Here is a 277,163-nt window from a genome sequence, read left to right as displayed (position 1 = left end):
TTAAAATGACGTACAGTTCTTATGGAAGACATGGTGTTTGGAAGCCAAATTCACTCTGGGGAAAGCCACCCACACCAGCAGTAAACCCACTGAAGATGAAATAAAATCCCGTCTGAAGCACTTCGTTGAGTTCAGGGTTGTCATACTGTGAGCCAGATAATGTCTCCTCCTTTGGGAATGGCTTATCTGTCCTGAGTGTGCACTCAGCCTCCATCACTGGTGCTGGTCATTCTCACCCAGCACGACAAAGGGGCTGTTTATTATTTAAAGTTATTAGAGTGTCCCCTGTGAGTCAGATTGACCCCTCTCAGGAACAAGGCCCTCTGATCGGAATGCCTTTCATAGGGATCGAACAAGAGGCCAAAGAATGCTGCTGTTGGTACACCAACCTGCTTCCAAATCTTAAAACACATCCTATGTATTTAGATGAGAACTTTTCCCTCAAACATCATTCAGGGGTGTCTACATAATTTTTAAATTGCCAAGGTGTATATTTTGTCAAGGCCAAAATATGTTGGAAAAGACTGAGATATTGAGAAACTTCCTTTGAAAGATCTCAAGTCTCTCTCAAAAGTGGTAGAAATGAACTAAGTCCAGTGGGACATTCAAGCGTCTTGGTCAACATGTAGTGATGTAGTAGCATGTAGTGATACTGATCCCCGGTGGTACACCTGGACTTTTAAACTCAGCCATGTGGTGACCAGCAAAGGGCTCCACTGTTACCCTGTGTGTGAGTGGTGGGTTTGAGAGGTGAAAGCTGGCTTTGTTGGAGAGAGAGCCTCTAAAACCCCATACCACCTCACAACTCCAATTTGTTTAGACAGATACAGCTTCCCAGTTTTGCTTAAGCCAATCAGCATACCCAGCTGCAGACAGAAGAGCATAACTCAGGAAGGGACAAGATATATAGCAAGGAGATGCCATCTTGGAATTAAGAATTGTCTGCATCTGGTCCCTGGAGTGAATAGTTGGGCAGGGAATCAGATCATCCTAGTAAATCCAGCATTTTCTGGGGTCCCACATGAACACATGAATTGTGGGCTTATCCATGTTATCCGTTCTTGAGATTTTGAACTCAATGTGTAGTAGTTTGTGCTGCAGTGGTTTTTTGTGTGTAAAAAAAAACCCTATTTCTCTGACTTTATGTCGTTTATAATTAGAATTTTGCCCTTTAACCTTGGTTGGGGATATAAATATAGTGATTTTCCTTCATTAGCATTTGATATGCCAATAGATGGCTCTTAGACTAATATGAATGCTGAGTTATTGTCAGAAGTATATTATAGGAAGATTTAAAAAAAATATATGTTTTTGTCAATTATTACAAGATTGGGAAATTTTCTTACAGGGGAGAGTGTAATGAGGTTTATCTGGTCGGTATATTGTTGGCCCAATACCCAAGAAAGTACATGAGCCATCGGGGTTCCATTCAGAATTTAAAATGGCGGTCATTTCATTGCCCTATTTGAATAACTGTAGTTCAGCTGCTCGAGTGGCTCAGAGCAGCATTGTGCTTTTGTTTCTCAGTGTATGGATCTAATGTATGGAATTTGGTCGTGATCTAATGTATGGAACTTGGTAATCAGCAAGTGCACCATTTTATGTCTTTTCCTTAGTGGAAATTTCCTAGGCTCTCATAGGCTGCTTGTACTTGACCAGGCCAACTGCTTAGAAAACAGATTGAGGTCAAAGTCAGTTGCTTTGAACTAACTGAATAAACCAGTGAGTTTGGTTATTGTAGCAGCAGCTGTCTGCTAACTTGCATGAATCAGTGATCACTGGTTGTGCCAGTGTGGCTACATCCATCAGGGGACACAGAAGACCCGAGGCTTTTCTAACACTTCTCTCGCTCAACAAAGAAAACGACCTAGTTGACTGTACCAGTGAGGGTCAGTGGACTTACAACACATGAGACAAAATCTGAGTGGTTTAAAAATAGTTCCTGCCTGGCAAGGCCACACATTAGCAGCCAACTCCACATGCGATGTTGTGCTTTTCCTTTAAATCCAGTCAAGCAGATCATCAAGGACTTTTTTTTGTAAGTGTTGTTCATCTTCTGGTCTGACCATTCCCATCTATCTTTTGGAGAAAAATTTATTTGCTCAAAAAATGAAATTCACTTCATAGCCTGGCTTCACCTTGTGATAATGTTTGTTCTTTTAAGGAATGGACAAATGAACCAGTGAACAAATGCTTGGTCCCCTTTTCTGATCTTTCCTTACTGCTTTCCCTCCACAAGAAAGGACATGTTGTTTTAGTTAGCAAGTGTGGGTTCCTTTAATGGGATTTAAATTGTAAGTTTCTTTTTTAGTAGTACTTGCATTTCGTTTCTCACATTTGGTCGTGTCTCCCACTATACACTGATCATAATCAGGGATCATTTGCTAAGTACAGATTTGCTCACCATTTTGTCAAGTGCTCTTTCCTCGGAAACGACTGGAAGTAAGCTTTTAAATCACCGTATTTGCATTAAAGGAAATGACCCAGTCCTGGCTGCTGTCTATGAGTGAAGTATTTTGTTTTGACTCGGATTTCACACTGATATCATCTTAAGATATTTTTATTTTTTATAAACTCCATTCTGTAATAGACTCCTACTTGAGTGTTTGCTCTTAGTCTTATGTATCATTTATTGGGAAAGTACGGTTTGTTTTCTATCAAGTGAAATGCTAAGGTAGCTTCATTTATTCTACCTGGTCAAACCTATAAAAGGTGTGTGTGTGTGTGTGCATCTGAAGAGCTCCTGGGTAGACTTTTTGTGTATTTGGGAACCGGATAAACCTCAACCTTAAGTTTCCGTTTTGTCTTTTTTTAAAATAGGCATGTTTTGGTGTTTATTTAACAGCTAAACCCATCTGGATTGTAGGTTTTATGTTGTCGGTCATCTGCATGGTCTTCAAAGTGTTGGTGGCCCTAGGATCAAGGGGTTGTTGGGTCTGGTGAACCTGACCTTGGGCTTCCCACCTGTCCTTCAAAGAAAGCAAAGCTCTTCACACGCTTTCTGAGTATCTTGCGATTCTCTGTGTGATTTAAGAAAAAAAAAAATCATGGCTATGTTTTTAAAAAATGATTGGAAATGTCTTGTGTAAGATGTGGGTTTACTTCCTGATCTGAGAAGTGACTCTTCATTCTCATTCATTCCATTTCATCAGGGGGGCCCAGCTCTGGACTCTTGGCGCTGTTGATAAGTGTGTCTGTCTTTGCACAGGCAACCACTTATTTATTGCTGCTCCAAGAGCTTCTGAGGCCTACAGGGCTAGATTTGCTTTCCTGCCTCTTTGATCATATGCAGCTTAAAGTGATGCACTTTTGTGCCTGTCAGCTTTCCAGTGAATGCCCACCCTTCACACCTGAGATTAGTGAGTGGGCCCTTCTAGGGTATGATGCAGTGACATGAAATTTATCCTGTTTTTGTAAAGGTATTAATTAACTTTGCAATGAGTAAACATTGACTTTCTAGGAAGACATCCCTGTTTCTATGGCTTCAAGTGTTCCCTGCCACTGAGGGGCCCTACCTCCCAGTGAGAGAAGCAAAGATTCCCACGGAGCTCTCCGCCCAGGGCTCGTAACCTGGAGCATGTCCATGGGTGTTGGCACCAGCGACTCACAGCAGCATCCTCTGTGGCCAGCCTTGGGGTCCTCCTGCTTGTCGCCTCCCTCAGCATCTCCTATGGCTTTTCTGTCTCCCCTCTCCTCTTTGGGACATCGCTTCTCCTTTGGTTTAGGGCTTGGCATGTATTCTTTTTAAGATGTTCACAGTGGCTAAGACATAGGGCTTCCTACAGCCCTGGCTGGTGTGGCTCAGTTGATTGGAGCGTTGTCCCATGGACCAAAAGGTTGTGGGTTTGATTCCCAGTCAGGGCACATACCCAATGTTAGACAGACATGAGCAGAGCAAGGACAATGGGCCAGGTACAGAAACTCACCAGGGCAGAAAGCCCCAGATGCCTAGCAAGGGGCAAAACTGGGAAAACAAGAACCTTGTCCCCAGGGTAACCTATGCTCTCCCCTAGCGTATCGCGCTGGTCATGCAGTTTAGACTTCCTGAGTGTTTCCTCCCGAAAGATAACATCTAGGCCTCAGTTGTATTTCAGCTCCAGGCCCAGATAAGCAGCAAAACCATACAAATGACACAGTGGCGGACTTAGGACCAGCTGCATTGACTCAGGACCCCTGCCCTGGCACCGACCAATCAGTGGAGCCCATGACCCTGAAAGAGCACACCTGGAAAGCTGATGAATAGTCTATTGAGATACTCCCCTGAGACCTCCTGTAAGATTTCCAGGACAAAGGACCCAGTGCACACTCTCCCACAGGGGAGCATGCTAGGGCCATTCCCTTCCCCCTTTCTTCTAAGGGACCCCACAAGACTTGCAACCAGGGGAACAGTGGGCAGCAGCAGCTTGTCCTGGGGTTACCCCCTGAACCTGTCTCCAAGGCCCTTCTCTCTCTGACTTCTCAGTGAGCCAAAGCAGCCCAGCCTGGGCTCTCCTGTTGCTTCTATGCCCTTCCGTGTTTCACTGCCCTAATTGTATTTTTGCTGCCATCATGGACCCAATATCCTTTGACTCAGTGCCATGTAGCCCTTCCCTTTGGGTATCCTCATCTCCCATCCCCTTTTCCTTAAATAAATTCAATTTTTCTTCATTCACTTTCTGAGATGGCTATTTAGCCTGCTTGTGCACCACCAACCTTAACCTTTAACCCAAGTTGTGGCACCTGCTGGAGGCAACTGATCAATGTTTCTCTTACATTGATGTTTCTCTCCCCCCCCAAAAAAATCAATTTTAAAAAATGTTTAAGCCCTAGCCAGTTTGGCTCAGTGGTTAGAGCATCGGCCCAAGGACTAAAGGGTCCCGGGTTTGATCCCAGCCAAGGGCACATGCCTCAGCTGCAGGCTCGATCCCCTGCCCGGTCAGGGTGCACGTAGGAGGCAACCAGTCTATGTGTCTCTCTCACATCGATGTCTCTCTCTCTCTCTTTCCCCCTTCCACTCTGAAAACCAATGGAAAAAATATCCTTGGGTGAGGATTAAAAATAAATAAAAATTTTAAAAAGAAAGTTTAAAATTACAAAACGGCTTCCTACAGACCAGCCCTCTTCTGAGCTCTTTACAGGCATTTGGCCCTCCCAGCGCCACGAGCACTTTGCACAGAGTGCAGCTGGGGAACGGGCGCCGGCTTCAGTCGGCTGGAGGGCCTCACGCCACTGTGTGCAGTTGCTCACCTTGCGTCCCTGCGCCTGCCTGCTCGCCACATTCAGCTCCTGGTGCTTGGGGTAAACTGGAATGGCAGACGGGCTGGTGGGTATTCAGAGAAACGAAGGGAAAATCTGGATGAACCCTCAGTGCTCGTAGCGTTAAACCAAAAACAACAAAGTAATGAAATGATTAAAAACTGGGCGCAGAGGCCACACAGCCTGTGTTCCAAACTCACTCTGCACCAGTCAGCCGTGTGGCCTGGGGGAGGTAGCCCAGTGTCTGGGAAATGGCTGGAGGTGGCTCTGCCACTCCAGTTGGGACAGGTTTAGGCAAGATAATGGGTGTGGTCTGTTAGTACAGTGTTGGGGCCCAGTGAGCCCTGGAAATTGGTGGATCCTTTGGTGTCATCACAGGGCCTGGGGTCGGGGCCTCGTTTGTGGTAACTCCCTTTTTGAATTTCCACCTTTTACTTGCCTTGACCTTTGACCTTGCTTGCCTGTTCCCTCATTTGAATTCTTGGCATCTTGTTAGTTCTGGATGTTTCTGTGCAATTTGGACAGCTGGGCTTTGTCTCCTGCCTAGTCGGGGGCCAACAGAGTAGAGAGATGTTTGCTGCTGGCTGACTTTCCACTAAAAATAGGTGTGTCTGGGTAGTGGACAGCCCTGTCAAGGACCGCCGCCGGGAGCCATCCTGAATAGCTCAGTGGAAAAGTTCATTGCTCCCACTGTCTTCCTTTGATTCAGACGCACAACCGAGGGCTGGCCTCACACACATACCTTGTATTTTTCTGTCACTACCCTTCTTCACAGCTATAATGGGAATTTTATTAAAAACTAAAAGCCACCAGTGCACAGGACAAACAAACCAGTCGGAGACTGGTCCAACCTAAGATTTGTATCCAATGGAAGATTTGGAGCAGCCTAAGATTTGTTTTGAAAGAAATAGAAATACAAAACTTCAACTCACCCACATTACAACTAAGAGCGAAGCTTATACTTCACTTAATAAATACAGCAAAGAACTTAACGCTGTGCTTTAATTCTGTTTCATGACCAGTTACGGGCACAGAAAGGGTGAGGCTGCGGGAAGGTAAAGGAGATGGAGGAGAAAGGGAGGGATGGGGCCCAGAGGAGAGCTTCGGTCCAGCCTGGTCCTCCCAGGAAGGCAGCACAAACCGTGACAAGGCATCGGTGCATCAGGCTGGTCGTGGGCGCCACCAGCCACTGAGCACCTTCCTTAGCACTAACCCTCTAATCTCTACAGAGTAGTTACATCTCTTCTGGAAACAGTATACTCTGCAGTTCTGAAGGTCTCAGTGACTTCGATACGGTTTGCGTGTTAGAAATTCATTTTGGAAATTTGGAGCTGTCCGTCTCCTTGGCCTGCTCAATGCTCACAGGCTGGCGGGTTGCCTTACCTCTTGGGTTAAGTCCCCAGTGCTTGAAGGTTGCACTGTAAACCCACGTTGATGCCGAGTTCTGAGTCTTGTCCTTCTGAAACCAAATCTACTTCAGTGTTTTGTTCCTGCTAGTCCTAAAAGCTACAGTATATAATATGGATCAAAGGGCAAATAAAATTCACTGGAAAAAATAGGGTAAATAGACAGTTCTCCATGGCTTGGCTCAGAGCCTCAGAGCTCACTCTTCCTGGCGCCACTGCAAGATATCGTGGCAGGGTCTGGCCAGGGCGTCACTTCCATGCAGTCCTGGATGGAGTTAAGTCGTGGCTCAGAACTTGAGCACAAGCCAGCTGACCTCCTGGCCCACTGAGCGGGTGACCCACTGGGTCTTTGAACACCCCGCAATGCTGACCCCCTCCCCACCCCCCAGCAGGTTTGCGGTCGATTGAGCAAGAAGAGGTGGACCTGGACCTGCCCCGTTTTCATGGAAATGATGAGCTCTCAGAGCTGGAGGTGCCAGAGCACTAAAACCCGGGGTGGGCGGGGGCCGTAAACTCTAGATGCTGTGTGCTCTCGCTCTCGCTGTGACGGCAGTGGTTTGGAAAATATTGTGAAAAAGCGAAGCGGCTACCATGAGTCTGCATGTTCATATGGTTCATATTTGACTTGGAAGACCTGAAAACCAAACCCTTTAATTTCCCTTGAGTCAAAGTGATACATTGACTAAAATGTCTCGTCCCACTAAAGTGGGAGCCACGGCGAGCAGATGATGTAAAACAACCGGGAGCCATGACTGTGCTGGAGCTCCGGGCTGGGCTTGGGCTCAGGGGCGGAGGTTCGACTTACATACGGCAAAGTGCGCAAATCCTAACTGTTCAGCTCAGTAGGTTTTGCATATTTACACATGTATGTAAATGTATAGAACATTTCCAGCACCCTCGGGACCCCTGAGCTCCCTCCCTATCACTACCCCCATCCCTGAGGGTGACCAGTACCTGGCATCTATTATACATCAGTTTCTCACCCGCAGCACCGTGGACGTCTGGGGCCAATAGTTCCATGTGCTGAGGGCTGTTCTGTGCATTGTAGGATGTTAGCAGCATCCTTGGCCTCGACCCGCTGGATGCTGGTTGCACCCCCCCATCCAGTTGTGACAACCCAAAATGACTCCATACATTGACAAATGTCTCCTGGGAGACCAAACCACCCCTGGTTCAGAACCACTGCCATAGATCATTTTGACTGTGTGGGACTTCGGATGAATGACACCATGCAGGATGCACTCTGCATATCTTTCACGCAGCGTTATTTCTCTGGAATTCACCCACGTGGTGATTTGTCCCGGTAGTTTTTTCTTTTTCATTGCCGAGTGGTATTCCATTATATGAATAGACTACAGTGTATTGATGTGTTGTTTTGTTGATGGACACTGTCATTTCCAGTTGGAGGTGTTATGATTGTAAAGCTATGAAAGTTCTTCCGCTTGTCTTCAGTGCACGTGTGCCCTTGAAAACTCTGTCACACAGTTTTCCAAAGTAGCTGTACCTGTTTCCACTCCCACGAGCCAGGGGAGGGGATACCAGTCATGGGGCTCTGCTCAGGAGTGTAAACGCACTGCAGGATGAATGCAGTCCTGTTGATGTTGTCCAAGTCACAAGAAGGGGATGCAAGCTCACAGAAATATATCCAGAGTTTGCCAGTTTTAATAGTGTATCCACTAATAAATTATTCTCAAAATGATAAAACTCAACAGCTGATTAATCTCACAGCTCCACCTTTCATAGTTCAGAACTATGTAAATCCCTTTTCTTCCCCATTAGCATTTATTAAATTCCAGGCAGGTAACATTGCATCTTTGCACAGTATCTTTCTAATCCTCACCAGAATCTTAGGGGGGAGGGGCGTGATTGGTCCCCCATTTATAAACAAGGAAACCGAAGCTTAGCTAGTAGTTTGCAAAGTCACCATGTTTTATCCACCATGGCATACATCCCCTCTCCCCTAATTTGCTCCCATTTTTACAACATCTGTGAGATGTGCAGAAACTGGTGCCCACATTTTCTGGAGGAAGTTTGTGTGAGTGACGGGTGCATGGGGCAGGAACCCTGATCCTGGTCTCCCGGTCGTGCCCTCTGGCCTGCCACTCCTCACCTGCTGCCCAGCAAGGGCTACCCAGCCCCAATCAGGGCCTGAAGCTTTACCTGCTGATCCATCTCGCAGCTCCCCCTTTCATTTCAGTCACGTATTTGCCACCTTGAAACCAATTCCCAGAGCCCAGGACAGAAAAACAAAGTAAATACTCTTGTCCAAAACATTACCATGGTTGTCTCTGTAGGTTGGTGGTTTTTCCAATTTTCTTATTTGTGTATTCCAAGTTTTCTACAATGGGCATTTTTTATTTTCTATATTTTAGAAGTATTTTCTCCTCTGTGTCTTCCCCGCTTGGTAGTGCCAGCCTAAGGTAGCTGCTGTAGCCCCCACCAAGGGGGCTCCCTAAGGCCCACCGTTTGGTCATGTAGCAGCTGAAGGAATGGGCTTATCTTGATTCCAATAACTGGGGGACACGTCTGCCGAGCCTGTTCCCTCCTGGAATTCAAGTGCCGGTTTGAGAATGTGAGATTCAGTTGCATGCAACCGAAACGCAAGCATCTAATTCCAATTTTAAAATACAGAGAGCGCAACCCACCGTGGCATCATGCGTCATTCCATCGGGGTGAGCTCATCACAGACAGATCCTAAACCTAAGGTTTAAATTATCTTTTAAATATGTACGGGTTTCCAACTTCTGGGAAAATATGCCTGGGAAAAATGACTTTGGGGTTTCATCAAACACTTGGGAAATAACCTGAAAATATTTTTCCAAACCCTGAATAGTTCCAGCCTGAATCCTAATTGATACTTAATAACTATGTCTATAGGGACTTGCTCAGTCTGCTTTTATTTCTGTACATAGTAAAGGAGACCTCTCTCTGTGCTGAGTTTATACTGGTGCAAGTGGGGATCACCAGTAACCACGCTCCGTCCAACCTGTCTCCACCATCACAAAACAGCCTTTTATTTCCCCCTCGCGGAAATACTTGCCCCAAGTCCGCTATTAATCTTTATCAGAATCAGATCTCGGGGCAATTTCAAGTGTATTTATTCATTCATTAGACCGTTATTGAGCATCGACTCAGTGCCAGGTTTTTCTTATAGTTGCAGGCAGATCAAAAATGAAAGGAGGCGAGAATTTTGACAACTCCAACCGAGTTCACAGTCCATTGGAGGGAGCAGGACCCGGGTACAGGAATAATGTGAGTGCTTGAGTTACAGAACAAACAAAACATAGACGTCATGCGCAAGTTTTGTTAGATTTATACCTAAGTATTTCATCCTGGGGGAGCTGTTGTAACCAGTATTATTCTTCAATTTTCAGTTATCAATTGCTTATTGCCCGTAGATAGAAATATGATTGACTTCTGTATGTTGACCTTGTATCCTGAGACCTGGCTAAATTCATTATTGCTATAAGCTGCTTTTACAGGCTCCTTAAGATTTTCTACACAGACAATGATTTATGCAAATAAGGACAGTACTCTTTCTTCCTTTTCAGTCCTAATGCCTATAAATTCTTTGTCTTGCAACATTTCACTGGCTGGGTATTTCAATAAAACGTGGTATTGGAATGGTAAGAATGTGTACACTTGCCTTGTTTCTGATCCTAAGGGAAGGCATTTGGTTTCGCACCATTAAGTAGAATGCTAGCTGTGGAATTTTTATAGCTATCCTCTATCACATGAAGAAATTTCCCTTCTTGGTTTTTTGTTTTTGTTTCCTCTTTATCCAAGGACATATTTTTATTGATTTTAGAGAGAGAGGGAGGGAGAGAAGCATCGATGTGAGAGGGAAACGTCCATCAGTTGCCTCCCGCACACACCGCTTCTGGGGATCGAACCCACAACCTAGGTATGTGCCCTGGCCGGGGAATTGAACCTGAAACCTTTGGTGTACGGGAAGATGCTCCAGCCAACTGAGCCACCGAGCCAGGGCGCTTCTAATCTCAGTTTTTTTGAGAGTTTTTATCATGAATGGTGTGGACTTTGGTCACATGTTTTTCCGTACCAATTAATTTGATCACGTTTTTTTCTTCTTTCATTCTGTTAATATGGTGGATGCTGGTGATTGATTTCTTGAATACTCCACCAGCCTTGCATTCCTGGGGTAAACTCCATTTAGACCTGGTGTATTTTTTTATAGAGAGCTGGATTCAATTTGCTAGCACTTGTTGAGGATTTTCGGGCCTATGTTCATGTTGTACTCTGGTCCGTACACATTTCTTGTACCGCCTTCATATGGTTTGGGTCTCAGAATAATACTGGCCTCAGAAAATGAATTGGTAAGTATTCCACCCCCCTTTTATTTTCTGAGAGACACTGTGTAGGGTTGATGTTATCTCTTCTTTAGATATTCGGAAGAATTCACCAGCAAAACCATCTAGGCCTGAGGATTTTGGGGGTGTGTGTGTGGGGGGGGGGCTGGTTTTAAAATATAAGTTCAGTTTCTTTCATAGATAAAGGACTGTGGGACCATCTCTTTCATCTTGGGTGAGTTTTGGTCATCTGGCTTTTCAGGAATAGTTCTAATTCATTAAGTTGTCGAGTTTATGTGTGTAGAGATGCTCAGAGCATTCCCTCATTGCCCTTCTAGTGTCTGCGTGGGCTGTCTCTGGTGACAGCTCCCTCTCAGTTTTGCTTGTCAAATTTTATTGCTCTTTTTAAAGTACCAGATTCTTGTTTCATTGACTTTTCTCTGTTTTTCTGTTTTCAGTGTCATTGATTTTTGCCTTCCATCTTTATTATTTCCTTTCTTCTGCTTGTTTTGGGTTTATTTTAATCTTACGTGAGATTAAGGTTGGTGGTGCACAGGCAGGCTAAACAGCCATCTCAGACAGTGAATGAAGAAAAATTGAATTTATTTAAGGAAAAGGGGATGGGAGATGGGGATCCCCAAAGGGAAGGGCTACATGGCACTGAGTCAAAGGGTATTGGGTCCATGATGGCAGGAAAAATACATTCAGGACAGTGAAACAAGGAAGGGCGTAGAAGCAACAGGAGAGCCCAGGCGGGGCTGCTTTGGCTCACTGGGAAGTCAGAGAAAAGGGGGCCTTGGAGACAGGTTCAGATGCTTAGCCAGGCCAAGCTGCCACTGCCCATTGCTCCCCCGGTTGCAAGTCTCATGGGGACCCCTCGGAGGGAAAAGGGGGAAGGGTCAGGGAAGTGTCTCAATAGACTATCCATCAGCTTTCCAGGTGTGCTCTTTCAGGGTCATGGGCTCCACTGATTGGTCGGTGCCAGGGCAGGGGTCCTGAGTCAATGCAGCTGGTCCTGAGGCCACCACTGTGTCACTTGCCTGGCTTTGCTGCTCATCTGGGCCTGGAGCTGAAATACAACTGAGGCCTAGATGTTATCTTTCGGGAGGAAACGCTCAGGGGATCTAAACTGCATGACCAGCGATACGCTAGGAGAGCATAGGTTACCCTGGGGACAAGGTTCTTGTTTTCCCAGTTTTGCCCCTTGCTAGGCATCTGGGGTTTCCTGCCCTGGTGAGTCTCCGTGCCCGGGTTTCTGTACCTGGCCCACCTAACGTTATGATTCTGGGTTCACAAAGTGGGATTGTGGGTTAAGGTGTAATCGAGGGATACCTTTTCTTCTTTTAATGTTTTTCAGGTGCTGTCAATTTCCCTCAAACCATGGCTTCAGCTGCATCTCACCGATTTTGATAGTTGGTATTTTCATGGTCAGTTCAAAACCATTTTTGAAAATTGTTTGAGACTCTCATGCACGTGCAGCTCAGAGATGAGCCTGGGAGTGTGGATGCCACTCCCCGGGGTCACTTTCTTGAGCGCCTCCCCCTCCTCATCTTCCCTAATGGGTCCTCCTTCCCCTTTCAGTGGCCAGAGGGTAGGGCCCTGGTGCCCTGCCCTGCTCTCCCCGCCACCATCCGCCTTGAGGACCAAGTGGTGGAGGACAGTGGGGAAAAGCGACAGGGACCCACTCGTTCTTGGGGCCCCAGATTTTCTGATCAGAAAAGAGTGTGTTCATCTTTGGAGTTTCAGGCGCCTGCCCAACTTATCTCCCTGCTGCATCTGCATGGGGCTGGCACGGGAGCAAGTGGAAAACACAGCGAAGGGAAAATAACCCAGGGCATCCCCCACTCTGACTCTTCAGAATCTCCCCTTAGTGTTACCTGGTCCAGAAGCGGGTCTTGTTGGAGCTCGCTCTGCCTCGCTTGGTGCACAGTTCCTACCCGGCTGCCTGTGACTCCAGGCCAGGAGACAGTGGCGGGCAGGAGCATGAAAGTGCCGGGCGGCAGCTCAGCAGCACTGCCCGGGTGCCCTGTTCCTGCCTGCCTGTCTGCCCCCATGTACTCCTCAGAGTTCAGGAGCTGCTCCCTGCAAGCCTTCGGGGTCGTAGCTGCACTCAGTGGGCGAGCCAGGAAGGGCTGTGCTCTTCCATCTGGAGAACCCACACCTGTGCAGGTTTATTTTTTTTATATATCTTCATTGATTTCAGAGAGAGGAAGGGAGAGGGGGAGAGAGAGATAGAAACACCAATGATGAGAGTCATTGATCGGCTGCCTCCTGCACGCCTCCCTGCTGAGGATTGAGCCTGCAACCGGGGCATGTGTCCTGACCTCTGTCTCCTGGATCACATAGGTCAGTGCTCAGCTGCGCCACACCAGGGGCCGCAGGTTTATTTTTAATAACAGTAACCTGTGGGAGCCTGTGGATCTCTCAGTGCATCCTGGCGTCAATCACATTTAAACTGCCAAAGCCATTTTTCTTTACAAAAGTGCAGGTTTCCACCCTGACTTCAGCTTTTCTGGGCTCACATGTGTTCCTCAGCTTGACTCCACATTTTGCGTGTTGAGCTGAGTTTTGTTCTGCTCCTCACTGGAAAAGTGGAGACGGTCAGAGTGGGAGAGTTCTCAGGGAGCTCGTCAAGTCCTGTCCTTTTACAAATGGAGAAACCAAGGTGCAAGGAGGAAAAGGGTGGCAGAGCTGAGCGTCTCACCTGGATCTCCTTCCTCCCAGGGCCGAGCTGGTATGAGAGTGGGCAGTGGGGTGCGTGAACCCCAGCTGACCCGAAGGACGCTTTGAAGGGTGCTTGGGGTCTTGGCTCATGGCAAAGAATGTGACTCATCTAGGGAGGGAGTGTGCTTGGGTCAAGTGCACACAGCCAAGAGTCTATATTTTAAAAACGAATAATTAGAGCTACCATTTATTTAACACTGACCGTTAAACACCAGTTACTAAGCACTTCGTGATCCTTTCATTTCTCTCTCCACGGCCCTATGAGCTAGATCATGCTTACCACCTGCATTTATAGATGAGATGAGTGAGGCCCAGAGAAGGGAAGTGACTTTCCCGAGAGCACACAACAAGGAAGTGGTATGGCCAAGATTTGAACCCAGGCCCATTTTACAGTGTGTTTTAGCCAGAATAAACTGAAAAATACAATTCTGAAGACACGCCTTCCAGGTAATGATGTGCTTTCGGAATTCCAGTCTCCTGCAGATCACAACTTCTCCAACAAATAACCAGCCGGCCAGTCACTGTGTCAGCCAGTGCTCCTCACAGGGACCTCATCAAGTGGCGAAGTAGTCAGTGCTCACTCAGATGACTTGAACTTATCGGCGGGACGTGTTAGCAAAGAACAGTTACCCTTGAAACATTTGTACGTTTATGGTGTTCTGTTTTGATTAAGAATTCTGGGAAGCCGGAGCCGTCTTTCTGCGAAGAGAGCTGCCATTTCCCTGCCAAAGCTGGCTCCTTGTACAGATGGAGCAAGATCACGTCACCCGTGGGGACTTTATGACCTTCTCTTCCGCTGCCCTGTTCCAGTCTGGGTCAGTGCAACTGACTCAGAGGTCCGAACCCTTGCCTCTTCCTTAGGGCTTGTGAGGAGGTGGAATCTCCCCAACTTCCTCATCATTTCGATTAATCTCAGAAACAGGCCACAGTGGGGCTGCCCTGGGACCCCATTCAGACCGTGGGTTACACCGAAACCGTGTCATCCCTGTCGTGGCCGGCACACTCGCATAGCTGCAAGCGGCAGATTTGGTAGTGGTCTTCAGTTAATAAACAGGTAGCAACAGGCTCGTCTGCCTTCAGTTCACAATGAGGACAGACCATTCGGCTACAGGTGTGCACTTTTGTTGTTGTTAATCTTCGCCCAATGATATTTTTCCCCCTTGATTTTTAGGGAGCGTCGGAGAGAGGGAGGGAAGGAGGAAGAGAGAGAGAGAGAATCATCGATGTGACAGAGACACATCGATTGGTTGTGATCAGTTGGCTCCCACCCATGCCCCAACCGGGGCCTGGAATTGACCCCCAACCCAGGTGTGTGCCCTTGACCAGTAATCAAACCTCAGACCCTTTGGTTCGAGGGCCGATGCTCTACCACTGAGCCACACCGGCCAGGCATGTTCCTTCTGCTCCAAGTTCCCAGGATGCCTGGCTCTTTCAAGTCACTTGGCAGCCACTGTCCTACTTTGACGGTGCCTTAAGCTGGGGAAAGGGCTGGGCAGTGCCTCCTCTTTGCTCTACAGGATTCTCCGTCAGATGCTTCTCCCTCATGCCTTTGTACCTTTTCAAAAACAATTGACCCTCTATGTGCGGGTCTATTTCTAGACTCTATTCTGTTTTATTGATCTGTTTGTCTCTCTTGATAACAGTACCACAGGATCTTGTTATTTTATAAAAGCAGCCTTAAACAGGAATGTAAATCTAACTTTTTTTTTTCTTCCAAATTTTGTTTTGTCTATTTTATATTCTTTGTATTTCCATTTGTATTTTAGGACCTGCTTGTTAATTTCTACCAAAAAAAAAAAAAAAAAAGATTGCTGGGGATTTTGATTAAGGTTGCATTTGACATAGAGATCAATTTGGAGAGATCCTCAAATTATGGTTCATGAATACAGTGTATTTTCTCCATTTATTTAGGTCTGTAATTTCTTTCAGCAACATTTGTAGTTTTTAATGTATAGGCCTTTCTCATCTTCTGTCAGAGTAAACCTATGTATTTCAAATTTTGTATACTGTTGTAAATAATATTTTTTAAATTTCACTTTTTACTTTTTAGTGTATAGAAACACAATTGATTTTTGTATTTGACCTTGTATCTTGCAGTCTTGCTACACTTGTTAGTTCAAGTGTAGCATTTCATAGATTTTGTAGATTCCATAGGATTTTCTACATAGGTGATCATGTTGTCCGTAAATAAGGAGTTTTACTTCTCTCTTTCCAATTTGGATGCCTTTTACTTCTTTTTCTTGCCTTATTACACTAGCTAGCACCTCCATTACAGTGTTGAATAGTAGTGGTGAACTGGACATGCTGACCTGGTTCCAGATGTTAGGTGGAAACATTGAGTCTTTTACTGTTTATTATGATATTAGATGTAGACTTCTATAAGTGTCCTTTATTATGCTGAGATGGTTTCCTTCTATTTGTAGTTTACTGAGAGTTTCTATCATGCTGAATGTCAAATTTTGTCAAATGCTCAATCTATTGAAATGATCACCTGATTTTTCTTCTTTAGTTTGTTGATATGAATTACATTGATAGATTTTAATAAGTCTTTAACTTGGGATGATTTTAGATTTTACAGAAAAGTTGAAAGAGTGCAGCGAGTCCCACTGTACTTTTTGGATTATAATCCAATGCTATATAATTTGGCTTTTCATATCATTTCAGCTTTGGTCATAATGTCTTTGAGATTGTTCCTGGGTCCCTTTTGGACATGCCCTTACCCTCCCCCCCCCCTTTCTGCCACTGCAGTATGCTCTAAGCTCAGCTTGTTTTTTCTCTATCCCAGCCATAGAATTAACCATTTCTCCAAGGAGCCCTGGTTCCTTTTATTGGAGAATGGTATATGGAAACCTAGGTCTGGGTGCTGGGAGGGCTCTTGTTCTATATTGCTGGATGTGGTTTGCTAATATTTTGCCGAGGTTTTTCAAACCTATTCTTATGCGAGACATTGGTCTGCAGTATTCTTTTTTTCTTGTAATACCCTTCTCTAGTTTTGGTATCAAGGTAATGCTGCCTTCATAAATGAGTTGGGAAGTGATTCTTCCTCTTGTGTCTTCTGACAGAGTTGGTATTAGAATTGGTATGATTTCTTCCTCAAAGGTTTTGTTGAATTTAGCAGTGAGCCATGAGAGCCATGAGTTTTCTTTATAGAAAGGGTTTTAACTACGAACTCAGTTGCTTTAAGCACTAGGGGACTATTAAGGTTATCTATTTCTTAAATGATCTTTGGTAGTTTGGTCTTTCAAGGAATTCATTCATCTCATCTAAGCTATCAAGTTGATTGGCATAAAATTGTCCACATGATTCTCTTACTATCCTTTTAATGTTTTTAGGATCTCTAGTAATGTTCTGTCTTTCCTTACATTGGTCTGTCTTTTCACTTAAAAAAAAAATCTTTTCACATTTTATCTTAATTAGTCTGAATAGAAATGTATCCATTTTATTGAGATTTTCAAAGAACCAGCTTTTGGCTTTATTGGTTTTCTCTATTATTATTTTGCTTTCAATTTCATAAATGTTATTTCATTTTTTTCTTACTCTAAATTTAACTTTGTTTTCATTTTCTAGTTTTATAAGGTAGAAACTACGATAATTAATTTGAGACCTTTTTTTTACATATAAATATTTAACATCAATTTCAAAGTGCTATTTTACTTGCTTGCCACAAATTTTCACGTGTTATGTTTTAATTTTCATTCAGTTAATATACTTTATATTTTCTCTTATGATTTCTTCATTGACCCATTAGTTAATTTCCAAGTGTTTGGAGATTTAAAAGATTTTTTTATTGATTTTTTTTTTTAATTTCATTGCGGTCACGCACATATTTGGTAAGATTTTGGTCTTTTAAAATTTGTTGAGATACAGATTTTGAGGTAGATTATGATCTATCTTAGTGAATACTTTATGTTCTCAAAAAATGTGCATCTGCTATGATATGTGGAATGTTCTTAAAATGTTAATTAGGGTTGATTAGTTGGTAACTGTTTAAGCTTTCTATAATCTTTCTGTTTTCTGTCTACTTGTTCCATCAATTAGTGCAAGAGGAGTATTGAAATTTCTAACTATGGCTTGGATTGATCTATTTTTCCTTTCCGTTGTGTATGTTTTTGCTTTATGTATTTTAAAGGTCTATTATGTGGCACATGCACATTTAGGAATTTTATATATTCTTGATGAATTGGCCTTTTTATCATTATGATAAGTTCCTCTTTATCCCTGGAAATGTTCCTTGTTCTGAAGTCTACTTTGGTACTAATATCAACACTATAGCTTTCTTTTGATTTGTGTGTGTTGGATGATATACATTTTTCCATCCCTTTACCTTTAACCTATCTATATTTTTATATCTAAGACAGTTGAGCCTTGCATTTTTATACCATCTGACAACCTCTGCTTTTGAGTGTTTAGGCCAATTCCATTTAATATAAATATCAATATAGCTGAGTTAAAACCTAGCATTTTGCTATTTGTTTTCAATTTTTCTTATCTCTTCTTTGTTGTCGTCCCCCCCCCCCCCCATTTTTCTTGTCTTCTTTTAGATTAATTGCACAGCTTGTCTTGTCACAGGAAAGGAACTGGGACTGAGGCAGTTCTGCCCCAGCACAGTCTGGAATGTGTGGGTTTTTGACTTTGTGCAGGAAAGATTTCATGATACAAGTCCAGGTGATTTTGAGTGTACATTTATTAAAGCTGGGGACAGGGAAACTAAGGGAGGGCTTAAGATAGAAGAGGCAAGATCATAGCAACAGGAGTGAGCCTAGGGGAGGCTGCCTTGGCCCTTTAGAAAGAAAGTCCCAGATGCAGAAGAAGTGAGCCAGCTGGGCTGCATGGACTCAGAAAACAAGTTACAAAGGCAAAAAGAGGGCCCTTGGAGACAGGTTCAGGGGGTTAACCTGGGGTGAGCTTCTGCTGCGTGCTGCTCCCCTGGTTGCAAGTCTCCTGGGAACCTTTAGAACTTAGGAGAAAGAAAACAAAGATACATGCCTGAGGAAAGAAGGGGGACGGAGGTGTGGTGTGCTCAAGAGAGTGCACACTGGGTCCTTTGTCTTAAAGGTTTTTAACCTGTTTTCTAAAGGCAGGAATTTTAGAGGAGATCTCAGGGGAGGATCTCAATAGAATATCTGTCAGCTTTCCAGGTTTGTCCTTTCATATGCTCATTCATCAAAATGACCATATAGGGTCAGGGTCATTCTCAGTTTCACCTCCAAAGAATGTAACTGAAGAGGGACTGGGACTGAGGCGGGCCTGCCCCAGCATGGTCTGGAATGTGTAAACTATTTGCTCCTAATTGTCCTTGGTTAGGGAAGATAAGACCTTGTGATTTATTATCTGGCTGTAAATTGCTCAGCTCTTGAACTATCTGTCTCAGTTTTCCTCATTCCACTTGTCAAGGAATTTTCCTAGCTTCTTAGTATCCTGCCTTAATCTGATTCCAGTTTATCTTTATTATTTGCTTGCAGGTATTTAAAAAGTGAAAATTTCCTTAGGGATGTATAGAAAGTAGAGGTTTTTCCTAAAATAATGAGAGCAATCACAGGATGACTCGTTAAGGAAAAGGTCTATCTCTGTTTACCATTAGGAAGGAGAATAAACCTACACCAGAAGCTGAGTGCAATTTATTCCCAAAGTTCACAATTGTGTTGTTTATTATTTGAATCATCAAAGGAGTAACGTGGAGAGTCCTAGAAATTTGGGAGAAATGAGGTAATGGGCTAAAAGCCCAGCCATCTGGAATGACGTGCTCACCTCTGCTCCCCTTTCCTGTGGTTCCCCTTTCTTCCTTCATGCTAAGCTTCTCTCTCTGGAGATGCATATTTCCTGCCAAAGGACACCTCCCTTTAACTAGGATTTCCAGTTATCTTTGTTAAGTACAGTTCTTGGGTTAGCTTGCATGCCTCTCCAGTATACCAATTTTAGGTAGTATTTTGTTGGGGGGCTAACAGTGTGCAAGGCACTATCCTCAGAGCCTTACCTCCATTCGTTCATTCATTCCTCCCCATGACACTGTGAAGTTCACATTATTATTAGCTCTACTTTATTTTTTAAAAATTTATCTTTATTGTTGAAAGTATTACAGATGTCCCTCTTTTCTCTCCCAATTAGCCCCACTTTATAGTCGATGAAACTGAAGCTTGGGCCTTTAAGGAAGCTGCTGGAATTCAAGCTGGGCTGCCCAGCGATCAGAACCCATGCTCTCAACCCCTAAGCTGTCCCAGAGAAGTCTGACATGCTTGAATCTCCTATTTCTGTCTTTTCTTCCCCGTGGCTGAAGTGAACGTACATTTTTGCACAAGACCTTCTGAAACATCTTCCCCTTCAGATGAGACAGAAGGAATGAGACATTGTCTGTGTCTAATAGATGCTCCTCATAAAATGAGGTGGTGAAAACATTGTAACAGTTAGCTATTGCCACAGTGATGCTGAGTAACAAACCACCTATAACTGACTCCCATGTTTGCAGGTCAGCTGGAGGTGAGGGGGGTAGGTGTGAGGGTTACCTGATCTATGCCAGGTTCAGCTGGGCTGGCCTCCAAGCTGCAGGTTGGGTCCAATTCTATTCTTCACATCTCCGTTCTGTGCCCAGTCCTCTGAGTGTGACCTGGCCATGGCAAAAGCCCATTGGCCAAAGCCAATCACATGGCCAAAGTCAAGAGGTAGGAAGTACTCTCTGCCCACCAGGAGGCCGTGGGAAGCCCCAAGGCCATTGGACGTAGAACAGTCTTCTAGCAGAGTGAAGAATTGGGACCAATAATTCAATTTAGCACATCCATTTTGACAAGTGAATAAATTAATTTGCATGATAAATGCAAGAATCAAGGAAACGAGATGCTGCTAATGAAGACAGCATCTTCATTAGCAGCATGAAGATCGTAGGTTGGCAACTACGACCTGCCAACCAAACATCATCTCAGAGGAGGCAGCATTTGTTCTGGGTCTTGAAAGGTGGGGTGGAGTTCCCCAGGTTTGGGGGCAGGGGTAGAGGATGTGCAAAGGCCCAGGGGCACAAAAGGCTCCTGTGAGCTCAGAGGGCAGTGAGGCTGACACATAAAGTGGGTGGGGGCAGGGAGTTGGGGGCAGGAGAGGGAGCTGACCCCAGAAAGCAGCCAGTAATGAAGCTAATGAGGTGTCTTGGCCAAGCTTGCATTTTCAGATGATTTTTCTGGCTGCAAAGTGGAGAGCAGAGAGTAGGCACAATAGTAACTATCATTTGTAGGTTTTAAAGTAAGTAAGCACTTAAGATGCCTAATTGCATTTGAATCTCACAACCACCTATTGAAATAAGTGTTATTTTTAGCATACAGATCAATGCATTTTTTTAAATTTTGAAGTATTTCCTCATTGGTCAAGCTTGATGAGCTGGAGGTTTCAATGTGCTCTCCTGTGGGGGAAGGGAAGGGTCCAGAGCAACCTTAGCATGTTTCATGATTCCATTAATGGGACATTCTAGAACGGGCAAGGCAAAGCAGGGGGAGGGGGAGTGGGAGGTGTGTGGAAAGTGAGGGAGGAGTGAGGGTCCACCGGGGAGGGTGTGAGGTGGTGGAAACATTCTATAGAGTGATTGTGGCTGAGCCGGTGCAGATGTCTGTCAGAGCTCATGAGGCCATGTGCACTTTATCGTATAAAAAGTCCACCAGCCACCGGAAGGCTGATTTAAAAACGCCTCTGAAGCCTCCTGCTGATGAGGTCGGGTCAGTGTGGGTGTCATTAGTCAATGGAAGAGGGTTGTGTTTTTACAACACATGTATGTGCTTTGCTCTTGGATTTCAGGGTATGTGACCTTTTCCCGTATCTGTCCTAGGGGCACTAGGGATGCTTGGCAAGAGCTAAGCAAAAAGGGAGTTCGAGTTTAGCTTTGAGAGTTCTTATTGAGGTGATAGCCCAAAGTACAAAAGGGTTTTCTAAATTCCTTTAGCTCTTACTTATGCATCAAGAGTTAGGCCTATTGTACTTGACCTTCAAGCTGATTATCAGCCAGAGGGGAAGTAAAATTCAGTGCTTCATGAAAGGGGCATCCTTGCAACACAAGAAGGCAGGAAATCCTTCCATCCCAGCTCCAGCCTGGTGAGGGGGTTGATGGAGATTAAAGAGGTGTGTGTAGGGGAACATTTCCTGCGCTGCCCCCTTGCATCTGAATCCTGGAGTTGAGGGAGGGAGCAGAAGGGCTGAGAGCCACCCCCCAATGCCATGTGGAGGGGAGACCCCCATGCATGGTCCAGCTCCAATGTGGGTGGCACAGAAGCCCATGCTGCTGGTGTGGGCTCGTTAGGAGAGAAAGACCAGAGTGAGCCTGAGCTTGATATGGGGGTGGGATGGGGGCCACTGAAATGATATTTCCAAGCACTGACCCCCAGAACCTGTGACTGTGACCTTATCTGGAAAAACATTCTGCAGATGTGACCAAGTAGCAGACCTCAAGACAAATCATCTTGGTTTACCTGGGTGATTTCTAAATGCAATGACAAGTGTCCTTATAAGAAGAGGAGAAGGCCATGTGAGGACTGAGGCCTCGAGGAATGCCTAACGCCACCAGGAGCTGAAAGAGGCAGGAAGGATTTCCCCCCAAACCCTTTGGAGGGAGTGTGGCCCTGCCAACACCTTGATTTTGGACTTCAGGTCTCTACAACTCAGAGAAAATAAATTCCTGTTGTCTTAAGACCCCAGTTTGTGGTCATTTGGAAACTAATTTTGGTTCCTGTGTCTTGTAAAGGGATCTGGGGTACAGTGGGTTCCCCTCACCTAGCAAAAATCATGCAGACCTTAAACTTTCCTCCCCATTACGAGGCATCTTAGGAAGGGGAGAGTGGACGGAGACACAGCCGTGGGAGGCTCCAGACGGCATATGCGTGGGCTAGTGACCTGAGACTTTTCAAATGAGCAGAGATGATGTCAACTGAGAAACTGAGACACTGCTTATTGTCAAGTTTAAGTGAAGCACCGCTCCCCCCACCACCTCCCAACCGCCCTGTTACAGAAAAGAAACAGACACCCCCGAGTGGATGTGGGTGTAAAAGGTAGCTGCTGTCCATGGAAATGAGAAATGCCTGCAGGAGGAGGACAGCTCAGGGGGACACCAGGATGCGTTGGGCTCCCCTGATGGTGGCAAGACAGCTGCTGCCCCCAAGGACACTGCAGGGTCAGAGCACTGGAGGTGCCCTGACGGCCGCTCAAGTTGAAATACCCTCCCGAGGGGACACGTGTGGACCCCAGACCATGCATTCTGAGACTGGCTACTGTCCAATTTGTGCATCTGGAAAGTGTTACTTGATTGCTTGAAAAATAATCAGGATGAACCCAGGGCATTTCTGGTAAAGAGGCTGTAAGGAGGGGCCTCTTGGAGCCAGATGACTCAGGGCTGTGCCGAGCGCTGTGTGGTCTGTGAGCCCCGGCTGCCTGGAAGCGTCCAAGCGCTTTGTCTGATTCACAGCGGTTTCCCCTTTGAGGGGCAGTGCGGGAGCCTGTGGCCCAGCTCTGTAGCCACCCCCATGCCCTTTTGCAGAGACAACTAATCGTGGATCTGTGGTAGTGCCCTGGGACTGATGTAACAAGTGACAACCACCTTAGAGGTTCAAGGAGAGAATACATTTCTTTGCCTTTTTTCTAATTTTTTAAAATAGACTTTTAGAGAGAGAGGAAGGGAGAGGGAGAGAGGAAAAGAAACATCGATGTGAGAGAGAGACGTCTATTGGCTGCCTCCTGCACAGCCCCTGCTGGGGATCGAGCCTGCGACCTGGGCATGTGCCCTGACCAGGAATGGAAACGTCAGCCTTTCGGTGCACGGAACAATGCCCAACCAACTGAGCCACACCAGCCAAGGCTCTGCCTTTTTCAGCTTCTAGGGGCCACCTGCATTTGTTGGCTCGTCACCTGTTCCTACATCGTCAAAGTGCATCACTCCAACCTCTGCTTCTGTCGTCATATCACCTTCTCTGACTCTGGTCCCCCCCCCCCGCCTTCCTCTTATAAGGACCCTTGTGATCACATGGGACCCAGAAGATAATTCAGGGTAATATCTTCATTTCAAGATCCTTAACTTAATCACATTAGCAGAGTCCCTTTTACAATGCATAGAAGGTTGAATAGTGTCTTCCCCCAAGTTCATGTCCACTTGGACCCTCAGAAAGATGACCTTATTTGGAAATAGGGTCTTTATAGTTGTAATCAAGTTCATGTCATACTGGATTAGGGGGGGTCCTAATTAGCCACTGGTATCTTTGTAGAAAGAGGGAAATTTGCACACACACACCCAGGGAAGATAGTCAAGTAAAGACGGGGGCAGAGATTGAAGTGATGTGGCCGCAAGCCAAGGAATGCCAACAATGCTGGCAACCACCGGAGGCCGAGAGAAGCATGGAGCCAATTCTTTTCTAGAGCCTTCGGAGGGAGCAAGGCCCTGTTGACTCCTAGATTTTGGAATTCCGGCCTCTAGAGCTGTGAGAGCATAAGTTTCTGTTGTGTTAAGCCACCCCATTTGTGCCCTAGGAAACTAATGTATTATGTGAAGTTCCAGGGATTAGGATGTGGACATCTATGGGGGCTGTTATTCAGCTTACCCCCATGAGGGAAAACCATCCTGGGAGGACTGGAAGTACTGGAGACTGTGATGTGGGAGGAGGCCTGGTTGGGGCTTTGAACCCCAGCCCAACACCTAGCTGTGTACACAGCACAGGGGGAGGTTGGACAGCCCCTCTGGGCTTCAGTTTCTTCACCAGTGAGGGGAACAAAAATAGCACATACCCCTGCAGAAAGCCTGAGGGTTGGCTGGGAAAGCTACATGGGCTTGGCATATTGTAAGTTTTTATTGAACAGATATTGAATGAGTGCCAGGAGGCCCATTTTGGCCCTTGAGGAAAGGAAATGGTTGCCTCTCCGGAGGTGACAAAGCAGGGGTGGAACTGAGGTCAGCGCGAATTTCCAACCAAAGGCGTGGAGAAGGCGGAGGCAGCCCTGGGGCTGAGCTGCTAGGAAGTTGTATCAGCTTGCTAGGGCTGCCATAACTAAGCATGGGGGGCTCGAATTAGAGATTTGTCTTCCTGTTCTAGAGATAAGAAGTCCAAGATACAAATGTCTGCAGGGTTGGTTCTTCTGAGGCCTCTCTCCTTGGCCTGTAGCCCACCGTTTTGTGGCTGTGTCCTTACATGGTCTTCCCTGGGTGCATATCTGTGTCCTAATCTCTTCTTATACGGACACCAGTTGTATTGGATTAGTACTCAACCTGATAACCTCATTTGACCTTAATCACCTTTTTTAAAGACCTTTTTACAAATATGGTCACATTCTGAGGTGTTGGGGGTTAGGACTTCAAAACAGGAATTTGGGGGACACCATTCAGCCCATGACAGACGTTCAGAAGTACAGAATATTCTCAGGATTTTTCACTAGACAGTTAGCTGTTTGGAGGGCAATGCATGGCCTTCTCTCCCTGACAAGGTTTATCGTTACATGCCCAGATCTGTTAGTTAGCCTTCTCTGTGGAACAAAGTATCCCAAACTGTAGGGGCTTCAAACAGCGGCTGTTATTCTCATGGTCTCTGGGGTGGCAGCCTGGTGGTCCCTCTGTGGTCTCGCCAGGGCTCACTCATGCAGCTTTCCTAGGGCTGAGGGTCCAGGCTGCCCCAGGCAGTTGGTGTGGCTGTCAGCTCACGCATCACGGTTTGCCACCATGTGTCCTCTTGTCCTCCACTAGGCTAGACTAAGCTTCTCTACAGCATCTTGTCTCTGGGTTTGAGAGAGCGAGAGCAGAAACTGCAGACCTCTTGAGTCCCAAGCTTGGAACAGGTGCCCCATCACTTCTACCATAATCTATTGGCCAAAGCAAATCAGATGACCAACCCAGGTACAAGAAGGCAGAGAAATAGATTCCACCTCTTGACAAGACAAGGGGCAAAGTCACATTGCAAAAGGGTGGGGACACAGAGGATTCCCTGGGAGCCATTATCAGAATGATTTACCACATTGTTATTACTCCTCTGAAAAGACATTTTCGGCTTTGGCTTGGGTTGAAAGCAGGACCCAGTGAGAAACAGACCCCAGTCACTCAGTGGAACACAATGATCTGGAGTATGTGCATGCAAAATGAGGTCATTCTTGCAATTGTCCCGGGTCAAAGCACCCGCTAAGACTTGCACATCTACAGGTTTCATGAATTCACTTATTCACAGCCAGAGCCTGCCAATGACTCCGGGAGGTCTGTCTTCTATTAGGGACCAGTATTGCCTATTTAACAGGAACACTGAAGCCACCCCATGGTTTGAAAACAAACATCTCCATTTATCTTGGTTTACTCAAGAAGGAAGACACGGTCCTGGTGTGCTCTATTTAATAGGTCACTGGGTATTTATGACTTTTGTTGTTGCTGTTGTTGAGCAGTTTCTTGGGAGCTGGAGAGGATTCTGTTCCAGTCAGCAAACACTTGGTGAGCGCTGCTGTGTGCCCAGCACTGACGTAAAAACAAGGAACTGATTGATCGTTCCTGTTCCTATTACCTGTTGCTGCACAAGAAATCACCCCAAAATTTATTGGCTTAGCACAACACAATGATTTCTTTTGCTCGCATATCAGCTGGGTCTGGAGGACCCATTCCGGATGGCGCACTCTCATAACTGCAAGTTGGTGCTGGCTGTTGGCTCCTCTCCACGCGGCAGCTTGGGCTTCCTCACAGCATGGTGGTGGGCTTCCAAGAGCAAGTGTCCCAAGAGGAAGAAGTGGGATCTGCCAGTTTCTTAAGGCCTCGCCCAGTGTCACTTCCACCATATTCTTGGCCATGCAGTTCAGAGTCAAAGGAATAGTGTCTTCCCAAAGCTCATTTCCACCTGGAACCTCCGAATGTGTCCTTATTTGGAAATAGGGACTTGTAGATGGAATAAGTTAAGATGAGGTCATACTGAATCAGGGTGGCCCCTAATCCAGTGTGACTGGTGCCCCTATAATAAGAGGATGCAGGAACGGATCAGAAGATGGAAGAAGCAGCAAGGATCCTCTCTATAGGCTCCAGAGGGTATTGTGAGAACAAATTTGTGTTGTGTTTGCCCCCCCAGTTTGTGGTCATTGGTTCCAACAGCTCCAGGCCACTAATGCTCTCATTTACCCTGATTTTCAAACTTGGAATACAAATGATACCTATTTGGTTGCTTTCTGGGTGGGGGTGATTAGGGAGAGTGTCCCTAGGTGGTAATGCTTGTCAGGGACAGTATTTATAGAGACAGGAGAGGGGAGAACTTGGAGAACAAAGACGGAAGTGACGATACAGAATTCTCAACAGCTAACTCCTCTACTACAACAGCACTGTGAGATGGGCCTGGCATTATTCCCATCTTACAGAGGAAGAGACTGAGGGGCAGAGAAGTCAAGGCGCTTGTCCACGGTCTCAGCCAGGTAGTGATGGAGCTTGGATTCAAGGCCCAACGGGATCTGGAAGCTCAGTGCCACGAGGAGATGTGTGAGGGTCCCTCTCCAGCAGAACAGGTGGGCGCTGTGATACCCTTGCTGGGGGCTGGAGGGGCGACCAGTTTGCATTCTGCCAGGCCTCCCCTCTCCCAGGCTGGCATGGAGGGGTACAGTTCATGCCCTAGAACATCTTCCCAGGCTGACAGAAAGGTTTAGAATCTCCTGGAAACACCATGCCCTGGGTGTGAAACCCAGGGCCCAGCCTTCTCTGGAAAAGCCCGGTTGTCATCCAGGGAGAAAGGAATCACTGGCAGCATTTGCCAAAAGAGCTGGATTTTCTGAGGAATTCCCAGCCATGGTCATCAGTGCCCTGTGACTCCTATGCTCGGTTATTGGAGAAAGGAGAGGGGGCAGAAACCCTGGTGATGGTGGGAACCCAGGCATGTTTGGGTGTGGGCTTGGGCTGTTCTGGGTTAATGATTTCAAAGAGTGTGACTAAGGAGTCTCTTATGAAATTGTGAAATGGAGAATCCCCATTTTGTTTTTATTATTATTGATTTTTTAGAGAGAGAAGAAGCGCGAGAGAGAAACACCAACATGAGAGAGAAACATCTATCAGCTGCCTCCTGAGTACCCCCTACTGGGGATCGAGCGCAAAACCCAAGCATGTGCCCTGACTGGGAATTGAACTGGTCACCTTTTAATGCATGGGATGACCTCAAACAGCTGAACCACACCGGCCAGGGTGGAGCCTCCCATTTTTTAAAGATATAATCATGCTTCCATTTTGCCATTTTCCCCCCCAAAATGAAGAGGTGCCAGATTCAAAGGAGAGAAAACTAAGAAACAATAACAAAGCATTTTTTATCGGACATCAGATCTTTTTTCACTTTTAAACTAAAGATATTATCAGGATTAGCTACTATGAGGAACAAAAACCACACCCCTCCTTCCCACCTAAATAGGGGTAGAAATTTATTCCTCGTTTACATAAAATAAGTCTGATCTAGGTAGTGGGACTGATATAAAGACCTCCAGTGTCACGAACTTAGGTGCCAACATTTATGGCTTCTGTTCCCAAGGTGCCTCGTGGTTCAAGGTGGCTGCTGCATTCCAGCCATCATACCCTTATTCCATGCAGGAAGGAAGAAGGAGAACAACGGAGGCGAATCCCTCGCATCCTTTAGGAAGACTTCCTTGAAGCCATGCACAACTCTTTGGCTGAAATGTAGCTCAGTGGACAGAAGCTACAAGACAGTCTGTCCGGGAAGTATAGTCTTGTAGCTGATGACGAAGAGGTACTCAATTAGAATTCAAGAATCTGTCTGTTCTTAAAGAAAAGAGATAAGGTATCAGGAGGCAACTTGAGCAATCAGTGCCACTGCCGGGGAGTTTTGTGCCAGAAGGGATCTAGCACTGCGATGGAGGATCGGGAAGCTGGCATTACTGTCCCGGGCGGGCACAACCGTGTAGCCCCAGGTGTTGATGATTTGGCATCACTTTTTATAAACGTTCCCTTGGCTGAGTAGGAAGGATTTGCAAGCATCCCAGGATAATTGTTTATACTTCAAAGCCATAGAAGCATTTCCATCCCAAGTCCTGTGACAAGCTCCCTGAGTGTCCCAGTACTTTCTAACCAGAGAATTCAACAGGATACCCTTCTGACCACCCCATGGCCTCAACAGGTATCCCTCACTAGGTGACAGCTCACAGCTGGAATTCAGGCCTCGAATGGATTCAGAGAGAGAGAGAGGTACAGACCTGTATCAGACCTATTAACATCTAATAAACAAATCACAAAATTGTTCCAATCTCAGGTTTTGGAGTCTACTGGGTTCACACCCTCTGTAACCTTTGCTGTGTGATCCTGGGTAACTTATGCGTGTGAACCTCATTTTTCTTCTTGGTGTGATGGGGGTGCAATAGATTCCACCTCGCAGCACTGGCATGAGGAAGGGATGCAGGATTCCTGTTGAGTGCTCAGTAGACGATAGGCTTGGAGTCCCTAGGTCCCTCCTGCATGCTCGGGGTTCACCAGGGTGCCGAGAGGAAGGGAGCTGTTCTGGGAGCTACGGATGACCATCCTTTTTAGTGCCAGGAGCTGTCTCAAAAACATTCATTCCAGCGCTCCACCACAGGCCACCCTCCCCACGGATGCCCACGATGTGGAAGGCTTGCCTTTGGCGGGGTCCCAGCTCTCTCCCTGCAGGTTAAAGTCCGCATTGCTAAGTGGGCTTCACTCAGGGCTCTCACCTCCCGCTCTGATCTCTGCTTGCACACGGGGGTTCAGGCTTCCAGTCTTTGCATTTGCTGCCCTTTGCCTAGAGAGCCCTGGCCTGCCTCCTGAGCTTTCGTCTAGATCCGTCTCTTTCGGCTGGCTCCCTGCCTAGCCCCCTTTCCTTGGGGCGGCTGCTCCAGCCACTCACAGGCTCCTGCTGCCCTGGCCCCTGGGTGAGCCGGGTGAGCCCATCCTGAGGCCCCGTTCCCCTCCCACAGGTTTGTGGCAATGGCTGGGTATCTTGCGTTGGGTTCCCCACAACAGACTCTTAGACAGGATGTTGAGTGCAAGTAGTTTTTTTGGGGAGATGATCCCAGAAAATACCAGGAGACGGATAAGGAGTCAATAAAGAATGGCTGTGACCAGCTACCACTGTGGTCCCTGCAGTGTAGTCTCGGGGAGCCAGTGTTTTCTCGCCTGAGAGGTGAGGGAGCTGGGGTATCTGTACTGCAGTTCTTATTAAATTACTGGGGGACGCCCTAGCTGGTTTGGCTCAGTGGTTAGGGCACTGGCCTGCAGACTGAAGGGTCCCTGGTTCGATTCCAGCCAAGGGCACACACCTCAGTTGCAGGCTCGGCCCCTTTCGTGGTGCATGTGGGATGCAACCACTCGGTGTCTCTCTCTCACATCGATGTTTCTCTCTCTCTTTCTCCCTTCCACTCTCTCTGAAAAGCAATGGGAAAAATATCATTGGGCAAGGATTAAAAAATAATAATATAAAAATTTTGGGGAGGGAATGCTGCTCCAAGGGGTGTAATTCCATGTTGATTTGACCTGCCAGGAACTCCCGTGCCCAGAAGCAGCTCTGAGGCAAAGGAACACTTGTGCTGGCAGCTGGAAGTGAGGCTGGCATGCACCGAGGTCGTCATGGTTGGAGGACCAGGACGGGGCATGATGGCATCTGCCAGGGTGGGCATGTGGCCTGAGCCAGGCCAGTCATGTCTTTCCCTGGGATTTTATTCCTCAATTTGTAGCCAGCTGGGAGGTGCCAGCCTGTTGAGCCACAGAGCTGGCAGGGTTGAATCGGAGCCGCCAGCGGCCACCTCCTCTACTTTTCGGAGAAACAGGAGGGAACCCGGCAGAGTCGGAGAGGAGCCGGGAGGTCAGGGGAGGGGAAGGAGGGCGGGTGACCATCTCACTTGAGGTCCCGGACCCAGGCGTGCCTGCAGCTCCTCTCCTGGCTTCCCACTTACAGAAGCCAAGGCATTGCCTCTTTTTCCCCTTCAGCCCGTCCTAGTTAAGTTTCTGTAACAAACAACAAAAGAACCCTGGTTCATGCACTGGCCCTGCATCAGCCTGGGCCTCAGCCCGCCCCTCGGTCCAGACACCGCCTCTCCTGGGCTCCTCGGAGGCCTCTAGGTGTCTCTGTTATTGCACTTAGCGCAGAGGACGGCGTTCGTCGTTCACCCAGGGGCCCTCCATTAAAGGCTTTGTCTCATGTCTGCCTTAGTCGTCTCTTTTTTCCAGAATGCCCTTTCCAAAGAAAGTCCTCAGTAAATGCCACCAAATAGAATAAAAAATGAACTCCAGCATTCATTTATTTTAAAAAATCTATTTACATTTTCTGTTTGCATTACTTCTTGTTGGGTAACTTGAGTTGGACAAATTTGCTCTTCACTGTTGGATGAAGAATTCCTTTAATTTGCCCTAAACTACCTCTCTCAAACTTTAAGGGGGCGCCCATCATATTCTGGGACTTGGTGTCCATTTTTCCTACATGAGTCATATTTTTTATATAGTTAAATAATCCCACAGCTAAGCCTTAGCTTACCAAACCCTCCTTGTAAAAAGCCTTCCTCTCTTTATATGGCTGTTTAGACCTTATCAGTTCTCTCCTATTTTTCTCCTATACTTGTCCGCATATTCTGTGGCATGTAGTAGATGCTCGTTAAATATCCAGTGGATAGATGAATGAATGCACATGTATCCCAGGAGAATAGAGTGACTCCTGGGAGCTTCTCCCCAGTCCTCAGGGTCCTTGTCTCAGTTTTGGTTCCCAGAAGCAGACCCTGACCTGAGGATGTCAGGGCAGGTGGTGTATTTGAGACGTGCAAGGATATAGAGAACAGGGGTGGGTTACTGAGATAGGACGAGAAGGAACCTGATAAACTTTGCTTCATTAAGCCAGCTACCACGTGGCTGACTAGAGCATTTTTCTGGGAAACACCCACCTCTGAGGCTTTTCAGCTGAGAGATGGGACCTGGGTTTTTATACCCCCAACCCTGTTAGCTGTTGTTAGCTGATGCCCCAGAGGGTGTTAAATCCTAGGCACTTTGGGGCCACCATGCTTGTGGGCTAAGTGGGTTCAGACAGCTCAGGGGCAAGTCAGGTGGGCGGGCACAGAAATGGTTGGGGATTCTAGGGACATGAATGGGACACTGATAAAGTTTGCTTCAACCTTACAGGTTGACTTTTTACCTCAAGCTACTGTCCCCCTGAATCCTGGGCCTTTTGCTGACTGTACCCACAGACTTTTTGCTGTGGATCACCCCCATCCACCTGGCCTCTGGGCATGTCCGCCCAGCGTACAGTGCCTCACCATCACGTTCATGTCGCTTTGGTCTCATTTGATTGACCAGGGGCAGACCTCTCTTCTCACAGGGCCCATTAGATTCTCTTGTTAGGAAGTTAGAACTGGGATACAGCTGGGCACAGCCTGAGCCGATGCCCGCAACAAGGGAGATGTGAGCCCTCCTGCTGGTGGGACGGTCATGTCCACAGGGAATAGGCGAGGCCTGGTTGCAGGGTGAGAAGGAAGGGGCCTCTATATTGAGAGGGAAAATATACATGGTACTGCCAGGATGCCAGGCACCCTTCCAGGACTAATTCTAGTTCTTCTTTGATTTTATTTTATATTTTATTATTTTATTTTAATTTTTCTCTTCCTCTTGGTTCCTCTTTCTAAGCCATGCCCATCGCAAAATGATGCCTCCGTATCTCCTTGGCTCAAATTCTTAATGGTCTTTGGCGCCAAATTGAGGCTTAGTGACACTCCGCAGCTGCTGAGTGGGCGTGTCAGGAACAAACAAGGATGTGGAACTCCCTGGCCAAGGCTCTTGATGTCCAGTTTAAGAGACTCCAGTGAAAACAAGTGGTGAAGATGTTGGTGTGAGTTCAAGATCCTTCGGCCCTGTGACAACCGCACTGATAGGAAAGGAAGACCTTGGTCTTTGTGTCAAATGATTCAACCTTCAGACCACCTGACGCAGCCCCACCATTCTGTGCTCACGACATGTGTGGTCCTACCATTGGCCCACCTTGGTTCTGAGAGAGCAATTGACAGAGGGGTGGAACTTCTCCAGAATGTCATGACCAGGCCCACATGTTTCTTTTTTCAGGTTGGGCTTCATTACGGTTCTTCAGAAGGACCTTTTCCCTTGTCTCAAACTCTCCATTACTTAACTCCTGCCTGGATAGCACACAGGATCCTTTGCCGGGATTTCCAAGGATATCAGTGGCTGGTCCTTTGCCACAAAGCCTCTTGGGTGCATCTTGGTCCTTTCCCATTCAGGACCTCCCAGGAGCTGATGTTGCCCATGACACACCATCTTATTCAAAGGGAAATGTTAATTTTTGGAAATTTTTTTGAAATCTAAGATTACATAATGATGGAAAAGTTGATCAAAGTTAAACTTTTCTGTCTCTTTACTCTGTTGGCTCTATTAACAATAAAATTAACTAATATGTGCTATGTGCAAGTGTTATTCTAATTTTTCTAATTATTTTCTATATATAAACTATTTAATATTTTAATAACAGCCCTAGGGGAGAAAGAGGCCATTGTCATCACCTCCATTTTATAGATGGGGAGTTAAGCACAAGGCCAACAGCTTGGAAGTGGAGGAGCCAGGAATGGAACCCAGCCTGGCTGGTTCCAGACAATGGCACCAACCAGCAAGCTACTGACTCATTCTGCCCCTAGGGTCATCAGCCTGGGAGGCAATTGTCGTTCAGAGAGGTCAGGTCACTTGAACAGCTGGTGTCTGGTGGAGTTAGGATTCAAACTCACTGGTTCAGACCAGGAGTGAGGAAAGTCTGGCCCTTGGGCCATATACTGCTGGCGAAATCCTTTGGTCTGGCCCTGCCAAGGCAACTGCAGGTGGGGCTCAAAATTCAATAAATCTTGGAGCTTTTTTCATAGCTAATTTTAAGCTGATAATTTTGTATGGCCCTTAGAATGATGTTATAAATATCCAATGGCCCTTGGCAGAAAAAAGGTTCCCTCCCCTAGTCTAGATGCAAACATGGTGCTTCTTCCACTGGACTAACTTAGCCCCCTATGAAGGATGAATTGTCTTTCATTGAGTGCTCGGGCACTGAGATATGCATTTTTATGTATCTTTTTTGTAAAAAAATATGTATTTTTTTGATTTCAGAGAGAGGAAGGGAGAGGGGGAGAGAGAGAGATAGAAACATCAATGATGAGAGAGTCATTGATCGGCTGCCTCCTGCATGCCCCCCAGTGGGGATCGAGCCTGCAACCTCAGCATGTGCCCTGACTGGGAATTGAACCGGGATCTCCAGGATCATAGGTGGATGCTCAGTCACTGAGCCATGCCTGCTGGACTGTTTTTACATATCTTGTCTGCAAATTCTTTCATCTCTACCTATTGAGAATGTGTTCTATGTCCTTTCTTCTTGACCCTAGGAAGATTCTGTGATTTGACCAAGGGTATTGCAGAGTGAGACTATGACTTCCAATGACAGGTCATAAAAGGTCATGCACCTTCTGCCTGGTTTTCTTGGGAGGCTTGCTCTGGGTGAAGTAAAAAGTCTGGCTGCCCTGAGACTGTCTTCCTGGAAGGGCCACATGGAGGCACTTCAGTTGACAGCCCCAGCTGAGCTCCCACCACATGGGTGAACCAGCTTGGATGTCCAGCTCAGTCCAGCCTTCAGGTGCCTGCAGCCCCAGCCAACATCTGACTGCAACCACATGAGAGACCTCCAAGGAAGGTCCTCCAACCGGGCCTGTCTCAGATACCTAATCTACGAAATCATGAGCAAAATAGAGTGGTTGTTTGAAGCCACTGTTTTGGGATAATTTGTTACACAGCAGTAGTAACCATAACATCCCATTTGGGAAATGTTAGCCCAATGGGTTCACACTACAGCAAACCTGAACTCCCTAATCCCTTCTGGTCACCTGGTTTTAGAGGCCAAGGTCATGGGCTCTGGGCTTGGACTGCCTGAGTTGGAGTCCTAAGCCCATCACTCAGTAGCCAAGTGACCCTGGGCAAGTATCTTCATCTGCCTGAGACTCAGTTTTCCCATCTATAAAACAAGGCCAACAATAGCTCATTGGGTTGTGAGAGGTTCATAGGCCGATGCTGGTGAACCCCCAAGTACAGCGCCTGGCATACGTAAGTGCTCGCTGGAAGTCAGCAGGCAGGTGGGCACAGTCAGATGCTAGGCCAGGGAGGCTCAGTGGGGTAGACAGAAGCAGTGGGGCAGGTAAGGAGAAGACCACAGAAGGAGAGGAAAGCAGAGACTGAGGGAGAGGAGGGGAAGAGGATCTGGAAGGTTCTGTTGTGTGCAGGGTGCTGGAGCAGTGGCTGCCGGTCAGTGGGAATTGGGAGCCTGTCTGGGCACCGACATTGTTTAGGTGCCCTCAGGTAGCAGCTCTGCCAACAGTGCCCTGGAATGCTTGGGCCAAGAAGAGTGTCTGATGACCTATCCTGGATCAGCAAGGGGCCTGCAGAGTTGCCATAAAAAGCATCATTAAGGAGGTGGAGGTCAGAGCAAGAGCTGTGAACATTTCAGTATTAACAACCCTCACCCCCCACACAGATGCTGGGCCCATTAGAAATTAGACTCTGTGTAGCTTTCCTTCCCTTCTGCTGGACTGGGGACCCAGTTTATTCCACTTTCCTGTACCCAAGGTTTAATGGTACACAAAGTGGTGGTAGCTTAGTGGGCAAGGGCATGAGTTCAAATCCTGGTTCCTCCACTCAGGAGCTGTGTGTACTGGGGAAAGCTACTTACACTCTCTGTGCCGTTTCCTGATCATTACAGGACCAGCCTCAGAGGATTGTTGTGGGTGGACAGGATGCTGTGTATGGGGCTGGGTATCTGAGAGGCATCTGTAATACAAGGATTGCCCTTTGTCAAAGTGGGGACTGCTGTTCTGGAACAAGGTGGATCACCCCTAAATACATCAATGCTTGGAACAAAGCCCAGTACATAGGTGCTTCATAAGTATTTAAATCTTGATCAAGAGTTTCTGGCTTTCTGAATCCATGTCACATATGCCCCACCAGTCACCCAGGGATCTTCTTCCCTCATCCCTGCCCCAGGTGCTCTCCACCTTGATTGCCCTAGATGCTCTGACCCGCCTGGGTGCCCCAGGCCCTGAGGTCCCAGAGGGGCCTTGCCTGATCCCGCTCACCACTGCCCAGCACAGGGCCTGGTGCAGAGTGATTCAGCGGGAGTGGGTGAAGGAATGAGCGATGAATGAGCTGATTCCGATGCCTTCATGCAGCGGGAGGACAGGCTCCTCCTTGGCGCACAGTAGGGCCACACTATATGCCTAAGTAGGAAACACAGGAAGCCCTTTAGCTCCTCCAGTCTTGTTTCTTCACCTACCAGCAAGGGCCTTGGGCTTACATGTTTCAAAGGCTGTTTCTTCTGGCTCTAAATGGTTTTGTTACCGATACTCAGTGCCTGTGGGCAAAATGTAGTAAGAGCAAGGTTTGAACTTGTGCTGCTGTGCACCAAGCTAGGGATTCTCTTCTCCAGGCCTCAGTTGCCGGGTCCGTGAAATGGGATCGTTTCCATCTCATTGGACTCTGGTGAACGTATATTTGGATTGTGAAAGTAAAGGCGCTTAGCCTGGCATGGACACATGTTTTCACTGCCCTCATCCAGTGTCATCTTCTAGTCGTCGTTTCTTCATCCATACATTGGGAAGAGAGAGCGAGAGGGAGGGAGGGAAAGAGATGGAGGCACAGAGAGAGGGACAGAGACATTGATATGAAGTCAGGATGGCATGAGCGAAGCTTTCTGCCCATGTGCAGAGGATGGAGATAAATTTAGCAAGCGTGTATTCTGCGCCACAGTTTACGGAGCCCACGCCCTTCCCGATTTTATGTCGTACAATCCCGGGAGGTCACCTCCCTATTGCCATTTTCCAGCTGAGCCGCACAGGGACTGGACTTGGTAAATCTGCAAACCCCTGGTGGAAAGTGCCTGGCACCGCGCCGGGTGCCTAGTAAGCGCTCAAGGGAACCGATACTTTTATGGTCACGATGAGGAAACAGCGCGTCGTCTTCTCAACCCGAGTTCATAGGATGCGGGTGGTCCTGGGCGCTCGGGGGCTCGCGGGGCGGGGCGGGGCCTGAGGGGCGGGGCGGGGCGGGGCCGGGGCCGCTACCCTGCCGCCCTATCAGCTCCCGCGCCCCCCGGGGGCGTGGCCTCCGGGCTACTGACAACGTATAAGAAGCGGAGCGCGGGGCCGAGGATCCACTGCGCGCTCGGCCGCCGGGTTCTCAGGTTCTCGCTCGCGCCGCGGCCGGTCCGTCCCGAGTCCCGCTGTGCTCGCGCCGCCGCCGCCGCCGCCGCCTCTGCACGACGCAGGAGACCCCTACGGGCCGGTGATTGGAGCCTCTGCGGCGGTAAGTGTGACTTAGACTCCTTTCCTCTCTGCCAGCCTTGGTCCATGCCCGTCATCTCCCAGGAGTGGAAGTAGCCAGGGCAGATGCCCGCTCCTAGGGCTCGCTGTGCGCAAGCACCAAACGGACCGCCTCCCCGCGTCCCAGAACCGGGCTCAGCCGCTTGCCGCTGGAGAAACTGAGGCACGTCCAGGGCAAGTCAGTTGCCCAAGACCACAGGCAGGAAGGGAGGGAGCCGGGACGCAGAGGCGGGCTGAGCGCAGACCCGGGCTCCTGGAGGCTGCGTGCTCCTTGCCGGCCCGCGCGGTCCCCTAGCATCTGCCGCCTTCCTGTGCAGGCACCGGGCGTCCGTCAGTGGAAGCCCATAGTGTGGATGTGGCAGGAGTTTGAATGTGCCTGCCCACATGAGGATGGCTGGGGGTGATGCCAACGGTGTGCGCATCCTGCTCCAACAGTTTACAGGACCACGTCCTATCTTTATGTTGTTTCATTTGCAACAAACCTCACAGTAGCCTTCCTCTTCTCATATTTCAGATGAAGACGTGGGGGGATTAGGGAGGCGAAGTGAGTTGTCCAGGCAGGGCCAGGGCTGAAATCCAGCTCTATCTGCGTCCAAAGCTCCAGAGGGCCGTGGGATGTGTCCGGGCCTGGGGCATGTCAGAGTCCTTGCAGGTTCAGGAGCGGGTTCCTGGGTATCTTCAGCCAGAGTGGGCACCTGCATAAACTCCTTGCGTGGAGAGAATTCTGCTGGGAGCTGAGGGCTTGGTTCTGCCGTCCTGGGGCGATGGGCTGCCCTAGATGGATAGAACCAGAGCCAGCGCCTCATGTGGGGCAGACCCAGAGACTCCCTTGCCAAGTGCTAGGCTAGTAGACAGGCCAGAAAGGGCTTAGCTGATGCCTACTCATTGAAGTCTGACTTGAATTGGGCGTCTTTTAGCCAACAGGTAGATTGCTGCTCTGGTCGAGAGAAGCAACTGGAGGGCCTGTGCAAATACTCAGCTTGCCTTGCAACCTAGAGTGGGTTTGTGAGTTTTTACCTTGAGCATCTGGGCCCCTCATTATGGAAGAATAGGGTGAGCTACCTTTCCCAGCTGGGTCAGGGCATCTAGGGTCTAGACTTTGACAGGTGAGAGACCAGGGTCCTGCAGAAAAAGATGAGGGGCAGGTGGCCTTCCCCAAATAGTCTGAGAGGGGACCTTCCAGGGCTTTGCGTTTTGTGCACCTGCTTTTCTGCTTCTGCCTCTGATCTGGCTGTTTCCACATGGGGGAGGAGCAGAAGGTGTGGGAGCTGTACAACTGGTGTGGCAGGTATGAGACCCTGGGCCATGCACTTAACCTGAATTATCATCTCTGCGGCACACCTGGGCAGCAGGCCTTTTGATCCCCATTTCACAGATGGGAAAACCGAGGCTCAAAGAGGTGCATGCCAAGGTCCCCTAGCTGGTGTGCCATGCTGTCACCTGCTGTCACCTCCAGGTCTGTCTGGCTGCAGACCCTACACTTAATTGCTGGGTCCTGCCTAGCCCCTAACTCCATCCCCTGGGCCTGACCTTCGCACAAGGCGTTGTTATGTCTGAGGTGTTGTTTTGCCTGGGAGGGGCTCCAGGTAAAACCGCTGTCAACAGAGCTGATCACAGGCCCCAGGACCCCAACAGTGCACCCTAGCAAGAGGATGGAGAGGGTCAGTTTGATTTTTACAGAGCCTCTTAGGATGTAGGAGTTGGGATAATAAGAATAACACGTATAATCACACCAGCCCGACATTTACCCAGCACTCCGGGCCAGCCATGCCCAGGGTTTTTTTTACATGGATGATCTCACTGACTATTTTATGAGGTGGGCACTGGCCCATCCCCCTTTTTACAAGTAGGAAATTGGAAGCTTGGAGCGGTTAAGGCATGTACCCAGCATGACAGAGCCAAGGCAGAGGAGAGCTGCCATCCCGGCTGGGGCCTGCCGCAGATCCTGGAAGAAAGTGCTCATCCAGTGCTGAGCCCCTCGGCTGTCACGGCAGAGTTCGCTGCTAGTCAAGGCCTCTCCTACCACATGGGATCGAGGTCCCTGGCCTGGGTTAGGGGTGGGTCTGGAAAGGGGATGCACTGACACAAGGGGGCTTGGACTCCACTCTGCCGGCAGGTACTGGTATCAATGCACGGAGCCCGACCCCAGGACTCAGATCAATACTGGCTCCCAAGGTCCTGCTTCCAGACTGGAGAGAAGAGCTGGCTGGCTAGGGGCAGGAATGGAGCCCCTGCACAAAAGCATGAGGCCTCTGAGAGCCCCCACATGCCGTTCCTCCCTCAAAGACCCCACGTTGGTTCTCTAGCCTTAAGTCAGTTGCCTTTAGTCAGTCGCATTTGAAAACTGGCTTTTAGAGGCAGGACCCCCAACACTGACCCCTTTGGCCTGTGGGAGTTGGAACATTTCTTTTCTCTGTCACCAGTGTAATTTACTATGTATGGGAGGTGCCTCTGTGTCTGCTTGCTCCCAACCTAGGAGGCTTTTTTTTTCTTTTTTCTTTTGCAAACTCACTAGTTTTTGATCAGTCCCAGATGTGCAAAACCCAGCATCGCTCAAAGGGGCTGATGGCTTGTCAAGAAAGGAAACTACAACACAGGCGTCATTTCATTTCATCTTCAGCTCATTGAGCTGAATAGATTCTCAGACCTTCCTGGGACAGGGATCTGGAGCCCCTCATAAAGTCCTAAATGAAACATGCTTTGTTCTGGAGCAGGGAGGCTCGATCAGGTCTGGGAGGTGGTTGGAAGCGCCAGCCATGCCCTTTTTTCTTTTCTTTCTTTCCTTCCTTCTTTCTTTTTTTCTCTTTCTTTCTTTCCTTGAATAAAAAATTGTTTTATTGTGGTAAAATATACATAAACACAAAATTTACCATTTTAACTATTTTAAAGTGGACAGTGCAGTGATAGTACATTCGAAATGTTGTGTAACCATCACCACAGCCTAATTCCAGAACAAAGGAGGCCCCATGGCCATTATTAGCAGTCACTCCGCTTTCTTTCCTCCCTAGCCCCTGGCAACTACTAGTCTACCTTCTGTTTCTACGGATTTACTATTCTTGACATTTCACATAAATGGAATCGTACATATGTGGCTTTCTGTGACTGGCTTCTTTCACTTGGTATGACGTTGTCATGGTTCCCCATGTTGTAGCGTGTCAGTGCTTCAGTCCTTTTTTACGGGTGAGTAATATTCCTCCGTGTGCATAGACCACATTTGGCTTATCCATTCTTCCACCAGTGGAAGTTTGGGATGTTTCCACATTTTGGTTATTGTGAATGATGCTGCTATTAACATTTGTGTACATGTTTTTCTTTAAAAGCCTATTTTCGATTGTTTGGGTCTACACCCAGGAGTGGAATTACCGGGGTCACATTAACCTATTGAGGAACCATGTTCTCTTTTCTTGACTCCCTTCTTGAAGAAGCATCAGCTCAGGTCATCTCATGTCAGAATTGGTCAAGGTCCTGTGCATAGGTGCAGGGAAATCTGACATCTGAGTGTTTTGGGGGAGGTGCTGGCATTCCACCCAGGATCACAGTAGCAACTGGCTTTGTACCCCAGGCTGTGCAACTGTGGGCACTCACAGACAGACACCCCCCTTTCAAGGCTGAGGACAGATTGTCTCTCGCGGTTCAGCCTGAAGGAGATTTATCTTCTCCGTTGTCTCAAGTGCTGTGTCAGCTTAGACAGAAACCACAGATTCAGGGGGAAAAGGAGAGGATTATGCAACTTCTGGGTCATCATTTTAAAAATATTATAAATTATGAAATGCCACATTTTCAATAGGAATTTCTGGAATGCGTCCCATTGTGAGTGCAGAATGGCAATATCCCAGCAGGAAAAATAATTGAGCTTCCATTTCTTTAATATGTTTTTTAAAAAATTGATTTTAGAGAGAGGGAGAGGGAGAGAGGAAGAGAGAGAAACATCGATGTGAGAGAGAAACATCGATCTGTTCCCTCTCACACGCACCCCAACCGGGGACGAAACCCACAACCTGGGCATGTGCCCTGACCAGGAATCGAGCCAGTGACCTTTCCATGCACGAGACGATGCTCAACCCACTGAGCCACACTGGCCAGGGCTTGAGCTTCCATTTCACTTGCAGTCAAATAGTTTTCTGGAATTGACCTGCCCTAGCGTTCTTTCCGACTGGAAAAAACCTACCCAGAGCCCTCTAGGAGTGGCTGCTGGCATCCAGCTGGCATCTGCTGAGACTGACTTGATAAGAGGCGGAGAAATCCTAGATCAAAGAGGTAGCATCCTCTGGCAGGGAGAGGTGATAGTGGGTGGGAGTGTTGTCGAGGGTGCACCAAGTGTGTGTGCGCAAAGGCCCTGAGGCAGGAAGGGGCCTGGCACCCATGGAGAAAGGCAAGAAGTTCCCTGTGGCTGGAGTTCAGGGTCAGATTCAGGAGCAATAAGGTCTGCCTTGCAGGTGGGGCGAGCTCTGCTGAGTTAGGATCCCCTGCTATGGGCTGCGGGGCATAGGAGTGTAACAGGGTGATGTTTTTCACTTGAGAACAGATCATCGTGAAATGAGTAGTGTCTCCCAAATTGTGGGGAGCCCATCCGTGCTGATCCTCTAGGTAACTGAGCGTTGGCACAGACCCAGTAGCAAAGCTCACCAATCCAGGAGCTGCGCCTTCCTCCTGCTTATAGCGAGGCCCGTGTTTCAGGTGGTCCCTCAGTCCCTAATGCCCGCCCCCCATCTCCCTTTACAACAAAGAGAGCATTCTCTACAACAGAGTCTCTGGCCAGTAGCGGGGCCCAGCTGGGAGGTCCTCACTTTGCTCTGTTTTCATTGTGCTTAGTTTTATTTCTGCTTCCATTCAAGGCAGAAGCCATCAAGTTCCCTGCAAATGGTGGTGATGGGAAGTTACCTTTGATAAGTAAAAATTTCTGAACCCTCAAAGTGGGCCAACTTGAATAAAAATAAAAATATGTACTCGTACAAGCAGATGGTGAAGCCAGACAAGATTGGGAAGGGGGTGTGCCAAGGATTGAAGTTTGGCAAATCCTGGATTAAGTTGGGACGTGAGGAGATTGGAGAGGCTGTTATAATCTGGAGCAGTGGTTCTCAAAGTGGGGTCCCACTCAAGCTGGGGGGAGGGTACAGCAGCACCTGGAAACTCATTAAAATGCAGATTCTCAGGCCCCTCCCCAGATCTCCTAAATCAGAAGCTATGGGAGTGGGACTGGCAATCTGTGTTTTAATGAGGCTGCCAACACTTTCTGGTACAGACTCAAATGTGAGACCTACTGCCCTAGAAAGCCCATGAAGACTTTGCCCTGGGGCCGGGCATAGATAGGATGGGGGGGGGGGGAATGGTTAGTGGGTAGATAGGAAGCTGTGTGTGTGGAAGGTTCTGCTTACAGGACTTGGTGTGGCCAGAGAGAAGTCACATGGCGAGAATGCAGTGAGTGGCTTGGGAGCTACAGTGACCGCCAGACTCAAAGCCCCCTGAAAACAAGTTGTTGGAGTATCTCTGAGTCTTTTTCCTGGAAGAATGCTCCACTTGTTGGCGCTCCTGCTCTGGGGCCTGAGCACGTGCCCTGAGGATTCCAGCATCTTCCCTCTGAGCATATTTAGTGTCCCTGTGTGTCCAGGAGCTCGCGAAGGACATTTGTTTGTAACCCCGAAACGTCCCCTCTGGAAAAATGAGTTGTTTCCAGGATGACATTTAAAATATGTCTGCCCATACATGTATTATCCCCTCTCTCCCTCCTGCCCCAAACCGGCTTCCAACACAGCCAGTCTGTTCTCCCGGGCAGAAGCACCAGGCTGCTGAAAACTCTGTTTATTCCCAGAAACCTTCAAGACCTGGGCTTCGCTGGGACTGGAGATATTTTCAGCTTTGGCATTGCTGGACAAAGTGCCCTCTCAGACGTGGGATGAACTGGGCCCTGTCTGGGAGAGGTGGTGTCTGGTCCAAGTGGGAGGCCCGGGCCAGCCGCAGGGCTTTATCTGGGCTCCGACAAGTAAGTTCACTTTGAAGCGCTGTCCTGCTGGAGACCAGACTCCAGACTTGTCTCAGCTCTGACTCCTGGGGAGAGTCCTTCAGGATTCTCTCTTGCATAACGGTGTTCCCTTCGCAGCCACTCTGGCATGGTCCATCCTTCACACAGAAGCCAGAGAGAGGGCTGCACCCTCAGACCAGTGGATGAACTTTTTCCGAGTGCATATGTGCGCAGTAGGACCCCAGACCAAGCTGCAGGCCTGACCAGTCCCCCTGCCCCCTCCATGGGAACCATTTATGGACTCCTAATGGCATGGGTTGGCTTGCCTGCTTTTGAACTCTACATAAACGGCACCATGCGTGTTTAATCACTGGAGTCTGGCTTCTTTTGTTCAGCGTTACATCTGCGAGCTTTGTCTACCTCGTTGCATGCTCACTGGCTTTCAAAGCATAAACCAGACCCTAGCGCTGTCAGCTTCATCCCCCCACTCCCACGTTTGTCTTTGCTTTTAGAGAAAGATCGAGACTCCTTGTCGTGGCCTTCAAGGCCCCTGGCCACCTGTCCCTACCTGCCTCTGTGACCCCATTTGTCCCTCTTTCCAGTGGCTTTGCACCTGTCCTGGGTCATGCTGAGACAATGACCGCCCCTAAGCCTTTGTCCTCACTGTTCCTGCTGCCTGGAGCTCCCTCTCCTTGAGATCTCGGCAGGACCCCACTGTGCGTCCTGGCCAGGGTGGTCCCTCCCCAACCTCTGCTCAATTCCCCATCCGATTCCCAGGGCAGCTTTCCTCATGCCTTTTGTCTTTATGTAGTTGCAGCTGTGTCCCCTCCCCTTCCCAAGAGTGGAATGTCTTGTTCCCTTGCATATCTCAAGGACTCCGTGGCCACCCGAGGGTTGGCCCTGGGGATTTTCGTCCACAGAGCCGTGTGGAAACTCCGTAGCCTGATGCTATAGAATGCCTGAGCTTGTGTCTTTGAACTTGTTTCATACCCAGTGGCCATGACACACCCTGGCAGATGCCACCCAGTGCCAGTGAATCATGCATTTCAGGGTTGGGCCAGGTGCTGCCAGCCCTGAAGCCTGGGGCAGAGGTGATCTGGGTGCCTGAATTCACCCAGGAGGACAAGGGGAAGAAACAGTCATTAACCATCGCTAGGTCCTAGGACTTTGCTGCTGGGTTTTTAAGAACCACTATTTTAGTAATCTTCGCATCCTTCCTCATCCAGCCGTGGGGGAAATTCGGGGTCTCATTGTGCTATGAGGAATTGGAGGTAAAGGGTCCTTCCGGGCAGCTCTATGTGGTGGAGTCAGGATTGGAACCCGGGTCCGACCCAATGTCCATGCTTTTCCACGCGCCTCTGCCAGTCCTCGATGTCTTGTCCCTTGGAGATGGCGGCTTCCTGCTGTTTATCTGAAGCTTTGCTGAGAGCGTTGCTCCCAAGGAAACAACTGCACACCTGCAAGAAAAGAGAAAGGGGCCCCAGGAGTGTGGCTGGGTAATTTAAGACCATATTAATTTATTATCCAGTCACTTTAGAGTGCCTTCTCTGATATATTCTCTTGGCTTTTGTTGAATGCACCTGGTTTTTAGTTGTTGTTTTTTTGCACGAAGTAGATTAAGTGTCTGTTGAATGAGGTTTTCTTCTGTTTTTGTCCAGAGTTTTGTATATTCTCTGTGTAGTACTTAAAAAAACTGAATGGGTTTATATATTGTACTTGTTCTATATATAAAACTATATATATCTCCCATAAGGACTTATCTTTTGCCAAGAGGACAGGGGAAAGAAAGTGCCTGTGGGTGGGGGTTTCTTAGCCGAGTGGACTGCTGGCCCTCCTTCCTTGGTTGTGGGGAACCCAGGGGGCCCTGCTTCCTCCCTGCCCAGCCCTAATCCTGTGGAGCAGGGTTTAAGGAAAACCAACCAGATCGCCTGCTCCTCCCCCCAGTGTCTGGTACTGACCCAGACGCTCTTCCTGAGAGGTTCTGCCCAGGGCTGGGATCTGCCCAAGACGTGCCTGCTGGGGAGTCCTTCCCTCCTCCCAGCCACCGCTTCATTCCTGGGATTTCTGGGTGGTTTGTGGTACGGCTCTGGCCTCGCTCATACGTCGAGTTCTTTGTGCCTTTGGGGTTAGCTGCTGTCCTATGGGTGGGGTGTCTCACTGAATGTGTCTGGCTGACATGGGGCTGGAGGTCAGCACTGCCCTGACATTTTGGGGAGCCACTGCCTGGATGAGCCAGGCTCGGTAAGCAGATGGAGTGTGAGAGATGCATGGGCACTGGGCACCGCCCACAGGCATTCTGTGTGCTGGCGGGCAAGTTGCTTATCTGTTTTGAGTCTCAGTCTCCCCATCTGTGTGAGAGGGCTCATAATCACAGTGACCCCGTTAGTCTGTGGAGAGCATGAATATGAGATGCTGGGACTAGAAGCCAGCTGCTTCATCCACCCTCATCAGGCCTTGGCCGGGTTATTGGTGATGACTGTTCATGGAGCATTGACTCCCCGCTGGGGTTTGAAGTTGAACAAGGCTCAGTGCCAGCCAGTGGTGTGCTGGGGCCGGCTCCCTAGATAAAGTTTCAGAAAGATCATGAGCCAGTTAAACAACCATCATTAAACGTTGAATTATATAAACTTACAGTTAAGTAAGTCATTTAAAACAAAGGTAATAAATACTCAAAACTCATCATGTCCTAATTTTTTACTTCACTTCACTATTATCTCTGCTCTCGATGTTATTGGCATGCTAGTACAAGCCTTTCCAGAAACCCCATGTTCAGTACCTCATGTTGCTTGCTTGAAATCGGCCATGGTGGGAGTATTTATACCAGGGCAATTGGCAAACACTACAAGTCCAGCACACCATTGATTTCAGCCTTCAAAAAAGCACATAGTCTAGGTGGAGAGACAAATAGTATGAACAGATGCAGTGCAGGCTGGTGAGTTCTGGGACATCCAGGGGCCACTTCATTCAGCTAAGACTGAGCCCTGCAAGGAGACAAAACTCCATGGCAGCTGTGGCATCTGAACTGGGTTGTTGTCATCAGCATGATGGGTCCTGACCAGTTGGTCAGCATTAATGCCATAGACCTTATTGGCGACATCTTGACACCTGCTTCCCCAGAAGGTGGGGAAAATTGGCTGCGGCTCAAGGCATATGCAGAGTCAAGTGTGTTTTAAATTTAGGGGAGGTTCTCCCCTCTGCCCCACAACCATCAGACATTTAACAGGATGTTTTAAAGTTAGACTTTGCCTCAAGGCAGAGGTGGGGCTCTGAAATACTTCACTGCACTCCTCATTATTAATGCCAGCCTTCCAAGAATCCCTCCAAACAGTGCGTCTATGGGGCACTGAGCAGCAGAATCGTATTATAAGAGCTAACACTGTTGGCTGTGTACTTCATAGCTGACATGGCCATGTTCATTCTCTCCTTCATTCCTCACTCCATAGCTCATCCCTGGACCCTAACCTGCCCTGCCTCCGGCCCAGGCCGGGCAGATTAATCCCTGCTCATTGGCAAAGAACTCAGCTGAAGAGTTGCTGCCTCCCTGAAGCCTCCTGAAGTTTAATCACACCTGTAGGCCTGCTGGTCTTGTTCACCGATGTCTGACAAGTCTTATAATTCCCCTCTACCTTATAGATGCAGACACTGGAGCCCAGAGAAGCTTCATGCCATGTCCAAGGTCACACAGCTAATGAGGGGCAGTGCCAGACATTGAACCCAGGTCTCTGGTCCCCGAGATCCCAAGCTTCAGGCCACATGAAGAAGCCAACCTCATGTGTATTGTTTATATGGCTCTTCTGATCTTGGGAGGAGGAGAGCCACAAATCCATTCCATAAATATTTATTGACCATCAACTTGGCAGACATTGGTGGTTCATCTGTAAATAAGCCGACAGGTCTGTAGGCTCGAGATTAAGCAGTGACCCTGGAGTTGAGTCTTAAGCAAGGAGCAGGAATTAATCTGCCTAGCCTGGGCCGGCGGAGGGGGCCAGTTGGGGGTCATAGAATGAGCTGTGGGAACAGCATGTGCAAAAGCAGAGAGCTTGGCACAGCCTCGGAGCTGACGGCTGACAGGCTCAGTCCTAAGATTCATCTTCCTGGCAGACTTTCCTAAACACAGACAAAGGCAGTGGGCTAGATGACGCATCAGACCTAAACAAATCATGTTCCTTTTCTCTCGCTCTCTCCTAAGGACTGAATTGGTGGTGGCATCGCCCAGGAGGTCACCACCAAGGAGACCTCTTACTAGATTGGGAACACTAGGATCTGTGGACTTCTGTGTACCCACAGAGCCTTGGCCAGGCTGGAGGGGGTGTTGCAATGTGTTGAAAGTTCTCCAGGCTTTCAGAAAGCTTGATTTGAAGTCTTGGTTCCACTAGCTACACAACCTCCCAAATACCAGGCAGTGTCTCCTGGACTGAGTTGTATTTTCTGTAAAATGGGTGGAAAACAGCCATCTCCCTGGCAGAGAGCAGATGCTCTTGCAAGCTTCAGGCCACACTGCAGGAATTTGACTCCCATGGCTTTCACTCGCCACACTTGGGTCTCCTTGTTGACCCTGGGGTTTGAAAGCCTTGTGGGTCTCTCCCCACCTCTCCAGTGGCCTGATTTCTGGTATGTTCCCTTGAGACTTCGGTGTCTTTATCGTATCTGTGGTCTGCTTAATCATGCCCGCAGATCTCTGGGCTTGCTTTTGCAACTTTGGCGGAGTTAGAACAACTTCTTCCGGAGAGCATTCCTGCTGTATTGCAGAGCAGGTCTCAAGTTGTTGGTATGAGGCCAGGGTGAGTGAGAGCTGAAGAGGGCTTCTCTAGAAAATGCCTTTGGAGGTGCCTGCCGCTCACACCACTTTGGCAACCCTAGGAGAAAAAAGGGGCTTGGGGTGGGACAGGGGTACAGAGCCAAAGAGTGTGGGCCTCACTGTCCAGGTACCAAAGTGTGAGCTCCTTCAGGATGGTAGGGAAACAGCTGGGACCTCAGCAGCTAGAGTGCTCTACAGAGAGTACCCATCAATGCCTGGGGTCAGAGGTCAGCTGGTGACATTTGAATCAAAAGAGCATTGGCAGGTGGAGGTTGGCAGTGTGTCAAGTCCAATGATAGGGGCATGTTTTGGTGAAATGTCACCATGATGTAAAGGTTTCAGTCCCCAGGGGGGTGACGCATTGGTGCCTTCTCATCAACAGCGCCACTATCTGACTTGGGGGGGGCAGGCCTCAACTCCACTGAGCCCAGCAGTCTGCCCGGGAGGCAGAGGGGGGTAAGGAGGGTTGAAGAGGGAGATGGGATTGTTGGTGGAGGCTCCTCTGCTGCCTGGGTGGTGACAGGAAATCCATGAGGTGGCAGTAAGAAAGGGCTCTGGGGTCAGATGGAGCTGTGTTCCAATGCCGGTTTTCTGCTGGTTAGTTGTATCATCTTGCGTGGATTCTTTAAACACCAGAGGCCTCAGTCTCCTCATCTGTAAAATGGGATAGTGGAACCCAAACTCTGAGTCATTGGGAGGTGAATTTAGAAATTCAACATCTGGCACACAATAGGTCTCCCTCAGTGTAAGCCCCCTGCCAGCCTCCCTGGAGGGAGCATGTCCTCATCATTGGAAAGCTCCAATCAGCCTTGGACAGTGTATATGTCTCATTTGTAAAAAGTTTTTTGTTGGTTTTTTTTTTAAATTGTAAATGGAAAAGGGACTGAAGTGCTTTGGCCCTAAGTTCTGATTGAGCTGTTTGGGCAGCAGAGGCCAAATGGTAAGAACAAGCCAAGGGTGCTGGCATTGCCTGTGAAGTGAGCTGTCACTGCCAGGTTCCAGCTGAATCCTTGCCTCGGCCTCCTGATTTGCCTCTCTGTTCCCACCTTGCTTCCTTCCATATAGCGGCCAGCAGGATATTTGGAGCATGATCCTTCCATCCACTTATCTGATGCACATACCAGTTTGGTGGCACTGCCATAACCAAGGACCTCAGACTGGGTGGTTTAAAGAATAGACCTTTACTGCCTCCCAGTTCTGGAGGCTGGAAGTCTGAGATCAAGGTGTCAGCAGGGCTGGTTCCTTCTGAGGCCTCTCTCCTTGGCTTGTAGATAGCCATCTTCTCCCTGTGTCCTCTGTGTGTGTCTGTGTCCTAATCTCCTCTTCTTATAAGGACACCCGTTGTATTGGATTAGGGCCCACCTTGACGACCTCATTTAACTTAATCACATCTTTAAAGGCCCAATCTCCAAATACAGTCACATTCTGAGATGCTGGGGGTTGGGGCTTCTACATTTGAATTTAGGAGAGACACAACCCAGCCTAGAACCCTGTGCTTGTTGCCCTGTGCCAGCACCATGCTGGACTCTGGGAATACAGGCACGAGTGAGACACCAGCCCTGTTATGGCTACAATTCTGCTTAAATCTTCAGTGTTCTCCTGCTGCCCAAACTTAGCAGGAGCACCAAGATCTGGGTCTTGTCCCTCTCCAGCATGGTCCCAGTCAGGCCAGACCACTTGAGCCCCAGTCAGGCCAGACCACTTGAGCCCCAGTCAGGCCAGACCACTTTCAGACCCAACAGTACGCCGCCCAGCATGGTGCCACAAATGGCAGGACCCAGGGCAAGTCTGATTTCCCCGGCCAGCGATTGACGCAAAGCAGAGACGGCTTGAAGAAACTCTTCCTCTTACCTCCTTTCACTTGTGTTTTCTTCCTGAAGGAAGGTTTCAGGAAACCCATGGTTCTCCCAACTCTAAAGCTCCACCTGAGGCTCTGTCAGTTCTCTTTGGAACCTTCGTGGGAAGCAGCAGCCTGTAGGCCCTGGGCTGGGGCCCTTTCATATTCATAGTGAAGCGGGCTTGTGGAGTCTTATGGGATAAGGTTGCACTTGTTCAGGGGAACATGCCAGAAGGATGCACATGGGACTTGTAGTTGTTTCATTGCCCTTTCATGTGTTGGCATTTTGCTTTGTTTTAAAGTCCAAGGGATAGGATGTGTTCACCACCTAGATCTGGCCTTGGAGGACTCTTGCCCTCTTTGGTTACAACCTTGCAGTTTCTGCCAACTCAGCCTGTCCACCTAAAGTGAACAGAGATTGACACTTCCATATTTGCTTGAGATTTTAAAGTAGAAATAACATATTAAAGATAAAGATGAAGCCTGGTTTTACTGTACAAACACACGCACACATGCATACACACACATTATAGAACACATGTTATATAACATGCATGCACACATAACACATGTACACAAACACAAATGTACAGCTATGTGTATGTATGTGTATATAATATATGTATATATAACATATACATATAGATGTTTGTATGTACATACACATGTATATCCAAAAATATACAAAATATTATTTATGTTTTAAAATTTACATAAGTAGTACAATTAGCATAATATTCTACAACTTGCTTTTTTAACCCAACACGGTATTTGAGTTTCACTTATGCTGACACTCACATAGCTCTGGTTCATTCCTTTGACCTGCTGCATAATATCCTACCCCGTGGCTACCCCACAGTTTATTACTGATTACCCCTACTGATAGCTGTTTGAGTTGTGCCCATTGGCAGTTTAAACCAAACCCAGGCATTAGTCTGGTTGAGTCACAGTTGAGTTGTATAAGCAGTTCCTGCTTCTGCGGGTGCCCTGCCCCTCCAGCAGCTTTAGCGTAGAGTAAAGCAAATGAGTACTGTCACGATGCCAGCGTGGACGCCTTGTGATGTCAATCCTCACTGTCACTTCGTCTCAAATTTTAGTCCAGCGTCAGTGTGTTTTGGCATCTCTCTCAGCCTGGCCTTCTGCAGCTGGGAAATGTTCTTATATGGTGGCGTGACTAACCTGAGACATCAGGGACCCCGACTGCGTTACTGGGTTTGAGTCCCAGTGAGGTGAGCGAGCACGCAGAAGTCCTCCCTGCAGTCCCTGGGGCTCTGCCCCAAAGGGAATTCCGACGAGGGAGGCCACATGTGACTCACGCCAAAGAGAGCCAGGCCTCCCCTCCGGATGGTGGTTATTTTTATCTGAAGTTCGGGCTTGGTCAGGACCCTGGAGAGTTTCCAGGGTCGGAGTGGGAACTGCCTCTTTCCCACAGCTCCTGGCTTCTGCTCTGCCTCCTGGGATTCCCGGTTCTGCCCTTCAGCCTCGGCTCGTCCCCTCCCTGCACCACCCTATGTCTTGTCCCTGAGGATGTCCTCCTCTGGCTGCGGTCTTTCGGTCCCAGCCAGCTTGACTGCGGGTGAAGAGCAGAGGAGTCTTGCTGAGAGAATGGAGCCCCCCAGGAGCCCGAGCGGGTCAGCACTGAGGCACGGCCGTTGCCCTTCCTACCCAGGGAGCCCCTCCTCTAGCTCCCTATGATGTCTTAAGTCAGCCCTGTCCCACTGAGTAGGGGCTGTGGCTTTCCTCGCCTATCTCCCCGGCCCAGCTGGGAGCCCCTTGAGGCCAGGGCCATCTTCATGTCCCGAGGTCTAGCACAAAATAGGTGCCCAATAAAAACCACTGGGTGACTGACTGAGTACCCATGTGAACCACTAACCAAGCAGCCGAAAGGATAATGCCTGGCAGTGCCTGGAGCAGGCAGGAGCTGGGGAGGGGAGGCCACGTGCTCGGTTGTTGAGCGGGTTTACCAGGCAGGCTCGGGGATAAGAGTGGGGTACACAGCACCCCTTGGAGGTCCTCTGTCATTTCCTCTGAGGATCACGTTGACAGGTGACTTGTGGGCAGAGCGCTCAGCTGGGTCCCTGGCTGGGGCTGGGTGACATGGTGGAGTGTGTGACAACTGTGTGGGTGGGGCCAGTGGAAGGGCCATGACAAGAGGAGCCTTGTGCAATGCAGGGTTTGGGGCTGCCTGTTAACCACATTGGTAAACTGAGTCTGACTTCACAGGGACCAGGAAGCTTGCTACTGACTTTGGTTCAGGGCAAATCCTTTGGTGATGCGAAATGACCTTATCAATCTCCTTTGGAAGCAGGAGACAGAGCTTAACTCAGGCTGTAGACCCACCTGAATGAGTAGAAATGCTGACTCGACATTAGAAAAGATGGTGACAAGAGAACCTGGGTCCAGGAGAGACTGTGCCAGGATGTCCCATGTGGAGGCCGGGCAGCCTGCCCTGCTGGAAACCCTTTGCTTGAATCCCAGCTCCACCACTTCCTGTCTGAGGGACTCTGGTTGTTTAGCTCCTGTGAGCCTCAGTTTCCACATCTGCAAAGTGGGGAGAATACTACCTGCGCCGTTCCCCGCTCGAGCCAACACTGTAGCTGGTTTGATACTGACTGGCTGTTTCTCCGGCCGCCCTCTGCTTCCTTTCAGGTCTCTCGAGCCCCCAGCTCTGCCTCCGGAGCCCGGCTGCCCCATCTTGCCGCAGGAGAGGAGCCATGAGCGGCGTCCTGAACGGCCTCTTCCCCTTGGGGCTGGTGCTGCTGGTCTGTGGCTCCCAAGGCTTTTTCCTGCCCAACGTCACACACTTAGAGAAGCTGCTCAGCAAATACCAGCAGCATGAGCCCCACCCCCGGGCCCGCCGGGCCATCCCCAGGTCGGACCAGGAGGAGATCCTCATGCTGCACAATAAACTGCGGGGCCAGGTGTACCCCCCGGCCTCCAACATGGAGTACATGGTGAGTGCTGGCGCCCCACCCGGGCGGGCGGCCGGGCTCTGTCTGTTTTGTCCCCAGTCACTGGGTGTGTGGCAGGCTTGGGGTCTCAGGCCACAGAGGGTCCCCTGCCTCTGTTCTTGATGCCTTGCCAAAACAGCACCCATGGGTGCCCCAGCAGAGGCTGTCTCATTGCCAGCTCCTCGTGTCACCTCTCAAGCTCAGCCCATGTCCCCGCCCCGAGTCTTTCCTCAGGCCTCTGGAAGGCAGAGCAGGGAGGGCCTCAGGGCTGGGCTGTGGCAGGGTCAGTCCCAGCTCTGCCACCTCCTGCATGTGTGACCTGGACATCAGCCAGCCTGAGCCTCAGTTTCCACTTTGAGCACCCCTTCCTGCCATGGTTCCCGTGACAGCTGAGTGCAGACCCTGCGCCTGGGGCTGTGGTGTTGCTGTGGCTACGGTGCCAGCTGGCCTTCCTCCAGCCCTCCAACTGCACCTTCTCCGTCTGAGGAGAGTGTGGCCCAGTCTGTGAGTTACGGTGCCTGTTGGAAAGGAGAAGGGGGAGGAGGGACAGTGTGTGTGGGGGTTCCCTCTGAATCTGGAGAAACCCACACTTAGGAGCAGAAGGGACGACAGCTCTCCCCGTCCAGGTCCCCCGCCCCGCCTTCACGCTCGCGTTTCCATTCCTGTCAGTACCATCCCCCATTCCCCCAGCCCTAGGAACTAGGTGCCATGATTTTGCCCATTTAATAGATTAGGAACTGAAGCCCAAGGTCACACAGTTGGCAGTGACAGAGCCAGATGCCGTCTGAGTCCAGCCGACTCCAGGGCCTGTGCTCTCAGCCACCACTCTGTGTCCAGATAAGCACCTCGCGCCACCCCCACCAGCTACCGTGTGTTTTCCACCCGGTCTCCCCATCCTGTTCCCGTCTCGCCTTGATTAGTGGGACAGCCTCAGCCCCGGGGGTTCCACCAGCCATCTTGCCCTCTGGCTCATTCTGAATCCTGCCATCTGTCATGTTAAGCTCCTAAATCTTCACTTTCTTCCAACCTTCCTCCTGCTCAGGAGCCTCTAGGGCCCTCTGTGCCCAGGATGAAGCCCACATGCTTCTTGCCTGGCATCCGAGGCTTCTATCAGGAGCCCTGTCTGTCTTGATGACTTGTCTCCCTCCTTCCTCTTTGGCCAGAGGGGTCTGCTGGGTGTCCTCCGAAGATGCCGTGTGTGTGACAGCCACAGCCCCTCCCTCCCGAGAACACTTCCCCTTGTCACTTTCTTTATTCAACTGCTCCGCAGCCCTCACCCTATGCCACGCTCCTGTCCTTCCCCTGGACTCAGCTGTCATTTTGCATGATGCCTTGTGCCCTGAAGTTGGTAGCACTCGTGGTTGGGGACCGTCCGTGTGCCTGTGAGCCCCTCACTGTCCCTGTCTGTGCGCACACGAGGTGACCCATCACCAGCCATAGGGCAGATGAATGGGACACCGGCCTGGGCAGAGCCCTGAGAGCAAGACTTTGGGAATTCGTTACATTCTTTTTTCCCTTAAGGAAATCATCCAGGCATTTATTCCAGGGGCTGTGCTAATTTTAGGGGGAAGAGCGGGCACCCTTTCAAAATGCATGGGACAGCTGGTGCAGACCTCAGGGTCAGAGATGTAGGAAATTGGGGGGGTTTCTTTGGGGCTTTGGAAACAGACTCCTCCCCCATCCTTCCCTGGACCTGTTGGTTTGGTCCCTACGGGGAAAGGACTCTGCGCCTCTCTCTGGGTGGGTCACCCTGCATCCTGAGCCATTCCCACTCCAAGGTCCCGAGTGGTGCCCACCAAGGAGTAGGTATTTTCCTCAGTTCTTCAGAGGGACACGGGCTAGTTGGAGGGCAGGTATTCAACTGGGAAAGCACAGGCTGAGTGGGAGGTGAGGGGGCAGGTGGGGACTGAGGGGCTCAGTGAGGGCTGCCATGAGCTGGGGAACTGGGCTTCATTGTGTGTGCATTCATTCATTCATTCATTCACTCACGCCTGCATTCATTCATTCACGTCTGCATTCTTCTGGGTGGTAGTCGAGACGTGTAACAGTGCCGTGGAAAGGACACTGATCAATAGTGTCGGTTGTAAACAGCTCACCACACAGCCAGATCCGTGACTACCAGCCCTGCACCCCTTTGTTCGGGGAACGTTGTTTTGAGGTCCTACTATGTGGTGGGCGTGGCTGGAGCTGCGAAGGGCATGGCTGGAGAGGCGAAGGTAGACCAGGGTGACGATTCTCAGCCTCAAATGGAGGGAGGGGAGATCTGGTTTCTTGTTTGACTGTGTCCCATTGCAGACTAGACATCAGGCCTGCGTGTCTCCAGTCAGAATGTCAAAAGCCTTAAACCCCCAGAGATCCTGCCTGGCCTGGCCTTCTTTGCCTAACTCAATCTTTGCCCTCCCTGCTCTCCTCCCCTACTTTGAACTGTCGGAAATGTTTTGGACTCAGACCAATGGCAAACAAGGTTCACATTGCTCTTGAACCATGGCACAGAATGAATAGTGAGCTTCTGAAAAGCCAGTGACCCTTGGAGTGGGATCGGCGCCTGCCCAGGCTCCCATTGTCCTCTCTGGATACGGGGAGGGGCCTTAGCTGGCTACTTCCAGAGGGATCGAGATGTATGTACAAGCTACTCTCGTCCCCACTGCTCACCTCTCCCCTGCTTGGAGACGAATGAATCACTGACTTGGTTCAGGTGTTCTATTTGGGGGGTGACCCTTGAGTCCAGAAGACAGGAAGGAGGAAGTCCAACTTCAGAGTGCACTATGGGGGTCCCATGGTGGGAACCGGATCTGCCAGGATCTGCTGAGTAAAGGGAGCAGCAGGTGGCTCACCCTCCTGAAGGCGAGAGGTGGGTGCATTTATGCACAGGCCTATCCCCCATTGGCTGAGAGTGGCCCCAGGGAGGGTTGACCCCCCCCCCCCATTCAGGCTTTGCTTGGACATTGGGGAGAGATCCCAGGCAGAAGCAGCTCAATGGGAGGTGGGTCAGGGGTGTGAGGCGGGTCCCCAGGGGCTCTCCCCTAGGGCAGGACTTGCCCAGGATGTTGAGGAATTCCAGATCTCCAACCTGGGGTCTCAGTTGGTTTAACCAGCCTCCTGTTCCTGGACAGGTCCCAGGGCTCTGCCCAGACAGCCTTTCAGTGGGCACCTACTGTGTGCCAAGTGCTGGGGCTACCCAGAGCAATGGATGGCCCCTGCCTGCCCATGAGCTGGAGCATCTGCCCAGTGACTCTGGGAGGAGGCATCGTGGCAGCTGGTTCGCAGCGATCGCGGAGGGCCGCCTGGCGTCTGTTCCTTCACAGGAGAGAAATGACCCCACTTGCTTTGTTCTCTGTGTTCTTTCCCAGGGAGTTATGTGTGTTCCCTGGGCCAGCTGGGAGGCAGGACCGGCTGCCGAGCCTGTCTTGATTCTTTGGCCCAGCCCCCTGCCCCAGCCCCCCTGATTTAGGGTGGGCCATGATGCCAGAGGGGAGCAGGGCTGGGCAAGTTGAAGGCATGTCTTGCTACTTTTTTAGAAAATATAATAGTAAAATATATATAACACAAAATTTAACATCTTAACCGTTTTTAAATGCACAGTTCAGTAGCATTAAGTACATTCACATTGTGCAACCATCACCGCCATCCATCTCCAGGACTTACTCATCCGCCCATTTCACAGGTGAAGAGACTGAGGCTGAGAGGAGAAGGGACTTACCCAAGGTCACCGGCGAGTTAGAGGTGGAGCAGGAGCTCTGAGGAGAGCCCTGGATCCAGGCTCCTCTGAGTCCTTTGCTGACCTGCCCCTTCCCACTTGCTGAGTTAGGAACCCATGTGAGATATGCATGCAACCCAGAGATGCAGGAGCTAACACTGGCCTGTGGGTTCACCCGGAGCCACTGCGGGAGGCGTCGCAGCATTTTTGGTTCTTACATCCACCCCTGACTCTGAAGGTGCCTGTTTCTCCTCCCCTACAGACCTGGGATGAAGAGCTGGCGAAGTCTGCGGCGGCCTGGGCCCACGAGTGCATCTGGGAGCATGGGCCTACCAGTCTGCTGGTGTCCATTGGGCAGAACCTGGCCGTCCACTGGGGCAGGTAAGACTGAGGTGGTCCCCCCCTTACTTGTGAATTGGCCACCAGGGCTGAGCACCTACTGTGTGCCTGGCTTGGTGCTTGCTGTCCATTATCGAATGTAGCCCTCATGATCACCCACTAAGAGAGAGAGAGAGAGACCACCTGTGTCATTTACGGGCGGGGAAACGGAGGCTCTGTGTGTGCCCAGTAATTGGCAAAATGGAGGTGAGCCTGGTTGCTGACTCCAGACACTGATCATCGGACTCAGGGTCTCTAGAGTGGGTTTTCCATTCCATCTCCTTGAAAGGGTTCTTGAGTCTGTTGCAGCTGGCCAGGAAGGAGCTGGCTGGGCAAGCTGGGAAGATGGGAATGCTCGCTCCTTTAGTGGCAGGTCAGTCCTGTCTTCTCCGCCCCAGCATGTCTGGGTCCTGCTCTTTAAGGCCCAGCCAGGTTTTACCTTGTGGGCAGGTGTCCCTCACTTCCCCCCTTGTCTGGCCACAGAGGGGCTCGCTCATACCACTGGCCTGGCAGCACCTTTGTCCCCTTGCCCATGGGAGGCACTTGACAATGGTCCATTCAGTGTCATTCCCTGGCTTTCCCCAAAGTCAACTGGGCCACATACCGGGCACCTAGCCCAGCTGAAAGTCCCCTGCAGGCTGGGGCCTGGTTTCATCAGAGAAAGTGCAGAAAATGTCTTTTGACCTATTAAGACTTACTGAGCCACCGTCACAATGCTATGCCCACTGTCCTCTGAACCCAGCAAGTGGCCAGGGTCTCAGGGTCCACTTTCATTTTGTCCTATTCATCGAAAAGTTGGACTGGACTTGAAGCATCCCCTCAAAATTCCGGCCAGGGTTTGCTAGACTTTAACCCAGACATTTCCCAGCTCTTGAAGTTCAGGAGTTTGATTTGGCCACGAGCAGCTACACTCTCCTTTAGGGCAGCTCCTATTCAGGACAAAACCTGGGCCCGTGTCACGATGGATCTAGAGAGACATGACTTCATGGGAGCAAATCAACAGAGTATTTTTTCCTCTGGTGGATTCTGCTTTTTATAAAATCAGTCTACGATAGCACTGAACGAAATGTCTGCAGGGGAGGAAATCCATCATTCCACTCCCTACTTCAGCTCCTTTCATTTTCTGGGCTCCTGTGTAGCCTTTGGCCGTCAGCCGGCATATTTTTACGTAGTTGTAACTGTGGCCAAGACCGCTTTTAATTCATTTTTTTCCCTTCTCATACAATACCAGACAATTTTTCTATTACATATTTGTCATGGTGATCATCTCGTAAAGGCCGCCTATGGGCTATCAAGTAGACAGGCCAAAATTTAGCCATTCCATTTAAAAAAAAAAAGATTTTAAAATTGATTTTTAGAGAAAGAGGAAGGGAGAGGGAGAGAAACATCGATGTGTGAGAGAAACATTGATCAGCTGCCTCCTGCACGCCCCCAACCTGGGATCGAACCCACAACCGGGACATGTGCCCTGTCAGTGAATTGAACCAGCGACCTTTCAGTGCATGGGATGGCGCCCAACCCACTGAGCCACACTGGCCAGGGCAGCTAGTCCATTCTTGTAGACTTGCTTCTTCTGTTGTTGTTGGCTTGTTTGAATTATTTTATCAGGGTAACTCTGAGGAGTGGGATTGATGGGTCAAAGTACACCAAGGTCTTCCCCCTTCTGGTAAATGCTACTAACTTGCTTTCCCAAAGAGCCCCTCGTTCGCAAGGCCCCTGCAGCACCCGCCTGGCTGAGGCTCTGGGGACGGATGGAGTGGGGGGTGTCCTCTCACTCTGCAGCTCGGTGGCTGTGTGTTTCTTCGCCCAGGCTGGCTCCGGGAAGCAGGCCGTTTCCCAGGCCACGGCACTGACCGCTGCCACTCGCTCTGGCTTCTGACAGTAATTGTTACAAGACCTCTAACTGCCCATCTCACCACAGCACTCTTAGAAATGGCCAGTCCCCCTCGCCTCCTTTCTCTTTACTGAAACCGCTTTGTTTACACTCACTGGTGTCGGTGACCTGGGATTTGCATCCAGTTTATTTTCTTTCCTAAGAAAATAACCAGTGCCAGCCTGGTGGATGGGGCCAAGGCGAGGGGCAGCGGCCACCAACGATGATGACCTTGGGCCCTCCTCATTGCTGGGGCAAGGCAAGCTAGTAAGAAATACCAAATAGGAAGTTTTCACAAGGGTTTGCACACTGACCGCAGAGCTCTGCCTACCTACTGGCTTCTGTGCCCTGAATGAATTTTCTGCCTCGCATTTGAGTCCCTGGTTCCCCCCAGGCAGCCAAGGAACAAAGCCGGTCATGACCATCCATTGGCAGCTGGTGGGGGCCCATCTGCCTGGCCCCCCTGTAGGCAGCTACTCCCCAGCTTCCAGACCCTCCCCTGCCACGGTGGGTGTACCATCTGTGCATCACCTGTTCAACTATTTACTCAATATTTTTTTCTATATTGGCTTTAAAAGTCTTAAATCAAGTTTTGTCTTAAGCAATAATATCTGTGAAATATGGGGTTCTTGGGCTGCACGTATTTTCCCAAATGTACACGAAAATAAATACATAATTGTCAACATAAAAAATGACTCGTTTGGGGGCCTGGTAAAAGTTTTCTGAACACACAGGTGGCATGTGGGCCGTCTGAGGGACACTCTTGGAACCCAGGTAAGCCCCTCGCTGATTTGGGTAGTAGCATTTTTTAACAGTAAGCGTTTTGGGGCTAGTTCCCTGAAGGAGCCCCCTCCTTCAGTCTATCCCCTGGGTGGTGGTGGTGCCAGCTACGGTCTCCATTGTTGGGTGTGTGGTGGCCAGAGCCTAACAAGCTGATCTGTCCCTGCAGGTATCGCTCTCCTGGGTTCCACGTGCAGTCCTGGTATGACGAGGTGAAGGACTACACCTACCCCTACCCCCACGAGTGCAACCCCTGGTGCCCAGAGAGGTGCTCTGGGGCCATGTGCACCCACTACACACAGGTAACACGGAGGACTGGCCTTGAGCCCAGCCCACCGTCCCCAAACCCCCTCAGCTGGCGCTGCAGGACTGTTGCCGGGTTGGAAAAGCTCTACTGTTGCCTTAATTTTTTTCTTTAATTTGGTGCTATTTGGAGTATAGCTGGTGGACTGAGCAGTTTCCCAAGTAGAGCACCGAGACCGAGCACTAGAAACTTTTATGGCACTTTTACACGCTGGGGCACTGTCCTTGCGCGTGGTTTGTTTGTTCAGCTTTTTGTTTTGTTTATTTTAGATCCTCAGTGGGTCGGGGGGCAATCTGGCCCTTCACCCCTTCACCACCTACCCCGTTAAGCAGCACCCTGTAGAGCCAGGCCAGATTATGTCGCCCTGGTGTACCTTGCCCCCTGAGGTCTGACGCATGGATGTCGTCTTTTCAGATAGTTTGGGCCACCACCAACAAGGTTGGCTGTGCTGTGAACACCTGCCAGAGGATGAACGTCTGGGGGGACATTTGGGAGAATGCGGTCTACCTCGTCTGCAATTACTCCCCAAAGTAAGACCAAGTGGGCGCGGCTCTATGGGTTGGGGTGCTTTTCCAGCTCTGGAGGACACAACTAAAGCTGTCTTCACCAGCGAAGTCTTCATTATTTCACATAACAAGGGGGCTAGAGGTTGGTGCATCCGGGTTGGCTTGACTGGTCAGCAGTGTCAACCAGGACTCAGGCTCCTTTTGACTTCCTGCTGTACCGTCCTCTCCTCATGGTGCAAAGATGGCTGCAAAGCACCGGGCATCACGTCTTCCCAAGCAGAAGGAAGGGGTGTGGTAGAAAAGAGCCCTCTCCTCAGGTGTTTCTCCCCCCTGGCGACTTTCTCCCTGGGTCATTGGCTAGGACTAGACCAGCTGCAGACAGGGGGGAAACAAGATTGCCCCAATTGGCTTTGACCAACGGAATTGCCCCAGTTGACTTTGCGAGTCTCTTCTGGGACCACCTGGACAAATCAGAAGCAGGAATAGCTGTTTCCTGGGCAACCAGGGGGGTCTGCCATAGCAATATTACTATTATTTTTTTCTGAAAATATGCAACAGATAGCACTCTATAAAACAGGTATTCACGTTAGAATGAGTTTTTTCATCTTTCTATTTCCCCCTCTCAGAAGGGACCACATCAGGTATTGTAGCCCCCCTTCTTCCTTACACAGCCTGTGTCATCCGTGTGTCATTTATCCCTTGACTCATTTCACCTTGGTTGCTCATCCGACAAACATGTGCTAGTTCTGAGAGAACTGCTCACCCAGTTCACGACCTGCCATTTGCGCACCAGCCACCACCCCAGCCCCATGCCCTGCACATTGTGGGCCTTCGAGGTGTATTTGCTCAGTGACTGAATGAGATGGGAATGAAATGGGAAATGGGCCAGGAGTGGCCGAGGGTGTGATGAAGGGGCAATCGCTGAGGTTGGAGGACAATAGAGCCCTCCATCAACCATCCGGCACGCCTGTGGTGGCAGTGTCTCAGCAGCCCACAGGGAGAAGGGGCATTATGTCATTGATGGGGACGGATGCAGCCCATGGAGGAGCAATAAACTGGTCCGAGGTGGAATTTCTGGCAGAGTGGCAGGTGGGAAGTGAGGAATAATTCGGTTTGGGTCTATATAAAAAATACCCTATCAAAAATACAACCCTTCCCTTCTTTAGCCCCCACTCTTTTTCTTGAAAAATGAAAAACCCATGAGGATAAAATACACTAATCTTAAGTGTACAGCTCAATAAAATTTCACACCTATATACATGTATTTGTCTGCTCGGGCTGCCATAACAAAATACCAGAAACTGGGTGCTTAAATAATAGACATTTATTTCTCACAGTTCTGGAGGCTGGAAGTGCCTGATCAAGGTTCAGCAGGGCCAGTTTCTGGTGAGGACTCTTCCTGGCTTGTAGATGGCGGCCTTTTCCTTGGGTCCTCACATGATGTTGCCTGGTGCCTGCACTGAGAGAGAGGCAGAGAGAGAGCTTGTTGGTGTCTCTTCTTATAAAGACACTAATCCCATCCAGGGCCCCACCCTTCTGACTGCATTTAACCTTTTATTACACCCTTCGAGGCCCCATCTCCACATATAGCCACAAGAAGGGTTAGAGCTTCAGCGTATGAATTTGGGGGCATACACATGATTCATTCCATTATATATATACCCATGTAACTACCACCCGGTCAAAATAGAGAATATTTCCAGTGCCCCAGGATGCCCCCTAGAGTGGCCACTATTCCCACCTCTCTCCCCATCTGCCAGTCTGTCTGGTGGGGACCCTCATATGAATGGACCTAACCGATAAGCCCTCATGTGCCGGCTTCCTCTCAACACCATGTCTATGAGAGTTGTCTGTGGTATTGTGAGTTCAATGGGTCATTCTTTTTTATTGCTGTGTAGTATTCCACGGCCTCTTCAAACGTTTGAGCCCCTGGCCTTGCAGCAGACAGTAGCTAAGAGGGTGGGCCCCGGGGTAGTGTCTGGGCTCAGTTCCTTTTGGGCGGGAGTGGGGGGGTGGGTCTTGTACTTTCACAACCTTGTGCCTTAGGAGAGGACACTTACTTCGTGGGGCTGTTGGAAGAGTAGAGAGATTGTCCATGGACAGGGCGTTGGTGCAGAGCCTGGCGCCCAGCCAGCCTTCCATAAATGCTAACTTGAGTGTTCCTCCTGGAGCATTAGAGGTGTGGTTTGTCTTCAAGGAAATGTGGAACCCTAGGTAGGCTGGCGATCTCAGCTGGGGGAGAGGGATGAACCCATCTGGGGCTCCAAATAGTCTGAAAAAACTTACTGAGCCTACCCAGCGACAGGACAGGTTCTGAGGCCCCCTCGGCCTGCCTGGCAAGGGCCATTTGGAGGAGTCATTCCGAAGGCCCCCATGAGTCCCTAGCCAGCCTTGCGTGTCCGAGCAGAGGTAGGTCAGCTGAGTGGGGACTGTGGCATGGTGAGGACACTATCATTAGTCATCTGTGATGTGCGAGGACAGACGCGATGAGCGTGTTATAATGGGCCCCCCGCCCTCCATCCCCAGGCCTGATGCCCACACGGCCCTGGGTGATGCCATCCCGCTATTTTGAGCCCTCGGAGGTTAAACAGAGAGTGTGTTTTTCGCAGTTTGTCTTACGGCCAACACTAGCAGGGCCTCTCCCTGGCCTCCCTGGAAAGCTGTCAGAAACATCACCTGGGCAAGCTTGTTGGTTTAGGAAGTGCTCAGAGTGTGTGGCCTTCATCCTGAGCCGAGCCCGGGTCTGAGATGTCCACACAGTCACTCACTTCATCCTTACAGCAGCCTCCTGCCGTCACCCCCATTACGGAGCAGACATGCTGAGGGCTAGGCAAAGTTGGGGTCACCCAGCTGGCAAGGCTGGGGTCCAACCTAGGGTATCTGCACTTTATCACTCAGCTGGAGGAGGAAGGGGCCAAACGTGGCTTAGCAGCAGGCCCGGATCCCTTTCCTGGGAGAACAAATAGATGACTGGGCGATCACATAGGAAATTTCTAGAACAAATTAGAGACTGGTCCCTAGTCACTCATGGCTCCAGTTTATGTTGCCAAAGACCCAGGTGCTTGAGACGGACTTGGGAATCCCACTCATCACCTGCTACCTGGCCCCTGGAGAAATCTCACCACGCACGTAGCCTCCAGTTTTCCTGCCCTGGGAGCTTCAGAGGGGGGTGGATGGTGCCTGGGATGCTCAGAGGGACCTTAGTCCCAGCCCCAAGAGCAGAGTGTGGTCAGAGGCTCTGAACCCCACAGCCTGGGTTCACATCTTGCTGTGTGACCTCAGGCAAGTCACTGAGCCTCTCTGAGCCTCAGTTTCTTCCTGTGCAAAAGAGTTGAATTCCAGCATGTCCGTCCTGCGGTGTTGGAAGGATGGAGTGACCTGGGCTGGGTGTGTGGTCCAAACACGAGGTATTCCATGAACACAATGATTTCTATGCATTTGAAAAATGGCTTAAAAGGGGGGTCCTGACAGCTTTCCAGTACAAAGGCGCTGGGGCTGGGTAGGGGTGGACAGTGTTCAGAGTTGTGTGAGGGGAACAACAGGGGTACATGTGGGGCCAGTGGGGTGTTGGCACACACACTAAAGTCACGGGAGGGGACATGTAGGTCTCAACTGGGGTTCTAGGATTCTTCCGACTCCCTGCCCTCAGGAGGGGCCCAGGGCAGCTCCTCTTTCCCTTTACATGGCAACCACGGCCCTCCTCCCCGAATGTGTTCAGCCGCGAGGGGGGCCAGGAAAGGCGTGACCCTGACAGTGTTTCTGGTCTGTCTTCAGGGGGAACTGGATTGGAGAGGCCCCGTACAAAACCGGCCGGCCCTGCTCCGAGTGCCCGCCCAGCTACGGAGGTGGCTGCAAGAACAACTTGTGTTACCGAGGTAGGAAATGACTTTAAAACCGTGAGTCACAGAGCAGCTTGCGCAAACCACAGACCCGGAGAAGTAAACAATGGAGCCCAAGGTGCCCCCTCCCCAGCCCTGTAGCAGCCGCCCTCAGCTCTCCCCTTCCTCCCCCCTCCTTTCCTCCACCTCTTGCAGAAGAAGACTTGGGGTTCAGCCCCCAGTTCCCTGGGGACCCATGGCTGGCCTGGGACGTCCCCCCAGTGAGCATCTCCCATGGCCAGATTCCGAGCTGGACCTTGAATGCAGCCTCCACTCCAACACCCCCCGTCCTTGTTTGTTGGTGCTCACGATCTGATACAGGAAAACAAACAAGGAGTTAAAAACGAACCACCAGACAGATGTTCCCTGTGAGCTACAGACCAGGCAGGGTTGTCCCTCCAGGGTATCCTTCCCGTCCTGGCCCCCACCGACCACCCACCCACTTCCCCAGCTTGTTCAGCCCTCGCCGGCTTGTCGTAAACATTTCTGTTTCCCTTCCTCTGGCAAACCTGGAGCTTTCAAAGGCTGTGTCATCTCCAGCCCCTCCACCATTTGCTTATTGTCACCACTCAGAAGGTTTCCACTCACCCCGCTACTGTAAATAATGCACGTTTTTCATGCCTAAAGTGTTTCTCACATTTTGGAATATTTCCTCGGGCCCGTCCCAGAAGAGGCAGAGCTGGGCCAAAGGGGCCTATCCTTGTTTTTGTAATTAAGATGAGTTTTTTCACGTGGCTCCATCCACAGGCTTTGTGATGGCTCAGAGGGGGGCTGGGCGTGCGAGGGAGCCATCCTCTGCGCCAGGCCCTCCCTGACGGAGGGGACATGGGGTCAGTCCTGTGGGCTCTAAGGTGAAGAAACAGGTGGCTAGGGTGGGGGTCCCAGGCCCTCTCAGGGGCCCAGGTGCTCTGCTGTCCTGGCCACCTGTTCACTGCTGATTCTGCCCACTGGGGAAGGAGAGAGGGGACAGGAGAAGGAACAGCCAGGTTTTGAGGCTGGTGCTCAAACCACGAGATCACTCTACCTATCAGCAAAATGGGTGTGATAACATCATTCTTTCATAATGTATCTCAGGCTCAAATGAGAATCCATGCATTTGGTGTAAATTTATTGAGCACCTGCTGTATGCCAGGATGTTGCTGGTGATATTAATGGGGATAACTCTGGGGACCTGAGAGTTATGGGCCTGCCCTCATGAAACTGAGGTCCAGCGGGGTCATGGCCATGAGAAGCGATTCTCATCTTCCAAGAGATGAGACTGGATGTCAAGGAGTTTATAGCAGGAACATCGGCTGTTGTCTAATGGGGTCAGGGAGGGCTTCCCTGAGCAGGTGCCCCTAAGGAAGAAGACGTAGCCTAGTCATGAGAAAAGGGAAAGGTGTTTCCAACAGGGGGAACAGCATGTGCAAAGGCCTGGAGGCATGAGGCAGCATGGTCACGAGAGGAAGACAGAAAGCCCTGCACATTGTGCAGATCCTGGCAGTGCCTGCCACGCAGTAGGGCCTCTGTAAGCACTTTTTTTGCTTTTTAATCTCTGTTTGTTAGTTTATTTTGTTCATTAGATTCCACATATAAGTGAAATTATGTGGTATTTGTCTTTTTCTGACTAGCTTATTTCACTTAGCATAATACTCTAAAAAGGATAAGATTTCTTTCTTTTTTATGGCCAAGTAGTATTCCATTCTGTATGCACCACAGCTTTTTAATCCACTCATCTACTGATAGACACTTGGGCTGTTTCCAAATCTTGGCTATTATAAATAACCCTGCAATGAACCTAGGGGTGCATATATTCTTTCAAATTAGTGTATCTGGTTTCTTTGGATATATTCCCAGAAGTGGGATCACTGGGTCAAAAGGCAGCTCTATTTTTAATTTTTTGAGGACCCTCCATACTGCCTTCCGCAGTGGCTGCCCCAGTCTGCATTCCCACCAGCAGTGCCCTAGGGCTCCCCTTTCTCCACACCCTCGCCTGCTCTTGTTATTTGTTGATTTATTGGTGGTAGCCATTCTGACATGTGAGGTAATATATCATTGTGGTTTTAATTTGCATTTCTCTGATGATTAGTGATGTTGAGCAACTTTTCATACGTCAGATCTCATCTCTATTGTCCTATTCATGCACATCCTGTGGCTGCTCTCCAGTCACCCCGAGGGGTTAAGTTTCTATCAGATTTGGGGACTGGATGCCCATTTGAGTTCCCCCAAATCTCCCATTGTGAGGGGTGTGCATGGCCCAGAGCTGTCCGGGTTAAGGCAGAGCAGGGTCATCTTTACTGTCCCAGGCTGTGTGTACTCAGGCATACTCCTTTCCTTCTAGGAGCCTCAGTTTTCGCATCAGTGATAGCATAGTCCTGTAAATTTCAACCAAAGCAAAGCAGAGAGTTGCTATTTGCCTTTGCTTGAGTGGCCTTCTCAAAGGTGAATTGATGCATATCTCTGCGGGGGACCCCTTTGTACCTTTACAGCATGCACCCCTGTCCCCCTTGGATGTCTGTGGACTAGAGTTGGAAACCCTTTCCTCCTGCTCACCCACAATTAAAGCAATGGAAAGGATGTGAGTTGCTAGCACAACTTGCACATAGCCGGTGCTTTATAAACAGCTGGTTAGCTCCTTGAAGAAGTGAGAGGTATCGCTACACTTATACCTGCATGGGGCCCATCATCACCTGGTGAGGAATATTGGTCCTCTCCCAGCCTGGGGCTTTTATCCATCTCTGGAACCTGGCAGATTCCTTCTCCTCCTCAGAAACACAGCTCTGGTGTTACACCTCCTCCAGGGAGCCTTCCCTGACTACATAGACAGGCAGTGCCCCTGCCTTTCTGCTCTTACTGCAGCCAGACTCTCCTTGAACCTTGACCACCTGTAGTTATAACCGCCGGTTCGCCCCAGGGCCTCCAGGGGCATGGAGCAGGTGTGTCCTGCATGTCGTCCCAATATAATACCCCCCAGACCCACAGAGAGTCATCTTCCAAGAACAAATACAGACGAAGATACCTTAGATGCTGGTTTACCCATCCAATGAAGCCTCTGTACTTGTTTCTTTATTTCTGGTGGAAAATATCCAACTTCACTAGGCAGGTGTGCCAGCTTTCTCAGCTAACCATGCAGAAAGTCTCCTGTAAAGTGACTGATCTGCATAAGCTACTTTATAAGCGTGCATGGCCAGGCCGGGCCTGCAAAGGAGCTGGAGCTGGGAGAAGAATAGACCATAGGAGAGGTTTGCATCCCTCCGGACTTGCCAGGTGTGGTGATAAAGGGTGTGGACTTCTGGGAAAGGCAGTCTGACTCTCAGCTATGTGATCTTGGGCAGGTCACTTAGCCTCTCTGAGCCTCGGTTTCTCTGTCTGAGAAATGAGGCTCATTGTGTCTCTTAGGGCAAGGAGAAGATGTTGTGAGAACGTATTGGGGAAGGTCGGTGTTCAGGAAGCATTAGCTGTGAGCTTTGTTATCACTTATAGAGCCAAGTGGGAATCTGCAGAATGATGTAAGCAATGCTGCGTGCCCCAAGACCCCCGGCCCAGAACAGGACAGTGCGCACAGTAACCTTGCCATGAACTTGGGCATGGAATTTCCCCAGACCTGCACCAGTCCACACAGGGGATCTTAATTAGGATGTGCTCAAATAGGGCCAGTCCTCTGGGCAAGCATTCCACTTTTTATGTGTGTGTCTGAGGGCGAGGACTGTCTGCCCATTTTCTTAAATAGTGAGCCCTCAAATGCTTTAGACTGCTTTACCAAACTATATTCGGCTAAATAAAGCCACGATTATGAGGTATAAAAATCCTAAAGGCCAGTGGAAGAAAACCCGGCTTATTCCAGAGACAGCTCTGGCTTTCAGTGAAGGGCAAACCTGAGTGGCCACATTGACGGGAAGGCAGACCAGAGACGGCTGATCGTGCCAAATGGCGTTGCAAACCTAGTGTCTTCGTAAAGATTTCACCTAATAGCTTTTGGCTACAAACGACGCTTTCAGAATTCCCTTCCTAAATGTCTTTAAATTTCACTGGGAATATTTTTCCCCCCAAAGGAATCCAAAGACAGAATTCTTTGGCGGTTTTGGTTATCTTTCATTGAGCAAATTTTGTTGAGCAACTATTATGTGCTGGAAGCTGGGTCTCCAGTGAGCTGTGAAACAGGCTAGTTTCAGGCCTCAGGGAGCTTACAGCGGGTAGGAGAGGCAAGTGGTGGTGAAATCACAGCTGGGAGCTAGCACCGGAGGCCCATGAGCTCTGGCAGAACGGACTTGGGACTCAAGCTTGCAGGTCCCCTCCCCGCTTACATCCTGTCCATTCTCTCAGAACTAGGTTTGTCTGGGATGATGATTATGCAAAAGGGAATTGGCCTGTGAAACAGAAGCAAAGAATTCCAGCCTTGAAAAGCACTGAAGAACCATTTAGCTGCCCTTCATCTGGGTGTTTGTCTTGTATAGACACAAAAACTTGGTCTGCCCTTTGGAGAAGAAAGGTCCTTGCCCTTAAGGAGAAGTCGCAACGAGGCTGGGGGGCTGATGAACACTTACTTGATGGGACTTGAATTTTAATCCAATGACCCAAAGGGGTCTACGAAGGTGCTTCACTCCTCCTCCTTGAAATGGTTCTTACCCAAACACATTTCTGTCGTTTCTTTCATAGAGGAGAGCAGGAGGCAGAGGTTTTCAACTTGGTCCACAGGCATCTAAGGGGGACAGGGGTGCATGCTGTAAAGGTGCAAAGGAGTCCCCTACAGAGATGTGCATCGATTCATCTTCGAGAAGGCCACTCAAGCAAATGCAAAGAGCAATTCTCTGCTTTGCTTTGGCTGAAATTTACTGCTCGGTATCCTGGTGGCCTGATTACAGATTCTGGTCAGCAGTTAATTGTTGTCTTTGGTGATGAAATCAAGAAGATAAATAAACTGGTGTTTATAAGAAATGCAGCCCGGCTGGGCGTGGCTCAGCAGTTGAGCGTTGACCTAGGATCTAGGCGATCAGGGTTCGATTCCCGGTCAGGGCACATACCCAGGTTGCGGGCTCAGTCCCCATTGGGGGGCGTGCAGGAGGCAGCCGGCCAGTGACTCTCTCATCATTGATGTTTCTATCTCTCTCTCTCCCTCTCCTTTCCTCTCTCTGAAATCAGTAAAGGTATATTTAAAAAAAAGAAAAAAGAAATGCAATTGTTCGGTTAATTAAAATGTCTTAAAATGTGGGGGTCATGATCGTTATTGGAGAAATAATATCTATTTGGGTGGCGAAAAGATTGGGACCCAATGTGCTAACTTTCTTTTAAACCAGGAGTCAGGTCTCTGGCTTATTCTGCCTGATGGTTCCAATGTTACTGGGTAGCAAAGCTTCAGGGCAGAGAAAGGAGTTGAGTTTGGTTAAGTGATGTTGACTCACAGGGGTAGAGAAGGAAGCAGGATGTGCTGGTGATGAAAACTTGGGGCCAGAGGGACCTCAGGGGAGGCAGCTATGGTTTGGAGTCAGATGTGCTTCCTTGGGCAAATGGTGGTGCAGGAGGAGGTGGGACAAGCAACCATTATGATAATCCAGGTGTGGGCGCTGGGGCCTCTCGCCCCTGCTCAGCCCAGCTGCTCTCGGGTCCAAAGCACACACAGCGAGCAGAGCCTGTGCATCGCACCTTGGCTGGTAGAATTCCACCTGGCCAGGCCTGTTCTGAAATGTAGCTTTCTTTCTGCCACTGAAATGATTCTTTGTCAAACGAAACCCAAACAAGTTTAGGTTCCAAGGGTTTTTTGCAAAGTGCATTTCTGTCGAATCTCAGCATTTTTTTTTCTTTCCCCTTCGTCTTCACGATGAAGAAGAGACTTACGTCCAAAAACCTGAAACAGACGAGATGAATGAGGTGGAGACAGCTCCTGTTCCTGAAGAGAAACACAACTGGGTGCAGCCGAGGGTCATCAGACCCAAGAAAGTGTCCACCGTGAACTACATGAGTGAGTCAGGCTCCCTCTCTGTCCTGTGGCCGCCTCTGGAAGGGGGCAGTTTTCTCTGGGGGGGGGGGGTGTGGAGGAGGAGAGCTGGGGGGTTGAGAGTTCTCCAAGTTTGCAAACGGCGGGAGCAGGGCTGTGTGCAGCTTACAAGAGTACAACCCTAAGACGTTCCTAAAAAATGATAATTTTAACTCTTTTCAAAAGTGAGACTTACAGGAGCTGTGCTTGAGTATCGTTCCCCGCCCCACCCCCCACCCCAGGCAGGTATTTTAAGGTTAGACCTTTTCCTTCCAAAGGGGACCTGGGCTGAAACTGGGTTCCTCCTGGAAGCGCTGGGCCCCCTAAGGGAGAGCGCAGAGGGCGCAGGGTGGGGGGCTAGCTCCTGGGAGCTCCAGCCCTCCTTCACCGCACCAGCTCTGCGACTCGGGCATCACTCGACTCTCTGAGACTTAATTTGCTCATCCATAAAATGGGGCAATAAAACGAGGTGCTCTGAGGAGTATTTGCAGTACCGTGGGCCCCGGTGTCAGCGGGGATCTCCCTGTGCTTTGAGATCATCAAGTTGCCTCAGACGGCCCCCTTGGGCGGGAAGTTAAATGTTTCCCCCCAGACTTCTGGAAGCCCCCAGAACACTCCTGCTCGCCTGTTTTGCACTTTCCCCTCCCCTGGTTCCCAGTGCACCTCACCTCCCACGGCTTTTCCTTTCTGATTTCCCTGACACTGCCCTTGGGCACCTGTGTACACGGCGCCTTTCCTGGAGGTTCGGGGCTCTGAAGGGGCACCTTCTTACAGACACGGCACCAGGCACGGGCTGTCTGTCTGCTGTTCTTGTTTTCGCTGATTCTCCCCGAAGCCTTAAACAGTGTAAAACTGGACTCACCCCTGAGTAGGGCCCATCTTGCTCAGAAACCATGCCCTCTTGCTCAACTACTTTCTCCCCACCCCCACCAGTCACTCTATGGTCTTGGGCTTCAAGGGCCTTTCCCTGGACTTTCTGTTTGGTCATCCTGTGGCTTCTTTGACCAGGAAATAGGCTGATATTCTTTCCTGTCCAGCAGTTTAAAATGGCTCCTTTGGTTTTTTTAAAATAATGTAAAATTATAACGTCTTTTTGTCCAACTGTAACTCTACTCCAAGATTTCTATGCATCCCTATAAAATAAACGAAAAAGGAGAGCTTGGCAAAGTCATCTTGGCTATGGGGGAGATGACTCCAGTGGGGACGCCTGGGGCTCCACTTCCAGGCTGGATAAGGCTGATAAGGCCTGTTCTCCAGAGCCATGGGCGTCTCTGGGGCACTCAGCGTGTGCCAGGCTCCCTTCCAAGGTCACATGTGCTCTTTCACTTAATGCTCATGGAAACTGTACCCCTATACTTATACCCATTGTTCACATGTGGAAATGGAACCTCAGAGAGGGGAAGTAACACGTCCAAGGTCAAACGACTACTATAAAGCGGTGGATCTGGGATTTGAACCTCACCACTGAGGCCTGCAGCCATTGGGCAATGTTCCTGCTCTCAAATGGCATGGGTTCCAGAAGGTTCCTCAGAGTGGGGGGTGGGGTCTTCTAACTCAGGCTCATCCCCTTGATTCTTCCAGTGATGTATATTTCTGCATTTCTCTCCTAGCCCAAGTTGTCAGGTGTGACACCAAAATGAAGGACAAGTGCAAAGGGTCCACGTGCAACAGGTGGGTCTGGGCAGGATCCCTCTCTCACAGCTCCCTACAGCTCTTTGAAGCGCCTGCTGTGGGTTATGGGTCACGTCATGATCAGCCAGTTGTTGGCCACCCAAACCAAGCTGTGTAGAAACTCACCAAAAAATGGTACTTTCTGCTTTTAGCAACAATGGTGTGCACCAAAGGTTCAGTGGGGAGGTAACACAGCTTGCTTTGTGTCATAAATCAGACTGACAGAGTTCCCGCTGAATGCCACCCTTTATTAAGAGCATGGCTCACAAAGATGATTCATTTCTGTCAACCTTAACCAGAGTTCCTCAGCCTTGGCACTACTGACATTTAGGGCCAGGTAATCCTTTGTGGTGGAGGCTGTTCTATGCAGTGCAGGAAGCTGAACAGCACACCTGGCCTCCACCCACTAGATGCCAGGAACACCTCCCTAGTCATGATCACCAAAAAATTCTCCAGAAATTGCCAATGTTCCCTGAGGGGTAAGATCACCCCTAATGGATAACCTTTGACCTTCAGGGTTGGCCCAAGCTCTGGGTCTTCTCCTGCCTGGACATATATTCCAGTTAAGTGTTTCATCCCTAGTGGGGAGGAGGTGCTCAAATTACAGATGCTCTGCATTATTGTCTGAAAAGGAATTTCCAAGCTGCAGAAGTGCCAGATTTGTACATAGCAGATGTGCTACAGACATGACCATCTTGACCCACATTTTTGCACAGCTGGGGGCTCCATTGCACCTCTCTGTGTGAGGGGGTCACAGGGTGGCCCAGAGCTCTGTGCATGGAGATCAGGGCCGGGCAGTGTTAGGACATGTGTGGGCTGGCAGCTCCTTGGCCATCGATGGACCACAAGCCTGCTTCCGAATCTAAGTAGCCTGCTTCCCGATGGGCCCCACTGGAGGAAGGCTGCCAGTGTAGCCCCGGGTAGATGAATGAATTCATCCAGCTGATGGAGTCATTGAGTACTGTCCATTCGGATGCTGAAGAACGTCTGCCAAGAACGAGTTTGGTTTTGGCAGGGCAGCCGCTGGGCTGCACTTTCTGGCAGCGAACGGCCAACAGGTGCAGCGGCCTCATGCAGAAGCTCAGGTTCACGGTTGGGAAGCCACGTCCTTGGTAGAGGGTCTTTACTCGGCTTCCTATGGACTCTGGCACTCATTCGTCTAAAGCTGAATTGCGTCATTTAAAGCACATGCTGAAAGGAGAAGGCAGCGGGTCCTATTTTATGCCACAGGGATTTGGAATTTGGTTCACTAGATGCTTGGCTCAGCCTTTGGCAGGAGTGTGAGGAAACAGGCTTTGAGCAACCCAGGATGAGGTCGTTCGCGAGGCTCAGGCATCGTCCCATGAGCAGCTGGTGACAGGCCAGCAAGTGCTGCGAAAGTCAGCAGCCCATTTGTTGGTGAGATGAGTGAGATGTGGCAATGATGGTGGTGCAATGTCTGTCCCCTGCACAATGTTGGGGACATTTGCACATCTCTGTGCGTGCTGGGTAGATTGGGCAGAAAGCACGCGGCATCTGGAAGGGATCTCCACTCTGCAAACTCATGGGTCTAGGATGTTGGGAATGATCTTGAGTTGTCCCTTTGTGATGATGTGACTTGCTGTCCTGCAAGCTCATTATGAGAGCCTGAGTACTTAATGGGGAAAAATTAAAAGGTCTAAAAAATATTCCGATGCGAGGCAGCATCTAAAGAGTTCCAGGGTCCAGGGCAGATGGGACCCTCCCCGGGCAGGGAGAAGGCAAGGGTCCATCCGCACCAAGACTGTTTGAGACCTCCAGTCAAGAAACAGCTCGCCCCCACCTGCGAACACCAGACTGTCCCCAGTGTCTTGCCGAGAAGCTGTCCCACCATCTGCTTTCTGTCCCTGGTGCATTTGCAAAAAATATTACTTACTGGGCTCATTTTCTGCCTTTAAAAGGTATTCTTGTTCATTGTAAGTAATTCAGGAAAACAACCACAAAACAAAGTATAAAGAAAAAAGTAAGTGTCCAGAACCTCCTCAGTATCAGCAGCGATCTGACAGAGCTCCAGTCTTTTTCCATGCGCTCATTCAGCTAATACTACTTACGTGATCTTAGGCATGGTTTTCACACCAGTTTCCAAAGTCAGTAAATATTCTTCAGAAAAGTTCATTCCTAGGGGCTCTGTACCACTCTGACGCACGCTACACAAAAATGTTCCGCGGTTCCTTTGACACCTGCTGGCTTAGTTCCAGTTTTTCACAATTATAAGCAGTTAGAATAACATGTAGGTCTTACTTTCTGACTTTTCCTTTGGAATTTACACCTGAAGGGAAATTCAAGAATGAACAGACATAAGGCTTTCTGGAAAGGTCAATTTATACTTTTTCATGAACATGAGCACCATCATCGAGTTTTATTCTAGTAAAAATCCCCTCCAATTTGACACCCAGAACTGGCACTTCCTTTCAGCGTGTACTTCTCTGATGACTGGTGTCTGGGGAATTTTTTTTTTTTTTTAGTGTTTGGGTGCCACTTGTCTGTCTTCTGTGAATTGTGTGTCTAGTCACGTCTCTGCCTTAAAACACAAAACTTAAGCACATGAAAATAGTCCTTAAGAAGGTCAACTGAATCTGTCATTGTGTCCATGTGACTATAAACTTCAGCCTGGGGGGATTGTGACTTGCCAGGAAACAATGGATCCTGCATCCCTGAAGCTTTTCTGTGTGTAATAATAGAGCTGTTGAAGGAAAAGAAATGATAATTGCATGGTGGTGCTGAGTCATGTTTACCTGTGAAAATCGTTTCCCATCTTTCCCGTCAGGTACCAGTGCCCAGCAGGCTGCCTGAGCAACAGGGCGAAGGTCTTCGGAACTCTCTTTTATGAAAGTGTAAGTGTGGCCAGCGTTTCTTTAACTGGCTCCTGTGGAATGCTGTTGTGTGTTTTTAAAGAAAGCTGGTGGCTTTCCCATGGAAAGGTTTCCCTTCCCCTCCTTCGCCCAGCCTTACGTTTGTAGAGATGATCAGTGAGTACTCGTGGGCTCACAAACTTGCGAAGCCACTTCGGGGACACTGAGGCCAGCCCTCGGGAAGCCCAGTCTCCGTTTTAGACGCAGCATTAATATGCTCCACTGCTTGTCGCTGCTTAGTTTGTGATGCACCTCAGATGGCTTTTTAAAATAAGCAACCCCAGGAACAAAGACGGGCTCTAGGGAGAGGCAAGAGTCAGAGGCGGCGCCCGACTCCTTGGCTTGCTGTGGGTTGAAGACAAACGCCTTGGGTACCGCTGACGAAGATGACCTCGGGTGGACTCACGGTGTCTCCCTCCCCTCAGTCGTCCAGCATATGCCGCGCTGCCATTCACTACGGGGTCCTGGACAACAGCGGAGGCCTGGTGGACATCACCAGGAACGGGAGGGTCCCCTTTTTCGTCAAGTCTAAAAGAAATGGCATGGAGTCTTTGAGGTAACTATTCTGTGATCAGGGTTCCTTAAAACTTTTTCTGGTTATAAAAGTATTGTTGAAACTTTGAAAAGTACTGAACAATAAAAGGAACCGGGGGAAGATAGAGCTGACTTAATCCCACAACGCAGAAATTGCCCCAGAGGCAGTTCAGCATCTTTTATCCCAGTGGTGCTCTCGTTCTCCGCGCCCCCCTCTTTCTCTCTCTCTCTCTAATCTGGCTGACTTCTGCCTTGTCTTCCTTCGTTGTCCCCTTGTCTTCAGACACATTGTCATTAGCAGTTGATGGTTTCTTTGAGTTGATGGGCTAACTGGATTAGCACTTTTTCTTCCTTCCTAAGAACGAGGCTTTGCATTTCTTAAACGTGCTGACTTTTTTTTGCAAGATAATGTTTCTCCCGTAAGGTATGTGGCTGGTTGAAGGGCCAGACAGTCCTTGGCTACTCTGACTTTCTGGGGAGCAGCGAGGAGGCCGTGTGTTGACCTGTCTATGGAATCAGAGGCTAGAGTGACCTGGGACCTTAGAGCCCAATGGGGGGGTCATAGGGTCAAAGAGACCTGGCTCTGCTTCTTCCCTGTGCATGATCTTGGGCGGTTTCTTCACCCCTTTGTAAATGAGGTTTGTAGCAGGCCCCGGGGCTGACACCCAGCTAACCCACGATGGCACAGCATGGCAGGCCCACCCCAGGGTCTGGGACAAAGAAAGCACTGAGCAGATGTTGCCGTGACTACCCCAAGGTAGTGTGTGCCGTCCAAACTGTGAGGCCACTCTGAATGTTTCCAAAAGGACATGAGTGATTCCCCCCGGAAGGTCCGGCTCTTCAGGTCGCGTCGAGTGTTCCTTCTCTGCCTTAGCTAAGGACCTAGGGGTTATGTAAACTGAAAAAAAAAAGAGCAAGGAATTGTAAACCAAAGCAAAGAGGATTCTCCCGGAGACACCTGTTGAGTGACCTCAGTAGCGGCCATGACCAGGCTCGGGACAGGCAGGACAGAGCTGCGGGCTTGGCCAGATTCAGATCCTGCGTGGCCTGGGACACTTGTCCTGGAGCCACTTCTAGCCCCGTTCAATGCCCAGCTTTGCACCTAGAGCAGGTTCCTCACGTTTTAGAATTGAGGGAACCCTCGAACATCGACATAAAGCAAATTAAAGCTTTGTTTGCACTAACCTCTAACTGAAACGTAGCATTTCTTTCCATTATGGATGTTGGTTCCAAACCAGAGCAGGTTAGCAGGGCCAGCGACTCTCTCGCTGCTGGAAATGGATTTGCCACGGACATCTCGAAACAGTCTCCGCCGTGCTTACCCTGAAATGACAGTAGTGAGAAGACCCACCTCTAGATTGTTTCTAATGCATTCATGAAGATGCGTGGCTATCACTCTCGTGCTAATTTGTTGTCATATTTTGATAATGATATTAATAATAACCGGTTTTAGTCTTTTCCATTTATCATATGTTTTTAAAATGTTCACTCTGAGAAGGGGTCCATAGACTCCATCAGGCTGCCAGAGGGGTTGTTGGCACAAAGTTAATGAGCTGTGCCCTAAAAGTTCTCATTCTAGATCCTGCTCTAGATGTTCTAAGGGCTTTTGGGCTGGTGGGAGACAAATAGGAAAATGTAAATTCGAGGCTGTAAATAAAATAAACATGGGAGCAAGTGTGCATGTGGAGAAGCCATTCTGTTGGCATTTACCTACTGTTTCCTTTTGTAGCAAATACAAGGCATCCAGCTCATTCACGGTGTCAAAAGTAAAAGGTAAGCTGCTGGTCTTTTCCATGTGACCGTAATACATGGGTTACCTTGGGTTTCCCTGAAATTTCATTCCCTTTAGTTGTTGATTGAATGTTTATCATGCGTGCTAACATGGCTGTTCTCAGGAATCGGTTCTCTAGTTCCTAAACATATCTGAACTTGGCATTGGCTCTAGAGAGCTAAATCAGAAACACAGGCCTGGCGTTCCAGTTGACTGTCACAGAAATACCAACACCTGGGTCTAGAGTGGCTAATAGGTTGCGTAGGGGGTGTCACTTTCTGTTGATAGATGGTGGCCAACCTGGAGCATTGGGTGGAGATGGATGCTGAGGCCTCCTTCTGGGCGCAGCAGGAAACAGAGCTTGATAGATTAGTGACATCTGCCATGGACAAGAGAGGGAAACATGGGGTATGTTTGTTTGGTAGGATGGGATGCATCCATGGGATAGTCGCTACCTCCTTCATACAAATGCTGCCGGCGGCTGCTTATATAAATAAAGTTTTATAGGCACACAACCGTGCCCATTCATTTATGCATCGTCTATGGCTGGTTTCTTTGCAGCATAGATCATAGCGTCCACAAAGCTGGAAATATTGACTCTCTGGGCTTTTAAGAAAGAGTTTACCCAGCTCTGGACTACGTGAGGACATGCTGTCAGGCACAACAGGTGGTCAGGATTAGATCCACTTTCTTACATCTGTTGTTTAAAACGGACATATGACTTTGAAGAAAAGAGTCACCGGCCTCCTCTGAAACAGCTCTAGGCTGGGAATTGGAAACTTAGGTTCTCATCCCTGTGCTGCAAAGTCTCAGCTTTTGTGAGCCTCATTTTCTTCATCTGTAAAATTAGAATAATACCTGCCATGAGGATCCAACATGATAAAGTAGGGGAAAGTTTTCAAAATCGAAAAGCACTATGCAAATGGCAAGTTTGGTTCATCCACGGAAAAGCTATTGCGGGTGGTAGCAAACTTGACCAGTAGACACACTCAGGCGTGGGTCTTGTCTCGTCCCTTGAGTGGTCTCAGGTGGAGTGCCAGGCGGGGCTGGACGCCTGCTGGGTTCTCACCCCAGCTCGATTGGAGGGCTCGCTGAACCCCTAGGACCCAGTTGTCTGAGGCCCAGCCTTGCCCGTGACCTGACCCTTTCCCGATGGCTCCTTTTCACAGTGCAAGACCTGGACTGCTACACCACCGTCGCTCAGCTCTGCCCATATGAGAAGCCGGGGACCCACTGCCCAAGGTAAGGCTCACTGGCATCTGGTTTTGCAAACACGGGTGCTGAGAGAAGAAGGTGCCCTGCCGGGTTGGGGGTCATCTCCCGGCAGTGTAGTACAATGGAGTTCCGGATATGGCCCTTGTATGTGTCCACCCAGGAGGTCAGTCCATTCATGCTCAAAGTCAAGGGCCCACTCGACCTTCCCTGAGACCGCTGGTTCTTTGACCTGGTTGCACATTGCAATAGTCTGAGGGGCATTTAAAGCACAAATTCCCGGGGACCCTGCCCTGCCCACTGAAAGCTGAATCTCCGGGAGTGGCCCAGCAGGAGACTAGCCTCTTTAGCCACTACTGGGTGAGCCTGGTGGGCAGCTGGTCCCCGGAACCCTGTTCTGGGGACTTAACTGAGAAATGGCTCTGTCCACTTGATGTTGCCTCCGCTCACTGGGCAGAGTACTTACACTCATAGAAATGACTTCGTTTGCCACACAGCTCCTCCCAAGCCCCTCAGATAGACCTCGAGATTTGTCATTTTGGCCTCTTAGATCAGTCTAGAACTCTGCAAGCTGTGTGCTGTGTATCCCATTTAAATCAGCTCATTGATTCTTTTACTTGAGCTGTGATATTTTCTATGGTTCACTTTAGAAATAGCTTATTAAAACCAAGTTTTTGAGGTATAATTTGCACACAATAAAATTCCCCCATTATAGCTTTACAATTCGGTGAGTTCTGACAAATGCACACACTTTTGCAGCCGTGGACACAATCAAAATGATAGAGAGTGTTTTCATCACCCTAGAAAGTTCCCTGTGGTCAGTCCCTCCCCCTCCGCCTCCCCCCCACATCTCCACAAACCACAGATCTACTTTCTGTCACTCTGATTTTGCCTTTTCTAGAACTTCACATGAACGGAACTGCCACAGTATGCAGACTTCTGCGTTGGGCTCCTTTCTCGCTGCATGCTTGTGAGATTCGTTCAAGCTGTTGAACGTATCTGGTTTATTCTCTCCTGTCACCCTGTGCTGTTCCATTCTGCAGATGTGCCACAGTTTAAGGACTGGGTTTTACATGCACCTTCCAAACCTTAAGGCTGGTTTCGGAGGAGAATGTATCATAACAGAACAAAGAGTGTCCTCGGAGCATTTGTGCCTGAAGTACCCACTAGGGCCTCTCAGAAGCTGGGTGACGTAGCATCCTACGAACCCTCCTCCTGGGCCTGGAAGCTTGTGGATTCTCTCAAGGGAAAGACTGACCTTAAAACCAATAGCTGGAGCCCGGCTGGTGTGGCTCAGTGGTTGAGCGTTGACGCATGAACCAGGAGGTCACTGTTCTGCTCCATTCGGGGCACATGCCCGGGTTGCGGGCTCGATCCTTAGCAGGGGGCGTGCAGGAGGCAGCCAATCGATGATTCTCTCTCATCATTGATGTTTCTATTTCTCTCTCCCTCTCCCTTCCTCTCTCTGAAATCAATAACATTTTTTTTTTAAAAAAGAATGTTTTTTAAAAACACACACATACACAAAAACTAATAGGTGGAGTCCCCTGAGGTGTGAGCAGAGAATAGCCCCGGGAGGGAGCTGGGGAGGGAGAGGAGACTGGAGACTGCGCCAGGGGCTCTCACTCCTCCCCTTGCTACTCGCCTGCACCTGGAGGCTTTCTCACGGGCTCCAACCACGGCCACCACCCGCCACCGCCACCACCCTGACCCTCCCCCTGCCGCTGGGTGTTCAAGGGAGGGTAACAGCCTTTTAGTAGATTCCTCCAAGTATTAGAGAGAAGGTGAAGGAAATGACTTCAACAAGAACAAACGCACACACACAAAAAAAACTTGACATAGTGCAAGTATGCAAAATATAGGCTTTGACCTGTCATTCTAGAAAGTCTAGGGAAGAATGCTCCGACCTAAACTGTTTTCTTTTTCTAAATCTCTCCCACACACATTCTCTCTCCGCCTGCCCACGCCTGCCCCCTCCCCGAACCATCTCAGCCTCTCCCTCCCTCCGCCTGGCTCCCTTCCCTCCTGCAATCCTGCTGTCCTGGGGCCAGGTGGCCTCCGGGCACCATTTTGGTTTCTGGGTTCCTGGGTCCCAGCCCCGGTGCATTGTTCCAGGTAAAGACAAAAGGCCTTTTCTTAAGTCAAGTTCCTGCCTTTCCCCGGGCCCACCCATTTCCAGTTCGAGGCGGCTCCTCTCCTGTACCGAAGGCTGGAGGCAGGGATGCGGTGGCTGACATAGGGGTGATCTAACCCTGTCCGCCTCAGGTTATCAGTGCCCCCTCCCTGGAATATTTCGTGACTCACTGAGGTGAGGGCCCTCCACCCTTTCCTCCCCCACACAGGGAAGTGACCTTTTAAAAAGCCCATTGATTATAATCTCCGTAATGCACCCTCAGCACGAACTGGCCGACACCCAACAATGGGAGGTGCCACCGTCTACAGTCCCACACTCACCTCCCTTAGATCTACTCCTTCACCGTGTTTGTGTGTGTCTTCTCATATAGGGTTTTACAAATCTATATGAACTATTTAAGAGGAGGAAAAACATTTTCACCACTGCTAGAGTGGGAGAAGTATATATATATATTTTTTTCCCCCAAGGATATGTTTATTGTTTTAGAGAGAGGGGAAGCGAGAGAGAGAGAGACATCAGTGTGAGAGAGAAAGATCGATTGGTTGCCTCCTGTACACCCCCCGACGGGGACTGAACCTGCAACCTTTTGGTGTACGGGACAGTGCTCCAACCAACTGAGCCACCGGGCCAGGGCTATATTTTTTTCTTAAAGAGTAAACAGTATGGTAGTTTCCTTTCATCTAAGAACTTAACTCTCGAAATTAAAATAAAGAGGGCCAGCTGCTTCTCAAGCAGTTTTGTTTACTGCTGATCATAACCGTCACACAAACGCTTCTTGTTTTTCAGAGTTCATTGTCCAGCAAACTGCAGAGACGAGCCACCCTACTGGGCCCCTGTGATTGGAACCAACATCTACGCAGACGTGAGTAGCTGGCATTTCCAGTGACCACCTCTCAAAGTCTGTTAAGACCTCAGAAACCACGTTCCAAGGTCTGGATACCAGAAGCCCAAGATCTCATTTCTGGGCCTCCGGCTAAATTTAGACCAGTCATTTCTGCAACCATTGCCCTAATTTCCCATTTTTAGAGCTATTTGTATCACTGCCTCTGTCTGCTTATGAATACAGATGCAGGTGTGCCTCATCTTACGCAAACATTTTCATAGTTTGGTAAATTGAATCCTGCTTCCCCGCTGACACACATTTTTAATGGGAAGGCTTTCATGCGTCACATACTTCATTTCCCTAGATATTTAGTGACCTTTCCAGCTCTCCTGATGCATTTAGAGATACTGGTCCACTCTACTCACTGCATTTCTTTTAGGCTATCGTACACTTAGCTATGAGCACCCAGAAGAAATTACAAACTATACTAATCTTCTTGTTAATAACCACTCTTATTATATCGGAGCCTGTTCTTCCAGATTTCCCTCCTACCTTCAGCAAGGAAGCTTTAGCCTTTTTTCTTAAGGAAAACCTTCAGAACATAGCCTGTTCCCTCCAGCTGCCCAGGGTTTAGGGACATGGTGACCCAGAAGACATGAATACGGTCACTGCTCTGCCCTCTGGCCTGTGTGATCTTGCCAAGGCATTAATCTCACTGTTCAATGAGCCAACTGGGGTTTTCTAGTCCAGGGAATCTTGTAGATCTAAATTTCCATGATTAGATTAGCATCACTCATCCCCAGCTAGGATCTTTACTCAACTTTTTCTCATCTTCATTTTTGTGGTCATCTCTCACACACCATCACTATCTTTGCCTCCATCTGCCTTCTTTTTTTCCGGATTCTTGTAAATGTGAGGACACTGAGTTCTATAAGGTCAAAATACCCTAATGGCTAATGTTTTCTTCCCACCTTTTTTTTTTCTTTCTCTTTAAATTAGTAATTTTCCCCCCTCAAAAACTGCTTAGCCAAAATTGAGTTCTAGAAGTTTAATAAAGGGGTAAAATTATATATATATAAAAAATTGTTACACTAAATGTTTGAATCAAAGTCTGCTGTTAAAAGACAGGGACTTTGATTTTTAAGTTATTTAAAAATAAAGGAATGGGCCAAGTGATTCCAGCCAAATACAAAGAAGTGAACAAATAAAGTAGGAGTGGCAATATTTCTATTTTATAAAATGGAATGGAAGGTTAAGCATACTAAGTGGGACAACACAATTAATTATGCAATGACACAAAAGTATCACATCTACGAAGATATGAAAACTAAATCTATATGCACCAAACAACATAGCAGCTAAACATATAAAACAACCCCACTCAAAAAAAAAGGTTAGAAATCCAAGAATTTGATGAAAATTTAGTAATAACATAAAACTGCCTTTCACTCTGTATTAGGTTCTTTAAAAACACCATCTCTAGGTTTTGTTACTCTCATGTGACAGAGAAGGAGAGTCAGGCGCAGAATGACCTGCCCCCAGTCACACAAAGGCGATTGCCACGAGGGTGTGGCTTGCCTTAGGCTGTGTTCACTCCGTGCTCTATTGTGGCTTGCCTGAATGTGCCTGCACCCATAATTACACTGATGGTAACAGGCGTGTGGGTGAAAACCTGAGTGAAATCTTTAGCTTTTCCTCTAGAGATTTGAGATTTTGGAACCACGGTGCTCATTGGACAGGGCTTGCATACGATAAGGCTCCAATTAATGTTTGTTGAAGAATTAAATAACTGAAGATACTACAGTAGTCGATACTTAAGCAGCTCTTCAGAAAGTAAAAGAAGGAAGGAGGGAAGGGAGAAGAAAAAGAGAGGAGGCAGGGGAGGAGAGGGAAGGAGGAAAGCTACCTCTGTTTCAGAGGTTCTTTTCTGGCCTTGGTTTCTAGGTCACTCTGTATTCTGGGAAATGATGATGTCTTTTGGAAAATGTCTGTTTAGCTAAGAGATTTATTTTAGGAGCGTTGTCTCCAGATCTTCGAAGGGCTTAATAGCGCTGCAGTCCCTGCCTGCTCACCCAGAGTGCATTACTTGGCAGACCCCTCACTTTGTGGTGAGTTGCAAGGCAGGAGAAGCAACAGGGTGTAGCCCAAAGAGCAAAGTCTGGGCCAGAAGACAGGAGTTCAAGCCCCACCTGTGACCTTTACCAGCTGAGGGCTGATGGGCAAGCCCCACACCCCACAGCAAACCTCAGTTTTCTTATCCGTCCTCTCCGTCTCCCTTAGTGGCTGGATCAGTTCTCATACTTGCGCATGCATCAGAATCCCCGGAGGGCTTGTTCAAACAGATTTCCGGGCCCCACCCCCAGCATTCCTGACTCAGTAGGTCTGGGGTAGAGCCAGAGAGTCCCCAGTGATGTTCATGCCACTGGTCTGGGACTGCACTTAGAGGGCCACCGGGTTAGAGATGACAGTCCCTTGAGAATTTCCAACAATGATGGTAGTGACAGTGATGATGATGGTGGTGGTATTGGTCTTGTTACCTAATATCTATTGGAGCACTTACTATGTGCAAGCCTGCATTCAGCTGTTGATCTTACTGAATCTTCACAATAGCCCTTTTATGAGGCAGCCCCTGGAGCGCTTGCTGGCTCTGCTCTCTGCCAGCTGAGTGATTGTGGGCAGGCCACGTAACCTCCCTGAACCTCAGTCCGCCTATCAGTAACACCTACACTGCGGGGGTTTGGGGAGATTACTATATTAATGCATGTGAAACCCTTGGAACAGGGTCTACTTTAGTAATGCAAAAAAATGCTAGCTGCGATGATCCCCACTTTATATTAGAAAATAGAGGCCCTGGACTTGAAATAATCATCCAAGGCCACACAGGCAACACGTGGCAGAGGAAGGATTGGTGTCCAGTCTCCCTGGGACCAGATCTCTGCTGATAACAGTTGTTAGTAAATATTCAGATATTTGTGTTACGTGGGGCCCTGAGAAGAGAAAATGGGCAACCTCTGCTTTTACGGAAGCTCAGTGAGAAGAGGGGTGTGAGAGAAAAGGGGCGACAAAAGGGAAGAAAAGCGTTTGCCCAGTGTCAGGGGTTAAGGGTGTGCGTGTTGATAACAGACGGACGCTGGGCCTATCGCGTGAGAAAGATCTGGCCGTGGGTATGAGGTTTGCGTAGGCAGGGCCCGTGGCTTCATGTTATCACAAAAAACTTCTGTGCCACTGACATCCAGAAATCCTCCGGGACCAGCAGGCAAAGGACTGTCACAGAGGGCACAGAACCAAAGGACACCGCCTCTTGGCAACAGTCAGGAGCATGCAGCTCCCCGGGCAGGGCCTGCAGAAGGGCCAGTTAGGGACACCAGAGGCACTAGTCCCTCCTGGAAATAGTCCCAGGGCCCCACTTCTGGTAACTTGGTCAGCAGAGTGAGCAACACCAGGGGAGAAAGAGAAAAATGCCAGTTCCGCCCGCCCGTGAGAACAGTAAGGGCACTTGTGCTCACTCACAAGCTCACCCCACTGAGAGTGAATTTAGAGGAATTCGAAAATGGTCACTTCATTTCACGTCCCCCTGCTTCTCTGTGAGGTGGCTGTACATGGATTGCTGCTTAATCTTTCTAGGGCACAAACCTTTTTGAGAACTGGAAAGTTATGGACCCTTTCTCCGGAAGGGGGGCTGAGGGGATAGGCTTCCTGGTGCAGGCAGGGTGACCAACTGTCCGGGTTTGCCTGCAACTGAGGGGTTTCCTATGTTCAGCACTAACCCCAGGAAAGTTCTTGATGACCCTGTAGGCTCCCAGAGTTCTGCCTACAACTTCAGGGCCTCACAGGACCCCCTGGAGGCCACTTCAGGCTAAGGAACCCTGCCCTGGCTCGTTTATTTATTGAAGTCTAGATGTGTTGTGCAGGATTTAAGAAACCGGCCTTCAGCTCTGGCCGGTTTTGCTCAGTGGTTAGAGCGTCGGCCTGTGGACTGAAGGGTCATGGGTTCAATTCCAGCCAAGGACACGTACCTGGGTTGCAGGCTCAATCCTTGACCCTGGTTGGGGTGTGTCGGGAGGCAATCAATCAATGTGTCTCTCTCACATCAATGTTTCTCTCTCTCTCTCTCCCTTCTGCTCTCTCTAAAAACAATGGAGAAAATATCTTCAGGTAAGGATAAAAAAAAGAAAGAAAGAAACTGGCCTTCAGTTAAACCCAGGTAAATCAGTCGTAGAAAGCAAGAGATCCGGTTCTCCAGCCTTTAGCACAAATGTGCGAGTGGGCTCTGGGGCTCTCTACCTTTTTAACAGCAACGTTAACTTTCCAGGGAACAGGCAGAGAGGGGGCTTCTGCTGTGAAGCATTTTTCTTCTCGTGCAAAGCCGGCAACTTCTCTGGAATGACCTGGTTCTTGAAGGACGAGGCGCTAGCTGAAGGGCAGGTCTGAAGGGCATGTCCCTTGAGAGGGCACGCTGCAGTTTTTGAACAGGCCACGGGCTCTGAGCGGTAACAAGCTCAGTGATATTTCAAATTCTCAAAGAGCCCACATTAATCCATTCTCTCATGTCTGGCGCTAGGAACCCACTAGAGGGGTCGCTTGTCCCGTTCAAAGGACAGTTGAGGGCACGCCTTCCAAACAGGGATGGGCCAGGGACAGTGGTAAGGACAGGGGACAAAGGAACTTGGAGGGCTGTGCCAGGGACAGAGGCTGGCTGACCACTCTTGGGGGTGCACTGATTACCGCCAATTCTCTTCTAGGCTTGGGTGTAGCGTTCTCTGTCTCTGTCTCTCTGTCTCTGTCTCTGTCCTCTCCCTTCCTCTCCCTCTCTCCCTCTCTCTCTCTCTCTCTCATTGTGGTAAGCTATATATAACAGAAAAATTTCCCTCTTAACCACGTGTGAGTGTACAGTTCGGTAGTGCTGAGCACATTCACGTCGGCGGGCCATAGATGTCCAGCTTGGCACCTTGCGAATCCGAAACTGTACCCGTTGAGCAGCGACTCCCCCTTGCCCCTGCCCAGCCCCCGGGACCGCCCTTCCACTTTCTGCTTCTGTGAAGCCGACTCCTTTTGGTGCCTCCTGTGGGTAGAATCACCCCGGGCTTGTCGTGTTCACTCCCTTGCTCTCTTCATGAAGGCGGTGCCGGCTTGGTTAACCTGGGGTTGGGACCCTAGTCGCCCCGTGGGTGATTACTGGGTCCCTGGTAACTGTTCAGAGGGGTGGCGGGAAGAGACAAAGCCCGGACCCGCCCTGCTGCCGAGTGACCCACGCCTTGGCGGTGTTGAAGTTTCCCCGCTCAGGACATGGTTGGCAGAGGCCTCTGTCCCCCACTCCATGCACCGCACAGGATGGCATGAAGCCCAGCTCACCCGGCCCCGTCTACCCCGTCCGCCCTCCACACGCACGGCGTCCGCAGGCCGAGCCCGTGGTGGCCACAGGCCGCTGGGTTGTGAGTGAAGGCAGGACTGGAGTCAGCCGTCCTACCCTGTAGCTATCGGGTCTTTTTATCTTTTTTTTATTCCTCTCCCAAGGATATTTTCCTCCCATTGATTTTTAGAGAGAGTGGGAGGGAGGGAGGAGGGAGAGAGAAACATCAATGTGAGAGACACATCGATTAGTTGCCTCCCGCGCGATGCCTGACCAGGGGCGGGGATCGAATCGCAACCAAGGTACGTGCCCTTGACCAGGGATCGAACCCCAGACCCTTCGGTCCGTGGGGTGACCCTCTAACCATTGAGCCAAACTGGCCAAGGCTGTCTTAAAGTTGGCAAATTGCTGAGCTCGACTGAGCAGCTGACTCAGTCAGCCTGGTGGAGGGTATTAGACGTTGCTGGAGCCATTTTCCAGGTGACTCTATTTTCTACACTCAGGTATCGCTCACTTTCCAAAAGTTCGCATACTGTTTAAAATACTGAGTATTGCCCTAGCCGGCTGGCTCAGTGGTTAGAGCAAGGGCCCAGGGTTTGATCCTGGCCAAAGGCAGGTACCTCGGTTGCAGGCTCGGTCCCCATCCCTGAGTCAGGGCACGTGTGGGAGGCAGCCAGTCCATGTGCCTCTCACATCGATGTTTCTCTCTCTCTTTCCTTTCCACTCTTTCTGAAAAGTAATGGAAAAAATAACCTCTGGTGAGGGTTAAAAATAAAAATAATAATAATTTTAAAATGCTGAGTATTGAGCTTTAGCCCAGAGCAACTGAATAGAGGGACCTAGGCATTGCGATCTTGTAAAGATGCTGTGGGTGGCCTGAGTTGCCATGAAGATTGGAGCCCACTGCCCAGGCGAATGTGGGGTTTTAGCACAGGTCAGATCAGAGGATCGTAGAAGAGGCATGAGGGTGTTACCTGCCTGGTTCTTAACCTTGAGTGTGCATCAGAATCCCTCAGCCCTTGTCCAGGGAGGCTCTGAATCTGTGAGGCCCAGGAGCCTGCATCTTTAGCAGACAACAGCCACCCCACCCCTGCTTGAAGCCCAGTGGCTCCCTTGGCACCTAGAATAAATCCAGATTTCCGCTGTGGCCCTCACAGCCCCATGTGACTGGCCCCTGCTCATCTCTCCCACCTCTCCTGCCACATTCTGCCTGACTCAGCCACCCGGTCCTCTTTCTGTACCTTGGACAGGACCCCAGGGCCCTTGCACAAGCTGCTTCCTCTGCCTGGGATGTCTAGAGATATTCCCATGGCTGTGGCTGGTTCCTTTTTGTCACTCAGCTCTACGTACAAATGTCATATCAAGCACAATCTTCACTGATTAGCTGTCCTAATATTGCCCCCTCCACTTAGTGATTTTATATCATGATCTGGTTTTATTGTTTCATAGCCCGAGTTACTTGTTTTTATATTTGTTTACTTGTTTGTTTCCCTTCACTCTGTGAAGGCAAAGTCTTCATTTTGTCCCCTGTGGAATCGCCTGCATCTGGGACAGTGCCCAGCACATAGTAGCTGCTCAGAAAATATTTGTTGAATGAATGAGTGAATGAATGATGCCAGGGCTCTGTGGAGAGACCACTGAGGAATCAAGGTGGCGATGGTCGTTTCCTCGGGGTTGACATGGCCAACAGCCCACCAACCTGGCCACCAAGCAGAAGGTTGACCCCCAGCGGGAGGCCGACCTTCACCCAGGAGCCTGACCTCCTTGACACTGACCACGCTCTTCCTGTGCTTTCAGACTTCGAGCATCTGTAAGACCGCCGTGCACGCGGGAGTCCTCAGGAACGAGAGTGGGGGCTACGTGGATGTGATGCCTGTCGATAAAAAGAAGACATACGTGGGCTCACTCAGGAACGGCGTCCAGTCTGAAAGGTAGGGATGCGTTCTCCAACTCTCGGCACCCAAGGCCAGCAGGGATGGCCCCAGGGGGGCCTGGCGGGAGGGCCCAAGACGGTGCCCTTTAAAATGAAACCTGGGCAGGCTGCGTTAATTCTTACCAGAACACCCAGAAGAAGCCTGTTCTCTCCTCTTCCTTTCTCTCTTCAAAGTAAGAAAGTTTTTCTTTCTATTACTACTGCATGATTTCTTAGAAAATTTAGAAACATCAGAGTCCACAGAAAAACAATCATCGCCTGTCAACTGGGGGCGTTACAGTGCCTCTGGTCCCTTTTCTATGCATGTGTGTGTGTCCCTGCCTCCCCCTGCCCCACAAAACAGTGGGATCAAACTCCAGTGACACAGGGGTTATGTATGGATCCAAAATAATGTAGTTACATATTGTAACATAAATGAAAGCGGAGAGTCTGGAGACTCTGTTTCTTACCAGTTTTGTGACCTTGAACAAGCCGCTTGATTTCTTTGAGTCTTGGTTTTCTCACCTGTGACATGGGGATAGCAATAGTCTCTACCTCATAGGGTTGTTGGGGGGATTAATTGAGATGATGCCCGGCTCTTTCTATAAGGACACCAGTCATATTGGGTCAGGGCCCACCCTAATGACCTCACTTTAATTTGATGACGTCTTTAGAGGCCCTATCTCCAAGTCCAGTCCCATTCTGAGGGTTCTGGGAGTTGGGACTTCAGTATGTGAACTGGGGAGGGGGCACAATTCAGCCCATAACAGAGGGAAATGCTGAAGACTTTACATTTGAGGGGCCCTCTTTAGAAAAGGCGTATAAATCAAAAACATAAGACAGGCCAAGGCCCCTTGAAGCTTAAGCTCTCAAGCTCCACGGAGCCTGGCGCAGGCCCGCACCCTCCTGGAGCGCCCTGAGCCCCGCACGGTGCTGTACGTGAAGACCTTGCAGAATCTAATGACTCACGCATTTCTTCCCAGGGGCCCCGGCACGTCACTGCCATCAGCCCCGGAACAGCTAGAGCTAGCTGCTCATGCAATTTCTTCCTCAACATTTGCAACCTTTGTTTGGGAAAAGCCTAATGAAGGGAAATTCCGTTGATTTAATGGGAGGGAAATGAAGCAGCTGATGAGATGGAATTTCCTGGCCGGGCTGGGAAGAAATCCCAGGACACCAGTCTATTGCGCTCTGTAAGAGAAACAGTTGTGGTAGGTCGGCCTTTGTTCTCTGCCTGTCCTATCCTGAGGACGCCACAGCGGCTCCCCAGGCTGCGACAAGGGCTTATGATGCAGCCTCCACAGGTGGGTGTTGGGGGAGGGCAGGGGACCAAAAGGAGGTTTTCCCCTTGTTTAGATGGGACCGCAGCAACTCTCGTCACAGAGCCCAGGGCTGAGAAATTCCCCCGGAGCCTGTTCCCATTAGGGATTGTGGGAATCATTCTGGGGCCAGAGAGTGGCTCTGTCCCCGATGTCTGCTGGGACCCTAGAGTGGTCACAGCCGGCCTCAAGGGAGATGTGGACACTGGCCATAGGCAACCAACCCATTTACAGCAAACTGCTTTCTAAATATAGGGAATCCTTCAGTCAAACCAACCAACCAAAGTCTCCTTAGCAGAATTGTGAGCACACGGCCAGAAGTTGGTTCTGCTTCGGAGTGATGTTGGTTTAGGCAATGGCTTTTTTCTAGAAGAGGATTTCCTGAAAGTTTTGAAAGGTGATCATGCAGAATTGGGACAGCGTAAGGGGACAGGCACCTTCTCTCTCTCACGCGTGCCCTGGAGTATAGCAGAGGAAGGAAAGGGCATCGGGAAGAGCTTTTGATGTTGGGACAGGCCTGTGTCCAAATATTCTCAGGAAGAAGATGGATATCTGGATGAATATCAGTTCAGGACTTTTTCTTAGACCAGAACCACTTTTTAAGACAGATTTCACAAGGAGATTGGGAAATATACCGACAATGACATGGACAACTCCTCAGTTCCTCCCAGGACAGATCACCCTGCTCCTGGAACTGCCAGCTGCCCTCTGGCTTTAGTCCAGTCTGTGCTGTGTGGTGCCAGATGGCCATCAGTCCTCCCTGGGTACTTTTCACTGGTGGGGGGAGCCCTAGCTTTGCAGCTCCTCGTGGATCTGGAGGCCCTGCCTCCCGAGGGGCTCCCACTGTGACCTGGGTTAGCCAATGCCATCTTCAGGGATGGCATGGCCACAGCCCATCCATGTAGGATAATGTTTAGAAAGGGGTCCCAGAGCCTCGAAAGACCTGAGTCCACATCCCAGCTGCGCCTGGTACAGGTGTTCCATTTGGGGCAAATTGTGGCCCCTCTCAGAGCCTTGGTTCCCTCTGTAGTGGGAAAAACCTTAGCGATCCCCTGGGGTTACTGCAAGGAATGGATGGGTGAGGTGACATCCTAAAGGACCGAGGCAGCGTCTGCTGTAGTGAGCGTGTGTGCTGGGCAGACAGCTGGCACGGGGTGAGTGTTAGCTCCTGGGGCAGGGCGAGCGGCCATCAGAAGGCTGGGAATCAATAACCAGGGCTGAGATGGGGACACCACCTGAGGCTACAGACACATTTCCCAGAGCACCCTTGTCACAGCTCGTCAGGGAGATCAGAGGATCCTCATGAACTGAGTCAATCAAAGGGAACTTCCCAGAGCTTCCCAGGCCAACTCAGTTCCTCTCAAGCTCTACGGGGAATTGTGTTGGTCCCCCCCATTCCTCCCTCCCTCCCTCCCTCCCTCCCTCCCTCCCTCCCTCCCTCCCTCCCTCCCTCCCTCCCTCCCTCCCTCCCTTCCTTCCTTCCTTCCTTCCTTCCTTCCTTCCTTCCTTCCTTCCTTCCTTCCTTTTAAAATAAGATTAGAGAAACTTCAAAAACTACTGCAACTAATTTTAAGAAATTACTATCACTGAAACTGCAACACCCAGAAAGAACCACTATGCACATTTTGCTATGTTTTCTTCCAAACACCTTATTTTTAATTTTTTATAAAATGGGACCATAGTGTCTGTATTGTTCTGTTAATTGTTCTTTGCAGTCAGCCACAGGTGGTGAATGTCTTTCCAAGGCAGGTTTGATGTAGCCACACCATCGCTTCAGCGGCTGCACACTATTGTCTTGTGTGGACAGACCATTGTTTCCTTACCCAGTGGATGGGCATCTGTGTTGTTTCCTCTTTTTTTTTTTTTTTTTTACTGCAATAACACTGCAAAGAACATCTTTGCACAAGCCCGTGTGCTTTACTGACAGTTTCTTTAGGGAGCTTCCTTTTGGTAGAATAGCCACAGCCGCCAAATTGATCTCTTTGTACGATGCACAGTATCTCTCTCCTGTTTAAACCCTGCCCCCAGGGGCTTTCCATTCAACGAGAACAAGCTCCCTTCCCCTTACCAAGCAAGGTCACGCCAGCTGCCAGCCCTGCCCACTTCTGCACCCTCTCTTGGTGCATTGCTCCTCCTCATTACAGTATTTCACCTCACTAGCCTTCTCTCTATTACTTGAACATGCCAAGATCATTCTTACCTCAGGGCCTTTGTTCATGCTTTACCCAGCCCTGGACAGCTCCTATATATTCCCATGGCTGGGTGCCCCTTGCCATTCAGACCTACACACAAATGCCACCTCCCCAAGGAAGCCTTCTTCTACCACTGAGTCTACAGTCACCTTCCTCCTCCCGGGTCTGATGGGATCCCATTGCCCTGGGTTTTATTTTCCTCCCAGGACCCACCACTCTCTGAAATTATTGCATACACATATTTTTTGTTAATCCCATGTCCCCAACACCCAACCCAGTGCCCGGCACATAGTAGGCACTCAGTAAATCCTGGTGAATGAAGGACAAATTGCTGAGTTCAGCAATTTGTTCAGAACTGATTGAGGAATTTTTAATACCCTTTATGAAAATTGTTTAATACTCTTAATTAAAATTGTTAAATACCTTTTATGAAAATTGCCCAGAAATGCTGTGCCAATTACACTCCCTTCATATATGTATGGGAGCTACAAACTTATCCAAAAACAATCAGAGGGCAAGATTTAGAAAAATAGGTTATTTTATAATTTCTCAAATCACACTTGTTTCAAATATGCACAACTGTCAACTTACCTAGAGAGACTGGTGCTTAGTGTATATGTTTGAGGCGTGAACAAATGGACCCACTAAAGGTTTTTTGAGCGACCCAGAAGTGGAGGATTCTTGGCCTGAGGCAGTGCGTGGGCTGACACCTGGCATTGTCACATTGACGCCTCCAGCAGTCAGCACAGTGTTTGATATGTTAATAAACACACACCCAGTTCAATGGGCCTGCTCTTGCCTCTGAGGTGGATGAGTTGTTCAGTGAGGCTACTTGGTAGGTCCAGACAAGACATCCAGGTACCTTGGAGTACCTGTCCGGACCACAGCCTGAATGGCCCCCTTGTCCCTGGGCTGTTTGGGGCCCTGGGAATGGGAGAACCCCCTGCCCCATCCATAGAATTTGCAGTAGGAAGTCAGAGGAGACCCAAACCCTGTTCATTTTGCCCAGTGTGGTTTGCCCACCATGTTGAAGAGCCAAGTGCCTTGTGGCTCTGGGTGGTTCTCCCAGACTATTCATTGGGCAAAGAATCCAGGGGAATCTTGCAGCCCAGAGGCCTGAGGAAGGCCCTGGAATCTGAGCTCTCTAGAAACCAGAAGGGCAGCCGGGGTAACCCCAGCCCCTGCATGGCCAGTCTCCTTCCATGTGGTCCGGTGGGGACAGCTGGCTCTGAGGCCACAGGGCCAAGCATTCTGCTATTTCTGGGCTCTTGGCCTTTCCTCACAGCCCCATCTCGCCAAGGGCTCCTATCTGATCCGCGTTTCAAAAGTTCAATTCCAGGGTAGCCAAAAGCCTGAAGCTGCCACGGGGAAAGGGGGAAAAAAGAGGAATTCCCAGCAGCCTGTCCCCCGAGGATTCCTGACTTCCAAGCTGTCTGAGAGGGCAAGGCCAGCTGTCTAGTCCGGCAGTTTTCAATCTAGAAGGGGGACTCTAAGGAAATCATGCTTAAACCGTGGCTGGGCTTTCATCTTACACCCAAACTCATTCGTAATGAGCAAAATGTAAATTAAAACTGTATTTGGATGCCATTCCCCAGTTTAGATTGGCTGAGAACAGAAAGCTAGATGATCTGCTGTGCTGGCAAGCCTGCGGGTTAAACAGGGTGCCTCCCGCATGGTTGATGGGAGCTGTCAATTGGTACAACCTTTATGGAGGGCAATTTGGCAGGCTCCCCAAATTACAAATGCCCACATCTTTTGATCCAACAATTTCACCTCTAGGAGCCTGTCCCCAGGCACTCCCATACCTATGCAAAAAGTCATGGACAAGGTTGTCCTCCCTAGCACTGTTTGCAAAAACAAAAGATTAAAAATAACTAAAAATCTATAAAAAAGACTCAGTTAACTATATTATGATACTTTAATAGAATAGAATACTATGCAGTTGAATAAAAAATCTGGGAAAGCTCTCTATGTACAGACAGCCACTAACGATGGCTGTCAGGCGGATAATAACAAATGGTGGCCGGGGTGTGAAGACACTGGGACCCCTCATGTATTGCTGGTGGGAATGTAAAATGGTGCAGCCACTGTGGAAAACAGCTTGGCAGTTTTTTAAGAAATCGAACAGGCCATTTAACATGCAACCCAGCAATTCTGCACCTAGGTATCCACACAAAAGAATTGAAAAAAAAAGCCCATACAAACACTTGTGCACAAATGTTCATAGCAGCATTATTTATAATAGCCGAAGGTGGAAAGAATCTAAATGTCTATCAACTGAAGCATGGATAAATAAATATGGTAAATCCATATCATGGAATATTATTTGGCAATAAAAAAGGAATGAAGTACCAGTCATGCTACAACATTGATGAACCTCAAAAACCTTATGCTAGGTGAAATAAGCCAGCCACAAAAGGCCACATAGTGTAGGATTCTATTCACATGAAATGTCCAGAATAGGCAAATCCATAGAGACAGACGTTGCCAGAGGCTGGGAGGAGGGGAACTGATTATAAATGGGCATGAAAGATCTTCTCAGGGGTGATTGTGGTGATTTAAAACTGGATTGTGGAGGTGAATGCATAATCTCTTTGCCTGCAAAATGGGATACTTAATGGTACCTACCTGGGGAGGAAGGTAAAAAGGCATATACAAAGTACTTTGCACAGGGCTCGGCATAAAATCTGAGCGCAATTGTGTGCCCCTTTGAATAACAGCAGCACTTGCATTGTTGTTATAATGCCATCCTATTAATCGGTCAGCCAGATGGCCACTATTTGGGTTGACAGGTGTTAGCAAAAACCAGGCAGGAGTCTTGGAGGGTGAATTCAATTCAGACAGACTGGGGCCAGTAAATCCCAGAGTTAAAAGAAAATAACTTAACAGCCCTGACCTAGATTCAGACCCAGGCAAAGAGAACAGAATTTGCCAGCTGTTCTTGGCTGGGGCAGACTCTGTTTCCAGCAGCTGTGGGGAAGTGTCCCTCGGCCGTGGTTCTTCCATGGCGGGGACATGAGGGGCGCCCAGCTCTCCCTTCCCAGCTCAAGTCACTGTAGAAATCTGCCTTCTACAGATAACATGCCCTCTCCCTTCTTTTGCAGCTTGAATACCCCTCAGGATGGAAAGGCCTTCCGGATCTTTGCTGTCAGGCCGTGAACTTCCAGTGCTGGGGAGAAGGGGGGTCTTCCAGAGGGCTTCTGGGTTTTGCTTTTTATTTTTATTTTATCATTTGGGGGTGGGCTGGGGATACGGAGTGGCAAGAAACTTCTTTTGAGTGGTGTTCAGTGTCACATCCTTTGTGCCTTTGTCTCATCTCTGCACCGTGGAGAAACAGCATCCTCCCAGGCCTGGCCGAACAACTGGTGACTGGTCCTGCTGAGGCTTGATGGCCTCCATCCGGTGCCCCCTCTGCACAACAGTCACCCAAGGTGGTCCTTCCTATGTGTTCTTTGGTGGGAGGAGAGAGGATTCCCACGGAGAGAGCACCAGACTCGGGGATCCCAGGGTGAGGCCGTCAGGGGTGCAGGAAAAGGCATACTGAGCACACCCAGGGGGAGTTTCAGGAATGGGGTAGAAGGTAGTTATTTAAAAAAAAAATTAAAAGCACAGTCCATTCCTACCGATGGAGAAAAATGAGTTTAATGTTTGCTGGTCAGACAAATGGGCCAGAACAGGGGGCTGGGGAAGTGAGACACAGGCTCTGCCCTGGCACCTGTCCTAGCTGGTGTCCTGCCACGAGCAGGCTGGTTCTATATACAGCAGTGCTGGTTTATTTAGAGTTCAGTAGTAACTCCAGAGATTTATCTTGTCTTTGTCCTTCCCTTCGTCCACGTGGCCGTCTGTCTGCTGCCGTGACATTTGGTCTCATTGAGGACTAATGAACCAGGATTCTTTCTTTACCCCCTACCCATTGTGGCTCACATGCCAGCCCAGACTAGTTTATGTGTCATAGTTCACACCAGGGTCTTTGCTTTGCAAGCGATTCTGTTTGAAGCCCACTTTTTTTTCTTTTTTTTTTAAACTAGTCTCTGTTGGTTTCACAAAGGTGTCTAAGAACAGCCAAAGAAGAGCTGTTTGGTTGCTGCTTTTTAAAAATGACAATTAAACATGCAGATTCACCTTCTTTCAGATGACCTATTTTTTAGCAGTGGGAGGAATAGATTCCTTAGTACCTTCTTCACCGAGGTTAGCAGCTCTGGGAAGAGGAACAGCCTGTGGTTATGAAATCGTCCTGCGGCGTAATAACCACAAGAGAGAGTAACACTCTAGAAGGATTCCTCTTCCTGTTTTTGTGGAACAACTCTTGCCAAATGTTCCTCAGGCTCCGAGGAGTGTGGTGCTCTCTGGCTTCCATCACTTTATAAAAGTTCTTCATAAGCCCAGACCAAAACCCACAGTGAAATAAAATACCCCTTTGTAAATAGCATTTCTTTATAGAAGGTAAAATTCCACCCTCCAGCACCAGGCTGGCCAATAGATCACTTTTGTGAACACCAGTTTCAAATTTGATTTCACTCCCCATCAAAATATTTCAAAGGCGTAGGAGTCAGCAGGAAAGGAAACAACAAAACAGCAAAAACACAACTGGTGCATTGTGGAGTGCGTTCTTAATTAATACAAAACCGGAAGGTAAATAGCTCCTCCCCTTCCCCCTTTAGGGGGTTTGTATAAGTAATGAAGCTCTTCACTTGACAGAAGTGAAATTAGTGGGGCCGTGTTTTTGCTGTGTGCATTGTGGACTTGTAGTAATTCATAGGTTCTGACTATTCAACCCCAAATGTCAGAGTGAAAGCATTTGGTCAGCCTGTCAGATATTGTGTCTGGTTATCTGCAAAGATCTGAGTACTTGGACACTTCTGGCTATTCTGTGGCTGTGGCTGTGTGTGCTCTGTCCAGCCTGCCAGGTTGGGCTTTTAGAATTAGTGACAGCCCAGGGGACTTCCAGTGGGTTTGCTTTTGAAGCCTCCTGCCCGAGGCAGAATCTGAAGCTTCCAGAGTGAGTAGACCGCATCATTTTAGGTTACGTTCCCGGGTTCCCAGATGCCTCATTAAGCGGGCCCATCGGATGAACAGCATAGAAAGGCCTCACCCAGAGCCAGATCTTGTGTCGTTTTCATCCTCAAGAACATTTTGAAACTGGAACCATTTTTCTTCTGTAAATGAAAACTAAGACTACAAATTATAAGCCCTGGAAACCAGGGACCACCTCTAATTTTGTGTTTAACAGTGCCCATTGTGACATCGGCGCTTAACCCATAAAAAGATGGTGAATCAGGCCAACAGTGTTTCTGGGTCTCCTGCCCCTGTGATGAAAAGTTTCAGTTTCTTCCAGATTTCTATCCCACGTGTTCTGAGATGTCATATTGTCTGTAGGCTCACTCAGCCCGCAGCTTACATGTGTGCTTTTTTTCTATGAAAAATGATGTATTTTACTACTTCCAATGTACAAACGTTTACTGTAAAAAAATATTTTGTGCTTTGCATGAACAGGGACCACGTTGCTGTTGTTTCAATAAAACTGGTTTGATTTCTAAAACATTTCTGTGATGTATCTTTTATGGACAAATCTGAACAGTTTGTGGAGTCCAACGTTTGAAACCCCCTCGCAGGCTGTCACCTATTTTGTTTAAGGAACGTGGCGTGGAGATGCTAATTACTGCGGTATTTCTGGAACCTCTGGGGACCTCCACCTGCCAAACGGGAAGAGATGGCACTTAAAGTATGCGGATCACACGGGGTGGGGCGCACTCGGCAAAATGCGGATTCTGGTCCAGCAGGCGTGCATTGGGGCCTCCTGGTGACGCTGACACTGCTCGTCCCCTAGTCCTACTCTGAGTGGTGAGTGGCGACAGGCTCAACCTCATTCTGTCCCTGTCTTAATCAGCTTGGGCTGCCATAACAAAAGACCACAGACTCGGGGGCTTAAACAATGGAATTATATTTCTCCCAGTTCTGGAGGCTGGAAGTCCAAGATCAAGGTGCCAGCAGGGCTGGTTTCCCCTGAGGCCTCCCTCCTTGGCTTGTAGATGGCCACCTTCTTGATTGTATTCCTTTCTCTGTACGTACATCCCTGTCGTCTCTTCGTATAAGGACACCAGTCCTGCTGGATCAGGGTCCCACTTATGACCCCATTTAACCTTAATCACCTCCTTAAAGGCCCCATCTGCAAATACAGTCAAATTGGGGGTTAGGGTTTTAACATGTGGACTTGGGGAGGGGGGACGCAATTCAGTCTATAACAGTCACCTTCTTTCCAGGCATCACCATTTCATGGGATTGCAGTCATGTGTCCCCGTGTGCTCCAACGCCCACGAGTGACTATGGGGGCACCTGGCGGACCTTTCTCCTCTCGCCATCAGTGCTCTGCCGTTGCTTTCACAGTCCCTCTATTTATGACAAATGCTGCTCTTTTTCATTGATGGTGGGGAAGCTTTCCTCCTTAATAAATATGGCTAAGGCTTTTTAGATGGTAATTTAAAAATATTAAGTAACCAGTTGTGTGTACAGATTGCCAAAATCACGAGACTGGATAATAATGACTAATGTTTGGGAAACACTGGTTTCTGACAATAGCGTGGCCAAGTTCATAGAAAGGGCCCCCCACTGGCAGGTCCCCCAGGGCACTGGAGAGCCTCCCAGTCCAGTCCTCCTCCCTCAGGACCTGCAGCCTTCCTCAGCCTTCCCGTTCTGATACCCCCGGATGCCACCACTTGTGCCCCAGCTACTCATCCCCAGACCTCCAGCGTGTGTATTTCAGTGGCTGCTGGGGGAGGCAGGGGGAGGAAGAGAGGGGCTGGTGTTTCCTTTTTGCAGAATTTATCTGAGATGAGGCAAAGGCCTGCAAGAGTTGTGTAACTTCAGGTTAAATGCTTAGTACCTCGAGCCCAAACCACACTGCTTGGGGACCCGCTGACAGGGTGCTCCCACACACTGTGACACAGGGACAGAGAACACAGACTTGGGAGGCCTCTCACCAGCTGCGGGGCTTCAGACAAGTCAACTTGCCTCTTTGGGCCTCTGGCTGGTCATCTATAAAATGGAAATTTATCACAGCCACCTCCTAGCTGTGTAGATTAAATTAGGTGAGCCGTAGATAGAAGTGCTCCTAGTGCATATTCAGATGACGGTAATTATTTGCCCGGTTGGAACACTTTTGGCTGCAGGTAACAGAAACCCCATTGAATGGCCCTAGGACTTGATAGAAATGCAGATTCTCGGGCCTCTGCCCAGACTACTGAGGCAGAGCCTCTGGAGGTCGCCCAGTACCCTGAGTGTTAACAGGCCTCGGGGGGGATTCTGGCACTTGTTCCAGTGGGAGAAGCATCACTCTAAAGACACCCAGATATCTCAGCGCAGGAGTCCGAGGGAGACGATTCAGGGGCATCGGCTCAGTGCGGTCAGGACACCCCAGCGACATCTCTACAAACCTCTCCCCACTCCTTTGTGGTTGTGACAGTGCCATGCCACACACTGTTCCCACACACTGAATCTGAGACAGGAAGGGTGGGAAGAAAATCTTTGCTGGTCTCACACTGCAGGCCTGTTTTTAAGTCCCTTTCATCATAAACAGGCCACGTGTCTATTCCCAGATCCATCACAAGCAATTGTTGAAAGAACAGGAATGTTTAGAGTAGAAAGAGGAAGCCCAGGGAGGGGGGCATGAGAGCTGTCTTTAAATACATAAGATGAGCTCTCGTAGGAGGCGGCGTGATGTAAGTTAAGAGAAGGGACTCAGACATGCCTGAGTTTGAATCCCAGCTCAGCTCTTCACCGGCTGTGTGATGCTGGACAAGTTGCTGAACCTCTCTGAGCACCAGTGTCCTCCACAAAAGGGTGGTAATAACAGTGTCTACTCTACAGGGTGGTTATGTGGACTAAATGAGGTCAAACCTGAGAGGTGCTCAGTACTTGGCATGCGCACACAGCTGCCACAGACGGTTACTCTCATTGTTTTCCAATGCCAATGGGAGCGGGCCACAGGGGCACAGATTCCTACCAAGTACAGTAAATGACCTTATTGGAGTAGGCAGTAGACGGGCATGGACAGAGTAGGAACGATGGGCTGGGTGCAGAGGGTTACCAGGGTGGAGAGCCCGGGGTGCCTGGCAATGGGCGAAACGACAAGCCCTGGCAAGACCACTCCCTTAAGTATTAACTCTGGAGATGACATCTAGGCCTCAGCTGTGTTTCAGCTCCGGGCCCGGAGAAGCAGCGAAACCAGGCAGAGTGAAGCCGGGGCCGACATCAGGACCAGCTGCACTGACTAATGACCCCCGCCCCCGGCTCCCAGCAATCAGGGGAGACCACGATTCTGAGGAGACACGCCTGGAAAGCTGATGAATATTCTATTGAGATCTTCCCCTGAGACCTCAGATAGAAGCCCTCAGGGTGGAGGACCCAGCAAGGCTCTCTCTATGGAGCAGGTTCGTGCCTTTTCCTACCCCCTTCTTTCCCCAGGGTGTTGTGTTCTCCCCCCCTCTTGTCTTTCCCCCCTCTCCTCTTCTCCCCCTCCCCCCCCTCTTCTAAGCTCCAACGGCTCTTTTTTACTATAACTTGTTTCCTGAGCCCATTTCTTCTACGGCTCACTTCTTCTACCTCTGTGACTTTCTAAATAAACTTTTTATTATAATTTGTCTTAGCCAAAACTCAAGAACTGAGGCGGCTGAATGGAGGGTAATACCTGATGCCACTTTTCCGCCACTAACATGATAATTGGCAGAACTATCCAAAGCTGAAATGGTCCATGTAAATAGGGAATGAGCTTCCCATCCCTGGAAGGATTCAAGCAGAAGGTGGAAGAACCTTGGACTAGATCTACTTTGAGGCCTTCCCCATCAGCCCTGCCCAGAGGGGCCTGGAAACCCAGGGCAGGGGTGACATGGAGCTATTGAATCCTGGATCCTCGAGCCGAGGCAACTTCATTCTATAAAAGAAAAAAAAATAAGCCCCGCAGCTATGTAGGTGGTCCCGAAATCGTTATTTTTTATTGGGTTGATTTTTGTTTGTTCGTTTATCCACCTTCCTTCCAATTTTTCACCCCAAGCCAAAACCTGTCCTAGACTGCCACTGGGGCTTAAAAAATCTTTTAGACCCTTAAATAAATAAAGCTGGTGCCAAAGGCCCAGGTTTTGAAAACCTCATGACATTCCTTTTACTCTTTCATCTTGGCCAGTTGAACTGGTAGCAGCCTTCAGCCAGGAGCGGGGAGACGGGCCCTTAAACCAGTTCCCCCTGTCAGCGCCTGGCCTGGCTCCGAGGCGGCAGAGCGCCTCCCCGTGTGCCTGGCCTCCGCGCTGGCGCTCCCGGCTCACCTGCTTTCACCTCCGTTCCCCCCTCCTGGCGGTGGCCCCAAGGGCATTTCCTCTCCAGCCCACTGCCCCCGCCTGACACAGGAAGGCGGCAAAGAGGCTCACTCGCGCCAAGTGCCTACTGTGTGCCAGGAGGGGCGCCAAGCATATGCTATCTCATTCAAGAAGCACGCACCTCCTTCAAGCCCTTCCTTTTTCAACGGTAAATGTCAACTATAATTCAGGTGCCATTTGATTTTATTTGTCAAAGTGCCAGTTAGAAATTCATGTAGTCGTATGTAACAGAGACACCCCCCCCCCCCCGTGGTCGGTGGGAGGTCCAGGGGGACGGTGCTGGGAAGGCCCCAGGGACCAGATTCCTTCCCACTTCTGCTCTGCCACCCTCCACAGGGCGTGTGTCCTCACGGGGGAAGAAGGCGACGGCCTGCTTCACCTCCAGCCCGCCACAGACATTCTGGAAAAGGGGACGTCCTGGTGAAAGGCAAAGGAACATGGCAGCTCCTTCTGTCCCTTCGATTTCAGGAAATTTTTCAAGTCTAGAATGTCCGATTGTTTTCTTTCTAATTTTCTGCAAAAGTTCTCACATTTATTTTGAAGATATTTTCCTTTTGGACTTCAGCATAGATATATATCAACTAATTCTTATACCTAGGTCATGTGGGGTCAGTCACTGTTGATTTTTTTTTTTTTTTTTTGTGCAGGAGTTGGTAAACTTTTTCCCCTCTCCACATTGGAGTTTGGTCCAGAGCCTCTTAGTGTCTCATCCCAGTTTTTCCTTTTCAGTCTCTCATGGTTTACACCTTTGAAATTGTCCCAATATGATCTTCTGAGGGGCAGGAGAGGAACCTGGGGCCAGTGGGTCTGAGTTCAAATCCCAGCTCTAGCACTTACGATCTGGAAACCTTGGATGGGTTTCTCGACCTCTCTGTGCCTCAGTTTCCTCATCTATAAAGTGGGGATAATAGTAGCAGCTACTTCATAGGATTGTCATGAGGTTCCAACAAGTGAATATAGTTTTTTTTTTAAAAGCATTCGGAAGCCTGACACGTAATAAGTGCTATATACACAGTGGTTGGCACAGCTCCTAATACCCTTATTCTGGCTCTGCAGCAGAACAGCAAGAACAAAGGGAGAAATGTTAGCTTTCGAGTCTCTAAACAGACTTTTTCGTTTGCTTTAACTTTTCATTTTGACATAATTTCCGACTGACAGAAGAGTTGCAAGAATAATATAAAGAATTCCCATACATCTCCATTCAGATTCCTCAGACATTAACTCTTCCGGCCTTTACTTGATGATATTCTTTCTTTTCTAAATTATTTAAGAGGAAGTTGCAGATCTGAGACCCCCTTTATCTCTAAATACTCTAGTGTTTAGAAACCTAAGAAGAAGGACATTCTCTTAGTAAAAAGGAGACATTTTCTGGAATAATTATCTCCATCGGGAAATGAACATGGATGCATTAAACGATCTAACCTGCAGACCTACTCAGAGTTTGCCGTCTGTCCCAGGAATGTCTGTTATGGCAAAATCTCAAAATCTCAGGTCACGAATAGCATTAAGTTTTCAGGTCTTTTTAGCGCCCTTGAATCTGAACAAGCTCCTCTCTCTGTCCTACTTTTATGATGTTGACATTTTTTGAAAACATTACTGTCCAAATATTTTGTAGAATGTCCCTCAAACCCAGTTTATCGAGTGTTCCTTCACGATCAGATTCAGGCTCCACGTCTCTGGCAGGACTCTCACTCTGGCGACACTGCGTGCGCCCCACAGCAGGGGGCACGTGCCCATTCGCCCTGGTGCTGCTGAGGTCAATTTTGACCACATGCTGAGGTGGTGTCTGCCAGATTTCTCCACTGTGAGCTTCCTATATTTTTTGGTAATAAATAATTGCCTTATGGAGAGAGAGATTGAGAATATGTAAATATTGTAAATATCCAACACCTCATAAAAGCTTTGCTCACAGGTTTTAGCCTCTATTGATGATTCTTGGCTTAGCAAATATTTTATCATGGCTGCCAAGGGGTGACTTTTCTAATTCCATTATGCCTCCCACATTTATTAGTCATGAGCCTATAAGGAAAAGTTTTCCCTTCTCCCCTATTCATTTATTTATTCATGCACATGTAGTTTATATTTTATAAATATATATTACATACTTATATACAATTTATATAGTATATATTACTTATATATTATATGCATACACATACATATTAATGTGAGTTCATTAATTCTTGTTCTAGGCAGTAAATTACAACGCTTTACTATCATTTTCTGGTTTGATGCTCACATCAGCCTAGATTTGAGCAATGGGAGCTCCTTCCAGCTGTCTCCTGTGTGCTCAATGTTGACATGGCCCCATCAGTTTTGGCACAACTTTCTGGCACAACAAGATGTTCCCGGCTCATCTTGTACTTTCCTTGTCCCAGTCTTGGAATCAACCATTTCTCCAAGGAGCCCTAGTTCCTTTTAGTGGAAATTCTATCTAAATAGACATAAAACTCTCTGGCAGAGAAAATAGATTGAGGGAAAAGATGCCTGTGTCTCAAAATCCAAATCTCATGGAAGGCACAGATTTTGGAAGAGTCTGGTTCTTCCCCCCGGGCCAAGGCTCTCTGGACAGTGGGTGAGCAGAAGCCTAAACTTGGGTGCTGTTAACAGTCTGAGGGGCTCCTGGATTTCATAGGGCGGAGCCCTTCCTACTGTAGAAGCTCAGAGTGTCTGACACTTGCTTCCCCAGATTTCCTTGCAGCTAGGGTGCAGGCATGGGACATGTTTCTGTGAGGCTGAGCTGGGAGCCCCTGATGCCAGGAAGCTTGTGTCCAGACTTCTCTCGGAAGAGCAGTGGGGGTTTCAAGGGTAGCAAGTAGAGGAGCCAGATTTAGACAATAAAATAATAAAAATAGAATATTGCATGGAACATATACTTACTAAAATATTACTCATTGTTTATCTGCAATTCAAGTTGAATCGGGTCTCCTGTGTTTTCTCTGGCAACCCTAGCTAACCGGAGAGCTCAGACTCCCACCCCAGGGGGCTGCGTTAACAAACTGCATTGCCCAGGGCTCACCCACCCAGCAGGTGACTCCCACCGGACCATTCTATGCTATGATCTCGGGCATCATTTCTGGCTGCAGAACCTTCCTGCCTGGTCCTCCAGCCCTCCCTGAGATCCTGTGGGATCCTCAATGTCCTTGTTACAAATCTCTTTTCTGCTTACATGACTGCAGGGTGCTGGGAAGGGTTGCCCGTGTCCATGCCTGGCTGTACTGAAATCAGGTGCGGATGAAGGGAGGAAGCTCCCAGATCAGTTCCGAGAAACTGGAGGGTAGAAGGGACTTGTTCCCCACGTTTTTCAAGAATTTGCAGAATTCCCCAGACTGAAGCCATCCATCCATCCATCCATCCATCCATCCATCCATCCATCCATCCATCCATCCATCCATCATCCATTCACCTATTCTCCATCCGTTCCTCCATCTGGCATTTATTGAGTACCTACTGAAAAACAAAAAAACAGACACAAGTGTGTCTGCTCCCATGCTAAACTCACATTCATATGGGGGAGGCAGGCAGGCAACAAACAAACGTGCCACACACATTATCAGGAAAAGAAACCAGAAGAGGGAGGGGGGATGCCAGAAGCTGAGGCTCTTGGTGTTTTAAGTCAGGTGGTCAGGGAAGGTGAGGTGGGGATCGCTGAGAAGGCAATGTTTAAAAAAGGGGAGATGAAAGTGAGGGAGGAGCAGGGTGGGTGTCAGAGGGAGGAGAGCTCCAGGTGGAGGAACAGCAAGCTCCAAGGGGCTGAGACAGGAGTGTGCTTGGCCTGGGGCCCCAGGGGAGCTGCAGGAAGGAGGGAGCAGAGCAGAGCGCCAGCTGAGGCCTGAGGCCCGAGAGCTGGCAGGCAGGTCAGAGATGGCATCAGGCTGTGGGAAGGGCTTGGGCATTGACTCCAGGGAACTGGGGAGCCCTGGGAGGGCTCTGAGCCGAAGAGAGATGGGCCCTGACTTCCATTTTTAGAGGAATGCCACCTTAAGGGGGCGGGAGATGGAGAATCCATTGAATTCACTGGTTTAAACTTGAAACAAGAAAACCCAGGATGCTTTTTTCTGAATGACCAGTTTTAGTCAGCCAAGTTCATTAGGGATGGGGGATGGGCAGGACTTAAGAGCTAACGGTCAAGGTTTATTACAGAAAAATAAAGATGCATCTTTTCTTGCACACCTGAGCATGTGGCTCAAAAATTCAGGCATCCTCTTATTGAATCCTCACTACAAGCCCACAGGCAGGTGTTGATATCCCCATTTACAGGTGAGAAAACTGAGGCCCAATGAAGCCAAGCACCTTGCCCAGGTCCCCCAGCCACAGATCCCATCCCAGGCCTGTCTGACCCTGAGCTGACCCCCAGGTCTGCCTTCCCTGTGGAGTGCCTTCGTTTTCAAGCTTCCTTTCAGCTTAAATTGCCTCTGGCTTGCTTTTGCATTCTGTGGGACTTTGAAAATCAAGGTGGAAATGACCAAGAGCCTGGCCTGCCCTTCCACCTGCCTGCACAGCCCCACCCTCCCTATTGGGGTTGGTCCTGCCCTGGACATATGGGTCGATTGAGATGGAAACATGGGCTGATGGGCGTGGACACATGCTAACTGGTTTTGCCCCAAAATAAGATGGACTTGTCATGCAGGGGGGTGTGAGCACAAGTGTGCAAGGCCCAGGCCGTGTCTGCAAGGAATGTCTTCCTGCCCTGGCAGGCTTGGTGGCCCCAGCAGGCGTGGAGCCGGTGTGATGGTCAAAATCTACCTTCCCTGGCTCCCAGGGCCACTGGCATGAGCTGCCCACTTCCGGAGGAGGCTGGCCAAGCCCTGAGACGTCTGATCCCAAATGGAAAATTGAAACCACGCTGCTTCGTCACTACAGCCATTTGTCACTGGACAAAGGACACACAAAAAACAGCTTAATTTAAACCATAATTGCCACCCTCCTCCCGTCCGTCTTTCCCCAGCTCACTTCTGGAAGGTAACACCGGATGTGCAATGTCAAAACGCAGGGGAGGCCCCATTTGCCAGCCCCGACTGCGCCCAGCCTGCTAAAACCTTGTGCCTTCCTTCACGGTAACCCCACGACATAACTCTCATTCTGCCTGTTCATCAGATAAGAAAACCGAAGCTTGAATTAAATCATGTGGCCAAGGTAATGTAGGCAAGAGGCAGAACCCAACCCCGGCCACGGCTTCCCGTCGACCTAGCAGCCCTTTGTGAACTTGGCGGTTATGCTGGGGACACAGCACCCTCCCTGACACGGCACCCAGATGCACAGAGAGGACCCAAACCCTGCACCGTGGCCCAGCCACAGCCCTGACTTGCTAAGTGTGGTCAGTCATTGAGTCCCTCTCTGAGCCCCCGTGGGAGACTTACCTGCCTCAGAGACTTGGCACATGGCTGTTGGGTGCTGGAATAGGCTTCACCCCAGACAGTGTGAGCTCACTGATATTCCTCTCACCATCTCACAAACCCCTGCACCTCTACCTTCCAAGGATGTCCTACCGGCAGGTCCTTAAGCTTTCATCACCAGCCCCACCCTGGACTCTTTAATCCCCAGCATCATCCCCAGGAGCCCACAGGTTAGAGTCCTGGCCTGGTCCCTTCTAGCTGTGTGACCTTGGGCAAGTGCCCTGACCTCTCTGTGCCTCCACTTCCTTATCTATACAAGGAGGACAATTATAGTACCTATCTCACAGAGTAGTTATGAAGAGTCAGTGAGATAGTGTGTGTAAAGTGCTTAAAACAGCACCTCGAGTGCTTAATAAAGACTGATTAATAATGCAATAGCAAAGAGAACTGCATATGTGTTTGCTAATATCACAATAATAGGACAGTTATAAAAATAGCTGAGCAGCGAGTGCTTGTACAGTAACACTTCGATGAATGAACGAGTGAGTGAAGGAACACAAGACTGACCAGGCTAACACTGGGGACAGGCACGTGGAAGCCGGTCCCCATCCCGGGGGTCAGGAGCTGTGGGCTGCAGGCTGGGATGTGTGTGGTTGTAAACTCAGGTCCACAGGAGGGAAAGGAGTGAAGTGTGATTTCCCAGGCAAGGAACCCAGGAGCCAGAGCAGCAGACGGCTTCCTGCTCCACTCTCCCAGCCCTGAGAGAAGGGGACTTAGTTCTGTGACTCCCGCTTCCTGATTGTCACCCTGGCCCCCTGTTCAATGATGGGTCTGAAATAGGGAAGGTAGTCAAGGGGCGTCACTTTTCCCGGTGAGTTTTCTGGCACAAGGTGACCAAGCCTGTTTGGGTCGGGGTCTTGGAAAGCAGCTGACAAAGTCCCTTACCTGGTGTCCTGGGCTAAGGAAACTAGCTTTTGTGTCACCCTCCCCAGCTCCGTGTGTGTGTGTGTGCGTGCACATGTGTGTGCTTGTGTGAAGGGAGAGCCCAAGGGAAAGAAATGGGGGGCTTGTTGGGGGGAAGAAGCATGAATACGTTTCATGTGACTGAGCCACTGTGCCCAGAATTAGTGAGACACAAGCTGCATCTTTAAGATTGTGTGATTGAAACCAGATGGCCACCTATTCCAAAAATGCTCCTATTTTACATGTGCCAGGCACTGTCTCAGCTCTTTATAAATATTAACTTGTTAATCCTCATAACAACCCCACCAGGTAAGTACCATTAGTATCCCCATTTCACAGATGAGGAAACTGAGGCACAGAGAGGGGAAGTGATTCACAGGCTGCACAGAGTGGAGCTGGGATCTGAGCCTGAGCAGTCAGGTCAGACTGCACGCTCCTAACTGCTGGGCCACGTCACCCTCAGAGGGAGTCCCTGACATAGAAAAAAAGTGTAGGTCACGGTCACACTTGAGGGCCACATGACAGGGCGTGATCCCATGTGGGGACATCCATTTCATAATACACAAAATTCTCCAAAGCTGACTCAGAATGGTTTTCATCGTTCCCAACTCATGGGTCAAAACAAGAAGCACCCTCTTCAAAAACAAGTCAGGAAAGACCAAGGCTGAGAAACTGCTCCGGATTAAAAGAAATGAGAGGGATGTGAGAACCGCTCCAACTGGATCCTGGACGCGGGGCAGCAAGAGCGGCCCGCGAGCTTCCCTGGGGCGAGCGAGGAAGCTTGCAAAGGGACTGCGAGTGAGGTGATAGTGGCGCAGAGTATTACACTATACTAAATGTAAAATCTCCTGATTTGGATCATCTACTATAGTTAGGTAGAAGAAAGCTCTATTTCTGGGAAATAAACAGTGCAATATTGAGGGTTCAAGGGACCGATGTCTGCAATTTACATACATATATTTACATATAATATATTACACCTGAAAGCGTGTATAGAAAAAGTGACAAAGCGAATGGGGCCAAAAGTAAGTGACTGGTGAATCTAGGTGAAAAGTACGCAGGAACTCCTTATATTCTTGCGGATTTTTTGTAAGTTTGAGATTATACCAAAATAAAGAGTCACCAAAAAATTTTTAAAAGTAAGTAGCGCCGAACCCGGGGCAATGCTGAAACACACCTGCGCCTTCTCAGTCCCCCCGTGGCTGCTGGAAATGATCACCGGCAGGTGGGCGGGCACTGCCCGGACGGAGAGGCCGCAGGCGCCCCCAACACCCTCCCCTCCTCCTCCCAGCTCCCGCGATGCCAAAAACACCCGCTGTGTGTCAGGCACTGGAGTTGACCCCGGTGGCTCAATGACCAATGAGACACAGACCTGCCCCTGCCCTCAGGGACCCCACAGACACAGAACGGGAATGACAAAGATGAAGAGGGTCCCAGGGAGAGGCGCAAGGGGCTGTGGGAACCCACTTGGTCTGGGGCAAGGTGGGAGTTGGGAAGGCATCTAGGTGGAGATGGTTTATGTCAAGGCCTGAAGGAAGAAGAGAAAAGCTAGGGGGAGAGGAAAGGAGGCGAGATGGCGTCCAGCAAATCTGTGAGTGAGGTAGCGTTAGCCCATTTTACAGGTGGGAAAACTGAGGCTCCACGTGTGTAATCAGCTCCCCAGTCTTCTACCAGCCGGAGCTGCCTGGCTATACGGCGAGCAGGGAGCGCCGCAGGCACCGCCAAGCAGGTAAGGAATCGGCGTGAGGGAGGCCCCGCTCTGCCCCTTATGAGCCCTGTGATCTTGAGTCTAGACCTCCATGTTCTTGTCTCTTAAATACAGTCCTTAAATAAAGAAAAACAAAGAAAAAAGGATGCCCAAGGCTTTGGCTCGGTGCTGGACAAACTTTATAACGAGGGCAGCGAGGCTGATCCCCTCCGCCATCCTCTCCATTTGCGGCCCAGCTGCTGAGGAATGGAGTCCAAATCTTACAATTCGGCCAACTCCTTTCCTTCCAGACTGTGTGGGTTTGTTTCTCCTCTTGGTGCTCGCCAAAAGCAGGAGGAACAAACCCCGCCACCTGTCACTTGAGTACGAGACTTATTATTTTAACCGAAAGGACACCGGTTGCAGCAGGAAAGCCCAGAGGTGTCAGCAGCGATGGGTCCCAGCTTGGGGTGACCTCAGACTCTCCACATTTCATCCCACAGCAACCCCTTCCTGTGTCGTTTCTGCACTGGCTCCAGGGGCTGTGACAACCCTAAAGCATAGTCCAGGAGACGGAGTTTACCGGCTGGCACCTGGAAGATCCCAGCCGTCTGATTGGGCTGCACCCGTGGCCTCAGCTTACCGGGCGGCTGTCTTTCCAAATGGGCCCAGGAGGCTCACTCATGGATAACGGCGGGCAGGGATCAGTGTAGTTATGTGACAACCGCATCCCCAAACTCCAGGGAGCAAGGAGAGGGGACATCGGGGGGCTGGGCCTTCCACCCCCGGGAGGCCAGGAGTGCAGACGACCCACCGGGATTTTCAGAGGAATGCTGCCTCTGGTCTCCTTTTTTTGCTGAGCTATTTTCTCACAAATTCTTTAGACTAAGAACTAGATGTGTTTCCCTGATAAAATCCGAGCGATCGTGCGATCTCAGCGTGAGGACGGTGGACGCCCCAAAATGTTGTGGGTGCGTAGACTGGGGCTGCGCTAGGCGGTGGCATGGCCTCCGTCCCAACAGAGAGGCAAGGGTGTCGGCTTAGTGAAACCGGGCCAGGTGGCATCCGTCATCCAGGTAACTCCGGGTCAGCAATGGCTCCACAATGCGCGTTACAACGCGGCTCTGACGCCGTGTTTACGGACCTGCGGCGACAGCGTTCTCATTCGTTCCAGCCACGAGTGTGGTTTCAGACTGAGTGCCGGGCAGAGTGGTTCCCAGAGGCGCCGTGATTCGGGGGAGGGCAGACGGTGGGCCCACAAACACCTGCGAGAATGGCAGGCAGTGGCCTGTGGCGCCGTGAAGCGGGGTGTTGGTGGGGGCAAGTCAGGGAGGCTTCCCGAAGGAGGAATCTGGTCTTGATCCTAGAAGCAATGGGCTACGACCCCTGAGGTTTTAACCAAGGCGTGATGCAATCAGACCTGCATTTTGGAAGCTTGTTCCAGTGACACTGTGAAAATGGATCGAGGGGGTCTGGAGTGGAAGGCGGAAACCGGGGCGTCGCAGCCTAACCCTGCGAGGCCTTCAGCCAATTATTTCTAAAGTGCTTCCCTCTGCATCTGCCCTGGTGGCAGCGTGGGGTGGCAGCTGTGGGGCATCAGAGAAGTGGGTGGCACCGCGGACAGGACTTGGTGGTACGTGGGCTTTGGGGGAGGAAGGAGGCAGGGTCGGCGTCGTCTCCAGGGTGTCTGGCTCAGTGGAACTGGACCAGGTGGCGTCCGTCAGTCCAGGTAACTCTAGGTCAGGAAAAGAGGGAGAAAGAACGATCTTTCTCATAGTAAGTTAGACAACGCAAAATGTAATCTGCGGTGTGATATTATCTGTGTTTTAAAATGTGCAGAGAGAAGACTGAAAGAAATTCACTAAAGGCTGACAGAGGTCCTCTCTGAGCACGGGCTTTTCCTCTTCCTACATTCCTCCATGTCCCAAGTATGCATTAATGATCACGTACTAATACTATGGTTAGGGAAAAACCGCACTTGAAAAAATACACGTTTGATCCATTCCATGCCTCTTGTGGAGATAAGTTTTCAGTTTTTTTTCAGAGAATAACTCTGGCTGGTCAGAGCGGGGAGAGGGAACTCCAGGCACTGGGGCTCGATGGCCCTTGGCTTCACCCCACCCATTTCCACTAGGATTTGAAAGCCAAGCTCAACCCTCTCTGAAGGAGATTTTTGCTCCACTTATTAAATCTGGGATTGCGAATTATGTTCTGAATTCTAAACATTAATTGTAAATTTCTTTTCTAAAGTCTCATGGTGTATTTTCTCCCTTCCGCCTAAAGAAACGTGCAAAGCAAACCACAGCTTGAAGTGGTTGACCTTTTCCTGTAGCACTTGGGCCTCTCAAAAAACAAGAGGTGTTCCCTCTGGCTTCAAAAGCTGGAGAGACGCTCTGTTTTGTTTCATTTCTGGCCCCAGGAAGATAGGATTTGGGTAGGGACAAACTGCTTTGAAGAAACCTCCAGCATAAATCCTGCCTGTTTGCTTGGGAAGGACAGAAGATTGGCTGAGATCCTTTGAAAACGTGAGCCCGAGAGACCGGGCATGGCGTGGTGGTTCAGGGGAAGAAGGCGCCGCATTCCAGAGGCGATAACCGGGGAGGGGAGGGTGGCCGGCCTCTGCCACCTCCAGCCAGGGCCTTCGAAGGGGCCTCCCTCTGCCTCTGAGTGGGCTCTGCAGCGCTGCGGCCCGGGAGGGCCCTGACCCCTGCGGCCGCGGTTCTGCGAAGCGTAGGGCTTTTAGCTGAGTCCCTGCTCCGACAGCCCGGAGTCGGTGACAGGCCTGAGAGACGACTGTCCCCCCTGAAGGAATTTGGAGAACAAAGTTCTTCTGCCCTGACAAAAGAGTAAGACGAGTAACAATAATGACAGTAGCAACACAAACGGTGATGGTAATACTAACAGAAAAGGTAACAGTAGTAATATGGTAGTAATAGTAGCGATAACGAGGATAGTATTAATGGTACCAGTGATAGCGATAGCAGTAATAATAGTACTAATCACAGTAATAGTGATATAGTACTAATAGTGGTGATAATGGTAATAGTAGCAGTGGCCGCGGCAATCACAGTAATAACTGTAGTAGTATCAATAGTAGTAGTAATAATACTAGCAATAGTAATAATAACGATAGTACTGATGGCAGTAATAATAGTAGTAGTGGTGGTAATCATGACAATACTGGTAATAAGATTGATAGTAGTACTAATAATAGTAGTAATAGTAAGAGCGTAGTAATAATAGTAACAGCCATCATGGTGGTCGTAGGAGTAATCATAGCAGTAATATTAATCATAGTAATGATAGTAGTAGTAATAGCAATATTACTACTACCAGTAATAGCAGCTTCCATTTATTATTCACCGTGTCCCCAACACTGTCATAAGCACTTGATAGAAATGAACACATGAATTCCCACAACACCTAGAAGGCAGGTACTGTTATTACTATCCTTGGTTTGCAGATGAAACTGAGGCACAAGGCTTGTGACTGATCCAAAGTCACCCAGCTATTAAGACGGGGGCCAGGATTTAAACCCAAACCCATGTCACTTCACACACCAGTGTGCCCCTTCATCCAAACCAGCCAATCTCCAAGCAGCCACCCAGGAGAATCACTGGGAACATCCTGCCCACCTCCAGGGGCTTGGATCCGATCAGTCTGAAGTGGGCATGGGTTTGGTTAGCTTTGGTTCTATACTTGGGGCTCTGTGTGTGACTCTAATGCACAGCCAGGGCTGAAGATCCCACGCCACACAGTGGTCCTCCCACGAGGGCATCAGAGCCCTGAAGGGCTGGTACAGCTCGTCACTCATCCAGGAGGCTGGGCCGGGCCACGAAGCTGCCCTTCTGCTAAGTCCCAGTGATACTAATGCTGCTGGTCCAGGGAGCCACGTTGAGCCCCCTGCTCTGTACAGACCCTTCCTCCTGGTAGAAACCCTGTTCATGTACATGTTCATTCAACAAACATCTTCTGAGCACCTACTATGTGCTAAGCCCTAGAGTGGGCACTGTGGGTGAGAAAGCAAACAGATGGCCCCGCCCTAGCAGAGGTAATGTCCCCCTCCTCTGCTCTGCCAGCCTTGACAACACTTTGGGGGGCTGGGGGGGACACTCGAGGAATAAGAGAAGGTCCATGTTGCCAGGACTGGCCTGGAGGTGCCACCCCAGGCCCATCCCCCCAGCCCAGTGTTTGCCCTCAGCCCCATCACCCAAACTTCCCCTTGGAAACAGTTACATAAGTGTTCCTTGTGGCCCAGTCACTTCCAGATGGCCCTGTGGCCCACCCCATCAGCTGCTCCAGGGATGCCGGCCCCAGCCACTTTCCTGGGTCCCGGAATTCCCAGAGCAGCCCAACACGAAGCAGCTGCTGAAACTGCTGGGAAGCCAAGCATGCGAGTACAAACGTCAGCCCAACAACAGGCTCTGTGTGTTCCTGGCCCTTCCACACAGCAGCTGGCCCAGGGCAGAGCTGGCTCCCCGTGACCCCAAACATCTGGCCCACAGCACAAGGAAGGCACATTAGTGACCTCCCCTCAGCCAGAGCAGTCTGCCCGCCTGGCGATGAGGCTCCTCCCACCTGCTCTCAAGTCATCCTCACGGCCATATCCAGGGACAAAGGGGGTCTCAGACCTCCAGGTCCATCAGAATCACCTGGAAATCTGGTTTAAAATGTCCATTTGGGGGCCCCACCCAGAGTTGAATCCATAGGTCTGGGAGTGGGCCTAGGGATTTTCATTTTTTACAAGGTCCCTAGGCAATTTAGATGCAGGGGTTCCTCGGGCCACACTTTGAGAAACACTAAGACAGATGTTATATTCTCATTTATATGACATATGATGTATACATAAGGGAAGATATCTATTTTGTAGCTATATATGTATATATATTTTAACATAGGTAGGTAGATTATTTAGATATATAGTTATAAATATATTGATATATATTATATGAGTTTCCTAGGGCTGCCATATCAAATTACCACAAACTGGGTGGCTTAAAACAATGGAAGTATATTCTCCCATAGTCTGCAGGTTCTAGGAGGATATTCTTCCTGCCCCTTCCAGCTCCTGATGGCCCCAGGTGGTCCTTGGCTTGTGGCTGCCTCACTTCAATCTCTGCCTCCGATGTCACACGGCCTCTCCTCTGTGTCTGTGTCTTCTTCTTGCCTGTCTTTTATAAGCACACATGTCCTTAGAGTGAGGGCCCACATGGATGATCCAGGGCGATCTCCTCATGAGATCCTTAACTTAATTCCATCTGCAAAGACTCTGTTTCCAAATCAGTCCACTTTCGCAGGTTCAGGAGGTCAGGATGTGGACCTACCTTTTCAAGGCCACCATTCACCCCACTACGTATTTTTTTCCTTGCAAATTGGCCTTCAAGCAAAAGGGCAGAGAAGGAAACTGAGTTTAAGTCCACCCCAGGGGTGGAGCCTCAGGCTGTGTCCCCGGGCCCCTCTCTAAAGTGGGCAGGCTCTGCACTACAGCCAGCAAAGCAGCTGATCAAATGGATTTTTCTTAGAGATCACACACTTCCAGTTGGCATCTGCCTGTCAGCACCTATAATCTGCACCCCTCAGTCTCCCTCCCTCCTGGCCTCTCCTTTCCTGTCCCCTCTGACAGCTGACCCTGGGCCTCTTTCCCTCTCCTTGGACCCACCCTCCCTCGGAGAGCTCACCCCATCCCTGGTTTTAGATGCATTGATGTGTAGTAACCCCACACCCAGCTTCAACTCTTCTGGGTTTCAAGTCCATGGAGCCAGCTGGCCACTGGCCTCTCCACTCAACGTCTCCCAGTCACTTCAGCGTAACAGTTGTGAAGGTAGCAAGCCCTTAGCCTGTCTGAGCCTATCACCTTATCCGTAAAATAAGGAAATGGCAACTGGCATTGGAGGGCGGCTATAAAGGAGCAGGAAGCTCCAGCACTAATGCTTAGCACAGGGTGAGTGCTCAGAGTCAGAGGTTAATGTCTTGCAAGGAAGATGCAAACTGCACGTCCAGTCCCTCCAGGGAGGGCGCGCCTGGGCCTGGAAGCAGGGCGAGGCCAGGTTCTCCCACTTTCCTCTCTGGCCCATAAAACTTAAAGCCAAGGGCAAAAACCTTCCAGCTCTTTAGCGATATGAGCTTCGGGATTTAAATGCAAATCTCCCCTGGAGAGGAAATCAAGGACTTGGACTTACTCTTGCTAAAGTACAAATGACTGATAGCAGACCAGTTCCCAAGATAGAGTAAGTATAAAGAGCCTGGCCTTGGGGTCCCTGGTGTAGTACCACCCCCAGCTTCAGGCAGCAATCAAGGGGAGCCTCCCGAAGGAGGCGGTGCAGAATTGCCCACCACTAGGGGGCAGCAGAGCACCAGAGATCAATGTATAAATGGAGGGGTCTGAATTCATACCTCGATAAGCTGTAAAACTCCTCCCTGACCCATCTAGGCAGCCCCTCTTCTTTCTTCCAGCTGAATGCCTGCTCCATCCGCGCATCCTGCGTAGAAGGCCAGGGGGAGGTCCCGGAAGGTCCCATGTGAAGCTGGAATCATTTCTTACATGTAGTTTCGCCCAAGTAGAGACTGAAGCACTTTGAACGTTACTCGAGGAAGGGGTCCTAAGGAGCAGCCCCGATCCTGCAGACTTCTTGATGAACCTTGAGAACACGGTGCAAGGGAAGTAAGCCAGCCACAAAGACCGCACACCGTAGGGTGCCACGTATATGAAATACCCAGAACAGTAAATCGACAGAGACAGAGAGTAGATTAGTGGGTGTCGGGGCCGGGCTGGGGTTGGGGGGATTGGGCTGCTGATGAAGGGTGCCAGTTACTTTGGGGGAGTGATTAAGTGTTCTAAAATTGATTGTACTGATGGCTGCGTGACTCTGAATATGCTAAAAGTAAACAGGCCATCGACTCGTGTACTTATTTACTTTTTTACCCTCGCTGGAGGTTATGTTTTTATTGACTTTAGAGGGAGAGGAAGGAAGAGAGAGAGAGTGAAACATCGATCGGTTGCCTCCCATATGCGTCCCGAATGGGAATTGAACTCACAACCCGGATATGTGCCCTGGTCAGAAATCGAACCCGTGACCCTTTGGTGCACAGGATTATGCTTCGACTAAGCTACACTGGCCAGGGCTGAATTGTGCACTTTAAATGGGTGAATTGTGTGGAGTGTGAATTATATCACAAAAGAGCTGCAAAAAAAAAAAAGTCATGTTTTCTCATGAGATGCCCTGAAGTTATTTTTATTGCTAACGGGGGAGGGGAGGAATGGCCTATGAACATTTTAACTTTTTGAAAATTGACCCCTAAGCAAAAAAGGTAGAAAAGAGACTTGAGTTTAAGTACAACTCCAAGTTAGAGGCTCTGTCTTAGGTCCCCTCGTTCAAGGCCAGGCTTTGCTAACACAGAAAAACAAAGCAGCCCATCAGATTGTGGGTTGTATTTTTTAAAGGCTGCAGACTTTCCAGTTAGATTTTGTTTGTAAACATCATGCAGACTTTGAGGTGGGTTAAGCTCCTAGGATCTTCTGGGGCTTGAGGCTAATTTAGCATCAGAAAAATTCCAGCATCTCCACGCAGACAGCCAGGCTCCAAATCCACAGCCATCCTTGAAACGGCAGCCAGGGAGGCCGGCCGGGGTCTTATCTCCAGGAGGAAATGTGCCTGCCCTGCTCCACATGTTTGTCCAGCAGAAGAGGGCTCAGGCAGACTTTCAGCGGGCGAGGTGGCCCCACCTCCCCAGACAGACAGAAGGTCACCCTCCCTTCCTTGTTGGAAGAGAGTCACGCAGGGAACAGATGGGCCTTCTGAACACTGAGGGCCTGAAGGATTCTGTATTCTCAACCTTCCCCATCATCCAGGCTCTCTTACAGGGCCTTAAGGTTTGCAGGGGCGGGGGTCCTCAGGTCCCATGGCCTGACCCCTGGCCACCTGTACAGACTACAGACTACAGACTGCAGACTGCAGACTACAGACTACAGACTACAGACTACAGCCTCGTTGACAGCCCTGCCACTTCTCCCAGCTCCTTTGCACCCCTGGACCTTTGCACAGGCTGGTGTCGAAAAGTTCCACCAGGTTCCAGCTTCATGCCCTCGGGCAAGTCACTCCCTCCAGGGCCTGGAATCCCCATTTGTAGTTTAGGAACTCCCTGGGGCTGTTTGTGAAGACCCCTGAGATAAAGCACGCCACCAGAGTCCGAGACTCTAGACACAGGGTGGACTCCCACCTCCAGATTGCTCCTGCTCCGGGGTAAGCCTGCTAACAGTCCGCTTATCCTTCAGTCTGTAGCTCCCCTCCTACCCTTCCCCCTGGAACCTTCCAGAATGCCCAGGCATTCCTGGGTTATAATGGTCTGGTGGGCTATTTGCTTTTTGGCCCCACCACTCCTGGAGAGCTGGGCTCGCATTGTGGTCGCCTCTGCGCCCCCTCCCCAGCCTGGCCCACTGCAGGCTCCCTACCAAAGTGTTTAATGGAGTGAGTTAGTTACCAAAATGCTTTCTCTTCCGTTATCTCATTTGGTCCTCAGTGGTACCTGGAGGGGTTTGCTTATATCTGGGAAAACGAAAAAGCAGTATCTCAAACAAAAAGTTACAAAAATTATAATCTTCCTCAGTTCATTCAGTCCCATATAATTAATCCCTGTTTATCCTGATCATTTGCCAGCAAGTACTTCAGGAATCCAGTTATTCCTTAGAGTTCTATAAATCTTCAACCAGTTTAAAGGTATGGTGTGAAAATTTATTCTCAGAAAACTCTTTTAGAATAAGTCAGAGTTATTTCTGTGGATCTTTCCTGAGATGAAACATATTTGCCAAAGCACCAGAATTTAACAGTGACTGTCTATAAATGACAAAAAAAAAACACACTTAAAATGACATGGCTATGGATCTGATTATAATGCAGTTGACAACGAACTTTGCTCTTCTGTAACATATAATTTTTAAAGCTAATAATTCTAATTACAAATGAAATTTTTTTCGGAACTTTGTAGACTCTTGGAGTTTTTTATAAAACCTCTAAAACATTTACTTTAGTAATAATAACACATGTATACAAATGCAACATAATTATTTCTTCATTTGGCAAAGCTTCCTGTGCCATTTTATTATATCAAATGGCTAATTAGTTTAAACTTTCTCTTTTATAAAGAGAGGGAGAATAAATCCAGGGGCCCGCTGGGATCACCCAAAGCCATTTCCAGGTTAAGAAAAAAGCTTTCCCTTTAGAATTTAAACCCCGGGAAGTTCATCAAACTTACTTGACCAAAAAGATTGTGTATCGTTTTGAAACAATATTAAATGATTCACTTACTCAATGTGACAATGAAAAGTATTAAACGTAGATGTAGGTTAGTTCTGAGGATTGAGAAGATTGTTTTCTTAAGTCCTCAAGCACCTGCTTAAGACACTATAGCACAGAACTTTTTTTTTTTTTAAATATATATATTTTTTTATTTCAGAGAGAGGAAGGGAGAGGGAGAGAAAGAGAGAAACATCGATGAGAGGGAAACATCCACCCTGCACGCCCCCGACTGGGGAGGGAGCCTGCAACCCGGGCACCTGCCCTGACGGGGAATCGAACCAGCGACCTCCTGGTGCACACACAGGTCGATGCCCAACCAACTGAGCCAATCTTGGCTTTCTAGTCAGATACAGGAGAAACTTTCCCCCCACTGGCTGAAAACGAGCTAAATGATGGTTTTGCATCAGTTTATTTTTGATACTTAGATTCATTTACTTAGTTACATTTATTCCAACCTTCTTTGGCTTAACTATATACGAAATTCCTTCAACATTTCTCTTCATGAATCCTCTACAACTTTCCTTGTCCCTTTTTGTTTTGTTTTCATTCAGAAATAGCCAACTTTAGGACAAAACTATTTTCCTTCCATTTCCTTCAAATGTATCTCCACACCTCATACCTTTCCTTACCAAAAACACACAGTTTCTTTCCATCTCAGATGGAATCCTTCACTTTCAGAAACCTTAATTCCTAGTGACAACTAAAAAAGTAATACAATTAGTATTCTTTAGATTGGAAACTTATAAATACATTTCAGAACCTTTAGAGACGTAGGCTCTTTCATTGGCAAATATATTTGCAAATTTTATAAATGTATATTTAATAAAGTACAAGACATATTCATTAACAGATCCAAATCTCTCTTTTAGCTTTTATGTGATAAGAAACCGAAAGTTGATAAATTTAGATTAATCTATTAATGTTTTAGAACAACATGTTGTTTTAAAATATTTAGATATTCAATAATTTTTATCATTTGACTTATCTTAGTAAAACTCTAAAGTTTCAAGTTACCAACAGATTTTTGGAAAACTATGTTTAAGCATACACACACACACATAAATTATTACTGAAAAGTTTTATCAAAACCTTTCATTTTATTTCTATCTATTTATTAATTCTTAGTGACACTATAAGATTCCAAAGTCAATTACTACCCAAGCTATTTTCTTGACAGATTTTGTAACAAAGAGAACAAGAACTTATTCTGTAAACCCAGGTAAAACAAAAATACCATATTTAATGTGAAGAACTCGAAAAGGCACGTCTATTTAACTAAACCAAACTTAAAATAACTTTCACATAAAACATTTTCCTAGATTATGTGACCCTGAAAAGCATTTGTGTTCATTCCTGCTACATTTCCTAAATTATAGAATCATTTAATTCCTTTAAGCGAATAAAATATTATAAACCAGTAGTACCATCCGGAGGTAGAAAACACCATGCCGCATATAGACACAGACAAACACAGAGATCACACATAAATAGAATTAGTAATATTTGTAGCTAAGACAAGATTTTTCATTTGCCCTTTACAGCTTCTAAGGAGGCTGGAGAAGTGGGGGGCTGGGTGTCAGGCCAAAAAGGGGTCTTTTCAGACCACGGAAGGCCCGGTCGGTGGAAGTCAGGGTTCAGACGCCACACTCAGAGCAGAACCCACGGGACCGATGAGGAGCCCCGGGCACTGTGACCGTGTTTTCAAACGAGAAGGATCCAGCTAAGCTAAGCAGCGTGTTTATTCCCCTGTTCGTTTTCCCTGGCTGCTGTAACCAACTGTCACAAACGTAACAGCTTAAAGCAACATAAATGTATTCTCTTACAGTTCTGGAGGCCCGAAGTCCAAAATGAGCCTTACAGGCTAAAGCCAAGGTGCTGACAGGGCTGCGTTCCTTCTGGAGGCTCCAGGGAGGATCTGTTTCCTCGCCTTTGCCAATTTCTAGAGGCCATCTGCTTTCCTTGGCTCACGGCCCCTTCCCTTGTCTTCAACATGCATCACTCCAACCCCTGCCTCTGTCATCACATCTTCTCCGACTCCGGCCCTCCTGGTCCTCCTCATAGGGACCCTGGTGACGACACCGGGCCCACCCAGATCATCCAGGATAATCTCCCCATCTCAAGGTCCTCAACTGAATCACATCTGCAAAGTCCCTTTTGTCATCTAAGGGAACATATTCACAAGTTCTGGGGCTTGGAACATGGACTTCTTCGGGCTCCCCCTGGAGGGAAATGAGGAGCAGGCTTTGTTTTGCCCGTTTAACGAAGGCAAAACCACATTTTTTTTTTGTTTCTATGTGCTGGGGTTCTACATAGATTAACTTGTAAAGCGGAGAGATCTGGAAGTCCTGAATCTGGGCCATGCCTCCTCTACTGATGACTTCGGGGGTGCCGGGGGCAGCAGGTGTGAGGCGCGGAGGCGGCTGCCAGAGGCGTGTGCCCGAAGCCCCAGCCCTCTCCCGGGCGTCCACGCTTGCGAATCCTCCAGTTTCCTTTGGAGGAAGCCACGGCCATGGATGGAAAGGCCTGGAGTCTCATATCAAGGTGCATCTGAGACCATTATTTTTACTTTGTGTGGTTTTTAGATCATTTTATTGATTTATTTGGATGTTTACTATGTGCCAGGGCACACGGCCCGGACCATGCTCCGCACCCGCCCTCACTGTGGGCATATCCAGGGAAGAGATTCCAGGCGAAGGGCACGACCAGTCAGAGGTGCCGGCGGGAGTGTCTGTGGAGCATCGTGGCTGGTAAATCAGAAGAGGCAGCAGGAAGGACGCTGAGGGGGGGCAGTCGCAGGCTTCTGAGGGTGGCGGGCCTGGCGTAGCAGATGCTGGTGGAGGCCCCTTGCCCACGTCTCCTTTAAACTTCCCCTTGTGGTTCATGCCCACAGGTTCTTACCTGCAGTGCCCTGCCCAAGGGTGTTCTCTGGCTGCAGAAGCAAAGTTGGCCTGCACCAGGAGCCCCCAGAAGGACCAGAGAGTAGGGTGACCAACGTGTGCCAGTTTGCCCAGGACATTCCTGGCTTTAGCACTGTAAGTCCCACTGTCCAGAAAACCCCTCAGTCCCAGGCAGACTGGGGTGAACGGGCACCTTAAGGAGCAAGGCAGGACAAGCCTGGGTGTAAGCCCCGGGTCCTGCCCCTCTCATGGGAAACTCTGAGGCGCGCTCCAAGTCCTCGCCCGGGGTCCCCAGCAGGCCCCACTCGAGACGGCTCTTTAACATCCTTCCCTGCACCTCCCTTCCACACTCCCTCACTCGTGCTTCCTGGGAGCAGCTCCCCCCTAAAATCCTGTCTCAGGTTCTGTGTCTGGAAGACCCAACCTAAAACACAGGCAGAAGAGCTAATGAATATGTGAGGGACTGAGCCACCCTTCTGAGCTGCCCATGACTTGCTGGGAAGATTCTTGGAATTTGGGGGGTGTCCGTCCTGGGCCCCTCTCCCGGGCCTGTGATAAGCTGGCCTTGAGCTAAGAAGCCGGAGCCATGGGGTACCTGCCAGGCACTTAGGTCATCCCAGCCGCTCTGCCATGGCTCCCTCCCCCTCTAACCCTGCATCGGCGCCTCCCCAACAGGAGGCAGCCAAGGTCAGAGCCAAGGGTGAGCGGTCTGTGTCCTCAGGCAGCAGCCTGGGTCACTGCCGGGAACCCTGGGCTGGGAGGCAGCTCCGTGCCCATTGCCAGGCTCTCGGAGGCCCAGTCAGCATCCCTGTGCTGACTCTGGCCTGCCTGCTCGGCCGTGGCTTGGTGTGGAGCCCAGGGGCTGACACTGCCTGCTGGCCTGGCCTGCACTTGCTCCCTCTCTCCTTCGCTTGGCTCTGCCGGTGCTGACCTCAAATCATTTTCTTGGCCTCCGGCCCCTGGCCTCTCTCGCCCTATTGCCACTGGGTGCCCAGATGTGCTGATGAACTTACCAGGGCGACGGCTGCCCTTCCCTGTGCTCTGACCTGTAGGGGCCTTGGCAGAGCTGGCAGGCTTGGGCCGGTGGAGGCTTCTTGGGCCAGCCTGGTGGCCCCGGCTGCTCTGGGCTAAGGCCAGGGGGCTCTCCTTACATCGCATCCCACAGATGGTGGCCGCTGGGGCCCAGCTCCGCTGTGCAGAGCGTCAACGAGCTGTCTGGTGCTGTGCAAGTGGCGAGTGACCCTGCCCCCCTGCAGCCCCCTCCCCACGCTCATGACAAAATCCAAACCTTCTTCCAGACTGCCCAGCCCCGACACACATGCAAGAAAACCGCCCTTTCTCCCTCTGATGAGCTTTCCAGAAACCCCTTGCCCAGCCCCTGAATTTCATCCTGCCTCACTATCAGCTCATGGAAAGTTTTTTTGTGTTTTTTTTCCTCCAACTAACTTCACAGAATTGGCTAAATAAGACAAAAAAACCTTTTTGGTCAAGGCCATGAAAAAATGACTTGATTGTGAGGTTGGAAGACCACTTTTTCTTAAGGAGGGTCCCTCTTCTTTCAGAGGAAAAGATTCTTTTAGATTCAAAAGACAAGTGTAGTGGACTGTGAGCCCTCGAACAAATGAATCCCTGTCTTTTCCTGAACCTGACGGTGTCCTCCGTGATAAGTCGCTTCCATGTCTAAAACTTGGATCCGGGTGTTATCAGTTCCCATTGGAGCCCATGCAGTACAGACCGACGCATTAGGCATCGTGAGGAAAAGTCCTTCGTGCTTCAAAATGTTTCTGTTTTATAACAATACTAACTGCTACCATTGCGAGTGTTTACAGTGGACCTGCCCAATCTCAGTGAATGCTCACAACCTTCCTGTGAGGTGGTCCAACTGCCGTCCCCGTTTTATAGATCAGGAAACAGTGGCTCAGGAAGGTTGAGTAGCTTGCCCAAGGACACACAGCAGGGCTCAAGCCTAGATCTCTCCGAGGGCCAGCAGTGCCCTGGGTGACTCATTCCACGTCTGAAGATTCTTCTAGTATCAGCATTTATTTTACTCTTCTGTCTTCCTGTGGGTTTTGTTGTCGCAAATCAAACCCAGTTGTTGTTGTTTTGATTGAGTTAGGTCCTGGTCAGACCTCCCCGGAGCAGGAAAAGATGTATTTCCAGAATAAATGGAAAACATTTACACAATAGTTGTCGAACGCTTTAGCAGGAAATAAATCATATAGAATAACGCTTGAGAAGCTGAAATGAATCTGTGTGGGCAGTTGGATTTAACCCCCAAATTGGTTCCAGCCTTTTAAAAACATTTGCTCCTTTTTTCATATTTGTTTGTTTCAACTTTTTTTTTTTTCTTGCTCAAATTTTCCAGACCTGGCTTTCCGAGAGGCTGCTGATGAGTCAAACCGTTCTGTTTATGTAAATGCTAACAAGGGCACCCTGCTTCCCGGTTATCTTCATTTAGGCAAAGTCACCAAAGTGGGGGTTGTCTAAATGTGAATAGTTTGCTGGGGTTCCCTGCCCCGGGCTCCAGATTTGGGGTCCTCTCATAGAGAGGACACAGGTCATTCCATCAGCCGGAGCTCCTCCAAGCCCTTCCCTGTCAAGGGTCCCACCCCAGACCTCCTGAGTCAGCAGTGCCCTGGAATCTGCTTTTAGATGCATGCTTGCATTTTGGGTCCGCTGCTCTCTGTTTTTAAAAAATAAATAAATATATCTTTATTGATTTCAGAGAGAGGAAGGGAGAGGGGGAGAGAGAGAGAAATATCAATGATGAGAGAGTCATTGAGCGGCTGCCTCCTGCATGCCCCCGACTGGGGATCGAGCCCACAACCCGGGCATGTGCCCTGACCGGGAATCGAACCCCGATCTCCTGGACCCTAGGAGATGCTCAGCCGCTGAGCCACGCCCGGCCAGACTCCCCTGCTCTCCTGAAGAAAACCTAGCCAGACAGAACCCCGTACCACAGATCCTAGAGCACAGGAATCGGGGGCTTCAGCTTAAGTTCACTCACCCAGGGGAGAGCCCTCTAGAATGATGCAGGGTCCCTGCAGCCCCCGCCCGGCCCAGTGGGCGGCTATGCCGACCCCCAGCGGCAAACCTCTGAAGGTTTAAGCGCCGCTGAAGAGCTGTGAAGAGGGTCCCTCTGCAGCTTTCACAGTCGCTTCAACTTCGACAAGCAGCTTTTGCTTGTTTCTACTTTCTCCTTTAAACCATCAAAAATATATCTCAGAAAAGTTGGGTATCCTGTCATCCATGTGTTTCTAACACATTTGCAAGAGGAGAGCGAAAACAGATGGAGTCAAGAAAAACCCTTTATCAGGGGTTTTCTGTGGTCCATCCACTTATTCAATAAATTCTTCTCTGAGCTTCTACCATGTATGAGGCATGGACACAGACATGAGCCAGACAGACACCCCCCTGCCTGCCCTGGGTTGACAGCCAGGGAGACAAGCCATGTGATTTATTATTTAATCGGGGGCGCCGAGAGCCCGCAAGAGGCTCTGATCCAGTTTAAGATGGTAGGGAATGTGCCTGTGAAATCTGAAGAGGGAGGGTACGGTGGGGACCGGAGGGGGCTGGGCGAGCGTTGCAGACAAAGGCGTCGGAGCAGGGGAGGCCCCACGGTGGGAAGGGGCTTGAGGCATGCTAGGAAATGAAGCAAGCCCGGGGTCTGGGGAGAGAGCCTGAGATAAGGCCCCTTGCACCACACAAAAGTTTCCAGAACACCTGCCCATCTTCTCCATGCCTGGCCTCGTATCAGACAACACCCAAGCTAGATGTGCCCCTCAGCTGTCCCTCCAGCCGTCAGATGTGACATTCCTAAGGTGCTCTGGGCCCCCGCACACTCAGCACCCAGGGCAGCCTTCCCTCAGCCCCGAGGGCAGTCAGCGGAGATTGGGAAATAGGGTAACATTTTCCAGATGTCAGTGGCAAATCCGGGCCTGGCTTCTAAGAGGGACTGTTTGCTGGGCTTTCTGAGGTTTACAAACAGCAGGATAAGGGTCCCTGACCCCTCTCATGAGGTCCTGTGTGTGTGTGAGGAGGCAAGGGGGCTGGGGATGCCCACGTGGCCTCACCTGCGGTCACACGGCAGCCCCCAGGGCTGGTAATGGGGGCCCTTGGGCCTGAGGACGCTGGCCTTTGAGGACGCGGGGCTTGTCTGAGAGCCGCTTGCCACCCTCAGGCCCTGGCACCCTTGCCAGTGCAGGGAGCAGCCCGCCGCCTTCCCTGCCCACACCCGGGCACGTAGACGGCTCCTCACCTCCCCGCAGCCACCCCGATGCGGTCGCCCGGGGCCTGCTCTGCCCGGGCCCCTTTCCTGATGTGTGGCTTACCTGTGACCCTGACTGTGAAGGGAACAGGGACGCCTTATTCCGTGGCCGCCGATCCCTCGGGTCCTCACGCAGCGAGCCGGGGCTGCAGCTGAGGCTTGCTCTCTGTGGGTCCCCAGCCCCCGGGGTCGTTTCAAGGAGGGGGCCTGTAAAATGTATTTCTGAACAGTATGTATGTAGGTAGTGAGGGGCTCACAGGGTAAAGGAAAGCAGGTGCATTTTGAAATCAGGCAGATGTGACCTACCCCCAATTACCCTGAGCCGAACCTCTCTTTCTCCCCCTAATGGGGAGAATTGTTCCCCCCGACGGTTGTTGGTAGGAGGATTAGGTAAAGTTCAGCCGACCCGGCAGGCGCACCCCAATAGTGTAAAGATCATCTCTGGTAATCACTGTCGTCGTGTGCACAGGGCCCAGCGTGTCACTGGCCTATCCCGGGGCTATCAGGGACCACTAGTGCCCCAGCCTACAGAAGGGGAAGTCGAGGCACAGGGAAGTCCCGTGCTAGTGAGTGGCACAGATAGCCAAGTCCATCTGACCTGGGGCCCAAGTTCATAGCCCTGCGATGCACCCCAAAACGCCACAGTGGTTACCTTTGTCCACTCGCCCACCTTCTTAAATAGGGGTTTGCGTAATAATAAATATGGCTCAGGCTAGTGCCACCCCGGGGGCTCAGGGTTAATGAAAATGCCACCCACTCTGATCCCCAATGGTCTCTTTAGCTTCTGGGTATTTTCCGGAGCAAGAATGGGCTCTGTCTGACACCCAAGTGGTGAGATCCCAGCCCCCAAAGAGAAATGGACAGAGGAAAACCCAACAAACTCCAGGGAGGTTGCCCTTCAGTTGGAGCAAGCACAGAGGATTCCAGGGCATGCCTTTGACACGAGCACAGCCCCCCCCCCCCCACGAGGACCCCCAACCCCACGTGGGCCCCTTCCCACACCCGCACAGACATGTCCACCGGTCCGCGGGCAGGCCTGGCTAAAGTGCCAGCCGTCTGACATTGGGGCTCAGCCCCCGGCATGTGGTGGGGAGACATGGTTTCAGATGACGGGACACGTCACCTGTTTTTCCAGATAGATGTTCTCAGCATGTCCTCCCTCTGACTCATTTGTGGGAGATGCTCACGTGAGCAGCCCCCGGGAGGCTCCCCTGCACCACAGACCCGACACGCAAACAGCTTGTCGCCCTTCTTCCAGAAGCTTCTGGGGGCCTTGGTGTTCCAGACGCTGATGAGTCTCACCGCTCACCTATCCTCCAGAAGCTGGGGCGTCTCTACCCTTTCCTCTCCCGCTGAGCCCACCACTCAGGGGGTGCCAGCCACCTGAACTCTCTGCACACCTTAAGTTCCTCTCGAGCCCCGCCCTCTGCCTGCATCCCTTCTCTGATCCACTGCGGCAGCTCCAGCTGGTCTCTCAGAGTTCAGTCTGGCCCACTGTGGTGTTTTTTGTTTTTGATTTTTAAAATAATTTATGGAGGTGAACTCACCTAACATAAACCTAACCATTTTGAAGGGATCCATTCAGTGGCATTTAGCACATTCCCAGTGTGGTGCAATCGCCACCTCTATCTAGTCCTAAAACCCTGTACCCATTAAGCAGTCGGTCCCTATTTCCATCTCCCCCCAGCCCCTGGCAGCCACCAACCTACCTTCTGTCTCCATGGGTTTTCCTATGCTGGACATTTCATATAAATGGAGTCACACAGTACGTGACCCTTTGTGTCCGGCTGCTTTCACGTGGCACAGGGTTTTCAAGGTTGATCCATGCTGTAGCGTGTCTCGGTGCCTTGTTCCTTTTATGACCAAATACTATCCCATTATATGCATAGAAACGTCTCAGTTTTCCATTTATCGGTTGATGGACACTTGGGTCCTTTCCAGCTTTTTGCTGCTGTTAGCGGTGCTACCGTGAACATGAATGCACAAGTACTTGTGTGGGTCCCTGTTGTGATTCTCTGGGTTTATACCTAGGAGGGGGATACCTGGGTCATCAGGTGACTCTGTGTTTAACTTTCCGAGGAACCCACAAATGCCTGCACACTCTCTGACCTCCTCCTTTTAAAGGGTGGAGGCTAATTCCTTACCCCTTCAGCGTGGGCCAGACTCACTAAGTCTCACTCCTAACCAGTAGAGTGTGGTGGAAACTGTGCTGTACCACCTCAAAGGGCAGGTCCTGGGAAGGACAGCCTCTGCCTGGCTCTCCCTCTCTTGGGCCATTCACTCAGGGGAAGCCAGCCACTGTGCCATGAGGACACTCAAGCAGCCTGTGATGAGGGACTGAGGCCTCCAGCCAACAACCAGCACTGCATGGCAACCGTGTGAGTGGATCCTCTATCTGCAATGAAACCTTCGGGCCTGCGTCTTGACCCCAAGAAACCCAAACCAGAACTTCCCCTCTGGGCCATTCCCAAATACCTGATCCACAGAGACCATAAGAGATAATAAATCTTTACAAATAAGGGTTGGGGTGATTTGTTACACAGCAATAGCTGACTAATACACCCATCACCCACCTCCATCCATTCTCCCCACAGCAGCTAGAATGATCCTTTCCTGGATGAAACACCCATGTCATGCTGAGAGAAATGAAATGAATGAATAAATAAATATAAACGAGGGAGAAGAGAAAACTGTCTTTGAAACAAAGCTTCTCTTTGCCAATTATCTATCTGCCAACTAATCTATTTTCCAACTAACAAATATGTTCAGAATGATGGAGTTAGATCATCAATGGATGCTGAAAACTAGTGAGTGATGGTTTTTGGAGGAACAGGATATTTATGGTCTCAAAGTATTTCTGCACAGATTATTTATTAGTGACAAGGGGGAAAATAGTAACTTTTCAGTGGAGGAAACAGACACAAGCATATTAAGTGATCAAAACTAACACCCACAACTTCCTAGTCATCCTCTTTAGCCCCTGCCACCATCCAGCATGCGTGGCCCCACCCCCGGGGGTACCCCTCAGGCTCCTCAGGGAGCTCTCCCAGCAGAACGGGGGCTGATCCCCGGGGGAAAGGACAATTTCCAGTGTGGAACAAGGGGTGTTGGCTGCAGGACGACTTCGGCAGGCCCCGGAGGGACCTGGGACTCTGCACAGAAGACTCACCTGGGCTCAAGGTGGGCCTGTGCCAGCACCGGCTGTGAGTCTTCTGCTCATCACATCTGTCTTTATGTTGCACATCTGGGGCAATACCACTCGTTCATAGATGCAGCTACACCCATCTGCCTGTCATTTGTAGAAGAAAAAAAACAACAACTCCAACATATTTTGGACCAAAAGCATAGTGACTTTCTTTTTTTGTAGGTAGACATTTAAAAGTCATAGTGAAAAGGGACATCTGTAATACTTTAAACAAAAAAAAATTTAAAATAAATAAATAAAAATAAAAATAAAAAATAATAAAAGTCATAGTGATTTTCTGTTCATGAGAGAGAAATTTCCTGTACGCTCACTGTTTTAAAGAGACCTCCTCAAGAGTTGATGTTGAGGAATCAATTTTTCTCTAAGGCTAATAAACTTTAAAAATTAAAAAAATTAAGATCATGCAAATTGAAACAAGCCGACATCATGCGTCTCTGGGTAAGATGCGCTCAGAAGGACGTAACATCCCGCCTGCGCTATTCCCACCTCGAATACAGAAACTCAGTCTAACTGTGAGACAGACCCAAAGTGAGGGACATTCTACAAAATAACTGGCCCATGCATCTCAAAAATGTCATCACCATGGGAGACCAAAAAAATCCACAAAAACCAAAACCAAAAGGCCAAGTGGCTATTCCAATGAATGGAGTCTAAAGAGACGCGACTAGTGCGCTTGATGATCCTGAATCGGGTTTTAGGTGAGAAAGACAGAGAGCGATAAACGACAACACTGGGACAGTTGATGATACTGGGATACGAACTAGATGAGACGATGAACTGGAACTTGAATGAATTAGATCTTAGAACTGTATCAATGTATTTCCTGAGTTTGATCTTTCCACGGTGGTGATGTGAGAAAGCATTCTTGTTCTCAGGAAGAAAACACCAGAGTATTTTTTAAACCACTTTACTGAGGTGTGATTGACACTCAAAAAGCTGCAGCCCCGGCTGGTGCGGCTCCGTTGGTTGGGGGTCATCCCGGGCACCAAAAGGCTGCTGGTTCGACTCCCGGTCAGGACACATGCCCAGGTTGTGGGCTCCATCCCCGGTAGGGGGCATGGAGGAGGCAGACTATCGATGTTCTGGTGTCACATAAATGTATCTCTCTCTCTCTCTCCCTCTCTTTAAAAATCAATTTAAAACTCTTAAAAAAAAAAAAAATAGCTGTACATGCTCAATGTATACAACCTGATGAGTTTTGGAGTTAAGTGCACACCTGTGAAACCATCACCCCACTATGTGCCCAAAACATATCCATCACCTCCAAAAGTTTTCCCCTGCTCCCTTTATTTTTTAATTTTTGTGTGTGATAAGAACACCTAACATAAGACCTATCCTCTTAGTCAGTTGTTAAGTACGCAATACAGTATCGTTCACTACAGGCTCTATGCTGTGCGGTAGCCACGGGCCCTTGGACCGCTCTCTGCTTCTGTGAGTTTGAGATTCATCCTGTAAGAAGAATCATGTAGTATTTGTCCTTCTGGGTCTGGCTTATGTTATTTAATTTAGCATAATATCCTGCAGGTTCCGTCCATGCTGTGGCAATGGTAGGATTTCCTTTATCCTTAAGGCCGAAGCCTTCATGACGGTCCATTGTGTGGTCAGACCACATTTACCTTGTCCGTCCATCCACCGTGGACACTTACGTTGCTTCCATCACGTTGAAGTATTTGTGGGTAAGAGGGTCTGATGGCTGTGACTCACTCCCATGTGGTGGAGAGAAGACGTCAGCGTGTAAGTCTACGCGGAGAGAGAGAGCACGGACGATGACTTTGCACAGGGCAAAATCTAAACGATTGGTGAGCCTGCAAAAAGAGTGCATGGGAGTTTTGTGTACTATGCTTGCAACTTTTCTGTGAGTGTGAAAGTCTATCAAAATTAAACGTTACCAATAAAAACAAAACAAAACATTTATTGCTGGTCAAACCAAATAAGCCTTTCGGTCGAGGAGAGCCCATGACCCGCCAATGTTCACTATCTGGACCAGACTGTAACCTCCATGGGCAGACCCTGTGTCGGATTTCCCACCTGAGCGCCCCCGGCATGGAGCACAGCATCCCTCTGGCATCATATGGATCCTTGTAACCCATCCAGGGTTCAGAGAGAGAGAACCTGGAAGCAGGTGGGACAAAGAGGAGGCTTCTGCAACACCCAGAGAATGGAATCGGGTAAGCTCGAGCCTTCTTGATGTTCCTCAAGCACACCAGGCACAGCACTGCCCCGGGCCCTTTGCACCTGCTGTGCCCACTGCCTGGAATATCCTTCCCCCGTGAGCTTATTTACTCGCCTCCTTCTCAGTGAGACCTTTCTTCCCTGGCAACTGAAGCTACAAGTTCAGCGGCACCCCCCTTCCTTCCTTATTTGCTCTCTTCTGCACATTTTCAAAATTTCTTTTTACTTATTTTTTGTTGCCCATCTCCCCCATGAAAACGTAAGATCTGCAAGGGCAGGATCTTTTGTTGTCGCAGGGAGGGAGAGATAGAAATGTCGACGAGAGAGAAACATCACCGATCAGTTGCTTCCTGCACACTCCCTACTGAGGGTCCAGCCTGAAGCCCGGGTATGTGCCCTGACTGGGAATCGAACCAGTGACCTCTTGGTGCATGGGGCGATGCTCAACCACCGGGCCACACCAGCCAGGCGCCATATAGGTTTTTAAACCCACTTCACGATTTACCTAGTTCATCACATAGGAGAGCCCACTGCATGTGAGCCGCACCCTGTCTTCAGAAAACGGGGAGGAGTTCGGGATAGACGTGTTCCTTAGTCCTGGAAGAGAGAGGGAAGGCTGCCTAGAGGACTTCTGACGCCCATAGCTGACTTGTCACCCCCTTCAACCCCTCTGCACAGCCATTTGATTTCGTTCCCAGCTATTTGACTCCGTGCTATGTGTTCTGATGCCGGCGGTTTGGATGTTTGCACGGCACAGAGCACGACAACTATGTCAGGATTGCTGCCCGTGGGACGTTGGTGTAAAATTTGTAAACCAATTAATAGACACTCAGGAGCCCCAGCTGAAGGAGCAGCTGCCATCTCGGCTGTTGCCAGGCACGGTGCCGGCGGGTGTCCACGGCGATCAGAAGGCTAGCCTGGGCAGTGGCACGTCTCTGCGGCTCACAGCTCCCTGGCCGGCAGTGTGTAGGAAGAGCGCCGCGTCCCCACCACAAGGGGCAGAGGGTGCAATCCTACCAAGTGCCCAGAGAGTGAGATCCAGAAACATTTGGTGGCTGGCACGCTGACATCTCCGACAGGTAGCGTGTCCACGGGCATTGTGTGGGCCTGGGAGTCAGCAGTGAACAGGCTGGGTCAGGTAGCACTAAGGGTCCAGCTGGGGAGACGGTGGGAAGATGTAACCCCAGCAGGTGTGTGTGGAAGGCCTGCCTTTGGGGCTGGGCTGGTGTTTAAGATAAAGCCTGAAGGATGACCAGCAGTTCTGTAGGCAAATGAATGAGCGTCGAGTGGACTAACCTTCTTAGAAGCGGGCAGAGTGGTTGCAAAAGCCCCGTGGTCACAGGAAGTGCCAGGTTTTCTAGGAACTGTGAGAAAGCCATCGTTGCCGGAGCAGGGAGCATGGAGAGCGAGACAAAGCTGCAAAGGTCAAATCAGTCACGACCTGGTAATCAGGGTGGACGGATTATCCTGAGAGCCAGTGGGAGCCACGGAAGGGTTTTCACGAGGGGAGTGCTCATGTGGCGTTGGGCAGTGCCCTCTGGTGGTTTTGTGGAGAATGGCACCTTCAGTGCTCATGGCAGGGCCAGGCTGTAGAAACTGAGGCCAGAACCTGGGGCGGGGGGGGGGGGACGACTTGGTTCTAAGCGTTCACTGCAGTGCCTGCAGATACAGTCCTGCCCCATTGCTGCTGGAGGACACAGCTCTCAGGGCCCAGCCTCCCAGGTGGCTTGCTTGCCACCAAGCCACACTCTCCAGGAGACAAGCCAGCTCTGCTATGTGGAGCTGATCCAGATAGCAAAGGGCTGGTTGGCCTGGGTTCTCTCCAGGGGGTGCCTGGCCTGGGTCTGACTTCAGACATTGAGCCCAGGGAGGGGAGGGATCCTGATTGTCTTCCCTTAACCATCCTGGAGGGACTTTTAATCTCCGACCCTGGATGAGTGTGTGCATAGTTTACTGGTTAGACAGACAGCCAACCAGCAGAGACCCGACAGCAACTCAGATCCTCCCCATTACCGATGGCAGATACACCCCAGGCGGCAGGAGAAGGGGATCTGGTGGCAGCTGCCGGACCCTCCCTCACACGCCTGTGGCCTGTGTCTGCTTGAAAAGGCAAATGCTTATCACAAATCCCCTGCAAGTGGTTAGTCACGGCTCGGGCACTTCTCCAAGTCCAGCCTCCAGCAAGAGACTTTTATCAGCTGTGTTTTTTCATTTTCCTCATTTCAGAGAGAATGAGCTGAGCCAGCTGAACTTTTTGGAATGAGAGATGTTTTTCCTCCTTTGCTTTCAGAAAGTATGACATGTGCCAGTATAACAGTGCCAAAGGGGGTTTGGGGTCTTGAGTCATCCTCTCACCCTTGAACCCCGATGTTTCTTCCCAATTACAAGTATCTTCAGTTTCTACAAAGTTTTGCTCCTGTTAACATGCTGTTCCTTGCTGGCTACTGGCTTTACTTCTAGAGGGAAAGAATACTATAAAGTAGCTCATAATTTCTTTTCGGAGGGTGGCCCCCCCAGCACCCCTTCTGCTATCACAACCAGGCCATGGAATGAGGCTTAGTGCTGAGAGGACAAGATCGGATATGAAGGGGCAAACACTCAGCTTTGAGCACCATGCTAACCTTTCTGAGGGTTGTTAAGTCCTTGGTGAGACAGTGGTCTTGAAATCCAGTCTTACAGTGTGAATAAAAGCTCCGAAAATTTGTGTTCTCGTGAAGAGCCGCACATGGAGACTGACCTCGGCAGGAATCAGAGAAGGGGGGATGCAAGATGCAGCTGAGGGGGAGCACGCAGAGAGGAAGCGCTGGGGAGAGGGGCAAAGGGAAGAGACGAGAGCCTGCTGCAGGCCTCCGCGTGGAGAGATGGAGACCGGGTAGCCTGTCCCCACTCCCCCAAGTGGGCCTGGAAAGATGGCCCATGGCAGAGAACCTCAATGTGGGCCCATGTAGCCATCGGGGTCCATCCCAGGAAACAGACACCCCTCTGAGCATTTCTACGGAGGGAACTGAACATGTGCATGGGTTATGCATGTGACAAAACAGTTCAGAAGCCAAACAGAACTGGAAGTCACCTCTTGAGCTCAGCTACTGCGGGAAGCTGCCTCCCATTCTGGAGCTGAAGGGACAGGAGGAGGAATTGCAAGGGCCAGCTGGGGGAGGAAGCTAGAGCACAGAGGCCTAGCCGGTGGAAGGAGAGCCATGGAGGACACAAGTGGCCACCTGAAATGTAGCTGGAAGGGGAGGAGGGAGCACCCGGTTTCTCCCCCTCTGCCTCCTTTTGACCTTGTCTAGTTGACCCAGGCACTTGGGAAATGCAGCTGTTGGGGGTCGGCCCAACTATGATGCAGAGAAAGGGAAGGGCCAGGAGGGAATCTGAAGGCAAAGAGGCCCAGGCCCCACCACCTGGCAGATGGGAGAACACCTTTGCTTCCTGTGGCTTCAGTGCCTCAGTGGGGAATGGGGAATGTGGCTGAGGGGACAGATTGGCAAGCTCATGGCAGAGTGGGGATGAGGTCACCACTGTAGGGAGCAAAGTGACCCTGATTGAGGATCACAGAACAGCCAAGTTGGGAGTGATCAAAATAATATCTGGATTCAAAGAGTTCTAACCTCCCAGATAATGTAATGCAAGTAGCAGAGGACAACTCGGCTCTAAGGGCGACAAAACCCTGGTGTGAAAGCCAGAGAACAGTGCGAATAGAATGATTTTGTGAAATGTGATAGTAGAAATTAGCCATATTTCTAAAGAAATATCTAATATGATTTTAAATATGTATGTGTAAATTAATACATTAAATATTATAATTTTTTAAAAAACAAGTGCAAATAATGATGCACTCATTTTTGCACATCCGAGCCATCTGTAAATTTCTACAACCCAATGTACTGGTTGAGGAATGTCTGCCCATGCCACAGTTGTAGTCTCTTTGGCAGCTGTGTTTTTTTCCTGCAAACTGAGCATCTGCTTCTTCATTCTGCATTTTAACTTCTTTTGGGGGTTAGGACTCACTTCTTACCTGGAGTGGAGTTAAAATCCCATCTCCCAGTTTGCAGAAACATAGTGCACTAGCGAAGAGCATGCTAGCTGCTGTAACAAACAAATCTCCACTTTTCAGCGACTTCACACAAAGTTTGTTTTCCACTCAATAGTGCCAAGCAGGTGTTAAGCGTGTGGCTTTTTTAGGGGGCAACTGAGGAACCAGGTTCTTCCCGTCTGTGGCTCTGCCACCCCCCAGGAGCTCTTTGCTTCCAGCTGGTGGACAGAGCAGGGAGGAGCAGGTGTGGGAGGTTTTTAAGGGAAGCACAATCGCACCCAGATTCCATTGGCCAGAATTCAGTCACATGACCACACCTGCTGCAAGGGATGCTGGGAAATGTAGTTCAGCCCTGTGCTTAGGAGGCAGAGGAAGTGGGTCTGGTGAACAACCAGCCAATCTCCCCACATCCAGACCCCATGAGGCTGCCTGTGCAAGGCCATTAGCCATCCCCCGGCAGAGGGAGCTTGTTGATATCCTGCCCTGGGAACTTTGTTCCCGTGTCCTCAGGGCCACAAGGCCACTCTCACTTCAGCCCTCCCTATACCTAAAACAGGACTGGCTTAAAGCCCATTTATCCATTCATTTAGCAAATATCTGCAGTGCCGGATAAGACACGGTTCCCGTCCTCTGGGGGCTTTCTGGGTCCCTGGGGCCAATAGCCCCAGGAAGAGAGGACTGCGGAGTGGGGCTGACGTCGGAAACCCACGCCGGGCACCCGTGGAGCAGGACGTTGCTTCCGAGCTTCAGCTGAAGGCCCACAGAGGAGGTCGGCTGGAGAAAAAGCCTCTCAGCATTCTCTCCAGGGCCGCCCGCCGTCTCTCTCCAGGGCTCCCCGAGGGTGGCCAGACCTCTGACCCTCACCCCCGTCAGCGCATCCCACCTCTCAAAGCGGGGCCCGGGCTCGGTGAGCTGTCACTTGTGTGCAGGTGGGTTATGCACGCTAATCATGCATGTGGTTGTGAGTCACTGGCGTACAGTCGGGTTTCTCACCCTCAGTCCTTCTGACCGCTGGGGCCGGTAACTCTTCGTGGTGTGTGTGGAGGGGGGGGGGCCGCCTCTGCACATCCCGACCTCTATCCATCAGATGCTATTACCCCCGCTCTGAGTTGTGACAACCAAAAATGTCTCTAGGCCTTGTCAAATGTTCCCTGGATGGCAAAATCGTCCCCAGTTGAGAATCATTGGCCGAAATCAGTGCTTCTCACACCTGATTACATATTTGAATCACCTGAAAAGCTATAGAAAATTACCAATCCAGACCCAGCCAGTCCACGCCTAGGTACGTGCCTGAAATATACGAGTGCCTAAGTTCACAAAAGACTGTAGGACAACGCTCCTATCAGCTTTAAGCTAATAACCAGGAGCAGCCCAGATGTCCATCAGTAGGAGAACAGATGGGCAAACTACAATATATTGATGGGATAATACTCGTCAATAAAGAAAAGGCCAACAGCATGCATGACTCTCACTGATACGGAGTTTAGCAGAAGGAGCCTCACACAAGAGTACACCTTGAGTGATTCCGTGTCTATGAAGTTCTAGGACTGGAAAACTAATCTGTGATAGAGGTCGGGAGAGAGGCTGTCTCTGGGGAGGGTATTGACTGGAAGCCCGGGGTGCTGGGAGTTTCTATCCCCACCTATGGGGTGGCGCATGGGTGTATATATAACAATTCATTAAGATTTATACATACGTATATCTGTATGTAAGTTACTCCTTGTATTAGTTTCCTGTGACTACTGTAATGAATTACCATAAACTTGATGGTTTAAAAGGACAGAAATTTATTCTCTCACAGTTTTGGAGGCCAGAAATGTGAACTCAAGGTGTCAGCAAGGCCACGCTCTTGCTGATGACTCTAGGGCAGAATCCTTCCTTCTGTCAGCTTCTGGTGGCTCACAGTGTTCCTTGACTTAAGGCCACATCACTCCTCTCTCTGCCCCTGAGCAGACCCCACAGGTTAAGGGCTCAGTCCCACAGGATGGTCCCCGCTTCAGATGCCAGTCACAAGTCGATGGTCACCAGGTTACCCACACTTCTGTCTAATGAAGCTGTAAATTAAGGGTTCCTACAACACTCTCCTCGGGTTCAATAATTTGCTATACCAGCTGACAGAACTCAGGGAAACCCTTTCCTTACATTTACTGGTTTGTTATAAAGGACACAAATGAACAGTCAGATGAAGGTGTACCCAGGGTGAGGTCTGGAAGGGTGCCAAGTGCGGAATTGCTGTCCCCATGGAGCTTGGGGTGCGCCACTCTCCCGGAGCCTATGTTTCACCAGAAAGTCTCTGAACTCCTTATTTTAAGGTTTTTTATGGAGGTTCCATTACGTAGGCACCATTGATTCAATCATTGCTCATTGGAGATTAGCTCACTCTCCGGGAGCTCCTCTCCCCTTCTACCTGGAGGTCAGCAATGGGGCTGCAAGTTCCAGCCCTCCTGACATAGTTGGTTCCTCTGGCCACCAGTCCCTGTCCTGAGCCATCTAGGGAACCATCTATTAGCATAAGCTCAGGTGTGGTTGAAAGAGCTTGTTAAGAATAGCCCTCTCACCCCTATCAAGAAATTATGAGTTTTAGGAGCCCTTGTGCCAGGAACCCAGGACAAAGGCCAAATACGTATTTCTTATTCTGTCACAATATCCCAGTATAGGATGTGTTGCCACGGTAAACTGGAACGATTTAAAGTCAGAAGACCCACCTTTAAACCCCAGCCCTGTCGCTTATTGGCTGAATGAAGGTGACCAAGTGCCCCATCCCACCCTGTGGGAATGCCAGAATCAGTGGGAGAATTCATGAGATGACATCTGTCCTCGTAAACCTGTTGAAATCTGAAACAGATGCATTTCTTGCGTGCGAAAGCATCCCACAGTGACTTCACGGACAAATCAAATAAAGTCAGAAGATGCTGGGTGTTACGCAAGTGGGGCCTACGTGCAGCCTCAGTGTAGGCCCCACATGTGGTCCCTGCATGTGTGCAGAGCTTGCGAAAGAGTCGAGCGCACTCTTTGAAGGAGCCGAGGAGGAGCCCTGAGGAATCTCAGCTGGGGTTGTGTGATAGACTAGGCCCCTGGAGCAAGGGAGCTGTAAAACCCTTTCTTTTTTTTTTAAAATCCGCACCCTTGGACATTTTTTTCCATTACTTTTCAGGGTGGAAGAGGGGAGAGAGAGAGAGAGAAACATTGATGTGAGAGAGACACATCGATTGATTGCCTCCTGCATGCACCCCGACCTGGGCAGGGGATCGAGCCTGCAACCGAGGCACGTGCCCTTGGCCAGAATCGAACCCGGGACCCTTCAGTCCACAGGCTGATGCTCTAGCCCCTGAGCCAAACTGACCAGGGCTGTAAAACCCTTCCTTAAGATGAAGGTGATATCCTAAGCCAGGTCACTTTGCCTTCATAACAGTATCCTGGTGCTGTTTAATTTGATGGGGCAAAACAAACAGAAAATAAACACCAAACAACAACAAAAACCCCGTTCTCAGGAGAGCGTGAAGTCCGATGGTCTTTCTCCAAGAAGCCCTGCTTGGATTGGGATTTCAGGCAGGTTTGCGGGGGAAGAAAAGGGCCTGGTCCCATGGAAATTTCCTAGTAGGATTTATTTTGAAGCAAAGGTTTGGCAGTCCTGGCCCCGTCTCCTTGGCTAGACAGTGCCTCTTTGAAGAGAGTCGAAAAAACAGCGGAAGGCTGGGAAATGGCCCTTGAAGGAGCTGGTTTTAGTGGAATCCTCTTCTTCCAAAAAGAACTGCCGAAGACCGGCCCAGGCACCCCTTGCTTTATGGAACTCAACCTAACTCACCTTGCAGTCAGCAGAATAGCGCCCCCAGAGATGTCCTCACCCTAATTCCCAGAACTTACCCAGATGTCACCTGACATGGCAAAAGGGGCTTTGCAGATGTAGTTGAGTTAAGGACCTTGTGATGTGAGATGATCCTGAGTCATCCAGGTGGGTCCAATGTCATCACATGAGTTCTTAAAATCAGAGACCCTTTCCCAGCTGTGGCCACGGAGAGACGTGACAATGGAAAAAGAATTGGAGAGATGCGACGTTGCCAGCTCTGAAGATGGAGGAAGGGGCCATGAGCCAAGGAATATGGGCTGCTGCTAGAAGCTGGAAAGGGCAAGGAATAGATTCTACCTTAGAACTTCCAGAAGGAAGGCAGTCCTGCCAACACCTTGATTTAGCCCAGTGAGGCCCATGTTAGACTTCTGACCTCCAGAACTGTAAGATAATAAATGTGTGGTGTTTAACCTGCTAAATGTGTGGAAATTTATTACAGCAGCAATAGAAAATCAATGCATCCCCTTTCTTGAGCACCTACTATGTGCCCATTCCTGGGATGGAATCCCTAATGCTCATGGCCATCTATGACATTGAGCTTGTGATTCCATTTTACAGATGAGGAAATTCAGGCTTTGTGAACTGAACTGAGCATGGATGGGGACCCTTGGCTGACTCCAGGATGCCCTGAGCATCTGGCTGCTCACAGGTAAGATGGGCGTGTAACCACTCCCAGGGTGACATGGTGGGATGTGAGTGTGCATGCAGCGGGTGGCAGGTGTTTAATCAGAATCACTCCTCTCACCCCTTTTCCCGAATACCAGGTGTCGTGGCTGCTAAGCGGGTGATATTTTCTTCCCGATGCCACTAAAAAACCATTATGAAATCAGCCCTGGCCTGTGTGGCTCACTTGGTTGAGCACTGTCCTGTGCATCAAAAGGTCACCAGTTCTGTTCTCAGTCAGGGCACATGCCCAGGTTGCAGATTCGATTCCCAGTCAGGGTACATACCCAGGTTGCGGGTTTGACTCCCCATCAGGGTGTGTGCCAACCGATCACTGTTTCTCTCTCACATCGATGTTTCTCACTCTCTCTCAAATCAATAAAAACAATTTTTAAAAAATCATTACAAAATTAACTCTGGGTTCCCGTGGGCAGAAACCTCCCCCAGTGGATGCTACTTTGGTGGGGAAAAGGCCACGAGGCCCCCACTGGCAGAACTAGGAGGCAGGGCCCCGGCCCCTCACGTCAGCCCTGACTGATTGCTGTGTGGCCTCTGGCTGGTCACCGCACCTCTCTGTGAGGAAGTGTGCTGTTTGGGTTTGAGTGTTCTCAAATCCCCCTGCTGTACCAACCTCCAGGGAACCCAGGAGCTAACTCTGGTCCCCACGCAGAGGACTGACTGGGCTGATGGCTGCTGTAGTATCTGCTCACATGGGCTGGGAGGTCACACAGAGGCCGTCACACCAAGGCCAGGCTCTCCTGCCACCTAAAAGGCCAAGGCGTGGACTTTTTCCTGCTGTGAATTCTTGCTCTCACTTCTCCCCTTTGCCTGGGCCTGGCTCCTGGACTGGGGATGAGACTTTGAGCTCCATCCCCAGAAGGAATCTCAGGTCATGGCCCAGCCCTGGCCTGGCGCTGAAGCCCTGCGTCCCGGCCTGGCTTTGCCAGAGGGCAGCTGGCTGACCTCAGGCCGGCCACTCCTTGGAAGGGAACATGTGGAACTTATGGCTGTGAGGGAGGGTGGGTCTTGGCTGTCCCTGGTGGTCCCTCCTCAAAAGAAAAAAGCCAGGAGGGAATTGTCCCTAAGCTAAGCCTTTCTCACATTTTGCTGTCAACATGGGAAGAACATGAATGGAAGGGGAGGCCATAATGCTGCCCACTTAACAGGTTGCATTGTGTCCCTGAAAAAGATATGTTCAAGGCCTAACCCCCAAACCTGTAAATATGACCTTATTTTGAACGAGGGTCTTCGCAGAAGAAAATAACTTAAGTGAGATCATGCTGGATTAGGGTGGCCCTAAATTCAATGCCTTGTGTCCTTATGAGAAAAGAGGAATTTAGACATAGACATATGAAGAGATGCCCATGTGGTGATGGAGGCAGAGGTTGGAGTGATGTGTCTACAAGGCAAGGATTACTGGCAACCCCGGAAGCTGGGGTGGCAAGACAGAGTCTCCCCCTAGAGCCTTCGGAAAGAGCGTGGCCCTGCCCACGCCTTGATGTTAGACTTCTGGCCTCTAGAACTGTAAGTTTCTGCTGCTTTAAGACCCCCAGTTTGTTGCACTTGGTTATGGCAGCCCCAAGACACTCACATACCCACTGGCTCCGTTTCCCAGTAGTCAACACTTTGAAAAAACATGAGAAAACCAGCAGATGTGCCTCCAAGCTAAACATATCCAAGTTCAAGGACTGGCGTTTATTCGTAGGGAGATGAAGCTGTTCTTTTATAAAGGAATGACGGTCCATGATATTCCATTTCACAGATGGGAAAACCGAGACTGGGCTGTGCACCTTGCCCAAGCAATTCCTCAGCAATTCAGTCCCACCTGCTTCCCAGTCTGGCCAGCTCCGGGGAAGCAGAGCAGCTTTCTCTTTGCCCAGATGTTGGACCAAGTCCTTTGAATTCCCGGCAACAGGGAGAGGTCCACAAGAAATTTCAAAGCTCAAATTAGGGCAGTTTTCTGTGGCTCTGTAACCTGCTCCATGGCGAGCTTGAGAAGTGACTGTGGTGCGGTGGCTGGTCAGTGACTCCAGCCTGGGCCACACGCCTCTTTTTCATGAGCATAAAGTGCCCTCGGCCCTGTCGAAACAGGCTCCAGGCCTGAGGCCGTGGTCTCAGGAACCTCCCCACCCAGCGACCTCTCCTGCACTGTGCAGACCCTGTTTGCTGGCAGTGCCCAGTGGCGGTGCCCCCTCCCAGGAAGGGCCCAGACCAGGCATATCCATCCTGCCTCTCCCTAGAACACCCAGAAACATGCCAGCTGCCGGGAAGGCCCCGTGGGGATTGGGGTGGGGCAGGGGCCCAGGGGCACCCGCCAACAGGACCACCTTTGAGTCTAGAACCCCATGTTTCAGAAGGGGATACTGAGGCCCCAAGAGGAAGAGTGACTTGCTGAGGTCCGAATGTTTACCTCCCATGTCTACAAGGAGGCAGGAGTGTCTGCAGGGCATGGGGTGGGTGCGTAGGAAGTTGGGTAGCGAATGGAATGTAAGATCCCTGGCCTGGGCAAGAGTGCCGGGAGATGCCCTTGGGCAGAGGGGGTTGAGGCCCATTCTGGGAGTCGGAGCTTTCTTCTGGAAACACAGGGGACTGTAGCTTGGGTGTTCTGGGGTCAGCTTAGAGTTTAGGTCCAACTTACACTGCAGGATGGATTCCCGCGTCGCGGTCCACATACGCTCACCTCCTGAAAGCCTGTCTGGTAACTGGCGGGCTCTCCCCACTGACGGCCTCTCTGCTGTTCGGTTTCTCAGGATAAACACCCAGAGGTCATCCTCGATGCCTTGTTTTCTCAAATCTCACGTCCAAACCCTAAGTTGTCTGTTACTCCACCTTCAAAATGCAGCCCGAGTGCAGCCACTTCTACCCCAATGGCCTCTACCTGGTCCGAGCCCCTGTCACCTCTCGTCCAGACGGTGCAGTGGCAGCCCCGCTGCTGTCCCTGTGAGCTCCCCCTCGCCCCTACGGTCTGTCCCAGCGCAGCAGGCGGAAGGACGCCTGGACAGGGACATCCGTTGGCTCCTGTGCCTTCCCCGCTCAGAAGCCTCTGAGGTCTTTCCAAAACTTACTTCCATCTATAGCTTGTGTGACCTTATTTGGAAATAAGGGCTTTGCAGATGTAATCAAGGTAAATGAGGTCATACTCGAGTAGGGTGGGCTCTAATCCAAAGACTTATAAGAAGAGGGATATTTGGACACAGCAAAACACACAGACATGAAGGGACAATAAACGTGTGATGACTGAGGCAGAGGCTGGAGTGAGGCAGCCAGAGCCAAGGAACACCTGGGGCCACCGGGCCCTGGCAGAGGCAGGGAGGGTCCTCCCCTACAGCCTTCAGATGGAGCGTGGCCCAGCTCACACCTTGATTTTGGACTTCTGGCCTCCCGAACGTGAGAAAATAAATGTCTCCCGTTTTACGCCACCCAGTTTGCAGTAATTTGTTACAGCAGTCCCAGGACATAAATACAGGGGCCCAACACAGTGCAGAAACACTGCCTCCTCTATCTGCCTGTGGAAACTTGCGATGCCTGTCACATAGCAAAGGCTCTGAGAAGTCCTGTAGGGAAGAGCATGAAAGCATCTGCGTGCACCTACCCTGTAACCGCCTATGGGATACACTTTGGGAAATGTTGGCCAGAAAAGCCCTAAGGCCCCTTCCAGATTAAAAAATTCTGTGGCTTTGGAGTTGGAAGCCTCACTGTGAAATAAATAGAAATTTGTATGCATAATTAGATGCTATTTTGAAAAAATGCTCTTCCGTTTTGGGGGAAGTGAAATCCGATTAGGGGGTAACAGTTGTTCTAGTTAACCAATCAGATGTGAGCTCTGTTGGCCATATGGGAGCTTCGGTCAGTTGATGTGCGAATGAAAACAATTGTGTTGTGCAGGATGATTTCCTTGGTCTGTGTTCCTGGAGGTGGAGTTGCTGAGTCAAAGCCTTTGCTTTTTTTAAGACGTGATTCATGGTGCCAAATTGCTCTGCAGGAAGTATAGATTTAAACTCTAACCAACTCAGACTGGTGGTGCCCACCCCCCCCCATTGATGCCAACAGTAGGCATTCTCATGTATGACATCTGTAAACTGTCCTGTGTGTTTTGACCATAAAGGTAAATAAGAGCTTTTATTGAGTTATCTGAGTTTCCACTGAATCGTGCCCAGAGCAGCCTGGCCACTCGCCATTCACAGCCAACAGAGGACTTGCCAATGGCCAGGCAGCGGTGCCCTGAGGTCAGGCCGAACTGAGGAAACAGCGGGCCTCGCTCAGATTTGGCCCCAAATGTTAAACTCTGAAAAAGAGACGATTCAGTGTCACAGGATCCTTCCCCAGGGGCAGAGCTGGATGGAGTGAAGAGGTTGGGGTTTGCAGTCAGGAAAACACGGGTTTGTCCTGGCTTGGCCCCGTTCTAGCTCGGGGACCTTGGCAACTCACATGACCTCTTTGTGCCTCAGTTTCCTCAGCTTCGATGTGGGGGAGCCACAGCCCCCACCGCTCTGAGTTGTAATGAAGATGAAGCTATCTCTGCTATCTCTGTGAGATGGGCTTTGCCCATGGACCCTGGTGGGAGCCAGGATTCCCACAGCCCAGGCAAGAGGCATCGTGAAGTGTGGTCCAGCCACCAGAAAGGCAGAGGAAGGAATTTGGACTTTTACTCGCATTTCTCTAAAACATTGAAAGGGATCCACCCCTTGATCCACAATTGTGCTTCTCAAACTCCTGCTTCCTGTCCTCCTGGCTGCTCTGAGGTCCCACCGTGACTCCAGGCCCCTCCTGCATTCACCCCAACATCCCCCCAACATCCAGCTCTCATTTCATTTTCCCTCTTGCCCCCTCCTCTCATTTCAACTTTACTCTTGTCAGGAAAATGAGCCTCCTCTCTCCAGTTTCGCGCTTTCTCTCATGGCCTCATCTAGCATCTAGATGCTCACAACAACGAGGGGGGCTTCCCTGGTGCCCTCCTGCCTCTGCAGGTGCTGTTTCCACCTGCCTGTCCCCCAACTCTGCCCAAGATGTGGAAACAGTCTGGAGAAAACAGAGCTCTGGAAGGCAGGGAAGGGGAAGCCCACAGAGACAAACGATGCTTTAATTGGGGGGCGTCACACAAATACACGCGCATGTGGGGGTCACTGTCTAACTAGCCACCAGCTCCCCTCGCCTTCCATCGGCTTCTCCTGTTTTCGCTGAAGCCCTTCGTGAACATGCTCTTTTCTACCCCAGCAGAGGTGACGGAGGGTCAATTATACCCTGAATGCTGCGGCCCCAGCCTTGGGCGGGGCAGGGGTGGGAGGTGGGGGCTAGTCCCCTGCTTTGGGGGGGCCTGGTGTGCGCGCTTGTTCAGCAGGTGGCTCTTTCTCCAGCCCAGTTCCTCCCATTGTCAAAGGGCCTTGGTTGGTCCCCGGCCATGGTGCTCACACAGTGTGTCCGGGTGGAAGGCCCCTAAAGGGTTCTCTCTTTCTCCTTCCCCCATCCTTCCCGCTGAGCCTCACCCGACTCCCTAAGATCCGGAGCACACCCTGCTCTTGGGCGCCTGCCTCCAGCCCTGACGGGAGGGTGGGAGCAGGGTTGGGGATGGGGAAGAGCTGGAGAGGTGGGGGCAGCCTGGGGGCAGCCAGTTCCCCCACTTAGGAACCGTGTGTTCTCAGGTAAGATGCTGAATCTCTCGGGGCCTCAGTTTCCTCATCTATAAAATGGGTGTGATTCCCTCTCCTCCCCTCCTCGCAGGGCTCAGTGGAACCTGAAACCATCAGGCGTGCTTTAGCGTGGTGTTGATGGTAACCATGATGACCCTGGCCGTCTGTTTTCCCCCTCGCTGTGCCAGGCACTCATTGGCTATCCATTCACTGCTCTGTGCTAAGTGTTTTGCCAGCTCCTGGAAATACCAGGAGGAATAGAGGCCGGTGCGGTGGCTGCCGACACAGAGCCTGTCAGTCGCACCCGGTGGGCTTAGTGATGAGAGTACAAGGCCTGTGGACTCAGAGAAGGGACCTAACCCCACCTGGGGTGACCAGGGAAGGCTCCCTGGAGGAGGCGTGTTGAGCCAGGCCTTAAACAATGAGTAAAAAGTAGCTGTTCATTTTTTCACTCATTTGATTCACAAGCATCTGCACCACGTCTCCAATGTACAAATGCTGTGTCAGGTGTTGGAAAAACACAGGCACATAGCATGTTGGTCCTGGGAGATCTGAAGCCAGGAAAACAGAGAGGGCATCTTTCGCCTCGCTTTCCAGGCCAGCACAGGCCCAGGGCTTGGCCAGGCTGGGTGTGGGGGTGCTGGCAGGGCCGGCCCACACCTGAGGGGACTGGGGGCCTCACCCCATGAGGTATGGCACAGCTAGGTGGTGGAATAGTATACAGCGGGGCAAAGAAAAGATGGAGCGCTCTCTGTGTTGAGGTGGCATGATCCCTAAGATAAATGGGTGAGTGAAATCACAAAGCGCCAAGCAGCGCTAGGCGGCTGTTACGCTGCAGACACGCGTGTGAGTGTTCATATCTGTGGGTGAATATACGTGTGTGGGTGAGCCCAGGGCAGGGCCTGGCCAGCAAATCACCGGGCAGCTGCCCAGCTGAGACTGTGCTCCTGGGAAGAAACCACGTTGCTGCTCCTCTGAGCATCCCACGGGGTTTCGGAGAGCCAGGAGGCCCGGTGGGGGAGGGGACAAGGCCCGGAGGGGGCAAACAAGGCCACCCTGCCGTGGGGCTGCTGTGTGATGACGTGGTAGATCCACGCACAAAATACATACACAAAAGCGATGGGACGCTGTTCAGCCGTGAAAAGGAACAGGGTTCTAATGCGCCACCATCTAGATGGACCTCCGAGACATGCTAAGTGCGAGAAGCCAGTCACATGTTGTCTGATTCCATCTGTACGAAATGCCCAGAACAGGCAGATCCCCAGAGACAGAAAGTAGACGAGTGGGGGCCAGGGGCTGGGGAGGGGCTGAACGGGGCCAGGGTTTCTGGGGGTGATGGACACGCTTTGGAACTAGACGGAGGCAGTCACACAGCACTGTGAATGCACTAAGTGCCCCTGAATTGTTTAAATGGTGAGTTTTATGTTATGTGAGTTTTGCCTCAATAAATTATTTTTTTTTAAAAAAACAACAAGAAAGTTTGGCTGGGTAAGAATTGGGCCTTCGGAGGCCGTGAATCTGCATTTCTAGGTGAAATGATTTATAGCAGCGAGGGACTGACTGTAGGTGTTCTACCAATGTCATGGGGGCCGGGGCCAGGTCATGGCCACCAGCTTGCAGCCTCTGCCCAAGGTGTCCAGGGACAAAGCGTCCACCCTCGGTCCAAGTGCCTGGACAGCCGCCCCCACCCCCTTGGGCTTTGCTGGGGGACAGGAGGACAGATGGAAAAGTACCTCCCAGTGGAGAGAAAGGCCCAGGCAAACACGAGGACGCTGGTGGTTTTCAAAGACACGAGCCGCAGCCTTTTAAAATCCCATGGGCCCCTCTCCATGGATAAACGCTTTCTGGGGGGACTGCAAATGTTTGCCTTGGTGGGACTTTGTTATAAATGGACTTGGTTTTGTTTAGTTGGTTAAGTTTTTATTTGGTTTTTTAAAAAATCCTGCAAGACCATCTTAACTGAGAACACCGTGTTAATCCAGAAAAACCAAGAACAGAGCAAACAAGATGGATGAGGAATCCGACTGCCCACTGCACGTCGGGTCTGGCTCGAGGTCTTGCCTTGGCTGCAAAGCTCTTCGCCAGACCAGATCATAATAGTCACTGCCGTTTCTTGAGTGCCTAACATGTGCCAGACCTCCCGGTCGGTCCTTTACTGTTCTTTCTTTCGAACCCTTCCAATGGCTGCATGAGGCAGTTGTTATTGTGTCATTTTACAGATGAGCAAACTGAGACACAGCAGGTGAAGACCCTTGACCCAGGTCACACAGCAGGGGTATCGTAGCCACGTCAGTCTGGCTCTTTCAGCCGTATCTCGTGGCCACTCAGACTGAGAGCCAAACTGCCTGCAGAGCAGCCCTCACGAGGCCGCCTGGTCACCAGGCTTTCTGAGCAGATCCCCTTGCCAGACAGCCTTCAAGGCCACCCAGTAAGCAGCTGTCCCCCAGTGCCCCGATGGCTGGGTCTCACCCAGGCTGAGGCCAGAGAAACGCCATGCTCGGACTCCTCCTGTGTAGGGTACCTCTACCCTATACTCGCCAGGGTGGCTTTCCATAGCGGATGTCACCCCTTCTCCCACTGGCCTCAGTGTTTCAACTGAGGACCCTAACAACCCACCCAAGAAGGAAATGCCTTTGAAGTCACCAATCTTTGGTCTTTGGGGGAGAGGGCTAGCCCTTTCTTTAAGAAGAAATCTACTTCAGAGGAATCTCTGCCCCACCCGGTCAGTGACCCTTAGTGTGTGTGTGCATTTTAACCCCTCAGCACCTCCTCTGAACCTGGTAGACGGAGTCATGAACTCACCCCAGCATTCTCCGGTGTTAACTAGCTCCAATTCCAAGTTGATGTTAAAGACGAAACCTCACCACCCTCAGTGGGTATACTGCCACTCTCCCAGCCCTTCCCTGCCCCAGGGCCTTTGCACAACTCTTCCCTCCCTCTTTCTTTCCCCCTCTTCCCAGACTCCTCATTCATGATGTTCACCCTGATGTTCTCTCTTCCTGCTGCTCTATTCTCGTATAGCATGTATCACAGCACGTAATTTATTATATTCGTGTCTACTGAGGGCAGAGGCCTCGCTGCACACGGTAGGTGTTCAGTAAATATTTGTGGAGCTATTGGCTGGATGAGTCAATAGTAGAGGAATTTGGTTCTGTGGCTGAACAAGCGTGGGCATTTGCTGTCTCGTGGCGGCCTCTGGTGGCCATTACACAGATGCCAGGCTGAGGGCCAAACCCTTTCTCTTCTCCCTGCAGCATTTTCCCCTTGCCCCATGCTGCCTGGGACCCAGCCACCAAAAAGTGTGACCAGCATTGGTGGCATGCTCAAGTCCGTGAAGTGACAGAAATTGGCCCTCGTGGAGTTCTGTGAGGTGCTTCTGGATAACTAGGTGAGTTGGACGTCAGCCAGCTCCTCACATTATTATTAATATTGTCATTATTAATAACATTGTCATTAGAGTCATAAAATGGGCCATACAGCCATGTAATAGCTTAATGATGGGGGTACGTCCTGAGACATGCGTCCTTAGGCAATTTCGTCGTTGTGAATGTGACAGTGTGCACTTGCACAAACCTGGTGAGACAGCCTGTAACTAATTGTGTGAGCTGTGCTTTTATACAACTGGCAGGGAAATTCCCAGGCGGGACTCGCGCATCAAGGGAGCACAGCCAGCCTGGAAACGAAGGTGAAGGCCACTTTCAATACACTCCACGCTTCACGCCCCAGCTGAAAACGTTACTGAAATAACCACAGTGAGGCTTTTTCATTTGTTTTACTGTTTTTGAGTTTATTTATTCAAGAGCTTTCATTATTACTTTTCCTGCTTTTAAACTCAGTAATTAAAAAAATAGAAACAGAAGGAGCTAGGTTAGAAAAAGTACTTCTAGTCTAGCCAGAAACCCCACGTGGAATGCTTCCTCTTTCTCTGCCCGTGGGAAGCTGGGCCCTTCACGTAACCTTGACAGGCCTCAGTCCTTTGGTTTATAAAATGGGTACATTATTTGAGCAGGTCCTCGAGCAGGTCCTCGAATAATGTCCTTTCGTTCAGTGTTATTTGGTTATAACACAGAAAAACTTGGTTCCCAGCCTCAGGCACTGCCGTGTGGAGTGAGCGGATTCTCCCCTTGTCTGTGCGGGTTTTCTCCAGGGACTCCCGTTTCCTCCCAGCCCCCAAAGATGCGCACGTGAGCTAAATCGGGGTGTCTACATTGTCGCCATCTGAGTGAGTGAGGGGTGCGTGTGCCCTGTAACGCAAGGGCATCCTGTCCAGAGTGGGGGCCCGCCCTGCGCCTTGAGCTGCGGGCGGAGGCTCCGGCCACCGGCCCCTGAACTGGAATAAGTGGGCTGGCAGAGAATGGTCTGACTTGTTTCCAGTCATCTTCCTTACACGTATGTCTAGTTCACATTTACTTTGATTTTTAATATTAGAAGCGTTTTGGGTTCTTATTAGAAGTTTGGTGATGTTTTTGTGACCAGAAATATGCCATAAGCTTAACTCTTGTTTATATCCATTAGCCTATGGCAGCAATTTTCAACCTTTTCATCTTGTGGCACATAACCTAATTACTAAAGTTCTGTGGCACATCAAAAATTATATATTTTGCTGATCTGACTAAAAAAATAGGTGTAATTTTGATTCACTCATACCAGGTGGCTATTGTTGTGTTGGCTGTTGTCATTTTTTTAATTTGACAGTCTCAGGGAAAAGAGGTTAGTGCCCCTGACTAAATAGCCAGGTATTGCATGTTTTAAAAATTCTTCCAGCACAGAGGTTGAAAACCACTGGCCTGTGGTAAAATTGGTTTTGTTATGTCTTTTCACTGAAAGTTGCAGTTTCCAAGAACCTATTGACGACGTTAAGTGGGGACTTACTGTAGGGCTGTAGTGAGACATGATCAGATCAGGCATAGGAAGGCACTTTGGAAACTGGAAATGTCCAATGGAGCCCCAGCCATCATCGTTATGATCCCAAAGATGTAACACGGCACACTTGCCAGGACCAAAAAACACGTGTCTCAGACGGAAAGGGGCCACCACCCATTATCACAGGGCACCAAGGCAGATCATTGTTCAATTTGAGGAATTAGGACTAAAAAGAGGTTATTAAAGTCTTCCTAAGATTAAAAAAAAAAAAGCTAGCTCACGTCACATAAAACAAGAACCAGAAGGCCGTGGATCCTCTCAGTGGCCGCGCTGGGAGTGGACAATGACAGTTTGGTGTCGCCAACATGCTGAATGAGAATTACTGAACAGAGAATCCATGGTCTGGCTAAACCGTCAACCGAAGGTGAGGGTAGAAAAAGGCATTTTTTGGACAGGCTAAAATCTTGAAAATCTTAACCTCTTTTCAAGGAACTACTAGGGAAGGTATTGCACCAGTAGAAGCAGCTGGAAGATGCAGACCCAGGAAGCCAGGAGCCTCAGGGAGAGAGCTGTGCAGAGCACCTGGAGGAGCCGGGGCGGCCTGCAGCAGGGGCGGAGGGCTGGGGAGGCCAGGCAGTAACCAGCCCACCACCACACAGGCTTGCTGGGGGTGGAGGAAGACTGAGTGATATAGGGCACGCGCGAGGCAACTTTATCTTTGGGAGAAGTGAAAAATTGTACATCACAGGATCCTACTTGGTTTAGCACAAAATATTTAGTCATCATGGTATAAACTATAATGAACAAAACGTGGAATGTCAATATACTAGGTCAGTGGGGGTGGGGAGAGCAGGCAGTGAATCCAGGGGTGTCAGGAACTCTGGACTGAAAATGTGTTATGCTTAGACCCTTCTTCAGTAATTCTCTCGAGTCTTCCAGCAGGCCAGGCAGTCGAGCCATTCACTCTCCCGCAGATCAGACACTGGCTCAGTTTTCTGCTAACAGAACCAGCCGCAGATCTACATATCACTTTATCTTCCCTTTCTGCCCCTGGGCTGTCTTTGCTTAAATTATCAGCGGAGCCCAGCAGGCCTGGCTCAGAGGTTGAGCATCGACCTAAGATCTAGGCGATCGATCAAGGTTCAATTCGAGGTCAGGGCACAGGCCCGGGTTGCAGGCTCGATCCCCAGTAGGGGGCGTGCAGGAGGCAGCCTATCAATGATTCTCTCTCATCATTGATGTTTTTATCTCTCTCTGCCTCTTCCTTTCTCTCTCTGAAATCAATAAAAACATATTTTAAAAAATTATCAGCTGGACAGGTCAGGAGCAACATGGTTTTACATGTGATCCTCAGTCACTATTGCGGGTAGCGTACCCTTTAACTGAGGCACCTGAATGCAACTTTGGAATCAATGTGGATTCTATGGGCAACCCCGTTCCTGCTTTTCCCAGGCTCTCCTTAAGGTATTTTCCCTGCGTAGGCAGCCAAACTAAAATCATATATAATACAAATAACATTGCAGCAGAATTCTGCAGAGCCACAAACATAGGCTCGAGAGCTGCTGCTGCCCTGGTGTCCAGGCTCAGGGATGTGTCTCCGTGTCCAGGACCCTTTGTGTTTCTGCGCGTCTGCAAGGCCAGCAAGTGCCTCGTGGAAGAGTGTGTGTGTGTGTGTGTGTGTGTGTCATCCCTGTGGGCACACGGCTGATCATTTGTGGATCTGCCCATCTTCCCTACGTGGCAGTAAGAGGGCACGGTCACCCTCTCCACTCATCTTTGGGTCCCTCAAGAACAAATATTAGATAAATTTGTAGGAAACTGAGATTCTGGATTGAAGAAAGAAATTTTTAAAAATTATTTTTATTTCAAAGAGCACTAAAAAAAATTACAGGAATGTTTAGGATAAAGCTAAATAAAAGGAGGTGTGTCAATTTAAGAGTAAACTATTAAATGTGGACAGGGCCAAGTTTGTGTGAGCAGAACAGCACTTGAACGCCTGCCCCTTTTCATGGGCACTGAAGTTTCCAGAGGCTGTGGAAACAGTCAAGGGGTGACTGTCACAGCCCAGGGTGCTGGTGTCAATAAGCCAAGGAAAAGCCAGCCACTGAAAACACACCGACAATCCACCAAGAACTGTGCCACGTAGTAAGTTGTTTGAGAATCGTCAACGAGTGACTTTATTTCATATAAAAGTTACATTGAAAGAGGTTGAAAAGTCAAGTATACTTGATTTGCACAGACTTGCCAAGTCTCACAGGATTCAACCACTTTGATCATTTCTTTTATTGATAAACAGGATATACATATTAAAAGGCTCACACTGAAGCCCATCCACGTGTCCAACCCAGACAACAGATGTGCAAATGAATATGCAAAAGTCTCCAGAAACGCCCCTCGCTCGCCCACGCGGCTCTTCCCTGACTGTGACGCAGTCTGTCCTTAACAGCTCAAACATTTCTGCAGTGACAGTCCATTTCTAAAACATCCTACAGCTTTGTTCACTGGCTACGATTATGTCTCGAGTAGGTCCCTTTGTGGTTTTGCATCAGCAGTGGTAGAAGCCCTGATTAGGATAGGGTACAGATTAATTAAAACAAAAACAAAAACGGTTCACAGATGAACGGAAAAGCGTGGAGACCAGGAGGGAAACACCAACTCTTCTCAGCGGGGGAGGCAGGCTTAAAGGAGACCCTCGAACTGTCACAGATGGCTTCCCCGTGAGTTCTGCAAAACATGTCCAGACCAGGCAAGTTTAAGGCGAGTCCCCAAGGAGGGGAGCTGTTTGCTTTCTGGCATAATTTTAAGCTCTGCACCAAGGGTCCTATTTGATCACTGGTGATGTCGGTAGAGAAACAAAAATGATTTAAAAAAAAAAATGGCTGTTCCATCCTGAATATTCTTTGCAAGGGAGGGACACAGAGCCCAGGGCTCGTGGCCTTGTGGTCCCCTCACCTTCTCAGTGATGCCCAGAGGCCAACACCTGTGTCTCTCCACACCCACCAAGCTGCACAAGGTGAAGGTGGCCACCAGACTTGGCTCTTCTCTCACTGAGGTGCCGTTGACACACTGCTAATTTGGCTGGAACAAAAAAATTCTGTCCCAAGGCCCTCATGCACTCAAGATTTTTAAGATAAAATGAAAACAGGTGGGCAACAAAGGACCACACAGGAATGATTGTTCTTTGGATCAAGATATTCTCCAGTTTGCAATACATTCATAATGAACCCCACGGGAGGAGGATCCCGGGGCAGCTCTCCCCGCTTCCCTGAAACGTCGGTTTCTAAAAAATAGCTTGTTAGCTGCACACAGCTGTTAAAATGTTACATCGCCTACACAACACTGTCGATTTTAAAACACACATGCACGCGCGCGCACACACACAGACACAGACACAGACACAGACACACACACAGACTTGCTGCAGGGTCAAAGAAGGCCCCCCCGGGGCAGTGGGAATGTGCCTGAAGCCGCCTTCGCTGCTCAGTGCACAGATCTTTTGCAAATGCAGTGCAAAGTGTCAGAGCGAATGGAGACCAAAATGCACTTCTATGTAAACGCCCCTTCTGGGTCAAGGGAGTGCACTAATGAGTCACGGGGTCAGCAGGAACTCCCTGGAACCACTCCTCGGAGAATTCTTGTTCACTGGATTGACTTTTTTTCCTTCATGATTGAAAAAAGCAGCTCAGTACACAGGGTTTTAAAAACCCATGTAATCACACAACTTCTTAGAAAATGCAAAGTATTCTTAACAAAAGTCCTAACTGTGCAGGAAGATAATGACATTTGGCTCTTTCTTGCGGTCACATCCCTTTCGTTAGTTGCACAGGTGAAAACTGATGAGAGCATCGTCCAGTTACTGGTTTGGAAAATCGGCCATCCATGACTGTAAATATATAAAATTCTGCTTGCTGCAAGCAACTGGTTTGTGTAGGTTCCATTTGCCCTATTGGTCACAGATGAGCCGTTGATACCCTTTCAGACCCCAAATAAATAAAGTCCATTAACAAGTTCCAGCATGAAAAGAGGGGCCTCAAACGGAGAACTCTGGGCCTCCTTTCCTGGGTCTCATTTGCAGTCGCCTAAATCGGAAGCCAACGAAGGGATTCATCCAGAGGAGTGAGGGTGGCCCCCCAAAGACAGACTTCATCCCTTCCCATCGTAGCCTCCGCTCCCAGGTCGGCTTCTCACTTTTCAGTCTCTCAATCTCCTGGAAGCAGAAAGAAAAGCAACTGGGTGGCAGCGCCAGGAACCCCCCCAACACAACCAGCTTAGGCCAAGTGGTGAAAATGGGGGAAACATCACCAAGCTGCCCCACAGCATTTGAGAACGAGGTGGTCAGGTAAAGTTTGGGCTCTCCTTCCTTGCACCAGCCCCATGGACTCCTGAGCACACTGGCCAGACCAATATCAGACAGCCGAGCAGTGGCCACCAGCTAGGACAGCCCAGGCAGCCACAGTGGTGCAGGAGAGAGCTGGTCATCTGGGTCAGGGGCAGCCTTTAATTCATTTACTACAAGTATTTATCAAGTGTCTGCTCTAGGCCTCCAGTTCAGAGGCATGAAGGCGACCAATTCCTGCAACTCACTCAGCTGCTCCAGGGGCTGGGTCTCCTAGAAACTGGTAATCTGCCTGGCTCTGTTGACTCTCGGGTCATACCGATCCCTGAAATATGCACTGCGCAGAAAGACAGGAAGAACAAATACAGCGAGCCTGTCGGAGCTTATCGAGGCTGCCCAATTAATCTCCCGAGTTAATACACATGAACCTGCTGTTGACATTAGAATTTCCCATTTACTCAAGCTCTCACCAAACATTAAGCAAACACAGCCGAGAACGAAGCATACCGTTTCATCGTTGCATATTGAGTGGATTTGTGTGCCAAACATAACTGCAGTGAAAGTGAAAAACAGGAGACCCTCAAGGCACAGGAAGATCAACAGGATTACAGTGATCGGAGGTGAAAAATCACTGCATTCTGCAAACAAGAGAAGGAGGGTTGTGACTGGACATCACAGCATAACAAATACCCCAAACCGCAGGATGTCAGGTGTTTAGCTGCCAGGACCCTCGCAGTGGCAGCCCCAGGATGGCTTCCAGGAAGAATGTGCTCATTCTGTAAAGAGGCACATTCACTATTTACCAAAGGGTGGAGGAGGGTGGCCCTCTGAGCAAAAATCCACACGACCACTTCCCAGTGTGCAGTTTCCAAAGATTCCATACTACTGAGGTTTCTATTAATACTGTATCTGTGTATTAAAGTGCTTATTAAAATGCAGTACAGCTGGAGAAGAGAGGCACATGTACCTACACACAGGAGGCACACACAAGCCGTTCCTCCCCCACCCCTGGGGCAGGACTCTGACCTGCTTATGGATCCAGGGCTGGACACCTTCACTACACTCATATTCAGTCCTGCAAGGAGCACTGAGCAATGCCTAGCTAGCTACCCCGACAACAAACACCAGGTTTGGTGGAAACAATACTAACCTCCTTCTAGTCTCAGTATCTGCAAACTACAAGTGAGAATCAATTGACTAAGGAAGAACCATTATATATACAGCTTCATTATACTAGGAAACAGGCAGTATTAATACTTATTCATAATCTTTTCTAAAAAAAACACCAAAAAATAACTGTGAAGATTTCTTTCAAAATTGGAAAATCACCCAGCAGCATGACTTCCAGGAACAGTACACACAAGCTTACCTGTCCACTGCCCTCGGACACAGGAAATGAACTGGAGTCCACAGAGAATCAGAGCATGGACTGAAGACAGAGCTATGTACATCTGGAACAACGGAGAAACTGGTCACAACTGGTGAGCAATTACGGATTTCTAGGAGCAAAGGCTGCTTAATCTTACGCTGACTCCTTCATTTCATTCGTCAGTAAAATTAATGAAGGAAGGAATCAATTGCAGTAGTTGACATCTACCTACCAAGATCCTATTAAGAACTGAGTATCTGAGAGAATTAAATGACAGTAAAACACCTAAAACAACACAAGCAACATATATTTATCTGTTGGACTACTTCCTACCAACCATAGCACAGAATTATAATTTGAATCTGGAGAAAAGGTTGGAGGGAAACTGGTCTGATGTTAGAATAAATTTACCAGCTCCAGGCAAGATTCTATTTTAATAATTTAAAACTAAATATAAGTTACTGCATAAATATTTCTACTCACAGTGAAGAGCACAAAAAATCTCTGATTCTTTTCTCCTACACAATTGTTCACCCATGGGCAGTGATGATCCATTTTCCGAATACATCTTTTGCAAATACTAAAAAGGAGAGGTCCAATTACTAGTATTCCACGCTCTGAGGGAACACAACCCCAGGCCATGCATCCAATACACAAAATTGTAATGCTGGTCAGAGGCTACTGAGGGGGACCCCCTGCCCTTGGGGAAGGGGCAGCGGTACCTGCAGTGGTGGGCGCTCGGGCTGTCCTAGGGAAGGGGCAGTGGTACCTGCAGTGGTGGGCACTCAGGCCGTCCTAGGGAAGGGGCAGCGGTACCTGCAGTGGTGGGCGCTCGGGCTGTCCTAGGGAAGGGGCAGCGGTACCTGCAGTGGTGGGCGCTCGGGCTGTCCTAGGGAAGGGGCAGTGGTACCTGCAGTGGTGGGCACTCAGGCCGTCCTAGGGAAGGGGCAGCGGTACCTGCAGTGGTGGGCGCTCGGGCTGTCCTAGGGAAGGGGCAGCGGTACCTGCAGTGGTGGGCGCTCGGGCTGTCCTAGGGAAGGGGCAGCGGTACCTGCAGTGGTGGGCGCGCTCGGGTTTGATACAGCAGCACTTTGGGCACTTGTAGATCACTTCTCCAGGCTTCAGCTGCAAACTCTCCATGTATTCTTTAGTAGCGTTTCCTTTGGGTACTGCCCCCTACAGTTTAATAAGAATGTTTAGTTAGGGAGAAAGAAAGGTTCAAAACAATCAGTAAGTGTAGGAATTAAGTCTTAAATTTTATATATCATAATAAAATAATTAGTAATGCTGTAGTTACCACTTAAAGCACATTAGTATGAAAAATATTTCAGAACCAGAAGTTTTACTTTGCATGAAAAATAACATGCATTAAAATAACTCAAAATAAATCCCTATTACCCTTCTTAAACTGGTAAGTCACAGGAATATTTTCTAGCTAATACAAGTTCCACCAGAGCAAGGTTTGTTTGTGAAGCCACTCCACCTCCAGGGCAGCTGAGGGTCACCATTTCCCTATCACTCCCATTTTAATGGGTGCCCACAGTTTCCTATCAGCTGCCTTAGGGAACACTGAACAAAACAGTCTCACAAAGGGCTTTATCTTGTGTTTTTATATGTAAAACGTGTGTGAGCCAAAGTAATCAACACACTCAAACCTGGAAAGTGTGGCCCTGAGTAACAGACCCAACTCAGCATCTGGGCATGGGGTCAGGGGTTGTTATAGTACCCCCATGTGCTAGGGGAGCTGGAGAAAAGATGGGCAATGGAGAAGCAACGGGAAGACCAGCTAGGAAAATGTGAGCTGATGGCAAGAGGCAGAGCGCTGATGGCCAGGAGTCCTTCACAGAACCATGTAGACCACAGCCATGCCTTCGGGCTGCTTCCTACCCCAAATAGCCCAACAGCTCCCCTTGGCACAAAGTTCTCCTAACTGCTTTTTGATTTCCTGCTGCCTCTTCTAGCACCCCATCTCATAGCCTGCCCTCACCCACCTCTGATTCACCACAGGGAAGGAAACCAGAAGCCCACACTTAGAAAAGTGCTCTCAACCATGCCATACACCCAGGGAAGTTATGCTTCATAAGGTACATTTCCTCCCCCCCCCCGTGTCTTTTCATCTTGACCCCCCAATTCCCAGTCATGCTTTCTGGATCTCCAGGACCTAAGCAAGGGGGAGTTAAACATGGGGCTTTCCCCTAGATCTCTCTCCTCATTTATGGGAAACAAGGGAAGAGGAGCATGCTAAAGCACACACAAATGTAAGCTGAAAACTCCAGGGTGGGAGGAAAGCTACAAGACAAAGATCATAATCCTTCAAGTTAAAAAAATCCCAAGGAAAGCCCCGGCCCGGCGGCTCAGTTGGTTGGAGTATAGTCCTGTTCACCAAAACGATTGCGGGTTTGAGGCAACCAATTAATGTTTCTCGCTCTTTCTCTCTCTCTCTCCCCCTTCCTCTCTCTAAAATCAATAAACATATCCTCAAATGAGGATTTAAAAAAAAATCCCAAGGGAAAGAGAGAGAAGGAACCACAGAGATGAAAAGAGATGTAAGAGGCAGGGCAACCAATCGCAAAGTACAGACCTTATTTGGATCCTTAAACAATGAATGTGAAAGAACTGAGACAACTGAGGCCGTCTGAACTTACCTGGATAGGTAGTAAGAAATTATTCAGTTGCTCCATGTGAGCTACTGGCACTGAGGCTATGCTTTTATAAAGAAGAGCCCTTACTTTTTAAAGATACACACAAATATTTACAAATAAAGGTTCATGGTATCTGAGATTTACTTTCAAACACTCAGGTAAGGGTACGGCTGACAAGACTGGCCGTGAGGTGGTAACTGGGGTTCATGACACCCTTTCTCTCTACTTCTGTGCACGTTTGAAACGTCTATTAGAATTTAACAAGAAACAGGGGTTTGGAGACAGAAAAATCTTCGGACCCCAGCTTTGTGTCTGACTGTGGGGGAGGGGGAACTCGCTTCTGGATGTGGGTTTCCTCCGCCTCTCCCAGGGGCTGGAGGGTCAATGAAAGAACCCCTCTGGCGGGGCACCTGGAGCAGGACCACGCTCCTCAAAGGGTGTCCGTCACCGGCACTCGGCAGGTGTCTGCGGAGAAGGCTGACGTTCATAAAAAAGGCTGGGGATTCAGGACAGCAGGCTCCGGGTGAGGGGTAGTGGGTGCCTCTTTTCACTCACTCACTCGTGTCCCTTCACAACGTTAAGTTCTTGGTGTTTCCAAACGCTAAGGCTGGTGGGAGCCTCATCTTCCAGTAGTGGGGCTCGTTGCCGTACTAGCAGATCTCTGCCCCACCACACGTCACGGGCCCCACAGCTTCCCTCCTGCTCATTCAGAGCACCAAGGACTTTCCTCAAATAACAGACCAAAGCCGAGTCCAGCCAAGACCGACTAGGTCCTATCAGTGTAGCAAAAAGACATGAAGTCCCAGTGGGGTATGTGCTGCGCCCTGGGCGGGCGTGATGGTTTCGGCTGAGCCCACACTGGGCCCTGGGTGGTGAAGCTGTGCTCTGCAGAGAAAAGGGGGCAAACGCCCCGGCAAGAGGACAAACAGTGGACACCTGACCCTGCGGGGCTACATAGTCTCTCCTTCAGGGATGTGACTTTGGGCTGAACAAGTCCAATTCCACCTGGTCTGCGGGGCCACCCTCAGGATGCTGAGCAAGACAGGATACCCAAGGGACAGAGAAAGCCTGCAGGGCCTGTCCATCTCACCCCTCCAGCTACCTCTCTAACAGTGTCCACATCCCAATTCCATAGCCGGTCAGGGCTCTTGCAGTTAGGTTGCTCAGTTTTATTTACACTGGCTCCCAGTGGGTTCTGTAACTCACCACCAGAGTCCTGGTGTGGCATGGCTGAAACAGGGACATCCAAATGGACAGAGGACTTAAACGGACAGTTCTCCAAAGACATAGGAATGGCCAAGAAGCACATGAAAAGATGCTCGGCACCACTAGTCATTAGGGAGACGCACATCAAAACCACAGTGAACTACCACTTCCTACCCCTTAGGGGGGCTTTGCTAAAAGGTGAACGATGATATGAGGGTGCAGAGAAACTGGACCTCGTGCACTGCTGGTGGAAACGTAAAATGGGGCAGCTGCTGTGGAAAACAGTCTGGTGGTTCCTCAGCAAGTTAAATGTAGAGTCACCCTATGCAAGAGAAATGAAACATAGGCCCACACAGAAACGTGTACATTTTCATGGCAGCCATATCCGTAACAGCCCAAAGTGGAAACAACCCAAATGTCTATCAAGTGACAACATCTAATAAACAAAATGGGGTCTGTCCATACAATGGACTGTTATTTAGCCATACAAGGGGATGAGATACTGATAGGTGCTACCACATGGATGGCCCCTGAAAACCTTATGCTGGGTGAAGGAAGCCAGACATAAAAGGTGGCATACTGTATGCTTATACATTTATGTGATTCCAGAATAGGCAAAAATAAAAAGTAGATTAGCCTTGCCTAGGGCTGGGGGAAGTCGGGGGACTTGGCAGTGATGACTAGGAGTGCAGGATTTTATTGGCGGGATGGTGAAATGTCTAAAATTGACTGTAGCGATGGCTGCACAATTCTGTGAATGCACTAAAAATCACTGAACTATACACTTTAAAAGGATGGGTTTTTGTAGTGTATGAATTTTGACTGAAAAACTCTGACGTCCAGGATCTCAAACTCCTCCTCTTCCTTGGTCTGCCTCCCTCTCAATGCTTCCACTCAACACCCCAGTGATGCAACAGTGAAATGCGCACTCCCACCAGGAATGGAGGCGGCACCCTGCACACTCGTTCTCTCTACCACTTTCACCTCCCCCAGCTCTTGGGGCTTCCAGCAAGAGTTCTGAGGCTTTTTCCCAGAGGAGGAGAGGGGGACATCTATACTTGTGGAGGAAACAAACACTCTGACAAGCAGTGTCTGCCTGGTCAACCCTCCTTCCCCTGCAGCACCCCCATGCACACTCACAACTGGGAACCTTTGTATGGAGGTGGTCGCATCACCAAAATGCCTACAAAGAATGGGCCCACCCAGTTTTCAACATCCAGGAACATGGTTGACACTAACAGGGCTTTTCCTACAATAAATATTTGAGTAGAAATCATTAATCTGGCCCCTGGCTCTGTAACCACCCTCTCCCTGGCCTGGGTACTGACATGTGGTGTTTGTGCTACAAGGAGAGGGGATGGAGATGCACAGGTGTCAGGAGTAGGGTTTGGTTCCCAGAAGGAGGCTTTGCTGTGTAAAGGAAAGGGGAAGAGGGTCAGCAGATTCAGTTATGGTCACAGACCCCACAATCAGGTGAGGCTACAAAACCGTGGGCAGACTTAGCTTCCAAGTTGTCCCCTAAGTGCTGCTCCCAGCTGCCCACCTGGCTGGGGCTGTAATACTGTCCTAGGCCCAAGATCTCCACTAGGCAAACAGGCGACAGCAAATAAGATAGGGTAACACCCTGCAACATGAACTTAGACATAGCAAAGTCAGAAAATCAACATGTCAACCACAGGCTATGAACTGATTAATATCAGTTTATTTGCAAACAAAGGCCTAATCATATTTATAAGAAAGTTTTACAACAAAACATGAACTTCTTGGTACCTTTTTAGAGAAAGCTTACCAACAGACATGAGCCCAGTGAACTTGAATGTACAAATCGGGAGCCCCTGTACTAGTGGCTTAAAACCACTCTTTCAACGCCGTGGAAAGAACCCTTTTCAAACTAAATCCCACACTGACCACTAACACCTGCAGCACAGCTCCACTGATGGGGAACCTCCCCCACTGGCCTGCAGGCTGCCCTCCCACGGGGTGCCACCTCCAGGCTCCGGGGTAAGCCTGGAATCCAGTCTAGAGGTGACTCCTGGCTGAACTGCAAGGATCTGTACCACTTGGCCTAGCCAGAGGATGCCTCAAACTCTCAGATTAGCAGCCTTACACCCAGCATGGAGGTTCCGAGTCCAGGGGCCTTCAAGACATCAGGAAGTAAAGGCAGTTCACTGCGAGATCTGGCCCATCTTTACTCTCAGGAAAACTGCTCCAAAGATAAGCCCAATACGCCACCCTTGTTCTCACACACCTGTGTCAGCTCTCTCACTGTGCACGGAACCTGATCTCTATTTAGCAACTGCTTCCTCCAAGGTCACACCCCGCACCCCATGGAACCGGTAATTAGCAAGTTCTCCCTCTCTGCTTTGCAGACAGGCTGAACCTTGGCCTTTTACCAGCTATAATGAAACGTTGGCTTCAGATTTTAGCTGAGACTTAAAAAGAAGAGAACTGCAAAGCTAGAAAGAACTTAGAAGTAATAGCTAACCTTCAGCCCGAAGAAGTTAAATGAGTTGCTTATGGTTAAAAGGCAACTGAAAAGATGAGTACAGTGGTGAAATCTAGATTCCCGATCTCTCAGCTTTCAGTCCATTCCTTAGAGAAATAAAATATTTAAAGTAGGAGGGATTTTAGAAATTATTTAGTATAATCTCTTCATTTGAATAAACAGCCCAAGGGGAATATTTTTCATTAATATACTGTGGTATCACTTCTATTCTCCAGTGAACAATGCTATGAGCCCATATCCAGGAATTAATAAAAACCCGAGGTTACAGGAGCAAGAGGCCCTTCATCACACAGTCTGTGGTGTCACACTAGACCAGACAGAGAAAAATCCAGCCCAACAGCGAGTACTCACGGGGTCGGTGAGCATGGTTCTCAGGTGAGACGACAGGGCAAGCACCGCTAAGCAGTTAAAAATGACTCCGTTGACCACAGAGTACCAGAAGTCTTTGGAAGGCAGCAGCATGACAAACGTCACCACAAAGTCCGCGTAGACGACCAGAAGCCACGTCATGATGGCACAGACCATGCCGCAGCCGTCATGGATGAACCAGACCCTGTCTGCCACGTCCGCCTCGGAGGAAGAGGACGACGAAGAGTCATAATTGTCATTTTCAGTGAGGAGAGGGTGGTGGTCGACATCACGGAGCCGGTGTCCTGATGACGGCATGTTTCCCCGATGCACCCTAGAGGGGACGGGACGAAGAGCTGTGAGGCTCCTGGGCGCACACATAGGGCTGGCCAGAGCCACAGGGGGACAAAGATCATGAAAAGAACAAGCCAGATGCAGAATCACAGCACCCAAGTTCCCAAACCACAGTGGCCACGAGACCTGTACCACAGCGGCCATCCACTGTCCGCGCCAACAAGCCCCGGGCACCGACCTGCCTGTGCTGAGGTGCACGGCTGCCTTAGGCTCTCGCACGGACAGCGCACCGCGGCACGGGAGGGCGACGAGCCCATGGCTACTTCTCGACTCATTTACACTCATAGACACTGAGCTAAGCATTGAGCTTATGATGCTCACCTGGGTTTTCTCAGTGTGATTCTCAATTTACTTTCATTCCTCCCTTGTTTTAACTCTGACAATAGCATTCATGTTTTGGAGGAGGCTCCCATTTTTATCTCTACCTTCTTCAACTCTCTACTGTTTCTAGAATACTTCCTCTCTATTTTAATTTTTTAAAGTTTCCTTCACTCATTCTTTTGACAACTTTCCTATATTTCCTACTGTCCCCGACACCTGAAAACATATAGGGTCCAAAGAAACGAAAGAGGAACCTGCACTTTTCCTAGCAACTTGTTTCACTGCTGCTTTAAACGTATGACCTTCTCTTATCGGTGTTTGATATAACAGTAGTGATACTCGTGACAAATAAAGACAAGGGAAATAAAGAGTCAGAGTTCACCTGGCCTTAGCGTCCACACAAGGGATAGAAAAACACTGACAGCCTTTTAGCCAATGACCCAAGTGCTTTCTCAGCGCAGCGCACTGCTCATCTTTCAGACAAGCACAGAGCAAGAGCCCCTCCCAATGTGGCGAGCAGGAGTGGCAAGCAGGAGTGCTCTTGGAGTCACGTCTGCTACAAGTGACTGCAGCACTTTCAAACCGGGGCGCTCTGGTTCGTTTGTTTGTTTGTTTTTTCCTTAAATGCAACTGAAGCATAGTAATTATGAAAACATTTAACAAATGAGTGAACTTGCAAAGGAAGAGTTCATTCTGCAAATATTTTGCAAAATTCCCCCATAATATAAAAACACTGACTGGTACAAGAGAGAAATAAAAATTGTTCCCTGTGGTCAGTAAAATAACCCTGCTCTTAGATCAGACAAAAATACAGTGGTACATCTCCGTTGACAGGCATTTCGGTTTACGAGCGCTGTAAACCCGGAAGGAAATGCTTCGGTTTTCGAACATGCCTCGGAAGTTGAACATGTCACACGGCTTCTGCTGAGGGCAAGATCCTGAGGACTAGCTGTAGGCTGCTGATTCCCCAGTTTTTGAATGTTTCAGCACTCGAAAGGGCTTCCGGAACGGGGTACATTCGAAAACCAAGGTACCACTGTAGCTTTAAATTTTTTTTAAGAGAAATAGAAGAAACTAAAGATAAGACTTGGGCAGACCTTAGCCAGCCATTCTTTCAGGGAGCATTACTGAACCTCCATTATTCAGATTTGCCTGCCCACCTTGCCCTTCAAACACCCCCGCCGAATCCATCCCCTCTATGGCATCCCATTCACCCTGTAGGGCCCAATGTTTCTCTCTTCCAAGCACATCATCCCAAAAAGACAGCTCTCCTTCCTCCGAGGGGCACTTTGAAAAGGGTCTGTGAATACCAGACATGAGTATCTGGAGAGGATGGTGCACACTGGTTCTGTCTACACCACTGTAAAGCCTGATTTTGTCAGAGGGCCGACACAGCATCCAGAAGCTCTCCACTTCCCTGGGACCCTCAGGGCTTGCTCCTCAGTTCCTCCTGCAGTGCATTTACCCCTTTCCATCATGAGAACTTCTGTGCCTTCCCTCCCTGACTGGGTCCTGCATGGAGGGTCTGGGTCTTCTCTCCCTGTACTCCCTGTCCATGCCTACGTGCTGTTGGCAAGTGCATGTCTGTTTATAGGCAGATCAACAACAAGAAACTGGTACCTCTCTCAGATGCAAATAGTTTCCTAGTAATTTCCATAAAAGTTTCTTAATGAATCATAACTGTACATCAAGACCTTACTCTGAAAAATTCCTCCGACCTGAATCTCTCTGCTTTCTGGTGACTTCTCATGAGGAACACTTTCTATGAGAAACTGATGCCTGCCTACTGGGGATTAAGATAAGAAGCTGTACAGTCACATGTCCAGAGATAGACTAGCCTTTTGTCAGAGCACAACGTTTGCGCAGTCTGAGTTCCACCCAGAAATCAGGACCTTGAATGGCTTCTAGAGGCACACATGCTGAACAGCCGAGCCAGTTGAGCCTAACCTTCCGGTGGAGGAACTGGCGAGAATTGCAGAGCCCCGTGGTGGTATGCCCCGGCAGGAAGAGTGACCACAACGTCACCAGACACTGGCACGGGAGGACATTCCTAGAAGTACAGTTTAGGATGCTGGTGCATAAGGCTTTAGGGCCAAATTCGTTAAATCCACTAGAAGACAAAAGGGGGAAAAAACCTGATACCCAGAAGTAACTTTATTTTCAAGAATATAACCAATGGCCAGGGCAAGGTTAGGCTGATGCATTCGGTTATCTGTCCTAAACCGCACGAGCAGTCCGCTGAGTCACTGTATCCACTTCATTAATGCAACAGGAAGGGAGGGGAGGAAATGAAGACATTGAACTAAACTAAAAATACTGGGAGCATGAGGGCAATGGTACAGCGATTTGTGATACAAAACGAAAATGTAACACTCGTTACGGTAAGGCTGCAATCTTATTCTACACTAAAAACCAAAAGCACTATTGATTTGATGGTCCTGAAGACCATTTCGGGGAGAAACCTGAAAGCACTATGCACTGACTGATGGTCAAGCGGATGTCACATCATCATTTCCTGACTTTTACGGCCGATTTAATGGGATTTTGTCTACACTCCTGAACCTAAGTTGCTTGTCCTTATGTTAAATAAAGCCCGGTTTCCCAGAACTTGAAAGCTACACTGCACATCTCCATTATTTACGGGGACAGTCGTACAAGCAAATACTTTCCATCACATTTACACTGAGCGTTCACCTCGTCTTACAATACTTGCTAATAATTTAACAGTCACTTCCTGGAGCCCCGCCCCACCCCTAAGTACGCTCTCCTTCTGGGACAGGTGGTAACCAAACCAATGACAGTAGGTGGAGAGAAGTATTTCCTTATCACCATTACCCTTCTGTACGGCCCGTATGGCCTTTTCAATAGTATGCCACCAGTGCCATACACCTAAATAAAGAACCACACACTTACCTCACAAATTATTTTGAAACATTACTTGAACATTTTGCGCCTTTTCTTCAGGATCTGAAGGTACATACTGTCCTATGTGATAGGATCTGAAAGAAAATAAAATTTGATTAGAAAAGTTACTAATTTTATGTCAGAAGAGCGTATAATATTTCTTAGGGTATGATTAATTTTTGGAGTATATGTAACCAACATAACATTTTATACATAAAGTTCTGTTATTGAGATCTATCCTTAACTATGAATCATTACTCCTCTAAGTTTTCATTACTCGTAAATTGATTCACAATCCTGAAAATTAAGTATTTTAAGTCTGTCCATTTTAGCCTCGGTGTTGAATACAAATCTTTTAAGCTGAGACCAAATCTGCCTAACCTGCATCTCAACAGTCAACATTTGTTTTACTAGCCACAGGGAAGGACTTACACAGAAAAGAGGGACAGAGTGAGACCAACGGCAAGAAGTGCTGGATGGAAGGAGCAAGTCATGTGAAGGAACATGGTGCACAGGAGTGAGGGCCACCTACTGAATAAAGAAACTCCCAGTTTGGCCTGGCAGGTGTGGCTCAGTGGTTGGAGTGTTAGCCTGTGCACTGAAGGGTTGTGGGTTCAATTCCTGGTCAAGGGCACATGCCTGGGTTGCAGGTTTGATCCCTGCCCCAGTCAGGGTGAGTGCAGGAGGCAACCAATAGATGTGTTCCTCTCACATTGATGTCTCTCTCTCTTTCTCTCTCTCTCTTCCCTCCTCCTCCTCCCTCCATTTCACTCTCTCTAAAAAAAAAAAAAAAAAATCAATGGGAAAAAATATCCTCAGGTGAGGATTAACAACAACAAAAAAGAAGCTCCCAGGTCACATCTCCCATGTGGCTCACTGGTAGGTGGGCGAGTAGTCAGAGTCTCTCTAGAAGCACTCATCTAGCCCAAGAGAAAAGGCCTGAAGATTCTAAGATGCAGGGGAACCCCAACAAAAAGGTCAGATTCACTGCCACATTGCCCTAAGATGAGGACCACCAGAGGACATCCTTCCATGGCTCCAAGGGCTTGGCTCATCTCATTCTTAAATAGCCAACAGTCAGGTGCTTTGAAGAAAGCCCAAAATAGGTCTCATGAAAGACTGAGTCCCAAAAAGAAATGGGGAAGGGGGGGAGCTCAGAGCAGGTATGATGCACAGAGAAGAAAACTTAAGAAATAAGAAATGGTATCTGTGAAACAAAAAGAGGAACAACATGAAGACTTCCTAGTTTTTGAACAATAAAAATATGACGGGAGAATTTTGAAATCTTAAAAATAGAATTGGACAAGAGAAAGGGGAAATCTCACAGAAAGGAGAACCAGACAAAGAGAAAGACCTTAGGGTAAAAAATAAGAGCAGAGGAGCAGTCCAGGAGGTCCATCTTCCAAACACCGGGAGGTCTGCAGAGGCAGCTGCCAAACATCTTTGCAGCACAGCCTGGCTTCCATTCTGCTGCCTGGCCCATGTGCCTTTCAGCCTGTCCGTTCTGTTTTTATCCAGTAGCCCCCCAATATATTATGTTTCTGCTTAAACAGATCCTCAGTTGGTATCTGTTTTCTTTTTTTGATGTTTTCTTTTTAAAATTAAATTTATTGAGGGCAACGCTGGTTAACAATTATGTAAGTAAGTGTCAGGTGTGCAACTCTATAACACATCATCTGTATATTGCATTGTGTGCTCACCACCCAAAGCCTAGTCTCCTCTGTCACCAAATATTTGACCCCCTTTACCCTCTTCATCTACCCCCCCCCTTTCCCATCTGGTACCCACCATACTATTGTCTGTGTCTATGAGTTAGTTTTGTTTGTTCATTTGTTGCTTTTGGTTTTATATCCTGCATCTGAGTGAAATCATATGGTCCTTCTCCTTTTCTGACTGATTACACTTAGCACAATACTCTCACATTCCATCCACATTGTCACAAATGGCATTATTTCATCTTCTTATGGCTGAGTAGTAGTCCTTTGCATATATGTACCACATCTTCTTTATCCAATCATCTGTCAAGGGACATTTGGCTTGTTTCTATGTCTTGGCTATTATGAATGACAAGGGTACATATATTTTTACAAATAAGTGTTTTCAAGTTTTTCCAGTAGATACCCAGAAGGATTGCCAGGTCACAGGATAGTTCCACTCTTAATATTGTGAGAACAGAATATTACCCTCCACACGGCTTTCCATAGCGGCTGCATCCCCACCAGCAGTGCCCAAGGGCTCCCTCTGCTCCACACCTCTCCAGCACTTGTTATTGTGTGTCTTATTGATAAGAGCCATTCTAACAGGGTGAGGGGGTAGCTCACTGTGGTTCTGATTTGCATTTCCAAATCGCTGGCAGCTAGTGACATTTTCATCTATCTGTTGGTCATCCCCACATCTTCTTGGGAAAACTGTACCAGTCCTCTGCCCTTTTATTAACTGGAAACAATCCAATTAAAGTACGGTGTCTGTCTTCTGAAGCCAAGAAGCCTGACTTGGATACCAGGAGGCTGGTGTGGCAGAGGGTGAAGGGACAGGGGCCTGGGGGGATTAAGAGGCATGGAAGGCATGCTTCCCTAGTCTCCCTCATAAACAGATTCTGGTGTTCCCCCCAGTTCCCGGAAAGACTGGCTCCATATTTCCTGCCTCGGGTTTGCTGTACCTCCACCTGGGCGGGCTCTGCTGTCAGCCTCCCCCACCCACTGCCTCCACTGCAAGTCTCCTTAGGACTTGGTTCACCCTCGGCACGTACCTGGACAACCTCCAGCCCCGCCCTCAGCACCACCCTCATATATTTCCGGCTCTGAATTGCTTCTGAACTTGTTAATAACATATGTGGCTATAAATGCCAAGCTGCTTAAACTAATGGTGGTGACTTTTTATGTAATCTTATTATAATATCTAGGCGATAGTCAACAACTTTAAATGTACTCAGGAGTCAAGACACGTCTTAGATTTACTTTTAACTGTATCTTCAGTTAAGTTTCTTAATCTCTTCCCCTCACTTTTTTCCTGGGCTATAAACAAAATGTTTATTTCTCATAAATAAACTGAAAACAAGTAAGTAAACAAAAGACATCAGTATTCTTTGGTGGTCACTTACTACAAAAAAGAATTAAGTTACAATTAGTTCACTAAGGCAATGAAAAGAAAGTCTACCCTAGAGTTTGGCAAATTCATCATTGTTTTATTATTTATACACCCACTGGTGACCTATACAAAACACAGAAATAAGCAAATCTCTGCTTCAGACACACAAGCCCACCCCCCATGCGCAACCACAGACAGGAGCTTCTGCCCACAGAAGCTCACACACCAGCAGAGGTGGGAGTCAGCCTTGTAAATAATGTGCTAAGTGTAATCCCCAAATTAGGAGCAAAGTGTGATGAGGGAGAGAGATGACAAAGACCAATTCTGTCTGGAGGAACCAGAGAAAGTGTCAGTAAAGAAGACAGCATGGTGGGCCCGGGTGGACAAGCAAGATAAAAACAGAAGAGAATAGTGTGAAAAGGTGCAGGGGGCAGAGGAGGGTTGGGGAGAGGGAAGGGAAATGTGACCCAAGGATAGACTGGGGTCCAAAACCAAAGCACTCTGGATGCCAAGCTAAAGAGTCTGGGTTCTGTACTTCATTTTGCTGGGATGGGAGGCACCAGAATTTAGGTAAACAGACAGATGGTTTAAAAAGATAACTGATGACAAAGTGAGACTAGGATGGAAGGAGAGAGAGGCAACCAGGAGGCTGCTGCTGTGATCTAGAGCGGTTGACGGAGGCCAGGGCCAAGAGGGGAGCAGAGGCCTGAAGGGGGCTGTCTGAGAGACAGTCACAGCAAGGAAAAGCATAGCAACCAACACGGAATGGATGGGGCACAATACAGGAAAACCAAAGGGGCTCAGAGGCATTACTGCCCTGGCTGACACTCTCATGGAACTTGGGAGCTGCAGACTCAGGGAGGGTGCTACGACTGGGACACAGTGAATTTGAGTTATCTGCAGAATAAACTAGCAGAGCTGACCAGCAGCCATTAATATCTGATCTCCTCCAGCCCCAACCTAGAGATATGGAATGTTCCGAGTGCAGAGGGAACAGGTGAAGTGGAAGTAGAGGCACTCACCCAAGAGGCCACAGAAGTGTGAGGCTGAATCCCTGGGAGACACAGGCATGAAAGAGGAGGAAGAGGTAAAAAGAGCCAGGAATGGAGGCCAGGAAGAGAGATAAGGGCAGGAAGGAAGGTGGGAGCAGTCAACACACCAAAGGGGATGCCAGGAAAGGCCAAGCAGATTCAGTTTCAGAAGTGCCAAGAGTTGCCCTGGCCTCTGTGGCTCAGTTGGGTGGGACGTCATCCAGCACGCCAAAAAGGCTCCGGTTCAATTCCAGGTCAGGGCGCAGACAGTGCTGATAACGCCCAGTATCTAATAAAGTGATGAGAATGGCTAGCCCTTTTTTCCATAAGTGTGGCCCAGCTTACTCGGGGTTGAAGATTAACAAAGATGATGACAGAAAACCAGGGCATCAAAGGCAAGACTTGGGCTGGAAAACCAGAGTGCAGGATGAAGGGTGAGGCCTGATAAAGTAGGAGACAGAAAACCTCAAGGAACCAGAAGTCCTGGTGAGACAGAACCAGGTTTGGTGAAAGTGCCAAAGTAGCCAGGGCAAACTGAGGCTGGGTCAGCAGGGGGACTTTTAAGAAATCGTAGGAGGTGCCATTCTGGATAACGGTAGTATCTCAAATGTGGCCGTGAAAATAGGCTGATACACAGAAGGGGAGTGAAGGGGGAATGTCAAGCACTTACGTCCCAAGTATGTCAGCAACCTGAATGATAAGTGAACCAGGATGGAGCCTGAGTTAGGGTGGGTTATACTAGAGAGAGCCAGAATCCTCACTGAATTTGGTAAAAGTATTGAGTATTCAGATAATTTCCCAGTGTATTTACTGCATTTACGTTCTTAAATGTTCTTTCCATCAATTTACAATCATGAAAGATTTAGTTTGTGCTTCCAAACCCTACCAATAATGTATGCCATGTGAAACCGCTATTTTCTTCTCAAATTACTGAATCTAAAGAACAGAAAATATTAACTTTTAAGGAAAAAAACCAACACAACAGTAAGCTAACTAAAGCCAAGTCTTACTGTGAACAGTAAAAGTATTTAACCTTTCTAGAAAGGTCTTTGACACTAAAATACTTAATAACTCCAAAATGGCACTTGGACACTGCATATCAAAAAGATGGCAAGCTGGGAAACACCAACAAAAAGCCATGCGACTAGGAGAGGAAAGTCAGTCTCATAAATGGGGGTGGGAGTGGGGATGGGGGGGGTGGAGACAACACTGAGTTTTTCTCCTTTCTCACCAGCCACACTAAGTCTCTTAGTAGGTCCTTCTCCTGCACAGATAACTAAATGGAGTGCTCAGGCTCAGTCCTGGGCTTTCCTCGTTATATGTCTTCTAAATGGTTTCACAGGGTCTCAGCTCCATGTAGTTAAAGATATGTATATCTGGGAAACTTCCAGACTAATAGTGCATCATTGAGTATATCTGACTGGCTCCTCAACAACTCCACTGTAGGAGGGTCAAAGCAGAAACAGGCCCCCACCCACCAAACTGTTATGTCCTCACTCTTCCCATCTTAACAGAGGGCACCACCAAGGTCAAAACAGAGGGCTCAGCTTTCATTTAACTCTTTTCCCCGCCTCCACATCTAACCACAGCAAGTCCTGTGGGCTCTAGCTCCATAACCCACCCAAATCTGACCTCCTCTTCCATCTCCCCACCCAGCCAGAGCAGGGCACATGTGCCCTCACCTGGGCTCCTCATCAGGGCTGTTTCCGCACTCACTGCCTCTACTCACCCAACCATCCAGTCCCCATGCAGCACCCAGGGTATGTTTTTTACACACAGAAATCAGACAGGGTCAGTCCCTCACTTAAAACCATCCCATGATTGCCTGCAGAGTTAGAATACAAGCCAAAGGCCTCCCTGTGACCTATAAAATCCTACCCATCCTGTAGCTGGCTGACCTCACCTCTTACCCTGCCCCCTTGCTGGCTGTCCTGTTCCTTAGGCACCTCAACAGAATATTGCTCGTAATATCCCCAGCACACCCCTAGCACACGACATGCGCAGCAAGTGCTTGTTGAGTGAGTTAGTGAGTGAATCAGGGAGCATGCTTGAGGAAGACAAGAAAAAGTAGAAATGAAGTCCATAGGGAAATGAAAGAGGATCACAGTGGGAGATGTGGCATGGGGGTGCGGTCAGAAGGTTGGGAGCCTTGGAGAAAAGGAGAGAGATGTGGAAGGGAGGAGGAAGGAAGAGGGGAAGGAGAGAGAAACCTGCACTAGTAGGGGGCTTTCTGGGGAAGTGTCGATTTGTGGTGCGTCATGTGGAGCACGCAGGCTGGAGGAGGCGGTCTCAAAGGCTTGTTCACACACACACACACACACACATCCGCGCATGCCAAAGGTTTCATTTTTGTCCCTGTAGTAGAGCCACAGCCTGATTCAATGTCAAATGGAGCAGTGGTTTTTAAAAATCCCAACATGGTAAGTAAACCCTCAAGAATTCTAAATCCAGAAATAAAAAGAGCCCCAGAGTTCCAAACCTCTTTAAATGTTCTATCCCAGGGGATAACAACCTGACTGATGCTGATGAATCCCAAACTCCTTCCGTATTTTCCTAACTAGGGCTTCCTTGTTTAATATGAAGTGAATTTTTAGAACATGAGGCTTACCCAAATCCGAAATACTATGAACATTTGATATGCTAATACTAGCTTTAGCTCCCAGTTGCAAGTTAATGACAATGTAAAACATTAGGTGAAAGGAAAGGCCAATTACTGAACACCTACTATGTGTCAGGAGCTTTATATACATTATCACACTCCTGCCACTACCCTAAAAGCTGGGCACTATCATTAGCATTTTAGGGATGAGGAAACTGAGCCTTAGGGCTGAAGTATCTTGCCCAAGCTCACAGCAAGAAAAGGGTGGAGTCAGGACTGTTTTGACTCCAAAGCCCATGTTCTTCCATTAAAATACACTGCCTCCCAGAGCACTCGGTTTTAGAAAATGCATTCTGTAATGAATAAATTGAATTTGGGAAATATGCAACTCTAAGAATCCAAAACATTTCAACAAAGAAATGATACAGTAAAAGCCTGTCTCAAGGGAAACTGGAAGCTTCTCCATTCTGACTGCCCCCTACTTACTGGGTGTTGCAAATGAACTGCACCCTTTCCTGGAAAGGACCAAACCACCTGCTTAACACAGGCTGGCCTCTCCTTCCATTTACTGACAACACTCCTCACACAGCCAGTATTTATTAGGCATCTTTTACCGCTAGGCACACAACTCCTCCCTGTCCCTCATTCTATATGCCGGTGACACTTCCCACTGACAGCTCTAATCCTTCCCTTCTCACCTTTCCCACAACCCAAATTTAGGCACCCTCACCTCTGGCCTGTACCTCTGCAGAACCCTAACATCAAAGGGTTTCCAGGTTCCAACCACCCTCTATGTGCCTGCAGGAATTACCATCAGAATCAGTGTGGGTTACAAAATCAACCTGGTCCCAAACCTTAGGACTATGGCATTCAAGGCTCCATTGAATCTGTTCTTACCTTTCCAGGCTCAGTTTTCACCACTCTCTTCCACATAGTGCTCATTCTGGCATCCTTGCCACATGCCCTTTCGCACCTCTGTGCTTTTGCTCCTGCTGTTTCCTCCAATAGAAGAGTCTCACTCACTGCTTAGCCAAATTATTCATTAATCTAACATTTACCAAGCACCCACTACATGCAAGGCACTGAAAGATAACACAAGTGTTTTCAAACTATAAGGTGCTGTAACAATATAAGGCATTATCTTGGCCCCATCAGGAGTCTGGATTTTATAAGACATTTAACAGAATTCTACTGAAGGTCTCAAGAATGGAATGAAGCTAAGCAAGGCTAAGATTATCAAGACAAGAACATGTCTGCAGAAAGAGGCAAAGAAGCCAGTGAAAGAAGAAAATCAAAGAGGCAAGTGAGAGTAAATGACTAAATGCTTATCCCATAACAGGCAGACCACAGGGCAGATACAAGCTGGCACTGGGAAAGAGGATCATCTCTTTCTCAGAGGGAAAAGGAAGAAAAAGGCTGATGGATATTCAGATGGTTTACCTTTTAGAAAGGAAACCAAACTTGCAGCTGATGCCAGAAGTGAAGAGGTCTTGTGTGGACTGTTCCTTCTATGCTTTGTAGTTGACTAACTCTCCCAGTTGGCCTAAAGTCTTCTCAGGTGCTACAACTGAAGGGTCACACGGCAAGTTGCTAGCACTGGACTGTGGCTTTGGCAACAAGAGAGTGAAAAACGAGTGCTTAGATTTTATGCTCTGCTCTAGTGTTTGAATTTTTTACAAAACAAGCATGTGTTGCTTTTATAATTAAAACATTGCTTTTAGAAACATATACCCAAAAAGCTGCTTCAAGAAAATGACCCTGTAGAGCTGTTCAGCACAGACTGGAACAGGGAAGTTCTGGAATCATCAGTAAAACTACTTCTCAATTCATCCCAAACATTAACTTTGTATATGAACTTATTTGTAGCCTCATTTCCTCAAATTAACAAAGATTATATTATTTATATCACCAAAGAGTCCAAGCTTGCAGTAACAGTTTCAGTAAGAATGTAAAAGTGTGTCCATACTTTTGACTAAATCAGACTGTTCTTATATAAAGTTCCAGCCATTCTATTCATGGTAATACAATCATGAGCCATATAAAGACATTTCAGTCAGTGATGAACCACATATAGGACGGTAATCTCATAAGATTATAATGGAGCTGAAAAAGTCCTATTTGCCTAGTGATGTCACAGGGCAACACATTTCTCACATGTTTGTGGGGACGCTGGTGTAAACAACCCTACTGGCTGCCACTCACATAAAGTATTGCACATACAAATATGTGCAGTATTTAATACTTGATAATGATAATAAACAACTATGTCACTGGTTTATGTAGTTACTATATTTTTTATAAGCACCTTCTACTTATAAAACAGTATGCCATGTTACACTGACAGCAGTCTCACATATCTGGTTTACTGCGTTTCTTGATTAGCACCATTTTCTCTTGTGCTTGCTTTAATCTTGTGTTTACAGTAACATGGTGTACAGGCTTGCAGCCTAGGAGCGACAGGCTATGCCATAGTCTAGGTGTGTAGTAGGCTATACCATCCAGGTTTGTGTAAGTGCACTCTATCATGTTCACACCCCGCATGATTGCTAACGATGCATTTTTCAGAATGTCCCCCTGTTAAGTGGTGTGTGACTGTACCACTAGAAGAGAATTTCTGCTTTCACAGTGCACTGATTAGCATGGCCGTTAAGTTCCAATTCACTGACTGTAATCCTAGGCAGGCTCTGAGTCATTGGTAATAGAACCCTTGTACATTTTTACCCACTTTGCCTTCATATGAGACATCGACATACAATCCCAACTGTTGTTTTATGAATTCTTTAGGAAATTACCTTTTCAGATGGTCTTGTTCTCCTTCATCTCTCAACGCGAAAGTCAGTGGGAACCTACCAGTCTAACTCCAAAAATCACACAATCCAAATAACTTCAATAAACCAAACCCTTCTATTTTCCAGAATGTTCAAGAAATGCAATTTATCACTTGTGTTCCATTCCGTTTTTCAAATATCCCAATAGCCAGTCATTTTAACCAAGCTGTAACTTCTGAACAAACAAACTTAACAAGGTGACTTTTTAAAAGATGACTTTGGATAAGTAAAAGTTGTAAGACAATATCAAAAAATTAAATTCATCATCTGTGAGGTGAAGCGTCTAGGAAGGAAAATATACTGAGCTAGGTTTCTAGATTACCTGAGACAATAAGAGTAAAACAGAGAAACGTGTATTTTAAGTACATACACTAAGCAGAATGCAAATGTAACAGTGTAGCACTGGTTTGGAAAGCCTGGTGCACAACCTGACAGCAAAAGAAGCTACAAGGCAGGTGTATCAACAGCTTTTCTTACCCTCCAACTGCACTACCAGAATAAACTGGTTGCTCATATTCAAATAAAGTGTGTCTATCCAAGCGCAAAAAGAGACTTAGTTTCAGCAGCGACTTCTCGGGAGAGATGAGCCTCGGCCGCACTAAGAAAAGATGCAGGCATTGCTCTGGAGGCTGACCTGGAATGTCCCAGATGCCCTGTCAGGAACACCCACCCCACCCCCAAGGATCATTGCCGGGGAAGGGAAGATAATAAGATGTGCAAAGAATAAAAAAGTTAAAAACTTAAAGGGGAGAGAAGAACAAGAAGCCACGCACGATGTGGGAGAAAGCCCATTGTAATACAGGCCTGTAAACCACTCTTTACAGCTTATAGAAGCGTTTATAGCCATTCTCTCTTCGAGCCCTAACAGCAACCCGTTATTAGAGGAGAAAACCGTGGCTCGGAGAGCTTACTGTCACGCCAAGGTCAGGCAAAAAGCGGGCGCTGCAATTCAGGCCCTATCCCGAAAGATCAACGAAGGAGTGACAAGGGGACACCTGGGGAAGTCAAGTGCAGCCACAGAAGTGCCCCTGAGGAATCTGGAAGGTTGCAGATCACCGCGGGGTGGAGGAGAGGGAGCAGGGGCCAGGTAGCGGCCAAGAGGACCTGGGCGTGAGCAGCAGCCCAGCCCGGCCCGGCCCAGCCCGCCGCACTAACCCGAGGCCCGGGCGGGGTCGCCCGGCGCTGCGGCTCCTCCCGGTCGGCGGCGGCGGCGGCGGCGACTGCAGCGGCCAAGGCAGGGACGCATCATGCGGCCGCACTCATGGCCGGGCCGGAGCGGGCCGCGCAGCTCGGATCGGGTCGGTCCAGCCGGGCCGCTCGGAGGGAGGTGGCGGCTACACACACACCTGAGCCCAGAACCCTGCCTGGAGAGCTGGGCGGTGCGACCCCCGGAAGTGAACCCGCAAGGTCAGCGGCGTCGCGCTTGCGCAGTTCTGGCTGCCCCCCGGCTCCGGGTCGCGGAGAGGGGCGCGTGAGGCACCTTCCCGGACTTGGTGGCCAGGGTTCCTCTAGAACAGAGGCCTTTAAGGACTGACAATTCCTTGAAAAGGGCAGCTTCTAGTCACAGACTCCCCTCGCTAAAGTAAAGGGATCCCTCCAACGTGAGATCCGGAAGGGAAAGGATGGGGGCTACGGGCCGCCGCGAGGTCCAAGCCACGCGTTACGCTGTCGCGCCGGGTCCAGAGTCCAGGCCTCGGAGAGTCCAGCCCGCGGCGACCTCTCCAGGATCTGTCAGCTTTAGGTGTGGCCTGAGTCGTGTGGAGGAATGAGAGCTGAGCGAATGGGGAAATGGAAACGACGGCGGTGCTAACGACGGAGGCCGAAGCACATGGGAGAAAGGGGAAGCACTGGACCGGGGCCTGGAGGCTGGTTCCGGGGGTCCGCTGCGGCTCCGGCCTCCCTCCCTGCGGGACCTAGACATCCGAGCATCCCCACGGTCCCTTCCGGGTGGTAAATCCTAAATGTTTTTAAAGGTAGACACGTTTTTTGTTGTTTGTTTGTTTTATTTGGATTTCCTGTAATATTTGAGGCAATTGCTGCAGGTCTGGGAAGTCGATGCTCAGTGTTTGTTAAAGTGTAAGTAGTGATTCCATCGTAAGCTTGAGGAAAGCAGTAATTACAGCTGAGGACTCTGTGAGAATCTCACTGACTGCAAGCCGCTTTCTCACCATTTACTGTTCTTGCCTCCAGAAACTCTTATTCCAGCCAAACTTTTAGAAGTAAGGGGTGCCTTAAATTGATCGTCAAAATTCCACCTTTAAAGGTTTAACATTGTGTTTGTGGGTCTTTTACCTGTGTATTCAGAGTGGCCCCCTGCATTCAGTCACCCCTCTCTGCATTCAGTCACCCCTCACTGAGCCTGCTGTTGCCTTACCGTATCTTTCTTTCCATAAGGGAAAAAAGTGAGGTTGACCTCCAACCAGTGGTCAGTTCTTTCCACAGGCTGAAAGAAAAGGATGGTTATCTTTTTAAAAAATATATATATGTTTTTTATTGATTTGAGAGAGAGAGGAAGGGAAAGGGAGAAACATCGATGTGAGAGGGAAACACGGATCAGCTGCCTCCTGCCCACCTTCTACTGGAGATGGAGCCCACAACCCCGGGCATGTGCCCAGACCAGGGATGGAGCCAGCGACGTTTTGGTGCATGGAACAAACGCTCAACCAACTGAGCCACACCGGCCACGGCAAGGATGATTATCTTTGATGACACCAAGACTATAGTACTTGAGATATACTTGCCATGAGCAATGTTAAAAGAATATCTTTAAAAAAAAAAAAAAAAAAGGTTAAATCATGACTTTTATACAAATATAAACACATGTAAAAGATTTAACTCACTAATGAGGAAGTATGTAAGATGATACATACAAATGGTTGAGAGATGAATCCAAAAGGCAGACACATATGTAGGCAGTCAGGAATGCTCAGATGAATTCACTTAATAGACGCAGAACAGTGGGAAAGGGAGGTCAGTGGAACTTCTACCATTCAAGATTCATTGGTATGTTGTATGTGTGGGCAAGAATCACTTTCATTGCTATCAATTCTCTACATCCTATGAGTTATAAATAGCTTAAAGAAAAGAAAAAAACTCATGGAACCAGATAGTCCAGAAGGATGTGCCAGACACCAATAATCTTTTTGACTCATTTCAAAGTCTTTCACAAAAAATAAAGAGGGAGGGATCCCTACCCCATAATTCTCCTGAGTCTCCACATTTATGTTGCCTTTGTTTCTCATTACTAATATAGCTTGTTTATTTTAACTTTAAAATTGCACCCTTGCTAAAGGAAATAATAGCACAATAAAATCACTCATTAAAATATTTAACAAGGATGGCAGCAGTTGACAAAAACAACTCCTCTTATCAAGGATTTTTATCTCTTTCTCAACAGATATGTGGTCTTCTGCAAGTCATTTCCCCTCTCCAAGCCTCAGTTTTTCTTTTATTTTTTATCTCTAAAATATGAGATTAGTCTTGATTTCTAAGGTTTCTTCCTGTTTTAAGATTTTGTTTCAACACAGAGGGGGTTTGTTGTTGTTTGTGTGTCTTTGTTTTTGTTTTTTGTTTTGCTTTTTGCCTCTCCCTGATTTCACTGAGGTCCTAGGAGCAGAAAACCTCCTAAAATTGGAGGTCTTTGCAGGGAAGGGAATATCCCAATCTCCAGGTTAGTTCTATTTTCCCCTCAGGAGCTAGTTTCCAGCTAACCAGTCATCCCAGGAAAGTGGAGGCTCTATTCAAATACGTGGAAAGATGCTCAGCCCTAATTCAAAGTAAAAGGAATGAACACGAATTTAAATTACAAGGAGATCCCATTTTTCATCTAGTAGATTGACAAAACAAAAGTTTGGTAGCCCGGCCAGCGTGGTTCAGTGGTTGAACATCGCCCATGTACCAGGAGGTCACTGGTTCCATTCCCAGTCAGGGCACATGCCCTGGTTGCGGGCTCAATTCCCCAATAGGAGGCAGCCCATCGATGTTTCTATCTCTCCCCCTCCTTTCCTCACCTTGAAATCAATAAAAACATTTAAAAAAAAATTGGTAATACTTCATGTTGGCAAGGCAGACCAAATTGGTGCAATTATAAATTTGTTCAGCTCTTTGCAGAGCAAAATAGCAAAACGAATCACAAATATTTAAGTGTACATACCCATTGACCCAACAATTTCTCTGGAATTTATCCTACAGGTTGACTCATCCACGTGCACAAAGATGTTTGTACTTGAATATTTATGGCATTTATGGTAGCATGCTTTTAGAAGCAAAAAACTGGCCTCACCATATATGTCCATTAATATATTAAATAAAGTATGTTGTATACATAAATGGAATACTGTGCTGTGCAGTTATAAAAAGAGAAAGAGGCTGATTTTTATGTGTTAATATGAATGGTCTTTCAAGTATATTAAGTCTATTGTGTAAAACTGTACTTGTGTAAAAAAGAAGAGTGGGTATACTTTTATGTACATAGAATATTCTTGGAAAAACATATAAGAAGCAGGTCTGTAACTTATTTTTTTAACCATATATTCATTCTTAAATATATAAAAATGTAATTAAAAGTAAATGAGATGACCCAATAAAGCAATTGGCAGAACACTTGAACAGGTACTTCACAAAAGAGACTATTCAAAACAGTGTTCATTTTTATTAGTCATCACAGAAATACAAACTTAAACCACAATGAAATACCACTTACATACCTAGCATGAAAACCCCCAAGTGTTGGCAAGCATTGGAGTAACTAGAAGTTCCATAACTGCTGGTGGGCATGTCATTGTCAAACTGCCTTGGACAACTGTTAGGAGTGTCTGCTGAAGCTGAGCATATTGTACCTATGTTCACCAAGAGAGTCATTGATCGGCTGCCTCCTGCACGCCCCTGACTGGGGATCGAGCCCGAAACCTGGACATGTGCCCTGACCAGGAATCGAACCACAATCTCCTGGATCCTAGGTCAATGCTCAACCGCTGAGCCACTCTCACCCAGGCTGGTTGGTTCCTTTCACAGATGAGAAAAGAGGCCCAGTGAGGTTAAGCAGTGTGCTCAGTCAAGGTCGCATAGCCTGGGGTGCGGAGCCAGGATTCAGACCCAGATATCTTGCTCTTTGCTGCTGTCATATTGCCTCCCAGACTCACTTCATCCTCACATCCCTGTGAAGCTGTATGATCCCTTTGTACAGCTGAGGAAACTAAGGCTCAGAGTTGAGTGATTGCCCAAAGGAAGCAGAGAAGCTTGCAGACCTCTTTCCATCTGGCTGTGAAGATCCGCTCTTTCTACTGTACCATACTCCCTAAGAAGCCAGAGGCCGTGCTCTGTACCAATGTAGCTCTATGCCAAGCTCTGAGGGCTGCCCTGTGACATGATTCCCCTGCTCCTGCTGCCAGAACTCAGTCCACCAAGTCTCCTGGAAGCAGGTCCCTGCCCATTGTGCTCTGGTTCCAATAACTCGGCCCTCTTCTTGTCCTCCCCCTCCCTCTGCCATCCTTGTCTTAGACTCCTATTGCTTCATTCAGGGGGTGTTTAATGATTTACTCTGTGCTTGACCCCATGCTAGGTGCTGTAGACAGGACGAGTGAGCAAAACCAGACACAGTCCTGCCTGTTAGGTTAATTTGCTCAGAGACTAATTGAACAAATAAATAAGCGCATAATTACAAACTAATATGTTCCTATAAAGGAAAAGGACATTGTGTGGTGAGAGGGTATACCTGGGAATCTGGTCTGGTCTGGGGGTCACACGGAAGCCTTTCTTTAGGATGTGATATGTGAAGAATACCTGGGGTATTTGATAAGCAAAGGGTGCAGGGGGTGGAGGAAGAGGGGTCCAAGCAAAGGGTTGGTGGGGAGGCCCTTTGGTGGAAAGCAGCATGGATTCTTTGAAGTTCTGTAAGGGGCCCTTATGTGGAGGGCAAACAGGGTGTGGCTTGAGTCCAGGCTGGAAAGCTTAGAAGGGGCTGGGTCATGCAGGGCCCTAACAACCAGTTAAGGGATTTCAGCTGAATCTGAGGGACAGTGAGAAGCCACTGGAGGATTTGACCACATTTGTGGTTTTTAAAGGTCATCCTAGCTGCTTTGTGGAGAACATACTGGAGAAAGGCAAGAATAGATGCAGGGAAATGTCAACTAATAAATGTGGATGGAGCAATTGAATTAGAACACTCAACGTTTTGCAACCACTATAGTATTATTGTTAATGGATGCTAAACTACTGGAGAATGGGGCATTTAAATAATCTCAAAGCATCTTCCCCACAGATTACTAATTATTTACAAAGGGAAAAACGGTTCCTTTACAATGAATGAATCTATCACCACCTCAACCATTGGTCAAACATAGTACCAGCAATAACAAGCCACTGATGTCTGTGCCTCCTGATACAGTCCACTGAGAAGGACCACATCAGGTATGCTTTACCGCTGCCAAAAATTATACAGGGCATAACCCATGGACACAGACATTGGTATGGGGAAAGCCTGGGCGTGGGATGGATGCGGGGCGGAGGGGATCAGTGGGGGTAAAAAGGGGACATCTGTAATATTTTCAACAATAAAGATAAACTTTAAAAAATAAAAGAAAAAGAAAAAAAATTATACAGTACTCCTGACTCTACGAGGGAACATCAGAAAGATCTAAACAGACATTCTACAAAACAACTGGCTTGTACTCCTAGTACATATTAGTGTTTTGGAGGGGAAAAAAGCTGGTAACTATTTCAGATTAAAGGAGTTGGCTTTTGAAGATGGAGGAAGGGGCCTTGAGCTAAGGAAGGCAGAACGCTACTAGCAACTGGAAAAGGCAAGGAAATGATTCTCCCCAGAGATTCCAGAAGGAATCATCCCTGCTGATACCTCGATTTTAGGACATGACCTCCAGAACTGTAAAATAACAAATTTGTGTCACCTCAGCCACTAAGCGTGTGACAGTATGTTGCAGAGGGGAAAGGAAAAATAGGCATGGTGGGCAACCAGAAACACAGAACTGATGCTAAGTCGCACCACCAGTTTTATCTTGTATAATTGTCTTTTGGACTCATTCTGTAATCAGTATTTTTGAATATTAATTCAGTCATCCAGTAAATTTACTATTCTCCTTCCTTTTCTTCCTGCCCTTCGTGCGGTACCATGAGATGTCTTAGCAAATGCTCTGTCCTGAATATGTTTTCCCTTGCCTGCCCAGAGTCTGTCCCCCTTCTCCTGACAAGAGCATCTCATTTTCCTGTGGGGATCCACTCTTCCCTTATTCTCTACCCAAGTAAGCAGGTGGGACTGATCCTCACTCCTGTCCAGATGTGGCCAGTCCAGTTAAGCCAACACCTGGCCTCCGGGATTGGTTCAAGGGGATGAGCACATGAGTGGTGTTGGTCCACTCAGACCAAATCCCTGGATTTCGTCTGGAAATATTGAAGGAGAGAATCCTTTCTTCCACTGAGGCTGCTAAATTGAAAGATTATAAGCCTGGTGCTGGTAGAGACCACTCTGTAAAAAAAACCTAATCTGAGGATGAAGCCAGCTCAGAGGGAAGCAGTCAGGTAGGGGAAAGAGACTAAGTTCTGATAACATCATTTGAGCCCCTAGATTTTGCTGAACCAACCCCAGAACTTTTCAGTTATGGGAGCCAATATAGTCCCTCGCTTCAAAAACCCATATGAATTGAGTTGTCATTTATAACTGAAAGAATCCTGGTAAACACACCTCCCAGGTCCAGACATACTACTTCTATTTTATTTCCTTGATTTACCAGTCTATATATTTCACAACAGAGATAAGGTTAACCTAGCATGACTTGGCCTTTTCATTGGTGCTTCCTCTTCTGAGGGGCACAAATATTTTTTGTGAGTAATTTGTTCTGAATATTTTTCAGGCCCAAAGTCAAGTGCACTGGTCTGTGGTTTGCAGAATTTACTTTCTTCCCTTTTAAAAAATGGCTATGTCATCTGCCTCTCTCCAACCCTCTGGCACGGTCAGAGATAGGAAGAGAGAAGGTCCATATGAATCTCTTGAGGAGAAATGATATTTTCCCCAAATGGAATTTGACCCTGCATGAGCTCCCACTTTTCAGTTTCCCTAATGACTTGGTATGGCCAGCCAGGTCAGGCATGCACGAGGTGGTGCCTTGTGCTAGGTTCACTCACTGAACCAGAGGAGGGCTTCCTTCAGCCACAAATACAATCCTCCTCTGTTCCCATAAAGTATGCATGACAGGCTCATATTCTGCTGGAAACACGGCAGACCTTACAGGAAACAACAGCATGTCCATTTATCTGTAGTGTCCACATGAAGAAGTGAAGGCTATTTCCTTCCCTTCCTGAGTTCACATCAAACTTGAAACACCCAGAGATCCAGCTTCTTATACATGATGGCCATACCAAGCTCATCGAGCAAATCTGGGAAGGACCGGAGGTAGCTGTGGCACTGAAGGCCCCATAACTCGTGTGGAACTGCAGCTCCCAGCTTTTTTCTCCATGTAGTTCCCTTAAACTTTTCCCAGCAAGTCTGAAGTTCAATAGGTCCTCTTCCCAGGGACCAGCATTTCCATGCTTGGATCCTGGGAATGATCCCTGATTGTCAATCTGTGTCATCTTTTCTCATAAGTGGCAGGACCCCAGTTCTTCCTGCACAACTCCTAAAACTTCAAAGAACCCAGTTTTCTAAAATTGACATCAGCCCCATTTCAGATACTACTGCCTTTATTTCAAGACAGCTCTTTATTATTTCATAACAGCAACCACCAGAAGGAGCACTATAGCTCTGCAGTGCAGCTGTGGGGATGTCTTTAGAGTCTGAGGTACCGAGCCCGTACTCCAGAATCAGATACTTAATTTTGCTAGGTGTTGGACATAACCCCAAACTTACTGGGGAGATGTCAGTTTCTGCTTCTATACGTCCTTCCTCTAGAACTAGTAAAGGCTCCTGCAGGAGACACTTCTATTTTTTAACCTTTTAAAACAAATGTTTTTACTGATTATTTTTTAAGAGAGAGAGAGAGGGGGGAAGGGAGAGAGAGAAACATCCGTGATAAGAGAGCAACATTGATCGGCTGCCTCCTGCACGCCCCCTGCTGGGGGTGGAGCCCACAACCTGGGCATGTGCCCTGCCCTGGAATTGAACCCGTGACCTCTCCGTGCACTGGGAGATGCCCTACCAACTGAGCCCCACCGGCCAGGGCATTACCTTTTTTCTTTTTTTTTTAATTGAAGAAATGTGGAAGGGACAGGATGGCTTACAAGTTGTGTTTATTGTACTTGCTGAAAAAGATGCAGCCTGGACTAGACTTGCGGAGCAGGCGAGGTGGAATCTGGCAGCCTTTAACATGCCCTCTTTCAAAAAATAAATCGGTCTCAAATTGCCCTTCTATGCCACGCACCGCTGACTTATTTTTTAAAGTATGTTCCTTAATGCCATGACTTCACCCCTAACTCTGGAAGAGGGGAGCAGGAAGTGGCCAATGGTGTTTTAAAGGTGGGGACACCCGGGGTGGGGTAGCAGTCAGAACCAGGCCTTATTTCCCGACTCCCTGCCGGGGCTCCCCACCGCCACCCCTAAAGTCACCAAATCGCCCACCCCTCGGCTCGCAGAACGGCCTGGCCCACCCAACCCTTCCCGGCCCGGTTTTTAAGCAGATCCAGGCAACGGGGTTCCCACGACCTTCCCGCGGGAGATCTCCGAGCGCCGCCCCAGAGGCGGGGGACCAGGCGTCCCACGGAGGAGCGTCGGGGCCGAGAGCCACCGGGACCGACCCCACACGGCGGGGAGCGCGGGGCTCCCGCGGCAACGCCGTCGCGTCACGTGACAGCGCTCCCGGGCCGCCCCCACGCCTGCGCACACCCGGCCGGGGGCGGACCCGGCGGCTGACTGACAGCTGCCGCGAGTCCGCGCTCGGAAGGACCCGGCTCTGGGGCCAGCGCAGCGGCTGCACCGCCGAGCCCGCCGGCGCCCGCTCGCTACGCCCGTCCGCCAGCCGCGCGCCGCGGTGAGAGGGGCGCCGCGGGGGCCCGTGGTGGGGGAAAGCGGGCCCCGGAGTCCCCGGGCGGCGCGGGAGCTCTCCGAGGGGCGACAGCTGGAGCGCCCGCCCAAGGCGCCCGCACGGGCTTCTCCCGGGGGCCGGCCGGTGAGGCACCGCGGGGAGGGGAAGGGGTCCTGGGATGACGCGGGTCGGAAACCCGGGCCGCAGGGACTCCTGCGGGGTCCGCCGGTGCTGGGGGTGTGTATGTGTGTGAGGAAATGGGAAGGGGCGCCCGCGATACGGGGGACTGGACGAGGTGTCCCCACCCCGGTGGCAGATGGTGTCTCCAAGTGGCTTTAGATGGAGCCGGTGCCTCAGTCTTGGGGGGGGGGCAGTGGGACACCCCCCAGACTCCTGGAAAGGCATGCTGAGGAGGGAGCGCCCGGGACCCGGGTGGGAAAGACCGCGGCCAAGTCGTGCGTGTGTGTCCGGTGTTAAGTTTGCTGCCTGTCCGCGCCGGGGCGGCAGCGCGGGGAGATGCGGGGGCCGGGGACCGGGCTCTGGACGGGGCGCCCGCCGCGTCTGCCCTGCCTGTGCGCTCCCGGGGCTCCCGCCCCTGCCCGCCAGTCGGCGAGCGAGCCGGAGCCTTGCAGAGGGCACGGCGGCGTGCGCGCGGTGTAAGCAGCCGAGCGCAGGACAGCTGGTTCCGGACCGACCGGCCAGCCTGCGGGCTCTTGGGAAGGACTCGACGTGTCTTCCTAGACTTGGGACCAGTTTCCCTTGGCCTGGGTGTGTGCTTCCCTAGGAGGAACGCGGATTGATTGGATCTGGAAGGAAACCGGGAAGAGGAAAGCCACTTTGCAGTGGGCACGGGCCAGCGCCTCCAACTCCCCGGTTAAGTGCTGGGCAAGGGTGCCAACCTGCACAGTGAGCAGGAACTTGGCCCTGAGCTGGCCCAGGTGAGAGGCGCCCTGGCGTGGAGGTTGTGGCCATGGCGAGTCAGTGTGCGAGGCAAGCTGGCAGCTGGCAGGGGCCAGGCCATTGTCGCCTAACGTTTCAGATTCATTTTATTAGAGAGGCACCCCCTCCCTACACCTAAACCAGGGCAGCCAAGGTGCTTAAGGCTGAATTAAGCAAAGGGGGAAAAAAAAAGGAAACTTAGATTGTGTTACACACAGGAGCGCTCCTTCCCGTCTTCTCTATTTCTGTTTGGAAGTGTACGTTCTCCCATTGTTCAGAGGGTTTCCCTTCGGCTGTCACTCATTTTTATTTCCACTTTGTTGAGATATAAGACTGCTTATGTACGTATTTAACTGCAGGGCGATAGGCTATTGAGATGGGCTCACAGCGAAAAAGTTGACTCATGAGATTTTCTTTTTCCATTAAAGAAATGAAGACAGCTGAGGATGCCCACATGGCGCTCTCAGTGATCAGCAGATTATCTTTAGCCTCTCATTTGGTTCTGGAACGCATTCCCCTGTGTTTTTTGCATTGTCTGTCTGTCTTCTGTAGGGCGTGTGTCAGGTAATGTGAAGGTAGTTTGTATTATTTGGGAACATAACAACTAAAGACAGCGAAAAGCTATTGAGTGACATTAGTAAATCACCAACCTTATGAACTTGCTACAGAATTCCAGAAAATGGAGAAGATCCACAGATATCAGATGTGGTTCTCTTTTCATGACAATAACTTTGGCTTTTCAGAGGTAAATTACTTTATGGCGACTCTAAATGGCTCTAAAGGGACTTCTTCTAGGACAATCTTTAGGAAAGGTTTAGAGTGGGGTGAGTTATGTTACATGTCTCCCTCCCTGCCTCCCTCCTCTCTCAGAAAAAAAAAATCAGGTTAAAAGAAACATCAAAAGCAGCCTTGGAAGATAAAAAAAAAAAAAAAGTCATGAAAAGGCAACTCGCTGCGGGAAAGAGCTGCAAAGGGAGGAGTAGAAGTCCTATTGCCAATAATAATCCTTCACTATCACGTGACAGTACTTTACAAAGGGCTTTCACACCCAGTATCTTAATTGACCTTCACAATAAACTTGTAGTGATAGGTGGTGTCCTCATTCCAGTGTCACGGATGAAGAAACTGAGGCTAAGTGACTTGCTCAAGGTCACTTAGGTCCTAGGGGGCAAAGCAGTGTTAAACCTAGCCATCTGATACCAGACGTGGAAGGGGATGTGGGAAGGGTCTGGTCAGGATATCTGCACATCTCGGGGCTGAAGGGCTTTCCCAGCACCCATCGGCAGAGCACCCTTCTTTCCCACCATCTGTCCAGCTAAGTCAGCTTAGCTTGTAGGTGTAGATGCGCCTTCACCACTTCCTCCTTCCCAAGCTTGAGGTAGTCTTCGTCTACTCAGATTTGTTTATAAGTCTGAGAAATCTAGTAGGAAGTATGATTGCAGGGAGCGTGTTTTGCTCAAGTGCTCGGTGTTTCCAAATAGTCTAGGTGTCTTCAGCTGCCTGATGCAAGAGACCAAAGCAATTGTAGGGAACTTGCTATAATTGTTTTCCTTGTCCTGCATCCGGCAGAGAAATGCAGTGGTTGTGAAACCTTGGGAGCTAACCCAGTAGTTTTGTTTATTTTATCCAGTTTTTTATACGTGGCATTATTTGGGTAATGTTGACACTTTAAAAAACAAAGAAACAAACAAAAACTTAGCACGGCTGTTTTCATTAGGGAGGAACGAGCTTTAATCCCTTTTTCTAGACCTGGGCATCAAAAAAGGGACTTACTCTGGCCAGCTAAGCTCAGTTGGTTGGAGCATTGTCCTGTACACCAAAAGGTTGCAGGTTCAATTCCAAGTCAGGGCACACCTAAGTTGCGGGTTCTGTTCTCGGTTGGGGTGAGTATGGAAGGCAGCTGGTTGATGTTTCTTCTCACATCAGTGTTTCTCTCTGTTCTCCCTCTCTCTCTCTCCCCCCCTTCCTCTCTCTAAACATATCATCTGGTAATGATTTTTTAAAAAGGGGGGGATACTTCAAGGGGAAATTATTGTAGATATGTTTCAACAGGCAAACTTGGGCACATCAATAGAAATATAAATCTGGAATGAGAAAGGTGATAGTTCCAGTCTGCTCCATGCTTAGAATAATATTGTGTTCTTTTCCAGACATCACATTTAATGAAGGACACAGGGAAAATCAAGTACATTCATTGGAAATTACCACAGCGGTGAATGATTTAGGGTAAGCCAGGAGGATCTTGGGAGCCAGCATTAGAGAAGGTTCAGAACTGTCATTTATTAAACTTGTTCTGTAAAGGCCCAAGATCCCAAAAACCAAAGGACAAAAGTTATAGTGAGAAAGACTTCAATTTTAAGAACTTGATTGTGTCAGAATGATCCTTTAAAAACTATGAGTCAAATCATGTCTCTTCCCAGTGGCTTCCCTGTACTTATGGGATCAAACTGAAACTTCTTACGTTGGTCTCCTGGGGTGGCTATGAGTGCTGACTGACCTTGCTTGTTTCTCCAGCTTCATCAATGACTACTTTCTCACTCACAAAAATCCCACCTTCTGTGGTTTGAGCATGTCTAGCTTGTTCTGCCTCAGGGCCCTTGCACTGGTGGATCCTCCTGCTAGATTTTCTCATGGCTGGCTCCCTGTCATTCAAGTCACTGCTCCAATGTCACATCCTTAATGAAACATTCCCCAACAATAAGTAATTTCTTCCTGGATCCCAACCCATTCACTCTATCCTGTTTTATTTTTTCATAACAATATCAGAAATGACCTTATTTGAGAACCCTTTTATTGTCTGCTCCCCATTTACCACTCTTATCAACAGTGCCCCAAACAGTACCTGGCATATATAGTAGGTGCTCAGTAAATATTTATTGAATGAATGGTATTTATGACAGTCAGATGTTTTCATAGATGGGAGGGATTGCTTCCTTGGTAGATAATGTTGGTTTTTTTGTTTGTTTTTAACTAGAGGCAGTCATACATAAACTGCCTAGCTGACCTTTGGGCAAGGAAATTCACACATTCGATAGTAAAACTGGATAGCTTCCCGTGTTAGTTTCCTAGGGCTGCTGTAACTAAGTACCACAAACTGGTGGCTTAAAACAACAGAATCTGCTCATGCCTCTCCCAATCTCTGGTGGTTTCCAGCAACCCTTGGTGTTCATCAGCTTGTAGCTACATCCCTCCCATCTCTGCCACTCTGTCACGTTGCCTTCCTCTCCCCGTGTGTGCCTTCGCTTATCTTCTCTGTATGTGTGTTTCTGTTTCTTCTCTTCTTATAAGGATACCAGTCAAACTGGATTTAGGATCCACCCTATTCCATTATGACTTTCTCTTAATTTAACTAATTACTTCTGCAAAGACCCTGTTTCCAAATAAGGGCACACACAGATTCCAGGGGTTAAGACTTCAACATGTCTTTTTAGGGGGACACAACTTAATGTATAACACTTTCCAACTTTAAGATTCAGTGACATTTTAAAGGGAAAAACCGGCAGGAGGTGCTGAGTTATTTTTAGGGGTAATGACATGGATTTGGGTATTTGTACAGAAATCTTCCATGATCCTTACAACTTGTAAGGTAAGTGGTGACTCAATACATCACAGGTGAGGAGGGGAAATTGAGTGACTTGCCCAAGGTCATGCAGGACCAGATAAACCTGCCCACTCTGATTACAAAGCCCTCCGCCTCCCTACCCCTCACCGCCTGCTGGTGGACAGGTCTTACTAGTGGCACAGTTGGGTTGGATATGGATTTCTTCCTTAGCTCTGCAGGCACATTGGAGGGATTATTTCTTTATTTTGCTTTACCCTGTCCTTGTGCTAGAGGAATAGCTCATTGATGTCCACCAGTGAAATAAATGGTATAGCTGGACATGATGCTCCAGTGTTAGACCCCACACAGTGGCTTTGATGGGAGGTTATGTCATTAGAAGTTGCATTTTCCCTTGTGGAGCTTTTCCAGTAATTCTAAGGGCTTTTTTCATAAGGTTTTGAGAGTTCTAAGTTGCAGTGTCTCAGATTTTGACCCTGAAAGGACATTGCTGATGTTCTAAAAAATGAACCATTCAGGAGTTCATAGAATAACTTTTCTCATTTGGGGTGAGGGTGAGGGGGTAGGGGAGTGGGTGAGAGGAGGGCAGGCTGCCAGCAAAATATCTGAAATGACTTGCAGAGACCTTTTTATTTCTGGCTCTGTCTTACCCCAATACCAAATACCCTCTGCCCCTATTTAATTGAATTAATTTTGATTAGGCAGTACATGCAGGTGATACAAGATTCAAATGATACAAAAAGATGGCCAGTGAAAAATCGTTTCTGGCTCTGCCTTCCCTACCCCTCCAGGTTCCCAGCCTCCTCCCCAGTGGCACCATCCCGCCATTCTCTTGTGTCTCCTTCCAGAGATCTGATGTCCTTTAATGTCCCTGAGTGTCACCCCCACCCCGCCCTGTGGGCTTTACTTGCATCCCGACTTTCCATTCTTCCTCCTGCCTTTTTAAATCCCTTTCTGTGTGGACCTGATAGGCTGTTTGGTCCCAGGTGCTGAATGCTGGTGACAATACCTCTGCCAAGAGTTTTATTTTGGGGAGGAAGGTGCTTAAAAATGAGTCTGTCATGCTAAAATGTGAGGCTTTGAGGCAAGAGTGTGGGGAAAGAGCTTTTATTCATAGAGTGGTTCTCAGAGCCAAGTTCCTTAAACTTCAGGGTTAGCCCTGACAACTCCTTGTCAGGGAGGAACACAGTTTATGTTGTGTTCCCAAGGGGTAAGGTGGTTGTTGTAGCTCATATTTATTGGGTTTACTTGCCATGCCCAGCAATGTGCTAGGTGCTCTATGTGAGCATTGTCACTTTAACCATCACAAGAACACTATGGGGTGGCCACTGTTACCATCCCCATTTCAAAGATGAAAAGACAGGCATCATGGAGAGGCAGAGTAACTGGCCTCCCATCACACAGCTTGTGAGGGCAGAACTGGCATGCAGACCCAGACAACCCAGGCACCATGTTACACGTAGTTGCCATCTCCCAGCCTCCTCTGGTCGGGGACAGTTCTCATCTTTTCTATTTTTATCTACAGTTTGGTGGCCTCCATGTAGAACAGTATCTTTACAGCTCTCGAAAGGACAAGTAGGCTTAAAGTGGTCTGTGTGTCAAGTTCCACGTGGTACAACAGAGGAAGAACCTTACATAAGAAAGACCGTCTTTTATCCCTGGGGGCTTGTAGGTTCATTCCAGAAACATTCTCCTGTCTCTGAAAGTCTGGAACAAATTGACTGAGACTTTTTCCACAAATGCTTAGAGAAATGGTAAATTTGGAGGGGGGAAAAAGAGAAAAGGGATTATTTTTTCTCCTACTTACTGAGTACACTTAGGAAACCACATGCCTAGGAGCAGACCCTGTTCCTTGGTGACATCCTTTTGTAAACCAGGTGCGTTCTGAGGCATTTTCCTGGCTTTTGCATCACAGCCAAGCATGACTCAGAGCAAATGACTCACCAGTGGCAAAAATGACCGAGAGCTCGGGGAAAATGAGAATCTAGAAACAGCAGAGCAAATGGAAAATGGAAAATGCCAAAGTAAATGAGCTTAGAGGGCTGCTGTTCAGCTGACATCCTTGAGGTGGGGGGCCTGGGGGGGTGAACCCAGGAAGCTAAATAACAAAAACAGGGCCCAGTAAAAAGGGGTGGAAGCCTCATGAGAGAAGAAAACCAAATTTCAAGTTCATTGTAAATAGCAAGAATGAAGTAAAAGAATTAAATGCAATCAAAATGACAAACCTAAGACCCCCTCCCTCCAGTTTTTAACTTAATTAGTGTGGTGATGGTGGAACACAGAAAACAGGAAACCAGTTAATAAAGGAAAGCTGGTCTAATACCCTCTGCTCTAAGGAGGCCGATTATGCTGAACTTCGTGAAGCAGCAGGCTCACTTGGGGAATCCCAGGCTGGATTTGGATAATAAACGCTTCCTTTATCTGCTCCTGTGAGGAAAGAGGCATTCGACATAATCAGAATGTAAATGTAAGTAGGATTCACAAGACTAGCTATCCTGTGGGAGAGAAGTGGCAGCGTCTCTGACTTTGTCTCCTGTCCTCTTCTAAGGTCACCTGGAGTGGCCAAAAGCTTTGGGGTCCCAGGAGATTGACGGTTGCCCAGTGGCCCTGCTTCTGTCCTGGCCTGCGTGCAAGCCTTCTTCCACAGGGCCACCAGAGTGCAGCATCTTTGCAAAATCTAAATCAGATCGTGGTGTTCCCCTGACACAAACCCTCTAGTGCTCTCCCATTGCTCCTGGGATGGAATCCCAACTCCTAAACTTGGCCTCCAGGCCCCCGCCTAGTGCCTGGCCTGCAGCCCTGCCAGCCTCAGCTCTTTACCCCCTCCCCCTCCACTCCCCACTGGGCAACACTGCCTGGCTGTGGCTCCAGTGGGCCAGGTTCATTCCCACTGCAGAGCCCCTGTGAATCTGCCTTTCCTCTAGTTGGGACTCTGGCCTTCCAGAGTGAGTGACCTTTCTGGGTGTCTCCGGCTGAAGGAGCTCCTGCCTCCATCAGGTTTCTCTGGCCCAGCACTGCCCAATAGAAATACAGGGTGAGCCTCATACAGCATCTTAAGTTTCTAGCAGCCACACTAAACAAGTAAAGGAAACAGGCAGCATAATTTTGATAGAATTTATTTAACCCAGTATATCCAAAATATTATTATTTCCACATCTGGTCAATATAACGATTATTAATGAGAAATTTGATATTTTCTTTTTGTGCCGAGTCTGAAATCTGGTGTGGTCAGCACATCTCAGTTTAAACACACCATGCTTCATGGCTCAGTAGCCACATGTGGCAAGTGGCTGCCATGCTGGATTGTGTGGCTCGAACCTATTTGTCCTTATATTTTATTCACAGCACTTATGAGGGACTATCGTGATGTGGTTGTTTACCTCTTTGTCCTCTGACTGGAACATAAACTCCCTGAGGGCTGGGCTTTTGCTTGTCTTGTCCACTGGGAACAACAGCTGGCACACTGTAAATGCTCAATAATTTTTTTTAAAGATTTTTAATTGATTTTTACAGAGAGAAGAAGGGAGAAAGAGAGAGAAACATTGATTGCCTTCTGCATGCCCCCAACCAGGGGTTGAACCGACAATCCTTCGGTGCACGGGATAATGCCCAGTCAACTGAGCCACACCAGGCAGGGCAATGCCCAAGAGTATCTAATGATTGAACAAACATGACCGGACAATTGAAACACACAACCACCCCTTTAAAGCTGTAGAGGCAACTGAGTGGTCAGTGCCATTTGGAGCCTGTTTTAATTACAGGAAATCAATGTACAAGGTTCCCTCTGACCAAAAATGTTAACTATTTAAGGTAGGGACTTGTATTGTCAAAGGGCCATCTGATGACTCTTTATTGGATTTATTTTTGGGGTGACAGTGATGTTAACAAGAGAAGGGTTTTCAATAGGAAGCAGTTAACAGGATTGAGTTAATTTAGATAAGGGATTTCAACTGAGGGCAGTGGCTAGAGACATTTTTAGTTCTCATGTCTGGGAGGGGAGTGCTCTGTCATCTAGTGGGTAGAGGCCAGGAGGGCTGGTAAACATCCTACTGTGCACACATGGGACAGCCTCACTTCAAAGAATTATCTGGCCCAGGTGTCTATGGTGCCACAGTCAAGAAGTCCCACTGTGGATCAGCCTAGCTCCATTTTTCAGCAGGGTTATTAGTCTCTGTGCAGGCCCGTCTTTTCATTCCCTTCTCTTTCTTTCAAGTCAAACCCTCCCACCTATTGTTTCTTGTCTTAAAAAGGTAGACCAAATGGGAGCCGCCTTCAGCTATAAGCATTCAAGGTGAAAGAAAATTGGCTCTACTTTTAAAGTAGATTAGAGTTCTGCAGAGAAGACATCTGGAAAAGCCTGTGCTTTGAGAACCGTGAATGAATATACTTTAGGCAACCCCTGAAGGCTACTTAGATACTTTCTAAGCAACAGGGGGAGCCCATTTCTTTTCACTTACATGCGAGTAAACATCTGCCAACTACACTTTTTGAAAACATGTATTTATACTCCAAAGCAGGATTGGAGTGCGGAATTTTGTCTATTTTAATTCTTGGATATATATTGAGGTTCCCCTCAAATAAGAGAATTCATAGTATTATTATCATTATCATAATATCATATTTGTCACATAAGAGAATATTTCCCATATTGTTGTGGGTAGAAAAGTGATTGATTATACATGTTTCCAGTTTAAGATTTTAGACAATACTTGCAAATATAAGCTGAAGCTGTGCTAGACTTAGAAATATTTTTTACCCTTCCACACTCCAGCTAGGTCCGAAAATCCAGTATCTGTATGAAAAGTGCTAAGCCCTCCTTGTTTGCCAATCTCTACTGAAATGAGAATTAGGAAACTTTAAATGCTTTGGAGTAAATATCAGATCGCTATCAGATGTTGCCTGCATCACTTCGGGACGGGGAGACCCGTAGATTGAGTCCTCTGTAGGGACCGATGAGGGGGTGCTGATCCACCCCAGTCCTCTGCAGCTATCTGGAGTGTCCTTACCCACACCTCCGATTAGCACAGTTACCTGTTTGCATTATAGCAGGACCGTGGAGTCGGACTCTGCGTGGGTTTATCTAGACTCTTCCATTTCGCTATATGGCTTTAGATAGCTATTTAACCTTGCTAAGCCTCAGAGTTTCTTCAGCCATAAAATGAGGGTAATAATGGACCCAGCTCATATGTTCCTCAAGAATTAAATCAGGTTGTCAGTATAGAGCATTAGCTCTGCCTGGTGTGTAGTGAACATACAATGAATGTTAGTTGTAATTATTTAATTATTTTAAAATATTAAATAATAGTATTATGTAAAAGAACAGCCCAAACTGACATGGCTTTCTCACACCGTTGTCATGGACTGAAGCAGCAGTAGTGAGCAGTGGCTTTGACCTACAGAGCATGTGACGCAGGAACCACACAGCACGCAGGTGCGGCAGACCGTCCCATGCGAGCACGTAAGAGGCAGGAGCAGTGACTGTTTGGAGATGTCTGAAAATGCCATCCTTTTATTCAAATATGGATTTGTAAGGAGGAAAAGTCTTTAGAAAAATGTGATTGTATACAATTTCTATTTTGGACGGTATAAAAATCTTTAAAATGTTTGGTAGAAAGACCTCTCGTTTCACATCTCAGACTGCTGTCGTTTGATCCAGCAGTGAGTCTGCGTGTGTCTCTCTGTCTTTCTCTGTCTCCCTCTCTCTGTGTGTCTCTTTACCTCTCTCTGTCTCCCTGTCTCTTTCTATTTGCTTTCCCTAATGGCTAATGAGGTTGAATGTCTTCGTGTACTTACCATCTATATCTTCTTTGGTGAAGTGCCAGTTCTTTTTCCTGTTGTTAAGTTGGCTTCTTTGTTTTCTTACATTTTGAGAATTCCTTCTGTATTCTGGATGTAAGTCCATTGTTGGGTATGTGACTTGCAGATGTTTTCTCCCAGTCTATAACTTGTATTTTCATTTTCTTAACAGTATTTTTCACAGAGCAAAACACTGAAGTCCAGTATATAAACTTTTTCTTTTATGGATAGTGATTTCAATGTCATGTCTAAAAACTCCCTGCCTGGCTTTATTTTAAAAGTAGTGTAGTTTTATGTTTTACATTTGATCTGTGATCCATTTGCGTTAATTTTTGTATAAGGTGTGAGGGTTAGGTCAAGGTTCTCTTTATTTATTTGCCTACAGATATCCAGTTGTTTCAGCATCATTTGTTGTTGAAATGACTACCATCGGTCCATTGAATTGCTTTCGGATATTTGTCAAAAATCACTTGGCTTACTTGTGTGGGGCTATTTCTGGATGCCGTCCTGTTTCATTGATCTGTGTGTCTATCACTTCACCATCATCACACTGTGTTGATTACCACTGCTAATACAGTAAGTCTTAAAGTCAGTAAGTATGACTCTTCCAACTCTATTCTTCTTTTAACATTGTTTTAGCTACTCTAGTCTTTCCATGTAAATTTTAGAATAAGCTTGTTTATAGCTATTAAAAACTTCTTCTAGGCCCTGGCTGGGTGGCTCAGTTGGTTGGAGCATCATTCCATACACCAAAAAGGTTGCAGGTTCAATCCCCAGTCGGGGCACTTACAGGAGGCAACTGATCAATGTTTCTCTCTCTCTCTCTGTCAAATCAATAAACATATCCTCGAGTGAGGATAAAAAAAAAGTTCTTCTAGGATAGTAACTGCATGAAATCTGTAGATCGGTTTGAGGAGAATTAACATCTTTACTGTGTTGAGTCTTCCAGTCCTCAAAAGAGTGGTATGTGTCTCCTTTATTAGGTCTTCTTTGGCTTCTTTCTTTCATCGGTGTTTTGAAGTCTTCAGCATATAAACACTATACGTGTTTTGTTAGATTTATACCTTTAGTTTTTAACTTCAGTTTCCAAAGTATTGCTAGTATATGGAAATATGACTGAATTTTGTGTTAACCCTGTATCTTACAACCTTGTTAAGTCACCTATTAGATCTGTGGCTTTTTATTTTTTATTTTTTATTATTATTATTTTTTAAAATATATCTTTATTGATTTCAGAGAGAGGAAAGGAGAGGGAGAGATAGAAACATCAATGATGAGAGAGTCATTGATCAGCTGCCTCCTGCACGCCCTTGACTGGGGATTGAGCCTGCAACCCAGGCATGTGCCCTGACCTGGAATCGAACCCCGATCGCCTAGATCCTAGGTCGACGCTCAACCGCTGAGCCACGCCCGGCTGGGCGATCTGTGGCTTTTTAAAAGAACATTGATTGGGATTTTTACTTAGACAATATGTTATCTGTGAATAGAGCCAGGATTATTTTCTCCCAACATTTTTCTGATGCTTTTTAATATCTTTCTCTTGCCTTGTTACACTAAATAGGGCTTCAGATACTATGTTAAATAAGAGAGGTAAGAGAGGATATCCTTGTCTCATCCTCAGTCTTATAGGGGAAACATTCAGTCTTTCATCATTAAGATATAGAGTTATATATAGAGTTTTTTAGATGCTCTTTATGAGAAATAGAAGTTCCCTTCTATTTCTAATTTACTGTGAACTTTTATCATTAATGGGGATTGAATTTTGTCAAATGCTTTTTTGTTGTTGCATCAGCTAATATGATCATACGGTTTTTCTTTTTTAGACTTTCATTACAGTGGATTACATTGTTTTATTTTTGCATTACATTCCCAAGATAAACTTCACTAGGTCATGATGTGTTACTCTTTTTCTATGGTGCTGTATTTTTAGTTTCTGATATTTAATATTTTGCATCTATGTTCCTGAAGGATATTGGCTTGTCATTTTCTTGTACTGTCTTTGATTTGGTAGAGTAATGCTGGCCTCATCAAATGAACTGGAAAATGTTACATCCTATTGAATTTTCAAAAAGAGACTTGTAGAATTGGTATTCTTTATTTTTTCTTTTCCCCCTAATTAATAATTAATTAATTAATTTTAAATTCTCACCCGAGGATATTTTTTCCATTGCTTTTCAGAGAGAGTGGAGGGGAGAGGGGAGAGAGAAAGGAACATCAATGTGAGAGAGACACGTGGATTGGTTGCCTCCCACTCGCGCACCTATGGGCTGAAGATTGAGCCTGCAACCAAGGTATGTGCCCTTGGCCAGAATCAAACCCTGGACCCTTCATTCCACGGGCTGACTCTCTAACCACTGAGCCAAACTGGCTAGGGCTATTTTTTCTTTAAATGCTTGGTAGAATTTGCCAGTGACTCCATCTGGGCCTGGAGATTTCCTTTTTGGAAGCTTTTAAACTCAAATTAATTCTTCAATAGTTTTAGGACTATTTAGGTTATCCATGTCATCTTGAGTGAGGTTAATAGTTTGTGATTTTCAAGGCATCCGTCCGTTTTATCTAACTTGTCAGCTTTATGTGTAGAGTTGTCTGTTTTGCCCTTAACTTTTTAATGTCTCCAGGATCTCTAGTGATATCCTCTTCTTTCATTCCCGATATTGATAATTTGTGTCTTTTCTCTTTTTTCATTTATCTATCTTGTTAGAGGTTTACCAAGTTTAATAGTCATCTTGAAGAAAATGTTTTTGGTTTTATTGGTATTCTTCATTATATCTCTTTTCCAACCTCATCGATTTCTGCTCTTATCTTTATTATTTCCTTCTTTCTGCTTGTTTTGGGTTATTTTGCTTTTCTTTTTCTAGTTTTTAAGGTAGAATCTTAAATTATTGATTTAAGACCTTTGTTCTTTTCTTGAATGCTATATACATCTCTCTAAGCACTGGTTTAGTTATATCTCACTGGTTTTCATATGTTTTATTTTCATTCAGTTCAATATGTTTTCTGATTTTCCTTGAGACTTCCTTTATAACCAGTGGGTTATGTAAAAGTGTGTTGTTTAATTTCCAAATGTTTGGAGATTTTTCAGTTATGCTTCTATTATTGATTTCTAGTCTAATTCCATTATGGTTATAGAACATGGTGTGATTTCAATTGTTATAAGTTTTCTAAGGTTTGTTTTACAAACCACAATATGGACTATCTTGGTGAATATTTCATGTGCATTGAAAAGAATGTTTATTCTGCTCTTGTTTGGTAGAATGTTCTAAAATGTCAATTAGATCCAGTTGGTAGATAGTATTGATCCACTCTTCTATATCCATGCTGATTTTATCTGTTCATTCTATAGATTACTAAGAGAGGAGTTTTAAAGTCTCCAGCTATAATTGTGGATTTGTCTCCTTTTCCTTTCAGTTTTTCTGTTTTAGCTTCATGTATTTTGAAATTCTTGTTGTTAGGTACATACATGTTTAGGATTGTTATATCTTCTTGATGAGTTGGCACTTTTATCATTATGTAGAGTCCCTTTTTACCTTAGCAATTTTCTTAGCTCTTATGTATACTTTTTCTGATGTTAATATAGCCTTTCCAGCTTTCTTTGTATTAATAGTTGCATGATATATCTTTTTCTACCATTTTATTGTTAATCTAACTATATGATTATATTTGAAGTGAGTTTTTTTGTAGATAACTTATATGTAGGTTATGTCTTTTCATCCATTCTGATGATCTCTGTCATTTAATAGGTATGTTTACACATTTGGCATTTAATATCATTATTAATATGTTTGGGTTTAGGTGTACCATTCTATATTTTGTTTTCTGTTTATTTCATTTTTGTTTCCTCTGTGTCCCTTTTCCTGTATTCTTCAGGATTATTTGAATATATTTTAGCATTTATCTATTGGGTTTTTTACTTTATGTATGATTTTTTTTCAGTGTTTGCTCTAGGGATTATAATATGCACACTTAACTTTTTACAGTTTATTTAGAATCAATATTATGCCACTTCAAGTGGCAATTAGAACCCTTCGCACAATGAAGTTCTCTTTATTCTTTCCACTTTATGCTATAGTTTTCATATTATTACATTCTTTACACATTGAAAACCTCACCAGCCAATATTATGATTTTTGTTTTTAACTGTCCAATGTATTTCAAAGGGCTCAAGAGGAAGAGAACAGTCTATTATATTTACCCAGATATTTTCCTTTCATTTTACACTTCTTTTATTCTTGATGTTCCCTGTTTCTTTTTGGTATTATTTCCCTTCTGTTTAAATAAGTTTCTTTATAACTTCTTATAGAGCAGGCCTACTGGCAACACATTCTCTTGAAAATGTTTTCACTTCACCTTATTCCTGAAGGACATTTTTGCTGGCTATAGAATTCTAGGCTGCCAGTTCTTTTAAGCACTTAAAAGTGCTATTTCATTGCCTTCTGGCTGCCCCAGTTTTTGTTGAGAAAACTACAGTCATTTGAATCTTACTCCCCCATGAGCAATCCTTCGTGTTTTTCTGGTTTTCAAGATTGTTCTTTGTCTTTAGTTTTCAGCAGTTTTATTATGATGCATGTAGGTGTGGATTCCTTTGGATTTATCCTTTTTTGTATTCACTGAGCTTCAAAGCTATAGGTTTAGGTCCTTCCCCAATTGGGGGAGTTTTAGTCATAATTTCTGTGCATTGCCTTCTTTCTCCTCTCCTTCTGGGACTCTTTGACACAAACATTAGATCTTTTAATGTTGTCCCACAGGTCCCCAAGGCTCTGTTCATTTTTATTGAAATTTTTTCTCTGTTGTTCAGATTAGATCATATTTACTTATCACTTATCTTCATGTTCACTGACTTTTTCCTTTGTTGTATTCATTCTGATGTTGACCCTATCCAGTGGTTATTTTTTTAGTTCTACAGTTTCCATTTGATTCTTTATATCTTTTGTTTCTTTGCTGAGACTTTTAACCTTCCCCTTCATTTCAAGAATGTTCCCTCTTACTTTGTGTAATATTTTTTATAATAACTGCTTTGAAGTCTTAGCTGATTCCAATAGCTGTGTCGTCTTGGCACTGGCATCTTTATTATCTTCTCCCATGCAAGTTGAAGATTTCCCTGACTTTTTTGCATGTTTGGTAATTTGGGATTGATTCTGAATATTTCAAATATTGCTTTATGAAACAACCAATTTGAATTTGGATTCTAAGTTCTTACTAGCCTTCTGTGGGTTTCTGTATCATTTGTGTTTTCAAAGTCTTCATGGTGCTCTTCTGATCTGCTCCTTGCATGCCACTGCATAGCCATGTGGGCCCTGGGCGGTGGTCTCACCTGAACTTAAGAGTCTATAGTATGCTGTTTAGGATTATATCTACACATGCTTAGCTCAGGGGTGAGCCCAGGAGCTCATAAACAGCTTTATGGGGTTGTTTTTCTGAGCTCCTCCCTCTTTGCAATCTCTCTAGTATATTCCAGTTCCTGGAGCCGTCTGTCCTTGGTCCTTTAGCCAGAAAGCAGGGCCTTTATTCCTCCTGCTCTGCTATACTTTTCCTTAGCTCACATCCATGACTAAGCAAGAGCAGGACTGAGAGAAAATTCAATGTTTTTTTTTTACCTTCTTAAGACTACAGCATCTCTAATTGCAAAGAAAGCTTTCCTCACTCAGAGTTCCAGGCACCTGTGGAGTCCTCTGCTTCTGCAGAACCACGGGGGGACCAGGACATGAGAGAGCTGAAAAGACAGAGGAATGAAATAAGGAGTTTGCCTGGGATTTGATCCACTGTCTCTGAGAATTAAGCGATCCTTTTCGTGCTCTACAAGTCAGGACTAGATGGCTTCTTCTGGTGCTCTGCTGTCCATACTGATGCTCATCTCTGGGTATCAAGTTGTATTTAGTCCAGGCTGGGGATCCTAGAGTGGGGAGATGGAAATCCCTACCACTTTTGTGGTACATCAAATTCTGGCTGTCTTCTTTCATCTCTCTACTACTGTTTACTTCTCAGACACTTCAAATAGCTGCTCTGTTTATTCTGTCCAGGTTTTATAGCCCCATTCAGTGGGTGGGACAGGGTAGAGTGTGCTCACTGTATCTTCCTGAGAACCATAAGGAAGCCAGAAGATGTGTCTTAGAAGCATTTAACAAAGAAATGAGGAAGTCAGGATGTATCTGGCTCAGGAAAATTGTGGTCCATATGAAGAAAGAGGAAAATTAAAGCTGAAAGACTAGGTGGATATTGACAGAAATACCTGATGTGCAGGGTCACATAAAGAACTTATGGAACCCTCTTCCTTGAAATTCCCTGTTCCTATCTTTACATATCTGCTGCCCTTACAGAGTGGGAAGGAGCCCCTCAGCATCCACTCAGGCTGCCAGGTTGAAGTGAATGGTTTGTCCGTAAGCCAATGAGCTTTATTTCTCTCCACTAGGAACATTAGGAAAGAGGATACATGGAGAATTAGAGCAAGATTGCTCTGAGAGTAAAGAGTCTTTCATCTAGGACATCAAGTGTTTGTATCCAGCTTGTCACAAGTGTGTGTAGCTCATGCTGCAGAGCCTGATCTGGACTTGATCAAGAAGTTAATCTCTTAAAGTAGATTTCTCATTCTCTCTCTCTTTTGCTCTCACTCTGTCACTCGTTCACTCAAATAAAGCGAAGCCTATATTGCAAGAATAACTCTTGCCTTGTTCAAAGACTCTCTGAATGAGTGGACCATTGATACCACTAACTCTCTATCATTGAATTTCTATCCACACATGTTGATATGGATGAAAACAAAGGCTGTGTAAAAATTGTAAAGCAGAACTTTTGAAATGAACACTTTCTCCAGGGCATCTGATACTGATGTAATCTTTAAAGTTTTGATTGCTCTGTTGATTCATGTACTGAGCATTCTTCAGATGCCTACTATTTAGAATTTGTATAGCACTTTAGCCATTTGACATTTTTTTCTTTGCTTTATTAGCTCATTTGATCCTTATAGCAACAGTGTGGGGCACAGAGGATAGCTGTGACCTTGTTCTAAATTATTTTTACATTGTTAACTGGGAGAGTATAATTTTACATTTTGGTTTCTCCATTTTTCATTGCATTTCCATTTAGCAGAAGCATTTTCATGATGCCCTGTTTTCATTATTGATCTCTAATATTTCAGTGACGTGCCATAATTAATGTAACAGAATTTACATAATTTTCTTTTTGAGCATTTAGACTATGTTCAGTTTTTGGTGTTATAAATAATGCTGCATATAGGGGTTTTTTCGTTATATGTTGGGTTATTTCCTTAGAGTAGATTAAATAGATAGCCTTTAAAATATTGTTGAACATGTTTCAACATTAGGGAGGATTTCAAAAGATGACAAATGACCTATAGAAAACACCAGCGTAACACAGTAACAATTTTCAGATTTCTCCATGTTGAAGAGCAGGTTTTGGATGTGCCAAGAGATTTAGCCAGGAGGATGTGGGTAGTGTGTATAGGGAAATGAAGAAAGCATTAGCAAAGGCATGGAGAGGGAGAGGGAGAGGCAGAAGGGGAGAGGGGGGAGAGAAGAAGAAGGGGGAGGAAGGGGGGGTGAAACTAGCCTGATCAAAGCAGAAGTTCTGTCTTGAAGAACCAACATCCAAATGCTTGTGCAAGGTTGCTTTTGAATAGTGGCAGTATCCCTTTCTGCGTGTGGCCATTGGAGAGCTGCATGGGCAGCCTTGACCAGCTCCAGACTGCGGAGCACCTTGACCCGCAGCCAGAGATGACAGGTGTTATGGCTAGGCAGCGACAAACACCGGCCGTTTTTAACCAGAGTGCACTGCAGCCTGTTGGCTGATCCCTCTGTCCAGGAGGATGTGCCCAGAGCCTTTCCTCCCACAGAGACACAGATGTCTGGTGCACACAGCTCTTCACTGTGGCCCTTCACTGGGCCAGTGGAAGCAAAGCACCAAGCTGGAAGAGAGCGGACGTTTGTTTAGCCCATCCCTCACCTCCCTTGGGTTCTTTGGTGAAGGACCAAGTCCCAGATCTTTCAGGGAGCCTATCCCAGTCCAATAATTGAATGCAGCTATTTCCATACCAGGGGTTGGGGCAATATGCATTTATTTTGCCAAATTACCCAAAAGGAGGGAAGGCCAAGTGGGTCTATATCCAAATTGAATCCAGCTGTCCAAGAATTGTCAGCTGTGTCCTTCTTTTATTAAAGAGGTACAGCTGCTCACTAAGGAGGGCGGTGCCTTGCAGTAAATTCTAACATTTGGTTATAGTGAAACTAACTCAGTAAGTTAATAGGAAAAATTAATGGGAAACAGCTGTCACCAGATCCCTCCTGGTTGCTTTAAATTAGAGGGCTCCCCAACTCAGTGAGGAACTTCCTAGGGTGAACTAAACATTAGTAAAGTACAAAATGTTTACCCAAATGCCTGTGTGAGGTGACTTCTGAGCTGTGACTTAGGACGACTTTTGAAGAAGAAATCTCAGAGGCTTAGATGGTGGAGGAGCTGTTGGCTTATAATCAGATATCCCTTTTCCTTCCTCCCTAGTCCCCTGGGGACTAATTGAACTCCTGGACCCTCCTGGGTTTTGGCACTGTGGTGAACTGGGGTTTGTTGTGGAGCCTACTGCATTGTGGCTGAACCCGGGGAGGCAGGAACCCCGGACTGTGAGGCAGGGAGTGTGTCTCCTCCACGGTCTAGCCTACCCCAGCACTCACTGACCCGGTGAAGTCACAGTTTTGTTAGGAAGTCACTGTGTTGGGGAACCAGCAGATGGTCCATTATCTCTTTCCTGTGCACTGTGAACATGTTAGATGTTCCCTTCTTCCTGGAGGTCATAAAATAGGAGTTACTGTCAGATATAGCCATTACGACAGCTGCATTGGAGAAAAGCCTGCACTGAGCATCCTAAGATGTTATCTCAGAGTGGACATGGCACAAAGCACTAGAGGTGCAACAACCTCTCCTGCTGCTAACCTGCTAACAGCAGACAACAACCACTGTCCGCTTCTGGCTTCCCGAGAAAGGGGACTGTGGAGGGACTGTTCTGGTAGGTGGAGACAGCTGCTGTGCGGGGGCTCCACTGCTAGGCTCACCCTTCCCTCTGGAGCCACTAAAACAAGCTGATCCCTCTGTCACTCCTCAAAATTTTGAAGACCACCATCTCGTCTCCCAAGTTACTTCTCCCAGGGTAAATGTCCTCGACTTGCTCACCATTGCTCATGTGACACCATTATCAGGTAGGCTTTTGTTTTTACATATGTCAGTATATATGTATGTATGTATGTATTTTGCATGCTCTCCAGAATCTCAATAGCTCTCTTCTTTTCCTTTCTTTCTTTTTAAAAAAAAAAAGTCTTACAAGCATTTATTGAATTAAAATGCCTTTGTCCTGCCATACTTTTTTCTAGGCTTTTCTATTACTCCCCCTTCTCCCCCTTTCCTGTCTATGGTTACATTGAAAGATTCCCTCCCTCTCAAGCTAGGATTATCATTAAAAATTTTAATAGACTCTTTAACTTTACCAACATCTAGGTAATGTCTGAAATCTCCCTTTTCCCTCATCCCCAAGTATACTGTTAGCTGTCTGTCTTCTTGGAGAGATATATGGCATTTCATTTTGCAGTTTTCCTTGTTGATTTTTGGTGTGGGAGGAAAATACATATTGTCTGTATTTATCCTCATGCACACTGGATTGCTAAAACACGTCCTCCAGTAACTCTTTCAAAGAGGGTATACAGGGTAGAAGCTTTCTGAATTCTTCGATATCAAAAAATATTATTGTTTTACCCTCAAAATTGAATTAAAATGCTTTTTCAAGTTTGTTAGCATCCTAATGGGTTGCTTTGGACTTAACAGTTGAGGAGAACTAATGCCTATGGGTTCTTGGATGTGTTTACTCGCTGTATGAGAGGTTGGTCATTCCTTTCAAGGTGTGGATTGGACAGGATGTCCTAGGAGCAGCCTGACAGGTGAGCAGCGGTGAGGGAAACCATCTACTCCTATTTTGGATCAGGTACTTTTGCCAATGCACCTGGAGGTCAGTTTAGAGGGTTTTTTTTGTTAGAGTCAAACACATTGATTCAGCGCACATATAGTCAGCGAATGAGCTGCCTCTTAATATTGGACTTGTATAACTTTGGGTCCGAATGTCAGACACCCTCACTATAATGTATGTGTTATTCAAGGGCAGAAACCATGTTGTCATCACCCCTTTGCTCCCACATTATGCCCGGAGCATGGAAAGCCCTCAGCAAAAGCCCAGGAATGAACAAATTTCTTATCAAAAGGCGTCTTTTATTTTTTTTCAGTTTTATGAGATATCGACATCTAACATTTGTGTACATTAAAGTATACCACATAATGATTTGATACATGTATGTATTATAAAATGATCACCAGATTAAATTAACATCCATTAGCTCACAGTTACAATTTTTTTTCTTGCAATGAGAACGTCTAAGATCTACTCTCTTAGCAACTTTCAAATACATAATTCAGTAGTGTTAACCATAGTCACCAGATTGCACCCCCAGATTGTATATCTTATAGCTGGAAGTTTGTATGTTTTCGCCCTTTCACCCATTTCTCCCATTCCCTTCCTCTGGCAACCACAAATGCGGTATCTGTTTCTGTGAGGTACTTTTAGATTCTACATATAAGTGAGATTTGTCTTTCTCTGTCTGACTTACCTCTTAAGTTTTATCTATGTCACAAATGGCAGGATTTCATTCTTTTTTACGACTGAGTAATATTCCATTGTACATACATACCACATTTTATTTATCCGTTCATCCATCAGTGCACTTAGCTTGTTTCCATGTCTTGGCTATTATGAAGAATGCTGCAGTGAACATGGGGGTGCAGGTGACTCTTTAAAATAGTGATTTCATTTCCTTTGGATAAATACTCAGAAGTAGACTTGCTGGATCATATGGTGGTTTTATTTTTAATTCTTTAAGGCATCTCCATACTGTTTTTCCACTGTGGCTGCACCAGTTTATATACCCACCAACAGTGTACAAGGGTTCCCTTTTCCCTACGTCTTTGCCAGCATTTGTTAGCTCTTGCCTTTGTGATAATAGTCATTCTGATAGATGTGAGGTGTTTTCTCATTGTGATTTTGAAGAGGTGTCTTTTAGACTCAGCCTACCACTGAAGTCTGCTAAAATCTTTTTGGGTCCTGATTGTGTCATTCTCTGAGTTAACCATCCCTCTGGCTTTATGTCCCCCATGTTCTCCAACAACATGTTATTTGCATTTAAATCTGAGTAATTAATGAGGATGTAGGATAGAGCCTGGACTGAAGTCCTTTGCCCATTAGCAATAGAGACATCTTTCTAAGTTGACTGTTGGTGAGGCGGCTCGACCATCATAGTGCATTGAATTTAAGACATCATCAGTTGTAAGATTTGCTATTTTATTTTATGCACTATGAAGAAAGATCAAAGGTTTCCACTTAAACTATCCCACAATGCTTTCTTTTCACTTATAATTTTTATTGTGTATTGAAAGAACTCCTTTAGAATCACTTAGACATAGATTATAATCAAGTATCACTCCTGTCCATAATAAAGAGGAAAGTATTAACAGAATTATTTGGTTAAAGCACTTCTAAAACTTCACATTCAGAGAAGTCCATTCTTGGAAGTTGTCTCAGAGCCATCAAAGTCCATGGGTTTCTGTAAAAGCCCGTAGTCTTTGCCATCAACATGCTCTTTACAGAGTGCTCCTTCCATTTCCCTTTGGGGAGGAGGGGAGTACCAGGGGAGGGGCATGTTCTGCTCCCTGAGGTGGGTGGTGGTTATGTAGAATATTCACTTCAAGGGAATTCATCAAGTGATACAGTTATGATTTATGTACTTTTTGAATTTATTTTTTAATTGCTTAAAAAAAAAGAGGGTCCCACCCTTGACTCCAGACAATGACAACTATGTCATGATGGGCCTGGCAGGGAGCAATAATAAGGCACGTGCAATTTCAGAGATCTTAAAATGCAAAAAAAACCACCAAAAGTGTACTTCAAGATAATGAAATCCATTATTTATAAATCTACCTAATTATGCAACATTTAGGCCACATTTTCTGTCTTGTCCTCAAAGCTGTCATGCATTTGTCAAGTACCAGTGTGCTCCTCGCATGGTGCCCCTCCATCCACACATCTGTAAGAATCACACACTATAGCGCCAGAGCATAGTCTGTTAGTAACCATCCTGTTAGTAACCTTTTTCTAGATATTCCCTGACTTGGCTATCTCCCTAAGTCTGTTTCATGGAGTCTGCCATCTTCCTTTTTTGAAATGAGGTTTATATCTGCCCTCTCTCACCTTCCCCACCTTTTATCTTTGCTTCCTCAAAGATGAGAGATTGTGATTTGGAGACTAAATTCATCACTGTGGCAGCCACGTGCTCAATTCCAGTCTCCTTGACCAGTGTGTACTTGGCCCCAATTCAAACCCTCAGCCTTGTGCAGGGCTTTGGGGCAGTCTGTGCTTAGTCTTCTGAGAGCAGCTCCTCTGCTCTTCCCACACCTGCCTTGTCGTCGTCAGCAGGGCAGCTTAGTCCTCTGCTCTCTGAGTGGCTTCCCATGTGCTCTGGTTCATGATCCCCAGATCTGTGTCTCACCTGGACTCTCTTGGGAGCTACAGCCAATCAGTTTCACCTGTCCCCATGCAGGTATGTCCCAGCCTGCACCTTGTACCCAGGGAGCTGGGGGTTGTGTTGTGATAGATGCCATGAGGGTCCTGAACATGGGTCCTGAACTGCCACAGGCACCCCTGTCCCTCCCCAAACTTCCCACCCCGTGCCACTTGGCCATCAGAAATCTTTTGAATGCTTTGGAAGTCCCTGCTTCAGATGTAAGACGAGAGGGTAATTAAGTTACTCCCAAGGCCACACTGCAGTAGTAATTCATTAAATTCCACAAACCAAAGGGAGGTGCACACCATTTCACAGCCCACCCCGTGGGAAAGGTCAGGACTTTGTTGACATGGATTGGTCTCTGGGGCTGCTTTCTTTTCCACCTCTACTTAGCAGGAATTGACCCAGACTTCAGAGAGATGTAGCTCAGGCAGTCTTCCCTGACAGTATCCTTGCCTTTGGGTATGATCTTGCTTCTTCTGAGCCACCATCTCCTCCAGCCCTGTGCCTCGATTGCTGGTGCCCTGTGCCTGATCACACAGTTGTCTTACTCTCCTTACTAGGTGTGCACTTTTTAAAGATTGAATCTATAAATTACTCTTTGCATAGTGCTTTGCACACAGCACCTACACCAAAAACAGGTTTGTGTTTCCATGGAATGAATGGCTGAATCAGTTTCTTTGCCTTGCGGGTCATGTTGGAAGTTCATTGAGGTCAGGAATTGTGTGGTGGTCTCTCTTGCAGACTGGCAGAATGGCTTAGGGGCAGGGCTTAGAAGCTTTATTGACTGAAAGATCAATAAGTGATCCTATAGCCTTTCCTCCTTTTGGTTATAAATACATTGGCAATGCAGCATTTTTCTGCCCGTCTTTCTTAAGCTGCTTTCTCCCTTCTCTGAGCACCAAGGGCAGTGGGAGGAAGTATGTGGTGATGATTAGGCAGGGGTGGGCCAGCTGACTTTGCAAACCAATGCAGAGGTGGAGGAAGCAGACTGTGGCTATGGAGATCACCTTTGAACTCTGACCTGTGAGTTTTCAGCAACTGATATTCACTGAGCAACTCTTGTGTGCTTGGCACTGTTCTGGCCCTGAGAATCCTGTGGTGAAGCAGAGAGACGAGGTACTGACTCACAGGGAACTTCTCTTGGGGGAGCGCGGCCCAAAGGTTGTTAATCCTGGACCATGAAGAGGCACAGCCAACTAGAGACTAGCCCTGACACTCACAAGTGGAATTCTCCTGTCAGGTGCTAATTCAGACATGCTCCCAGGGTTACCTCTTTCAAGCCAGCTACCAGCAGGCAGGCCATCCTGTATGGGACCCAGTTGTGCCTGCACATGGCGGCGGAGGAGTAGGGCGAAGCTGCCACTGTCCATGTCTTCACTGGGCCATGCACCCCACAAGAGAAGCCCCTGCAGCTGCCTGAGATGCTGCTGCTGTTGTGTCCCAGGGAATAAGTCAGCTTCTTCTAGATTCACAGCAGAAGGACAATCCTCTCCTACTGGGAACTTCAGCACATGGATCCTGTTTTGATTATCAAATCAGAATGTTGGCACTTCAGGTGCTCTTCAGAGAAATCAGCCATGAACAGTTTGTGATCTGATGCTTGCCAAAGCCCTTTGGGACATCTGCTGTTCAAGGGACAGGGACCCTCATGGGCATGTTAACTGTGACATCTCCAGGTGTGTAATGCTCCATCCCTGTGTCACCAGGGGCTTCTTACCTTCACCTGGTAGCATGTTCCAGCCAGGCAAATACCTGTACCAAATTGATTTAATGGATATTTGGAGAGTCATTTTTTAAATGTAGGTTTCAACATCTCTGTTATCTCTTACAGAACCTTATTAGAGACTTTTGTTATAATAATTAGTGTCTTTTCATATGAGAACTGTCTTGACAAATTCATTTTTAAGTTCAGTGTCTGGAAAAGGCTACTCTGCAGGTGAATTTGTCAGAATGAAAATAATTTTATGACCTAGTATGATTCCCATTTTTGCATCAGCTACCAGGAAACACCACTACATACATTGCCCAACTGCAGTAATGGGTTTCTTTGATTCCACTGACCCATAAGTAGCCCTAGGTCCATGTTGACTGGTTATAAATCTATGAACAGCTGCTGGAACACACTGACATCTAAAAGGACATCCTGACATTTCTTCTTATTTGCTACGTATTCATTCATTGGAACAACCATTGCTTCAGAGCACCAAATGCCCAAAAGCCTCTCCCTGGTTCCAAGGCAAAGTCAGTTATCAGCCAGCCAGAAAATGATGAGCGGATTTGCTTGTCAGGAGCTTTATCAGGGCTGAGCTGCTCAACCCCTGACAGAGGCAGATGTAAGTCCTTGTTGTGGTCTGAGTGTGAGAGGTTCTGAGCAACAGGAAGCACGCTTTTTTGAAGAGCCTGGCTCTTGCTGTGGTCTGGCTGGGGTACTGGAGCGCCTGGCTGTGCAGTAGGGCTCCTGGGCGTCCTCACCACAGCCTGCCCAGGTCAGTCAACTGGGATCCTTCTCGGACTAGGGACTGCAGGGGGGTCGGGGCACCTGAGGGATCCTTGAATGTGTTGAACAAATGCAGGTGGAGCTGCAGGAGGAGCCTCTGCCACTGCTGCTGAGGCTAATTCTTTGTGGCAGGATGGGAGGGGGAGGGGGTGTGTGGAAGTTGTTCCCATACCCCATGGTTCCCATACTCCACCAGGGCAGACTGGTGTGCAGGGGAGCTGAGGAGTGTTCTGTGGAACCTGGATAATTTACATGTTTGTCCATCGTGTTCATAGCATGTTCCTTACAGGGTGATTGTGTTTAGCAGCATTGAAAGGCTTCTCTAATTCTCCCTCTCCTCTCCTCCAGCTATTTCAGGGAGGCACGATTTTCCTGGAAACAGTTCATCATTATGTCACTTAATAGCTGAACAAAAGCAGATAACAGTAATCTAATAATTGATCAAGTTCAGTTATCTCGACAGCCCCAGAGACCAGAAATCTAAGCCAGGGGTCTGTCTGCCCTACTTCCTACAGCCCAACCCAGACTGACTGTTGACCTCTGTTAGGTCAGTTTGAAATATAATGTTCTTCAGGGGACCAGAAAACTCTACCTAGTGGGTGCCTGTGTGTTTGTAGATGTCACAAGAGGGACAGGCACTGGCTAGATACAAAGCAAAAATTTAGATTTTTCTTCACATTGACAAAGACTAGAAAGGAAACCACAGAAATGGAGATGGGGTTGTGGAATCAAGAGGTTTTTCTTCCTCTTTTCTACTTCCAAACCTTCCTCTGACAATGGCCTTAACCATCTATTCAGTCAAGAGATATTTATTGAGCTACTATGCAGGGAGCTGGGAATACAGCCATGAACAAGGTATAGAGCATCTGGTCGTGTGTGGGGGGGGGCCAAGGGGAGGGTAAGAGACAGTTAATAAAATAAAAACCCAGAGATAGTCTCAAGGTGACATCCTGAGAGTGCTGAGAGAGGGGGTTTCTTTGGGCTGGAGGTCAGGGAGGTGGATAATCTGAGCTTTTGACCTTACAGTTGAAATGAAGGTGTAAAACCCAAGTATATATCGTCACAGGTAATTTTTCAATACCATCCTAACGTTCATAGTGTGCAAACCTCTGACCCAGCAACTCCACTACTAGAAATGTGTCCTCGGGGAGGCATCAGGGAGGTGGCTGTAGAGACAACATGGTGGTCAGGCTTTGTAGGTGACCTATGTTTAGATCCTGTGCTCTGTCACTTCTGAGCCGGGTATACGTGGGCCCGCTGCTTCACCTCTCCAAGCCTTGATTAACTGATGCTGTGAGATAAAAGGCAAGTTGGGTAGTCATGAACATGAGCCCGTGTGTGTTATGTGTGCTGGTCCAGCAAGGTATTTCAACATTTTGCAGGAGGAGCAGCATGTCTGATAGTTCTTGGGGACAGTAAAAGAGAGGGAACTGCCTGAGGTTAATGGCAAGGAGCAGAGTTACAGTAAGTTCTGGATTCTCCCCCAGGGAACCTCTTCTGATTGCTCAAGGCTCACTTGCTGGGGAAGTCCTACCTCTGGTTGCTACGGAGTGTTGGAGAAATCAGAGTTTGAGCAAAGCCCCTTGGGGATGTGGCTGAGCAGCCACAAGAAGGCAACCTCCTTCCGAGTTCCTTCGGCAGCTGGGTGCACTGTGGCAGGAAAAGGCTGGGCAGAAGGAGGTGGCTGCAGAAGGCCAGGAAACTTCCCACCAGAATGTGACCAGTGGCCCCTTTGCTCTCCTGTTCTCCATGGTCGCTGCCTGTGCTCAATTCCTCCCATGGCTGCCCAACACCCTTAGAATGCATTCCAGGCTCCCACCGTGTCCAACAAGCCCTCCCTGCACATCTGGCCCAGTTCACCTGGCCAGCCTCTTCTCTGAGAGCAGCTGCTCTCTACCTCATCAGCTTTCCCAGTTCCTGAACTTTCCAGAGTCATAACTGCTTAGGGACTCCGTGCAGGCTGTCCCCTCTGCCCAAACCACTCTCCTCCGCTCAGCAGACCCTCACGTATTCTCGGCTGATCTTCTGTCTTAGCTCAGATATCCGCCTCCCTGACCCCCAGTCCAAAGAAACCCCCCTTCCACCATTCTCAGGATGTCACTTTGAGATTGTCTCTGGGTTTTTATTTTATTAACTGTCTCTTACCCTCCCCCTGCCCTCTAACACACACACACACACACACACTCTGGGTTTTTATTTTATTAACTGTCTCTTACCCTCCCCCTGCCCTCTAACACACACACACACACACACACACACACACACACACGACCAGGTGCTCCATACTGCCTTGTTCATGGCTGTTGGGCCAGCCAGAGAACATAGAGGAAGCTCCCAGCTCCTTGCACAGTAGTTGATTCATACAGCTGCTCAATAAACATTTGTTGACTGAATAGATGGTTAAGGCCATTGGAAGTTATAGGTTGACTTGGAATTTTAGCCTAATCTGGTTGGTAGAAACTTCTGTCATAAGGTTTCGGAAATAAATTATAAAAGTGCCATTGTGAGAAGGTTTGTTCTGCTTCCAGTCTATAGAAAAGCATTTTTAATATCCACACACTGGAACTGCAGAGCTTCCGCTGCAATTTAAAACCCTATGTCTCAGAGTCTGGATTGACAGTGGGTCTGGGGGCCTCCGTGTGTGGGGCACAATCCACAGATGTTTTCTTTGGCCAACAACGTGTTTTGAAGTAAATTTAAATTGTGTGCCGAGGTTGGAGAATAAGGAGATTTTAGCATTCTTTGAAAGTCCTTTAGATCTGACACCACTGGGCCCAAGATCCTTCAAGGCAGTGTCTCGCTGGTCCTGAACAGGGACAGTGAGGTCAGCCCCCACTGGGCCCACTTCCTCTATGTTCTCTGGCTGGCCCAACACAGGTAGTGACTGGAGGTGTGTGTTCCTGGTGTGCTCAGAGTGACCGTCACCTTGTCCTGCACAGACGCCCGTAATTACATTTCCTTCCTGAAAGAAAAGGGTGGGAAGACTTCCAACGTCCTTAGCACAAACAGCCCCTTCACCCTGCTCTTAGTTCTGGGAACATCCCTGCCTTCTCTCCCAAGAGACATGAGATGCCTGGGCTGAGGGGGCCCAGGGCAGCAGTGTGAGATGACAGTTCATGAGGCCCCAGGGCCCGAGGGCTGCAGCCCACAGTGCCCTCCCTCATGGTGCTCAGGACTGGGCCCTCTATTGGTGCCTCTTCATCTCACATTGTCCCCTCCTTCCTTAGCCCACAGATGAGACTTCTGGGAAAGGATGACTCATGCTCTCCCAGAATTTTCTAGCTAGGAAGGCCCTGGGAGAGCTGCTCATTAGCCTCAGGCTGGACCAGAAATAGCCATGATAATTCAGTCTGATCTGGAACCTCCTGTACTGTGGGGTTCTGCTTTGGTAAGTAAACACAGCCCTTCCGACCACTTCAAATGTTTCAAGATACTTGTTTCCTTTTCCCTCTGACTTTATTTATTGCAAACTGTATTGCTGTGGTAAAGAACAAAATAAAAAGGGGAAATTACCTCTGTGCCAGCCCTATAATCCACTCCTATCTTCTTTTCCAGTCCTTTCCCATATGTATACATAATCATAATGATAGTAAAATTAAAATTCATTCACTCAATATTCTCGGAACCGGGAACTAGGTTACAGTAGGATTAAGTAATTATTTGTTGACTGTAAAATTTTTTGTTTACCTAACTATAAAGTGAACATTCACTGATGTTCTAATGGTTTTCTAATTGCATATACACTGATTACTATTGCATGAAATTGTTAGAATTTATTTGCCATTTTACTATATTTAGATTTTACCCCTAGTTTATCAGGATTAGAAATACTGTTGCAATGAGCATTTTTCTTCACATAACTGTTTTTGAGTGATTTGAATTATTTTCTTAAGATAAATTCCAAGCATTTAAATTTCTGGATCAGAGGAGAGAAAAATGAGAATTACAAGTATAGGAATTGCTTTTTAAAGTATTTATCCATATTACTAGGATTGTTTGAGAATACTAGTTTTATCATAACCTCATCAGCATTTGGATTATAATTTTTTTTTAATGTAAATATATCTTTACTGATTTCAGAGAGAGGAAGGGAGAGGAAGAGAGAGAGAGAAACATCATTGATGAGAAAGTTGTCATTGATCGGCTGCCTCCTGCATGTCCCCGACTGGGGATCGAGTCCACAACCCAGGCATGTGCCCTGACTGGGAATTAAACCACGATCTCCTGGATCCTAGGTCAATGCTCAACCGCTGAGCCATGCCTGGGAGGGCTAGATTGTAATTTTTAAATTTTTGCTAACATAGTAGTATAAGATAGTACCTAATTGCTTTAATATGGGTTGAAGAATTGTCTAAGCATTTAACAGTGGTGTTTCCTCTTGTGTGCCTTACCTATTTGAGTAGTTTGTATATCTATTAGAATATAGATTTTTTTTTTTAGTTGGATTTGGGTAAACTTATAAATTGATGACTCAATTTTCCTACCATAGTGACTGCAAACATTTTCCTAGTGTGTTTTCCATTTTAATATCAGATGTGTTATTATAGGTGTGACTTTCTCTTCTTTGGAGAATCTGAGAAAATAATTGCCAGAAGGACCTTAGAGAGCTAACCTGGCCTCAATGTCAGATGAGGAGACCCAGCCCAGAGAGAGAGGCTGTGGCTCAGAGACATGACTGGTGAGAGGGGAGCCTAGGCTGCTCAACCCAGCCTGCCACTCCTTAATCTCAAGCTCCCTGAGTGGTAGTGTGCTGTGGTCTAAGCTACTAAGAGCCCCAGAAAGTTCTTTTGCATTGGGGTTTATGTATCTCCTTTTTGGACCAAGGAAAGCTTTGTGGGACTCTGCTGAGGGTATGCTGTTTCCACTGTAATGACAAGGAGCCAGTGATTCCATCTTTCTGACTCAGGGCATTTAAAAATATCCTGGGCTGGGGGAATTTGGAGGAACCCATAATCGATTTGTAAACATTAAGCTCTTAACAGGCAGTAAATGCAGTTTTGATATTGAATTACCCTCAGAAGGCACATTAGTTCATCAATATCAGCAGCCACCTATCAGCCAGGTGTTGTCCTAGATATTTGGGTCAGTAAAAAAGGGGGAAAGGGATGTGGCCCCGGCTCGGGATGTGCTCTCCCAGAGGAGGTTTGGCAACCAGAGGGGCTTCTACTTCCTGCTTTGCTGTCTGCCACTTGTCACTGGGAAGGGAGGAGCTCTGAACTTGCAGGTGACTCCCAAACTGGCTGTCTCAAGACCTGGTTTAGAAGCAAAGGTTCTGTTTCCAGCTCTGCTGCTATGTAGCCTGTGTTGTCGATGCTCCAGATACTTAGAGCATGTTCACGGTCAGGTCTGTTCACCATTCAGCAAACGTGCAGTGAACACTTAATTAGTCAAGACTCTGCTGGGCACTTGAGTTGCTACAGAGGTGGCTAAGGCCTGGTTCACCCTCCTGGGGTTATGCTTTAATGGGATAAACAGAAATCCTAATATCTACCCGCCAAACAAACAGGATCATAAGTGAGTGTAAATAAAATTCCAGGGCCCAGAGGGGAACTCAGTAGGTAAATTATTTTGAATAGGGTTGGAGAGAAGCTTCTTGGAAGAGCTGGTACTAAGTCTTGAGGGACTTAAGACAGTGGGCCGCAGGTGTGTCTCTGGTGACTGACTGGGTCAGACTTTTTATTTATTGGCCTCAGTCTGGCAGGCTGGAGTGGGGAGAGGACCGGCAGATGTAGCACTCTTGAAGTCTATTTGCTTAGTGTAGAGAAATCCTTCTTGTTGGTGTTTATTTGTTCATTTATTTAACAAATACTTATTGAGCACCTATCATGTACACACCAGACATTTAACAGTAAAATGGACAGGGGGAAAGTGACAGCAGTGTAGAGATTTCCCAAATTCTCTTTAGAGGGAATTGGATACCTACTTCATTCAAGTCTGGATTCTAAGTGCTGAATTTCTCTAACACAAGGAGCTGTTCTCCTGCTGATCGTGTTTGTGTGCTTTCGTCCTAGATGCCTTAGAGCTGCGTGAGCTGCCCCAGAGGACTCATTCCTGGTGGCCAGAAGTTGCCAAGCAACTCACATGTGCTTAGCAAGCTCCTGCATGGTCTCCAGCTCCCATTGACACTCCTGGGAATCTAGTTGTCCGGCCTACCTACCTGCCATCCTCCTTGGCAGCCCACCCGAGCCATGGAGGCCCCGGAGGTCCCTGTGGGCTCACTGATTGACTTCGAGACCGAGCCATCCTCCTCCTCACCCGTGGAAGCATTGCCACCAAAGCTGCAGGATGGGGACAGCTCCCAGGGTGACGGCGGGTCAGAGAGTGAGACCACAGAGTCAGCAGACAGCGAGAACGACATGGGCGAGTCGCCCTCCCACCCATCCTGGGACCAGTACCGCCGCTCTTCCTCCAACGAGTCCTTCTCTTCCAACCAGAGCACGGAGTCGGCCAAGGACGAGGAGTCCCTGGAGCTCAGGGAGTTCATGCGCAGCTATGTGGAGAAGATCTTCTCTGGAGGGTAAGCCCCAGGGGCCTCTCTACTCTGGGCTGGCCCTGAGCAGAGCATCCCCTGGGGCCAGGGCTCCCAGCCCCTCACTAGCCATTGATGGGCCGCCCCAGTGGTTCACAACCCCACCCAGGGCTGCAGATAGAACCAGTTGGGGAATTTTCACCCTTCCTTCCCTCCCACCACTGCTCTGACCTCTCCACTGACACCCTCACCGCATCATTGCTGAATCTAAGAGGACACTAGTTTCACTTTCCCAGTATCTGAGAGCTTTCAGGATAACTCCTCATTGGCATTCCATGTCAGAGTCATGCTTAGCTAGGGGACTGCAATTATTAGCTGACATTAAATTTAGTAGCAATATAAGGCAAGAAGTTTCAGTGACCCACACTCCTTGTGATGCTCATGGGCTGCTGAGCTTTAAGCAGCTGCTAGGGCGGGGACTCTTCCTCACACCTCTTTCTGGCCTTTCCTTCGGTTCTTGAAGGGGTAGGGAGGGAGCATTGACAGTGGGAGCAGCAGGAAGAGGAATGGGAGTTAGAATGCAGAGGGAGGAGCAGGGAATCTGTGGATAGGCCTCTAGCTCTTCCACCCTCATGTATTACCATCTCAGACAGGGTGAGGGGAGGCAAACAAACGCAGATTCACGGTGGCAGGTGTTGACTGGAGGCCATACATCATTCACAGCAGCACGTTCAGGGCTGAAGGTCTTGCTGCTTAGATTGTCTTCTGCAGACCGGAAGCATCAGCATCCCTGGGAGCTTCTTAGACATGCAGAGTCTCGGGCAGCACCCAGCCCCACTGGTCTGAATCTGCCTTTTAGCAAAGCCTCTGGACCACTCACGCATGTTACAACCTGGGGAGCTTTGGAAGAAGGGGAAGTTTTCCAAATTCGTTAAAGCAATAAGAATGTCTGCCCGTTGACACACTGCAAAGAATCCATTTTTTTCTATTGTGATTTAGGTCCCTTGTTTATAAACTGGCAAAGTTGGGGTCTGCCTTTCTCAGACATGCCTCAGTTTCCCGTGCAGTTAAGAAAAGGAAAGTCTCAAATGATAATCCATCTCACTGACCCTCTTAAAATGCATGTACGTTTCATTTTGAACGCATCCTGGGAGAGCAGTAGATGTGGCTTCCTCCTTACATGGTTTGACTCACACTGACATTAGTCAGCTTTCTCTGAGCACACACCCAGTTAATGAAAAGGAAGAGAGCCCCAAAGCTCGTCAGGTTGCCAAGAAGCCTGGTCTATATTTGTGGCAGCCTGTCGGCATCATGGAACATGGACAGCTGGATCAGATGCATTTTCAAGAGCATTCCAGAAATCACTGCAAATGGCTGGCAAATTGTCGTATTTCATCTGGTGTTTAGGGATAAATGAGACCAAGATGTTTTCTACAGAGCCTTAAATAAAAGAAATATTGCATAAGCCAGTTGAGCCTCAGCCCCTGCTTCATTTTTGTAGTCATTACAATTGGGGTGGAGTATTCACCCCCTATGAAGAGTGATCAGAAGTGATTTGAGACCAGTGACTACTTTGTCCACCATGGAGGTGGTGACCCCCTACTGTCCCCCAGTCTCCAGCCCCCACACACAGAGAGGACAGAGGTGAGCAGAATGGCTGTTCACAAGCTCAAAGGAATAAGCAGCCATGCCCTCCTTCTGACTGGTGGGAGGTGGCATCAGACACGTGTCCTCCTGGGACTGAGGCATTCCTGAATTCAGTGGGTGGATCTGTGCCACCTGGACCACCTAACTGGAGGCAGGAGGACAAGAGAGGAAGAATGTGGACTTTGGAGCCAGGAAGTCTGGATGGAGCCCTGTTCACTCCCCAGCTGTGTCTGACCCTCCAAACCAGTCTCCTCATCTATGAAATAGAAATGACACCATTTCCTCGAGAGGGTTACCCAGAGGGTCAGATGAGCTGAAGTAGGTCAGGCAGCTATACATAGCTGGGATGCAGTGCTTATTAGTTCCTCTCTTTCCTCTTCCCCTACTGTCACCTTTTTTGTTCCAGAGGATTGAAAGTTTTTTCCCCTCTGCTCTTTTCTCCAGGGAGGAATTGGACCAGGAGGAGAAAGCCAAGTTTGGGGAGTACTGTAGCAGTGAATGTGGAAAAGGCCGGGAGTGGTTTGCTCGATACGTGAGCGCCCAGGTAAGGGCAGGTGCTGGGAAGAGTGCCCAGGTAAGGGGAGGTGAGATGGGAGAGCACCAGGTAAGGGCAGGTGGTGGGGAGGGGGCTGGTGCTGTTGCACCATCTCTGTCTTTTTAATTCCTCCACTCAGGAGAAATAGTCAAGGGATATGACCCAACAGAAAAAGTAACACCTTGAGATGTTGTGAAAAGGCCTATTTAGAATAGTGGGAAGTGGGCAGCAGCTCATTCAGTGCCCTACTGGGAAAGAATGGGGGAGCAAACTGGCCTGTCCACCACACGAAATTCCAGAAAAGTTTGTTTTTTAAAGGCAAGCATGTGGGGTATGTCCATGCATATTTTTATTAAGTAACCTACAATATTCAGATTTTCTAAAGATATATTCAGGACAATGACAGCCTGTAAGTTCAGAGAAGAATTAAGTTTTATAAATATCCAGTGGGTTCTTTTTTTTTTTTTCTGTAAAGCTGCTTAAGTTCTTGGTTTTTAAAGTATTCTTATCACAAATAATTTATTCTTCAAAGAAAAATTAGAAAATGCAGGTAAGCAAAACTAGAAAAACTCATAAATCCACTACCCAGAAATAGTCAATGTTGTCATTGGGGGGTTTTTTCCTCCCTATTTTTGTGTGGGGGTGGGAGTGAGGGTGTGGAGTTCCTAAGAGATGCAGGAAAGCGTCTGCCTGTGCTCTGATGAGCTGTAGTCATGTGCCGGGTGCCAGCACCTGCCAGGGTCCTGGTTTCTGTAGAGCAGGGGAGGCTGTTATGGTCCTGGGCTCTCATCCCAGCTGCCTTGGGAGATGCTCAGCGTGGTAAACCCACAGCCTCTCTGAGCTGCAGTGCGCCTCTACCCCTTGGCTGCCCTGATGACCTGTCTCCCCTCCTCCCGGACAGCGCTGCAACTCCAAGTGTGTCTCAGAGCCGACCTTCTACCGCCTTGTGCAGTCTTTTGCAGTGGTCCTGTTTGAGTAAGTAATGCTGTTGCTCAAAGCCTTTTTCCTAAGGAGCTTGTCTTCCCTCCCTTCCCTGCCCCGTAATAATCCAGTTGTGAGTAACAGCGGCACGAGTCATCAGCTCGCAGTTTCTGTGATACACTCAGCATCAGCTAAAAGGAGAAGTCGTGACCAGCAGCTCGTGGGAGGGAGTTAGTGAGAATCCTTATCTGGCAGTAGAGACTAGAGGACCACAGCTGGCTATGAGTCAATTCCTCACTCAGGTCCTCAGGACAGGCTGTGATTACACGCAGTTGGCCTTACCCTCCTCCAGCAGCGACCTGGAATTTTCTTGATTTCCTGTTGTGAAGTACTTCAAGCTAGGTAACCACCCACTTAATGATATGGTTGGGTGACATAGCCTGCTCTGAGTAGGAATTTTGCACTGCTGGGGCCTTTTCTCACCAAGGCGTTCATAGACGGGGGGGGATGGAAAGGGCCCCTCTGCCTCTGTGTAGCTGTGGGAGGCAGCCATTGGACTCACGGCTCTCCTGCGGCCCCATGGCTCTAGGACTGCCAGACCCTCTTCAGACATCTTGGACTTGTATCAGAGCGGGTGATGTGTTGTCCAAATTATTAATCTAAGGGGAAGCATTTAAGCCTAGGGGAAGCCGAGCAGTGGCTTTAATAAGCCAGGTGGATGGGACAGATTGTGGGTGGGAAAGGAAAGGGCTGATCTGACAATCACTTGCGCTCCCCTTCCCCCATCACCTCACTGTGGCCTCAAAGCAGGTCCTGGTCCCCTGGCGTATACCGTGGCCACCTCCCTGTGTCCCCATGTCCATTTCCTCCTTCTCTTCCTTCTCGCAACAGAAGTGTAGCTCTTCTCTTGCATCTTAATTCCCATGTCTCAGTGTCCCCTCACCTATTCCACCTCAAACATGGGGCATGTACTGGAAGAAAGTGAGCAAAACAGCTGAGGATCTATGTTCCTGCACTTGTTCAGAGCATCCCAAGTTCAGGATCCAGTCCCAGTGGAGGAAATCTAAGGGTACCCTGCCTCAGCTGGGAGCACATGGGAGCTCAGCCCCCGGTTGTCTTGTGTGCAACATGACCCTGAACATTCGTCAGAGCCTGAACATACTTCAACTCCCAGACATTTGCACCTATGGGAATTTTCATGAACTCTATAGTTTGTGTACATTGGGCCTGTCCCATGTGGTAAATACTTATCTAATTCTCAATTTTTCTTTGTATTTTCCCCTAAATAAATAAAGTTGAGGGGGGGAATTAAATTCAAGTCTCAACCCTGCCAAAACACAAAACTTCATAATATTTTGAAATATTTATTAATTTTTAAAATGTATGAATTTTATAAGTATCAGTATATTTGTATCTCTGGGTTTTACTTATTTAGTCTGTTATGGTTTTATTAGTAGTTTAGTTCTTTAAATTTATTAAATTATTTTTATATTAAAAGATCAACAAAACTTGCCTGAACCCACTGTCTAGATCATTTCTGTTGACTTTTTTTAAAGTAATGTTTGTCCAAGGTTAAAAACTAAACAGGAAAGAGAAGTGCAAATGGAAACAGGATAGAAGGGTACAGAAGCCTGAAATGAACGGGAAACCTTTCATACTCTTTCCTCTCGCTCTAGATCCATCTCCCAGTGAAAACCACTGTTAACTATGCACCTATTAGCAAATAGATTTTTTTTAAAAGGCATTACAGCTATGTAGTATTCTAATGTATCATGCACCATAATTTATTCAACCCACACCCTGTTGATGGCATGTAGATGATCCCTCTTCATGTCTCTAGTTCCCAGTGCTGCAGTGGACATCATTGTAGGTTTAGCAACTACCACAGTGCAAATTCCTCGTGGCAGACAGGCCCTCTCTGAAGATTTTCCCTTTATTGTTTGCTAAGTTGAATGGATCTATGTGTCTCTTATAAATCTTAATATAGTAAGTATAATATAATATAGTTAGTACAATTCTTTGCATTTGTAGAACATTTTTTAGTCTATAAAAGGTTCTGGTATGTGATCATTTGCTTTCAGCAAGTGACATCATGTAGGTAGGTTTGTATATTCCCAGTGGTTCTCAGAGAGCCATTGCTGGGCCAGGAGCATCAAAACATCAGCTTCACAAGAGGAGTTTGTTAGAAGTGCGCATTCTCAGGCCTTGCCCCAGACCTGCTAAAGCACACACTTTGGGGGTGCCTAGCAGTCCATATCTTACCATGCCCTCAAGGTGATGCCGAGGCTGCTCAAGTCTGAGAACCAATGACTGGAGTGTATCATCTAATCCACTGCTAGTTCCTAAGAAGTAGGGGCTGGAGGGCCACCCGCTTTGACCTAGGACCTGATGCCTGACTTCCAGTCCTGGCACTGCTCCCATATGTAGAGTTGAGCTTCCTGGGCCTTGGCTGTTCCACCCTGAAAATGAAAAGATGTGAACTTTTTCCTGACTGGGATCAGACCCAGTCCCCTCCGTGTGCCTGTGGGTAACGCACCTAACTGGGCAAAGGGCATTTACTTTTGTGGCCTCTCCTAAGTAGCATCTGAGGAGTGAGGTATTAATTTATGCATGTCTGTAAAGGATTTTGGTCTTGTTTTCTGAGCTCACAGTAGGAAAATCGGGTGGGGGGAAGAAATGAAAGAAAGAAAATCAGCTGGAACGATTATTTAGCCAGTCAACCTTGCTTCTCATTTCAGGTGTCATCAGATGGATGATTTTGGGCCTGCCAAGAACCTCATGACCATGTGTTTCACTTACTACCACATTGGTAAGACATGGGGTCGTGGCGCATGTGGAGGGCAGACTTGGAAACTCAAGACTTGTCAACTTCTAACAAGGCATCAAATGAGGATTTCTTCCTGATTAAATGCAAACACAAAACAATGAAAACTGATGTTAGGGAGGAAATGAGCAAGGAGTGAGATTCCTAAAACAGGAGGAGACATTGTCTATATTGTGGGGCAAGTCATTGACTGTCCACAGTACAAAGGACACCACCCAGCTGATGGAAAGTGAGAAAATAAACACATTCAACAGGACATTTTGTGATAAGCACAGGAATTGCAGGATGTAAGGACATTAGTTTTAGGTTTTAGCAAAATATGCCACAGGCTTGGCTGTTGAAGGAAGGTGAGAGGAGCAGTCTAGGATCCTAGCCTGGGAAGCATTCCCAGGTACAGGCTAGGGTGCCTTCATGAAGAGTGCAGACTTTTCCTTATGCTGAGGTTCTGACAGCTCTTCTGGCTCATTCCATTGGAACGTTCTGGTACGTTGGAACTTGAGGGTTCCCTGTCTTAAGCTGCTACAACAGTCTCATTCAGGCTACCATAAGGAGAAGGTTGCTGGGCCTGCACATGGACTAGAGCTGGGTCAGGGCAGTGCTAGCACTGGCCCCCCTTTCCACCCTCTCTGTGTGACCCACGGGTTTGCTCTTGCGGAGTATCCCTGCCCTCTGCAACTTGGCCTTGTCCTCTCATTCCCAACAGCCATTCTTTCCATGCCCCTCAGTTCTGTTGGCAATAGCTGCTCTAACTGCCGAAACTTGGCCAGGCCATGACTGGGCAGGCTCTTGATGCTGGGCCACTTATCAGCTGCCTTTGGGTCAGATGGGAACCCCTTATCCAACTTATGGCTCCTCCTTCTCAAAGAACAACTAGATGTTGCTTATCTGAGTCAGATCTGTGTGCAGAGCAGCTTAAATTAGTAGGAGATACACAGTACCTTGGCCTATAGGGGCACCTTGGCCTGAAGGGATCACCTCTGACCTCTAGGGGGCATCTTGCCTAGGGGGGTGCTTTGACCTATAGAGGGGGTGACTTGACCTATAGGGGACACCTTGGCTTGTAGGGGGCCCTTTGCCCTATAGGAGAGGAAGTGCCTTGCCCTATAGGAGGCTCTTTAGCTTATAGGAGGCACCTTGGCCTGAAGGTCCATACACTGCCTTAGAAAGGGACATTCCTTGTGTTGCCTCCACTCACACTCCTTCCAGAATACCCTCCTCTTGCCATCTCCCTCATCCAACACCCTCCTGCTTCAGGCCCTGTCCAGATGCCATTGAGCCTGGCTGGAATCTGCACACCTCCTCCCACCACAAGGAAAGACTCTTTCCTCTGTCGTCCTCTAGCCCCTGGCCTCACGACCATGCTGGTTGCTTTGTCTTATGCTCTCACTCTGTGTGTACATTGCTCACCTCCTTTCTGGACTGCGTGCTTCTTTGGGGCTGGATCCTTGTCTGTTTCTTCTTTGGCCTCTGTGGCACCTGGCTGACTTCTTATACAGTCCATGCTCAGTGACCGCCCTGGGACAGAAGGGGCCCAGGCACCTCTCAGCTGTTAACTTCCTGCTGCCTGGTCAGGCCATTATGGATGGAGGTCTCCCCGCCACACCAGAGTGGCTCCAGCAGCTATGGGAGTTCCATTCCACCCTCTGTGGCTGCTGCTGCACAATATGGTTCTTACTCCCACTCTCTTCCCCGTTGTCTCTAGGTAAACCACACCTGCTCCCCTCAGAGTCCAAGGAGAAGCCTGCAGGGAGCATTGACTCCTACTTGAGGTCCGCCAACAGCTGGTTAGCAGAGAAGAAGGACATTGCCGAGCGGCTGCTGAAGAACACGTCGGCCAAGACCGAGAACGTCAAGGGCTTCTTCGGGGGGCTGGAGACCAAGCTGAAGGGACCCCTGGTCAGGAAAAATGAGTAAGTGTGACCTGCTGTGCGCCTCTGTCTCACAGGGGAAGGGCAGGCATGCAGGTGCAACAAGGAGCAGAAGTTAAGTTCAAGGTGAAGAGGCCCTGGCCTGGTAATGGAAGAACCTGTTCACACTTGGCAGTCTTTGGGGCCAGAGAGCTGCTCAGAGAAGCGCAGCTGCCAGCCCAGTTTGGCTCCTTGCCCCCCAGAGTTTTCTAGGGTTTCCAAATGCCATTCTGTTTGTTGACATGCAGCGATGTCCCCTGTGGGTCCGTGTTTTCTGGACGAATGAGGAGCATATGGAAATTGTCAGTTGGCAGGAGGGAAATTACAAACCTCCCTCCTCTGACTCTTGTGGGAGCTTGTGTTAAAGCAATGACGACAAACTCCGGAAAACCTGTATCCCCAGGACAGCAGCTCTCCCACAGACACTCGGGACCCTTGTAACAGGCATGCAGGAGCTGAAACTTCCACAGAGAAGGGAGTACATCAGCAAGAGAGCTCTGGGCCTAGTGCCTATGCCAGCCTTTTGAAACAACTGAAAATTGACAAATGTAACGTGGGCCTGGTGCCTGTGCCAGCCACTCCGTGGGCCCCGCTGTCACCTCCAGTGGCTTGGTTACAACCAGGTGACTTCGCTTTATTCCTCTTCTGGTCCACATAGTTTTGAATTCAGAGAAAGCATTACAAAGACGCCTAAATTTGAAACGACTGACAATTGACAGATGTAGCATCAATTTAATAGAAATTTTTTAGGAAAAAACCCCACACGAAATGTGCACACTGGTTGTGAGACTGAATCCTGTTTCAGTGATGTAAAACAGTTTCTTTGAGCAAGTGTGGGGGTCACATTGTCACTGCTGTGGCTTCTCTCCCCCAGGGAGGATGAGAGCAAGCCCAAGGACAAGCCGCAGAAGACTGGTGAGTGCCTCCCAGCCACCCAGTCCCCGTAACCCGGGTCCCCACGGGAGTCTTCAACCAGCCCACCCTTAACTAGCAGCACCAACAAACAGGTCCCTAACTGTCCTGGGGCTCCACTGCCCTTGTGACTCCCCAGTTGCTCTCAGCTCCAGCCTGTTTTCTCACTGAACTTCTGCTGAAGAGCCACTTCTCTAGGGACAAGATGCAGGAACTAAGCTCCTCACCCTAGGGAGGTTCAGGGAAGCATCTCCAGGGGTGCAGGAGCCTTCCAGGGACCCCCCCCTCAGAAAGGAACGTTGCCAGGTGTGGGGAGAGTCGTTTCTGCCCACGGGCAGCAGTGAAGCTGTTCTGTTTCAACTGTGCGTTTCTATGGCCTTTGGGGAGAAGCAGTGGCTTCAGCAGCATTGCCATGGGGTTTGCCAACATGTGGGTGCAACTAGAGCCACTCTCAGTCTTTCTCACCCTCCTGCAGTGACTGTGTGCAGCCCAGAGGAGGAGAGGAAGGGGGAGAAGATCTACCTGTACACACACCTGAAACAGCAGCCCATCTGGTAAGACCCCCTCGCACCTGTGGGGCAGCAGCTGTGCGCCTTGGTCACCGTCAGAAGTGAAGGTCGTTCACGCCCACTGGGATAGCCAAAGTAATACAGATGAACAGTAGCAGGGGTTGGTGGGATTGTCAGATGGGGCAGCCACTTTGGAAAACAGTCTGGCAGTTCCTCAGAAGGTTAAATATAGAGTTACGCTATGACCCAACCATTCCTCTCCTACAAATGTACTCAGAAGAATTGAAAACAGGTACTCAAGCAAAAAGTTGTGCCTATATGTTCATAATAGCATTATTCATAATAGCTGAATGGTAGAAACAATCTGAATGTCCATCTATATGGACACTTGATGTATGGGTACACAAACTGTGACATATCCATCCCACAGAATATTACCCAGCCATGTAAAGGAACTGATACCTGCTGTAGCATGGGGGACCCTGGAACACGTTTTGTTAAGTGAAAGAAGCCAGACTAAAAGATCACAGCATGTGATTTCATTTATATAAAATGTTCAGACAAATCCCTGGAGACAGAGTAGATTAGTGGTTGCCAGGGGCAGAGGGTATTGGGGAATGAGGAGTGACTGCTAATGGGTATGGGGTTTCTTTATGGGGTGATGAGAATATTTTGGGACTAGATGGTGATAGTTGCACCACTCTGTGAATATACTAGAAACCACTGAATTGCATGCTTTAAAAGAGTGAATTTTATGGTATGTGAATTATATCCCAATAAAACTATTTTATATGTATAAACATCAGGCTTGAAGTGGAAGGCCAGTGGTCTGGGGAAATCTTGCCCTCTTCTTGCTCTGTGGGTGACAACTTGTGCTGCTCTAATCCCTCCAAAGCCTCTCCATTGCCATATTTATTTACTCACAGTAGGCAATGTACTAGCACCTGGAACCTCAAGGGTATCAGACTTGCTGCTCCCTCAGAAATCACAGTCGAGCTGAGGGAGCTGGGTCAGGTTCAAAAAGAAGCGGGAGAAGTGGAAGCTCCTGTCACACCTGTCCAGTGATTTTAGCTCAGCCCCCCTGGGCCTTGACTTGGGGGCTGCCTTATCACCTGCAACAGGGCAAAAGCCCTGAAGGGCCAGGTGGTGAATATTTTAGGCTATGCAGGAAACCCCTCAACTTTGCTGTTAGACAGTATATAAGTAAGTGAGTGGGTCTGTGTTCCTGTAAACCTTGATTGACACAAACAGGCAGCGGTGGGATTTGGCCCACCCACCAAGTCCATGGTTTGCTGACCCTATCTTCTTTGAGAAGAATGCCCCTTACTGTGTGTCCCTATACATGTTTGCTCTGTGCACATGGCCTGTCCCTGGCAGGTCCCCATTTATGTTACTAGCACCTGTTCTAGAAAAGCAGATCTCTCTGAACCCCCTGCCTCCTCCTGGGACCCTCAATGGGAGATGGAGAAGCGGGAAAGGGCTCTGTCTACATCCTGCCTGTGGCGGCTTCAGCTTTGCCCTGAAGAATCCAGGGTTACCCAGCTCCACCTCTCCTTCCTGCCTGCACTTCCCCTGTGTGCCCATGATGCTTGGCTGGGAGCCGCAGGGTGGTATCTGACTTGGGATAAAGGCTCATGCTCGGTTCCTCTTCGCCCATCTCCCCGAGGCTTGCAGATCACCCAGAGGCAGCGGGGACTCCGCTTCCTTATCCCTCAAGTGGGCCGAGAGCTGCCTTTCTGTCCTCATTTGGAGACGACTGATGTGTGTCTCTGTCTCGCAGGCATACGCTGAGGTTCTGGAATGCGGCCTTTTTCGATGCTGTCCACTGTGAGAGGAGAAAGCGGTCCCCCACCACCAGGTAGGAGCAAAGTCTGGGCCGGCGTTCCTCGGGGAAGAGGACCCGGGAGAGCTTGCTTTTCCTGTTTCTGAAGAGGAGACAGAAGAACGGCTGAGTCCATGCGTCTGTGTTTCTCCTTCAGCCCCTTCTGGCCTTGTGCCTTGCAGGCTGCCTGAAGGGTCCGGGCGCAGCGCTTGGTGGGTGGGTGGGGTACTTGGCTTGCATGAGCTCTTCCTTCCTGTCCTGGGGCTCTGGCATGACTTGGCCTGACCCTCCTAAGAAATGCAGATTCCCTATGAATGAAACCGTCAGGACCCCCTCTGACCCACTCTGCCTGTTCTCTGTAAGAAGTCCGAATCCTGAGCACGAACCACTGCCGCAGGATCTTGGGGTGCAGGGCTGGCCGCCACCCTAGACTTTACTTTAACATCTGGAGAAAGGCAGTTGCTTCTTTCAACTCGCTCTGGTTTGCAGCCTTTCACAGCTCCCCTGAGGGTGGTCTTGCCACTGGAGAAGACCCCTTGAGTGAACCCTTTCACAAAGCACGTGGCACGTCGTGGCAGTGAGGGGTTGGCACTGATGCCATGGGGCTGGTGCTCAGTTCTCTCTCTGGTCACAGTGAGCTAAGGTTGCCACCCACTGCGTACAGCACTGGGCAGGATGGGCAGCAGCCCTGACAGCCTGGGGCGCCCTTACTGGCCCCACCAGTCCTGGGATTTTGAAGCCTCTGAACAAAATGAACCCCCTCTTCCCAACACCAGGGAAACCACTTAGCCTTTGTCCCTGGCAGGAGAGAGCAGATCCTGCTGTTTAAGTCTTCAGTCCACTAGCACGTGGGGGAATCTCAGGTGAAACCTTTCTGTTTGGGTGGCAACCAAACCCTAACGGGAGTGAGATGGCCTGCCTGTACCCTCAGCAGCCGGCTGTGGCTGCGTTTCCTGGGGAGGCAGAGGGAGCACATGGGAGGTTCAGGGGGAGGACGCTGGCACTCTCCCCAAGGACTCTAGAGAGAACTTGACACTCTGCCAGGAAACAAAACGGAAGGAAATGCTTAGATGCTTGTAGGTGAATGGGGTTCCTCTTGTTGCTCAGCTCTCAAACTCCTAGGAGACGGATGGATCTCGAATGGCCTGTCTCTCTCTGTCCCTCTCCATTTCTGCCCGTAATAACCCTCCTTCTTTCGCTTGTTCTCTTTTTCCATCCACGTATCTTGCATGACTTTGACATGTTCCTCTGTTGACCTGTTTCTGCTGCCGCTCCAGAGGGGATGCTGGAGAGGAGGAGAAGAAGAGGTGTGTGTCCACGTGACTTTGTTCATGTTCCAGTGCTGGGGGTCCCCTCCAGGGCCACCTGAGGGCGGGTGGGGGGCAGAGGCCAGACACACGTGCCACCCAGCTCTGGCTGCCAGCAGTGAGGGTGTCCCTGGGAGGCAAGCCCAGCGCTGGGACAGGCTGGTGACGGGTGAGAGCTCTCCAAGGACAGAGCACCCCAAAATAGGAAACAAATGAGGCACCCCAGACCTCCCAGAAGGCCCAGTGCGAGTTCAGAGAGGAGAGAGCAGTGAAGTCCAGAAAGCTCTGATTTTGAACAAATTGAGCTCTCCACTCTGGCCCCTTCCAGGCTAACCTCAAAGCCCCACCTTGAGGCTTCACTGTGTCACACTGGGATCCTGACTTGGAAGCCGAGGGGATGCAGAGGATCTGTCTTTTTGCAGTCACACACTCAGGTGTGCAGGCATCTGCCAGACCCTCCCCACCATAACAGGTTGGGGAGTCACAGAGAAGGGACAGCTGCTCTCTCTCCTGCCTAATGGAGAGCCTGTATGTGTGCGGGGTACCCTGAAGAGAAATGCCTAGCCTGGGGCTGTTTCCTGGTAGCCCACAGTGGGGTCTGACTCAAATTGCTTGAACTTCATATTGGTGGACATCTTTTGTAATGTATTTTTAGACTTAAACGATCAAAATATCGTTTCTGATTCAGTGACTCCGCACACACACACACACAAACCTGTGGAAATTTCCCAAAACATGCTTCCTTTAATCAGTGATATATTTTTAGTGCTATTGTTTTATGAGAAATCTTGTTTCTTATGCAGCCTTATTATGGCTCTAAAAGGGGCATTTAGGCATACCCAGTACCTCCTTTAATAGAAAGCCCCTAAATTCCCACGGTCTATCTGAGTGAGTGTGATTAACCAGCCTTCCTGGAGCAGGCTTCTTAACATCACAGCCAAGGCCCAAGGAGGTGGGAACATTGTGGCCTCCCAGCCGGTCAGTGCTGAGCCGGAGAGTGGAGGCCAGCCTCTGGGCCTTCCAGGCCTTCTCACCGGAACAGATGTGGTCTGACCATGCACATCTCGTACCTGCCCCCTAGGACACCCAAATGTGCCCCAGGCCTTACCCTGAAGAGGGGCAGGTGTTGCTTTGAGATTGGGGGCAGGAGGGTTGGCTCCGACTCCAGAGCAACCTTATGCCTCCAACATTATTTTTCCTTGTTGGTAAACTGCCAACAATGCCATTAGTGTCCTCTCTGTCTCAGAGGTGGGAACATCTCCATTTCAGAAGGCTTCCCGTTCTCCAGGCTGGGTCACATCCATCCCCCACTGCACAGTCTAGACACCTGTTCCTTCCTCTGGGAGTTTTAGACCTCGACTGGTATTGCGTGTTGGACAGTTTAAAGGAATTGATGTGATTCTAGGCATCACCTGAGCCACTGATGGCTAATGACTTCCACCTCTTTTTTCAGAGTCAGATTAAAGGTCCCAGGTCTGTTCCTAGTCACAGCCAAAGGAATCACCTCTCATCTGGGTCAGGAGGAGCGGGGTCAGGGCTGCTGTGCCGCATGATCCAAGAAGTCTGGGCTGTTTGTGCAGCCTGCACAGCTATACAGCAGGCCTGGTGGTAGTGCGGGGATCTGTGTGCCTGGACAGTCCTAGGGGTGACCACTGGGCAGAGGATGGCATTCTGGGTATCTTCATGGGTGTCCTGTCGTCGGCATGAGGAGACTGGGAACTACACTTGCCCTCTCCTCTGTCATGCCCCCGAGGTCCTGTGGCCTCCTGCTGAAGCTGGGGTGGCATCCGCGGGCCGGAGGGGAGAGGTGAAGTGTTGATGTTCTCAGTTCTGTTTCTCTTCCTCTGGCTTCTCCATTACCCCAGCCCCTCGTCCCTCATACTGCCTCCTCTTTCCCTTTTCTTTGATCTTTCTCTTAATCTCGTTTTAGTCACACTCATCATCCAGAGTTTAGTTTTTAGGGGGAAATAGGCTAAAATGAGCTTCTCGTCACCATCTGCATCTCCACACTTCTCAGAGGCAGGGAGCTCGGGAGCCAGAGTAGCACAGGGGTGGGCTGGTCACCCATCCACTGGGGACAAGGGGAGGGGGAGACAGTCCACTGCAGCGAGCCAATGGGGACAGTTTTCATGCAGGGACACAGAATTAATATCACTGAAAGGAACACCCCCCCCCCCCCCCCGTGCTGGCTAGCGTTTCTCCATGGAGAGCAGGCAGGCAGATTGGTTCTTCAGCCCCACCCGTGAGGCCACACACAGGCCGCATCCATCCTCCTGGGGCCTCACACCTTGTGTTAGAGGCTTTGTTCCATCCTCACGGTGGGCACAGGTTATGGTTCACTGGGACCCGAGGGGAGAACGTGAGTCTGGTCCATGTGCCCTGGGAGGGGTGTGGAGAGGCAGCGTCAGCTGTAAGGAAGCCAAGGGGGAGAAAGTGGCTGCAGAGCCCAGGCTGCCTGACCAGACAGTGTGGGCTTCAGGGCCCTCCAGCCTCCCTGCTCCCTGGGCCTCCCAGGCACTGGCACCCACAGCAGGCCGTCCCCTCACCGGCAGGCCAGAGCCACTGCAGCCAACAAGGCCTGGAGACGCAGCTTGAGTCTGAGAGCCTCCTCGCCAGTGTCTGGATGTCCTCTCCCCACGGGACGCCACAGGGTCCTTTCCTCTGCACGCCTCCCTGCCCATAAAATGGGGCCATGACTTCCCATCCTGGAACCAAAAAGAAGGACATGAGGGCTGGCATTCTTATCTCCTAGAGAATGTTCTAGGCAACCACTAGGTCCATGCCCCCTGAAGTTGGTAGAAAGTGGCTGAGCTTTTGGGCCTCCATCTCAGGAAGGCTGATTTAGATAGTGTGTATGTGGGCTCCTCGGGCAGAGTGGTGTGTCGCTGGCAGGCTTTGTGTCAAAGCAAAGTAAACAGCTCCTGTGTGAGGAAGGCCATGCTTGGGTACCGCTGATACCTGTAGGTCAGAGTGGGGGGGGGGGGGGGATGGCGAGTGGCTAGGGACACGTTGGCACTCGGAACACCCTCTCCTGTCACCTCCTGTGCTTGCAGGGAGAAGTGGTGCCACATGACCCAGGAGGAGCGTGATGACAGCCTGCGGTTCAATGAGAACATCACCTTCGGACAGCTAGGGTAAGAGCACTGGGGGCCAAAACCCCGTCCCTCGTGACCCAGACAGGGGGATGGGTTGGGGAGCGAACTCATGCCTTTCCTGACACCGAGTTACAGAGAGAGAGAGCAGGGCAGAGGCGCTGCCACTGACACCCAGACTCGGTGAGGACACTCCCACCTCACGATGTCACACATCTGAGACACAGTGTCGGTACAACTGTGAGGTCTCAGACAGCTTGAAGCATATGATTCATTACACTTGGCCTGGATTCCAGATCCTAACTCATCTGCCTCCCATCTCCACACGTGGCGGCGGGCAGTTTCACAGTGAGTGATGTTGGCTGGCTGACGAAGGAACGATTTATTTTTACTTTGGTCTGACAGTTCCAGGCAGGCTGCACGCTGGGCCCAGGTCCCGGTTCCCTCTCCCCAGGGAGGCAGGAGGGGTGCTAGCTCATGAGTGTTTTTACTTCCAGCACGTTCACTCACAACATGCTGGCCTTCGGGCTGAATAAGAAGCTGTGTAACGACTTTCTGAAGAAGCAGGCTGTGATCGGGAACCTGGACGAAGGTGGGTCACGGCCAGGGGCGGGCAGGGCAGAGTGCTAGAGACACACGTTCTGCAGACCAGGATTTTCCCCCCGCTAAAAGGGGTGTCCCCGTTTTAATGAGGAGAATGTTAAACTACCTGGTTGAGTCACCCCTCCTCTGTTTCTGTCTACTTAAATGTTCAAAATGCTTCTCATGCTGTTTGGAAGCCCATTTCTGCCGGGCAGGATGTGCCAGGGATGGAGGGATCTTGCCAGCTCAGTGTTTATGGTCAGGGACAAAGGTAGAGATGTAACTGGATGCTCAGACTCTGACCTTGAAAGGCCACCATAGTCTCCCTTTGTTTCATAAACCACGCTGCAGTGAGATGGGTGAGGGGAGAGGTGGAGGGGGGTTTGAGGTTTATCTGGAGTTCCTGACTTCTGTAACAAAAGGGGCTATGTTGCTGATGTCAGCTCCCCTGTTCTACAACGGGAGCCCCCTTCATCCATCATCCCACCTGCTACAAACAGCATTTCTTCTAGGCTGCCAAAGGCTTCCACTTCAGTGCATATTTGGATTGACTAATGTTTTTTTAAAAAATAAAACAACTTCATCCTGCACCAAATTAAAGGAGCTACAGAAGAGTGGCCTCAGGAGGCAGGAGAGTGTTAGAGGCATCCCTGGATTATCTCAGATGTTGTCACCACCCCACCACATGGCAGGGCAAGAACACTGTCCCCTCTCCCGATGTGTGGCCCCTATGCCGTCTCCAGGACACAGGCCTGGCTCCCGTGACACAGTCCATCTGCTCGCACTGTGCCTCCCACAGGCTCCCAGGCGGGCCTGCGGGACCACCCTCTGTATTGTCGCTTCTGTAAGAAGAGGCTCCTGGTTCCAAGGAGCCCACTTGCAGGGGCACATTCACCCCAGACCTGCAGCGTGCTGATGGCCAAGGGCTCTGTGTCACCGCCCAGCTTCAGAAGCCTGCGCTCACAGTCCCTGATGAGGTCCTGATTTGTTATTGCCCCAGTAAGAAGAGCAGGACCCGCCTGTCCGTGCCACCATCTTTCTTCCCCCAAATAACATTCTCTCTTCCAGAGCAATACAAGCTGCTGAGCGACCACATCGAGCAGATGGCCACTGAGTAGGCCGCGGGAGGGGGCCCAAGGCACTCCTCAGGAGGACCGGGGGTACACACCACCCTCCTGGACCAGCGACTGGCTGTCACCCTCCCCGATGACCCTGCATGACATTGGCAGCACCCAGAGCCGTTCCACGCTGCCCCAGAACTAGCGGTTAGAAGACTCCGGTTGCCCGTCCTTCCCACCTTCCCTCTGCCTGTGTCTACTCCCCCATTCACGTGCCAAAGTGTCCCTGGGATTATGTAGCTAAGATGAGGTGACCATCCATCCTCCCAAGCGTCAGGCCTGTGGCATGGAAATGAAGGAAGAGGAAGGCAGCCAGGGCCAGGGTGGGCACAGGGCAGTATCTACCCACAGCCTCCTGCAAGACAGAGAGGGTGAGCTGTGTGGGGGGTGTAGACAGGGCAGCCATGAGCTGGCACACACCAATGACACGGGGCGGTTATGGGTGACGGTCTGGGACCCTCCATTTCAGGCTTGGAACCGAGCCGACTCCCACAGTCGGGCTCCTGCCGAGCGGCAGTGTGTGGAGGCAGGTGGAGGCCCTCTCGGTGTTGGTCCACGGCTGGTGCCGACTTTTTCCTGGCTCCTCCCTCCTTGTGACAGGAACTAGAGTCACAGGAACCTCGAGGAAGAGACAGACACCTCCTATTTTAGGGAGGGAAGGAGGCCAGCGCGGAGGGCCTGGCCACAGCCAGTGGTGCACCCTGGAGACGTCACTATAGTAGTCATACCAGCACTGAGGTGTCTGCGTCACCGTCTGAACTGCTCCTGGTCGGCTGGCCACTTCCTTCTGAAGCAGAGCGCCCTGCCATTCACTCGCTGGGAGTAGCACCACGCTGTCTGTCCTAGGAAACAACAGCACAGGAAAGAGACGTTTCTTCAGGAGCTGCAGGAGAGCCGCCCTTTCTAAAAGCAAACGGTGCTGCCCTTTATTCAAGAAAGACAGCAGAGTCTGTCCGCGTTACAGACAGCTGGGCGTAGGCTGCTCCTGGTGGTGGTTGTGCAAGGCTTGCTAGCGGAGTGGCTTCAGGGGTTGGGTCCTCCACCCCCGGCAGCCTTGGGGAGTCGCCCGTACCTGCTGCCGCCCGAACCCTTTTGAGGTCTTTCCTGCAGGCTCTGCAGATACCCCTCATCTCACATGCAGTACCTGGGCAGCGTGGCTCTTCGCCCTGAGTTTGCACCAGGCACAGAACACCAGCCCAAGGGCGCCGAGGTCTGACCTGCAAGCGTCGGGCATGCTCGCTCCTCCGTCTGAGCGTCTCAGCCTGGCTCCCGCTGCCTCCCGCGCAGCACTGGGGCACTGACCTTGGATAGGCTCGCGTGGCCTCTATCCTCCTCCCCTCCCCCCGCCCGGCCCCAGTTTCCCTACTACCTCCTCCAACTCCAAGTTACAGAATACTGCTCTCTCCTTTTGAGCGCAGCCGTCCAGCCAGTGCTCGAAAGGGTCCCCGGTGGAAGGCCTTTCTGGAATGTTCCAGAGAAGAGCGGGTGTTGGTTGAGCCATTGAACGCACATCTGGATAATCGTAAGAGAGGCACCATGAAACACGGTGCAGTCTGAGTGTGGGGTATAAATGTCGCCAGCCAAAAGAGCTGGGTAGGGGGCAGGGCTTCAGAAACCCGGCTCAGTGTTGATGGCTGTGTGTGCGCACGTCACATCAGCCTCCCTGGCGATGTCACTAAGCATAGCACAGCTGTGTTGCTGGTTTGCTTGCCATGTGTGGGGACACCTTGTGCAGGCTGCTGTGTCCCCCACCCCAGCCCCACTGCTGGGCCCCAGGGATGGTGCAGGTCTCTACTGATGCTTTTCAGAAGAATAACATCAAAGTTTTGGGTGTGTGGGCCCCTCCTCCAATGTCTCCTTCAGGTAATGCAACCCCCCTAAAACGTTCAGCCGTGGCCCCTGGATGTGCTGCTGTGCTCCCTGCTCCGCCCCCTCTGTAAAATCAGGGCCTTACCTGGTGGTCTGTCCAAGGCCCCCGCAGGGCTGCGTGAAGGCCCTCCCTTTAGCTTGCCCTTGCTGGCTTTATTAGTCATCTCTTAGTAGTTAGTTGAAATCATTAAGACTTCAAGGTGCCCAAAGACTTACCCATGTACATAGAAGATGTTTGTGTAGAAGTTTTGATTCAGCCTGATTTCTAGAGGAAGAAGAGCAGATTCAGAGACTTTCCAGGGTCCTGGTGGGTGAGGGCGGGAGCACACAGCCTGTGGAAGGAAATGCAGCTTCGACTTCTTGGGCTTTTCCAAGCACTTTTACTTCTCAGATGATCTGGAGACTTTTTTTTTTATCAATAGGCCTCTTGAAATAGCAGTTGAGGGTGGAAGCAAGGGTTGCTTTGGTTTTGCCCCTCTCCTTGTTCTCATAGATCCAGCTCCTCAGAGTAGAGTAAGTCTGACCCCGGAGGTGCTGCCCGCCACGCTCAGCACCACAAGGGGACGCTGGCCAAGACCATGGGTCCACCTTGGAGTGACTCATGACAAGGGGGATCAGAAGCTGCTCTGCCTCCAGTTGGCAGCTGCCTCTGGCCAGTGTCACCTGAAGGAGCATGGCATCCTTAGGAAGCTGGCAGCTTGCCTCACTGATATTTCCTCTCCTCCCTGTGACATCGTCTCTTCCCTCCTGGCCTGGCCAGAGCAGACCTGAGGGACTCTGGTGACAAGCAGACACAGGGCACACTCTCAGAGGCCCCAGCGTGAGGAGCTGTATCACCCCAGTGCACACACAGGACGCTTTGGCCAAAGAGAGCTCTGAGCCCTTCCTTTAAACTCAGGAACCTTAGACTCGGAGCAGGAAGCTTCAGGTAATATCCAAGGAGAGAGGTTCCAGTCCCAGCAGGTGCAGTGTCCCAAGCCGGCAGCTTCAAAGGCCTGTTGTTAGCAGTGGCATTCAGATTTTCTGCTGTCTGTCCCTCAGGGCTATATGGATCATAGCGAGCCAAAAGACAAGAAATTCTCTCAAGTAAAAAGTTGCCTGCTTAGAAAACAGGATGAGACTGAAACATAGCCTTGTATATTTTTAACCTTTTTTATGATTTTAGCAATACCGGTGGCTGTGTAAGAGGGGCCGTGTTAGTGTTTAGACTGCATCTGCTGTGTGTGTGCATGTGTGTGTTTAACCAAAGGGAGGAGAGCCAGATTCTGACATTGTAAGTTATTTGTACAGTGAGATGGAGTAGACTATGAGCTTCTTGTTGCCAAAAGAAAGAAAGGTGGGCCAAGGAGCTCTTAAAGTACTAAAAGGAGTAGAAACGAAGTCCTCTTCGGGAGTTCTGTGCCCAAATGAAAACCTAGGGTGTTTGGGTTAACCCAGCGCGTCCACGTGGGTTTAGGACAGAAGCCAGGGTGAGAACCAGGGGCACTGCCCCGGATCCTGTTCTCACCTCTCCATGCTCAGGGAGACCGTGGGATTCATTGTGGCAACAGGGCAACAGCTCGAGGCCTGCTCTTTCACGGACTACTTTAGGTGGGTTAATTTACCACCCGGAGTCCCTGGTACTCCAGCCTCTTGGTGTGAGGAGTGCAGCATTCACTCCACAAAGGAGTTCGCCATAGGCTTTGTCTAGCCCAGGTGTCCGTGACTGGAAGGCAGGGCCACAGGCTGCACGCCTGGCCTTCCTGGGCATTACTGTCCCCTAACCTTTGGCTTTTTAATTAGGGAGGAGCCAGGTAGACCCGTGGTTAGGTCAGTTTGACCTAACTTACCCAAATTACCCCAAACTTAAGACAACTATGCAGTAGGGGCCGAGTCCTTAGCCCAGAACTGTGGGAGCTTGGGGAGCAGGGAGAAGGCAGGAGGGCTCGAGGCCCAGCCCCAGCCTCAGGAGCGGGGTGCAGCGAGCCCCTCCCGCCACACCCAGCCTTCTGGCCTCAGGCTAGTCTTTTCCCATCTTCCTCAACCACAGATGAAACAGTTCCAAGGGTCATTCTTCTCACTCCCTCCCACCCCCACCAGCCTTTGGTTCTCCTGAGCCGCTGCTCTTACAACTCAGCCACCTCACCCTGCTTTCCTGGAAATCAGTTATTCCTTTTTATGACTCTCAGGGATGAGTTTTGCTTGGAAAACTTTCACGGTGAAGGGAAGCTGCATGGCTGGAAGAACCTCTAATTGACTAGTGTGCAGTTTTCAGACCCGAGGCAGGACCAGGGCTCGCTCAGGCCACCCAGGCCGTATGTCCCAGCACATCCATGTTCCCTTGTGGTCGGGAGTAGGAGCTCGCTGGTTCTCCAGATAACAGATGGACAAGTCATTTCCAGATTGTGCACACCCAGTGCATATAGTCAACGCTAAGACCACGGCAGGCTCTCGAGGGGCTTCACTCTGGGCCTGGGTCTCCCTCGTTGTTTCTGGGCCGGGGCAGCCTGTACTCCTCAGGAGGGATGGGAGGAGCACCCTGGGGGCCAGCTTGCTTTGTTCCCTGGGTAACCAGGTGTCTACCTGTGTCCCCAAGTCGGCCAGCTGGTGAGTGGAACCCCAGGATTCAAGTGGGGCAGGGCTCCCGGTGCCCGGTTCTTGGTTACTATGGGAAACTCGTCCTTTTCAGGAGAGAGCCAGGAGGGTCTGGGATTTCCATTCTTTCCATCACACACACACACACACACACACCACACCACACCACCCCCACCACCCCCTCCTCTCTCTCAGGACATCTGCCCTGGGCGAGAACCAGATCCTGGCTGAACCTGCAGACAAGGCCAAGTAAGACCAGAGTCCCCATCACCTGGAACTGCTCTGAGCTGCACCTGACTGGGGTTTGCACTTTAACTAGGAAGAGGACTCCTGCTGGTGAATCCCTTGTGCTTGTGGGTTGGTCCTAGAACCGGGGCTGTGCCTGTTCTCTCCTAGACCCTGGGCCACATGCTCGTGAAAAGAGAAAGGGGCTGTGCACAGCAGGCCCTGTCCACACCAAGGCTCTGACACGAGTGGGGTCCTGATCTCTGTCCTGTGCTGGAGACAGCGAGGCTTAGGCTCCCCTGCCCATGAGTTCACAAGCAAGCCTGAGGCTGTCCTTGCTCATGGACACCTTGAGAAAGACAAGCTAAACATTTCAACACTAGAAAATGCCAGAAATTCAAACAACAGACATAGATCCCCTTAGAACATGTAAATGTGTTAGAACCTGGTCCATCTGCTGCCTTTGTTACATGCTGTGGCTTCTACCGGGGCTCCGGGCGATGGTTTATATGCCTGCATTCTCTGTTTTCTCTCACCCAGCTTGTCTCAGACCTAAACGTGCCATGTAGACACCGCCTTTAATAGCCCAAAGGCAGAGTTCACGGCGCGGGTCTTTTACGTGTTACAGTTGTACAGTTTTGTGTATAGATGCTCTGCAAACTACATTTTAAGATTGGGAGGGTTTTAAGGTTGAGGATCTAAGAACAGCGCTAAAATCAAGCCCTGTGTCTTGAAAGAATGTCCATGTATCACACCTCAGATTGTCAGAAGGTGGAAGCTGAAATAAATTATCTTTGAAGAAAAAAGTCAGTCTGTTTGTCAATTTCGTGTACCCATGAGGACTTTTTAAATGGAATTTGCTATCTTCTCAGTGATAGTGGCTTTTCAAAAGAAAACTTTTTCCTGGGGTCAGGTAGATGTTTTTACCATTTAGGGTGGTCGTTGGGCCTTGTCCAGATGTGTGCCTCGTGGGAAATGCTAAGAGGAGCGTTCCTCTAAATGATGAGGAGCCTGGAAGTGTCCGTTTGGGCTGGGAGGTATGTCTTAGTGAATGGAGTGGCCCCTACCCGGGACTGGATTTCAGCCCAGGGCCTCCAGGATGCCTCAGGCCCCTTCCAGTGGAATCCTAATCCTGCTTTTCCTCTGACAAGAGCTGCTCACCTCTTACATTTGGAGATTTAGGAGTTTGGGGGCCTGTAAATGGAAACTGATTACAGCTCCCACCTAATATAAACAGGATGCCTTTATTGGTCCTTTCCAACGTGGTTTGAGAGATGCATTTTGTGAAATAATTGGGCTTTCTCTTTTTCTAATTACAAGAAGTCAGTAGCCACATTCTAATGCTCTGGCCTAAACAGGTCTGGGAGGTGAAGCTGAGGAGAGTAAGGGCCCGGAGAAAGGTTCTTGGTACCAAAGCCTGAAGCAGCAGCTCCGCTTGAGGGGCCCTGGGGGCGGGTGGCTCCCAGGACAAAGGTGCAGGCAGATTACTCCACACCGTGAGATGGGCTGGGGAATGCTCCCCGGGGGATGGGGGCCAACCTGCATGTCCCCAGCTCTCCCACCCAGCCTTGAGGACCCCACCCCTCTTAATCCAACATGGAAGGACAGCCTGGATGGCAGATGCCCCAGCTTCGACATCCCATCTGATGTTTTCCCCTGGTACTCGGGGGATCCCACCAGCATTAGTAGCTCAGGGCTAGATTCAGAGTAGAGCAGGGGCAGGGCGGTAGGCCCAGGTCCTGCTCCACCTTCCCCATAACCTTCCGCCAAATAGCTGTTTGATCCTCAGTTTCTTCATCTGTAAAGTGGGAAGGAAATCATCACCTCTCCTAGAAGGTTCCTGTGAGAATCAGTGCGGCATGTGCACACGTACTTTGCAGATGGCAGAGCCGTGCCTATCAGTGTCCGACCCATTCCCTCGCCTTCCCCCGGAGGGGTAAACCCAGGGAGGCGTACCCATAGGAAGGGTCCCACCCATTAAGGAGGAAAGAAAGAAAACCAAAGTTTTCAGTTTAAATTTTATAGGGACAAATTTGAAATGTATTATTCAAAATTCACAAACGAAATAGAAATGTAAGCAATTAAGCTTTCCAATGGTGTTTCTTTGCAAGTCGCAGCCTTTCACTGCTGACCTTGCCACAGCTTAAAACCGCACTAACTCCTGGAACACCCCCAGGGAGGCTTTCTCCTCGCGTTCGCCCTGCCTGCTGCGGCCACCGGCTCTCTCCTGCCCCAGCCCCAGAAGTGCTCGGCTCCTCTAAAGAAGCCTCTCACCTCTTCCCGTACTTGGGACAAGGGTCTCTTACTCATGAAGCCATTTTTTAATATCATGAGAAGTGACTGTGGTGCTCTCTTTCCTCCCATATTCAGACATCTCTGCAGGTTGCTTGGGGAGCAATGGGGTGAGTTTGCTCAGTGAGGAGGAGGGAAAAGCAAGGGATGCACAGGGAGGAAGACCATCCAATCCAGCAGCTCAGAGACACCCCGAAAGTCATGCTGCTTCCGGCCCTGCCCACCCCACCTCCTACCCCCAAAAGAAAGAAGTCAGAAGTTTTATTGTCACTTCCCAAGTGGCCCCCATACTTAGGAACAGTTGGTCTCGGGCATGTTGGGGCCAGAGGGGAAGGGGAGAGGCCCCTCTCGCAGTCAACTTACGTTTCATGAGCACCTACTATGTGCCAGGTTCCATCAGGCTGCGGGACCACCAGATGAATAAACGAGGCCATTTTCCTTCAGAAACTATCAGGGGGGTTGGGGCACAGCTGAAGTTTTAAAAAAGTGTGTGTGTGTGTGTGTGTGTGTGTGTGTGTGTGTGTGTTTGCGCACGCGCACACATATATATGCTTATAGTATGAAGTATGAGATAAAATAGTCAAAATGTGACTGTGTAATATATAATACAATCTATGAATACGTAATTTTATAAATTATATAGAAAATATAAAATGCTTTAGTTATTTTTGGAATATCCTTGTGGGTGGAATCAGGGTGGGCTTCCCTGGGGAGGTGCCACAGAGCTGGATTTCAGGTAATAAAAATCACTGTGGCCCTGGCCGGTGTGGCTCAGTTAGTTGGGTATCATCCTCTGCACCAAAAGTTTGCTGGTTTGATTCCCAGTCAGGGTACATGCCCAGCTTGGGGCTCGATTCCCCAGTAGGGGGCGTGCAGGGGCAGATGATCCATGTTTCGCTCTCATCAATGTTTCTCTTTCTAAAAGTCAATTTTTAAAAATGTTTTTAAAAAATCACTATGGTAAGGATGTTAATCCTGCAGTGATCCCATGAAGAAAGTTTTGTGTCCCCCTCTTTGCTGATGAGAAAATCATGTAAACCCCTTCCTTTACCCACATCACCCCTCCACTCCCCTGGACTTCTGTGATGTGTCCCCAGGCCCAAGGTCATCCCTGCACACCATGTTCGCGTTATGGGATGAGTCAACTTACATGTAGAAGTCCGAACTCCCAGAGCCTCAGAATGTGGCCTTAATTGGAAGTAGATTCTTATTTGTAATTAGTTGAGATGAGGTCATACTGGATAGGGCAGCTCCCTGCTCCAGTGGGGCTGGTGTCCTTATAAAAAGAGAGAATTTGGACACCAACACACACAGAGTTTAGACACTCGAGTCCCCAGGTCACAAGTGGGAAATGAGAGGACGAGTCAGGCTGGGATGCACTCCATGTTTATTGAACACCTATTATGCACCAGGCACCATGCTAGGCACATTGATCCCCAGAGCGACCTGGGAGGGGAGTGATATTGTCCCTGTTGTACAGATGAGGAAACTGAAGCTCAGAGGACACATGACTTGCCAAGTATACACAGCAGAGTCCCCCTGACCATCCAGGGTTGGCCTTTAGTTTTCTGACTGTGGAGTTCTTGTCCTGTTGATGGAGTCCCCACCCCATCCCCTGAGGTCCTCCTTCAGGTCCTCCTCAGCAGAGTCGTCCTCACCTGCCTTCTCTTCCTCCCTCTGGCTCTGTATGGTGCTCTGAGCACTCTAAATAATATAATAATAGTAATAATCATCATCATCACAGCAATAGCATCAACGAAAATAATGATGGTGGCAAGCATTGAGCATTTTCTAAACATTTTTTGTAGATTTGTTCACCTAATACCACAACCCTACGAAGGGGGTACTCTTTTAGCTTCATTTTGCAGGTGAGGCATCTAAAGCACAGAGAGGTTGAGACACTTTCCCAAGGTCACTCAGCTTGGGAGCAGTGGGTTTGGATCCAGTGAGCCTGGCTGAGGCCACACCTCCTACACTGCCTTTGAAGAGAATTATTCAGAAAGCCAAGAGACACCCCCTGCCCCGTCCACACACTGTGGGGTGAGATCCCGCCATTGGGTGACTCACCCTACCCTATTGGCATGAGGCGACTTCGAGTCTTTACTTATGCTGCTCGGTTAAATACTCAGAGATTTCCCTGCATAAATATAAATGTGTGTGATCACAGGCCTCGCTGGGCTCGGGATCACTTGAAGTATATGTGCCATGTGACTTTTCCAAAGGCTGACTTCTGAAAGCCACGGAGAAAACCCCTGGAGGGAGGGGGGACGGGAGAGGACCATCCAGAGCCCTGCAAGTGCACGTGACGGCAGGACGCCTCTAGGCGGCGCTCGGGACACGCGGTGGCCGCACCGCTGAGTTCCTTGGCTTATTGATTCCCCCGCCAGCAAGCCCAGGCTGACTGGCCCGCAGCTCCTCCTTCTCGGTGCCTCCTTTCAAACCCATGCTCTCCCGTGGCCTCTCCCCCCGTCACTTTCCTTTGTCACAGTTTAATAGCCCCATCCCCAGTGCTCACCTGGCAGGGGAGAGACGAAGGGACAGCTGCGGAGCGAGTGGTATCCCTGAGCGGCCGAGCGTCGTAATGCCCATAAAGCCTGTGCATCTTGGCTCTAAAATCCTGCCACGGAGAGACTCGGGTGGGTTAGATCCAGTCGGGAAACAGATGGGGTGGGAGTGGGAAGGTGGTGGGACACAGCTAACGCTGCCGGCGCCCCCACTTGCACCGGCCTATCCTGGAAGCCCCTGTTCATTATTCCATGTGATCTACACCAGCCCCCTAAGTGGGCATTACCATCCTGTTTTACAGATGGGGAAACTGAGGCCCATAGAGGCTAGGTAACCCGTCTAGAGTCACACAGGAAAATTAGAGCTCACTCTCACCCCTAAAGGAATATCACAGAGATGGTGGGTGCAGAGAGCCCATCGGATCTGCCTTTAACCTCACACGGTGGTTTTAAAGCTCACCTACCGATTCTCCGACACGCTCCCACTAGGAGCCGGGATATAATTCTCCGCCCCTTGAGTGTGGCCTTAGAGACTCACTTCTGAGAACAGAATGCAGGAGAAGTGACACTAAGTTACTTCTAAGGTTGGGTCACCAAAGGCAGTAGTTTCTTCCTGGCTCTGTCTCGGATGGACACTCACTCCGGGGCCAGCTGCCATGCTGTGAGGAGGCCACGCCACACGGAGAGGCCACGGGCAGGTACTAGGGCCCCAGGACCCAGACGGGGTGGGCCTTGTGTGTGTGCGGCTCCTGCACTTGTCCAGGGCCCTGAGCTCGGAAGGAGCCGCTGTCACTGTCTTGAAATTCATAGTAATTGTTGAACAGAAGGTCTATGTCTTCATTTTGCCCTGAGTCCCACAAATCACGTGGCCCGTCCTGTACCCAGATGACAGCCATCAACTACCAGACGTGAGTGAGGAAGCCTTTGAAAAGGATCCAGCCCCAGCTACTGACTGATCGCAAACTGATGACAGACCCAAGTGAGGACCACCCAGCTGAGCTCACCAACCCCAGAACCACAGAAGGTAATTGCGATAAGTGACTGCTGTTCACACCCCTGGGTGTGGCACCGTGTGGCATAGGTCACTCAGACAGAGATTTTCATCAGCTCAAATGGGGTAACAAGCACCCCATGAACATCTGAACAACAGCAAGCATCACTGGAGAGACTTTTTGTCATTGCTGATTCATTTGCTTGTTTTGAAACACCCAAGCGATGATGGACATGTCGATATTCCAGATAGTGTTTGGAAATTCGCCACCTCTAGGGTTGGCACCCAGGGGCGGATGTTCACAACAGTTCATCAGAGCGAGTCTAAAATTATAAAAACTACAAAATGTTGCCAACAAAATATGCTTCTATCAAGACAGAACCGAAATTGAATTCAGCCCCACGCCACCAGCCAGAACCCGGGGCATCTGTGACCTACCTCCAGGTCCCCCTCCAGGTCATAGTTCTCCAGGGTCTGGAGGGCGCTGGAGTACACCTCCACCGCTTTGGCGTGGAAGACCATCTCAATGGTCACAAAGTCCGAGAAGATCTTCTACGGGGAGGGAAGTGCGGATCACATAAGCAACACTGTCAGGAGGGTCCTGGGGCCACTTCACATGTGGACAAACTGGGGGGTGAGGGGGGATTAGTCATCCTTATGGGAACAGGTCCCAGGTCAATGTTATTTTTCATTTGTTTGAACAGATAATGCATCCCATTCCAAAGCTGCCTCGCACAGGGATTATTCTCAGTGAGGACTTCCTGAGGGGAGTCCTTTCCTCAGCTCTGTCCCCTGGGCTCATCCACTCTGTCTTTGCTTCTCTCACTTGGAGGACAGGTGTTTGCAGGTTGATGGCTACAAACCTTCAGCCTCTGCTACCCATGGGCTGTGAGTGGGTCTTCCGGGAGAGGGAAGGGTGCTGTTGGTAGACACTGCTCCGCTGAGAGGCCCCACAACCTGACTAGTTAGCACGTTAAAATGTAATTAGATGTTGGTTTCTTTTGATCAGATGGTTCAGCTCGGCTCAGAAAGCTCTTATAGGGTTCCTACTGCCTGTTCGGTCCCGGTGGGTGCTCCTACTGTGTGCAGGCTTATCACAAGCTCCTACTGTGTGCCAGGCCTGAGAGGAAACTCTTACTGTGTGTCAGGCCCCAATGGGGGCTCCTACTATGTGCAGGGCTTAGCATAAGCTCTTACTGTGCGCCAGGCCTGAGAGGAGACTTCTACTGTGTGTCAGGCTCAGCACAGGCCCCTATTTTTTATCAGGTCCCAGTAGGGGCTCCTTTGTGTTTGGGCCCTAGCACAAGCTCCTACTGTGTGCAGGGCCTAGCACACACTCCTACTGTACGACAAGCCTGAGAGGAGACTCCTACGGTATGTCAGGCCCCAGCAGGGGCTCCTTTGTGTTTGGGCCCTAGCAGGGCACGGGCTTGGTCCAGGGGAGGAGCCTGCAGTTTGGACACAGACCACTTCAGGTAACGGGAAGCACCTGGGGGAGGTGGGCCAGAGGAAGCCCGCAAGGCAGCCTGGGAGAAGACAGAGGACAGGGTCCCAAGCCTGATGGAAGTACCCGCCTCCTCCCCTCCTGTCCCCGGCCAGCATGCTGGCAACAGCAGCTGCCAATCAAGAGGCGGGGTCAAGCCTCATCCTGCTGGGCCCTGGCATGGGCCCTGGGAAATGACGTCCTCTCCAGCCTCAGTTTATTCATCTGCACTATAGGGACAGGGCGGTCCCGTTCACAGAGCCCTGTGAGAATTCAGTTAGCTCTCAGCCTGTGCTTCCCGCATCAGCACCAGTCCCGCCCAGGAGCTTGTGAGAAATGCCAATTCCCCAGCCCACCCAGCCCCACGGGTGGGGATCCAGGACAGCCTGCGGTTCTGCAGCTTCGGGAGCCTTCTGGGTGACTTCTAACGCACGCTCAGATATGTGAACCGCTGTGGGAAAGCGTTACTTACGTTTTTTTAGAGGGGCTGGAGGGCTCTTTTGGAAACATGATCATTTTATTAGAAGTGTGACCGAAAATCAATATGGTGGTCATCATTATTTCAAGTTCTGGGTTTTTATCTCTTACAATGTGGAGGGCTTTTGTGGGGATGGCTTGGTTAAAGTGTCTCTTATCAACTTGACCCTGGAAGTTTAAAGGCTGCCCAGTTTAAACTGCAGCTCCCGCTGGCCCCTGACCTGGAGACTGAGAATCTTGTGCTCTTGCTGGCGCTCCACGGAGCCCTGCTTTCAGGTCTCAAACAGCATGTGCTTAATAATGGCCAGCTGGTGGTCTTCAGTCCTGCCTGCAACTTAGATGCTCCAGCACTAATTACCACTGTTTACTCACTTGTGCATTTGTTCATTTATTTATTTCCCAAATACTCACTGAGTACTGCTAAGTGCCAGGCCCTGGACCTGGTGCCCAGGACCCAGCAGGTGACAAGACAAGTAGGGGTCTGCCCTGTGGACTTGCGGTGTGGGAGGCAGGCATGGGACAGCGAGTTCTCCACAACCCTCTCCACTCCCTGATGAATAGCAAGCGGCATGGTGGGGGCCTGTGGCGGGGCAGGATGTCAACTCCTTGAGGACAGGGGCCTTGCTTTGCTGGCTATGGTGTTCCCAGCCTCAGGCAAAGCACCTGGCACGTAGTAGGTGTGCATTGAATATTTGTTAGATTAATGAGTAAATTAAAGGTATAACTAACTGCCCCCAGAGGGGACAGAGCAGAGTGTATTAAGAATGGGGCTGGAGTGGTCTGGGGGTCCAGGTGACTTTCCCTGAGAGATGAGAGCCTTCCTGGTAGAGGGTACAGCCTGTGCAAAGGTCCTGTGGTACCAACGGGCTTTGTGCACTTGGGCTTGGAGTGGACTGTCTATGATGAGGCTTGGGGGCTGGACTGGGGCTTCTGGAGCCTTGGGGAGGGTTTAGGCCTTTATCCTTGGAACAAGGGGAGTCACAGGAGTGTGTTAAACCCAGGAGTGACAGATTGGAGCTGCCTTTAATGAAATCCTTGAAGCTGCAGTTTGGAAAATGGACGAGAGGGGGCCATGTGGGTGCAGGGGCCTGTGTGATCAGCTTGTCCTTCAAGACCCCAATGCCCTGAGGCTGTCTTACAGGAGCTGGGCTCTGGGTCCAGGGTTCTGGGTTGCACTGGGGTGGCATCCAGGCGGCAGGAAGGCTCACCTGCACATTTAGAGCTTCACAGAGAGAAAGATGAAGTAGGGCAAGTCCTGAGGGCCTTTGTGAGGAAAGAAGGGGCCTGGGGGGACACACTCTGCCAAGCTCTCCTGGTGGGGAGCTGGGCCCCGGTGTTGAGGGGCAGGGCTGCTGAATGTTGGCTTCAGGGCAGGCCAGCTGTGAACGACAGCTGCCCTGAGCAGCCGTCTCCTACCCCCAAGCAAGGATTAGGCCGGGATTAACTGTGCCCGGAGCTGAGTGGGCACAAGCTCTCTCTCTCTCACACACACACACACACACACACTCTCTCTCTCTCTCTCTCTGTCTCTCTCACTCTCACACGGGCGCGCGCACACACAAATGCACACATGCACAGCAGAACTCCCAACATGGGCAGACCACCCCTACCTGCAGGTCCTTCAGCTTCTGCTTCTGGAAGGCGTCAACTGTCTCCTCCAGCTGGTGGGTGGTGCGGCTGGTGGCCACCGAGGCCTTCTGCACGCTGGTCTCTGCCTGCCGCAGAGGTAGACAGTTTCAGGGTGGTTCCATTCTGCATCTTTCGCCATCTCCTTGCCCTGCTCTGGGCCAGCTCTTCTGCCTCATGGGGTCTCTTGCCCATTTGACCCTCGAAGAAATGGCCGAGTAGGACCATAGCTAAAGGGGCAGGTGCTGCTTAGACAGATTTGCTTGCTACCTGTGTGATCTCATGCAAGTCACTTAACCTCTCTGAGCCTCAATTCCGTGCCTGTAAACAGGAGACAGTGATAAGACCTACTTGGTAGGGTTGTTGTAAGAATTAAACAGTGGGCACCTGCTGAGCTGTTATTTTAACAGGTGCTCCACATCAGGCAATAATTAATTCCTGCGTGTGGAACATTCTTAAGTTAATTAACTAATTCCCTGGTTCCTTTGATTGGCATCTGTATGCCCCGACTTTACCCAGGCACACAAAGAACCTGGATTTTAGGGTGAGGCGTCCCTAGCTGAGTTTTGGGTTTGCCCCGTTAGCTCCCTTATGACCTTGGGCAAGTCACCTGTCTTAGCCTGGGTTTCGCATCTAGAAGTGCCTGCCCGGAGTGACTGTTAAATAGGTAACCTGAGAAGGGGAGTGATTGCTGACCTCCTGATAGTGTCAATGATGGGACAGAACCCGGGGCTCCTGGCCCCCAGCTCCCCCTCCCCCCTGACTTTCCTCTCCTGAGCCCCGCACACACCCGCCCAGGTAAAAGCTCACCTCACTGTTTTGCGAGGTCTTTCATTACCTGCGTGCGATTCTACCTTCCCCAGACAGACACTGTGACCCTCACCTGGGACTGAGAGGTGTTGTTAAGGAGCCAGGGTAACCAGGAGCCCCCGCCAGAGGGCGCCCGTGACAACAGTCACCCTGGCCCCGCGGCCAGGCCCACTCCCGGGAAGGATACGATCATCTGCCTATCCCAAGGCGACTTCTGCCTCAGTTTCTCCAGCCTTTCCAGTTGTTTGATCTCATTATCCCGGACGTGTTTGCATTTCTTGATCTCGGCCTAAAGACGGAGAGCTGTTTCCTGGGGCTCTAGCAGGCCCAGCCCCAGACACGGCCCACCTCGCAGTGCGGAGCCTTCACTCACCCGCGTCTGCTTTATCTGAGACCCATAGAGCTTCAGGGGGTTAACCACCTTGACCTCCAGCCTCTCGACCTGGGGGAGCACAGACATGCAGAGGATCAGAGTGGACGGCGCCAGGGAGATGCCGGCATTTATAGCACCGTCAGCACACAGAGCTGCAAGGCGGGGCCTGTGGGGGGCAGGGGAGCACCGGATGCCCTCCCTCACCCTGGGGTTGGGAGCACCAGCCTGGGCTCAGGGCTCTGCCTCCCAAGGGCTTGGGCAATACATTTCATCTTGCTGAGCCTCGTCTCCTTGCCTGTAAAATGGGTACAATGATGTATCCACCCAGGAATGGGTACAGGCATAGGACCTGTCACTATTTTGGTTCTCCAAACTGCCTGAGGATCTCACCTGGGAGACTACATAAACCTGCCTGGAACACGGAATAGCCTGGGATTCAGAGCTGACCGTGCGTGTAGCCCCCAAGAACACAGCAGGGGCGGCAAGGGGGATGCCTCACACCCCTGAGCCAGTGCCTATGTGCCACCCCTAATACTAGACACTTTAATAAACAATATCGGTACTCATAATAACAATCACGAGTAAAACTAATGTCAAGTGCTTACTCTGTGCCCAGCATCATTCAGAATCAAGAAGTGTCACCCTAAAGCAGGCCTGGGGCGCCCCTCAAGGGTTCCTGAGAACCCAGAATGCCGGCCACCACCCCAGAGATTCTGACAGCAGGTCCAGTGCCCAGCCTGAGAATCTGCATTTCTAACAAGCTCCTAGGGGAGGCCGATGCCTTGAGGATGGGCTCCCTGCAAACCTGGCTCACCAGATGGGCCAGGGGAGCTGCACATCCCACCGAGCCCTTGTAAGAATAAACACTAATCTAAAAAAAACTTTCCCCAGTGCCAAAGGGAAAGGGACTGTTCCTTCCTGTTCCTTAAAGCATTTCTTTTAGAAAACTTGCCACTGGGAATCCATTCTCTATCCCTTTGAGACGTATCTAAACCTTTTTCAAAGCTAAAGAAGCCTCTTGCGGGTTTTACAACCCAGGACCGGCAGACATGTCTTTGAAATGTCAACATCCAGGAAGACAGTGTCTCAGGAGTTTCCCCCTGGTGACCCGGCTCCAAGCTGTAACCACCTGCTTGTCACAGAAACATGAGAAGTTTCACTTCTCCATTGGATGAAAACCATTAGCTAGCGCAGGTGGTCACCCAGTCACCAGATGGACTTAGAAAATCCTGTGTGACAAAGGTGCTGAGTCCCCTTACCTGAGGACAAGGTATCCCTGCCTGGAGAACCCAGGGACGTGCCTGTGGGGGTTCTTGCTGCCTGGCTGGCTGCCTGGCTGCACAGGGGCTGAGGTCTCTGTCTGTCTTTGGCATCACTAATTGGATCTCCTGCGATGCGCACGAGTCTGGTTTAATGCTCATTTAGTAGAAAAGCTGTTTTTTCTTTTCTGTAATCACGGAGAGGAGTTTTCTGAGCAGGCAGGAGATTTTTATTTTTCATTGTTTTCTTAATACGCTGCAGTCTCCTTGGCCTCAGCCCCCAGGAGGTCTGTCCCTTCTCCAGGCCCTCTGGGCCCTGGGAATGTGCCTCCTGCCTGGGACGCAGGGAGCCCACAGAGGCAGTGCCCAGGATGCCTTCCTGGGGCTTCTTGCCTTGTCCACGGCTCATCCAACTCCAAAAAGCCTCCTGCCCCCAGTCCTATAAACGGAGGTGTGACCCCACACACGCCCAGGGAGGGGATGTCCATTGGCCGTGGCCCCTGAAGGGCTGCCCGACCCTCTGACCCCGCCCTGGCAATGGGCCCGCGTCCTCTGCAGCCGGGCTCACCTGGGCCTGCCGGTAATCCTGCACTTTGGCCAGGTCCTCGGCAAAGTTCCTCACGGTGGCCCGCATCTCGGGGGTCTCGGTGTTGGCGAAGTCGATGAGCTGCTTGACCAGCTGGTCGGCCTTGTCCCGCAGCCGGGCCGTCTTGCGGGTGTAGGCCGCCAGCAGAGAGCAGAGCTGGCCGAAGTACTTCTCGGCGGTGGTCACCGTGTCCTCCATCACCCTCACCTGGCTGTCCCTGGGGAGGCGGGGCCTGAGGGGGCATCTGGGCAGCGACACAGGCTCACCCACCCATCACCTTCCTTCTAGGTGGCAAGCGCCGGGGCAGGCGTCTGGTCCCTGGGACAACGCTCAAGGTCGGGTGTCAGCCCATGAGACAGATGCGGGAGACCGGCTGGGTCGCAGAGCTGGCTGGTGGCCAGGCGGGAATGCAACCCTTTATTTTTTGGTCTCCCTGGCAGTTATGCTTTATTTCCTGGCTGCCCCGGTCTCCTCCTTCTGAAGTTCCCTCTTTCCTATCTTCTCCCCAAGCCGTTGAAATTCTCCTCCTTCCCTGAACCCTGAAGCTTTATTTTTGTTCCTTAATTCATGAGCTTCCTGGGAGACCGGTTTTAGGTTTACAGAAAAACTGAGTGCAAAGTACAGCGAGTTCGCTCCCCCTGAGCTCACACACTCGTTGTTAGTAACATCTTGTTACTGGGGGACATTGGTTACAAAAGATGAGCCAACAGTGATGCATTATTAACTACAAGCCATAGTTTACATTAGGGTTCGTGTTTACATGGCGTTGTCCATTCTGTGCGTTTTGACAAATGCACGCTGCCTGTATCCACCGTCACGGGGTCATCGGGAGCAGTCTCCCGGCGCCATCCACTCCCCCCTCCCTCCCCCAGCCCTGGAGCTTTAGTTTGCCCGCCTGGCATGTCACCGATCACTTCTGCCCTGCTTGGTTTCTCTCGCCCTCCAGTCTTCACGCTGCTGGCCTGGTGCCTGTTCCCAGCAGGTGTCAGTGAGGGTGGGGAATGAAGGAAGGACCCGCCGAATTCAGCCTCCCCTAAACATCCTTGGCACTCACCTCCCTCCTGGGCCTCTACCCCAGCTCTGAGCCCCTGTCCCCAGGCTTTGCTGCCTCTCTCCAGTTGACCAAAGTTCCCTGTGCAACCCTCCAATCACATCCCTAAAGCTGGAAACTGGGAGGAGAGTCCTTGGCCTCCTTCTAACAAATCCTAAGTCGTGCACCACTTCACAGTTTGCAAAACACTCTGTGTGCGTTACCCATATGCAAGACACTATTACTGTCACCATTTTTTTAAAAAAGAGTAAACTGAGGCTCAGAGAGGTGAAGTGTGTTGCTCAAGGTCACACAGCTGCCTGCAGTATTAGCTTCTGCAGGTGGAGTCCTTGGACCTACCCCCCCTCAGAATCACAAGTTAACTTAATCACAAGTTAAGTATGCAGTTCCCCAGGCCCCCAGCCCAGATTTATGAACCAGAATCCTTGCGAGGGAGGCCCAGGGGCTGCATTTTTTAAAAAGTACATAAGTGATTCAGAGACACCCTCAAGCTTGAGACCATCAGAGGAACCAGGCAGGGAAACAACAGGGTAAAGGGCTGGCGAGTTGTGAGAGAGCAGTGATAGAATCAGGCCAGAGAGAGTGGGGTTGGGACAATTCCACAGAAGGGGTGATGCCTGGTGGGGCTTTGAGGCATGAAGAGGGGTTTTCCAGGTGGAGGTGAGCGAGGGAAGTTGGGAATGGACCCTGTGAATTTGGCTACTCCAGAGCTGTGGGCAGTAATGCTGGAGAAGCTGACAGAGGCCATATTCTAGAAGTCTTCTCTGGACCTTGAGGTGGGCGGGTGTGGAAGAAAGCTCACTCTCATCATTCCCCACCTCCCCAACTCTATCCCCATCGAGCAATCCCAGCTGCCCCACCTGTCTTGGTGCATCGGGCCCTGAAAACCCAGCCTACCCCTCCTTACCTCCCAGCCAGGGACAGCACCAGCGCCAGCACCAGCACAGCCACTTACCCGAAGAAAACAATGTTCATTGTGCCCAGAGGCACCAGCGTCTTGGTCTTGAGGAAATAGGACAGGGCCTCAGGGGTCCTGCTGGCCCGTGAGAAACAGGGCGGGCTGGGCACAGCTGCGTGGTCCTGGCTCAAGGGACGCGGCCACCTGGTTGCCGAGCAACGTGGCCACTCACAGCTGCCCTGGGAGGAGACTCTGCTGGTTGCCTGGCAACCCCTCCCCAGGCCAGCCTCTCCCAGTGGGTTAGGAGGGCCTGCCCAGCCTTGCACTGACTCAGGGAGCCCCAGAGAGGCCCACACTGTCCCCTTGAAGGCAGAGGTTCTTGTGGAACAGGGCAGTGGTGAGGGTCCCCAGGAGGTGGCCGGGATTGGATTTAGGACAGCTTACCTGGGACTCAGCCCTGGGCCCAGCCATGTTTGTGGGTCCTGCGTGCTGAGGCCCCTCTTCCTTCGAGGAGGCCACCAGGCCTTCCCCAGGGGTCTGGGAGAGCAGACAGGGTCCTAGGAGACCTGGTTACTCAGGAGGGTGTGTGGAAAAGCACAGAGGAAATCCGGGGAGGCCCGAGGCCTCAGAGCTCAATGGCAGGGACAGGGCACCCACTCAAAGGGACATCTTAAAAAATTTTAACACCATTTTATTGTTTTCTCCCCTTATAATAAACACCACCTGTTCCTTGTCAGAAAAGTAAGAAAATAGAGCTAACACAAAAGAAGAAAAGATAACGGCACATATAAAATTGTACTAATTAAGTACAATACATTTTACTAACTGTAAGATGTGAACATTTCCGTGTATCTACACTTTACCTCAAGGAAAGAAATAAGATACTAATAACCACACCAGCGATAAGAGTTTGGACGGGAGAGGGGGGAGGTGCGGGAGAAGCCAGAATAGCAGAATGTTGGTAACCGTTGCCCTGTGAGACTCGCTATAGATGCTGCTCACTTTGCCTATGTCTGAGGTTTTCATAATGAAGAGCCTTTAAAAAAAAAAAAAAAAAGGCACATAGAAAAGCAAACTTTAGAGTCATCTAAACACAGGTTCAAATCCCAGCCCCCAGCCCTGTGTGACCTTGAGCAAGTCACCTGACCTCTCTGGGCAGCAGTCTTCTGCCCTGTAAATGGGATCGTGGCAATATCTACTTGTCTCGTTGCTAGAACAAATAAGTCCCTTGTGTGAGGGTTAAAGGACAGGGCAGGGACCAGACAGCGCTGCTACTCCTTACAAGTAGGCCTGGGTGTGTTGGCTCCCCGGGGCCCGGTCCTGAGTGCCCCACCGTCCTATTCTGGTTGCCAGCCCTCTCCCCACACTTCTCTGACCCTGGTGCTCCCCGTAGGCGCTGAGTAATGCATAGGCTTAAGGCAGCTGCTTCCAAGAGGCAGGAAAGCCCTCCCCGAGAGCCCTCAGAGGGAGCACGGCCCTGCTGACACTTCGATTTGGGGCTTCTGGCCTCCAGAACTGGGAGAGGAGAAGTCACTGTGGTTGTGAGCCCCCAGCTTATGGCAATTTGTGATGGCAGCCCCAGGACTCTCATGCAGGGTCCAAAGAGAGCAGGCCGAGCCACACTGGCCGCCTCTCACGCCCTCCCGCAGGGGCAGGCTGGCCGGCACATCTCTCCGGGACCTGTTCCCTCTTCTCTCCATCTCTGAGGCAGTCCCTCCTCCAATGACACCGCTCCCCACACCCCCTTCTGTCCCTGTGCCCACTCACCCTAAACACTCCCTGGGTGTCCCCTTGTCTTCCTGAAAGGCCAGCTCCTAGAGGGAAAGGGCCGTACCTTATACTTTCCGTGACCCTGTTGGTCGGTTAATTCCCTCACACACAAGCCTGCCGGGGGCTCCAGGTCCCCTCCCTGGCAGCTCCCCAGGTCCTTGACCCAGCCAGCCTCTCGCTGTCGGTTCATCCCCACGGTCTCCTCCCAGCGGCTTCAACAAAAGCGGCCTCTCCTTATGGAGAAAGTCTCCCAGCTGATTTCCTTACTCCCCTCCGCCCACACCCCTTCCCACGAGAGCTCTGCACACCAGCGGCCTTTCCTCGCTCTGTTCCCGCCCCTCCCACGCGATTTCCGGCCACTGCCTCTTTGTCAGCTGCACCAAGCCATCCCCGGTCCCCAAGTCCGGTGCCCCTGCTCGGTCCTGCTCCCCAACCCCTCCAGGCCACTCTTACCTTCTTGAGACTTCTCTTCCCCTCTCCCCCCCCAGGGTGGGGGCACTGGCCACCCCCCCGTCACACCTCCGCAGGCGTCTGCAAATGCCCACTGCCCGCTGGACAGACAGCCCACCAGGACCCTTCTCGTGCCCTGAAAACTCAAAGCGGAATGTGGCATCTTCGAGGTGCCCTGAACCTCTGGGCTCCGTTTAGCCGGCACTTGGAGAAGCGCTCGAATGTGGCCCCTGCCTTGATTCTATCCCTAATGCACGAGACCTCTCCCTCCCCTCCCCTTCCTTCCTCCCTCCCTCCCTCCTTCCCTTTGCCTCCCTGTCTTTCTTTCTCTAACTTAACACTCGAGCAGGTAATGCTCATTATATTAACAATAATAACCTACGTCTTCGGGGCCAGCCCTGGGACAGTTGCGTTCAGAGCCGCGCGGCTGTTTTCAAGTTCATTCTTCACACTCAGAAGCCACAATAGACTCCTTTTCTTAGCAAAAGGCGGTTGGTCTGTTTTTAAAAGCAAGAGTTGGAAATCAGCAGGAAAGCATAATGGGAGACAGAGAATTTCACTTTAAAATGTCATCTTTTCAGTGAACCAGCGGTGATGGTCCGTTTGCTTTGTCCACTGGCCTGGGCTGTAGGATCCGCTCATCTCATCCCACACGAGCCTGGGCCGCTGTGAAGGTGTCTGGTAGACGTGGTCGCGTCTGCAGTCGGTTGACTTTAAGTAAAGGAGGTGACCCTATAGCGGGGGTGGGCCTCGCCCAACCACTGCATGACCGGCCGACCTTAAGAGTGAAACTGAGGTTTCTGGAGAGGGAGAAATTCTGCCTGCAGGGCGCAGTGTTAGCTCTTGCCTGGGTTGCCAGCCGCCCTATGGGTTTCGGACTTGCCAGGCCCCACAGTCACTGGAGCCAATTCCAAATCTCCTCGTGTAGGCGATTGATTCTGTTTCTCTGGAGACCCCGACTCTTCCAGGGCAAGGCCTTTGCAGGTTTCTGCCCCTTGAGGAGGGTGGGTCTGAGTTATAGGCAATGGTCACCAGAGGGCAGCAGAGACCTTCTCATGGGGGATCCCACGGGGGACGGCAAAGTGGGCTGGGCGAGCTGCCAGAAAACACCAGGGGAAGCGCATCGGAGAGAAAAACCTGCCTTCGCGCACGGTGGGAGAAGAGCAGCGGGTCAGAGAGAAAGCTCAGCGGGTTCATTCGCATCTTAGGAACTTTAAGACACTTGAACGAACGAAAACCACCTTCTAGTGGGGCCCCACGGAGACATCTTGTGGCCAGAGAGAGAAAACCTCAGAGATGGGGAGGGGATGCAGAGGCCGCGGGTGGGGACATGAGGCCCCTCCTGGAAGCCCCACCCGCCCTGGGCTGCAGGGGTGCCGAGGTCTGTGTCCTTGAGAAAACATGCACGAACCCCTGTGCACCCCTGATTTAGAATACACGGGCTTTCTCTCTCTCCTATCAATGTATTTTTGCTGAACCACGTGAGAAAGGGTTGCAGACATCCTGACCCTTAGCCCAAAACCCAGTGTGCGCCTCAGAAGAGCAAGGACATTCTCCTGAAGGCCCCCATGGGACCATCATACCCAGGAAACTAACACGAAATTCCCATTTCCCCAGTTGTCCCACTAATGTCCCTGATCACTGGTTTTCCCTGAGTCCGGACACATTGCAATTCCTGCCCTAGTCTATTTAGTCTCCTTGAGTCAGGAACTACTCTTGCCCCCCCCCCCCCCCCACTCCCACCCCAGGATATTGACTTTTCTTTCTTTCTATTTTGTAACTTTTTACTTTGAAAGATCTTCAGCTTGTACAGAAATTATACAAGAAGGCTTTCACCCACACTCCCTGATGGTTCTCTCTCCCTTCCTTTCTGTGTATTTTCTCTTCTGAGCAAGTTGCAGAGCCCATGTCCCTTTACCCAAATATTTGTATATGTTTCCTCAGCCCAGGACCAGCCTCTTAGACAGACACAGAACAAATAGCAAATCAGACAATTAACAGTTACATATTACTATTTTCTTTAATCTACACACTTTGTTCAGATTTCACACTTGTCCCAATAATCTCATCTTAGTAAATGAGCAAAGAATTTTCCCCTGGTCCAGGATCCAGTCCAGGGTCACCTGCTGTGTTTAGCGGGCGCGGTGCTGACATCTTTGTGGACGCCGGGTCAGTTGCTTTGGGGACGATCACTCAGTTTGGGCTCCTTGATGTTGCCTGGAACATTGATTCAGGTTTAACACTTGGGCCAGAGCACTCAGAGGTGGTCCTGGGTCCTGTTCCTGTTTTAAGATTCTCTTACTTGCACTGCTGCTTCCCAGGTTAAGCACCCCATTTCCAGCCCTCTCTCCACCTCCCCCCTGCAGAGTGTCTGGGCTCAGTCTGTCCTCTGTCCTCTGTGCTTTGTTAGGTGTTTGCTGAGCATCTCCTCCACCCCAGTCCTGGGCTGCTGGGGGGACACAGCCCTCCGCAGGCAGACACCCCCCTGCCTTGTAGAGCTTTCTGCCCAGGGGGCCAAGTCCAGGATCCCTGAACCTAGCTGGGCCCCAGGGCAGGCCAGGACTCCTCTTTGAGCCTCAGTTTCCTCATCTGTGAAGTGGGAGCAGTAATCATCCACCCTCATAATGTCATCTTGGGGAAGAATTGAGATGGTGCTGGGAGGGGCTGCTCGGTGTCCGGTCACAGTAGTCGTGAGCAGAATCGGGGTGTATGGCCAATGCACAGAGGGCCTGCCAGTGCCCAGAGGAGCCCCAGCCCCACATGGGTCTGACTGCCCTAGCTTGGGGATCCCTTCCCTTCCCGAATCCAGGCCCCTGACATTTTTAATGCAGCCAAATACTGAGTTATCTCTTCCTTTGCCAGCACGTCACACTGGGCTGATGTCTCAGACCACGAAGTCAGTAGGCTGGCACATGAACTCAGGAAGGGGCCTACCCCAGGGCTGCTGCAGCTCCCACAGTAGCCTGGCCTGTCTTCTGTTTCTGAGTCCGGCTTGGGGGACATGCTGAGAGGACCCAGTGGGGTTGGGGTCAGGTAGAGCCCCCAGCTGGGTCTGTTGGTGAAACAGCTGGGTGGTCTGGCCCCGGGAAATGGCTTTGACCTAAAGGGCTGCACTGGGGGGCATTAGGTCATACCGGGGGGGGTGTGGATGGAGGGACATGGAAGCAAGCAATCGCAGAGGGTGTGACCCAGACCACAGGCCTTGAACTGGCAGAGAGCCATTAAGAACCAGGCAGGGTGTCCCTGCTCTCCTCCTACCTGCCCCTCCCACCCTCAGACTCTGCCTCCTGCTGATACCAGGTAATAAATGTGTGTTGTCTAAGCCACTAAGTTTGGGTTCATTTGCTACAGCAGCCGCAGGAAACTCGTTTTAATTCAAAGCCTGGCCATTTATCCTGGGGCTGGCCACAGAGGACCTAGACATAATGGGAACCCCCGGGGCACAGCAGACTGCTTCGCTGGGGCATCCCCCCCCACACACAGCCTTTCTCATGGATGGACACAGGACCTACGCTCCAGACCACTCCCCTGGTGTGTTCTTGGGGGGCCCTTTCTCAGCCCTTAGGAAGGAGGACTGTGGAGCCAGAGTATGGAATTCACACCTAGCTCTGCACATGCCTGGGAGGCCCCTGCCCTCTCCAAGGCTCAGTCCCCTCACCGGTGTAGTGAGGTGGCATGTGCCTGCTCCCCTGGGGTCAGCATGTAGGGACAGTATGTGAAATAATACCCATGACACTCTTTGTCACAGCGCCTGATGATGTCACTCCCAGGCAGTCTGCCCTTCTCGCTCCCCCCTTTAGGGCCGCGTTAGAGTGCGCCCTCCCCCCGGGCTCTTCCCTCTGACCCCAGGCAGCTCTTTGCATCCCCTGGGTCAGGGCACACAGTTCAAACCCCCGCACAGTCGGCCCTCCTTACCCATGGGCGTTATGTCCCAAGACCCCCAGTGGGTGCCTGAAACTGAGGCTGGTACCAGCATCACTACTCTTGCACTTCGGGGCCATTAGGAAGTAAAATAAAGGTGGCTTGAACGCAAGCACTGCGATACCACAACAGTCGGTCTGACAACCCAGACGGTAACGGGTGGGAAGGTCCCCAGTGTGGACACCCTGGACAAAGGCACGGGTCACTTTCTGGGTAGAACGGAGCCGGGTGACATGGGATTTCATCACACCACTTAGAACAGCGCACATGTAAAACTAATGAATTGTCTATTTCTCGACTTTTCCACTTAATATTTTTGGACCGTGGTTGACTGCGGGTAACTGAAACCACGGAAAGTGAAACCACAGGTAAAAGGGGACCTGCTGTAATCACAATCCAGTTGCTAACATTTGTTGGGCCTCCACTCTGTGCCAGGCACTGGACTAAGTGTTTTACACATACACACTGACAAATGCCACAATTACTATTATGCATAATAGTTATCAGTCTCAGAGCTTTCCCTGGCCTCTCACACATACCAGGTCCCCTACAGCCACTCTGCAAATGACTGCAACTTCACACCCCCAATTGAAAGATAGCGAATTACTTAGGGATGATGTTGGCCATAAGTAAAAGGAAACCCCAAATAATCATGGCTCTTAGAAGATGGAAATCTATTTCTGATTTGTGTGAGGCTCCATGGTGTCAGGGCCCAGCTTTATCCTATCTGGCTCTTCTGTTGGCTTCTATTCCTAGAGTCGCCTCATGGCCCAAAATAGCTGCCGGAACTCCAGCCATCGCATCCACCCTGTAGTCAGGAAAAAGAAGGGAAGGTCGAAGAATGGAGCGGCAAATAGCGGCATGCCTCTTTCTTTGTTTAAGTTGCACACATCGCTTTGTGCTCACATCCCTTTGGCCAGGACTTAGCCACACAGCTACACTTAGGGAGGCTAGGAAATGTAGTCTAGGCTGCAGGGCCCCACTCCTGGCAGGGCCCATGTCCAGTAACTCCCCATACACCCCGTCGGCACTCAAAGCCCACAAAGCCCCGAGCCAAGGGCAGCTCAGTGTAAACTCCCTCAGTCTTTTCTGACAGGAGCTCAATGTCAGGGATCTGGGGAACTTGGCAAACACCCCGTGTTCCCTACAACTCAGGGCTCATGTGCTGACCAAGCACCAGTGACAGGCCTGGTGTTCCATCTTTGTCCAGGCCAGCGGTAGCCTTGGGTTTCTGGGGCTCGAGATCGTGCTTGTGGCACATCTCACTGCCTGTCTGCAGCCTTGACCAAGCAATTAGAAAGGGCTCTCAGATTTCTTCCGATGAGCAGAAGAAAAGAAAGAAAACCCAAAATATGTTTTCCTTGGAAACCCAGGGATGATTTCAAAAGCTGGTGATGCAGGAAGTGGAGAAAGGGTTGGAGTAGTTGTTACCAGGGCCCCCCAAACCGAGGAAAAATCCAGGAGTACTGTGGGGGGGCTGGATTGTGTTGAGGGGTCCTGAGAGGGAGGGCCCAGGAGTCGTGGGGTCAAGTCCTTCCTTGGCCACTGCTTGCTGTGTGACCTTGGACAAGTCAGTTCCCCTCTCTGAATAGCAGATTCCCTTCTGTATAATGAGAGGGTGGGAGCAAGTGTCCTCCCAGAACACCCTGTGCTCTGACCCCTGACTAGCTTTCTGATGAGCAGACAGGCCTCAGCTCACAGCTGGATGCTGTCCTGGGAGCCCCGCCTCCTGGGCGTCTGGCCCCAGCTCCACGTACGGGAGCCTCTCTCTTCTCCTCTCTCCGTTCTGCTGGATTCCTGCAGCACAGAGATGTCCCTGGGACAGGACAGCCTCGTTCCCTCCTAGGCGAGGAGGACACAATTTAGGAAAGAGTAGCAGCTCCCCAGGAGAAGAAAGGAAGGGAAGGGTGATGGGGAAACCAAAACCCTAAAGTATCTTACATTTTTTTACAAAACTTTTATTCCCCTAATTACAGAAAATCCAGAAACATAGGTAGAAAGTACGGAGGGAAAAACCCGTAATCCACATCCAGAGATATCCCCGAGGAACGTTTGGGTGCTTTTCTTTACAATCTCTTTGGTAAATAATTTTTATGATTTCCTAACTTCTACAGGTCATAAGTATGCCCATGTTGTTTCCTATAAACTCTACATTGGTATAATTGTTATTTTCCATCTTTTTATTAAGAAAGATGTCAAATATATAGAACATGAGAAGAATAGGGCAATATCATTTGTATGCCCACCACCTAGGTTTAACTATTATTTGTTAACCTCACTTTTAATGCCTGCGTAATAATCCACGATGTACTTGGACTTGATTACTGAACAAGTGTTGATTAAGAGTCTCCTCTGTGCCCAGCAGACTCCTAGCCACTGGGACCATGTCCGGGAACAAACAGCCACGCATTTGCCAAGCGTCATTCTAGGGCAGGTCACATGGAGATGCAAGGAGCCAAACCAGTGGGTGAAGTGACATTTTCCACAGTGCAAAAGCCACACCACCAACCTCCCTGGGAACTCGGGGCCCCTTTCCGAGGGGAGAAAGGTGTCCACAAGAACACTTGTCCCAGCGGTTTGAGGCCCACTCGCTCAGTGAGATGGACTCACCAGGACATGTCCCAGCCAGTGTCCTGCCAGGTCTCGACAACAGCCACCACAGCACCACAGGGGGGCCCAGCCCAGTGGCCCCCGAATCCTGGCCACATGCCAAAGCAGGCCTGGTTGGTGTTCCCATGGTCCAAAGTAAATGAACATGGAAGAATCTGGGAAACGCAAAAATGTGCTCACGAAATGGGGGCCGATCCCATTTAAAAAAAAAATTTCCAAGGTTGTGGACTTCCTCTACTTTGGGGGGTCACATGTCTCTTGTTTGGCGCAAATGGCAGTGGTTGTAAGTGGCATTTTTAAAATATCCTTACTCGGCAAAACACAAAGTTTGCAGCCTTATGTTGGTCCCCAAAACTGAAGGGAAAAAAGAAGCACTAACCTATGACATCTCAAAGCGGGGAACCACCACCTGGTCCATCTCACGCACTCCCAGGGGAGAGAACTGGCCAAGGTCAACGTCAGGGCATGGTGACCCCCCTCCTGCTTCCTAATCCCAAGTTCCAATTTCTTACCATCTGCCCTGCCCCAGTGTCCACGGGCCCCAGGCCCCGAGGGGCAGGATCACCTGGGAGACGGGTGAGCCCTCTAGGTCAGTGCAGGGTTGGGGAAAATATATTCAGGGTGGCCAGGGATACAGCCCCTCGAACATGGGCACCTTTATCCCACTTCCCCAAACCAGGAGACAGGCACAAGGCGGGTTGAGTTTGGAGCTGAGTGTGAGGACGTGAGCCTTCCTCCCATACGGTGTCCGGATTTCACCGATCAGGAAAATGTTAGAATAATAATCTGGGGGAAACCAACACAAGCTCAACAACTTTTTATTTGGCCAAGTCAGAAACATTTTCTTAAAAATCCTCCAAAAATGAGGTCTTTCTATCGTAGCATGTATTCAGAGAAAGAATTCTATAACAGAGAGAGAGATGACCACAGAGAGGCCAGCAGCCCCCTCACACTGACATGTGCTGAACTCTCAGGGTCCTTATTTTACTCCTCTGTTTTCAGCTTCTGAAAACATTGACCAAGGTCCTCGCTGACCCCAGCCCACCTTGGGGGATGGATGGATGGCCATGGCCAAACTGCCTGGCTGGAGTCCCAGCTCCTCTGCCTCCCAGCCGTGTGACCACCGGCCAGTTCTGACCCGCTCCAGGCCTCATCTGTGAAATGGGCGCAGGCAGGCAGCCTCCTTCCCGTTAAGAACACAGCGCTTTGAAGGGCCTGGCGCATAGCAGGAGCTCCGCGAGCGACGGCTGCTCTTACTCCGAGTCCTGGAGCCCGGGACCGGCTGGGCCTGGCTCAGCAGCTCCCTGGCAGAGAGGGAAGGATGGACAGCGTGAGCGAGGAAAGTGGGAAGGCGCCCAAGGGCAGCTCTGCTGACTTCAGGGTTCCGCTGGAGCCCGGCCACCGGCCAAGCTGCCTCTGTCAGAGGGAACAAAAGGTGACCTCCCCGCAGGCTCCCTGATTCCACAAGGACACCTCACAGCCTCGTCCTCGGGGCAGTGCAGGACTTTTTTCTTTAAACAATAAGTGCTGAGCTCTCGGGTTTCCTCTCTCAGCGGGCAGCATCCGCCCCATGAATTGACAGGCCGCCACTTTTGGCGGAGGTGGCCACCTCGGAGGCCAAGACGTGGGGGGCTGGGCCCAGCCAGGCCAGGGCGCCGTCCAGGAGGGAAACTGCAGCCCTGGGGCCGGGCAAAGTCACCCCTGCCCCTCCCCCGAGACCGAGACCAATTCCCTCCCAGGCCCCAAGTGACGACAAGTTGTCGGAGAACTTGGAAATTTCCACAGGACGCCAATTTGGGTATGGTTCCTTGGACGGCTAAACAATAATAAAAAAATTCAAAAACCCACAAAACCCTTTAGAACTCAGAGCAATATACAGTCAGGATTCGTGTTCACATGTCGATGCTTTAGGACCGTCATGAAGCCATTCATTCATTCAGCGCAATTTTTATTGAGCAAATGCTCCAGGCTGGGTGGGACTACAGTGGACTAGACAGGTGGGTGCCCCGATTCCCGGAGTCTCGGTCTGGAGGGAGCCCCCAATGAAACAAGGAGCACTTCAGTTTTGTGGGCGAGAAGGGCTGTGTTCAGAAGACCTGGGAGGAGAGGGAAGTGAGAGCAGAGAGGAGCCGTCGCCCCCGCCGGGATGGCTAGAATCAGAAAGGTGGACAGTCACAGGCGCTGGCCAGAGGAAGCAGAGCCCACGTGCGCCGCTGGTGGGGCTGGAGACCCGTGTGGCCGCTGTGGAAGACACCCTGGGGGTTAAACAAAGAGTTACAGTGCGACCCAGTCACCCCACCCCCAGGTCTATACCCAGGGGAAATGAACACACATCCGCACAAAACTGTGTACATAAATATTCATAGCAGCATCATTCACAATAACCAAAAAGTGGAAACAACCCCCAAATCCAATGAAGAGGCGAACGGAAAACAAATCGTGGCCTCGCCCTACGATGGGATAGTATTCAGCTCTGAAAAGGAAAGAAAAGGCTGATACAGGGTAGGACGTGGGGGAACCCCGGAGACATCCTGGTAAGAGAAAGAAGCCAGTCGTAGGAGACCCACGTACTGTGTGATTCCACGCGCAAAAGGTCAAGAGGAGGAAAAGCCACCGGGACAGAAAGCAGATTGGTGGTGGCCAGGATCTAGTGGAGGGAGAATGAGGGTGACACTAACGGATACAGGGTTTCTTTTGGGGGTGATGAGAATGTTCTGGAATTACATACTGGTGATGGTTGCACACCCTTGTGAATATATTCAAAACTGCCAAATTGTGCACTTTAAAATCTTATAGTGAATTCTATAGCGTATGAGTTTTATTTCAGTATTTTTAAAAAGCAGAGAGAAGGGTGGGGAAATAGGGGCTTTCCATCTTTCAGGGATCTCTTCGCTGACAGCCCTGAAAAGCATATACAGTGTTCATTCCTTTTCAACTTTCCAGGCTTGCCCTGGCCCGTGTGGCTCAGTTGGTTGGGTTTCATCCCATGCACCAAAAGGTCAGCGGTTTGATTCCTGGTCAGGGCACATGCCTGGGTTTCGGGCTCCATCCCCACTAGGGGGCGTGCAGGAGGCAGCCGATCAATGTTTCTCACATCAATGTTTCTCTCCCTGTCCCTTCCTCTCTCTCTCTAAAATAATAATAATTAATAATAATAATAAATAATAATAAAATAAATTAAAAAATAAACTTTCCAGGCTTTCAAAGTCAATAACTTCAGCCCTTTCTTCAAGATCTTCTTGCTGGGGGTTATTTCCGTGGCCTGGCTGCCTGGGAAGGCTCTGGTACATTTGGAGCACAGTACTTGACAAAGATAGCATGTCAGAATCAGCAGGCAGGTCTGAGATGGCCGCCTCTCTGCGGCTCTAAAGATCATCCAAAGCCTTCCACCCTTCAAAACCAGCCCTTGCCAACCCTTTAGGTTTAAGTGGATAGACTTTAAAGAAAGGGAACAGAGAGGGGACTGCCAGGTAGTGTCGGGCAGGTTGTTCACTGTGCAAGCAGCATTTATCGAACATTTACTACATGCCGCAAACTCTACCGCGCGCTTTACCTACAATAACCTTCGTTTAAGCCTCACACTCACACTTTGGTGAGAGTTACTGCCCTAGGTTTAGGAAGGCCAGAGCCTTGGGGAGTTGAATGATTCCCCAGACTCACTCTCTCTTTGCAGCTGCACTGGGAGGATGCAACTCTGGCGAGAGCCTGGCCTCCCTGCAAAGCAGGCCCTGTCTGACCACTGGGAGACGCCTGGAGTTTTCTACCCCAGGTGTCCCCACACCCACGGGGGCCTGGGGCCTGCCTGAAGCTGGGCTTTAGCTTTCAGAAGCACCGTGATTAGGCGCTGGGGCCAGGAGTCAGCAGGACCTGGGTCCAACCTTGCTGGCTCTGTTCTTGTGCAAGTTGTTTAATCTCTCTGGGTGTCAGTTTTCTCATCTGTGAAATGGGCAGTAACAATATCCTTCTAGAATTGCTGCAAGGATTAATACATGCAAAGAAACCTCTAGTCCATGTTGATGTTCAGAACCATGTGTTGGTTGCTTGTTCCCACCAGTCCATGAGGGCAGGGGGCTCAACTGTCTTGTTCATAGCAGTGCCCAGTGCCTAGTACAGTTCCTGGCACACAGAAAACACACGTTCATATTTTTTGAACCAATGAATGAATGAGTGCAACTCAGTGCCAAGGCTGCAGGATGGGCCTCTGGAAATCACCAAATGCCTCTTAGAAGAGGCCACAGCCCCCAGGTGCCCCTTCCTGGGCAGAGGTCAGAATCTCCATGGGTGGTCCTGCACTGGTGTTGATCAGCATGAAGTCCAGAAAACTGGGCTGGGGTCGGGGGAGTCCTGGCCTCTCCTGTTTCAGCTTTGCTGGCGACGACCTTCCCCACCTGGCCCTGTCCGTCTTGTGGGCTGTGGCTGCTGGCCTGCCTTCCACACGGAGAGGGGCACCTTCTCCATCTGCACAGCCTCACTGAGACTTTCCTCGCCAGCTCTCAAGTTACATTCCATTCACAAAAACAATCTAGATCTTAAGACGTGTGAGCACATTATAAGGAAAAAAGTGAGGTGGAAAAATATGGTCAGAGAAGGAGTGAGCTGGGATTGGGGCACAGGAAATGGCTACACCCGCCCCCTATTCCCCCACCCCCACGCATGCCAGCTGGGAGCCTTTCCATCTGCTGCGTGGGCTTCCAGTCTCTCTGGATGGCTGAGGGACTGAGCCAGGGAGGCAAAGAAACTCAGAGGGGGAGACCCTAGTTACCAACCACCCCATTCTTTCCTCTCACCAGGGCTGCTGAAAACTGTTGGGCAGGTTGTTCACTCTGTGAGAGGACCTGGCTCCATCCAACAAGCCATGTGCCCTGCCATGGGGCTCTGTCGCCCAGCTGGGGCATTTTTAATTACAATACAAAGGCACTGTGTGGGCTAGTGGTCTTGGCTCCTGTATCTTTACTTCCAATATGCTTTAAAGAGAACTTTGCTGAGTGCGACCCCCTTACTCCGCACTCCATGGTTCCCACTGACCATCAGGATAAAAAAATAATAAAATAGCAATCACATTTCCTGACCAGTCACTGTGCCCAGACTGTGCTAAGGGAGTTTGCGTGTAATGCCTCTTTCCCCCTCACACACAATCTATATTATGAAGCAAAACGTATACAGAAAACATACATGTGCTGTTTAACAAATCATAAGCAATTTTAACCCTCATAGAAGCCCCATGAGGTAGCATTCTTACCATCCCATTTTCCAGATGAGAAAACTGAGACAGAGAGAGTAAATTGTAGGCCTGAGATCACACAGTGTATGGAAGAAGCAGAATTTGAACCCAGGCTTCTGGGTGCATAAACCCACAGGGATCTTGTGCTGCCTCATCTCAGAGAGTCCTCACAACAACCCTGCTAGGTAGGGGCTTCTCTCATTGTCTCCATTTTCCAGATGGGACTCTGAAGTCAGAGGGATCAACCACTTGTCCAGGGCTCCAGGTGGAGGGGGCCCTTACACAGTGCACTGTGCCTGTACACACAGTAGGTGCTAAATGCATGCCTGCTTGAGCATTGTGGGTGCATAAAGCACACCAGTGGCTCTGCCGCTCTCTGGGCAGTTTTGCGAGAGGCAGGGAGGACACCATTCCCAGTGAGGTCCAGGCAGACACTGAGCCTGATTGGGGGGCTCTCACCCCTTCCATTGCTTCCTCCACCTTTGCTCATGCCCAGGAGAGGCTTGTTTAGGGGCAGCCCCAAGGCTGCCCGTCTTTGCCTCCCACTGGATGGCCACTCAGAGGAGTGGGAGCCTCACCTGGCACATCCCTTCACCCCACCACTCTTTGCACAGTAGGACCAAGATGGGATGGAATTCCAAACAGGATGGTAGTTTTTGCAGCTGGAAGAGCCAGTGCTCAGATCCCACTCCCCCGCCCTGCCACCTGGAGAAAATCATTTTGCTGCTTGAGACCTCGGTTTCCTCACTGCAAAATGGGATGAATGTCTTGCCCTCAGGTTTGCTGTGTGGCTTCAACCACCTACTCTTCATAACATGCACAGTAGGTGCGCAGTAGGTGTCTCTTTCCCTGTCTTCACACAGGCAGTGGCAGAACCGGGGCACAGACAGATCTGGCGGCTTAAACAAAACCAGGGACTGCTTTTCACATGGAATCCTTCTCCCCATCACCCCACAAGGCTTATTCCTGTTCTGGGTCCCCTCCCTCCCCCCCGCCCCTGTTGCATCTGTCAGTATCATAAATACTTGCAAGGGGAAAGAAAAAAAAAATCCCCCAGACTTGACGTCAACACAAACAGCCCTAATTGGTCCTGGAGCCTCATAATTCTCGGATTGTCTTGACCGTGTGTATCTAGGAAATTCACAGCAGCAAAGGTGAAGGGTGTTTTCATTCGTAAATTGAAGTGGAGGCTTTGTCTTCAACTGAAATTGGGCTCCAACCCCTCGCCTTGGGGCACTTTTTCTGTGTGTGTGCAGAAATCTGACTTATCACTTTTTTAGGGGCAGGAGAAAATGCATGAATATTTAATTATTCTGCTGCCAGGAGGGGAGGGTTGGGAACTAAATGAATAAAGAGCTGGATTTTTCTTTTCAAAGGCCAAGGCAGGATCCGAGGTAGCCCTTAGGATTTCTCCCTGTGCTCGCGTTAGGGCCACGAACTGTCATGTTCCTGCTGCCCCGGAGTCTCTCGTTTAGGAAACAATCAGCTGTAGGCGAGTTTGGGTCATGTCCAGTCGGTTCTTTCTGGGCTCCTTGGCATATTCTGTTTTCCTTACAACAAACATGGAAGGGGTGGGGGAGGGTGGGGAGCAGGGAGGTAAGGTCCAAGCACGTCTTTGGCTGGAGAATTGCTGGCCAAGAGGGAGGACAGGGGGGCTGTGGCTGACAAGGCTAGAACATTCTACAACGTGGGAGCCAAAAAATTCCAAAAGAAACATTCTGTAGCTTCCAGTCTGCAAGGGGAGGAAGAGGATTTCCTCCTTGGGCAGCTTCTGGGGGCTCTGGGGAGGGGCCCCATCAATGATGACCAGCACCGAGGGGCAGCGCCAAGGGAGGTGGACAGGAAACAGGGTTAAGAGTCTGGGCAGGACCAAATTTGGAGAAACCAAGGGCTAGGAAGCTCAGCCCAGGCGGAACAGGGCTCTCTGGAAAGGCAGAAGATTCTTTGCCATTGGTGATCTTGGAGAGAGCTGCCTCTGCTTCTCAGTGGGTAAACTGAGGCACCACAGTGCCTCGACTTCGCAGAGCAAGCTTTCGAGAGAGCTGCACATCATAGGGAATAACCCCAAGGACCACTTGCTGAGCACCTACTGTGCACCACAGACTTCCAGTGCTCTTCCTGCATCCTCAGCTCACCCTGCAAGGGACGGGCCATTAGGCTCATAAGACAGATGTGGAAACTGAGGGTCAGAAAGTTGAACAATCTGACCCAGGCTCCTTAGAAAGCACCACCTTTCTCTCCAAGAAATATTTTTAAGTTATACTATTAATAATTTCTCAACAACAACGATATACCGAACATAAAGGCATTCGATATAAACTACTGGACACAAAATAATAAGGATTCCAAATTTTAATAAGAATCCTTAGGAATAATTGAGACAACTGCATTACACCAATTTTGTTAGAGCAAGTCCTTTTGCTGCCATCTAATAGAAAATTGACATAATCAATGTGTGAACAGCTCATGTTTAGTATCAGCAAAGCTGTAATAAAAATACAAAAATGTTTACCAAATAATAAAGATGTCCACAGTGCAAACAACATCCCCTTGGATGTGGCACCATGACCCCTGCACAACCTGAACAACTGGCCATAGCGGCCCTGATGAGTGAGTGGGTTTGAACCAGGGGCTCCCTTTCCAGAGCCTGGGTACCACTCAGGCACACCCCATGGCTTAATTGGCTTGGGATCTGGCCCCACCCCGGCTCCTAACCACTGATGACAGAGGGCACTGATGGGTAGAAAGGAAGGAAGAGAAGGAATACAGGAGAGCGGGCTTATATACAGTTGGTATCACTTTTCCCCCACGCGGGCACAGGGCCTGGCACCCAGTGGGCGCTCATGAATGCAGGTTCCATGAATGACTACATGAATGAAAGCTAAGTCCATGCTCCCCTCCCCTCACTCCTTGTCTGCATCCCATGCAGTGCTGAGGTCAGGCATAGGGGCAGATGGAGGGGCCACAACCGAAAACCTCACTAAGCTGGGGGAAAGGAGCTAGTTCCCACAGGCCCTGGGACACAATGAACCATGTGAAAGCCACCGGCCAGAACCCCTTGTAATCAGGGACAATGCTTGGCCCTCAGTCCTGAAGGACATCCCGGGGTCTCCGGAGGCTGGAACAGTCTTCCAAGTACCCTGGCCTTCTGCCTGCCCGGCACTGCTGGCCAAGGGTGGAGCCCACCTGGCGACTCCTTCCTTCCAGCTGCTGGCTCCTGGGGTTCCGGCCACACCTTTCCTGTGGCCGCCCCTTCTCTTCCCGGCCCCCACCCTGCTGGCCGGCTGCTCCATTTTCTGTCTGTGGCCACTCCCAGCCTTTTAGGGCTGCTCCCTGGGGCATGGGGCTGGAGGCCTCAGTCCCCTAGGAGATGACAGAGCAGGAAGGTGGGACCAGGGGTGGTGTCCTCTCTGGCTTTGTGCACCTGATTCAGTTGTCACACTAGGTGGGGGGTGGCTTTTGAGTGGTACTCATCTATGTAATAGCCAGTCTGTAGGTGCCCTCCAAACACTCATTCAGGCTTTGCTCAGCAGTCCTCAGACAGGTGTCAGTATCCCCATTTCACAGATGGGAAAACTGAGGCTCTGAGAGATTGGGTAACTCAATGAGGTCACACAACTAAGTTTATAGGGTGGGGATGGGGGGAAGATGGGGGCAAGGTTTGAGCCCAGGCCCATCTGCCTCCATATGGAGGGTCTAAATTCTACAATCCTGTCTTGGTGAGGTTTTCGGGTGGAGGCACTGCAAACCCCAGGACTCAGTGGGCATCAGCTGCCTCTGTGATTCTCACGCCTGGTAGAGATGCCCAGGACCATGTTGGAATCAGAGAGAACATCCCCACCATCCACCCTCCCTCACCAACTCCTGGCTCCAATAACATCCAACAAAGCACCCTGAACAGGCCAGAAAGTCAAGTGGACTTGGCCCAAATAGTGTTTCTTGTGGGGGAGACCAGAAGCAGTTGTGTTGCTTCCTTCTAAAGTTTTTCCAAGACAGACCCTGGGGTGTGTGTGTGTGTGTGTGTGTGTGTGTGTGTGAGAGACCACCTACGCCTGGTGGACAGATGGCTCCTTGGGGCTTGGCAGTCAGAGAGAAGATGCAGGCAGGGGCAGAAGGAAAAGGGTGAGGGAGGCAGACCACGGTCAGGCCACAAGACTGGGGGTGGGGGGTGGTTATGAGTGACCCGAGTAAAGGGCAAAAGAAGAGAAGGGACGGCTACTGGGGGGGTCCCCAGGGCCTGAGGGTACCTCTGTACTGCCACATGCCCCCAGCGAAGCCCCATCAGTAGGATCCACTGTGCTGCCGAGAAAAGAGCCGTTGCCTAGGGGTCAGGAGAGCGGGATCTCGGCCTCGGTCTTGTCCGTTATTAGCAGTCATGTTCCTAAACAGCTACATCACCAATCTGACCCTCAGTTTCCTCATCTGGAAAGTGACACATAGTTTCTACCTCATGAGGGTGTTAAGGAGTAGATAAGCTATAACTGCGAAATCAGGTGCTTCTTGGTGCTTATACGTATTAAAAAGAAAGGAAAAAGGCTCAGGCCATCCCAAAAGGTCATTTTGAAGGTTGAGGGAAAGAATCCTCCATTTCCTCCAGGGCCTGGCCTCAGTTTGGCCCCACTTCCTGTCCCAAACTGGCTGCTCATGTCTGCCCTCATTTAACCCCTCTACTGCCCAGAGTCACCTCAGCTGCTTTTCCAGGGCCTGACCTGACGGGGTTGGTTTAATTGGCCTCAGCCTGCATTTAAAGCAAAAACAAACCTCTCGCTGCAGGACCCCATGGGATAGTCCCTCTCCTCATCCCTGCACACGGCCACAGCTGCCTGCGCACCCCCTTCCAGTTGCTCCAATTTCATGGTGCTCTAACACTCAAGGTCAACGGGTCACCCAGTGCGGTTCTGCCACTCCCTCTCTACCCACAAGCTCTAGCTAAGGAGCCAGCTTGGGGGCCAGCAGGCAGAACTAGAAGAAGCACTTGGGAGACCCCTTTGGAGCGCCTCCTGTCCTGGCCAGCATGCTTTGCCACCAACTTGCTGTGTGAGCTCTAGATGCCCAATCTCCTTGTCTGTGGAACAGGTTAGAAGACCAGGAACATCTTTCCAGCATTGCTTCTCACAGGTCTGATGCTCAGGGTGGCACTTTTCTCCACCTAGAAAAATCTCAGGGAAAGATTCTGATTGGTCCAGATAGGTCATATGCCTTTCTCCCCACAAATCACAGTGGCTAGGAGAATGGCAAATTGTGATTGGCCAGACCTGTCATATGCTCTCTCCTGTTGCCAAGGGGCAAGAGCAAAATACAGTGTTAGGCACCTGCCTCAGGAACCTCAGGTGCTGGTCTGGGAGAAGCCCGTTTTCTAAGGTCAGGGATGCAGTTTCACGGGCAGAGAGTGGGTGCAGGGCAAATTCAAAGGCCAGACAGACGTCCACACTCAGGGTAAGTCAAAGGGGAATGGGAACAGGGTGGGAGGGCATTCTGTGAGCAGAGCCCCGCGAGGGGAATGCATCCGGACCCCCCACCCCCCACTCCCCTTCTGCCATGTGCCCAGGGAGAGGGAATGTAGCGATACCCCCATTAGGCTCCAGTACAGCAGGCCACGCTGTCCTGGTGCCCTGGGCCTCCCTTCCCTGCCGCCAGAACACACATTGCAAACATCTGCCCAGCGGCTGCTGGGGGTAGCTCTCTTGGAGTTTCCTGCTGCTGACAGGAACCAGTTCGCCTTTTTATTACCCGCAGCGCACATCTGGGAACACTCTCGGATCAGTCTGGTTGAGCCAGTGGGCTGAAGAGCTGACTCCCAGCCAAGCTAACGGGGGCAGGGGGGCAGCAGTGGCGACAGCCGGGTCTGGGAAGCGCCTCCCTGCCCCGCCCCTCCCTGGGAGCTGCCCCATGTGACCGCAGCTCCTGGCCCGCGTCCACGCGGGCGGTTGTGTAACCAGCTTGTCCAGGAGGGAGGGGCGGCCGGAGCTCAGGGTGGGGTCCCACCAGCGAGCCTGCGGGCGAGGCCCCGGGCCGGCGGCTTCGGGGCTGCAGTGGTGTCTGGGGCTTCTGGGGTGCGGCCCAGTCTGTCAGCTCTGCCCCTCCTTTCTTCTGTTCTTTCTCTCTTTTCCTCCCTTCCTTCTCGCTTTCTTCGTATCTTCCTTCTTTCCTTCCCTTTTCCTTCATACTTTTTCCCTCCCCTGCCCTGCCCTCCCCTCCCCTGCCCTCCCCTGCCCTCCCTTCCCCTCCCCTCCCCTTGTCTCCTTCCCACAGCCTTTCCATGTTCCCACTTAAAGAGTTCATCCCTAAGATCCACCTTGGAAAAGGGACAGGAGGCAAGAGCCTGAACAAAGAACATTATTTTAAACAAAACTAGTCCTTCTGTTTAAACATAATGGGGTGTGGGGGCGGGGGGACTTGCTGTGCTCTTACCTGTCCCCCTCCCTGCGAGCCTTTTACAAAGAGAGAAATGACCCTGCAGCCCCCAGTTACAGGCCCAGAACTTTCCTGGCTCCGATGTCATAAGTGCTGGCTTCCAAGGGGCACATGGGTGAGATCGGACTTTCCCATACCCGGCAGAGCTGGGAACTAGGCCATGGTTCTAAGGAGTCCCTACAGTCACAGCCACAAAGCCACCAGCCCAGCTGGAGGGCACCTGACAGCCCCTCGCTCGCATGGCCCTCTGTCTGACAGTCCATCCTTTCGTCTGTCTGTCTACGGCTCCCTCTAACAGACACCTGCTTAAACCTCCATCAACATCAGGCCGCTTTGTGACATTTATTTAGTTTAAAAGTGTCAACTCTTCTGCAAATGAAAAACCTCAAGAGGGGAGGCTGGGTGGCCTTAGGGTGGAGGAGGGCAGGGGGCTGGTCCCTGGTCTCCTCAAAGCCCCAAGCAACAGAGAAGCCCTGAGGCTACCCCAGGGATCTCAGCATCTTCCAGGCTTGACAGGAATATTCCCTCCGTTGTTTATTCAATTGTTTCACAAGTAGTGACTGAATCGGGGGGGTCAAGCTGTGAGCCAGTCTCTGGAATATAACATTGTGTATGACAGAATGTCCCTGCCTCCTTTATTTTAGCAGAATGTTAGGAACAAAACGAAATGAAGTAAATTCAAGTACTTCTATAAATAAACTGGGCACCAGAACCCATGGGCTGGGCAGCAAGAGAAGGCCCAATCTTGTGAGTAGTAGGAAGAATGCTCCAGGCATTGGGAGCAGCACATGCAAAGGCCCTGAGGTGGGAACAGCTTGGTGGGTTCTAGGATTTGAAAAGAAACCAGTGGTGCTTGAATGGCAGGAGTAAGAAGGAGAGAGGGGCAAGAGGAGGTTGCTCAGGGCTCAGGGCATTCCTAGGAGCCACCTGGCTCAGTCCCTTTGGAAAGCATCAGGGCCACCGGCATTGCTTTCCTGTGCCCCCGGACCCCTTGGCGGCCGGAAGCAATGCATTGTAATGCTGGCCTCCGGGATTTCCTGCAGCGACCCAGGGGCCGGACAGGTCTTTGTGAAAACCCTCCCCCGAGAGCCCTGTGCTGCCTGGCCAGGCTCAGGCTCAGGAGGCAGCAGGAGGGGTATTTGTTCAAAGCAAATGGGGCCTTGGGGAGAGAGCCTTGCAGGAAGTGGATATTGTCTGCTTATTGGGCCAGGGGGCCTCTGGAGCCCTGTCCACCAGCCCCCTGCTCAAGGTGTGGGGCACCTCCCAGCATCCTCTGCAGTGAGTGTGTGCTGAGCTGGTCTCTGACCTGGAGGTGGGCCTCCATCTCTGGATCCCACCTGGCCGTCAGCTCCTCTGCTCTTTGCATCCAGCAGAAATGATATCTGGGATGGCAGGGAGCTAAATGGGAATGTGTGCCTTCCCCATCAGGAGGACTGCTTTGCCCCCCACCCCCTATGCTCACCTCCCATGGGCTGTGCACACAGCCCTGGCACTGAGGAGGTATAGGGGTGAACTGTGAAAGTTACTAGGACTGTCCTGCCTCGGTCCTCTGCCGTGACAGCCAGATCTTGTCACCCCGGGCCTCAAACCAGCTTTTGGCTGAGGCAGAGACACACATGGGCCAAAACAGAATTTTATATACAAATAGTGTCCATCCCATGCCTTGAAGACAGGGGCCTCAGTAAATGGATGTCAGAGGACTGGGGAGGACAGTAGGGGAGGGGTGATATCCTGCTGTCCCCACCCCTCACCCCCATAACCTGCCACCTCCCAGAAAGGCTCTGTGGTTTGAAGTCACAATACCCCAGGGGCACAACCTGCCCTGCTTCTGCCTCCAAAACCCAGCCAAGGCCACATAGTACTTCCTGTCACCAAACTTCCAAGGCCAATTCCTGTTCTCTGTGGCCTGGATCCAGACAGGACCCCAATTATTATTTGAGAAACTCCATGAGATGACCAGGGCTGAGCAGGTATGAGGGACCTGACTTCTGCCCCAGGACAACTGGAAGAAAGTCCTCTGAGCCCCCCAAGCCTGATCCCTCTGTCCCACCACCTGGAACACCATGTCCTTGTTCTGCCCACCCAGACCCGGCCAGGGAGCATTTGACATGAGCTGCTAGTCAGATTTTCCTTACTGCATAGCCATGGACAGACTGGGATGTTTCCATTCACCTATAAGATGCCTCTGAGTTCTGCGTGGATTCCTGCAGCCATAGCAAAACGTGAGGGAAACCAGACAGAGTGAGCTGGAAGTCTGGATGCATGACCTTGAGCGAGGGCCATGCCCCTTCTGAGCTCCATGGCCTCACATGGAAAGAGTCCCTTCCCCCCCGAGGTGATGCTGGATAGCTATGGGTCTCCCCTCGCCCTCAGCCCAGGTGCAAGGAGGACAGTGCATCCATGGGCTGTGCTTTCCATCACCAAGGGGAAAAACTACCTCCCTGGCCCATGGATCATTTGTCACCTTGGTGGTCATCAGACAGTCAAGGAAAATGGGAGCCGCTGTTAACTGAGCACTTACTGTGTGCAGACCTGTGCCAGGCCACCACACCAGGCATCTTACTTGGCTCTCACCATCCTGGGAGGCAGGTAGTGTTATTGCCACATTACAGACGAAACATCAAAACTCTGGGAGGGGTTGAGGCTCATAGGTCACCCAGCTGGCCAGGTGGGAATGGGCTAGAAGCAGAGACATCTATCTTCATCTTCTCTGAGTGTTCTGTGGATCTCCCTCCTCAGCATAGGCACAGTGCTGCCCTCAAGAAGATTCTAGAAAAAAAGCTAAGCAATAAATGAAATGATTTCCAGTTATGGACATGCCACATGGGAGACCTCCAATGGGCAATCAGGGAGTACCTCTCAGAAGAGGTGACATTCTCATTTACACCATGTTAAGCCCTGAGAACAAGGCAGAGCTTTGTATTGACAGAGGACAGCGCTCTAGGAGGTACTGGGACTAAGGCTCTGCCAGAGGCTGAAGTGGCCTGCCCGCCCGGGGGGCAGCGAGTGCAGAAGGGAAGGGCAGACCTGTGGGCCTCCAAGACAGGAAAGCCAAGTGTGCTCTGTCTGAGCCCACCCCATTCAGGGTGCTCTGGGAGAGACAAAGACGCCTAAATCAGGTTTCCTGCCTTTGAGGAAATTCCAATTAGATGTGAGGTGAGATGCAGCGCCGTGATAAGGTGACTAACAATGGCAGGCAGGGGAAGAAAGTGAGCAGGACCAGACGGTGAGGGTGCAGGAGCTCAGAGGTGGGCGGGCCCTGCATGGGCTGGGGACAGCCAAGACCTCCAGGCCTCCGGTCTGGGCATGGTGGGGGTAAGGAAGGGAGGGAAGGTATGGCC

At 49.3% G+C, this 277,163-nt stretch overlaps 4 protein-coding genes across 7 annotated transcripts; 2 read left to right on the top strand and 2 right to left on the bottom strand.

The window, feature by feature from the left end:
* The first annotated feature begins 36,888 nt into the window (after positions 1-36,888).
* CRISPLD2 (cysteine rich secretory protein LCCL domain containing 2) lies at positions 36,889-97,202 on the top strand. Its single transcript, XM_016197133.2, has 15 exons — positions 36,889-36,947; positions 52,208-52,512; positions 56,469-56,587; positions 59,407-59,539; positions 59,956-60,071; positions 63,822-63,922; positions 69,726-69,860; positions 71,486-71,546; positions 74,332-74,398; positions 74,842-74,972; positions 76,680-76,723; positions 77,891-77,963; positions 80,854-80,929; positions 88,038-88,171; positions 94,768-97,202. Exons 2-15 carry the CDS (start codon positions 52,273-52,275, stop codon positions 94,820-94,822), a joined length of 1,485 nt encoding a protein of 494 aa, XP_016052619.2. The 5' UTR covers positions 36,889-36,947; positions 52,208-52,272; the 3' UTR covers positions 94,823-97,202.
* Positions 97,203-152,031: 54,829 nt separating this feature from the next.
* On the bottom strand, positions 152,032-168,094 carry ZDHHC7 (zDHHC palmitoyltransferase 7). Of its 2 annotated transcripts, XM_087827365.1 has the most exons (8): positions 167,656-168,094; positions 165,877-165,962; positions 162,292-162,622; positions 156,638-156,762; positions 156,070-156,166; positions 155,587-155,668; positions 154,725-154,855; positions 152,032-154,088 (listed from the first exon to the last, which is right to left on the bottom strand). In XM_087827365.1, the coding sequence occupies exons 3-8, from the start codon at positions 162,604-162,606 to the stop codon at positions 153,912-153,914; spliced, it is 927 nt and encodes a 308-aa protein (XP_087683491.1). In that variant the 5' UTR covers positions 162,607-162,622; positions 165,877-165,962; positions 167,656-168,094; the 3' UTR covers positions 152,032-153,911. The 2 variants fall into 2 exon arrangements, with proteins under 2 accessions (XP_087683491.1, XP_087683490.1); XM_087827364.1 differs by lacking the exons at positions 165,877-165,962; positions 167,656-168,094 and having other exon boundaries at positions 162,292-162,973.
* A 17,225-nt stretch (positions 168,095-185,319) lies between these two features.
* On the top strand, positions 185,320-239,003 carry KIAA0513 (KIAA0513 ortholog). 3 transcript variants are annotated; one of them, XM_087827565.1, is made up of 12 exons: positions 185,320-185,386; positions 216,785-217,290; positions 219,334-219,433; positions 220,326-220,399; positions 223,084-223,154; positions 224,872-225,079; positions 225,951-225,991; positions 226,464-226,542; positions 228,278-228,355; positions 232,680-232,760; positions 233,216-233,310; positions 233,813-234,322. In XM_087827565.1, the coding sequence occupies exons 2-12, from the start codon at positions 216,962-216,964 to the stop codon at positions 234,214-234,216; spliced, it is 1,560 nt and encodes a 519-aa protein (XP_087683691.1). In that variant the 5' UTR covers positions 185,320-185,386; positions 216,785-216,961; the 3' UTR covers positions 234,217-234,322. The 3 variants fall into 3 exon arrangements, with proteins under 3 accessions (XP_087683691.1, XP_016052647.2, XP_016052650.2); XM_016197161.2 differs by lacking the exon at positions 185,320-185,386 and adding an exon at positions 204,797-204,874; XM_016197164.2 differs by lacking the exons at positions 185,320-185,386; positions 233,813-234,322 and adding an exon at positions 234,369-239,003 and having other exon boundaries at positions 216,623-217,290.
* Positions 239,004-242,938: 3,935 nt separating this feature from the next.
* CIBAR2 (CBY1 interacting BAR domain containing 2) lies at positions 242,939-253,513 on the bottom strand. The gene is made up of 9 exons (XM_016197576.2): positions 253,494-253,513; positions 251,470-251,704; positions 249,643-249,711; positions 249,457-249,558; positions 249,343-249,348; positions 248,444-248,548; positions 245,312-245,425; positions 243,894-243,995; positions 242,939-243,082 (listed from the first exon to the last, which is right to left on the bottom strand). Exons 1-9 carry the CDS (start codon positions 253,511-253,513, stop codon positions 242,939-242,941), a joined length of 897 nt encoding a protein of 298 aa, XP_016053062.2.
* Positions 253,514-277,163: the final 23,650 nt, after the last annotated feature.

Source organism: Miniopterus natalensis, chromosome 18 (assembly GCF_054644295.1).
Source record: "Miniopterus natalensis isolate mMinNat1 chromosome 18, mMinNat1.hap1, whole genome shotgun sequence".
NCBI lineage: Eukaryota > Metazoa > Chordata > Mammalia > Chiroptera > Miniopteridae > Miniopterus > Miniopterus natalensis.
The sequence above is the reverse complement of the archived record's forward strand: the minus strand, read 5'-3'. Positions and strand labels throughout refer to the sequence as shown.

What these genes read in the sequence shown, in the direction of transcription:
- CRISPLD2 (XM_016197133.2), top strand. Translation starts at nt 52,273, where the DNA reads ATGAGCGGCGTCCTGAACGGCCTCTTCCCCTTGGGGCTGGTGCTGCTG. An exon ending in CCTCCAACATGGAGTACATG is followed by an intron (nt 52,513 to 56,468) that starts GTGAGTGCTGGC and finishes CCTCCCCTACAG; the next exon opens with ACCTGGGATGAAGAGCTGGC. An exon ending in GTCTGCAATTACTCCCCAAA is followed by an intron (nt 60,072 to 63,821) that starts GTAAGACCAAGT and finishes GTCTGTCTTCAG; the next exon opens with GGGGAACTGGATTGGAGAGG.
- ZDHHC7 (XM_087827364.1), bottom strand. Translation starts at nt 162,945, where the DNA reads ATGCTTAGCTCAGTGTCTATGAGTGTAAATGAGTCGAGAAGTAGCCAT. An exon ending in GATTTTTTGTGCTCTTCACT is followed by an intron (nt 155,669 to 156,069) that starts GTGAGTAGAAAT and finishes CCGTTGTTCCAG; the next exon opens with ATGTACATAGCTCTGTCTTC. An exon ending in CAATATGCAACGATGAAACG is followed by an intron (nt 154,089 to 154,724) that starts GTATGCTTCGTT and finishes TTCTGCTTCCAG; the next exon opens with GAGATTGAGAGACTGAAAAG.
- KIAA0513 (XM_087827565.1), top strand. Translation starts at nt 216,962, where the DNA reads ATGGAGGCCCCGGAGGTCCCTGTGGGCTCACTGATTGACTTCGAGACC. An exon ending in GGACAAGCCGCAGAAGACTG is followed by an intron (nt 225,992 to 226,463) that starts GTGAGTGCCTCC and finishes ACCCTCCTGCAG; the next exon opens with TGACTGTGTGCAGCCCAGAG. An exon ending in CTGAAACAGCAGCCCATCTG is followed by an intron (nt 226,543 to 228,277) that starts GTAAGACCCCCT and finishes TCTGTCTCGCAG; the next exon opens with GCATACGCTGAGGTTCTGGA.
- CIBAR2 (XM_016197576.2), bottom strand. Translation starts at nt 253,513, where the DNA reads ATGAACATTGTTTTCTTCGG. An exon ending in CTCAGATAAAGCAGACGCGG is followed by an intron (nt 249,559 to 249,642) that starts GTGAGTGAAGGC and finishes CTCCGTCTTTAG; the next exon opens with GCCGAGATCAAGAAATGCAA. An exon ending in AGAAGCTGAAGGACCTGCAG is followed by an intron (nt 245,426 to 248,443) that starts GTAGGGGTGGTC and finishes CCCTCCCCGTAG; the next exon opens with AAGATCTTCTCGGACTTTGT.